The sequence below is a fragment of the Mytilus edulis genome, chromosome 9 (assembly GCF_963676685.1).
Source record: "Mytilus edulis chromosome 9, xbMytEdul2.2, whole genome shotgun sequence".
Lineage (NCBI taxonomy): Eukaryota > Metazoa > Mollusca > Bivalvia > Mytilida > Mytilidae > Mytilus > Mytilus edulis.
This window is the reverse complement of record NC_092352.1, coordinates 3,095,382-3,359,838: the sequence shown is the minus strand read 5'-3', so window position 1 is coordinate 3,359,838 and position 264,457 is coordinate 3,095,382. Positions and strand designations below refer to the sequence as shown.

At 32.6% G+C, this 264,457-nt stretch overlaps 11 protein-coding genes and 1 long non-coding RNA gene across 25 annotated transcripts; 6 read left to right on the top strand and 6 right to left on the bottom strand.

The window, feature by feature from the left end:
- Positions 1 to 10,038: 10,038 nt before the first annotated feature.
- On the top strand, positions 10,039 to 14,168 carry LOC139487505 (small ribosomal subunit protein mS34-like). Its single transcript, XM_071272357.1, has 2 exons — positions 10,039 to 10,256; positions 13,817 to 14,168. Exons 1-2 carry the CDS (start codon positions 10,077 to 10,079, stop codon positions 14,141 to 14,143), a joined length of 507 nt encoding a protein of 168 aa, XP_071128458.1. The 5' UTR covers positions 10,039 to 10,076; the 3' UTR covers positions 14,144 to 14,168.
- A 12,859-nt stretch (positions 14,169 to 27,027) lies between these two features.
- Positions 27,028 to 50,923, top strand: LOC139487495 (uncharacterized). Its single transcript, XM_071272343.1, has 12 exons — positions 27,028 to 27,319; positions 34,157 to 34,336; positions 38,498 to 38,638; positions 39,125 to 39,263; positions 39,724 to 39,926; positions 40,684 to 40,822; positions 41,599 to 41,616; positions 42,354 to 42,570; positions 43,361 to 43,500; positions 44,158 to 44,310; positions 49,562 to 49,734; positions 50,613 to 50,923. Exons 1-12 carry the CDS (start codon positions 27,248 to 27,250, stop codon positions 50,832 to 50,834), a joined length of 1,797 nt encoding a protein of 598 aa, XP_071128444.1. The 5' UTR covers positions 27,028 to 27,247; the 3' UTR covers positions 50,835 to 50,923.
- Positions 50,924 to 67,875: 16,952 nt separating this feature from the next.
- On the top strand, positions 67,876 to 71,341 carry LOC139487488 (C-type lectin domain family 4 member E-like). The gene is made up of 3 exons (XM_071272333.1): positions 67,876 to 68,275; positions 69,306 to 69,503; positions 70,876 to 71,341. Exons 1-3 carry the CDS (start codon positions 67,966 to 67,968, stop codon positions 71,112 to 71,114), a joined length of 747 nt encoding a protein of 248 aa, XP_071128434.1. The 5' UTR covers positions 67,876 to 67,965; the 3' UTR covers positions 71,115 to 71,341.
- A 6,414-nt stretch (positions 71,342 to 77,755) lies between these two features.
- Positions 77,756 to 95,700, bottom strand: LOC139487487 (heat shock 70 kDa protein 12B-like). 5 transcript variants are annotated; one of them, XM_071272331.1, is made up of 6 exons: positions 95,560 to 95,700; positions 90,364 to 90,477; positions 83,842 to 84,230; positions 81,569 to 81,790; positions 79,699 to 79,852; positions 77,756 to 79,209 (listed from the first exon to the last, which is right to left on the bottom strand). In XM_071272331.1, exons 3-6 carry the CDS (start codon positions 83,917 to 83,919, stop codon positions 78,494 to 78,496), a joined length of 1,170 nt encoding a protein of 389 aa, XP_071128432.1. In that variant the 5' UTR covers positions 83,920 to 84,230; positions 90,364 to 90,477; positions 95,560 to 95,700; the 3' UTR covers positions 77,756 to 78,493. The 5 variants fall into 5 exon arrangements, with proteins under 5 accessions (XP_071128432.1, XP_071128430.1, XP_071128429.1 ...); XM_071272329.1 differs by having other exon boundaries at positions 83,842 to 84,226; positions 90,377 to 90,477; XM_071272328.1 differs by having other exon boundaries at positions 83,842 to 84,181; positions 90,393 to 90,477.
- LOC139489390 (uncharacterized) lies at positions 86,295 to 94,400 on the bottom strand. The gene is made up of 3 exons (XM_071275703.1): positions 92,966 to 94,400; positions 87,796 to 87,824; positions 86,295 to 86,495 (listed from the first exon to the last, which is right to left on the bottom strand). The coding sequence occupies exons 1-3, from the start codon at positions 94,398 to 94,400 to the stop codon at positions 86,295 to 86,297; spliced, it is 1,665 nt and encodes a 554-aa protein (XP_071131804.1).
- A 2,293-nt stretch (positions 95,701 to 97,993) lies between the features above and the next one.
- On the bottom strand, positions 97,994 to 108,764 carry LOC139487486 (heat shock 70 kDa protein 12A-like). Of its 3 annotated transcripts, none has more exons than XM_071272323.1 (5): positions 108,625 to 108,764; positions 103,884 to 104,240; positions 102,156 to 102,374; positions 100,625 to 100,784; positions 97,994 to 99,138 (listed from the first exon to the last, which is right to left on the bottom strand). In XM_071272323.1, exons 2-5 carry the CDS (start codon positions 104,214 to 104,216, stop codon positions 98,078 to 98,080), a joined length of 1,773 nt encoding a protein of 590 aa, XP_071128424.1. In that variant the 5' UTR covers positions 104,217 to 104,240; positions 108,625 to 108,764; the 3' UTR covers positions 97,994 to 98,077. The 3 variants fall into 3 exon arrangements, with proteins under 3 accessions (XP_071128424.1, XP_071128426.1, XP_071128427.1); XM_071272325.1 differs by having other exon boundaries at positions 103,884 to 104,237; positions 108,625 to 108,735; XM_071272326.1 differs by lacking the exon at positions 108,625 to 108,764 and adding an exon at positions 106,473 to 106,492.
- Positions 108,765 to 118,438: 9,674 nt separating this feature from the next.
- On the bottom strand, positions 118,439 to 129,749 carry LOC139487485 (phospholipase B-like 1). The gene is made up of 10 exons (XM_071272322.1): positions 129,617 to 129,749; positions 128,511 to 128,730; positions 126,825 to 127,044; positions 126,154 to 126,315; positions 125,538 to 125,682; positions 124,138 to 124,338; positions 123,398 to 123,538; positions 122,788 to 122,973; positions 120,081 to 120,187; positions 118,439 to 119,733 (listed from the first exon to the last, which is right to left on the bottom strand). Exons 1-10 carry the CDS (start codon positions 129,669 to 129,671, stop codon positions 119,560 to 119,562), a joined length of 1,611 nt encoding a protein of 536 aa, XP_071128423.1. The 5' UTR covers positions 129,672 to 129,749; the 3' UTR covers positions 118,439 to 119,559.
- A 195-nt stretch (positions 129,750 to 129,944) lies between these two features.
- On the top strand, positions 129,945 to 157,552 carry LOC139487484 (polycomb protein suz12-B-like). Its single transcript, XM_071272321.1, has 15 exons — positions 129,945 to 130,109; positions 136,421 to 136,467; positions 136,649 to 136,713; positions 144,312 to 144,383; positions 144,980 to 145,032; positions 145,487 to 145,551; positions 145,948 to 146,161; positions 146,595 to 146,782; positions 147,332 to 147,476; positions 148,849 to 149,057; positions 149,460 to 149,617; positions 151,387 to 151,476; positions 153,249 to 153,348; positions 154,594 to 154,673; positions 155,943 to 157,552. The coding sequence occupies exons 1-15, from the start codon at positions 130,001 to 130,003 to the stop codon at positions 156,136 to 156,138; spliced, it is 1,791 nt and encodes a 596-aa protein (XP_071128422.1). The 5' UTR covers positions 129,945 to 130,000; the 3' UTR covers positions 156,139 to 157,552.
- A 1,207-nt stretch (positions 157,553 to 158,759) lies between these two features.
- LOC139487483 (methyltransferase-like protein 22) lies at positions 158,760 to 173,978 on the bottom strand. 5 transcript variants are annotated; one of them, XM_071272317.1, is made up of 10 exons: positions 173,939 to 173,978; positions 171,718 to 171,819; positions 168,396 to 168,821; positions 167,172 to 167,212; positions 166,570 to 166,714; positions 165,782 to 165,898; positions 165,271 to 165,357; positions 161,491 to 161,590; positions 160,885 to 161,047; positions 158,760 to 159,341 (listed from the first exon to the last, which is right to left on the bottom strand). In XM_071272317.1, the coding sequence occupies exons 2-10, from the start codon at positions 171,788 to 171,790 to the stop codon at positions 159,297 to 159,299; spliced, it is 1,197 nt and encodes a 398-aa protein (XP_071128418.1). In that variant the 5' UTR covers positions 171,791 to 171,819; positions 173,939 to 173,978; the 3' UTR covers positions 158,760 to 159,296. The 5 variants fall into 5 exon arrangements, with proteins under 5 accessions (XP_071128418.1, XP_071128417.1, XP_071128420.1 ...); XM_071272316.1 differs by having other exon boundaries at positions 173,743 to 173,955; XM_071272319.1 differs by having other exon boundaries at positions 165,271 to 165,354; positions 173,815 to 173,948.
- A 58-nt stretch (positions 173,979 to 174,036) lies between these two features.
- Positions 174,037 to 249,591, top strand: LOC139487481 (putative sodium-coupled neutral amino acid transporter 10). Of its 2 annotated transcripts, none has more exons than XM_071272313.1 (15): positions 174,037 to 174,118; positions 179,012 to 179,123; positions 180,689 to 180,806; positions 214,415 to 214,460; positions 214,987 to 215,080; positions 215,411 to 215,551; positions 216,703 to 216,824; positions 217,387 to 217,489; positions 219,403 to 219,585; positions 220,265 to 220,382; positions 221,166 to 221,284; positions 221,661 to 221,841; positions 222,559 to 222,611; positions 227,842 to 228,195; positions 246,962 to 249,591. In XM_071272313.1, exons 2-15 carry the CDS (start codon positions 179,031 to 179,033, stop codon positions 247,511 to 247,513), a joined length of 2,277 nt encoding a protein of 758 aa, XP_071128414.1. In that variant the 5' UTR covers positions 174,037 to 174,118; positions 179,012 to 179,030; the 3' UTR covers positions 247,514 to 249,591. The 2 variants fall into 2 exon arrangements, with proteins under 2 accessions (XP_071128414.1, XP_071128415.1); XM_071272314.1 differs by having other exon boundaries at positions 174,081 to 174,143.
- Positions 202,734 to 206,440, bottom strand: LOC139487479 (putative leucine-rich repeat-containing protein DDB_G0290503). Of its 2 annotated transcripts, none has more exons than XM_071272311.1 (2): positions 206,279 to 206,440; positions 202,734 to 204,787 (listed from the first exon to the last, which is right to left on the bottom strand). In XM_071272311.1, the coding sequence occupies exon 2, from the start codon at positions 204,782 to 204,784 to the stop codon at positions 203,264 to 203,266; it is 1,521 nt and encodes a 506-aa protein (XP_071128412.1). In that variant the 5' UTR covers positions 204,785 to 204,787; positions 206,279 to 206,440; the 3' UTR covers positions 202,734 to 203,263. The 2 variants fall into 2 exon arrangements, with proteins under 2 accessions (XP_071128412.1, XP_071128413.1); XM_071272312.1 differs by lacking the exon at positions 206,279 to 206,440 and adding an exon at positions 206,002 to 206,133.
- A 2,060-nt stretch (positions 249,592 to 251,651) lies between the features above and the next one.
- On the top strand, positions 251,652 to 261,256 carry LOC139487480 (uncharacterized). 2 transcript variants are annotated; one of them, XR_011655828.1, is made up of 5 exons: positions 251,652 to 251,891; positions 252,201 to 252,271; positions 252,624 to 252,901; positions 260,781 to 260,851; positions 261,204 to 261,256. It is a non-coding gene; the product is annotated as an uncharacterized lncRNA (long non-coding RNA). The 2 variants fall into 2 exon arrangements; XR_011655827.1 differs by having other exon boundaries at positions 251,653 to 252,271.
- Positions 261,257 to 264,457: the final 3,201 nt, after the last annotated feature.

Genomic DNA, 264,457 nt, shown 5'->3' with positions numbered 1-264,457 from the left:
AATTCATAAAACGGAAGTGACTTTCCAGACTGTCATAGATTTCCGGGAGTGTGCTAAATGCCGAAAGTTGTTACAACAAAGCATACATCTACGGGTATGAATTTGTTGCCCTGTTCCTGTGCTACAAGTCGATATCAATTTTTTATAGGTGGCCCAAATATTATGGCCGCAACGTCTGTCAACCTAAGGTGTGCGTGTTTACGATTACGCTAACAAAATGACACCTCCGCTAACGTTATTGGGTCTTATCGTTTTCTCCGTTTTTTCAAAAACACCGGCAAGTTTATCGGTTGAGCACAACTTTGGTGTTATAAGTTAGTTGCCCCGGCAGTATGCTAACTTTCTGCAGCTATTTATAGGGGGTCGCATGTATAGTTTGTCACAATTCATAAAACGGAAGTGACTTTCCAGACTGTCATAGATTTCCGGGAGTGTGCTAAATGCCGAAAGTTGTTACAACAAAGCATACATCTACGGGTATGAATTTGTTGCCCTGTTCCTGTGCTACAAGTCGATATCAATTTTTTATAGGTGGCCCAAATATTATGGCCGCAACGTCTGTCAACCTAAGGTGTGCGTGTTTACGATTACGCTAACAAAATGACACCTCCGCTAACGTTATTGGGTCTTATCGTTTTCTCCGTTTTTTCAAAAACACCGGCAAGTTTATCGGTTGAGCACAACTTTGGTGTTATAAGTTAGTTGCCCCGGCAGTATGCTAACTTTCTGCAGCTATTTATAGGGGGTCGCATGTATAGTTTGTCCACAATTCATAAAACGGAAGTGACTTTCCAGACTGTCATAGATTTCCGGGAGTGTGCTAAATGCCGAAAGTTGTTACAACAAAGCATACATCTACGGGTATGAATTTGTTGCCCTGTTCCTGTGCTACAAGTCGATATCAATTTTTTATAGGTGGCCCAAATATTATGGCCGCAACGTCTGTCAACCTAAGGTGTGCGTGTTTACGATTACGCTAACAAAATGACACCTCCGCTAACGTTATTGGGTCTTATCGTTTTCTCCGTTTTTTCAAAAATACCGGCAAGTTTATCGGTTGAGCACAACTTTGGTGTTATAAGTTAGTTGCCCCGGCAGTATGCTAACTTTCTGCAGCTATTTATAGGGGGTCGCATGTATAGTTTGTCCACAATTCATAAAACGGAAGTGACTTTCCAGACTGTCATAGATTTCCGGGAGTGTGCTAAATGCCGAAAGTTGTTACAACAAAGCATACATCTACGGGTATGAATTTGTTGCCCTGTTCCTGTGCTACAAGTCGATATCAATTTTTTATAGGTGGCCCAAATATTATGGCCGCAACGTCTGTCAACCTAAGGTGTGCGTGTTTACGATTACGCTAACAAAATGACACCTCCGCTAACGTTATTGGGTCTTATCGTTTTCTCCGTTTTTTCAAAAACACCGGCAAGTTTATCGGTTGAGCACAACTTTGGTGTTATAAGTTAGTTGCCCCGGCAGTATGCTAACTTTCTGCAGCTATTTATAGGGGGTCGCATGTATAGTTTGTCCACAATTCATAAAACGGAAGTGACTTTCCAGACTGTCATAGATTTCCGGGAGTGTGCTAAATGCCGAAAGTTGTTACAACAAAGCATACATCTACGGGTATGAATTTGTTGCCCTGTTCCTGTGCTACAAGTCGATATCAATTTTTTATAGGTGGCCCAAATATTATGGCCGCAACGTCTGTCAACCTAAGGTGTGCGTGTTTACGATTACGCTAACAAAATGACACCTCCGCTAACGTTATTGGGTCTTATCGTTTTCTCCGTTTTTTCAAAAACACCGGCAAGTTTATCGGTTGAGCACAACTTTGGTGTTATAAGTTAGTTGCCCCGGCAGTATGCTAACTTTCTGCAGCTATTTATAGGGGGTCGCATGTATAGTTTGTCCACAATTCATAAAACGGAAGTGACTTTCCAGACTGTCATAGATTTCCGGGAGTGTGCTAAATGCCGAAAGTTGTTACAACAAAGCATACATCTACGGGTATGAATTTGTTGCCCTGTTCCTGTGCTACAAGTCGATATCAATTTTTTATAGGTGGCCCAAATATTATGGCCGCAACGTCTGTCAACCTAAGGTGTGCGTGTTTACGATTACGCTAACAAAATGACACCTCCGCTAACGTTATTGGGTCTTATCGTTTTCTCCGTTTTTTCAAAAATACCGGCAAGTTTATCGGTTGAGCACAACTTTGGTGTTATAAGTTAGTTGCCCCGGCAGTATGCTAACTTTCTGCAGCTATTTATAGGGGGTCGCATGTATAGTTTGTCCACAATTCATAAAACGGAAGTGACTTTCCAGACTGTCATAGATTTCCGGGAGTGTGCTAAATGCCGAAAGTTGTTACAACAAAGCATACATCTACGGGTATGAATTTGTTGCCCTGTTCCTGTGCTACAAGTCGATATCAATTTTTTATAGGTGGCCCAAATATTATGGCCGCAACGTCTGTCAACCTAAGGTGTGCGTGTTTACGATTACGCTAACAAAATGACACCTCCGCTAACGTTATTGGGTCTTATCGTTTTCTCCGTTTTTTCAAAAACACCGGCAAGTTTATCGGTTGAGCACAACTTTGGTGTTATAAGTTAGTTGCCCCGGCAGTATGCTAACTTTCTGCAGCTATTTATAGGGGGTCGCATGTATAGTTTGTCCACAATTCATAAAACGGAAGTGACTTTCCAGACTGTCATAGATTTCCGGGAGTGTGCTAAATGCCGAAAGTTGTTACAACAAAGCATACATCTACGGGTATGAATTTGTTGCCCTGTTCCTGTGCTACAAGTCGATATCAATTTTTTATAGGTGGCCCAAATATTATGGCCGCAACGTCTGTCAACCTAAGGTGTGCGTGTTTACGATTACGCTAACAAAATGACACCTCCGCTAACGTTATTGGGTCTTATCGTTTTCTCCGTTTTTTCAAAAACACCGGCAAGTTTATCGGTTGAGCACAACTTTGGTGTTATAAGTTAGTTGCCCCGGCAGTATGCTAACTTTCTGCAGCTATTTATAGGGGGTCGCATGTATAGTTTGTCCACAATTCATAAAACGGAAGTGACTTTCCAGACTGTCATAGATTTCCGGGAGTGTGCTAAATGCCGAAAGTTGTTACAACAAAGCATACATCTACGGGTATGAATTTGTTGCCCTGTTCCTGTGCTACAAGTCGATATCAATTTTTTATAGGTGGCCCAAATATTATGGCCGCAACGTCTGTCAACCTAAGGTGTGCGTGTTTACGATTACGCTAACAAAATGACACCTCCGCTAACGTTATTGGGTCTTATCGTTTTCTCCGTTTTTTCAAAAATACCGGCAAGTTTATCGGTTGAGCACAACTTTGGTGTTATAAGTTAGTTGCCCCGGCAGTATGCTAACTTTCTGCAGCTATTTATAGGGGGTCGCATGTATAGTTTGTCCACAATTCATAAAACGGAAGTGACTTTCCAGACTGTCATAGATTTCCGGGAGTGTGCTAAATGCCGAAAGTTGTTACAACAAAGCATACATCTACGGGTATGAATTTGTTGCCCTGTTCCTGTGCTACAAGTCGATATCAATTTTTTATAGGTGGCCCAAATATTATGGCCGCAACGTCTGTCAACCTAAGGTGTGCGTGTTTACGATTACGCTAACAAAATGACACCTCCGCTAACGTTATTGGGTCTTATCGTTTTCTCCGTTTTTTCAAAAACACCGGCAAGTTTATCGGTTGAGCACAACTTTGGTGTTATAAGTTAGTTGCCCCGGCAGTATGCTAACTTTCTGCAGCTATTTATAGGGGGTCGCATGTATAGTTTGTCCACAATTCATAAAACGGAAGTGACTTTCCAGACTGTCATAGATTTCCGGGAGTGTGCTAAATGCCGAAAGTTGTTACAACAAAGCATACATCTACGGGTATGAATTTGTTGCCCTGTTCCTGTGCTACAAGTCGATATCAATTTTTTATAGGTGGCCCAAATATTATGGCCGCAACGTCTGTCAACCTAAGGTGTGCGTGTTTACGATTACGCTAACAAAATGACACCTCCGCTAACGTTATTGGGTCTTATCGTTTTCTCCGTTTTTTCAAAAACACCGGCAAGTTTATCGGTTGAGCACAACTTTGGTGTTATAAGTTAGTTGCCCCGGCAGTATGCTAACTTTCTGCAGCTATTTATAGGGGGTCGCATGTATAGTTTGTCCACAATTCATAAAACGGAAGTGACTTTCCAGACTGTCATAGATTTCCGGGAGTGTGCTAAATGCCGAAAGTTGTTACAACAAAGCATACATCTACGGGTATGAATTTGTTGCCCTGTTCCTGTGCTACAAGTCGATATCAATTTTTTATAGGTGGCCCAAATATTATGGCCGCAACGTCTGTCAACCTAAGGTGTGCGTGTTTACGATTACGCTAACAAAATGACACCTCCGCTAACGTTATTGGGTCTTATCGTTTTCTCCGTTTTTTCAAAAATACCGGCAAGTTTATCGGTTGAGCACAACTTTGGTGTTATAAGTTAGTTGCCCCGGCAGTATGCTAACTTTCTGCAGCTATTTATAGGGGGTCGCATGTATAGTTTGTCCACAATTCATAAAACGGAAGTGACTTTCCAGACTGTCATAGATTTCCGGGAGTGTGCTAAATGCCGAAAGTTGTTACAACAAAGCATACATCTACGGGTATGAATTTGTTGCCCTGTTCCTGTGCTACAAGTCGATATCAATTTTTTATAGGTGGCCCAAATATTATGGCCGCAACGTCTGTCAACCTAAGGTGTGCGTGTTTACGATTACGCTAACAAAATGACACCTCCGCTAACGTTATTGGGTCTTATCGTTTTCTCCGTTTTTTCAAAAACACCGGCAAGTTTATCGGTTGAGCACAACTTTGGTGTTATAAGTTAGTTGCCCCGGCAGTATGCTAACTTTCTGCAGCTATTTATAGGGGGTCGCATGTATAGTTTGTCCACAATTCATAAAACGGAAGTGACTTTCCAGACTGTCATAGATTTCCGGGAGTGTGCTAAATGCCGAAAGTTGTTACAACAAAGCATACATCTACGGGTATGAATTTGTTGCCCTGTTCCTGTGCTACAAGTCGATATCAATTTTTTATAGGTGGCCCAAATATTATGGCCGCAACGTCTGTCAACCTAAGGTGTGCGTGTTTACGATTACGCTAACAAAATGACACCTCCGCTAACGTTATTGGGTCTTATCGTTTTCTCCGTTTTTTCAAAAACACCGGCAAGTTTATCGGTTGAGCACAACTTTGGTGTTATAAGTTAGTTGCCCCGGCAGTATGCTAACTTTCTGCAGCTATTTATAGGGGGTCGCATGTATAGTTTGTCCACAATTCATAAAACGGAAGTGACTTTCCAGACTGTCATAGATTTCCGGGAGTGTGCTAAATGCCGAAAGTTGTTACAACAAAGCATACATCTACGGGTATGAATTTGTTGCCCTGTTCCTGTGCTACAAGTCGATATCAATTTTTTATAGGTGGCCCAAATATTATGGCCGCAACGTCTGTCAACCTAAGGTGTGCGTGTTTACGATTACGCTAACAAAATGACACCTCCGCTAACGTTATTGGGTCTTATCGTTTTCTCCGTTTTTTCAAAAATACCGGCAAGTTTATCGGTTGAGCACAACTTTGGTGTTATAAGTTAGTTGCCCCGGCAGTATGCATCTTTTTAATATGATTTTTTTTTTTTAAATTAAAGAAAATAATTACCACTGTTAAGTTGTCCAATCAGCAGTAAGTAAAGATTTATTTCTGAGTACCATCTTAGGGTAAAAAAGTTCCCGGTAAACTGTAAACAATATTATTTTTAGGAATTCGCTAAATTAGTGTCCTGATCCCGGTTAATCAATCTTATGGTATGTTGTATTCAATATCGTGTTTTGTGTATGAGAGGTAGGTGAACTTTTAATACAGTTGTGTAGGTTTTGGTTCAAAAAGTATGGTTTCAAATCCTTTTTATATTATATTAAATAACTTTACTGTCGTGAAGAAGAAGAGAAAAAAAACAACCGAAGTGTTTTCGATGGTATCCTTGTATTACCGTTTCAGTCAAAACCATTAGAATTTGGTCTAAAAATGTTCGTCCTGTTTTATAGAACTAGTCTGCGTGGTAAGATCAAAGAAACCTCTTTTGTTTTTATTCATTTTTTTCTAGAAATATGTATTATAAATATTTGTTTTCTAGAAATAAATATTATGAATTTATTATAAATATTTGCCTCTGGTCTACGTCGTTAATTTTTACAAAAATATTTTTCTCTCAACTGACTACCGAACCAAAATCCAAACTTGGCCAGAATCATCATTTGTGTATCTAAGTAGTTTTAAAAATGTGTCTATAAAATGTGGTATAATTGCCAATGATGCAACTTTCCACAAGAGACCAAAATACAGAAATCAACAACTATAGGTAACCGTGTGGCCTTCAATGAGCAAAGTCCATATCGTATAGTCAGCTATGAAAAGACCCCGAAATGACAAAGTAAAAAAATCAAACGAGAAACCAAACGGCCTAACACTGTAAAAATAGGGGAAACTTTAAATCACAAAATGATCAGCAAGGCAAGATCTACAAACAAGTTCAAATTTTGACAATATAGTTATAAGAAAAAAGTAAAAACACAAAAATACTGAACTCCGAGGAAAATTCAAAAAGGAAAATCAAAAATCAAAAGGCAAAATCAAAAGTCCAAACACATCAAACGAATGGATAACAACTGTCATATTCCTGACTTGGTACAGGCATTTTCTAATGTAGAAAATGGTGGATTGAACCTGGTTTTATAGCTAGCTAAACCTCTCACTTGTATGACAGTCGCATCAAATTCCATTACATTGTCAACGATGCATGAACAAAACAAACATACTCAAAGAGTAAAAATGTCAAAAATAGGGGTACAACAGTCAATATTGTGTTATCATCTTAATATCACTACATAAACAACAAATGTAACAAAGTAGCACAAAAAGGCATACATCAAATTTAACATTCTCATTTTGCTTTTCTTATACGGCTGAATTTATCTATGTAAAGTCTACCCATAAATGAAAGAAGGTTTTCATTACTGGTGTAAAATTGCGCGTTTGAAATTCGCACAGGTAGACATAAAAATAATTTTGTCGTATGACGGCATACATAAATGCAGATTCACGTAAAGTAGATATAACAAAAAACAGACTTACAGTAAAAATAATAAATAAAATAATGGTGTGGTTCAAAGTATGACGGGACACATAAGTACAGTTTCACGTCAAATACGGCTGAATTTATCTATGTAAAGTCTACCCATAAATGATAGAAGGTTTTCATTACTGGTGTAAAATTGCGCGTTTGAAATTCGCACAGGTAGACATAAAAATAATTTTGTCGTATGACGGCATACATAAATGCAGACTCACGTAAAGTAGATATAACAAAAACCAGATTTAACAGTAAAAGTAATAATAATAAATAAAATAATGGTGTGGTTCAAAGTATGACGCCCTTTTGGGGGTTTTAAGCAAAAACTAAAGAAGATGAAGAGAAACTAAACAAAGTGAATGATCAGCAAAAATCCCAGATCAACAAACCAGAGATTTTTGTCATGAATACTATTCTCATCTACAATGTTGTATATATATATATATATGCACACTGAACAAGGTGAGCGACACAGGCTCTTTGGAGCCTTTAGCCATTATAAATTAATGGAACTTTCAGTGAATATAAAAACGAGATTGCCAGAACACGGGCAAACCAGTGGCGTAGCTAGGTCATTTTAACGTGTACGCACGAACCTCGGCAAGGGGTCTTACGGCCCAAAGTGGGTCAGATCATAGCACCAGGTGGTAGAAAGCTCGAGGGGGCGAAGCCCCCAAAAGCTAACAAGATATCGATAATGAGATACCTTTCCGGTCATTAAAACTCATCCATAGCAACATACTATAGAATATAAATGGTGTATTTTTATGCCCCGTGGGGCATTATTTTTTTTACTGTCTGTACGTCAGTCCAAATTTAGGTTTATAAAATTATCATGTAAAAAAAATCCCAGATCGTCTGTCAATTGCGTAAAGATAAGTCCGTTTGTCAGTATGATACTGAAAAATGAACGAAAATTTTTTTTTAGAGCCAACAACAATATAAATATTATGAATAAGAAAATAAAACTATAATACATGCATTCGTTCTCAAATCATTATTATAAGCTGGATTTAGTGTGCTGACCTGATTTCCTTAATTCAGAACAGTCTCATATACCTGTGACAGCCCATTTTTCAAAAAAAGATAGATTTTCTAGGTTCAAGAGCCATAGAAAGTTGGAAGATTTATTTAAGTGTTTAAATTTATATCAAATAATAAGGATTTCTATAGTAAGACTTGCTAATACACAAATCCTTAGTCTGTGCAGAGACATATAATATAATATGGCAAGCCGTTCTCGTCAAAACTATGTTTAAACAATTTTTTGAAAAATTTACACACTGAGAATTACAAAAAAGCACAGTGAGATTTAAAAACTTCAAAACACACACTGAGAATGAAAAATTACACACTGATTTCATAAAGACGCACTGAGACTTTGTTATTATTTTATGATTTTCAAGTGATTTGCTGACTCCCCCGTTCAATGTACATAGAGGCGCCTGCCACATGAACTTTGACTCTGGAGGCTCACAGATTACAGGCACTCGTCTCAGAAAAAAAAAATCCTATATACCTTTTCTGAGTCGAGTGACTTTGTCACAGATCAAATATATTTGCTTTCATTATACTTGCATGTTTTTTTTTCATTTTTATTCATTTTGATAGTATTTGCATGATGCTGCATGATTTTTTAAGTGATAGTCGGTCACCAGGGCTCATGTTTTGTCTGTAATTATGTATATAAGATAAGATAAGATAAGATAAGATAAGATAAGATAAGATAAGATAAGATAAGATAAGATAAGATAAGATAAGATAAGATAAGATAAGATAAGATAAGATAAGATAAGATAAATTTTATTTTCCAAATTAGGTCCCCAAGGGGGGGGGGGGGCATATACACATAACATATATAATTGATACATCATACAGTATTTTACATAACGTTGTAAAATAAACTATTGAAATAGTCATACAGGTATTATTTGTTAAATAAGAAAGTATTTGAGAGTTGCTACTCAAGAGATGTGGCAAACTTTTATTTATTTATTTACTTATTTTTTTCTCACTTGATTTGATAATATTTTGCTGAAAATGTATAAATATAAAATAAATGATAGTTTAGCTGCAACAGACACCACATTGAAACAGACAAGAAAGCCACATAATTAACATTTTTTCGAAATAAATTTACATGCGGCAGTGAGAATAGACTTATCTTATGTGTTCATAAGCCATATCAGTTTATCTCTTGCGTTAAGAATTAAAAAGTTGGGTCATCTTTTAGTTATCTCTTGAAATAGATGATTGCGGTCATCATTAAATTTAACACATTTGAATAAAAAAAGGATATTCATCCTCCACATCTCCGGAGTTACAACGAGTACAAGTTCTGTCATTTAAGAGAGTACCCTGATACCTTCCGGACTCAATTCGTCAGTGCTGTTCAAAATTCCCTATAATGGAAAGATATATCTTCCAAAAACTGATTTAAATGTAACATAAGTTCTTAGTTTACCATCTGAATGCTTTACCAATTCATTGCGGTTCCACAAGTCTGTTAGACTGGTTCGCCTGTCTAGATCAATGTGCATATTACATATTTCATATATCTATATTTATAGAACAAGGTGATTATATATAGCGGGATCCCAGTCTACAAGTCTGTAAAATATGATTTTAATTTTTTTTTTTCTTATTAGCTTTGAAGCTATTAATTTTTGATAATGGAGGAGATAGATGATTGGGATCATTGATACCGATATATATATATGCCGACGTCACTCTAAATAAAAGTTACTAACTTACTTATTTAGAATTAAATCTACCTTTTAGTCATTATGGATTTTTTCTGGTTCCTGGTTCGTATGGTCAAGTTACCAGGTAAACATCCGGTTAAACATGCCAGTTAGATTTGTTGGGAGAAAAAGTTTTTTTCGAGGGAATTCACTGTTTTGGTTGGCAGCAAATTTAAGAAATAATGGTGTCGGAAGAGTTGTTGTTCGTACGAGAGAGGAGAAGGAATTTCCAGAGAAATGTTATTACATTTTAACCAATGTCAAACCAGATTTCTCAGAACCGGTATGTTCATAGACCTTCATAAAAATACTTACGACCACATAACCAGTTCGACCAAAAAATATAAATTATTACATGAGGCACAATCTGGATCAATTTCGATCTAACCACTCATGTCAGACAGCCCTTACCAAATTAATTAACACCTGGCTCAAATGTATTGATAATGGTAATGTTGTAAGAACACTACAGTCTTTCTAGATTTAAAAAAGGCATTTGATCTCGTTAATCACACCATTCTCTGCCATAAATTACATTTATACAAAGTCTCTAATCATTCAATAAAATGATTTGAATCGTACCTGTCTAATAGAAAACAAAAAGTGTGCTCTGGTAATACAACCTTAGAATCTAAATGTATCAAATATGGGGTTCCCCAAGGGTCCATTTTAGGTCCCCTTTTGTTTGTCTTATTCATAAATGACATGACTTTAGAAGCCACTCATACAGCCATTGATATGTATGCTGATGATACAACACTTCATACATATGGAACAAATAAGGAAGAGATAGAAAGGAAACTAAATTACGATGCCAACACCATAAATAATTGGTGTCTGAACAATAGGATGGTTATAAATCCCTTAAAAACTACTTATATGTTGATTGGAACAAATAAGAAACAGACTTTGCAAGGAAATGATATGAATATATGTAAACAAGATAGCCCAATCACACCCGTTGAAATACAGAAATTTTTGGGTGTATATATTGACAAAAATTTGGACTGGAAAATTCAAATTGACTATGTATGTAAATGTTCCAGACCATATGAGTATTTGGACCGTACGCGTACGGTCCGGACCGTATATGTATACTCGTACGGTCCGACCATACGCGTACGGTCGGACCGTATGAGTATACGCCTATGGTCCAGTATGAGCTGACCATACCTGTTATTGGATCATATGGGTTACATCTATACAAACATTTATCTCAATCTTTATTTTTAGTTTTACAAATTGTTATTATTACAATAAGATCAATAAAATGAACTACCTAACAATTTAAATTAGATATTTGTTTAATTGTATATCTGAATCCTATTTTGAAACTCTCGCCAAAGGTGACACTCGCTACCAAAAGTATGTTTTTCATATTTACATTTATTCAGTTCATGCATGTTCCTTTCAATTAGCATTTTTTTGAAAAGTTGCTAAATATTCTAAAGCATGAGTCCTCCCACATTATACACATTCAATTTCAGTGAGAATAATTGTCATAATTCAATTAGTGTATTATGTATTACTGATCTACATGCTAAATACTAGAGATTTACAGATTTAATTAGCGTGATTTTTTTAAATAGTTAAAACATAAAGTTGTTATTTCAATTACAATTGATTTTTTTTCTATTTATTTGAGAGTTAAGTTATGTTGATCGGTTATATTTATTTGTATCTAGTACAATTGACCAACTCCTTAATATTAGTCAGACCGTACGCGTACGGTCCGACCGTATGAGTATTTCGAAAAAGTACGCATACAGTCCAGACCGTATGCGTGCGGTCCAAATACTCATACGGTCTGGAACATAAACACTTAAGTTCTCGTATCGCACTGCTATCTAGAATTTTTGGATATAAGTAGTAGAAAGCTGTTTTATAATGCTTATATTCTGCCCATATTTGATTTTTGTTGCTCAATATGGGGAAATTGCTATGAGGATGTATATAAAAAAATCTTAAAATGCAGAAAAGAGCTGCAAGGATTATACTTGATGCACCAATACTAACACCTAGTATAAATTTATTTAAAGATCTAAAGTGGTTGAATTTCAAATCTAGAATTTCATATCATAAACTTATTCTTGTTCATAAAATTCTAAATGATAAAGCACCTGATTACTTAAAGGAACCTTGTTGTTTAATTGTTAACCTACATAGTACAAATCTAAGGTCATCTGCAAATAATAATTTAGCTGTTGTACGAAATGTAGAAATCTTTTGCATATAGCTCATCTATAATTTGGAATAAACTACCAAATGAAATAAAATGTTGTGAAAACCTGGACACTTTTAAACAAAAATGTATTGATTTCTTGACTATAAATGATTTATAACAACTTACTCATATATATTCTAATGATTTGTATGTTATGTATATATATGAATTTATTTTTCTCTTGTTCTACAGACAATTTATAGTTAGTATATATAGTGCATTTACATAATATGCTAGAAACTGTAAGCTTTGTAATATTTGTACTTTGTGTTCTTTGTGAGGGCCTCAAGGTAGATTAGAGAAAGCTAATTGAGTCACCCTCTTTAAATAAAGTCATTACTCACTTACTTACTAATCAGATTTGAGTTTAACTAAATATCCACTGTATAAGGAGGGACATGCATATATTTGTGATTTTGTTTAAACATGTTATATTAGAGCCAAGGGTCCGTGTTGAAGACTTTACTTTAACCTATAATTGTATACTTTTACAAATTGTGACTTGGATGGAGAGTTGTCTCATTGGCACTCATAACACATCTTCTTATATCTAGATATTTCTGCTTCAAATGACAATTTGCATTTATCTCCCTTTGACCTGAATGATGCATGTAGGTCAATTTATAAATCATAATGAACATCTCATTGGCACTCATACTACATCTTTCTATATATATTTTTTTATACCCCTGCTTTAAAAAAGGGGGGGTGTACTGTTTTACCTCTGTCTGTCAGTCCATCAGTCAGTCCGTCCATCCCATGAATATTTTTCGTCGCATTTTTCTCAGGAACTACAATACAAGGATTTCTAAAATTTGGTTTCAGGGATAATCTAAGTCATACAGTTTGATGCGTTTTCAGATTGATCACTTGACAACTTCCTGTTTACCGAACACTTGTATGATTTTACACATGATAGCCAAGTTGAAAATTTTCGTCACATTTTTCTCAGGAACTACAATACAAGGATTTCTGAAATTTGGTTTCAGGATTTATATAAGTTAGCTATACCGTGTGATTTGTTTTCAGATTCATCACTCGACAACTTCATGTTAACCGAACACTTGCATATTTTTACACTATTAATACACTATTAATATTATCCACTTGCGGCGGGGGTATCAGCAGTAGCTCGCAGTTTCACTTGTTTTAAATGTTTAATACATGGAATATGACATTGAATATTGTAGAACAGAAAGTACATGTATCTTCTAAAACTTTTTAGAATTGAATGATTTTATTAAACATCACAACCAGAATCAATTATCTTTCCTCCTCTTTAAAACATGTTGAACAATCATATTGATAAAAACTTTTTAAGAACATCAAACATGACAAATATGGATGCTTTAGAGCTATTCCTAAAATAACATCAATTTTGTGCAGATGAGATACATACAAACAAATTATGTACAAAAACTAGATTGACAGTAGTGAGTACCATTGATGGTTAGAACAACATCAACAATGAACAAATTACAAATTTTCACATTTTTAGATTTTGAAATGATTGTTAGAATATACATGATACATGTATATATTATACATTGTACCATCAACCTACAGATGTTCAGATTTTTTAGTTTTCAAATTAATTGTTCAGTTTATATGTTTTTCAGAATTTACTGAAAGGGGAAGTGTGGGGAGAACGCATATTTAGAGGGAAACAATGTGGAATTCAAAAAGTGGAAAAACCACATCAAAAAGACTGGAAACTTATTCCAAAAGAGGAGGAAGCAGAATTCTGTCAAATAACAGATGTATTTGAAGAGACAAAATATGTACCTAAACTTATACCATTTCCTCCTTTGTTAGGAGTTATTCTCCAGGCACGGAATAACTTACCTCAAAAACCATTGTTAAAAATAGACTTACCGGAAGTTGCTGATGGAGTGGAGGAAGAATTCGTACAAGATGAGGGGGACAATGTGATAGGAATCGTGTGAATAAAACTTATTTAGTCCCAGAAAATCTAATGTGTTTACTGTGTGGTATATGTTTTAATGTTCTCTGATCCTTTCAGGCTAAAATACATTGATAAAGAAACAGCCTAAAATAAGATATTCATATGGAAGTGGTTAGGCCGTCAAAATCAAGCAATGACTAAACCAATACTTTGCATACACCCTGGTTTCATATTAATTCATTATTTCATGCAGAATTTATTTAGCAATATGAATAGAAGGAGGTGTGGAATATACATTGTATGTCAACAAAAACGGCAATCCAACACCAATAAAAAGAAAAGACATCTTGAAGTTTACGTACAAAATGTACATTATTTAAGGTAAAATGTTAATTTACAAATGTCGAGCTATAATTTGACCGCATCTATATATAGCCTTTTGCAAATTACTGATTTGTGAAAAAAAAATGTGAATTGACAATTAACAATCTTTTAACTCATTTTGATGGGCTGGAAGAACCCTGTGGGCTTCAACATTTGTTTAAATATTTCATTTCTATTTTTGTCATCATGATATTAATAACATCATGAACATTGTAAATCAAAGAATAAAATTTTCTTTGGAGGAAAATCAAGCCTAGGCTTAATGACAGTAGCATGCTTGGTCAAAGGAACCACAAACCTTCTTAAACTTCATAAATAAAACAGTAGAGAAAATCCTAAACTTCATACATCAAACAGTAGAGAAAATCCTTAACTTCATACATCAAACAGTAGAGAAAATTCTAAACTTCATAGATTAAACAGTAGAGAAAATCCTTAACTTCATACATCAAACAGTAGAGAAAATCCTTAACTTCATACATAAAACAGTCATTGACAGTTGAGAAAATCCTTAAATTCATACATCAAACAGTAGAGAAAATCCTTAACTTCATACATAAAACAGTCATTGACAGTTGAGAAAATCCTTAACTTCATACATCATACAGTAGAGAAAATCCTCATAGATAAAACTGAAGAGAAAATTTATGCAAATAATACAACTGAGTACTGCAATAATAAGAACTTGCATACTTCTGATACATACATGTACATGTATATCTGTATGCTGTAATACTTCTGATACATACATGTACATGTGCGTATTGTTATGCGTTTCTTTTACTACATTGGTTAGAGGTATAGGGGGAGGGTTGAGATCTCACAAACATGTTTAACCCCGCCGCATTTTTGCGCCTGTCCCAAGTCAGGAGCCTCTGGCCTTTGTTAGTCTTGTATTATTTTAATTTTAGTTTCTTGTGTACAATTTGGAAATTAGTATGGCATTCATTATCACTGGACTAGTATATATTTGTTTGGGGGCCAGCTGAGGGACGCCTCCAGGTGCGGGAATTTCTCGCTGCATTGAAGACCTGTTGGTGACCCTCTGCTGTTGTTTTTTGTTTGGTCGGGTTGTTGTCTCTTTGACACATTCCCCATTTCCATTCTCAATTTTATGTACATGTATATCTGTATGCTGTAATACTTCTGATACATACATGTACATGTATATCTGTATGCTGTAATACTTCTGATACCTACATGTACATGTATATCTGTATGCTGTAATACTTCTGATACATACATGTACATGTATATCTGTATGCTGTAATACTTCTGATACATACATGTACATGTATATCTGTATGCTGTAATACTTCTGATACCTACATGTACATGTATATCTGTATGCTGTAATACTTCTGATACCTACATGTACATGTATATCTGTACGCTGTAATACTTCTGATACCTACATGTACATGTATATCTGTATGCTGTAATACTTCTGATACCTACATGTACATGTATATCTGTATGCTGTAATACTTCTGATACATACATGTACATGTATATCTGTATGCTGTAATACTTCTGATACATACATGTACATGTATATCTGTATGCTGTAATACTTCTGATGCATACATGTACATGTATATCTGTATGCTGTAATATTTCTGATACATACATGTACATGTATATCTGTATGCTGTAATTAATACTTCTGATACATAAAATTGAGAATGGAAATGGGGAATGTGTCTAAGAGACAACAACCCGACCAAATAAAAAACAACAGCAGAGGGTCACCAACAGATATTCATGTACATGTATATCTGTATGCTGTTTGTTTCTGAAATCTCATTAATTAATCTCAAATTTTTGGTCCATTTTTCAAAAATCACATTATTAATGCCTCAATAATTTTTGAATTTGTAGTACATATATAATATTCATTTCGATGTACATTTGTAAATCATGTATGTATATGGTAAATAACTTACATTGTTCATATATATATATAAGACGATGTGGTATGAGTGCCAATGAGTCAACTCTCCATCCAAGTCACAAGTTTTAAAAGTAAACCATTATAGATCAAAGTACAGTCTTCAACACGGAGCTTGGCTCAAACTGAACAGCAATCTATACATCAACTAGAAAGACTATTAAAATATAAGACACAATGCTCAGCTTGTTACAATTATACTCAGGAGGAAGATCATGTAACAGTTATATACAATTGTTCAGAAATTAATAATAAATAGAGAGGATTTGTTATTGATTCCTGATAATCAATTGTCCAGTGGCAAATATTAGCCAAAATAAGGATAGATAAAACATAAGGATTTATTCTGGATCCAGCAATGAGTCAAATGTGTACATCTTTAATAATCAAACGAAATGGAAGGTAGAAACTAGTTGATATAAAGTGACGATACATATCTCTGTGTCAACAGCTTATTATTAATCTTTAGTGTGTTTTGCTTCTGTCTTGAAAATAGAATAGATAGATAGATTTGGTTAGTAGAATGATGAGCGATACAAGATCAAGGGAAAAGCCGAATTGCAGGAATCGTGAATCAACGTGTTATTGGAGATATTTATATACAAAAGAATATGTGGTATGATTGCCAATGAGAACTCCCCAAATTAAAAGACACATAAATTAACAACAGTGACTATAGGTCACCGTACGGCCTTCAACAATGAGCAAAGCCCATACCGCATGGTCGGCTCTAAAAGGCCCCGAAATGATAAGCTTTGTTCACTTCATGAAAAACTCAGATTTTCATTTAAGGGTATGGTAACCTTTTTTAAAATATTCATAATATTCCATCATTGATAAAATCATTGTTACAATTAATCTGTTGGAGGTGTTCGGCTCGATTTTTTTGAAATTATGGTATAATATAAGTTGAAATTGTGCTTTCAACTCTTTGAGTGACTTCCATTTTTGTCAAGACTGCGACTTTTGTTACATATAACGGGGCTTTCTTGTGTGTGTGTTTGTGTTTTGTACTACAAGTCATTATTTCGGGAATATGAATCCGGGAACGATAACTCCATCTTGCCCGTTAATATAGGGAACTTGCTATTGTATATATTATGCCACCATAAAGTCACTGTTAGAATTGAACTAAGTCTCCTTAATGTTCACATGTTTAATCTTATAAAAGTACATGTATATAATATAATAGAACACACCCGTGATATCGCGGGTCCATGACTGAATTAAAGTATATAACTATGCGCAAGCCTTATTTTAGTATTAGTATTGTGATCTGATAAATTCATGCGGATTATAAGATACACACTTTTCTCTGCTTTCAAATCTTTCTGTTTGAACCCGTCGAACTGGAACTTATCAATTATTGGTAATATTAATTATTTAGAAAACAAAAGGTCCTGGAATGGAGTATTTTTTAATCAACAGCATTGTCCTATATTAGTTATAAATGAAGTTGAATTCTTTGATTCGCTGTTTTACGTCATGCCCGCTAACAAATTGAAAACTGTACCTATACGCCAATAGGTAACAATTTGACAATTTAGTAGTGTCAACCCTGTGATTATGACCCGTGTATATAGCATATAAATCCTGAATACACCGTTTGGTGGTGCGCCTGTCAGATGCGGAACGTACAGATAAGGTAATAGGTAACAGGTGAATATACTATCGGTATCGGTATTGGACTCGACCCGGAACTTCTTAATTATTGGCAATATTAATTACGTGGAAAACAAAAGGGCCTGGAGTAGTGTAATTTTTAATCTACACCTTTGTACTATATTAGTTATATATAAAGTTGAATTCTTTGATTTGTCGTTTTTACGTGATGACGGCTGACAAATTGGACTTCGTAATTTTAGTATTATAGATTTGAAGGTTCACAATTATAACTTCCAATACAAAACGTTACTAAATTCCAGCTTTATAAAACAATATGTTACTTCAAGCTACTACTCTAATATATCTGACCAATACATAAAGTTTCTCACAAGATCGAGCTATAAACATGTTCTTAATTTATGTAAGGCATTGATTAATGGTCTTAGATTATTTGGATAAACTTGTAAATGCTATTGAAGTTCAACTGTGCAACTAATGTATCGTATAAAGTGTCACATTAAACAAGATGAAAGATCATTAAACTGATTAAGAACTGACCATCAAATCTTAGATTTAATTGATTACGTCACAGTTGCAAAAGCGAGACATAGCGATCCTACATTCCGGCATCGGCGTCGTCGCATCAACAAATATTCACTCTTTGGTTAAAGTTTTTGAAATTATAATAATTTTTTTTAACTGTCCTGGATTTCTACAAAACATGGACAGAAGCTCGTTTATGATCATAAGATAGTATCAAGAAGTAAGCTTTGTAAAAAACATGATGTGTACCAAACTTGGACAGAAGTTACTAAAAAACAACAGATAGTACCTAGAGGATAAGTTTTAAATAATTGTATCTCCATTTTTGTTGAGACTGAAAACATCGACAACAGCAAAAGTAGTCGAGACACTGGCTTCCGCTGTACCCTCACGATTTTGTTAGTGTTGTCCTAACACTAGATGCAAGGTGCTTATCTTGAATGAGGTATAACAAGAAAGGTTTGGTAGTTGTATGATTTCGAGGTTGCAAGACTGCTATACAATGTACTTCATTTCTTGCATACAGGTTAACTGCTCTTTGGCTCCCCTGCGACGTAAAAGTCGCGGAAAGCGAGAAAAAGGATTGCTTTTCGATCTGGCAACGATGACGGCGTTAACATTTGTAATGTTTCTTTTAAGTGCGTTAGTTTTATTGAAACTGCTTGTAACAAATATCTTTCGTGTGTTCCCTACTGTCTTGAATTTTCTAACGAATAGATAGAAACTTTAATAGTTGAATGATTAGTAATAGAAGATCTAGGAAAAGGCCGAATTGCGGCAATCGTCAATCTACTGTACGCTTTATTGGATTTAGTATAAAAAAGAAGATGTGATATGATTGCCAATGAGACAACTCTTCACAAGAGACCAAATGACACAGAAATTAACAGATATTGATCACCGTACGCGGACCTTCAACAATGAACAAAGCCCATACCGCATATCCGCCTATAAAATGCCCCGAAATCACAATTGTAAAACGAGAAAACTTACGGCCTAATTAATGTACAAACAAATGAACGAAAAACGAATAAGTAACACAGCAACAAACGACAACCACTTCAAGTTATTGCCCTTTAATGTCAAGTCGGGGCAAGATCAACAAATAAGTTAACATTTCTGCATTTGTTAGTTTACTCCAAATAATGTTAAATACTGATTTATACCATTTATCAAGCAAGAAGAAAAGAGAAAACTAAAACAGAAAATTATCAGCGATACGAGATAAGCAAAATTAATTTCAGTCATGATTTATATTTTGGCCTACAAGGTTGAAGAATGTCCATTTTTGAAGATGTGCATAGACCTGAAAATTAAAAACAATTATAAAAAATGTCTCGTTTATCAGAAATTAAGGTGTGAAATCATGTGACTTTTTCGTAAATTTAAAATGAAGTTATAACAGTGAAGACTAAGAAATATTTGATTTACTCAAGTGTGAGTTCACTTGTCATTATATCTTCATTGGAAACTCTAAAACACGTTTATGATCGTTTATCCTGTGGATATATATTAAATTATAAAGAAACATGTTTCGTTGGGTTTTTATGAAAATCAGTCATGGGTTGATATTCATAATAGCTAATATGAGAAAGATAACGTGGAGGAGGTAAGGGGGGGGGGGGGGGTCTGAATTCTTAAAACATTTTTTCTCTCTATTTTTTTATTTTTTTATGTTCTATTCTATTAGGAAATACCTGAACCAAGTCAGTAATATGACAGTTGTTTTCCAATCGTTTGAACTTTTGAGTTTCCCATTTGATAAAGGACTTTTCAATGTAAATATAACGGAATTTGATGAGACTGTCATACAAGAAGAGGTTTAGCGCTTAAAACCAGGTTCAATCCATCATTTTCTTCATTTGAAAATGCCTGTACCAAGTCAGGAATATGACAGTTGTTGTCCATTTGTTTTTGGAAAATGACGCTTCAGCGTCTTGTTCCGATACTATTGACCTGAACTTCCATTACATTTCTCTGCCTACCGCGCTTGGTTCGTATTTACTTTCCATTACGTTTCTACGTCTACCTCGCTTGGATTCGAATTTACTATTTTACATACAAACCGGAATCTGCTGCATTATCACTTTTGTGTAGTAATCAACCGGGAACCAGTTTTCATACCTCCGGTCCTTCTTATTACCAAAAGGATTGAAGTGTACCAAACAATGTTGTTAAGATACTCATAAATCAATTTTTATACCTTTATTGATTATGTGAAGTAAAACTAAAACATTGTTAAAACATTAAAGATTAATCGGGGAAAACTTGATAGTCTTTTCGTTTTACTTCAACATGCTTTTTAGAGAAATTCGTCTGGTTCAAAAAAGGAGGGACGAAAGATACCAAAGGGACAGTCAAACTCATAAATCTAAAACAAACTGACAACGTCAATAGCGTGTATCAGCCCCTCAACTACTTTTTACACAAATACTAACTTTGGCCTCAATGCCTTGTTCGTCCTTGTCTGGAGATATTGTTGTAGTTCCAGTTTGGCAAGCATTTTGGAGACTTATCCATGCTCTCTTCACTTGTAATCTCTGGTGATAAATTTTGCCGCTTGACATGTTTATTTTTGTTACCGGGTAGGGGCCACATACTATGGCTCCATATTAAATTATGAGATCAGTTCCTACAGGTTTAGTTCATTATCCAATCTGACACAAATTTCAATAACTGGAATGCCACCCAAGCTGAGTATATGGTGACCCACTATATAACAGCATAATTACTTGGACATGTGTTTAATACTATGATGGTTCAATGGCATGAACTTAAATGGAGACAGAAATTTAAAATGAAAGATTGTGGATTAGTGTAAAATAAAAAAAAACTAGCTTACTATGATATATGGTTAAAGAATGAATATCAAATTGTATGGGTCATGGGCAGAGTTGTTATATAATATCAATATGGCAGAGAAGTGGTTTCAAGTTTCATATAAAGGGACCTGGATGACATGGAATAAAAAATCAAAGGAGTATATCCCTATTTGTCTAATCTTCAAGGTGAAATAAAACAAGTATAACAATATTATGCTATTGTATAAATCTACAGAAATAGAATTTGCTTCAAGTAACAGAAATAACTATGTCACTAGTAACTTATTTAATGAGTATGTGGGTAATTAGTCCTATAACATATAACCTCAGGAGATTATTTACTATTTCTATTTACTGTTCTGATAATTTTATTTTACTATCAATGTGCCACACTTTGCATTAAAAAAAATGAAAAAAAATGAAAATATCAGTATAGAAACGTTAAAAATTGAATCAAAGTCATACATGTCATATGTTATAGGACTATTGGTTTGAAAGGATACTAGAAGTCTGTATTCTTGATTTAGAAAAATGTAATTGCAAGAAAATATTACACATTTATTTACTTAGAATACTTTAGATCATTCAGGTAGTCTTTATTTAGTATGTACAAAAGAACAGCCAGTAGTCATTGGATATTGTAGATCATTTAAATAGTCTTGACATATTTATTAGTACAAAAAACAGCTAGTAATCATAGGATATTGTAGATAATTCCAGTATTCTTGACCTATTTATTTGTACAAAAAAAACGCCAGTATAGTCAGTGGATACTGTAGATCATTCAGGTAGTCTTGACATATTTATTTGTAAAAAAAACCCAGCCAGTAGTCATTGGATACTGTAGATCATTCAGGTAGTCTTGACCTATTTATTTGTAAAAAAACCCAGCCAGTAGTCATTGGATACTGTAGATCATTTAGGTAGTCTTGACTCTTGACCTGTTCATTTGTATTAAAAAAAACAGTCAGTTGTCATCTTTACTTCACACACACATATACGAATATCAATTATATGCTTACGAGACATGTTGCAATGTTAAACTTATTACGGTATGTAAAAATCAAGACTTGCATAAAAAATATCCTAATATTAGAGGCAGTGGCGTCATTTTTCCTCAGAGCTTTTAGCTCTTTGATTGATGTGTTTTGTCATTTGAATTTTGCCATGATTAGAGATTTTCCGATTTGATTTTCCTCTTAGTTCAGTATTTTTGCGATTTTTCTTTTTTTCCATGGATTTCGGTATTTTTGTTGTTTTACTTTTTTCTTTATATCTCTGCACCCCATTATTTTCTATTCTTTATTTTTGTTACTCTATTTTTTCTATTCTTTATTTTTGTTACTCTATTTTTTCTATTCTTTATTTTTGTTACTCTATTTTTTCTATTCTTTATTTTTGTTACTCTTTTTTTTCTATTCTTTATTTTTGTTACTCTCTTTTCTCTATTCTTTATTTTTCTGCACTTTTTGTCCATTTTTTCTATTCTGTAAACCACATCCATATCCTCATACTAGTCTTGCTATGATGAAAAGTGAGTGACTAGATGGGTCAAAGTGAAAAGAGGAGTATTTTAAACATTCTTAGTGATTCATTGACCTATGTTGTACCTGCAATTTTAAAACATGCAAATGATATACCTGATTACGCATTATATATGGTTCCAAGGCGAATGTTAATTAAGCGTAATGTGTTATTGCATATACCGGTTTCCGGTTTTCATTTATTTCCAAAGGGTACATTTATCATCCCATTATGTCTAAAATTAAAATAAAATAAAAAGAATTATATCTGGCAAATGTTTATCATGATTTTAAACTTCACTTTATATATAAATCAAAATTACCATATACATGATGTAATTGTAGATCTAGTTTGCTCATGCAGCAATTTATAAAGAGAGACAAAAGCCGGTCATTAAAAACTCATAAGTGGAAATCAAACTGACAAAGCAATGGCAAAAGAACGAAACTGATTAAAAGGCAAACAACAGTACACAATATTAAAAACGAACAAGAATGTGTCCATAGTATACGTTTGCCCCACTCGCACAATCATTTTCCATGTTCAGTGGAACTTCGCACTATCATTTTCTATGTCCAGTGGACCGTGAAATTGGGGTCAAAACTTTAATTTGGCACTAAAATTAGAAAGATCATATCATGGGGAACATGTGTACTAAGTTTGAAGTTGATTGGACTTCAACTTAAAAACTACCTTGACCAAAAACTTTAACCTGAATCCGGACGAACGGACGTACAGACCAGAAAACATAATGCCCCTCTACTATCGTAGGTGGGGCATAAAAACTAATTAGCATGAAACCCACATAAAAACCCTATTTCTGAGACATTAAAAAAATTGTTAACCCCCGTTCGTGTTAATTCACTGAACTTGACCGGGTGTGAAATGTTTAAAGTAAAACACGTGACAAGAATAGACAACACTATTACCGTTATAAGCAACGCATGAATTAAAGAACTAATTGAACAAAGGACTACTGTAACACACAAAACAACTAAAGCAAGAGCAGGAGGGTAAGAAGATCCTGCTACACAGGTGGCACCCCGTCGTGTTGCTCATGTAAGAAAAACGCGGTGGTAAATCTTATTCGATAGGTCACATTCGAGAACAAGGGGACGGAATTGTAGTTATGACACTATGTTCATATCCGCCGTCACCTTAAAATCTTTATATTCCAAAAAGGTCAACCAACTCAGGAAATCAACTAGTGATGGCGTCCGTTAAATTTTTAAAGATCAGATATGATTTCAACTTCGCGCCACTTTTAACATTTGGTTCAATGGCTTCCTTGTGAGCATCAAATATCTATCAAGGAAATCATAATAGTAAATGCTAGCTCTTGTATGATTATCGTATCAACTGAGTGAAATATAATCGATATGCAGGTGCTGATGCTCTGTTCTTACAAAGAAATGGCAAAAATGCAATTGGGAAGCTAATATCATCTTTTTTGTGGTTAATTATTGATTTCAACCAATAAGGAATATTTTCTTTGTTTCCATTGAACAAGGCCGTTCTAGAAACACGTGTCGTATATCACATGACGGACGCATATCAATTCACATTATCAAGGCTGTTCAAGACGCACGTGTCGTATATCACATGGTCAAGGTTGTTCCAGATTGAGAAGCACATGTCGTATATCACATGATCAAGACAGTCTCAGAGACACGTGTCGTATATCACATGACCAAGGCTGTTTCGGAAACAGTTCTCGTTTATCACATGATCAATTAAGGCTGTTCCAGAAGCTCGTGTCGTGTATACGGCGGGTCCAGCCATTTTAAAAGGGGGGGGGGGGGTTCCAACTATATGTCCCCATTCAAATGCATTGATCGTCCAAAAAAAGGGGTGTTCCAACCCACGGACCCCCCCCCCCCCTACCCCTGGATCCGCCAATGCATGACCAAGGTTGTTCAAGAAGCACCGGTGTCATATATATATCACATGACCAAGGCTTTTTCGGAAACATTTCTTAGTCGTCTATGACATGATCAAGAGAGTTCTAGAAACGCGTGTCGTATATATCATATGAATTTTTTTGATATATATGTATTATATTTTTGATGTATTTAAGTGAAGAGTGTCAATCTTGTAATTTATTACCACTATTACTTGTTATATAAATCAATTTCATAGCTATATTTGAACATTTTGATCTTGTATAGGAATATATAAAAGAAAATGTAGTGACGTAGGTCAATTAGACAGCACCCCGATAATGATATAGAAAAAAATGTTCATCAAATGTAGCATGTATATATACATATTTATAAAAATGAATATATGTCAGTATGTTTTGTGAATAATGATGGCTTTGCAAGTATTCGATTTTATTTATCAAATGTCGTATATCTAACTTTTAAGTATTTTCCAGACTCAGCCTTTTAAAAATCGTCCGTTTCCCTCTTTTCTCTGTTTCTATAATTAATGAAATAAACTTGAATTGAATTTATATTTTTATATTAAGCATGCATCTCTTGGAAGTCAATTATTCAGCCGGTCCCTCAACAAAGATAAACGCAGGAGAACTAGACTTTTATTTATATGTTCCGTTTTGAAAGCCATATAGCTGATCGTGTATTCAGGCATTTAAAACACCTTGGCATTGAAATGCAAGGGTACGGGGGACTTTAAATAAAGATTAATCAATAGAACAATTTCGTGACTGTTTAAATGTCATGATTATAAACTTATAAAAAGCTATTACATTCTTAATCTGGCGATACAGATACAATTCAAAACGATACGGACACCAACTATCCTGTTCATAATTTTAATAGTTGAGAATAAAAATGAGCTGGACATTTATGTACACTTAACCTTATACAACGGGAGTACTTGCGATTAGGACGTCCACAACTGTGTACAATAACACACAGAATGAAATTGTATATGATATTATAAGAGTAAAAAGTTTAGTTCACAACTTTTATGACTTTGTTGAATTTATTTGTCTGTTTGTTTGAACTTTTTGTCAGTTGTTTTGTATGTCTGTCATCTATGCTTACAACGTTTCGGTTGCTTGATCCAAAGCATTATCACATTATTTATTATGTCTGTTCAGGAACATATACACTATTCTCACGTCTGTTTGGGTTACTCATCCAATTTTGTCGGTCAATAATGTGTTTATGAAGAATGCAACACCGTATAGAATAGAATAGAATAGAATATTTTTATTCACCAAATTAGGGCATACAGCATACAGACAATATTATTATAAACAATAACATATGCAATACACAAACAATAAAAGATATGTAACAAGTGTTATAAAAATAATAAAATAAAATAATATACCACAGAAAATACACTCAACAAAACAGTAGCAATGTATTATTATTCAATGAATACTATGTTGACATTGACTCAAGTGCACCCGGTAAGTGTCTTTTCACTTTGAAAAAACAAACATGAGGCTGATTAGTAGTTTGTGCGGAGAAATCTCAATATAAAAAAAAACAAAACAAAAACAGTTAACCACTCGCACATTTGACTATGAGGTATACTGCAAATAACAAGTATATTTAATAAAGGATATTTAATATGACTTATCTGCAGAAAGCACCAAGAGTCGGTGCTTAAAGGGAAGTCCCTACTTTTACTTAATGCAGATGAGTCAAATTCCTAAATTATTAAAATATATTTCAAAAACATATTTTAAGATTATAGATTCTGTGTCTAGCCAGCAAAGATCATCAAGGGACGGTGCCAGAGCATTTGAAATTCTTCTTATGATCTGTGCAGGCTTAACAGGGTATCCAAATTTATATTATATATACGCCACCACGTTGATGTTAATTGTATAAATTCATTTTCTGGTCAATTACCTGAAGCCTGTAATTCTCAAACAATCGTATAAATAAAATAATAAATCCTAATGATATTAACATGAATTGTATGTAGAGATCTGTGGACTAGTATTTGATGTAATGATATTAACATGAATTGTATGTAGAGATCTGTGGACTAGTATTTGATGTATGATATACTTTTATAATATATATTTATATATATATATATGACTTGTGATTGAAAGAGCGTAAATCCTGAAGGACACCGTATATGTATGACTGCACTTCACACACGGCAGTAACCAATGAGAATAACAGTAACGTCTGTTCTGTAACATGGTGTAAATGGCCGCGGGACAACAACATTAACCGTTGTTAACTTCCCCGTAATCCATTATTTTCCATGTATTATCAATTAAAGACCAGGCCAGAACACTAAAAAAAAAGATTTGGATGTTATGTTCCTAAATAACCTCCATACCAGATATGGAGGAAGTCGACTCTAGTGGCCTCTGATCATGGGACTAATCTTCCAGGCCTTTATTTTACTACAGATTTGTGTACGGATACATTCATATCCTTTCTCGAAGGTAAGAATATTAATTTGTCCATAAACAGGCCATATTATAATTATTTGTTTATCATGCCCTCCAACCATTCTGTCAGGACAGATATTACATAACTTAACATCATTTACTAATATCTCATTTATAAAAATATTATAGCTACATGTAAAATGATTATTCCCTAAAACCTTACCCTATAGCACACTGTCAACCAGAAAAAGGGAGGACTTCGTTTCTACACTTATTTTTAATTTCCGTAAAATGACCTAAAATAGCTGGATCGCCCTTTTTATATGCACTCCCCCTATATCCCACATTTCTTTTTTTTAAAAAGATACTATGCCTCGACTGTAACTTAGTAATTTTCAAATGCAAAATTTTGAATTTTGAATAAACGTTTCAGTTACAGTAAATTAGGAATTCTTATATTGACTTGACATTAACTGTAAAAAAATTATATGTAAATCACCTACCAATATCAAATCAATGTATTTATTGAACTATATTTTAATAAATCAACACTTCTCATGACGACAGTAAAGTATATATTCAGATCATGATTTTTATTGCATTTGGGAGAATGGATGTGTTTATTTTATAATCAGTTTTACACTGTATCATTTTAGCAAAACAAAATGTTTCTGTAATATTAATTCAACGAACAAGAGAGAGACAATACAAACGTACGCATATATAATTACAGCTTAAAGGAAGAAGCAAAAAAAAGGCAAACAAATTTGGATAATCGATTAAACTCTAGGATATAGAAAATTCAGGGAATAGGGAGAAGGAGGTTTGTTTCTCAAGACGAATACGATATTACAAATCTTTAAAATTAATCATAACGTGATATCTTTTAATTGGATATCTTATTTTATCATAAACTAATGCGACGTTGCTTAATTTCCATGACAACATTATCCACCAGATTTCAAATGCGTAGAATTTAAACGCGAAAAACGGTAGGTCACCGTACGACCTTGAAATAACAAACAAAACCCACACTGTACAGTTAGTCATACAAGGCCCCCACATGGCTAAATGTAAACTAATTCAAACGAAAAACTAACGGTCTGATTATTGCGATTATTGTACAAAACAAACAAACAAAAATATATACGACAGACAGCAACAAACGTCAACCAGTTAATAAAATTGAGAATGGAAATGGGGAATGTGCCAAAGAGACAACAGCCCGACCATAGAAAAATAAACAACAGAAGGTCACCAACAGGTCTTCAATGTAGCGAGAAATTCCCGCACCCGGAGGCGTCCTTCAACTGGCCCCTAAACAAATATATACTAGTTCAGTGATAATGAACGCCATACTAATTTCCAAATTGTACACAAGAAACTAAAATTAAAATAATAAAAGACTAACAAAGGCCAGAGGCTCCTGACTTGGGACAGGCGCAAAAATGCGGTGGGGTTAAACATGTTTGTGAGATCTCAACCCTCCCCCTATACCTCTAGCCAATGTAGAAAAGTAAACGCATAACAATACGCACATTAAAATTCAGTTCAAGAGAAGTCCGAGTCTGATGTCAGAAGATGTAACCAAAGAAAATAAACAAAATGACAATAATACATAAATAACAACAGACTACTAGCAGTTAACTGACATGCCAGCTCCAGACTTCAATTAAACTGACTGAAAGATTATGATATCATCATATGAACATCAGGCACAATCCTTCCCGTTAGGGGTTTAGTATCATACCATCATAACATATATGAGAAGAACATAACCCGTGTCATGCCAACAACTGTTTTTAGAATAAATGTGTTTAGTTCCGATGCAAAGACCTTATCAGTGACTCAATATTAACGCCAAAATATGCAATCTTTAATGACTTGACAACAGTATCGTGTACATCTTTAATAATCAAACGAAATGGAAGGTAAAACAATATTGATCTACTAGTTGATATAAAGTGACAGTGACGATACATATCTCTGTGTCAACAGCTTATTATTAATCTTTAGTATCATACCATCATAACATATATGAGAAGAACATAACCCGTGTCATGCCAACAACATTTTCCTGACTTTTTTTTTTTATTATTATAACCTGCAAATTCTAGTGGTAGCGAGGAGAATACAGTGTTAAGTTTGTTTTTCATTTGTTTCGTTTGCTGTACTTATACATATCGTTTGTTCTGTGGTTTGCTCTCTTGATATTCTTAGACATAGAAAGATATGATATGAGTGCCAATGAGACAACTATCCATCCAAGTCACAATTTATATAAGTTAAACATTATACATGTAGATCAAGGTACGGGCTTCAACATACGACAACTACTGAACACCAGATTCCTGACTTAGGATGGGTGCAAACAATTACAGTGGGTTTAAACGTTTAAATCAAATAATTTTATTACCATATAAACCAAAAACATGATCTGTGACAAACATAACATATATACAAAAATACACAATACAATATTAAATTACAAAATGTATCAGTTCAAATTATTGTTTTGGGTCTCCCGTCCTCAGTTCTAATGACTGTCTTATAAAGGAAACTGTATTTTTAATTTGACTGTGAGATGTGGGGTTTAGTATTATTTTAAGTTTAAGCATGTCATCTTTAACAGTATCTTTCCACTCTGAATTGGTTTTCATTAATTAAAAATATTTGTTTCTATAAAAGTTATATTTAGGGCATTTGCGATGGAAGTGTTTTTCGTCCTCTATCTCATTACAGAATTTGCAATATCTTTGATTTCTAGGGTTCTTAAGATGTCTACCCTTTTCTTTTAAAAGAGTGTGTTCGCTAATTCTGAATTTTGTTTAAAGGGTACCAAACATTCACCCTTATCTTGTTTGTTTTGTCAGCTTATGTGCTTTTAAATTACAAAGAACATTGCTCAAAATAATAATGATAAAATAAATAATATTTATTCAGACGTTACTGCCGGTACAAGCTCATATGTTTTAAGGATATTTTGAAAACCATTTTGTGTTATCAATTTTAGAAAACAATGAATAATATTCGTATAAGTGTGATTTGAAGAAGGAATGGATTTTAAAGATTTGTTAAGTCTGCCAAGTATAACAATCCAGCCCCTCCACACCAAGTTGAGAATAGGTCCAGATTGTTATCCTTGCTTTGTAAAGAGGATCTATCCCCTATGGTAAAGATTGACATACATTTGTAATTTCGGTGGTAAAGATTGAATATTTGCATAAACTATTCATTTCTCTGAGAGAGAAAAAACAAACGGAAAGCTCAAATCTTGAAAGAAATAAGTTAGAACTTATGTGGGCGTTTTTCAATAAAAACGTACTTTCTTGTCCCAGCCACTTTAAAAAAAATGTGTTTGATCTTTGCAAGTAATTTTTGTGCAGTCAGTACATTGAATGAGATATAACATTTTTAAGCAAAGAAGCAGTTTATTTTTTAGAGGGATTGATAAGATATTGATTCCTGAATGGTCGAAAACAACCAAAATGGCATGTCCCTAGACCGCCTGTTCAACATTCATACTCTCAAATATCGTAAAAAAATGTAGAAATAAATATTAACTTTACTTAATATAAGTTCTTTATTAATTCAAAAGTATGTTTAGAGCCAACATATTTTAATAAACAGCTTTTAACATAGGATTTTTTATTTTAGAAGGTGTGTCCCTAACACAATGTCCACTACGAAACGAAGTCATTAAAACTTGCTTATAAACAGTTTTATAAAATCAATGTAATTTTTTGTTTGCAAGAGATATAAACATTAGGGTCTTACAAAAGAAGTGATGCTTTTATAACGGCAATTAAACTGTTGGTAAGAAAAATTGAGCACATCAAATGTACCAGAGTGATACCGTATTTTTGTAAATGTCCACTACGAAACGGGTCAAATCTCCTTCAGTAACTGGTTTTAAAATTATGAAAAAAATATCAGTGTACAGCTTAATAACGCTTTGATGAATACAGTCAGTCTTGTTACTATTGCAATAATGGGGTTGTGGGGAAAAAATAAAACATGTGAATACGTCCCCTACGAAACGGTCCCCTACGAAACAAGTTTGGGAGAAAAACGTTTCGTAGTGGACACTACCACTACCATGCAGTCTTTTTTTACTCTTTTTTCAATTATATTCGTGCAAAGCAAATAACAAAGGTTAGTTTCATGTAATTTTTATTATGTTTTTATTAACATAGAATAGGGTTGATGTCAACTACGAAATTTTTTGTCCACTACGAAACGGTTTTGTCAACTACGAAACGCATCAAAATGTCCACTACGTAACATGAGTTGTACCTTCATATGTGAAGTACTGTCTAATCTTTATCGATAACAAATGGTTCTCCAATTCAGAAAAAAATGAGATTTTTCTAGTATATAAAGTAAACAAACTGGAATGTCTATAGGAAACATTTAAAATTGCAAAAATATGTGTGTTTAGAAGCAGTTTCGTAGGGGACAAAAGTCCCCTACGAAACAGTACACAAATTATGAAAATAATATCATTTTAAAGAGTATTTAAGATTGCACTTTTTGTTTACAAACAGGTCTATAATAGAGGTATTCAAAATAACTCTTGAAAATAAATTTTAGACTAGTTGATTTTCCATTTTTTTAGATCTGAAAGGAACGCTTTTATTGAAAAACGCCCATGTATTGTTTCTTGAACATATAACATTCAAACGAAATCGCCCATCAAGATCAACAACTTTTACTAAAGAGACAAAAAGTATTTGAATTATTGCATATAGTTATAAAAATATTCCTTAATTTTCTGGCCTTACTGGCACAATAGGTTTACAGTGCAAAAACAAAATCTTTGAAATATAAAATATGTTTGTATAAGCTTCAGGAAAAGGACGAAAAGTGAGCTTCGCCGAGCTTTTTTCCTGTTTCGTAGCGAGTACAAATACACTTATACTTCCGGCAACGTATCATGCAATTTACAATTTTGACGCCGTTTAGTTGTTTAAATCCAAATCATTGTCTCTATTTTATTCTAAATTCGAACGTTACCACAAATTACTTAATACTTTTACTAGTTCTTCCATAGATACAATTATTTGGTTTGCAAGTTAGGCTATGTCTCAGGAGTCTGTAGTTCAATGGCTGTCGTTGTTTGTCATATTTGTTTTTAGTAAATTGTTTTGTTATATATTAGGCATTTAGTTATTCCCATTGAATTGTTTACCTTTTTCATGTCGGGGCCATATATAGCCGATCTATTTCATTGTTGAAGGCCGTATGATCGTCTATAATAGCTTACGTCAACCTTATTTGAACTTTGTGGGATAGTTGTCTCATTGACAAACATATCATATCTCCTCTACATTACCGCTTGATCAACATGTAAGCGTGGTCTAAGCTGCATTTGGCAAAACTTTTAGGAATTTTGGTCCTTTATGCTCTTCAACTTCGTACTTTATTTGGCCTTTTTCACTTTTTTAGATTCGAGCGTCACTGATGAGTCTTTTGTAGACGAAACGCGCGTCTGGCGTATATACAAAATTTAGTCCTGATATCTATGATGAGTTTATTCACATGTGCAAATATTTATTTGTGAACCTGCATGATATTTGTACAATAGTGGCTGATTAAAGGATTAAAAAACTTTATTGGTGCTGTACTTTTTCAGCATGACAGCGAGTTTGCGCGACTACAAAGTCAAATTTCAGTTATATTCGCCTGGATATTAATTCAGGTAAATCTCACGTGAAATTCACTTGAATATCGCCTCAAACGATCTTTTATGTGAAACTTACGTGAAATCAGTGCAAAAAGCCATTCGAGTTTCACGCCGGAATCTCATGTAAAACTCACGTGATTTGAAAATCACATGACTTTTTTTTCACGTGAAATTTATGTGTATTTTGAATATGAGCTTGTTCAAATAACATTTGAATTTTCAAATTTAATCAAAATAAAGAAAAATACCTTTTTTTTTAAGGTTCATGTAAATTTCAAATGAAAAGTTGCACAGGTCTTTTTGTGAATCTATATTTAGATCCTTTTTAGAGTATTACGGTAAAAAAAAAAACACGTTATAAACACAACCTTTTACCCTAGCACCTTTTTTACAGTGCAGTTTATTGCCAACAATTACCTATTACAGTGTTATAAGACTTATAAACAAAACCCGATTAAAGTGCTATCAAATCCCATGTTTACCGCTCAAGCTCTTATATGTTATCTTTAGGCCTTGCCGTAACCATTACTGCATGTGGTGGAATATACAAAACATGTACAAAATGTGTATACTGATACAAAATACAATATATCGCGTTTATTTGTTACAACGGTTTAAACGGTTTGTGAATTTACATCTGACTTCAATGAAATATATAAAAGTTTACCATAAATTCTTATGAATTATAAGTGAACTCTAAAACGTTAACCTAAACGTTATACATCAGTCTATGAATGCAAATAATCCATGACTCACTCCTGTACTTATTCTAACTTATCTAGAAGGACGTACGGTCATATATCAAATAATACTATAGTTGTAAACTTCAAAGATTGTTCTACTTTTAACTGAAATTGAAGGAATGCATTGTCCGTTTATTTTCTACTCATGAGTTTGTATGTCCCTCTGGCATCTTTTGCCTATCTATTGAACAATTTAATTCATCCATGCTATTCTAACTTATTCTGATAGGACGTATGATCATATATATGTATACTAGTATATACATATTTCAATTAATACTATAGTTGTAAACTTCTAACTTTTGTTTTACTTTAAAGGAATGATAACCATGGCGTTGTCAGTATATTTCCGACTCATGAGTTTGAAGTCCCTTTGGCACCATTCGCCTCTCTTTTAAGAATTTAATTCATCTATGCAATATAAATTTTCACTAACTATTAATTACATTTTTCACCTAACAGCGTTTTCAAAAACAGAACGAAGATACATCCTGCCAGAAACCACTTGGGTTAACATATTTATCAAAGCGCCACTTAGTAAGATATGTTGTCAGTGCCACCGAAGGTAATGCCACCAACACCAGACTTCATAGTCCCACATCCTGGTATGCCACAGGACTAGGTAGCGCCACATTTGTACAGGTAAATATAAAAACAACAACCGTAATTAAAAGTAAGACAAGTTTCCACTGGACATGCCGGAGGGCAAAATTTATACGAAACGAAGATCAGTAGAATTGGGACAGCTACCATTAACGATGCCACCAAATTGTAAAAGAAATATTACTATAGTTTAAAATAAAACTGCTTACAGTTCTTCAAACCCTAAGAGAAAATGAGATAGGACATGGACTTTCGAAACTTTTACGACAAAACATAACATAATTTAAGACCCCACAATTTCAAAGTTGCAATCGGTAGTACTATCGAAGTAGGTTGACGCAATCATATTTTAATGGAAAAAAAGATATGAAATGTTCAGTTAAGGTTTGAATATGTGTACACATACATTTCCATTATGTAAACAAATGTATATGTAGAGTATATGATTACTAGCAAGGAAGGAAGACATAGTCGTATTTTAATATTAAACTTTTGTTCACAGGATTGATGACTTGAAAACCATGCTTGTAGTAATCTAAGGACAATCTTTTTTTTACCTATATTAGATGATTGGCTTGAACTATAAACCATCACATTTGTCTATTAATGGGCCATCATCTGTTTATCACCTTACTGACAACTATATGTTATAGTTTTTATGAATCAAAATACGTCATACAGGTGGAAATTGTCATTTGTTTTAAACAAAGAAATTGCTCTAACATTTATATAACCTGTATCGTTTTCACATATTATTTTTTTTATCAAACTTGCTCTTTTAAGGTTGATTAGATAGATCTGAGATTATGTTTATGCTTTGTCAAACTATTGTGTATCATACTATTTAAAAAAAAATATACTGATACGATGCACGATTCTGGTGTCACCGAACGTTACACACTTGAAGACGTTAGCCAAAATAAGAACTTTAGAATGCAAGTTTTACAGATGGCTGTCTAAAACAAATTTTAAAGGATTGTATGAACGAAATACTAATCAAAGCAAAGAGTCAATGAGCCTTTTTTTCATGCTACAAGTTGTGCAACATTGTGAGATTTTGTTAGTATTATGCATGGAAAACAACTTTGTGTGAGTTGATAAAAAAACTTAACGATATCAAAATAAAGTATTCAAATACTTTCATAATGCGCTTCAAAAATAGAAATAAAAAACGGATCATCATACTCGGGTTTTTTTGTGTTTTTTTTTGCGGCAAACCAAATCGTTATAAATAAATATTTGCCTATGCTTAAAATTTCTATCATTTTTTAAAATAACTTCTCCTTTTCCTAATTGTGAATCCATTCCTCATTGTACTGCTGTTAAAACTTAATAGAAAAAAAAGAATCAAAATTCCAGACTTCATTGTAACTTATATATATATATATATATGTATCTCAGAGGACCATGAACATTTTATTAAGGGGGACACTAAATTTAATAAAAGGGACCCGCTCCAGTAGTTCCCTAAATGATCAACCAAATTTTCCCCACGAAAGGGGACAGAGTCCCCATGCCCCTTAAAGACACCTCTGTATCCTACCAAAACGTTATCCTTATCATAAAGTTCTATAACTGCAGTTGTTCTAGTTTTGTCTGTACCTATATATATTTATGTATACATGTAGCATGCGGATGGGCTATTCAGAGTTATTTGATTAATTTAAATCTGAAGCGACCCAGAAAAGTACTAAGGATTTATTTACATTTACAGGATTTTTTTGTCACGTTTTGTTAAAGTCTAGCGAACAAATAACCACCGAGATCATTTATTCTGATGCAGGATATTCTACATTAAAAGAGATCACGTGTAAAAGCACACTATCTTATATAATGATGTAAAATGTATACAAAAAAAAATACACGCTCGTCACATGGCTGCCTTGAAATTCATAAATTGTCTTTGCACTGAATACGGATGTAAGTACTTCGTTCTGCATTTTTCGTATCTTTTCAATAAAATTTGCCATCGACATCAAAGTCGAAATTTTCAATTTGATTATATTAAATTGGTTTATATTGATCCATTTGTTTTTATTGTAAAACTTTAAATCGTATCGAGTTGAAATAATTTTGCAAATAAATAGAAGAGAAGCTACCAAAGATCTACCTTGCATACCAAATTTTACAAAATAAAAATCCCATTTAGAAATTTCATAACTGACGATATAGATGATTTGGACTTATGTGGAGAGGTTTAACTTTTTTTTGTATACTTACCGCCTACCTCTTTCAACTGAGTGTAGTTCGGATAACGACCGAAGGATAAAAAAAATGATCGAATGTCATGCACATGCTCCAGGAAAAAAGAAACGTAACACTGGGACTGATGTAATAGGAGGGTCTGGATAGCGGTTTCTTCATTTATATATTCTTTACTATTTGCTGTTGGAATTTTATCTTTACAGTTGTGGCCGTTTATTCTCTATTCTTTATATTTCAGCACTTCATTATTCTCTGCTCTTTATTTTCTGTCCTATCTTTCCCGTTCTTTATACTTTTGCCCATTATTCAACACTTTTTGCTAATTTTACTCTATTCCGAAAACCCCATCCAGACCCTCATATAATGGTTTCCGAAAACCCCATCCAGACCCTCATATAATGGTTTCCGAAAAACCCATCCATACCCTCATATAATGGTTTCCTAAAACCCATCCAGATTCTCATATAATGGTTTCCGAAAACCCCACCGAGACCCTCATATAATGGTTTCCGAAAACTCATCCAGACCCTCATATAATGGTTTCCGAAAACCCATCCAGACCCTCATATAATGGTTTCCGAAAACCCCATCCAGACCCTCATATAATGGTTTCCGAAAACCCCATCCATATAATGGTTTCCGAAAACCCCATCCAGACCCTCATATAATGGTTTCTGAAAACCCCATCCAGACCCTCATATAATGGTTTCCGAAAACCCCATCCAGACCCTCATATAATGGTTTCCGAAAACCCCATCCAGGCCCTCATATAATGGTTTCCGAAAACTCATCCAGACCCTCATATAATGGTTTCCGAAAACCCATCCAGACCCTCATATAATGGTTTCCGAAAACCCCACCCAGACCCTCATATAATGGTTTCCGAAAACCCATCCAGACCCTCATATAATGGTTTCCGAAAACCCATCCAGACCCTCATATAATGGTTTCCGAAAACCCCATCCAGACCCTCATATAATGGTTTTTGAAATTTGTTCTTTTGATTATTCAAGGCTTCGTAACCGTTAAAAGTTAAAAGAAAATCCTTCAACTAACTGAACAAACATGATGTTACATGTACCATGTGTGATTTATTAGGCAAACAATCCGTTATTTACCGGAGCTAATGTTGCAGGGTCATTTCTTGCGAGTGATGTGGTTAAACTTAATGTGAAGTACATTACATGTATACGTTTAAGTATTTTAATACAGATTATGTAAATAACGGCAATTAATACCAAACCTTCACGTTCTTTTCTCTTGCATTTATATAAAGCATGCATAAACAAGTAAGAAAACGAAAATACAATTAGATTTTTTTACACGTTTCCAATTTAATTTGCTCATTTAAAAATCTGTTTGCTACATTTTATTATATACTATTATGTTACAAGCATATGCTGGTTGGAGGCTGACTACCACACGTTGTTCATTAAGTATAGCGTAATACAAGCTGATTCCAGTTTATTACAAGCAATGGTTGTCTCCCAAATATCTATCTTTGATTCTTTGTGTGTTATTTTTTATAAGTATTATGTCGACTCGCAGTTATATATAATGAAATTGCTGTACAACTGCTAATTCAGAAGATATGGTACAGAGCATTTCATTTCTGGATATAAAAGACCTTACAATCATCGGCTAAATAACCGAGAATATAGTCAACAGTTAGTATCATATAAACATTATAACTTTCCGGGGGTGAAAGCATGAAAAATGACTCGTGTGAATACATTTTTGAACAAGTTTTAAACGCACTTCAGGTCATAACAGGTCATGTCAAATGGAATTTAAAACCAAACGAACTTAGGAATATAATTGTATAGGAATATGTGAAATGATAATATATATGAAACAAACTTTATTATGATTATGAAAAAACTAATTACGAAAAAGATGTGAAATAATCATGTGACATAATTTGAATAACCCATACTTGTATCAGGAATATTTAATCAAGAATATTGTAATTTTTAAACAATCTTTATATTATAGGTTCGTATGTTGGAACCAATACTTGTCTCAGGATTGTCAATTCAAGGAGATTTGAAACATTCCCTTTGGGTTACCTCCCTTTACGTAACTTACAGTTTAGATTGTGATATATTTATTCCCTTTAGTGATGATCAGTATATGGTAAGTATTTTTATACAGAAGAGCAGACATTTAAGTACTATTTAACTGGATACGTTCTTTTAATCATTTTTTTTTGTATGCAACTTTAAAAAATACAATGCTTACATCCACTTCATTTAAACTTTAGTGGATAGTTGTCCCATTGTCTCCTTATTTCAATAATGAACACGATTTGTTTTTATCAAAATTGCATGATTGAAACCTGTATTGCATGACGTATATTGTAATATAGGTTGTATCTAGTATTCCTATGCTAAATTCTATTGTGTTCTTATATAATAGGAAACAGAGGACATCCATGTCTCATCTACTAGATGTACTTGAATTTCAAATATAAAGAAATATGCTTAAAATGTTTACTGCTTTACATTTCAATTTGTATATTTGGAGATACTTCGTTTCACTGCCCCGTTTCCTAACACACCTATCATATTACAGTTATGTGCCATTTAATCAAACATAATAGTCTGCAAGATTCTACTTCAGATATTCCCTGGGAATGCTGATGGAAATTCGCTGTCAGTTATATTTTTTGACCGTGTGTTTACTGCCAAATGTTTACGAGTAATACCAGTCACTCGTCATGGCGATACAACAGCTATGCAAATGGAGGTTTATGGATGTGGTGAGTTTATGTTATAGACAAGGCAAGCCGTTGGAGAATGTTTTCCCTTTTTGGAAAAAATTATCAACGTTAATGAAATAGTTTTGAATATAAATTTTTTAGAGTCTTTAAAATCATTATTAATTCTCAAACGTCTTGCCATAAAGTTATTTCTTTTTGCAGTTTATCTATAAAATTTTGATGTGCCCATTTTATTTTCTGTAGAAAAAAATAATCATTACGTTTTTTCAAAACTTTGGCCTTTTAGAATTCAGCATACTTTTTCTTTTCAAATTCTCGTTTACAAATACAGGATTTCAAAGGGGAAAGAGCACAAGTATAAATAAAGGGATGAATGGCAGTCTGAAATAATTAAAACGTACTGGAAACTTTATTGACGTTAAAGTTTTAGTCGCATTTCTTTTATTTTACTGAAGTATATATAATGAAATAATAAAAATATATGTTTTATTTTTGATAGTTGCCAGAAAATGTGCTGAACCGCTACATCCATTGTGGTATATAAATCGTAGGACGGGTGAATTTGAGACCAAGTTCCAATCAGAACAGATCGTCATGGCGTTATCTATACTTCCGGGTGTCGTAAATGACCATGGATACATCATATCATACAGCAGAACATGTACAGATTATAAACTTATCGCAGAAAATGGCAGACCCAAAGTAAGCTGCTGTTTTTATTTTGTAGTCTATATTTTCTACTATTTCATCTTGTCGGGCAAATGGGTCTACGAGTCAGTGTACTTCCGGATTTAGATATTTCATTCAAATATCAGGTCAGCCGACTGTTGTCGTTCTAAGTCTTAATCTTTTTTAAAATACAAATGCACTTCCGGTTTAAGATACTCCATTCATTGCATGGTCATGAAATTGTAGTAGATCTCCGTCTATAGCCTCTGTATAACACATATGTACTTCTGGATTTAGATATTTCATTAATTTTATAATCATGATACTGTAGCTCATCTTCGTCTACATCCTGTATATGGTACATGTACTTCCGGTTTTAGATATTCCATTCATTGTATGGTCAATAAATCGTAGTAAATATCCGTTTGCATCCTGTAAAAGAAATATATGTACTTCCGGTATGGATATTTCATTAATTTAAGAAGCATGAGATTGTAGTATATATCCGTCTACAGCCTGTGTACATGTTCTTCCGGTTTTGAATAATCCATTCATATTAGAATCACGAGTGAAGTATATCTTCGTCTAGAGCCTGTGTATTACATATATGTACTTCCAGTTTTAGATATTCCATTCACTTTTATATGCTCATGTGTTTATAGTAGATCTCCACCTATAGTCTGTGTATAATACGTACTTGCTGTTTTAGATATTCCATTCATTTTATGGTCATGAGATTGTGGTAGATCTTCGTCTATAGTCTGTGTATAATATGTACTTGCTGTTTTAGATATTCCATTCATTTTATGGTCATGAGATTGTGGTAGATCTCAGTTTACATCCTATCAGAGCAATGTGTCTACGAATCAGTGCTGGCAACAGAAATGCTTCTGATACAACGGGTTTTCATGTCTACCTCAGTGGATGTCGTAAGTTTAATTAAGTTTTTAAAAGAATTCAAGATTTTCTCATTCTGTGGTAGACCAATTGGTGGATTGTGCCTTTTGCTTATATGCCAAGTTGTTGTCACTTTGACACATTTCCCGTTTCGATCATTCTCAATTTTATTAGTTATTCTTATTGAAGGAAACAAAATTAGCCATCAATCATGTTATTCACAAAGTCAACACAAATTTAAATTACTATTCCAAAACTGTAAAAGTGGGACAAAAGATACCAGACAGTCAAACTCACAGATCGAAAATAAACTGACAACGCCATGGCTAAAATGAAAAAGACAAACAGACAAATAATAGTACACATGACACAACATAGAAAACTAACGACTTTGCAACACAAACCCCACCGAAAAATGGGGGTGATCTCAACACTTACATTCAACATCATTCTTTATTTGGGCTTTTTAACATTTTTTGATGCGAGTGTTACTGATGAGTTTGTCCATGGATTTACGAGAGTTTTGAACAGCGGTATACTACTGTTGCCTTTATTTTTGTAGACCAAACGTGCGCCTGGCGTAAATATAACATTTCAATCCTGGTATCTATGATGAGTTTATTTATTCACTTAAACAATCTACGTAAGGTACAATACGTGCGAAAGATCTAAACATAAGGTGATATGATAGGATTGCCAATGAGACAATTATCCACTGGAGTCTAAATGCTAAATGTCTAGGCTGTAATTTATCTTTACATTGCTTTATTTATTATTTCATTTGTAACAAAACATGTATTTTTTTCAGGTATATTTAACAGAGATGGTAAGTTGTTAGTTTACACCTTCGATTCTAAACAAGTTCTTTTTAGAATTTTGTTACTACATAGAAATGACAATTTCACATTTGGGAATCTGAAATCGTGTTATGAGCATCCTAAAGCGGTAAATGGATATTTAGTTAATTCACTTATATTTAAATGCAGATGGCTAAATTTGATTTTCTAAAATTTAGCATTGATATCGATGTGATTAGAAATCCTCACAATAAACTTTCCTGGCTAATCAAATTATGTTGTAGATACTGACATAGCTTTGTCAATGGACTGAACAAATCTGTACATGGAAACAGATACCCATAGCATTCCCCAGTCGGAAAGGGTTAGAAATATCAGCTTTTGGAAGTCTGTCATTCGACTGTATAACCAATGTTAAAGAGACATCTTCGTATGGCTAAGCTGGACATCATTAATCCACTAAGAACTTGCTCATCAAATTAAATTAATTCAGACTTTCTTTTTTATCATTTTTATAATTTGCAAAATATTATGATGTAAAATAGTTATGGACACTTTTTGTGGTATCTGTTGTCGGGTTCCGATATTCATGTTCAGTTTAAACGTTATTTGTGCATCATAAACAACTAGAAAACTGTACACATTTTCTTTATAAGCAGTCGGTTATTTTTGATGAAAGTAATATTTTATTATTTAATATCGCTAGAGGCTCAAAATATCATTGCCCCAATATTATACTTAATTTTGATTTTACTTTTTACAATAGAACCACTAGACAGATGTGGAACATCTCGCTATCACCATGATATTCGACAGAAACGTGTGATTGGAGGAATCCATTCTGTACCGGGTGAGTGGCCATGGCTGGTGTCGCTACATTTCATGGGATTTCATTCCTTTTCAAACAATACTGGATATCCACACCTTTGTGGGGCCTCTCTGATTCACCCAGAATGGGTCCTGTCAGCAGCACACTGTTTTGAGTAGGTAATTTATTATTGATTTTGGTGCACTGTCATTGACAGAAAACAAAAACAAGCGATGTTTTGTCATGTTTGAAAAAAATAACTTTGTGGTTGCTGTAAAATCTGTTGTGTGTCCAACTTTCGGTACACGCCCCAATATATATCAAAAACTTGGAACATTTCACTGAACCATTTTGACAAATCAAGCCAAAACACATTCTCTCTTAAAGAGATTTTGAACATTATAAATAGTACCTGTTTGCACTTGGCAGGTAAAAAACATTTTGAAACATTCAAAAAATTATGTCAACACGCTTCTTTTTTTTCAATCCGATAAAAAAAACTTTGAAATGTAAAAGGGAAAGAAAACAATAAAATAGGAAAACTATAATTAAAGAAAACTTTATTGACCAAAGAAAAAAAAAGGTTCATTAAATTTGGGGTCTACTGTATATAGTTTCGAGCTATAGTTTATTTGTTAGTTGTTTAAAACATTCTTTTGCCACTAATTTCAGTATAAAATTATACATCAAAAGATACCAGTCAGTTTTATAGTGGTTTAATGAATTTTGAGACAAAGATATTAAAATCTGAACCTGAACATTAATTCAATATTTGTTTATACATGAATAGTTTTTTTTTTCTTCTAAAGTGTGGCATAAGAGAGGAACGTTAGTTCATATTCTAAAGTTTAGTTTAATGAATTTGTTATCTTACATCTCTAAAAGGGAACAAAAATTGAATGATATATGCCTTTATCAATATAATCTCTGTATACTATTATATACTTGTAATTATTTTTTGTCAGTGAACGTGTAGCACCAGGTTCTTCTAGTCCTCTAAACTGGCAGGTGGTTGTTGGAGAACACAGCCAGACCGGATATGACGGGACAGAACAGATCATACAGATTGATTACATCATCAAACATAACACATTTAGCATCGGCGGTAAGTGCACATCTTTTTAATGGATTACACAATAAAAGTTATCAAAAAAAGTGGCAGTAAGTCAGGATAATGGCCATTGTTATATTATAGTTCGTTTCTGTGTGTGTTACATTTCTCCCCTTATATTTGATGTGTTTCTCTCAATTAAGTTTGTAACCCAGATATGGTTTTTTTTCTCAATCGATTTACGAATTTCGAACAGCGGTGAACTACTGTTGCCTTTATTTACATTGTACATTAATGACATTGAAAACGCCTATGTCGAAGTAAAAAACTCATGGGCAAAAATTAAAAGAAACACGACGAAAAGACCAACAAAACAGAACACCAGAAAGAAGACAAAAAGATAGAGATCGTTAAATGTACGATATAGAGCGATGTAAACTTCAAACGTTATGATAATGGCAATCTTGAAATCTCGTCTCTTTTTTTTCGTCAAATTACTTCTATTTAAATTTTTTCTGTAGCAGTTTTGAATCATTATAAATGGTGGTTAAATATCGCATATAAACAAATATTCAAATTAATAGCTGAAACTACGGAATCCGTAATTAAAGAATCTCACTTTTATCAACATTGAATCAATATTAAAACTAATATGTACCTTCTTAATCAAAACTGAATATACAATGATATGTTATCTATATTTTATTTTAGTGGACAAACCAATCTTACAAGATATTGCTTTGCTGAAATTAAAATCCCCTGCAATAATGACTGACTATGTGAATATTGTGTGCTTAGACGCATATGATTCCTTTCCACCAGGGACACCTTGTGTAGCAGCAGGATGGGGACAAAATACTGTGGGTAAGAAAACATTTCTGTATTCTGCATATATATATAATATATATATATATAAACAAGTCTAAATTGAAAACTACGTTCTAACCTATGATTGCGTTGGATAAAAACCGCAATTTCTATACGTGTGCATGTAAAACAAATTAATTATTTCGTTGTAGAAGGGTCTAAATACAGCACAAACAACATTTCCAAAAAGACCAAAAAAGTGAAAAAAGTATATTTAAACATAACGCATTTGACTAACAGGTCGAACAACTGATGTTCTTTAACCCTGCTGACTGCCATTGGCGATTGCCATATAAAATTGATCACAAGATGTAACAAAGTGGTTTAATACTAAACAGAAAACAATAAACTTGTGGCCAAGATATTGTGCCACAAACATATGATGTCAATATTTTTTTTGTACACCAGATCCGAATTTCGACAATAAATGTCTCTTCAGGGATGTAAGGGATCGAAACGGTATAAGGTAGATCATAAGTTTATACTTTTTGAGACAGAATTTTCTTTTGCCAAAATGAAGATTTTACTACGCTTTTTTCAAAAATATAATAAAAAATATGGGTCACCGTGCAATTTTTCAAGCTATGAGACGTTGAAAATTGCCTAAATTTGGTTAGAATGTTAATGAAAAACACATTTGTGAGCATAAAAAAAATTCTATGAGAAGGAATTTTTAAATAAACTGTGAGAAGATAGGTTTTATTATATGTTTTAAGAACATAAAAATAAAAAATGGTGTCACCGAACTTGTTTTCTTGCTACAAGTAAAAATAAAAAATCCCTATTAGTCCAGTATAATTTTTTTACTAAAAGAGTTATTTCCCCCGCAATCCTCTTAAATGGCTCATTTGACAAAATGATTCTAAAAACAACAAAAAAAGGATATCTGTTTAAATATTTTGAATAATACAATACATCACCAAGTTTTCTTTATATAAACAAACAGTCTAACCATTAAATTGCAAATCTTTCTCCGAATTTGCAGATTTGGTCAAATAACTAGACCGATTTTGTACAATTCAAGGTGGCGGTATACATTAAATGTACAGTACGATAGACTCTTGAATACCGACCGTGCAAGGGCTGTATAGCCAGTCAAGGTCGTTAAAAACTTCCATTTGTAGACGCTTGAATACCGACCGTACAAGGGCTGTATAGCCAGTCAAGGTTGTTAAAAATTTGAAATTTGAAGTTAAAGTCTGAAATATAAAAAAAAAAAAAAAAAAAAAAAAAAAGGAAGTTAAACATTTGTTGTAGACTTTTAAGAGTCAATATAGGATGAACGAATCACATAAACCGGAGGGAAAATATGATACAAGCCCAAACAAAAAAATAAACAAGTCTAAATTGAAAACTACGTTCTAACCTATGATTGCGTTGGATATATTTAAGAATTGAATGCTCTTTTTTGTAAATTTATTGGGGTGTAAAAGCGTTGACCGAAGTACATTTTGTATGAAGCGCGGAAGCGCTTCATACTAAAAATGTGCGCACGGTCAACGCTTTTACAACCCTATAAAGTTACAAAAAAAGCATTCAATACTTATAATTACATTTTTACCTATAAGATCACGAAAACACGCCTTTTATCAAGTTTTTGTTTCATTTACCTGTGCACTTTATTGTGGAACCTCGTGTCATCATGAATGAAAAGTTACATTGAGTAATGCAATTGATTAAGGAATATCACGAGATTGCTAGTTAGCCAATCAGAATAACGTATTATAATGAAACATACATCTAATGTAATTATATATATATATCAGTTCGACCTGGAAATATTTGATTTATGGAATTGACTTTCTATTAAAAATCATGTAATAACTAAAATACCAATCTCCAAATGAAATCCAAAAACGGAAAATCCATAAAAACTTAGCAAAACAAACAACGATATCAACTAACGGAGAATGGAAAAGAACTGTCAATTTCTTGTCTTTGTTCATGTATTTTCCGAGGAAAATGATGGTATTATAGCTTACTTAGATAAAGGCAATAGTAGTATACCGCTGTTCAAAAGACAGAAATCGACTGCGAGATAACAAATCCGGGTAACAAACCAAACCGAGAGAAAGACATCACCTATAAGAGGAAAGCAACGACACAACAGAAACACTGAAGTGAAAACCAAATATAAACGACAATGCAACATACTTATAAACTATTAGATAACGACTGACATATTCCTCACTCGGTATTTCTTCAACAATTAAACTGTAAAACAAATAAATCATGTTCATATGGTTGCTTTAAACTTAAATCATATAAATAAACGGGGTGATTAATTATCTGTACTTTGACATACGAATAGAAAATTAAAAAAAAAGAATTACAACTTCAAACGATAAGACTAATGCCCGCGTCACACTGTCCCGATTTTTATATACGATGGACACCCGAATGCGAAAATTTTAAGTTCGTACGAAGTTGGTCCCGATCTCGTTAAAATACCAAAAAGTGACCGAAGCAAGTACGATGAATAACGAAGTCTATACGATGGTGCCGAAATTATATACGATAGCAAAAGCTGGACATACGAAGGTTAATCGAAGACGGGTATTTAAGCTTCATATCTCAGCCGAAGCCTTCACGATGGATCACGAAGGCTACCCGATGGATTACGATGATGGCGCGATGGTCATACGATGTCTAAAAGACGTCGTGTACAGCTTACGATGCATTTAAATAATATGCCGAAGGCATCACGCGTTTTAAATTGTTTGATCAATATTGAATATATATTATATTTGACTTTAAAGTTCAAAGGTCAAGGTCACAGTGGCAGTTGTAATACAAGGCAATATCACCCTTGTGGACACTCTAAAACCAATATACTTCAAAAAAATTTAACCACATTTGGTATATTGTTCCTCCTTGTAATGATCTGACATTATTTACGTTCAAGGCCAAAGGTCAAGGTCATGCAGATGGACTTGTTTTTTCTCCTTGAAATAGCATAATACACAGAAATTTGGTTGCTCATTTTTTTGCCTGCTGGTCTGCTGGTTCTAAAGACAATATTAAAGGTATTTCCAGTTACTGAATGTTTTGGTTGATTTCTAAAAAAATAGTTTATGTATCAAATATGCATATTCATTTTATCATTTTCTGCATGTGTCATATACAAATATAGTGTTCATATTTGTCCCCAATATGTTACATACGAGGGGATGCCACACTCGGCATTGCCTTGTTTGAACTGTAAAATGTGTGCACTAGTCTGAATAATCACCCATAATTATGCTCATGTTTACTGATCTATCTTAAAGGTAAGGTAATGGGTTCGTTGATCCCTTTTATTCAAAAAGAGCTCTTTCCAGGAGAATATCATAATAATATAGACAAAAGGAAGGATGTGGGGAAAGCAACAAATGCGGCAAAATATGACATATAGAAAACAAAATGGTAATGGAGTAAACATTCGTGTGAGAACAACTCAGACGATACATAAAAAATCAGAATAATGAAGAAAAAGTTGGTTTCCCTATATACGTGTACCTGCAGTGTTGGTGTACGAGGCGCGTTTTTGATTTTCATTATGTTACTTGATATGAAAAATTGACAAAAAATAATATTTTACTTGTAAAAGTAAATCCTAAGCCTGTAATAGCTGCTCTTCTTGTTACATTTGAATTAATAGAAACAACGCTGTCGCCTTTCTTGTTCTCATAGAATCATATGATATGAGCTCCATGTTTTGTGAACGTCTTTCTTAACTGTCGTATTAGACTGACCAGTGCATATCGCGCATGGCACTTTAAATGTGTTTTAGCGCGAAAATTAACTTACATTTAGCTGGATTTATTGCCGTCGTAGTTCCATCTTGTCGCCTTCGTACTTTTATTCGATGGCAACACGACGGGATTACGAGGTCTTCATGAAGTCGTGTTGCCATCGTAAGACCTTCGGGTAGCTTCGTGATTCATTCGTGTAGACATCGTAATTTCAAAACTGCCCGATGGAAACGATGGAAACACGAATGCAATACGATGTTCAAAGATGCATTCCCGGTGACATTACGATGGTGAGGATGGTGATACGAACTCAATACGAACCCTCAACATCGGACGCACTTTCGGGGATTTTTTAACATGTTAAAAAATTTAGAACCCTTCCCGAAGTTGTCCCCGAAGGCTAGAAAAAGTGGCCGATGGTTCTACGATTGTTAAAGATGGCACTACGAATAGCCCGATCTGGATACGATCAGTCCCGATTTTGAAAATTTTCATATTCGTGTTGCCATCGGCGTAAAAATCGGGACAGTGTGACACGGGCATTAACCAATAACCCTGCTTTTAAATGACTGTTGTATATATAGTTCCGTTAGATTTACAAAATTATGTGAATATCACAAACAGACGTTACCGGTTTATGTGACAATAATTGAAATTCAGCTAAACGTGGACAAATATACTTTAGATATACAACTCTTCACCTTATATCCTTTTTATAAGTCTTAATTTGATAATAATTTTTTTTACTTATCGTTAGCCATGCATGCACGGAAGAAAACGTTCAGTAGAACTAGCAATAATGTTAGCAAGGGCCTTAGTTAAATTCGCGTTACTTGTACAATAAGGTTAACGATTTGTAGTATTCTAAAATGCTATTATACCCGTCAGAAAATTTTATATAAGCGCATTTACTTCTCACTTCTGAAAAAACACGTTAGCAAAGTATCAAGGTTTAAATCTTAAATAATTCTAAACTGTTCAAAATTTGTAAAATTCAGTTATTAACCCCTGAAAGATGTAATTTTGTTTGAACAAAACAAAAGAAAAGACAACAAAGCAAATTCATGCAACACAGAAGAAAAACCACAGCAACACAAACTAAATCAAATACTGGGGGTCGAAAGAGTAGTCAGCTCCTGCCCTACTAGTGACACCCGTCGTTTTAGTCCTATAAAAGTTGAGATACGTAGATATTATGCATCAGTTCAAATAAAAAGAGACACAATAATTATATAAAACAAAACAAAACATTCAATAAACTCTGTTACTCAATATAGATATCAGGATTGAAATTTTGTATTTGCGCGCATTTCGTCTACAAAAGACTCATCAGTGACTCTCGAATCTAAAAAAGTTAAAAAGGCAAAAAAAAGTACGAAGTTGAAGAGCATTGAGCAGCAAACAGTCAAACATATCAAATGTAAAACAATTCCAAAAGGTCCGATACAGGTATCAGTGTTCAGACTTCATATTTACAGGACACATTTTCAACACAATCAATTTATACATTTCAGTTGGCAAAGGTGTAAAGCTCCCTCTACACGCCCGAATTCCAATTTTACCACCTGACGAATGTCATCGTAGATACAACGCACTTCCTGATGGTCACGTGGCCAAGAATGCAGTCTCTATAGAATCATCTGTCATTTGTGCCACTGCAGACGGCGACGGAAATGATTCATGCCAGGTGAGATATGTTAAATGTTAACGATACATATTAATAAATAGACCTTACTTCAACAACTTCAGTTGACGCATTAGCACAAAAAGGCTATAGTGCGTTCAGAAAAGGCTGTGACAAGTATTGTTCAACACAATATATGTTTGATGTTTTACATGTTATGTTTAGATTTGAGAGGTACTTTTATTTTTTTTGATGAATTCATTACCTTTTCTAATTTGAACAAAAGATAGAAAAAGGCAACAGTAGTATACCGCTGATCAAACTCATAAATCCATGGACGAAAAACAAAATCGAGGTAAAAAAACTAAAACTGAGAGAAACGCATTAAATATAAGAGGAGAACAACGACACAACACTACAATGTAACACACACAGAAACGGACCAAGCATCAGACAAAATCCCACGAGAATAACAAATATAACATCAAAAACCAAATACATGAATTTGGGATAGACAAGTACCGTGACACGTCTTATCGCAATGTGAATTTACAATCAAAAATAAGAGAAAACAAACGACGCAACGTTAAAATGTAACACACACAGAAAAGAACTATAATATAACAATGGCCATATTCCTGACTTGGTACAGGACATTTTTAAAGGAAAAAATGGTGGGTTGAACCTGGTTTTGTGGCATGCCAAACCCCACTTTTTAACCATGAACTCAATAGTAAACAATAACAATACGTAAACAAATAAATTAAGCATCTCATGTTAGGCATACATCTTACATGTTGTATATCCATAAGCACGTCTTCTTTTGGGTTGTTTATTACTCTACCTAATACCATTAATATATTCATATGTAAACATATTTTGATGTTTAATGAACTGATAATGTATGTTAGAAATATCAATTAAAATTGTTCTTTTTTAAGGGGGATTCAGGAGGACCGTTAGTCTGTAGGTCGGGAGACCAATGGGTACAAGTTGGTATTGTATCATTTGGTTATGACTGTGGTAATTCTCAGTATCCAGGTATCTACACAAAGATACATCATTATATCGACTGGATAACAATGACTATTCGTGATCACTCGGACCCTAACGTCTCATACATGTGGCTGAATCGTAACAGAACTATGCCTTCAATTTTCTGATTATGACTTCAGGTTTAGTTTGTTTAGATTGTATTATTTATTGCCTATTTGAAATATATTTACTTTAACAACAAATTATGTAACGTCAATACGGGTTATATTTCATGTCTACTTCCATCACTGTTAAAAACCGTTATACCAAAGATTAACATAATTCATATTGCTTTGATATTTTCATTTGTTGAAATAGAAGCCGACTTTAATTTCATTGAAAGAGTACTTTGTTCACATGCTTATATTTTATTTCTCCTGTGTCTGATATAACAGGGGAAATTTACATATACTTTGATCAGTAGACATCAAGATCTTTTACATTTTAATTGACATTTACTTTCAGTTGTGTGGTTTATTGTCTCAAGTTTGTTAGTTTCTGTTTTTATCCTTGTTTTCAATATTAGTTATTAACATAGTATTTGATAATACATCAGATTTTTTTTTAACTCTAATCAAAAAAATAAATGTTTGATTGATCTTCTATCTTTTTGTATATTAACATTTAAGATCATAAAAATAAAAGCAACAATATCTCATCAATTTTTGTCAAATTATTTCTCCATTCCTTATATTTTGACCCTTGTCACATAATATAAAATATTAAATATTTAAATTTTGTGAATAAAATTAAAACACTTTATCATCATCAAGACAACCAGGAAACATATCTGATCGAGATCACACCATAAATGTTTAATATTGATTCTTATACATAAATGATTACATAGCAAGTTCACTGTGGTTATGTAAAATGGAAAATTAAGACTATTTTAAATTCACAAAAAAAAATCCCCGAATTATTTTGAGTGTTCAAACATAACATTCTGTTTTACCAAACAATTTTCTGTGTACCATGAGTAAAATAAAATTTCAAATTTTCTGACTTATAAAATGACTTTTAAAAAGTTACAAAAATACTGAACTCCAAGGATACGTTACCAAGTCAGGAATTCGTGTTATGTGTTTTGGAATTTGACTTTGTCATTTGAAAAGGGACTTTCCGATTACAATTTTCGTTTGATTTCAGTATTTTTGTCATTTTAATTTTTGCAAGTCACCATTAACAAGTAATTTTCTACAACGTTGCCTTGCAAATCATAATTTCATGTGCAGAACGTGTAAGCAAATCTTTATATTTGAAATAATCTTAAAAATATCATTTAGTACTACCTATTAACTCATATCAAAACTATGAAACTGTTAGATTTAAAAGAAACAGGTGATTGTAATATTTTTATACAAAACACGTACAAGTGATCAACAACTATTCGATAAGCAACCCAGTTGCAAAGGGTAGATATTTTTGTTAGTCAAGTCAATTTATTGGTTAGTCATCAATTTCTGTTGCCGTTAAAACGCCTTCGTGTTTTCTTACCAACTTCAAATTTGAAACTCGAATAAATCTTACCAAGACCATGTATTTAATGGATACCATTTATGATCACATAATGAAAGCAAGCATTGTATAGAGGTTATTCATGAAATTTTATCATTCATGTTTTGATGTATTTTTTTTATTTGCAATTGCAGATCTTTGGTGGTATATATGCATAATTTGTTTCCAATATTTTTATACCATGATATGTTGTCTGATAGCCGATATTGTTGGAGACTTTATGCTGTCCTCTTCATGTCGTCTTGCTATGTGTGTCGTTGTTGTTGCTTTCTCGTTATTCCTAAGAAGCTATCAATTGATTTAAACAATAAAAGCTTTATCTGATTATCCAGGACCTTGCTCGTTCTTATAACTACGTTGCAATGCAAAAAACTGGAAAGGGTATAAGTAAGAATTATTAACATACTTGGAGATAGATAACATGATTGAAATTTTGTAAGCAAGACGTGCGTTTCAAAGAACGAATCATTATGAACGCTTGAATAAAAGTAGGTAAAACATTATAATACTATTTAACCTTAATTGAGTTTTGTCACTTTATTTTTGTTTCTTATAAATATGTTGCAGGTAAAATTGCTATTTCATTCTTGATATTGTAAGTGTTGTTGGTTTTACAAATTCTTCAGCTCAGCTAGAAATGTATTTCATTGAGACAATTAATAAAGAAAAATCGACAATCTGAGTCCAGATTTGTGGAAATAGCTAATAAATTGTATTCTCATAAATCAATTATTCTTATAGATTTATTATTACGTTTTTGACAAGGGGGCGACGTTGATGATATGTTTATGTATATTATATTTCTCCAAATGTTTTAATGAAAGAATAAGGTAGCAATTGTCTAATAAACAGCTGGTGTATTGATTAACCTTTCCTAATGAATGACCTTCAAGATTAGCGTATGATGTAACTTTTCAAAATATCAACGGTTTTCCGGCCGCCATTTTGAGTTGGTTGACCGTAGTGTAACAGTGTAATATCTGTGTCAATGATGACATTTGAAATGTTCAAATTGTCGTTGCAAAAAAGAAATCCGTTCTGTCTTCTCTAAGTGAGTCATAATCAAATTATGTTTCAATGAATATGTGTATGCTTAGAGCAATACAACGGATGCTAATGTGAAGCAATTTCTGCCTACCCTTTCGATGCAATGATATCACCATCTGATTTATGGTGGAGTTGTTATGTTTTTTTCAATATAGTAATTTTGTGGATTAGTGTTACTGAACTTTTGCACTTTGTCCAGTGTTTTGATCGATTGCTTGCTGGAACATTTCATGCATGTTCATGACCAGTGTAGTGTTTTGTAGAGCTTTGTTAGTCTTAATACTTTTGACCATGGTCTTCTTGTTTCTTTGTCAACTACTGTTGCCACCCTTTAAAGAATAGAGAGATTGTGTTTACAACAACATAACTTGAGTGTGTAGGTAAAGATAATATTGTTGGCTAATTTTCTTGTTAGTTGAGCCATGAAATCATTATTAGCTCATGTACCACCTTTGTATGGGTGGAGTCAATAGTTACACGTTTGTGTGGATGGAGTCAATAGTTACTAACGAAAGCACTTAAAAGAAGAAAAAACAATACATACATATTGTGAAACCAGTTTTACAAGTTGGTTCAAAATATATTTTTAGGTTAAAGATGTGTTCATTTGTCAATTCCATTTCAATCAATTAATTCTGTTCATTTACAAGTATATTGTTTACACGTGTAATTCTATATAGCATTAGACTTAATGGATAAAAACACAACTGTTCATAACCTTGTTATATATGTTTGTTTATGTAATAAGGATATAAGTATCTTTGCTTTTGATATGTGTATTTATGGGGAGTACTCCAGAAGGTGTTATAATTATCTAAGTCGGGTCAAATCTTTGAGACGTTCCTCTCAAAATGCTATTGTATTGTTTTGACTAGAATTATGTCAAACACATCTTCATCATGCTTGCAACTATATTTTACATATATATTGAAAACATATCTCTAAACTAGTGTAATAAAAGAGGGACGAAAGATACCAGAGGGACAGTCAATCTCGTAAATTTGAAAATAAACTGACAACGCCATGGCAAAAAAATGAAACAGACAAACAATAGTACACATGACACTACATATAAAACTAAAGAATAAGCAACACGAACCCCAAGAATATCAATGTGTATGCCCTGTTTTTTCTTTTGATTGTGTTTTTTACTTAACTTATATATAGATTGACGCTGCCCAAGGGAAGGTGGTACCTTAATCAATAATAATTTCATGGTGCAGATAGCAAGAAAGCTTACCCAAGATAAATCCTTTACCTACACACTCGAATTATTTTGCTGTAATTGTTAATATAGTTTGCAATAAGAGGTCGGTTTTGTTTATAAAAATCAAAGAGAAGGTTTATACTAGTATTTGTATTCACATTTTTAAACACATTCCTTCTATCTAGAATATAAATTGCACGATAATTATTAGTTTATTTTCTTGTATCTCATTGGATTCATTTGGAATATATGCAGCCGTAATTGGAATCTCCTTTAAAGTTAACTTTTCTTTTACGCATATAATATAATAATCCTAAGTTATTTACTACTGTTTGTCATCATATTTCCTTGACAACTTTATCGACTTCAACGAATCACTACAATGGAAATTATTTCTGATATGACAAAAACATCTGAAATTTTTTTTTTTCTAGGGTAAATCATTGAAAAATAGCTTTGAATTTTAAATTGTTTCCTGGAATTATTACCGGATGCAGATTCATGCTAATTTTTTTTTAATTGAGACATATATGAGGAAACCAGACAAGAAATAATGTGTATATATAGATACATACAATGGTGTAAATTAAATTTTTGGAATAGTTTAATTGAAATAGAATGCGGTAGCAATTGTCTAATATACATCTGATGTATTAATTAACATTTATCAACAGTTTGTTTTACATCAAATGCGCAGTAGATCTTGGTGTCATAATATTATCATCCATTTTAAACTGTATATGATGAAAAAAAGGTAAAATCACAAAAATACTGAACTCCGAGGAAAATTCAAAACGGAAAGTCCCAAATCGAATGGCAAAATCAAAGGCTCAAACACAAGAAACAAATGGATAACCTAAGTTGAGTACATAATTAAGTCATCTCTAAGAAAGTTTTGTGGACAAGAGCATAATATTGAGTTATTGGTTAGTCACTGATAACCAGGGATATGTTCCGTTTGGGGTAGAATGTTACCTCCATTTGAGGCAGAGAGGGATTTAAAGACCACAAATCCGGGATACAAACTAAAATCGAAGGAAACACATTAATTATAACGAAAATGACTTTAACTATGTATTGTACAGTTTTCTAAAAGATATTCAGATCTAAATGACCGATTTAGATTAAAATTAGTTTATATGTATAAAAAAAGAAGATGTGGTATGAATGCCAATGAGACAACTATCCACAAGAGACCAAAATGACACAGACATTAACAACTATAGGTCACCGTACGGCCTTCAACAATGAGCAAAGCCCATACCGCATAGTCAACTATAAAAGGCCTATATGTGTAGTTATTTGTACTTGTGACTTAAATACGCATGACTGTTAGTTTCTATTAGTCCTTAATATAGACTTAGTAGAGTTCATAATGTTCATGGAGTTAGGAATTTTGGTCATGATTTATTTGGCGTTCGAGCGTCACTGGTGAGTTTTTTTGTATATGAAACGCGCGTCTAGTGCAAATACACAATTTCAACCCTGGGTAATGAGTTCATTAACAACCAATTGGTCGATGACATTTCTGGTTGAGTTTTTATTACCTGAGCGTATTTGAATGCCAAGGTTACTGAACACATGAAAATATTTCAGCAGCTATATCGGCAACACAAAAACTTTAAGAATATATAAATCTACTTAATGCAACTGCCTCTGGTTAAGTAAGAACTGTAGTTACTTAGTAATGATTTGATGATTGGACAACTATGATTGATAAATTTATATTTTACAAGAGCGCAACACAATGTCATCTGCTGACCATGATTAATATTATGATAAAATATTTAAAATAAGTTTTTCTACAAGTATCAAATACCCTTACCATTGTCAATGATCCACGACAACAAGGTCCAGTTTAGATAAGCCCAGCTAGACACCTTACACCATAGACTCAATATAGTTTATCTTTTGCTTATTGTTTCCACGTAATAGACCAAATGAAGGCAACAATAGTATACCGATGTTTAATGGTCATAAATTGATTAAGCCAAATCAAATGCGATCAACAAAACTAAAGTCGTGGAAAACACAGAAACTCTGAACTACAACTAAAGAAACATAAAAAAACCATAAAAACAAACTGTAAATAAGAACTGTACTTACTTGGTACAGGACAGTGGTTGATGTAGCCTATTTTTATGGCTAGCCAAACTTGTCGATACCTCAAAAATGACACTACGGAACAGGAATACAGTACAAACAAACACATGAACACTAAGCACAGAGAAAACATAAATAAATGATATAATGATACATTATAACATGTAACCACAGAATAACCTCGGACACCTCAAACCACGACACTAAGGTTATATATATTAGGACCAACGAGTACATGGTGGATATATATGTATACCGTCATTCTGAGAACCAAATATAGTTGACCTATTGTGTATATTATCTATGAAACAGACTAAAACAGGAAAACTAAAAGTTGACCAATAAATCAGCATTAAATGAGGTCAAGGTTAGGTTAACCGAGTCAGACAGACATTAACACCTTAATCATAACATACATCCAAGGAAGTTGAGCTATTTTCGTACCTGAGATGAGTATCAAACTACGGAGAATTTAGAATAAAACTGGACATACAATGTAGCAGTTTAAGAATACATCAACGGTAAAAAAAAAGACAGACAATAATCAATATGTTATTTGTTTATCTGCGATGATTTAAAATATGAACATATCTAAGACATCATATCGAGTTCGAAATCTTGCATGTACTCAGCAATGTGCAAAGCAGGTTAAATTTTGTCCCATATTTGAATTCGTGTTCCTCCTGATGATTCTTTAAGCCAGCTGTAATATTAAGTGTTATATTAATTTCCGCAACTTATAAGAACCAATATAATCTATTGGGACCCTAATAGCAGTTCGGTGTGAGTTTTAATCATTACCAAAGGGCCGTACGGTAACATATGGTTGTTGATTTCTATGTCAATTGATCTGTGGAAGGGAGTTGTCTCATTGGAAATTAAATAACATCTTCTTTTTTTCTATCTATAAATGTCTTATATGTTGACGGATTTTCTACATAACGGCACATGTCAAATAGAATTCATCACTCTTAAGGTAGAAAGGGTGTCTTCCTGCATGTTAGATTTTGAAATACCAGAAAACAAGGGTTAGATCTTTGATAAAATGTGCAAATTTTGGGATTAGTAGGTAATTCATGTGTAAAATTTATCAAAGGTACCAGGATTATAATTTAGTACGCCAGACGCGCGTATCGTCTACATAAGACTCATCAGTGACGCTCATATCAAAATATTTATAAAGCCAAACAAGTAAAAAGATGAAGAGCATTGAGGAAACAAAATTCCAAAAAAGTTGTGCCAAATACAGCTAAGGTAATCTATGCCTGGGATAAGAAAATCCTTAGTGTTTCGAAAAATTCAAAGTTTTGTAAACAGGAAATTTAGAAAAAATTACCACATTATTGATATTCATGTCAACACCGGAGTGTTGACTACTGGGCTGTCGATACCCTCGGGGACGAAACGTCCACCAGCAGTGGCATCGACCCAGTGGTGTGATAGTTATCAAAGGTATCAGGATTATAATTTAGTACGCCAGACGCGCGTTTCGTCGAATTCTCATTATGATATAGAAAATTTCATGTTTTATCATATTTATGGTTGTCTTTTACAAAAAACCGAATTCTTTTGTTTGATTCAACTTTTTCCAACTTTGCCGAATAAGGGCAGATAATTCAGATAGTGTTACTTTTACAATAGAATGTGTTAGGAATTTACCCATTAATTATGTAGCAAGAAAACGAGTCCGGTGTCCCCGTTTTTTCTTTTACGTATCTGAAAGCATAATATTGGAGCTATCTTCTCATATTTATCTCAAAATTCTATGGTGTAGTTTTCGTTTTATGGCGGAAAATTGGGTTTTCTATGCATAATTTATACAAAATCTGACAATTTTGCACAACCTGTAGTGTGAAAATAAGTCACGTGACCCATTCTGTTTATTAATGTTTTTAAACAAGCAGGATATAAACCACATTTTGGCAAATCATTAAAAAAATCTATGGATTATAATTTAGACACCCCATCTACCTTAAGATTATTTTTTCTTTTCCATATATTACATTATACTTCTTATATACTGTGTCATAACTTTTCTTCACAAAATTAATCACTGCGTATTTTAATAAAACAGCATAAGTAAATCATGAAGTCATCCTAAAAAGATCCCTTTAAAAATCATAATTTTTCCGGGGAAAACCTTTAAAAAATCAGTTCTTGTATATATAGCAATATAAGAAAAAAAACAAGCTGGAATATTCCCGGATGCGGGTTTATATAAACATTTTTTTTCAAAGAGAGATATATATGAGGAAATATAACAATTAAATATTGATTTATAAAACAACAGCAAAAAGTTGCAAAAACAACCATAAATAAACCAAAATGAAATCAATCAATCAACATGATGAAATAACTGCATTACACCACATTGTACAAATGGCATTAACTTGAAGGATCACTTATGACAAAAGAGATAAAATATTGTAAACAAGACAGGTGTCTAAACAAACAAGCTCGGGAATATATTATACAACTAGTACGATGTTTTCTATTAGGAAAAATGACAGAATGTCAATCAAAAAAATTAGAATCGAAAACTGCTCTAAAAAAATTAAAAAAAATAGTAGGCACGTGCGCGTCATGTGACATTATTGTGTCAAGCATAAAATGATACAAATGGTAACATTTGTACTATCACACGTGACTTCCAGTACATGACGGATTATTCGTCCTTTATTTGGCCTATTCATTTATTTTGATTCGAGGGTCACTGATGATTTTTTTATAGACGAAACACGCGTCAGGTGTAAAGATTTTAATCCTGATATATATATAATGAGTTTACATACTGCCCCAACCCACGTTTGCTTAAAAGTGCACCGTAATATATCGGTATATCGATAATGTGTTTCATCCATTCCATTCACTGAATATATCACGTTAATCTATAAGCTAGCAATGGATTCAAATATAACCAGAAAAAGATTACGATGGAATTGGTATTATTCTACTGTATGTACATATTGATAGCTAACTCAATATAAGATCGGTTGAGACTATCCCATATGTCATTGAACAAAACTTCATATTCCTTTTTGAGCATCATTATCCCCTCTGTACATCGGGACCTCGTCGTATGACGTTACGCACGGTTAATGTACATGCCATTTTGACGTGTTTTTTTTTTTTGAATAGCTGTAGTAAAGTCATTACCGTGTTCAAATGTATTCCAGCGTTAAAATGAAAGGACCAGTAATTTAATTTTGATCCGGAATGTATATTGATCAATGTTTATATCGTGTTTGTTTATTTAAACCAGCGTATAAGATAACAAAAGTATGAAAATTAACATCTCACATTCAAATAGCTAAAAAAAAACATAGGTAGTGGAATGAAACATTCATTTCCCTTTACTTCAAGAGTTATGATGATTTGTTCACCCAAGAAAATTCACATTTCACAAGGGCTCTGCACGATGGAAATATGTTTTTTTTCGAGGGAGATAAATCTTCATAACTCTTGAAGTATCTCCCTCAGACACGGGAAATAAATGATTAATATCCCATATACTTATGGATGAAATATGAACTGACGTAGTGAATTATAAGCCTGGTAGCATTGATAACTAATAACCCTCATTCCACTCATTAAATATATTATATCTAGATGCAGGTTAGCAATAGAGGTATTCATTATAAGACATTACCCCCATTTCACAATCTGCACAATGACAAACTCATCTAAGCCATGGATGAAATCATATATATTCCATAGAAGTAAAACGTTATTAATTTCGTGTGTCCGTAGCGCTTTTCTTGATTTCCCATTAGCATGAACGCTCCAAGCCGAATAATTGATATCTAGGATGTATAAGAACCGAAAAAGCTGTAGAGCTATGTGATTAAAAAGCACATAAAAAACTATAAACAAACAAAAAATCATAAAAATTAGACTAAAATCTCTTTTCTTTTCAGCAAATCTTATGATTTCTTTGCAGATCATTACTTAGCATTAGCTGATAAAGAATATGATTCAAATTTCATAATCAGTTTTGAAGACATCTTGAACTTATAGATAATAAACAATGTGTTTATAGTTTCCCTCGATACTAGGTTGTAACCCGAATTTTTGTTTCCCTAAATCGATTTTTGTCTCTTGAATAGCGGTTAACTACTGTTGTCTTTATTCAAGTATCTGCGAAGAAGACCAAACCTTAAACACGAAACATTTGCCAATGCACCATGGAATTGAGTTGAAAACCTGCCAGTCGGCCAGACACACTTTACATTCATTCCATACACCAGATAAAGTTTACCTAATGCTTTAAATTGAGAATGGAAATGGGGAAGAGACATTAACCCGACCATAGAGCAGACAAAAGCTGAAGGCCACCAGTGGGTCTTCAATGTAGGGAGACACATTTGCACCCGGAGGTGTCCTTCAGCTGGCCTTTAAACAAATATGTATACTAGTTTAGTGATATTGGACGTCATACAAATTGTACTTTATGAGAAATGACTTGACCACGTGAATTTAACCTTGCTTGTTGTTCAATGAAATAAGGTCGAGGTTAGACAAACCCTTCCTCACGGATTTGAATATGTTGCATCGAAACCATATACCAAATATTCTATTATTCATAATAGGTAAATATTTCTCTTGACAGAAACAATGTAACTTTTTCAGGCAATCACTGAACCTTGCAAGTGAGACCAATGCCAATGAACTTATAAGACATCAACTACGTACCATAGAATATCAGTATACTAGGTATGAAGCATTCAAGTCTTCGAACTACAATCTAAATCATGGAGTTTTGAACACATACTTAATGCCGTCGGCGCCGCTGGATAGTAAAACTACTACTTTTAATCTTAAAATAAAACACGAAACTCAGTTATAGAAAAAGTTGAAATTGAAGTTGAAGTTTAAGCTACTATGCATACGTAACATACTAACACTCTACCAAAAAGTACATAAAACGAATCAAAAAAGCGTAATATATGTGAGCTATCTGATATTGACTTTAATTTCGAGAAAATTGAATATGATACTAAAAAACAGAGAAATTGTATCGAAAACAACCGCCCTAACGTAAATCACGAATCAGTCATTCGACTTTCGCTAGAATTGAAGTTTACGGTCTCTACACTTTCCCAACAAATGACAGATTTAGAAAATAGACTTGAAATAAAGATAACGGAGAAATTAGTTACAGTGATGGACCGGAAATTCGATAGCAAAATAGGCAACATTAAGAGCGAAATTAGAACTGAACTTGACACTATGAAAAACAAACTAAAATCGGTGGAAAAAGACGTACGCATCTTTCGTTAAATCAAAAAGAAACTCGGATACCATTGATAGAGGGAAAATTTGATAACTAAAATGTTACTAATGATAAAAAGACCCACAAGTAATTGTTTAAAAAACAATGTGATATTTATGATAAGAGATGGACTAAAGCTAAGAGATGTAAAAGAGGAAAATTTTGCTTGGAGCTATTAGAAAACTTTCAAGGAAATAATAACCCATACATAAGAAGCTAGGAACTAACGCTTGATGTATGGAATGTTGGCTGGTGGTCAAAACACACTGACCGTGAAAATTATAAATTTAGACATTGTGTTTTAGAACTGAACTTTGATATATTCTGTGTGTGTGAAACTTTTTTAGTTGGAAACAACAAATTCGATATAAACGATTATACTTACTATGACACAACAGACTTGATAAGCATCATAAAGCGAAGCGTGGCACAGGTGGAGTTGGAACATTTGTTAAAAGTAGTATTGAAGAGTAATATAAAGTTAAAAGTTTAGATAAAACCGTCGAAGGCATTCTTTGGCTAAATTTCGATAATGAACAGGAAATTTTTTGTGTATGTGTATGTTATTTACCACCAAGAGGCTCAAGCCGCTCAAATGACTCAGAACAGTTTTATGCAGATCTTAATAATCTAAGCTATCAATCGCGTTAACTCGAGATATAGTTTTTCACACTCCATTCATAAATCGTCAAAACAAAAATCACTACTGACCTACCTTTTAAGTGATCGCACTGTAATAATCCTGACCTTCACATTTATCCAGAATGTTTTCCATTGTAATTCCGCCATCTTCGTTTCTTTGAGGATCCTTTGTTTACATATGACACGCGTCACTTTCGGAGTTTCCTGTAATGTTCTTTTTATTGATGTGATAAAGTTTCCCGCGCTTTATGCACATTTTATGAAATTGAACTCCACGGAAACACTTCCGGTAAAAACTATGGCGGATTTAACCATTCAAAATCGTCTTGGAAAATGTGAAGGTCAGGATTATCACAGTGCAATCACTTAAAAGGTAGGTCAGTAGTGCTTTATCTTTTAGCGATTTATGAATTGAGTGTGAAAAACTATATCTCGAGTGAACGCGATTGATAGTTTAGATTATTTTAATCGATAATCGCTACGAATTTCAGATGACGGCGACTATAATCTGGTATATATGTATCAGAACATTGGACAAATGCATATAGTTGGTGATTTCAACTCGAGATGCTCAGACATTTAAGATTCAATTGAAGGAGTTGATGACGTAACACCAAGACAGGTGATCGATCATAGTTCAAATGCAAACGATGAGTTATAATATATTTCCCAGTCGATTGTAATTGATGCATGGTCAATGGAAATAAAGGAATACAATATTTTACGTGTATATCAAAACGAGGTAAATCAGTGGTTGACTTCATAATAACAACCCATGAAAACATTCATATGTGCACTGACTTTAATGTTTAAATCATGTCTGATATTACCAAGAATTTGAATTACAAGACACCAAATACCTGACCATTCGGTACTTACTGGGGTTTTTTAAGAGAGAATCGGCTAATCAACAAGATAAAACACAGAAAGCGTCTTACTACGATATTCGAAAACTTCCAAGTAAACCGAGATCTCGAAACATACCAAACGAATTTTTAAATGACGATGCGCTATGAATAAAAATAGAACAAGCCATTCAAAACATTGAAAATAATTCAACCTTGAAATAAGACATTGATGCTGCCTATGATTGTTTTGTTGAACTTATTTCTGATGAAGTGAAATTAAAGACAGATGAAAAACAAGAAGGAGATAACAAATACAGGAAGTCAAAAGGAAAATCAAGATACAAACCATACTGGAATGAGAATCTGAAAATTCTGTGGGATAAAACTTGCGAACACAAAAAAAATATGGCTGAAATTGAAAGGATGTGGTACCAAAAAGAAACGTGTGCGAGAACAATTTATTACATCGAGTAATAAGTTCGATAAACTTTTAAGGAAGGAAAAACGAAGTTATCAAATGCGCCAAAAACAACAGCTTCTTAATCTTTCGACAGAGAACAATACAAGAAACTTTTGTTAGGAAATTGGTAATATCTAATGACAAACGTTCTTCCATACCAATGGAGGTATTAACATCAAAAAGTAATTATGTAAAGATATAAACACAATATATGATACATGGAAACGCAAGTATGAACAATTTTTCAATGTAACTGATTGTAGTAGAACGAAGACGTTCTATGTTCTGTCCAACATCAACTAGAAAATGGAATAACAGATCTTTCAGGAAAGGAATCCGAAATTTAAAATAATGATATTGCGTATGTATAAGTTAAGAAGGCTGTTATAAAATTGCCCTGTGAGATATATGCAGATATTCTTAACACACCTTTATCATTCTGGTTAGAAGAAAATACCATCTTAGCCGATGAACAAAACGGCTTTAGAAACGATCGTAGTTGCATCAAACATCGAGTCAAACATTTATACTCTCTAACAAGTATTATAACTAATAGAAAAACAATAACAATCAAAACAAGGAGTAAACAAAGACTCGTTAAACCAAAAGACATTTACATCAACAGTTATTCATAGTAAATAAGAAACTACACGAGCTCCACTAAAAATCGAAAGACTTTCTTATGTAGACGAAACGCGCGTCTGGCGTATAAAATTATAATCCTGGTACTTTTGATAACTATTTACACCACTGGGTCGATGCCACTGCTGGTGGACGTTTCGTCCCCGAGGGTATCACCAGCCCAGTAGTCAGCACTTCGGTGTTGACATGAATATCAATTATATGGTCATTTTTATAAATTTTCTGTTTAAAAAACTTTGAATTTTTCGAAAAACTAAGGATTTTCTTACCCCAGGAGTAGATAACCTTAGCCGTATTTGGCACAACTTTTTGGAATTTTGGATCCTCAATGCTCTTCAACTTTGTATTTATTCGGCTTTTTAACTATTTTGATCTGAGCGTCACTGATGAGTCTTATGTAGACGAAACGCGCGTCTGGCGTATAAAATTATAATCCTGGTACTTTTGATAACTATTTACACCACTGGGTCGATGCCACTGCTGGTGGACGTTTCGTCCCCGAGGGTATCACCAGCCCAGTAGTCAGCACTTCGGTCTTGACATGAATATCAATTATATGGTCATTTTTATAAATTTTCTGTTTAAAAAACATTGAATTTTTCGAAAAACTAAGGATTTTCTTACCCCAGGAGTAGATAACCTTAGCCGTATTTGGCACAACTTTTTGGAATTTTGGATCCTCAATGCTCTTCAACTTTGTATTTATTCGGCTTTTTAACTATTTTGATCTGAGCGTCACTGATGAGTCTTATGTAGACGAAACGCGCGTCTGGCGTATAAAATTATAATCCTGGTACTTTTGATAACTATTTACACCACTGGGTCGATGCCACTGCTGGTGGACGTTTCGTCCCCGAGGGTATCACCAGCCCAGTAGTCAGCACTTCGGTGTTGACATGAATATCAATTATATGGTCATTTTTATAAATTTTCTGTTTAAAAAACTTTGAATTTTTCGAAAAACTAAGGATTTTCTTACCCCAGGAGTAGATAACCTTAGCCGTATTTGGCACAACTTTTTGGAATTTTGGATCCTCAATGCTCTTCAACTTTGTATTTATTTGGTTTTTTAACTATTTTGATCTGAGCGTCACTGATGAGTCTTATGTAGACGAAACGCGCGTCTGGCGTATAAAATTATAGTCCTGGTACTTTTGATAACTATTTACACCACTGGGTCGATGCCACTGCTGGTGGACGTTTCGTCCCCGAGGGTATCACCAGCCCAGTAGTCAGCACTTCGGTGTTGACATGAATATCAATTATATGGTCATTTTTATAAATTTTCTGTTTAAAAAACTTTGAATTTTTCGAAAAACTAAGGATTTTCTTACCCCAGGAGTAGATAACCTTAGCCGTATTTGGCACAACTTTTTGGAATTTTGGATCCTCAATGCTCTTCAACTTTGTATTTATTCGGCTTTTTAACTATTTTGATCTGAGCGTCACTGATGAGTCTTATGTAGACGAAACGCGCGTCTGGCGTATAAAATTATAATCCTGGTACTTTTGATAACTATTGCAACGTTTGCTTGTTTCATCGATGCAAAAAAAAAGCCTTTGTTTCTGTAAATAGAGAGATGATGTGGTTTAAACTGATGTCAATAGGCATAAATGGAAAGATTCCGAAAAGATTACAATCGCTGTATGTAGATATTCGCTATGCTGTTTAAGTAAACGGTCATATGACCGATATGTTTGGCGTTAATATGGGTGAAAACTAGGCTTCTAAATATTCCCTTCATCATTCTCAGTGTATGTAAACGATCTTGTCGATAAAATAAACAATCTTAATCTTGGTATCCCGATCAATGAGTCGTGCATTTTGTCTATCTTGTTTTACGCTGATGATATTGTTTTGCTAACACCAGATGAAGAATCCCTTCAAATGATGGTAAATGTAGTCAACACTTGGTGTTCAAAGTGAAGATTGAGTGTAAATTTTGAAAAGACCAAAAATAATGCATTATTTCCTTGTCCCGCAATCCCTCGATCGAACTTTGACTTTCTTTTTTGAGACACAACTATTGATTATTGCAGTAAATATCGATATTTAGGACTGCGGCTTTATGAACATCTAAATTGGAAATTTACAGTGAGATAAATGATAAAGTCGGCAAGTAGAGCACTCTCCGCACTATATACAACGTTCATTTCATGTGGCGGTATCGACTATGACATATTTACTAAACTATATGAAAGCCTTGTCCAGCCTTGTATTATATGGATCGAGTATATGGGGCATATCAGAAAACAAACAATTAGAAACTGTTCAAAACAAAGCCTGCCGATACTACCTAGCTATGCGTAGAGAAATGGGATGGTCTACAGTAAATACTAAACAAAATATCGAAGTTTTGAGACTGTATTTTAAAGTTACAAATTTATATGGAAATAGGCTCGTTAAAAAGAAACATTAATCGAGAAAATCAAATAAGCCATCGTGGCATTCCCGTGTTCTGAAATTTATTAAAAAAAGTGACTTAAGTTATTTGATAAATGCTCAAAATATGACAACCCGACAAAGTATTGTAAAGAACAAATTAATCACTATAGATGCTGAAAATTGGCTACGCGATGTGCATAACGATAGAAACTGTGAAAATGGTAATAAACTTAGGACGTTTAGACAGTAAAAAAGTTATCTACAGCCAAACAGTTATGTGAAATCTGTCAAGTTTAGAGAATACCGTAGAACGTTATCAAGTTTTCGTTGTGGCTTCTTACCACTCACCATCTAAATAGGACGTTACAACAAGCCAGTTACACCTTTTAATGAAAGAATTTGTCAGTTTTGTGATGAAAATACGATTGAAACTGAACACCATTTTTTAATGAACTGTAATTTTTATTCGGACTTGAGATAGGAACTTTTAAATTCGCCAATTTTATCACACTATGTTTTTATTATCTTGATTGTAGAAGAGAAATTTATATTATGAGCTGTGATGAAATTCATTTTTTATTAGCTAAAACATTCCATTAGATGTTTAAGAGGAGAAAGAGAAATTTATAACTTTTAAAAAACTTAAATTTTTAATTCTTATTTATTAGTATATTATTTTAAATATTTATATCAATTCTACTTTTTTTGGTTCTTTTAGGTGTAACATTGCTGATCTAAGAAGTAATTGATTTGAATTGTAAAATTTTCTTTTTTTTTAGTTTTTGAAAAATGTTTTAAATTGTGTATGCATTTAATGAGCATGAGATAAAAGGGTCTCATATGTCTTTTAAGACAGGAATCTAATATATTTTTTATGTTTATTTTATCTGATGTTCAATATTTTATGTATAATGTTAGATTGTGACACCGTAATATACTAATTACTTACTTACTTTAAAAACTTAAACATTGATCCATTTTAAGTACATGTATATGACTCAAATCAAGTATCCCAGTAAGTGTATTTCTAAGTGGAGCAAACAACTCATCAATTTGTTGTTCATTTCTTCCGGAGGGTTTATCCAGTACACATTATGTGTGGTCATTCTTCGGTATTTCTCTTCATCAATAACAATGGATTACGAAGCGTATAATTCGGTAGCAGAAGTTAATGAATTAACAATTGGAAACCATTCGAACGAAAAATCACATAACAAACTAAACTTCTACGAGGCCTTAAATCATAATAATGGTGATATATCAACCTATGATGACTTGAAATTCAACATAAGTACAACCACACAAGGAAAGCATTATTCTAAAAAACAGTATTTTATATGGTTTCTTGTTGGTCTTTGTTTTGGAAGTGTCTTGTCTGGTGTTATAGTCTATTTCGCTACAAGGATTAATGACCAGCGTATTTCTACAGATGAAAACTTTGCAGGTAAGCACACACAGAGATAAACTATCAGCACTACTGATGTAAATCACCAGGTCAATCTGTCCAGGGATACGAATGTTTTAACCTTTCTGAATTCACTTATTAAATTGCGAAATACAAAACACAAATATCTATGTGTATAGAGAGAGAGTATAGAATGGTTAAATATTGGAAAACAACATTAATAATTACTGATATTGCATATTGATAACATTATTAATTACTGATAATTGCACATTGAAAAATTGTTATGATGAAATGTTTAGTAGCTCTAATAGAAAACCTAATGATAAGCAGAATTGGTGCTGTAAGATAATAGATATTTTTGGGTAAACTTTTAACTTTATTTTGTTAAGTCGAAAGGTAGATAATGTAGATTTTTGTTTGAGACAATTAAAAGACAAAATGGTTGAAACATTTATATGGGAAGCGAATGCTTTCTTTAAAGTCTCAAACAAATGTCAATTATATGAATATATTTTGTACACATACGTTACAATTTTATTTAGACAAACAAGTGAATTAAATATATAAATCTCATATTTGTAAATATCGTATTTGTGCACATAATTTGAATATAGAGACAGGAAGATATTATAATACTGACAGAAAAGATAGATTATGGATATATTGTGATTTTATTTTTTATTGGAATGTAATAAATATGCTGATATTAGGGGGAAATATATCAAAACATATTACTGGAGACACCCTTCTACTTATAAATTGATACAATTGTTATCTGTACAATACAATAAAGAACTTAACAATCTTAGTAAATACTTAAAATTAGCTAAGAAACAACGCTGCTAAATGTTAACAATTCTATGAATTTCATACTTAGAATCTTATTGTATAAGAGTGATTTAATGTATTTAAATGTAGTTAACATTTTATAATTATATGTCTGTTTATGTGATATGGTGCATGTATAATCAATTTGTCGAAAATGAATATTATCCTATAAGCTGTACTTGCTTTTGGAATAGAGTATTATTGTTATAAATAAAATATTCCTTTATATTTTATTCAGCTCCTCCTGGTAGTCGAAGTAATAGTTCGATTGGATACAGTCGTATACATGGATTTAACAGTAGTATAAAGTTATATGAAAATCCCAGGTCTTGGGTGGAAGCACAAAAACAATGTGTAAAAGATGGGGGACGCTTAATTGTTTTAAATACTGAAACCAAAGATAAAGCGTTTTTAGCGTATGTAAGATTATTATATGGTAAGTATACACCTATTTTACCTTCTAACGACAGCGAGGTTCGAATCCTTCTCCTTGTTATAGGCCATGCTATCCTACATTTGAACTAATTAAGGTTGCTCGGGCCTATTCGAAGTTTCTATCAGAAGTGCCGTATTTTTTGTTATTTTATTCTTTACTTAAAGTGAATGAAATTGGTCGAAAAAAAAATATGGGGTCACGGACCATTTAAGCTAAAAATTTTACTTTTAAACAGGTATGTAAAAGGGACCAATTTTCAATGAAATGATAGGGAAAATAGAGATGTTGTCATATTTTTATCGGAATATAAAAAAAAATGTTCTATGACACTTGATCCAAAACTGTAAAATAAAAAGCTGAAATATAGCTTCAAAGAATGAGCAAATAAAAAACATAGGTAACCGATAAGGAAAATAATATTTTGCCTTCAAACCCAAATTTTGGCGGGAAAATGGGTGAAATGCCATTTTGAGCCTTTAACAGATACAAATAATAACGAAAATATTCTTATAGTGACATAACTACAATGTTTTAACATTTCTAATGAATCAAAATATTTTAAAAAAGTAATATCGAATTTACGACAAACACTTTTCGTGTGCATTGTAATTCATGTGTGAAGTTATGCGCAATCGAATAGTCCCGATCCAGCTTAATTATTTTTTCCCATAGTTTAAATAGAGGCAACAGTTATATACCTTTGTTTAAAGTCATAAACATATTGAGCGAATACAAATCCGGGTTACAAACTAAAAACGAGAGAAACACATCAGAAAAGAGGGGGGAAAAGGAACAACAAAAAAACTGAATTGCAACAAAACAAAAGTCCACACACATAAAAACGTATATTTCTATACTTGAAAATTTGAAATGATTAAATTTTAAGCGTTACTGATCATCTTACAATGTAGCATGAAGAAAACAATTAAATCGCATGTAAAAACATAAATAAATTTTTGTGTGTGTTTGAAAGGGCTTAAGACATATGTATGTGTATATTTTTGTTTATTTTTATTTTTATTTATTTTTACCAAGTCAGGAATATGACAGATCTTGTCCATTCGTTTTTGATGCGTTTTATTATTTGATTTTGCCATGTGATTATGGACTTTCCGAATTGATTTTCCTCTAAGTTCAGTGATTTTACTTTTTAAACACAAGGCAAATTACTTAATCAAAACAAGACAATGTTCTTAGCAATTGTCCGTTCATATAAAGTCAAATACTAGTAAATAATATAAAAGCGTTCATTTGTCAATTTTGAACCTTTATAGCCAATTACAATGCATTCTTCTAAATACATTGTTTCAAGGTTACTTGTATATAAATTTGTAATATTCTTTACATACATTCTCAATTTATCTATCTTTAGGTATCTCACAGTGGTGGATTGGTGCGAGTGACAGAGAAATAGAAGGAACATTTCAATGGGTTACACGACACGTAATGTCGTATAATCAATGGGCTGGGGGCGAGCCAGATGACATGACAAAGGAATTAACCAATGCAGATTGTGTCATCTACATAATCAAAACAAAATCTGGAAATTGGTTTGATCGTGTTTGTTTGTTTAAAGTGCCATTTGTATGTGAAAAGAACACATCAGAGTAACTATAGTACAAACATTGTTTGATAAGCTTAAAAAGATACTTTCTTGTGTGAACAATTTGTATATAAGTGAACCACTAATATGTATTCTAATGCAACACATTTGTAACGTTGATTTTGATTGGATAACGTCACTTATTTACATGGCATCAATTCACAATTGATGCTATGGGAAGTACGCGCAAGCGCAGATGGCATATGACAATTTTTTTAATACATGTTTTAACGTTGTTTTCAGTCAGTTTCATTATAATGGAGATAACAATATTGTATTTTAAGCTCCGACGGCATCAATTCGGGATTTGATGATCGCAAATTAAGTTAACTGGCGACACATTAGCGGAGATACAGTTATCTCCTAGTTATCGTAGTTAAAAATAAAATCACAAAAATACTGAACTCCGAGGAAAACTCTAAACGAAACGTCCCTTATCGAATGGCAAAATCAAAACACATCAAACGAATGGATGACAACTGTCATATTCTGACTTGGTACAAAAAAGGACTGTCTTCCGTTTGCGTACTTAGTTTTGGTTATAATTAGTTCTTTTTACAGTTAATGCGTTGACAGGGCCAGGTGTACTGTTCTCATCGCTTGACATCCGTCGTCTGTTGTCGTCGTCGTCGTCCGCTGTCGTCGTTTTACTAAAATATTCTCCGCTAAAAGTACATAGCTAATTATAACCAAACTTCGGCCTAATCATCAGTAAGGTATGTAGCTTAAATAATGTGTTTGATAATCCCAACCGCCAACCAAGATGGACGGCATGGCTAAAAATGGAACAAAGAGGTGTAAAATGAATGTTTTGTCTATCATTTTAAATCGTTTTACATAGATCTGACAAGAGCAGAAGTGTTAAGAGTGTTGAGTTCTACTTTTGGTCAAAACTGTCAGCTGATAGCTTATGTCCTTGAAAGACACATTTTACCAATTTTCGTTCATTTTTGCTTTCAATTTAAAAAAAAAAAAAAAACAGATAGAGAGTAATAACTTTAAAATGCAAATATGATAAGGTAGACATTTTCGATAAATAAGTCTTTTAGTTGAAATAGTCAAGTGGCTCTTGATAAGAGTTATTGCCCTTTTATGATATTTTTTCCACATTTTTGAATTTTGCCGTATATCTTAAAAATTATTGATCAATATTAACTTAAACAGGCATACGTTATCAGCACGTAAAGAACTACAAATAATACATAAAGGTGGAAATCCTTCGATGGATCCTTAACGAAGTTTTAAATAACCATGATAACAATTTTCGTTTTTGCATTGCGTCTTATATGATAACAATTTTAACAGATAGAGAGAAACTTAATTAAGCAAAAAACTGATTATCAAGAAAAGATCTAGACTATTACCAAGTCAAATTTTGCGGAAATAGTTAGAAGACTGTCACTCTTCAAAGAAATAATTGCTCTTAATTTAGTTTTTCTTACCCTAGTTAGAGTTTTGAGCAAAAAACTAAAAAAAAGAATAGAAAGAAAATAAACAGGCTAAATGATCAGCAATACAAGATCAACAAAACAAACATTATTGAATACTTTTCTCACCTACGATGTTGGAGAGTATCATTTGTTGAATACGCAAGGTGAGTGACAGGCTCTTTAAAGACTCTTGTTTTTCATTTAAATAATCATTTTGTTAATTGTTGAGATACTCAGCAACTTTATTTGGGTTTTTATATCTTTGAGTGTTGGATCCAACCTCTCACTCGTATGCCAGTCGTATAAAATTCCATTATATTGACAACAATGTGTGCATAAATAATGGCTACAGTAGTATACCGCTGTTCGCAACTCATAAATCCATAGAAAAAACAAATCCGGGTTACAAACTAAAACTGAGGGAAACGCATTAAATGTCAGACGAGAACAACGAAACAACATTAAAATGCAACACACAGAGAAACGAACTAAGCATTAGACAAAATCCGATGCGAAAAACAATTTACATCAAAACTAAATACATGAATTTGGGATAGAAAAGTACCGTGACACGTCTTATAGCAATGCGAATTCACACTCAAATATAAGAGGAAACAAACGACACAACAGAAACACAACGTTAAAATATAACACACACAGAAACGAACTATAATATAACAATGGCCATACTCCTGACTTGGTACAGAACATTTTTTAAAGAAAAAATGGTGGGTTGAACTTGTTTTTTTTGGCATGCGAAGCCCTCTGGCATGCTTAAAAATGAAAAACAGACAATTGGGGGGTTACAAATGTCAAGAATAGGGTACAGCAGTCAGCATAATGTTTGAAAATCCTAATAAAATTGAAAAAGGAAATGGGGAATGTGTCAAAGCGACAACAATCCGACCATAGAGCAGACAACAGCCGAAGGCCACCAATGGGTCTTCAATGTAGCGAGAATTCCCGCACCCGTAGGTGTCCTTCAGCTGGCCCCTAAAAATATGTATACTTGTACAGTGATAATGGACGTCATACTAAACTCCGAATTATACACAAGAAACTAAAATTAAAAATCATACAAGACTAACAAAGGCCAGAGGCTCCTGACTTGGGACAGACGCAAAATTGCGGCGGGGTTAAACATGTTTGTGAGATATCAACCCTCCCCCTATACCTCTAGCCAATGTAGAAAAGTAAACGCATAACAATACGCACATTAAAATTCAGTTCAAGAGAAGTCCGAGTCCGATGTCAAAAGATGTAACAAAAGAAAATAAATAAAATGACAATAATACATAAATAACAACAGACTACTAGCAGTTAACTGACATGCCAGCTCCAGACCTCAATTAAACTGATTGAAAGATTATGTCTTCATCATATGAATATCAGGCACAATCCTTCCCGTTAGGGGTTTAGTATCATAATATCATAAAATATATGAGAAGAACATAACCCGTGTCATGCCAATAACTGTTTTTTAAATATAAAATAAAAAACAAACAAATATGTCAACATTAAAAAAGAAATTGCATATATAGACAAAAAATGAGTATGTGAGATGTACATAACTATGACATCTATTAAACGCAAAAAAGAGAGCCAAATACATCATTGGTAAAGCGACACTGTGATATGTTAAGTTCTAAAAGTGCCGAGTCTAGAAAAACCATGACAAACTTCAAAATAAAAATCCCAAAACGACGAAATCATGAAATAATAGTACTTTTTTTTTGTAAGAAACAACATCTTATTTGATCTTCACAGTACACAAAATTTATAAACGACATGCATTATACAACATCTAGACACACATTTTGGGTCCGCTTCTCTTGCTGTGTATGTATCACCCGCTTTTCTAACCAGTAGTCAGACAAAATGTCAAAATCGGGAATAGAAGTAAATCGGTAATATTACAGATAATAATATGACTGTTAAAGTATCTTCAGATCTAAGACTGTGAAAACATGTGGCTAGTCAGTTGAGGCACAGACACATCATATCACGCAATCAATTTATAATTGTAAGGATAAACTTATGAAGCACCTATAAACAATAAACGGACCATAAATCCAGTTGATAAAAAACAATCACTTTGATTTATGAGCCTTGAACACTGAACTATATCTAAAGTTTGTACACATATGACAATATCTTTCTTCGTTAAAAAAGAGAAAATCATTTTCTTACACAATTCATTTCATATTATACAAAAAACATACTGACCTCAAATAAATGTTCAACTGACAAGTTCAGTTTTTTAAGGTATTAATACAAAGTTTGAAATTCCTGTAATTAGAAAATTTGAGGAGATGACTTAAGGTTTAACTAGAACCAGGTTATGAATGCAAAAAAAGATAGTAATGCTTCAAATGCCTATATATGTAGTTTAGATTTGAATAATGGTTTTGCGGTCAAATAAAAAAATGCTCTTTCAAAAATAGGGTTCAATCATGTATGGGAAAATCAAAATACTTTCTCCAAAAAATGCCTTATTAATGCTGTAGGTAAATAATTAGCTGAAATGTAGACAGATTTTTGGAAAGACAGTATTTTTAACGACCAAAACAACCCTTATAGAAACAAACTAAGAACATACAGAAAATTAGAAAACTAGAGGCTCTAAAGAGCCTGTGTCGCTCACCTTGGTCTATGTGCATATTAAACAAAGGACACAGATAGATTCATGACAAAATTGTGTTTTGGTGTTGGTGATGTGTTTGTAGATCTTACTTTATTAAACAATCTTGCTGCTTACAATTATCTCTATTTACAATGAAATTGGCCCAGAAGTGACGATGGGAAATATTTTGTAAAAATTATTAAAAAATTTAAATTTAACAATTTAAATTTTAAAATTTATGAACATTGTTAATAATTGACTATAAATGACAATAACTCCTTAAGTCAAGTTGACTTATTTGTAGCTGTTACTTTGCTGTACGTTATTGATATTTACAGTTTAGTTTATCTCTATCTATAATAATATTCAAGATATTAACCAAAAGCTGCAAAATTTTCTTTAAACTACCAGCCCAACATTAAGTTGCCCGATTGATAAAAAATTCCAGGGCAGATAGATCCTGATCTAATGAACAAATTTTCAGGACACTCTTGTCAAAATGTAATGAATATCTTATTTTCAGGTAAAGAAAATTAAAATATGTCTAACTTCTGATTATATTTTACTTACATGAAAATACAGTAAGGATCGACCTAGTCTAAACTTTGCCAAGCCTTGTGTCGATTGTGGTTGCATTTTCTTGCAGTAAATAACTCAGTGGAATTTCACCCTCCTCCTTGAGTTTTGAAATTGCACTTGATGATGAACCTGGTAAATCAACCTGCGGAATTTCTGTAAACACTGGTTGTCTCTTTTTCTCTGAAGAAGGTGTTGTCGGATTTGCAAGAGTCATTGAAACTACTGGTTGTGCTTTTATTTTCCTCCCTCTTGGTTTGTGCCATTGTTGTGGGAAACTTGTTGCAGATAGCTCTGATGGTACCTCTTTTAAGTTTAAACTCTGGTAGTGACAAATCGTATGCACTGATCCAACAACATTGGAACAAGTACAAGATTAACTGAACATGAAGAAAGAAGTTTTTAATAATTCTGGTATATCTTATTCTTTTTCTTTCATTTTTATCTTTTTAATTTCATGATAGAATTGATAGATTATAACATCATTAAATAAATATATATGTAATCAAAGATTAGCTATTTATCAGTACACAAATAAAACAAGTGTTTCATTGAGCGTAAATTGACCAGTTTACATGCTGTGCCATACATCTTTGATATGTATCTGATCTTAAAAACTTTCTGACCATTTGATCATGTGGAGTATGACAACACATGCAATCATATATATTTTAATTAATTAATTACCCTGCTACACATGTGCATTTACTGTCTGATATAATCTTCTCATCTTACATCACTGTAATGTTCACTTTGTCTGGAGCTTTATTTTTCCTGATTGACCTCTAACATTTGGCCTTAATATCCACTTCCTTTGCATTAATTTCACACAAATTTATGCTACGGATGTAACCAAGAGTAAAATAATTATAACCTTGGTCATTTGATCTCCCTGTTAATGTCTTATCTTTAAAATAATAAAGATTAATAATGTGTAGCAACACATCTAACTTCGTAGTAACGGCCATTTTGTAGATATTCTTGTCCAAGGATGCTGAGTTGCCATATGTTGCTAATGATGGGCGGGCTTATCTCAGATTAGTGGATAGGTGTATTACTCCTTGATGGGTCACTTGACCATTATGGTCATGTTTGACTTATTTGTAGATCTTTACTTATTGATGTTTATAGTTTATCTCTATCTATAATAATATCAAGATAATAACCAAAAACGGCAAAATTTCCTTAAAATCACAATTTAGGGGCAGCAAACCCAACAACGGGTTCTTCGATTCATCTGCAAATTTTAGAACAGATAGATATTGACCTGATAAACATTTTTACTTCGTGTCATATTTGCTCTAAATGCTTTGGTTTCAGAGATATAAGCCAAAATCTATATTTTACCCCTATGTTCTATTTTTAGCCATAGTGGCCATCTTGGTTGGTTGGCCTGATCATCGGACACAGTTTTTAAACTAGATACTCCAATGATGATTGTGGGCAAGTTAGGTTTGATTTGGCCTAGTAGTTTCAGAGAAGAAGAATTTTGTAAAAGTTAACGACGACGAACAACGTCGACGACGACGGTCGACGGACGACGGACGCAAAGTGATGAGAAAAGCTCACTTGGCCCTTCAATCCAGGTTAGCTTAAAAGTATACAAACTAGAATTTTTTTTTATTAATAGATTTAGATAAATACATGATATCAAATTTTATGAAAATAAGAATAAGTAATAGTTATCTAAACATAGAAAAAAAACCACATTGAACAGGGTAGACACCGTAAATTAACTTTGGAAAAAAGATTATGTCCTCTCTATAAAAAGGAGGTACGAGATGAATCTCATTTTGCTTTAAAATGTCAATTTTTTTTTTAAATCTAGGCAAAATTTGTTTCAGGAAGTAGTGAGTATAGTTCAAGATTTCACCAAAATGTCTGATGAGGAAAATTTGCATTTATGTTTACATTTAATGAGAATGACGTAACTAAAATTATTGTAAAGGGAGTTAATGATTTATACGTTTTAAGCTTGTAAGAAATAGCCTAGCTGATAAGAAAAACTAGTCGATGTAACAAATTTATGACTATTTTATATTTTTCTTATAGTATTTGTTATGATATATTTTATAACTATTGCATTATAAATTTTTGTAATTGTACTTTAAAATTTGCAAAGGTATTACCTCCTCCAAAACATCTAATTATAGTCTTATAGAATATGAATGTTGCTTGAATTTTAATATTGTATGTTTGTAATGATTGTCATGTTTTTCTTGGTAACAATCCAATATTTGGATTTTACACCAATAAAATGATTTGATTTAATATAATTTGGTTATTGTATCATGTTTTCTAAAATCTACCTCTTCTGGGAGTCAAGTTCATATCATTTTTGAACAGAATGACTGGCATATGGAATCGATATCAGTGCTTTGCTGCATTAATACTTTCAAACAAGGTTTCTAATTACTAGTCATATCAATTCAAATCGTGCAGTACACGGAGTCATTTCTCCTTTCACAGTAGCTGTGACAACAAGTTCCGTTTCACCAAACTGAAAATCTACATGAACATATCGTCTTTCACTTGTTGGGTTTGGTATATCTACTACAAGCTCCCCAAGTTTCTCGCAACCTTCCTCGTCAATATACTTAGTATCATCATTTTCTGTCACGTAGACAGCGACTGTTACCTTAGCCTGGTTTCTCTCATACGTGTGATATTCTATTGCGTGTTTGCTTCCCACTTTACAGTGTGTATTCTTTCTCATTAAGAGATCAAAAACATTTATACAACGAAACTCTCCGTCGTTTTATACTTTTCGATTGATATCATGATCCAACACGTTAAAAATAGGACGAATGCGTCGTCCGTATGCAAACCTTGTTACCCTTGATGTAACAAAGTCTGGTGTGTGACCAAATAAAACAGCGCCTTTTAAAACTGCGAGGGTCGGTTCTTCGGGCGTAACTATACGTTTGTCCTTAAAAGAATCCTTTATAGCCTCTTGTATTATACTTGATTCCGCACATCCGCCAACAACATAAAACGTATCAATCGTTGACCCTTCAACACGTGTGAGTACATTTTCAATTTCCTTCACTATTTTGTCAGTTACGCTTTTAAATTTCTCTTTTGCAAGTGTCATGTGGACCTGTAATTTATTTTTTTTAATTTCCAAATAGTTTTTATAATCTGATTGACTAACAGCTGCAGAAAATGATCCTTTGCCAAACTTTTCACAGAGATCATTTAATGCCGTTATGGGTATAGACATATTAATTGTTGGCTTTTCCCTCTTACCAATACAATTTTTCAATATTTCAAGCGCCCGTATGAATTCTAAATGATCCAAGGCATATTCCTTTTTAAGTCCCTTTATCACATTTTCTCCAACGATAGTTTCTATCATTTGCATAAATTCTCGATCGATACTTGTACCGCCGCAGTGGTTACCTGATGCTGAACATAATTCTTCAACTTTGTCATGAATTAACTTTTTGTGTGCTACAATATCTACGGTTCCACCTGGAAAATACAAACAGCATTGTTTTTAACAGCGGTATACTACGGTTGCCTTTATATGCGCTTATGAATGAAAGTGAGTAGGGCTTTCTTTTTATACAATTTAAATATTTTCTAAAGGACAAATTTCGATAAGCTAAGGTGGAAGACTGCTAAGAATTTGTCTACAAAATACTACGCACAACCTAAAGACGAACACCCCTCCCCGGGGTTGATCTCAGTACCTTTTTGTGGTTGAATGATTCTTTTGATTTGATAAAAATTATTCAATTCTCCCTTGCCCTGCTTTTTCCGAATTTAAAGCATATCTACTCTCTTTGATTATAAACAAGACAAACACAGAATGGGATTAGTTACTCACAATAACATATCATATCCATTAGCATTACACTCTTTATCTTACTTAGCTATACAGAAAAAAATCCAGTTTCAAAAGAAATTAAATACATTGTTCTTGGTTTGTGTTTTAAATCTAAGTATAAGAATACTGACCTCCAATGTCGATCAATAAATAGTTTGCTCCTTGTCCAATCCTTGCAATGCTTTTTTCTGCATACTCGTCAATCATACGTTGTTTATGCTGACAATATAACGCTGCTGCTTCAGGCTCTAAGGCTATACATAGTCTTTTACTCTGTATACCAGCCTAAAAAAAAACAACTAAGTGTTCATATCAATTGCATAGCTCTCTAAGTTGCATCTTCGATTGATTCAACAAACAGATATGTCATAGGAAAATAGTTATTTTTCCAAAAATAGGCGCTTTTATACAAAGTTCAGCCGAGTGGTTAACCTTTACGTTTATGGTTAAGCTTCCTCGATACATGGAACGAAACTATATCGACGCATTGAGGTTCATTGATTGTTTTTGTTTGGTCTTAGAATTTTCAACCCGAAATATGAATTCTAGAAACGATCGAGTGTCATACAATATTTATCCACTCGAGACATTTAAATTTTAAATGTAAAACATTGAGGCTTGCCGAGCGTTCTAAATATTGGAAGTTTTACTTTCGATAGTGGGAAAATATCGTGTTGCACGATATTTGGTGGTAGAATCTGTTTTTCACATTATTTGTAGACTATATTCAGACAAAGTTAATCCTTTTTACAAATAATCTGAAAAAAGATGTGTTCGTTCTTTGTAATGTCATCAGTAATGGTCATCTTTGTTCATGACGTCACGATGGGGATATCAGAGGAAAGCAAGACCATTTGACGTTATAATTAGACAATATACGTATAGTGTCTTGAAATATGAAATCTATTTGTATGAGGCTTAGAAACGGGAAAATTCGAGGTTCTACCGAGCATTTTCCCGTTTCGTGCCGAATACAAATAAATTTCATATTTCAAGACACTATACGAATATTGTTTTTATACTGAAATCGATAAAAAAAAATAAAAAAATAATACAAATATGGAACAAATATTATTAAAAAAAGTGTTTGGAATTTCCCCCCTGGGGTACCATTTTGGGGTATTTCCCTATGAGCGTAGTCTAGGCGGTAAGTATTGGCAATTTAAGGAATTAGAAAGGGAAAATGAATTTAATTAATAACATTTGATAAACATGGTATATAAATTAGAAGACATAACAGGTTTAAATTCATAAAAGTTTGACCATTGTTACTACACGTTGTCATGGTTGTGACGTGACGTTGTAAGTAGGCGGGGCTTATATGTGAGTTGAGGTCATTGACGTAAAGGCGGGGCTTATATGCGAGTTGAGGTCATTGACGTATAAAGCGTTTATACGTATAGCTTTATCAGTATAGTAAAATAGCTGATTGCAGTATAATTTAAAGTTGACCAACGAAGAACTGAGTTCAGTTGTTCAAAAGTGTTGTTTGGTAAACGACGAATTAAGCACAACATATCGCTAAGTTTAAAATTGGTGTTAGATAAATACTGAAATCAAACGAAACACAAGTTAATAAAATAAAATAAAATAAAACAGTTTTGGAAAAGAATAAATCGGCTAAATTTCTAAATATTGTTTAAAACTATTCACAACATTCAGGTTTTAAATTTATATGTTACGATATAAAAAGAAAATCATATATTTTTTTTTTGAAAGATTGGAGTTGGTCCTAAACTGTTATAATATATAAATCCAGTTAACTCATTTTGGTTTACAAACTATCAAACGTAATTTGTTTTTATCATGTTGATGATATCTCGATAATATCTATTATAATGAAACAGTCTACATCCCATTTAGTTTGATAAGTAAACTGGTGCGCTGCCAAATATGCTATTGATAATAATTATCAAGTATACGCTATACAGTATACAGTTTACATGTACGTTCATGCGTTTATCACCCTTGAATGTTATTAGTTTTTTTCCGTTTTCTTACCATCTCTGCGCATCGTCTCGTAAAGAGCTTTGATTTTGCATTCCAGATTGCTGGAATAGTTAATACCCATTTTATATCTGGCATTTTTATGTCCCTCATATTCCTCTCCATATTATCAGTCCACAGATGTTCTATAAGTGCCTTTATGGCTGTCGAAAACACTTCTACCGCTGGTTGCGATTGACCTTTAACATCGTATAACAGCATTTGCTCTGAAACCTCCTATAAAAATAAGTTAACTATATGTTGCATAAATAATGCTTCGGGCGAAGAATACTGGCAATCTAGCCAGTAGTTACGACTTCGTTGTTGGCATGATAAAGTTGATACATTGTGTCTGCATATATATTGTACAGAGTGTCTATTCGTCCGGCTAGCCGGACGAATAGTTAAAAGTCTCTATTCGTCCGGCCATCCGTCTGCGGATGCGCAAATATTCAATATCAATAAAAGTGTCATGTGACGTGGAAAGTGTCCCGGATGAGGTGTCGGATAACACACGCGGTGTCGGATAACACACTCGTATGCAATGGACGTGTTGAGAATTGGAGATCGTGATTCATATTTAAAGATGTCATAGAGAAAACCATAGAGAATGTATATAGTAGTGATTCCAGAGCAATCGCGTATACATGTTAACCGTGAGGATGATAAGCTTAAAATTAAAGTGAAATTGAAGATTTACCCCCATTTACCTTATTGAGACAAAACGCATTAGGAAAAAATACTAGATCAAACTTGCTTGGATGCATTATTTTTTAATTATACTGCAACGCAGATCTATGAACATACTGATATGCCTGGACTGTGAATAAGACACCAGGGTTTGGGTATCCCCCTTTTTCTGTTGTATCTAATCTGGGAACAGTATATCTAACATATATATATATGTTAATATATATGTTCCTGATCTAATATACATTATTTTTTTCTAAAAAAATCTTATCGAAAACACAATCCTACTTTTGGGGACAGGTTGCACGTGCCTGCCCTTCTCAAATTTCATATGAATTAAAAATCGCCGAACAATTTAAATGAAGAATCGTGCATAATCATATGAGGACCTTACTTTAACCAGGCAAACTTCACAGAAACTATAAATTCAGGATCTTTTGAAATCATAGATGAAGCCAATAATGATTGGCCCGACTATTTACCTTACAGGAAATTCAGAGGCAGAACAACAAAAGAGAGAATCATTTTTGCCCCCCCCCCCCCAAATACCCAAGCGCTCCTTTAGAATATTAGAATAAAAAAATCTGAATCAAATGAAATGTATAGTTTATTTTTTTTTAATGAGGGTTTTTTTCATAAAATGAGGTTAGACAACATATTTTAAAACAACCCGTGCTTCATTCAAAACCTTTAAAACACGATGTTATATCTTCATCATTATATATTTGGCCGGACAAATAGCGAAAACCCGTAAACATGCTATTTGTCCGGCTTGCCGGATGAATAGACATTTATGACTATTTGTCCGGCTAGCCGGACGAATAGCCACTGCCTATATTGTATGTTTATAAAATCATAAAACACCTAAGGTTCGATTTCCCTCGTTATTGTGTCAGGTTCCGATTTTAAGGGTGGATGAAATCACATGTTTTTGTAATATAACTGTGGATGCAACCCCTTGACACGAATAGATAGTTACAACTGGGCACCCCTACTACAAATTATTGTTCATAACACTTTTCATTACCATTGCTGAGTAAGTGGGGTTGGTTTGTTCCTTCGATCATGGAAACTAATAAAAACTATAATTCACATACAGAAAATAATGAGTGAACAGATATCAGCTTATTAGATAAAAAGATTTGATTCGATATTCGCGGGCTTGTATTTCCTATCATAATGTTACCAAGAGTTCCAAATGGTGAGGTTGAAATCATCCATTCGTAAATTTTACGGACGCCATCACGAGTTGGTTACCGTTATGGAATAGAGTTCCACAGATGATACTGGATATGTTCCTTATGCGTAACTACAACCCCCTTCCCTTTTTATGAATTTGACCTACCGAATCAGACTACTTGTCGGGTTTGTAATAACATGAACAAGACGATGGGTACCACATGTGGAGCAGGATCTGTATACCCTTCCAGAGCACCTTAGATCAACCCAAGTTTTTGGTAGGTTCGTGTACCTTAGTCTTTAGTTGTCTAAGCTGTGTCATGTGTACTACTATCTGTTTGTCTTTTTCATTTTTAGCCATGGCGTTTCCAGTTTAGTTTCGATCTATGAGTGTGGCTGTCCCTCTTTTAAACAAGTACCTTTTGTACATGAAGTTCCATTTTAAATCTGTCAAAGAAGTAATAATTCTCAGCTTCCCCTGTACTATCTGTTAACATATCTGCGTAGTCTTCTTCAGCTTCGTAACCAAACCTGTAATCGTCTTATTTGTCTTATTTATCAGCAAACACGTTGGTGTTTTAACAGATACCATGTTATATTTATTGTTCCATAGCTTGGCTAGTATTTCATTCGGTCTATCAGTAAAAGAAAACGCAATCCCGGAATATGTCGTTCCAAAATCTAATGCAACTACAACAAGTGGTCTCGAAATAGCATCCGATGCAGTATTGTCTGAGGATGTCGCCATTATTTCAATACCTTTAAAATTAAACAAACACGAACTGTTCATTTGATAAATTAACACTTCCTTGTATTTTTAGGTTCGAATCCCTGAATTCTTTTTGTTGTCCCTATTCTCTACTTTTCCAGTTTTTGTTCTTGTATTGTATGTTATTATTGTGGATAATTTGTGTAATAAAAGTTTGGTCGTTTATTTTTGAATTATTGTTGGCTATTCCAAATGTTTGAAGTAAAAATGATAACATTCTCATGATTTGTCCATTTTTGGTTTATAAATTAATATAATATGATATCATCTGTTTTACTACATAATTTTACGACTGTTAATTCGTAGATTCCTATGCTAGAAAATCGTGATGTGTCTAGAATTGTGCTATTTGTTAGAAATTTCGGAAACATACTTTTTATATGAACTATATATATGTTCTTTGACGGGTTGTATTCCCTATGACACATTCTCCATTTCCATTTTCAATTTTAATAGAAATAAGTTCAATATATAAAAAAGAAGATGTGGTATGATTGCCAATGAGACAACTATCCACAAAAGACCAAAATGACACAGACATTAACAACTATAGGTCACCGTACAGCCTTCAACAATGAACAAAGCACATACCGCATAGTCAGCTATAATAGGCCCCGATAAGACAATGTAAAACAATTCAAACGAGAAAACTAACGGCCTTATTTAATATATCTTCTTTTGTAAAAACAGGCAATATACAGATGCCTGATAGTATGAAGATCTGTAAGGACAGACGTGTTGTGTTATAATATATTTGTATTTTTGTTTAACCATTTAATTGTGATATTCAATTTATTGTAATGTATCGTTTGACATGATTTCATAGTTATTTAAACTCACTTACAATACCTGTAACACAACACACGGTTATTTGGAATAGCATTTTATTAAAGCCGGTCTGGACCAGTGTCCATAACGGACGGTCTCCTCTATACAGTAAAATACATCAGTATATATACAAAATATAAACAGTGTCAAGGTTTCTATTAATTTGACCATTATAGTCTTAAATCAAAAGATACAGGGATGAATATCTATTAAGTTGTCTCTAAATGACATGTTTTGACATGTTTTGACCAACCTGGAGATTGATGGTCAAAGAATGCACGTATTTCTCGTGTTTTAACTAATTGCTACATGTCACCACCTGGTCTGAATGTAAACATGTATATATATATATATATAACCTATAGAGGTCAATTGAACAACCTTTTACAAGGTCATGTTTTTCTTAATAGATATTCCCCTGAGTTTTATTCAATTTAATAAACATTTTTGAGAATATATAATCCTAAATATAAACATAAATATATATAATATATATCTATATATACATTTTAAGCCATCATATTGTCACATTCCTCCCTTTCTTAAGAAATATAATTTTATATTTTAGTTAAAATCGGTGACAATATGAATGCTCGCAATTTCCCTAAAAACAACAAAAAGTATTCATAAACAAAATCATTTCAAAAGTTCAACAACATCTAAATGTTCAGCAATGTATAGTTCATACAATTCTTGTGTGAATAACTAAGTTCGTAAATTCAAATATCGGAACTTCTTATTTCCAGAAAAAGGCGCAACCATTAACTGCGGACCGTCTTCATAACCCCGACTCCAGTGAACTGCTCCTCTGATCGTCGTTGTCAACTCCAACAATCCCTTTGTTTATCTGCAACGCCAATTCCCATCATTTAGAAGTACTGCAATTACTCCGACTTGCATGTGATCCACCATTCATCGTCGAAGATCCAACTTGCATGTGATCCACCATCCATCGGCGAAAATCCAACCTGCATGTGATCCACCATCCATCGGTGAAAATCCAACCTGCATATGATCCACCATCCATCGGCGAAAATCCAACCTGCATGTGATCCACCATCCATCGGCGAAAATCCAACCTGCATATGATCCACCATCTGTCGTTGATTTACTCCTAACTGACCTAGCTTACCTACTCTGTTAATTCAGAGTCCCTGACTAGGTTGCTCAGTTATCACCGGCTGAAACATTACAGGCAAATCTACCTGTGATGCTGTAGAACAATTCCCTCTACCAATATAAGTTATGTGATCGTATAGTTTTATGTACATCTAATCATCTGCGTTGTGTCCAATGATCAAAGCCAATATCCAATACTGGATAATGGTTCTTAGTGGCTGGTTCTTGTAATGGTGCAGAAGCTATTTTAACATCTCTGGAGGCAGTACCATCGCCCTCAACATTAGTTGACACCATTTGATCGCCACCAAGGTATCGTGTGACTATTTGAACCTCTCTTTTACTAAATTCTCTTGGCTAAACACCTATTATTAAACTTAAGAATAGATCAATAACAAAATACCTATAAATATAGCAACAAAATGAATTAATGCATTTACTAAATTTGATAGTTCAAAGTCGTCCTCAAGTTCTAACTGCTTTAATTTGAAAAAATAAATTATCGATATGTTATTTATTTTAAATAAGAACAAAAAATAAAAATAAACTCAAATACAAAAACAATAAACTAATAAGATAAACTTTTCTATAGTTAGGACTTAAAATTAATTCGTCTTTCTTTTCAGACTTTTTTAACATTTCGCTTATTTTTCTTTGGTATTATGATTTCATCAACAGGCATGTCTTGATTACTTTCTAAATTATATCTATCAGAACTATTATCATTTGTCATATCACTTAAACTGGAAGTTAAAGATGACCTTATGCTCTTGTTTTTCTCATTTTTTCTTGGGTTGCTAATTTTCTTTTAACTCAATCAGGGTCACATTAAAATATTTGCGGAAGATGTATCGCGTTATTTTTTATAACGATTAATCATATGATACTTATTTCCATATTTTAAGTCCTAAATTGTTTTATTATGAAAACATTTCCATTTTCAACCCTTAGTATAGATTTATGTACTCTATAAATGTATAAATAATCCTATATTTCATCTATCGCTAAATACTTTTGAAACTTATTAAACCCTATATTTCCTTAAGAGTGGACTTAAACAATTATATCAATTTTTATCATTTAAGTGCTATTTTCCGAAGATAGTTCCTCAATTCTTTAAAAATACCACAATAACTGTGCGGAAATAAAGGTTTGGATTCTAAATAACATAGAATATTTTGTTTCTCTAAACAATTGTGCTTACGCACCTACCCAATTGCGTCAACCATATTTAAACAACTATATGATTATAACATCGCAGAAATACCCTTAAATCCGTCGCCAAAAGTGTTCTTATGAAACTTTCTTATACCAATGTATATAGGCGCGTAAATTCTAGAATTACAGATTGTCTCTTCAGAAAACAGCTCAAAATATGAATAAAAAATTCAATTATTATATTCAAAATCAAGATATATTAAATGTTTTAATATTATCATTATTCACGCAGTTAAATACTTTAAAATATAACCAACATCTTTAAAATATTTTTACCTATTGTTATTTAATTCTTAAATATTAATATTCAAGTGTTGTTTTTTTCTTATTTAAATATCTATTCTGTCTTTTAAAAAAAACAGCATATAAAAACTTCTCATTATATCATTACAATATGTACGCAAATCTTATATATTGACTTATACTATCAATTAAATACCTGACAAAGTTGCCAGTCTTTTATATTGACTAAAACAATCAAATACCTATTATAAGTACCTTCACCCTTATGATAATGATTACATAAAAAAAATATCAATACAAAAATCAAACCTTCACCATTGAAAAAAATAAATATCTACATTTTCGCTTAAAAAAAACTTTATTTAATAAAACTTTTTTTTTAATGAATTAATCCACGTCATTATCTTGAACATGAACAATTGTGCTCACATCTGGTGCACCTAATCCTAATTTTTTCTGATATTGAACCATCAAAGCTTCCAATCGAATTAATGCCTTTTTTAAACACCCTTTGAGTAAGACTTTGAACTTTTGTTATTAAATTTTGAAAAACAGACCCTACATTGAATTTTTGTCTAGCCATTTTGAGAAATTAAATAAAGAGTATCAAATAAAAAGTCACTTTACCTTAATATCCTGTGGTCACGGTTAACCAAAAATAAGCACATGTAACACAACACACGGTTATTTGGAATAGCATTTTATTAAAGCCGGTCTGGACCAGTGTCCATAACGGACGGTCTCCTCTATACAGTAAAATACATCAGTATATATACAAAATATAAACAGTGTCAAGGTTTCTATTAATTTGACCATTATAGTCTTAAATCAAAAGATACAGGGATGAATATCTATTAAGTTGTCTCTAAATGACATGTTTTGACATGTTTTGACCAACCTGGAGATTGATGGTCAAAGAATGCACGTATTTCTCGTGTTTTAACTAATTGCTACATGTCACCACCTGGTCTGAATGTAAACATGTATATATATATATATATAACCTATAGAGGTCAATTGAACAACCTTTTACAAGGTCATGTTTTTCTTAATAGATATTCCCCTGAGTTTTATTCAATTTAATAAACATTTTTGAGAATATATAATCCTAAATATAAACATAAATATATATAATATATAGATATAGGAAGATGTGGTGTGAGTGCCAATGAGACAACTCTCCATACAAATAACAATTTAAAAAGTAAACCATTATAGGTTAAAGTACGGCCTTCAACACGGAGCCTTAGCTCACACCGAACAACAAGCTATAAAGGGCCCCAAAATTACTAGTGTAAAACCATTCAAACGGGAAAACCAACGGTCTAATCTATATAAACAAAACGAGAAACGAGAAACACGTATATATTACATAAACAAACGACAACTACTGTACATCAGATTCCTGACTTAGGACAGGTGCAAACATTTGCAGCGGGATTAAACGTTTTAATGGATCCAAACCTTCTCCCTTTTTCTGAAACAATAGCATAACATCACAACAAAGAAAAACATACGATAAAATATCAATTGGCAGACTTAACTTAATCAAAAAACGTATGATTAAACAATGAACGAATAAATTTGATCTGCGATATCTGAATACAAATGCACAGTAAATTAAATATTAGAGACAAACATTCATGACCAAAAAGCTAACAAACAAATTCAAAAACAGGACATGACTGAGAAATATTTAACCAATCAATGTTCACTTTAGAAAAAAACCGGTTTTTTATAATCTTGAAGTTTATACAAATGTTGTAAGAATAAGTGAAGATATTACAAATAATCAAAGCTGGTGTACAGACAAGATCCGTATAAATAAAAAATGACAAAAAAGCATTATAAACAGTATCAACAGGTCGAATTAACAAGAAAATACGATTTGAAAGTACTCGCAGTTACTGACAGCTAGTTAAAAGCCAAAACCAATTAATAATAAAAAATCATGCATCAGAGACTAAAATCGACTAAAACACGTCACAGGGATTTAGTATTTTAACGTCATTAATAGTCAAAGAAGACATGACTACATTTTAAGCCATCATATTGTCACATACCTTCTAATAAAGAATAGGCGTTAATTTTTAAAAGACATTAGCACAATAGTTTAAGTTATAGATACAATGGATAAGCGTTGATTCATGAAAAACAAACCATTCGCCCTCTGGGCCCAAGGTTTCTTTTTCAAGAATCAACGCTTATCCATTGTATCTATATCACGTAGTCTCTCTTTAGTAATTCGAAAATTCATAGTTTTGTTATCAGTTAATTACAATTTATGATCATATAAATAATATTTAAAGTCAACACCGTCCTTCTGACTACTGGGTTGGTGATACCCTAGTGGATGAAACCTCCACCAGCAGTGGCATCGATTATAAGATTGAAAATAAACTCATCATTGACTCCAAGCTTAGATTTGTGTACGCAAAAAAACGAAACTATAACATCTTTTGTATTCCATTTTCTTGTTGGTTGGAAGATTTGGTGTTTGCGCGTAATCTTTGATATACTGTTAAATTCGATGTAATTATTTGTTTAATCGGGTATGTGATTAAGTAGACACCTGTTGTTTAATCTGTTAAACAAACTTTATGTTGACCTTTTATTGTTTTGTGTTGCTGTTTTATTGACATACTCTCGACCTTACCTTAAATCAATATGTGACATGCAATTTGTTTATTTACATGTATCACATGTGAATCATATGTAAACAGTTATCTTATCTGGCTACAGTTAAAAACAAAATGCATATTACTTAAATTATATACTAAATAATTATATCACCTTGTTTACCAATTTGTATTTGTAAGAAATTGTCTAAATAAGTGGACGAGTTCACGTAAGAAAAGCCATCCACATATATCACCTCCTTCAAAATATCTTAATATATCAAATACTTATATTATACATATATATATATATATATATATTTATACATTTTCAGCAAAATATTATAAAATCAAGTGAGAAAGAAAAAAAAGTAAATAAATAAATGGGGTTTGCCACATCTCTGGAGTAGCAACTCTCAAATACTTTTGTATTTAACAAATAATACCTGTATGACTATTTCAATAGTTTATTTTACAATGTTATGTAAAATACTGTATGTTGTATCAATTATATATGTTATGTGTATATGCCCCCCTGGGGACCTAATTTGGAAAATAAAATTTATCTTATAATATAAATGTATTCTTGTAAACATTGTCAGGTTTTGAATTGTCATGGTGATAATCCTATGTGTAGTTATACCCCCCAAAAAGTTGAATTTGAATTTCGTATGTATTGGTAGACCATTGTTTAGTTTAAACAATATTTATTCAGATAAATCAACATTAAACATATTATACAATGAAATATTATTAAGGATTCAGAAACAAGCAATTTGCTTTTACAAATCTGTCTCCCTTTACAGACATAATACACTTATTGAACAATACATAAATATAAATACTGGCATGCTCTGTAATAAATATATGAATATGAAAAAGGTGAAAAAGGAAGAAGAAAAAAAATCATGAGAAAAATAAAATAAAAATAATAATAAACAAACGTGAATAATTGTAATTTATACAGTGTGAAATGCTTGGGTTCCTATTGAGTGATGAGGCATTAACATCAAGGGTTTAAACGTTTACTTTTAATAATATATTTTTGCACCAAACTGAATAAAATACTATTTTGCTCATCTGAGAGTACCGTTGATCCAAAAAGCAAAGTTTTTGTGTTTACTTGGACAGGAAGAACTGAAATAGAATCTAATAGTTCATGTCTTAAATTAATGTATATAGGACAAGATAACAGAAAGTGAGTATTTGTTTCTACATCACCACAACGACAATTTGGAGAGTCTACTAAATTACGAACGAAAAGGTGAGAATTCAAAGAACTTGAATCCATTCTTAAGCGAGCATGAAGAATTTGACCGAAACGATGTCCTATATAATAATACGTTGGGACCTTACTATTTTGGGTACTAATTTGTTTTTTGAATAATGATAGAGATTCACATTTTCTTATGTTTAAGTTAAGAGTGTTCCATAGTTTTGTTGTTGCAGGGATGAAATATTCAGAATATAAACGGGTCTGTGTGTTGACTTGGGTAATATTATTTCTTTGTCTTGTATTATGATCATGCCTACTTCCTACTGAATCAGGCAATAAGTCTCTTAAGTACTCTGGAGTTTTATTATTCAAAATTTTGTGATAATGAATTAGTCTATGATTGCGTCGTCTTTCAGATAATTTTTCCCATCGAGTTTCAATATATAAATTGTTTATACTGGTAAGTTTAGTACCCCCCGTGACGATACGCGCTGCGTCAAGCTGAATATTTTCAAGTTTCGCAATCAAATTCTGATTTTGGGAGTCCCAAACGACATCGGCGTATTCGAGAATTGGGCGAACAAATGATATGTAAACTTTTTCAAGTGAAAATCTATCAAGAACATTTTTCATTTTTCTCATTATATTTATTCTTTTGTAAGATTTAGAAACTATATATTCAATATGGTCGTTCCAGGATCCGTTGTTAGAAAAAAAGACACCTAGATGTTTGTGTTTGCTAACTGTTTGTAGCTCTTGGGTATTCATATTTAATGGAGGATGAAAGGGTCTATTTACTTTTTTTGAAATTATCATACTTTTAGTTTTTTGGGCATTAAAATTCACAAGCCATTTTTTTGACCAATTATAAATCTTATCTAGATCGTCATTTAAAATTGTAGCTGTTTCTGTTGGATTGTCAACCATAATATATAATGAAGTGTCATCTGCGAATAGCTTAATTTGAGCTTGAATGTCTTCTACAATATCATTAATAAATATCAAAAAAAGGAGAGGGCCTAGAATGGACCCTTGTGGGACGCCTGCATTAACAGGTAACCATTCGGAACATGAACCGTTAATAACCACCCGCTGGACTCTGTTTGTAAGATAATTTTCAAACCACCTTAGTAAAGTACCTGATATACCCGCTTGTTGAAGTTTAAATATCAGTCCCTTATGCCAGACTCGATCAAACGCTTTACTTATATCACAGAATACTACCCTTATTTCTTTACCGCTATCTAAAGCCTTCCCAAAATCATTTGAAATGTTAATTAATTGATTAACCGCTGAATCCCCCCGTGTAAAGCCTGATTGATTTTTCGTTAAAATATTATTACGCATAAGGTGATTGTAAACATGTTTATATACGCATCGTTCCATACACTTTGAAATAACACTCAACAAGGAAATAGGTCTATAGTTTTTAACGTCATTCGGTTTACTATTTTTATAAACTGGGGTAACATTTGCTCTTTTCCATTGATCTGGAAAAGTAGACGTACTTAACGATAAGTTAAATAGCTTACATAGTGGATACTTCAAAACAGAAGATGCTTCTTTTAACAATTTGGGACTTATTAGGTCTGGGCCAGAAGCTTTTGTGGGATTAACAATTTTCAATATATCTTCAACTTCAGTAACAGTAAGTTCTATATAACCAATGTCATCACTAATAGTTTTAAGTTCTTCAGGTAACATAGCACTTGAATCATCAATATTTGACTGGGAAGAAAAAAATCGATTAAATTCATTTGCCTTTTCGATTTCATCAAATATTAAGTTGTTATTAACCATTAATGGAGGTACACTTGCGTCGTTTGCTTTTAATCCAGATATTTGTTTAACCGTTTTCCACCAGTTAGTAGTGGACGGGCTACTGTTCATGATTTTTTTAATTAAATTGTTGTTATATTCTTCCTTTGATTTTCTTATTAAACTGGTAACTTCATTTCGTATTTTCTTAAATTTTGACCAATCCGATGGGTTATTATATTTTTTAGCCTTTCTGTGGATTCTATTTTTTTTCCTTATCTTTTTTTTAACATCATTTGTTAGCCATGGAGGTTCATTTTTACGAACAGTTATTATTTTATTTGGAATACATTTTTCAGCAGCTTCTATGATAGTTTTTGTTATTTCGGTTGTAAATTGTTCAACGTTATTTAAGTTAATTACGGAATCCCAATTTTTTTCAGATAAAATGTTACGATATCTGTCATAGTCTCCTCGATCATATAGCCAAATTTTCCGCTTAAAAGTTTTTTGACGACATTTTGGAAAGTTCAAAAGACTAATTATAGGGCAGTGAAAGCGTATTTGGTCTAATAAAGGTGGCCCGACTCCACAGTAAGTTATTATGTGAGCATCGTTTGTTATAAAAAGGTCTAACAATGATGACGACGATTCAGTAAAGTGAGTAGGTTCATCTATCAATTGAGTTAGACTAAATTGGCTTAACAAAGGTGTAATTTTTGAATTAACAGGGGCTAGTTGGTTATCGTTAAAATCGCCTGTGGCCATTATGTAATTAATAGTATTATCATTAGACGCCATATCAAGAGAATATTCAATTTTTTCCCAGATATCTGGTCCACTATTGGGAGGTATATAAAAGGTTCCGAGCAAAGCCTTTTTATCTTTAAATTTAATTTCTAACCATATTGCTTCCAAGCTTTCGCTTTCGAGGTCAATTCGACGTTGAGCATGTATATCATTTTTTACATACACAATTATCCCCCCTCCAACCTTGTGTGGACCTCTGTCGCGACGGAAGGGATGCTGGTAATTTAGGATTTCAATTGATTCGTCTGTATGATTATTGTTTAACCAGGTTTCACTAAACGCTAAAATGTCGAAATCAGAATATTCAGCTTGAATCAGATCTATTTTCGGGGCTAGACTTTGTACGTTTAAGTGAAGAATTGAGACTGATTTTGAAAAAAGTTCACCGAAATCTGACATGTCAGTTGAGTTAATTGAACTTTGAGAAGAATCGATATCGTCACTGGGACCTGGATTTACCTCTGTTCCTGCTAAGATTAGCAAAATTTGAATAACAAATAGTAAAAATAAAATAATAAATAGTCTAAGATTAACATTTACACTTGTTATTTTTTGTACATTTGAGTCTACATGTTTCATCTCTAAAGGTTTAAGGCACACGCCTAGTTGATGCGTCAACGTGAAGATTAAAATTGATAACACCAGTGCCTGCGAGACACTTTTACAAGCGAGAAATAAGTTGATACAGATAAAATCAATATAATTTAGTCTATGTTTGATGTTTTTGCCTGGTGAGTATTGGCCAACTCTCATACGATATAACTCAATTCCTACTCCCATGAGTTATGTTACATTTGGCTGAAATTGGTCAAACTGAGAGCGGCCGTATACAAAGATAAATAACCCATAGCATTTCATCTGTTCTGTGAAAAAAGTGTAAGTAAAAAATATGAAAAAATTGTGAGAACAAAAATTGGATAACAGTATGTTGTATGCATGAAGCATAAGAAAAAGTATGCACATGTACATGGATGTAACAAGTAGTTTGGAGGATTGGTTTGGAGGATTGATTATACACATGACATTGTATAAATGATTGGTGAATGATACAACTTTATATATAATACATTGTTTTTATTTTGTTCGTTAAATTACTTATATTTCCCTTACTTATTCGAATGTATATAAATAACATAAGTGTACTATTGCTGGACATATCATGAAGAAAATATCTGAGAAAATATCAGTTGTAAGTTGAAACCGACAATGTATAAAATGTTAGATTGACTTTCATTCGGTTTGTTTCATAGGAATACTCGACATAAGTGTATGTTTGGTCCTTTACGAGTAATGAGATAGAATCGTAACTCAATCTGTTAGGAGTGTAGCTGAAAAAAGTGAGAGAAAAAAAATATCACACACCAAGGAAAATTCAAAACAGAAAGTACTTTATAAAATTACAAAATCAAAAGCTGGAAATGCAGCAGACTTGCAATAGTAGATCAAACGCATACCCTGCTCAAACATTTCAACTATTGTAACTCTCCCTTTCTAGAAGTTGAGAAATTTCATTTTTTTTATGTGGAAATGAATTTTTACTGACAGTATCTTAACTTACCTACAGTATACCGACGTGCGTAGTGCCCTTCTGGAAATTACACTTTTCCTTGTTGTGTATAACTATATATAGACTGGTGATTCCCAATGCTTATAAATATATGTTTATTTTGAGATAGGTGATTTTGTTAAAAAGTACTTTCCATTAGATGTTTATATAATCTTAGTTGGTTTTTCCATCATATATTCTCGGGCAATGAGTCTGTTTTAAGTGGTTGTAAATTAATTAAAATCTATTGAAATGACTTCATTCAATATAATAGATGAAAATTTTTAGTATTTTAAGCAGGGGCATACACATATAACAAATATAATCTTTACAACATATATTATTTCACATGACATTCAAATATAACACTTGTCCGAGGTTGTGCTGCCGTCCAACGGCCGTTTAATTTGCCGCACACATGTTTGTTAATGTGCTTTGTTTATATGCCGTTTTGTGTTTCTCTGTTACATATGTCGTGGCTCTGTACATATCGACATTATGTTATGGTACATTTTTGTATTCCTGTCTTACAAATTTGCTATTGTGCTAGGTCTATTTGCGATTGTGTGTTTTTTGTTACATATTTTATGTTTTTATATTGATTTAGACTATAACACAATTTTGACTGCTGTACCCCTATTTTGACATTTTTACCTATTATTTCTGTTTGTTTTGTTAAACACATCGGAATTTAATGCGACTGTCATACAAGTGAAAGGTTTAGCTTGCTATAAAACCAGGTTAAATCCACCATTTTCTACATAAGAAAATGCCTGTACCATGCAAGTCGGGAATATGGCAGTTGCTATCAATTCGTTTGATGTGTTTGAGCTTTTGATTTTGCCATTTGATTACAGATTTTTGAATTTTGCTAGGAGTTCGGTATTTTTGCTATTTTACTTTTAAATATTAAAAGAGGTCTGATGTCACACGGCCCCAGCTTGTCTAACAAAACAACCATTGTGCGTTAGAGCAATCTCGGACTAATATAACACCTACGTACAATATTGATATAAGCATACTAGAGTGATATCAGCTATTATAAGTTTAACTTCAGAGATATGGATTAATCACAATGATTTTAGTGGCCCACTGATTTTCAGACAAAACATTGGCAACTTAAATTCAAAGGATTTATGGGATGAATGTTCTTGCGTGTGTTTGTGCTGTAATTTTGTCACGTAGTATTGTCATTTCAGCGATAATTGTATATAATTATCATACAGCGGGAGGTTTAGCTTGCCTTTAAAACAGGTCCAACCCACAATTTTTCTTAATTTTTTTTGTACCAAGTCAGAAATATGATTATTATTATTAAATAGTTTTTTTCTATGTATGTTATCAGTAGTTTTTGGTTTATTCACGTCAGTGTTTTATTGTTCGTTTGTTTTCCTCTTATAGTTGATGTGTGTCCCTCAGTTTTAGTTTGTTCTTTATTTGGGGTTTTAAACTGTTTTATATTCGAGTGTCTCTGATGAGTCTTTTGTTGACCAAACGCGCTGGCGTAATTACAAAATTTAATCCTGGAATCTATGATTAGTTTATTTGTAACCTAGATGTGCTTTCTCTGAATCTATTTATGCTTTGAAAACTGGTATACTTCTGTTGCCTGTATTAATGCCTCTCATATATTTTTATCCCGTTTAATTTTTTACTTCCGCTGTACAAAAATATTGCCAGTATGACAGGCGCGGTAGATAAGAGATTTGAATAAGGAATATATGTATGCCAATGGATCAGTTATGATTTCGGGCTTGAAACTTGGCCCCCGAAATCTGGGTCGACTATTTCCTTGTTTTCCATATGAACTATGATCAGTCGTCTGATGGCTTCAATCATATTCCAGAGGCTACCAATCGAACATTCAGGTAAAGACTCACTAGATTTCAACAACATTAATGAAATAAAGGAACTATCTATAAAAGGTGTAACGATATAATTAACAACATGTAGATGATTTTTGCAATTTACCCTTTTAGCTTTGCTCCTATGGTTTTTGAGAAAAAGGCAAGAAAATTAACAAAAAAAAATCAGCTTTTAAGCGAAAATAATTCCAAAGATTACAGATTTTTTCTAAAATTATCGTACTATAAAGACTCTTTTTATCATGTCAGGTTCTCTTCTGGGCATAAACCAATGTTTCATTTGATTCCTTTCCTGGTTTTTCTTGTTATGCTCTGTTGGGGTCAGACGGGCTAAAAATAAAGACCTTATAAACCCACTAAGACAAAAAGCGCTAGCCATGACAGTACAAGGAATCAGAGCTTTGCATGACATTCATCATAATTCTTATAAATGGTAAAACACTCAATTCTTTATTGTATGTTTTTTATTCTTTAAGGGTAATATTAAAAAATAACTAATTGAATAAGGTTTTTGTTTCTTAGTTTAGTGGTTGGAGGGTAAAACTGAATTCCTAAACTCATAATGTCAAAACAAAAACCGATTAATTACAAGAGCTTTTATTATACAAATTAATTATCACTATATTTTATAATGCTGAAGAAGCTATATGTATGGTATTCTCACATTATATAAGTTGAAACCCAGCCTTGAGCACGTCCTGTGTACCTATTACTCTAGCTGTAACAGTGAGTTCTGTCCCCCCGAAGTGATATTCTACATCAACTAATCGTCTTTCTCTCGTTGGGTTTGGAATATCTACTACAAGCTCTCCTAACTTCTCACACCCTTCATCATCCACATATTTAGTATCATCATGATCAGATACATAAACCGCGATAGTAATCTTCTTCTGCATCTCTTCAAACGTGTGGTACTGACATTTACAAACCGTCCCTACAGAACAGAATGTATCCTTCTTCATGAAAAGGTCAAACACGTCTTTACATCTAAAAAGTCCATTTGTTTTGACGCTTCGTTTTTTGTCATGTTTTGACTCGTCGAACTTAGGACGTATGCGCCGTCCATATGCATATCTGGTGAATCTAGACGACACAAAGTCTGGGGTGTGGCCGAATAGAACCGCCCCTCTTACAACTGCTAAGGTGGGGTCATCGGGTATTATTATTTCTTTGTCAGGGAATGCTCCCTTTATTGCATTCTGAACTATATCCGACTCCGAGAATCCACCAACGAGAAGGAAATGTGTAACATCTGCGGGTTCTGCCTCTCGTAATGTCATCTTAATTTCTTCTATTATATGATTTGTAGTATTTTTAAACAGATCTTTAACCAATTCTTTGTCCATTTGTAACTTGTCCGAAACTAAAGTCAGGGAATCTTTGCATTCAGAATCTACTAAAGTCTGAGGGAAAGATTTTTCTTTGAAACGCTTACATAAAGTATCTAATGCTGCAAAAGGAATTTGAAAGTTTATTTTTGGTCTAGAGCTCTTCTGATTTCCAATCTTTCTTTTTAGCATTTCAAATCCTCTGACTAAATCAAAATAATTACTAGTGTACTCTTTTTTAAGAGTTTCTATCACTGTAGGCCCTACGATTTTCTCGAAAATCTCCATGAAAGCTCTATCCACAGCAGTCCCTCCATACGCTGCACCTGATGGCTTACAAAGTTCTCTAACCTTATTGTGAATTTCCTTCTGATGGGCAGTGATGTCCAGTGTTCCACCTAGAAAGACAAACATACATTCACATGTCATCATCAAAAGTGTGAAAAAAGGAGGTATGATAAGATTGCCAATGAGATAACTATCAACCAGAGTGAAAATTAAATAGAAGTAAGCTATTATTTGCGACAAATAAGAATGTGGTTATGAAAGACATTGTTATGTATTACTGAAAAATTATTACACCAGGGTTTTCGATATCACAAACTAGTCAAAACATTTACTAAATTTTATCATCGGTATAAGGACATCATTCGTAAATATAGCTCAACATGCAGACTTCTTATACGTTCAGGTATTTCACATCCAATTTTTTATGGAAATATTCTTTATAAAGCACAAAGGTGTCAGTATTCACCTCAAAAACTAACAAAACCTTTGAATAGACTTATTAAGAAAGGATATCGTTACGATACTGTTGTCAGGTTATTAAAAATTGCATATTTTGGCGTTAATATTGATTCACTTATAGGGTCTTTGCATCGGAACTAAACACATTTATTCAAAAACCAGTTGTTGACATGACACGGGTTATGTTCTTCTCATATATGTTATGATAGTATGATACTAAACCCCTAACGGGAAGGATTGTGCCTGATGTTCATATGATGAAATAATAATCTTTCAGTCAGTTTAATTGAAGTCTGGAGCTGGCATGTCAGTTAACTGCTAGTAGTCTGTTGTTATTTATGTATTATTATCATTTTGTTTATTTTCTTTTGATGTAGTTCAGTGACAATGAACGCCATACTAAACTCCAAATTGTACTCAAGAAACTAAAATTAAAAATAAAACAAGACTAACAAAGGCTAGAGGCTCATGAATTGAGACAGGCGCAAAAATGAGGCGGGGTTTAACATGTTTATGAGATCTCAACACTCACCCGGCCTATACCTCTGGTCAATGTAGAAAAGTAAACGCATAACAATACGCACGTTAAAATTCTTTTCAAGAGAAGTCCGAGTCTGCAGTCAGAAGATGTAACAATTGACAACTTATTTCCGATAACTACAATATACCATCAATTTCAACAAACAATATCTTAAATTATTCAATTTCGATATCCATAACACTAAACTCCGATAATCCATAACACTAAACTCCGATAACGCCATACAATCTCGATATCGACAACTTACCTACAGCATCGGCAAACTAACTAGGATTACGATAAATTAATTTTGATATTGACAAAAACCTCCTATATCACCGACTATGTAGTCTGAAATCTAATATCGACATCTTTTCATTAATAATGACAATTTTAGAATACCGATATCGACATTTTTTTCAATTGACAAAATATCGACATCGACAAGTTTCCTTACACATTAACAACTTTCATCATTCAATTTAAAAAATGCACAAATGTAACCCCGATATCGATTTCGAAAAATAATAACACCTCGATCCCCTTCGACCTCAACAACTCAACTTAGATGCAAAAACTTTTATAGTAACAGTGTTATACCAATGTGGACAACTTACCTCCTATATCAACTACTAAGTAAGATGCACCTTGTTTAACAATTACAGGACCAGTTATGGCCCCCAACTCGTCATCCATTTTACGATAGATATGCTGACAATAAATAGAAGCCGCCTCTGGTTCTAAAGCAATACCCAATCTGTCGCCAGATATTCCAGCCTAAAACAATACAATATTTAAAATCATACTCAAGATATATAAAAGATACGTCTTTCCTAACTTGTCAGTACCCAAAAGAGGACTACGGTATAGAAATATGATAACGTTTTGTCTGTTTCCGACTGGTAGTAATCTCTTGTCAAAGTGGGGCTTAATTAAGTTTGTCCGTGCAGTAATTACAAATAAGTAGTCAAGTCGGGTCAGAAAGGGAACGAATGGCGGATGCCTTATGTAGAGAAAACGTCACGCTCTCAAATTTCAAATAGTGTGGCCACGAGCATCACTGAAGAAACATGTATTGTCGAAATGCGCATCTGGTGCAGGAAAATTGGTACCGTTTAGTGTTATTATGCTCCCTTAATTACAGTAGATTTTCAAATTTCCTGACGTTCATCCCGATTGACCCCAATAACAAGAACTACCATATTGTATTTACTTTTAATTTGTTCTCGTCAAAAACATGCATGAAATATTTGCGACTGGAGGTAATGCAATCAACAAATAAATCTTCTTATAAGAAAAATGTCATCATTCATACTTCGGTACTGACATGATTTATCACAAACCGTTCTTAAGTCGTCCGTTAATGAATTCATAAAACTAAGGTTTCAACTTCCTCCGCAAAAGTTCACCTTAGATGGATTTGGCTATAATGGTATGTCCTTTTGGTCGTATATGATCTCTCAACTGATTCGGTATGTCCTTTTGGTCATATATGATCTCTCAACTGATTCGGTTTTTATTCTTTGCTTTGAAATGTTCGGTTTTGCGCGTTTCTGATGATGGTAAATCTAAATGCTTCTGACGTATGAAATTTATCTTTTGATGTAGTACAAGATAAATTTCTTCCACTACTGGTTGACTTGTTTGTGATGTATGAGATCATGCATACCCATGTTTGACCACCAGATAAACATCGCTTTGGTACCGACACCAAATACTATTTTAGTTCCTAATGGTTGATGCTCACAACCAAACGTTTGGTTTGGGTGATACTTAGAGTTACATAAGAGTCAATGGCAAATGCGCTATTGCATGAAGCCTAACCACGTACTTATCTTATATGAGTAACACGACAGTTATCACACATGGAGCAGGATCTGCTTACCGCTCCAGATCACATGAGATAATCCCCGGTTCTATTGGGTCTTTAGTTTTATATGTAGTGTTCTATATTCTGTTAATAAACTTTTGTCTTTTATGCTTTTTGACATATCGTTGCCAGTTTGTTTTCGACTTATGAGTGACGAGTGTCTCTATGGTATATTATGCCGCTTTTTATGTGTTTGCTGTTAAAACGACGAAACAAACTTTTCATTAATAATTTCGGTTCAATATATATTTACTGTTTCATGTTACATGTTTCTATACCTTTTCTGCTGATAGCCGCATAAAAGTTTTTGCCTTGTCTGTCCATATAGCAGGAACAGTAAGAACCCATTTAATCTCCTCTAACTTTATATGATTCCCTCCTTTTTCGACATGTTTAAGTGCGTGGTCTTTTAGTGCTCGAATTGCCGTAGAGAAGACATCAATAGCCGGAAGTTTGCCTCCTCTTATATCATGAATCATCATGCCTTCTGATACATCCTGGAAGTATTGGAATATGATTATTGACATCCTATACACTTTTTAATTTACGGGAAAAAATATGAATATAAATATGTACCATATCTTAAAACAAGATATTCGGTCCTCATCCTTTCCCTCTATATTTTCCCATTAATATCATTGATATAATATATTCCGGGATTCGAACCCATGCTACTGTGATATCGTGACACCAAATCGCCTGCACTGCAGCCGTCCCGCTAGACCACACGACCACCTGGGCTCTCAAAAAAAGAGCTTTCGCTGGCCGTGTGTTACCTTTCCACGTCAGTTTTAATCTAGCGGCGTACTGCAGTACATGATATATAAGACATGAAGATGTTATTTTTACAGATCAGCTAAATTATCTATAGTAAAGGATCCTACAAATGAATGTAAGATACAGTCACAGAAAATAATTATATTTATAAGTACGTCTGAGTCAGTGACAACCCTACAACAGATGTATCCATCGGATCGCCATCAATGATGGTGATACATGGCTGTGTACATAATGTATATACAACTCGTCTAAACATCAACCCAACAATGTTAGATCTGTAAATTTGCTTTCGCAAATTTTTGGTTCTTCCCTCCCCGGGATTCGAACCCATGCTACTGTGATATCGTGACACCAAATCGCCTGCACTGCAGCCGTCCCGCTAGACCACACGACCACCTGGGCTCTCAAAAAAAGAGCTTTCGCTGGCCGTGTGTTACCTTTCCACGTCAGTTTTAATCTAGCGGCGTACTGCAGTACATGATATATAAGACATGAAGATGTTATTTTTACAGATCAGCTAAATTATCTATAGTAAAGGATCCTACAAATGAATGTAAGATACAGTCACAGAAAATAATTATATTTATAAGTACGTCTGAGTCAGTGACAACCCTACAACAGATGTATCCATCGGATCGCCATCAATGATGGTGATACATGGCTGTGTACTATATATATATATATATATATGTATGTATATATATGTATCTTACATTCATTTGTAGGATCCTTTACTATAGATAATTTAGCTGATCTGTAAAAATAACATCTTCATGTCTTATATATCATGTACTGCAGTACGCCGCTAGATTAAAACTGACGTGGAAAGGTAACACACGGCCAGCGAAAGCTCTTTTTTTGAGAGCCCAGGTGGTCGTGTGGTCTAGCGGGACGGCTGCAGTGCATATATATATATATATAAAAATAAAGATAAAAATATTTATTTTAATAAAAGAAAAAATTAAATCTACAGTACTGACATGGACATATAGAAACCAAATTATTGCTTCTCGTTTTAATAAAACAAAGTCAGCTGAATGTAAGTAATGAATGGAAAGCCCTGAAGATGATAAACATTTCCTAGTTACTTGTAAAAGTCTAATGCGAGAAATTCGCACCACGGCAGATTAAACTTAACAGAAATTGATGAACAACCAGATTATTTGTAATTATTTGCAGAAAGTATATACACGAATGAAAACAAAGATAATAAAATAGATGCCTACTTTACGTAAATGAAGCTGCATCTTGAATCTATCAAAGAAGAAATAATTATCCGTCTCGTTGTCTGTTTGGATTTCTGCATATTCGTTTTCAGCATCATATCCAAAATAGAACTCTTCTGGATTATCTTTTCTGATAACAACACATGTTGGTGTTTTGTACGAGTTCAGGTGGTATTTCCCACTATCCCATTGCTGGTTGGCAAAAATCATGTGAGGATTTTTACGGAAGGAGAATGCATATCCGGAGTATGTGGTACCAAAATCTAATGCCACAACCATCAAAGTAGTATCTCCAGGAGAGGTAGTAACGGACGAACCGTCTGCTGTAGCCATGACGTCAATACACAGAAAAACCTACTACAGAAAAATCTTCATTTACTTAATTGCTATTTTATTTTGTATTTCATTGTATTACATTGTATTTCATTGTATTACATTGTATAGTATAAAATTATTGTTTGATTGTATTGCTTGACCCTCATGGGTGTAATTTTGCAATAAAGATTATTATTTTTATATTTTATACATATATGTATAATTTTCACTCTTACTAATGATAAACAAATATTCTACGAATAATAAAATGAAAATTCGCTCTTTAATAAAATATAACACAGTACATTAAGCTATTTCAAGTAGGTTTATTAATGATAAAGGACTGTCTTCCGGTTTTATTTACAATTGTAATTGAATAGGAAACATTCTCACTAAAATGCTAAACAAGTTTTGCACTACGTCATTTGATCTCATCATATCACATCTTCGGCTTATTACAAATGAGAAAGAGGCAAACTTTATTATGTTTGTCTTATATCTATGGCATCAAAGATTGAAAGGCTAAAATGTCAATGTTGTGTTATTATCATTCATTGGTTAATAGAGTCATCGCAACTCAATATTCATATAAATATGAATATATATATACAACTCGTCTAAAAATCAACCCAACAATGTTAGATCTGTAAATTTGCTTTCGCAAATTTTTGGTTCTTCCCTCGACGGTATTCGAACCCATGCTACTGTGATATCGTGACACCAAATCGCCTGCACTGCAGCCGTCCCGCTAGACCACACGACCACCTTGCCTCTCAAATAAAAAGAGCTTTCGCTGGCCGTGTGTTACCTTTCCTCGTCAGTTTTAATCTAGCGGCGTACTACAGTACATGATATATAAGGCATGAAGATGTTATTGTTACAGATCAGCTAAATTATCTATAGTAAAGGATCCTACAAATTAATGTAATATACAGTCACAGAAAATAATTATATTTATAAGTACGTCTGAGTCAGTGACAACTCTACAACAGATGTATCCATCGGATCGCCATCAATGATGGTGATACATGGCTGTGTACATAATGTATATACAACTCGTCTAAACATCAACCCAACAATGTTAGATCTGTAAATTTGCTTTCGCAAATTTGTGGTTCTTCCCTCGCCGGGATTCGAACCCATGCTACTGTGATATCGTGACACCAAATCGCCTGCACTGCAGCCGTCCCGCTAGACCACACGACCACCTGGGCTCTCAAAAAAAAAGAGCTTTCACTGGCCGTGTGTTATAAATAAACTAAATACACACACTGAGAATTTGAAATTACACACTGAGAATTTAAAATTACACACTGAGATTTGTGCGCACTTTTTATGCGCACATATCTAATTAGCATACTTAATCTGAATCTATTACAAGCTTAAAACAACTAGGGGACAGAACTCGTTAGTCCTTCGATTTGGTTCCAAATTATTTATAAAACAATGAAACTTTAGAAATACAAGAACAAGAAAAATACCCACTTACTCTTATTACAAAATATAACCAAATGGTGAAAAACTTTATTAAAATATAAGAAAACATTGGAACAATCTGCAAAAAAACAAAGAATGCAGTGAAATGTTTACTCAAGTGTCTATTATAGCCTATAAACGTAACAAAAATATAAAAGATTACCTTTCGAAATAAGGATAACAGTTAACGGTTTTAACTAAAAAAAAAATCCCGATACACTGGTAGTAATGATCTGAATTATAGGCAACAAACTTATGAATATGAGCGATGTTAAGTCTTGAAATTTATTACGAATGTTGTTTGAAGGGATCGCATTTCATGATAATGACAAGCGTTCTTGAGATCAAGATATTAATCTGTTGAATTATTCATCTCATGAATATTCATTAGTAATTTGCATATTAATCTCATTGTGTATTTTTGAAATCTCAGTGTGTAATTAACAATTCTCAGTGTGTATATTCAATTTATTTCATCTCAGTGCGTCTTTTTAAAATCTCAGTGTGTAATTTTGAATTCTCAGTGTGTGTTTTTTATTTTTTTAAATCTCAGTGTGTAATTTCGATTTCTCAGTGTGTTATTTTAGGTTTTTAAATCTCAGTGTGTATTCTTTTTCGAAAAAAAGGGTTTAAACATAGTTTTGACGAGAACGGCTTACCATTAAGGCATGAAGATGTTATTGTTACAGATCAGCTATAAAATTATCTATAGTAAAGGATCCTACAAATTAATTATATAAACTTCCTCGATACTACGAGTTACATCAAGAACGGAACCATTATAACGGACCTTCATACCAAACAAACGGATAAACATCAATTCCTTTCTCCTAAAAGTTGTCATCCTAAACACTGCTCCCGTGGTATCCCATTCAGCCAGGCATTGCGAATCAAGAGAATATGCTCTACTGAAAATACGAAAAATGCTAGACTTGGACAACTTCGTAAACATCTAGTTGTTCGAGGATACAATAAAAACATCATTGATAGCGCTTTCGAAAGAGCAAACAGAACTAGTCGCCAAGAACTTCTTGAGTACAAAGATAAGAATAAAGCAGCTAACAGAACACCCCTTGTACTCACTTTATACCATCCTGATTTTTAAAATGTGTCATCCATTGTTCAGAAGCATTGGAAAATTATAGAAAATGATTTAAATCTAAAAAAAAGTATTTTCATCACCACCAGTCATGGCCTTCAGAAGACCTAAAAACATCCATGACAAATTAGAGACATCTGTATTAGCAAAGCAGCCTACTCCTTCGCCCAGTTGCTACAAACAATGTGGTCGAAGGAATTGTTTGTGTTGTAAAGCTGCCAATACAAGCAGTTCTTTTATCAGCTCCGTTACTAAACAAAATTATACCATCTACTCTAATTCCAACTGTAAAACGGAGAACTCAATTTATATATTAACATGTGACACTTGTGGCATTCAGTATGTGGAGAAACAATGAACAAATTTAATATTCGACTCAATAACCATCGTTCATCGTACAAAACCAACAAAAACTGTCCTCTCACAAGACATCTTCGTTCAACGAAACATCCTTTTGATAATGTTACTTTCCAAAATATAGAAGTCAACACCGAGTGGGACACCACGGCGAGAAGGAGAAGAGAAAACTTTTTGATCCACCAACTCCACACTTTAGAACCTGATGGTCTTGACGAAAAAGACGAGAAAAGATACAGGAAAGATAAAAAAAATAATTTAAAACAAAGCATCGTCCTTTTTATCCCGTAATATTGGTCAATGGACGTTGCTTACTTCAACTTCCAATTATGTATTTTCAAGGCAGCTAAATCCAAGTGCAACATTTACATTGAGCTGCAAAATTTTCTTATTTTCAAGGCAGTTAAGTGCAACATATACGTTGAGCTGCAAAAGTTTCTTATCATCTACATCCGATTTCACCTGGATAGATGCACGCTTGATAAAGCTAGTTGGTCTAGCGAAATATTGCGTTTATTTTCATCATTTTGTAAATATTTTAAACATTCTTATATTTACATACTAAATAGTGTGTTAAAATTATATTGTTAGGCAATCTATTATTAATTATATATGAGGTATATGAATGCAAATGAGACAACACTATTATCTACCAGAGACCAAATAATGTACATACACCTGTTTTAAATGATGAGTAAATACAAATAAAATAGGTATCTTATTAACGACATTGTTTTATCAAGACACAATTTCAATTCATATTATTGGAATTATTGTACATCCGTGATATTGTGATGCAACTTTGAAAACTGCGATTCGCAGAAAAGAACCCCCTTCAAATCAAACATATACCATGTACATACATTACTATAGACAGTAATGGTGTCTCTTACAAATATTTGGTTTTATGACATTGGCCTTTCCATTGACTTACAAATCATTGAGGGTGCTTCTTCCTTTTTTAAAATTTGAGTAAATTGATATTCAAGTTAGTTTTTTTCAATTCCATATCTGCAAATGTCGATTAGTTTAAATTTTGACCTCGACCATAATTGGGAGGGATCTTCCTCTCGTCTAATCATATGCATATGTATGCGGTGCTTCATGACAGTACCTACAATGTATGTTGATCACCCATAGTCCCTCTCCCTTTATTATTATAAATACCCGATTTCGTATACATCTTTATATGTATCATATGTATACCAATTTACCATAGTATACTCTAAATATACATCAGGTTAAACTTTACTATCAATGTGCCACTTGGCTTGTAGTACTTATAGCCAAGTGGCACATTGGTATTAAACTTTAAATAAGCAATACAGTTCTAACTTTCGATTTTGAACAATTGATATGTATTGCTGTCACATATCTTTTTTAATGAAATGTCTTTGTCGCTAAGAATTGACCATGTTGGGGTCATCTTTAAGGCGACATTGTTGTAAACTTTGTCAATGATTCTGTCGTCAAAAATATAATTATAAACCCTACCTGTATCAGTAGCGTGGTCTTGTAATGATTATCTTACATGTTATGCCAGTCAGTATAGATTTTTGAAAAACACATACAGAAGGTTTTCTTGTTAGTCTATTTTTAGTTAACCTTAGTAGTTAATACACTAAACTATAAATATCTTTTTGTGAGTAACTGGGATTTTAAATTCAGACAAACAAATACACCTACACGAATACTTATGTTGTATGTCATAAATTTTGGTCGTTTGTCGATTGAAAGCTAACTTTCATTATTCTAAAAGAAAACTGTTGTTAACTTATATTTGAAAATATGACTCTTTTTGACAAATTAAAAACTGGGTTCAAAATCATAACATAAATAAATGTTCAGAGACTCATCAGATATCATATTAGAACCCAAATAATTCATTTTTGTTAAAATCAAACTTTATCTAATGTTGGATCCTTTGGAGAGGGGGGCAAGGAGGGTCCCAATAACAGCAAAACAGCAAATTAATTTGGCTCATAACAGATAACAAGGAATTAGAATGGACAAAAACAGATAACAGTAAATGAAATATTAAAATAATTCGGTCTTTGACAAATCAGTATTTCTTAATTATTACGGATATAATCCTTTGTAATGCGTTCCATTTTCTATGATTATGTTTTTAGTATTAATTTATGTATCTAGAATGTGTTTAAATTACTACTCAATATATTATAATATTTTTTATACGCTCGTTTACGGAACGTATTATGGTATACTGTTGTCCGTCTGTTGTCAACATGTCGGACATTAACTCAAAAACTCTTTAACCAATTTGCATTAAACTTTGGGAAATTGTTTATATCTATTGACGTGAGCTCCCTTTTGGCCGGTTTTTTTTTTTATAAATTTTAGATTTTAAGTTTCTGGGTAATGGGTTTTTATTCAATAAAATTGGTGTTTTTTTTCAGGTTTCTGATAATATAGATCTCAAAAATGCTTTCACAAAGCAAGGAATTTTGGTGAATTGTTTATATCTATTAACACGAGGTCACTTTAAATTTTTATACATTTTAGATTTTACGTTTCCGAGTTAATGGGTTTTATTCATTAAAAAGGGGGAGTTTCCAGTTTTCAGACATTAACACAAAAATGTTTTCAGCAGTTCTCATTACGTTTCCGAGTTAATGGGTTTTATTAATTAAAAAGGGGGGAGTTTCCAGTTTTCAGACATTAACACAAAAATGTTTTCAGCAGTTCTCATGAAACTTTGCTGAAATGTTTATATCTTATTATTGTAAACTCCCTTTCGATTTTTATTAATTTTAGATTTTATGTTATTGAGTTGAGGGATTTAATTCATTAGAAAAAGGTGGTATTTTCTAGTTTTCAAAAATGCTTTCAGCAGTTCTCATGAAACGTAAGTGTATTGTTTATATATATTGACTGAAGCTCCCTTAATTTGTTGCTAATAAAAATCAAAGCGCTGTAAGCACTGTAGGCAGTTAACCAAAAACCAAGGCAAACATAATTATGAAAACTGTGGCAATGTTGCTTCAACTTTTTTTTAAAGATTTAAAAGAACAAACATTAAACATTCATATATAATTGTACATTTATGTTCATTTAATGAATTAATCATTAAGGCAAATAATTCATATTTTATCAAGGTTTTCAATAGCAATGCACATGACCACGAATGGTCATGAGTCTTTCATGAGTCAGCAGTGGTGCAAATTTGAAATGATTGCAGTTCTTCTAGTTGATCGTAATTGTTCGTATTAGTTGACTGTTAGTAGTTCAAGTTGACTTTAGTACGAGCTTGTAAAAGTATGAATGGACTTGCTTCCCTGGAAAGAAAACTGAGTTTGTGTTGTACAGTACAAAAGTTATGAGACAAAAATCAGACAAATGTTTACTACTACAGGGATCAATGGTGAGGTCTGACTGACCTGTCCATAGTAAATGTAAATGACTCCCACCTTCACCCCAAGTCCATGATGTTTAAGTTTGGAATAAAATGACAGGTGTTAGGGTCTAGCAAAATGATATGCATATGTGTCGCCTATGAGATTGACATTGTATGTCATTCAATCTTTTTTGAAATGACAAACAGGAATGAATATGGTTTAGGCGTTGGTATCTCAATCTTTTACAAGTTCTCAAAACACACACAAGAGGGTGTGGGGTGACCCTAGGGACTACCCCTATTTTTCATTTGATTTTTTATATTGTCCCATACATGAATATAGATGGTTTATGAGTGGGGATCCCGACCGTTATCAAGTTTTCAAACAGGAGGGGGTGGGGGACCCCAGTGACTTCCGCTATATTTCATTTGATATTTTATATTGTCCAATACATGAATATATATGGTTGAGGGGTGGGGATCTCATCTGTTTCTAATTTATCAAACAGGAGTGGGTAGGGTGACCCTAAGGACTCTCCCTATATTTCATTTGATTAGTTCTCATACATGAATATATATGGTTTAATTTAAAGGTGGGGATCTGGACTGTTTCCAATTTCTCAATCAGGAGGGGTGGGGTGACTGCAGGGACTCCCTCTATATTTCATTTAATTTAGAGTTGGGGATCTTTACTGTTTCCAAGTTCTTAAACATGAGGGGTAGGGTGACCACAGGGACTTCCCCTATATTTCATTTGATTTGTTATATAGTCTTATACATGAGTATATATGGTTAAGGGGTGATGATCTCAAATTTTTCCAAGTTCTTAAACAGGAGGGTGTACAGTGACCATTGTGACCCCCTTATAAGATTTTTAATATTGTCCCATACAGAAATACATATTATTTAAGATCATTATGGATCTCGACCGTTATAAATTCTCAAACGGAAAGGGGTAGAGTGGCCCCACGAACTTCACCTATATTTCATATAATTTGTTATATTGTCACACACATGAATATATATGGTTTAGGGGTGGGGATCTTGACCGTTACCAAGTTCTCAAACAGGAGGGGTGGAGTGACCCCCAGGGAATCCCCCTATATTTCATTTGATTAGTTATATTGTCCCATACATGAATAAATATGGTTTATGGTTGAGGGTCTCGAATGTTTCCAAGTTCTCAAACAGGAGGGTTTACAGTGACCATAGGGACCCCCTTATTATTCCTTTGATTTGTAATATTGTCCTATACATCATTGTACATGAATATATATGGTTTGAGATTGGGGATCTCAACCGTTTTCAAATTCTCAAACCGGAAGGGGAAGAGTGGCCCCACGAACTCCACCTATATTTCATTTGATTTGTTATATTGTAGCCTACATGAAGATATATGGTTTAGGGGTGGGGATCTCGACCGTTACCAAGTTCTCAAACAGGAGGGGTGGGGTGACCCCCAGAGACTCCCCCTATATTTCATTCGATTATATATATATTGTCCCATACATGAATAAATATGGTTTAGGGTGGGGATCTCGACTGTTTCCAAGTTCTAAAATATGAGGGGGTGGGGTGACCCTAGGGACTTCCCCTATTTTTCATTTGATTAGTTATTTAGTCTCATAAATGAATGTATATGGTTGAGGGGTGGGGATCTCATCTGTTTCAAAGTTATCAAACAGGAGGAGGTAGAGTGGCCCAATGGACTCCACCTATATATTAAATGATTTGCTTACATTCAGGTATCATATAATATAGTTGCACTATGTGTGCCTGTCTCATGTCAGGAGCCTGTTATTCAGTGGTTGTCGTTTGTTTTTGTGTTACATATTTGTTTTTTGTTAAAAAAAAATATATAAATAGGGCCGTTTATTTTCTCGTTTGACTTGTTTTACATTGTCTTATCGGGGCCTTTTATAGCTGACTATGCGGTATGGGCTTTGCTCATTGTTGAAGGGTGTACGATGACCTATTGTTGTTAATGTCTGTGTCATTTTGGTCTCTTATAGATAGTTGTCGCATTGGCAATCATACCAGATCTTTTTTTTTTATATAAGAAACTTCCAGCTATTTTAACTGACCTATCAAAATTGAGAAGAAAAAAATACCCCTTGAAATTGCAGTAATATGTTTAACTTGAAAAGCATCTAATATGCATTACCAACATTTATCACTGATAAAGAAAACTTATACTGTTACCAGGAACATATATATTGTTAGATAAACTGTTCCCAGATGTCACGTTGTAATGGATTTTGACATTAAAATTGGTGTACAAAATATTTTCTGCTTTTTCTTTCTTTTACATATATCTGTTGGTTTTCAATTCTAGTGTTTATATTTATTTACCATGCATAGATGTTTTTTGTCACCTGTCTGGATTTTTTCAGTTGATATCCAAAACCCGGAATTACCCTTATCCGCTTCCGGAATCGGATCCGATATTGTAATTGTCTTCTCGCGGCAGCCATTTTTTTTTCGATGTTGTTTTTGACAGACAGTAAGATACGATTTTACTCGGATTTACACATATTTGTCGGCGATTTTCTGTATAAAGCTAGCGATTGAACAAATTGAACATCGCTGCCATGAATAGTAGTGATGAAAATAAGTTTGAGATCGTTTATTAGGAAACTTTGGTAAAAATGTTTGCAAAGTTATTTTTTATTTTCTTTCAAGGTCCGTCGGGCATGTCGGGCGTAGCTAGTAACCAAGTAGTAAGTCCGACTGCAAAAGTGGAAGGTCGCAGACCTCGGACCACCGCTAATTTGAATCCCTGCGTCCAAATTTAAAAGATACGAAAATATCAACTTCTAATTCAAAATTGCCGCCAACAGCGTGATCAGTTGAAATATATTAATAGACTACTGACGTAGATGACTACGTATTGACGACAAACAATATTCCTACGACTTTTGCAATTTGGGAAATCTTAACTACTTGTCTTAAGAGATTTTCGGTGATTAATTATTTCATACATTTGTTCTTTGTCATCTTAGCCAAAAGCTCAGGGGAGAATAAACTACATAAGGATTCCTAATGTGCTCTACTTCCTATGTGCAACTTCAAAACTTTTGGGAAAATCGACGATCATTTAAGGTTTTTCTGGTCATATTTTTTGTAATCCAGAATGAAAAGTATGAAAAAACTGTCCAATAAGTTATAAATAATATAGTAGCCAGCTAGATGATAACAATGGCACATATTTCAGTATTTATTGGGTAGAACACAAATCCAGGGTGCTCGCATAAGGCAGCTTAACTGCCTAAAAATGACCTAAAAGAGTTTGAATATTCTGACTTTTATTAAATGACCATTTAATGAGGTGTGTGATTTTTTCTTAATAAGACTATGAGGCAAAGTGGTATATAGGGTAGAAAAATCAAAAGCACCAATTATAAGCATGCAATTTATCAAGTACTTCGAACGAATTTTGACACTCCAAAAGCAATTTATTCCACTATTTTCAAAGGCCTTATTTGAACAACTTTTTATCAGGTTTTTGATTGTACCAAGTGTACTAGTAAGTAGAATACATAGTTTAGTAGGGAAACAATGACTTGAAACGAAATAAATCTTTGTTTGTAATGAGTTATGTGCAGCTTCGGACCCAAGTACATGATTAGAACTTTCATTGTACAATGCATTTGGTTCTGCTTTGAAAAGGATCACAGAGCTGAGTCTGTACCATATTATATATAAGGTTAAGTGGTTGTTAGGACCTAGTCCTTAATTGAGATCCTTGTCAGATATTCCGGCCATATGTTTTCCTTTTTGTCATATTAAGAATTGTTTTAATTTAATATATTCGTAGGGGAAACAAGGAACATTATTCTCATACAAAAAATTAAGATAATTCTAAATACACATTCATAAAAAAAATGGAATTTATTACAAAGGATAATCATAAGATATACTTGAATTGTCCTGGACCTCACTTCTGTGATGGGTATATGGTAATGGAATCCTTTTCTGAATACGGGACAAACATACCAGTAGTGCTAGACCCCAATGTCCAATGATCTTCAATTTATACCGAATATTGACTGTCAAAAAAATGCTAACATTCCAATTTTCAATAACAGTTAACAGCAAATACATTATCACAATAACAGATAACAAAAAAACTAAAAGCCCAATAACAGCTAACAAAGAATAAGACAATAACAGCTAACAGCTAATATATTTTCAAAATAACAGATAACAAAGAATTAAATTGCCCCATAACAGCATAACAGTTAAACCCCTTGCCCCCTCTTTGGACTTTAGTGAGGACCAATTTGAATACAGGGCCAAAAAATCAAAATCGAAATACCTGTTTAAATTAAGCATATCAAAGAACCCCAAGATTTTATTTTTTGTTGAAATCAAACTAATGTGGACCAAATTGATAATTGGTTAAGTAAACGAGTGTGTGATAGCCATTTAAATGAGTAAGTAACAGCCATTTAAATGAGTAAGTAACAGCCATTTAAATGAGTAAGTAACAGCCATTTAAATGAGTAAGTAACAGCCATTTAAACGAGTATGTGACAGCCATTTAAATGAGTATTTGACAGCCATTTTAATGAAAATGAAACCATTATTTAAACGAGTGTGTGACAACCATTCAGATGAGTATGTGACAGCCATTTAAATTAGTATGCGACAGCCATTTTAATGAGTATGAACCCATTATTTAAACGAGTGTGTGACAGCCATTTAAATGAGTAATACTATGTGACAGCCACTTAAATGAGTATGTGGGTGACAGTCATTTAAATGAGTATGAAACCGCAATTTTAACGAGTATGTGACAGCGATTTAAATGAGAATGTGACAGCCATTGAAATTAGTATGTGACCGCCACTTAAATGAGTATGTGACAGCCATTTAAATACAAAAAAGATAGAGAAAATTCAAGAGAGAGCACTAAGGTTTATCTATGAAGACCATACTTCAAGTTATGAAGATCTACTCTGCAAATCAAAATTACCATCTTTAAAAAAAAGAAGAATGCGATCTTTGGCGATTGAAGTTTTCAAAATTATAAATAAAGATTGTCCTGTATATCTCCATGATTTGATTGACTTAAAGGAAAACACTTACTCTTTCAGATACCAGAATACAGCAGATCTACCACATGTAAGAACAACTGAATATGGCCTACAATCTTTCAGGTATGCGGGTGCTAGGCTTTGGAATGAGCTACCAGATGAGCTTCGTAAGCAATCATCTTTAAATAAATTCAAGAACTTGATAAATTCTTGGTCTGGCAGCTCATGCCAATGCTTTGCCTGCAAAACCAGTTAATCTCTGTTCATTATTTTTTGGTTTGTTGCTTTATTTTCAGCATGGCAAATTTATTTTGTTATCTTTACTATAGTGCTTCTGCTGCTTTGTGCCAATTATAGAAACTTTATGTGCTTTTAATGTGCAAACCATTTCATTTGTGCTTTTGTGTTTTTATTTCATAATTGTATGTGACAGCCATTTTAATGAGTATGTGACAGCCATTTAAATATAAACAAACAAACAAACAAAAAACAAACATATTTTCTCAATGATAAGAGATACATATTTTATATTTCCATTGCGTGGAGGTGTTATTCATACAATTTTATTAATTCAAGCTATTACAAAGATTATGTGGCCAAGTTTAGATTAATTTGGCCCAGTAGTTTCAGAGTAGAAGATTTTTGTAAAAGATAAGTAAGATTTACGAAAATGGTTAAACATTGACTATAAAGGGCAATAACTCCTAAAGGGGTCAACTGACCATTTCGGTCATGTTGACTTATTTGTAAATCTTACTTTGCTGAACATTATTGCTGTTTACAGTTTATCTCTATCTATTAACAATATTCAAGATAATAACCAAAAACAGCAAAATTTCCTTAAAATTACCAATTCAGGGGCAGCAAACCAACAACAGGTTGTCCGATTGATCTGAAATTTTCAGGGCAGATAGATCTTACCTGATTAACAATTTTAATCCATGTCAGATTTGCTCTAAATGCTTTGGTTTTTGAGTTATAGGCCAAAAACTGCATTTTACCCCTATGTTCTATTTTTAGCCATGGTGGCCATCTTGGTTGGTTGGCCGGGTCACCGGACACATTTTTTAAACTAGATACCCCAATGATGATTGTGGCCAAGTTTTATTTAATTTGGCAAAGTAGTTTCAGAGGAGAATATATTTGTTAAAGTTAACGACGACGGACGACGGCAGACGACGGACGACGGACGCAAAGTGATGGGAAAAGCTCACTTGACCCTTTGGGCCAGGTGAGCTAAAAACGTCTTAAAATTACGAATTTAGTGGCAGCAACAGTGAGCTAAAAATATTTTAAAAAGGTTTTTCAGAGCAAACCCATATTAAGGAACTCACGCTCTAAAGAGCCTGTGTCGCTCACCTTGGTATATATGTGAATATTAAACAAAAGAAACAGATGGATTCATGAAAAAATTGTGTTTTGTTGATGGTGATGTGTTTGTACATCTTACTTTACTGAAAATTCTTGCTGCTTACAATTATCTCTATCTATAATAAACTTGGCCCAATGAAAATGGTTAAAAATTGACTATAAAGGACATTAACTCCTTAGGGGGTCAATTGACCATTTCAGTCATGTTGACTTATTTGTAAATCTTACTTTGCTGAACATTATTGCTTTTTACAGGTTATCTCTATCTATAATAGTATTCAAGATAATAACCAAAAACAGCAAAATTTCCTTAAAATTACCAATTTAGGGGCAGCAACCCAACAACGGGTTGTCCAATTCATCTGAAAATTTCAGGGCAGATAGATGTTGACCTGATTAACGATTTATCCTCATGTCAGATTTGCTCTAAATGCTTTGGTTTTTGAGTTAAAAGCCAAAAACCGCATTTTACTCCTATGTTCTATTTTTAGCCCTGGTGGCTATCTTGGTTGGTTGGCCAGGTCATCGGACACATTTTTTAAACTACATACCCCAATAATGATTGTGGACAAGTTTGGATTAATTTGGCCTAGTAGTTTCAGAGGAGAAGATTTTTGTAAAAGATTACAAAGATTTACGAAAAATGGTTAAAAATTGACTATAAAGGGCAATAACTCCTAAAGGGTCAACTGACCATTTCGGTCAAGTTGACTTATTTGTAAATCTTACTTAGCTGAACATTATTGCTGTTTACAGTTTATCTCTATCTATAATAATATTCAAGATAATAACCAAAAACAGTAAAATTTTACATAAAATTACCAATTCAGGGGCAGCAACCCAACAACGGGTTGTCCGATTCATCTGAAAATTTCCGGGCAGATGTTGATCTGATGAACGATTTAACCTTGTCAGATTTGCTCTAAATGCTTTGGTTTTTGAGTTAAAAGCCAAAAACCGCATTTTACTCCTATGTTCTAATTTTAGCCCTGGTGGCCATCTTGGTTGGTTGACCGGGTCATCGGACACATTTTTTAAACTAGATACCCCAATGATGATTGTGGCCAAGTTTGGTAAAATTTGGCCCAGTAGTTTCAAAGGAGAAGATTTTTGTAAAAGCTAAGGACGACGACGACGGACAACGGATGACCAAAGTGATGAGAAAAGCTCACTTGGCCCTTTAGGCCAGGTGAGCTAAAAAAGGAAACAATTTATAATCAATTTACATTGGAAAGGGCATTATCAGCATCCATATCACATATAACTTACAAATGAGCATTCTATTTATAGCTTGCCATGTGGTACTAGATTTACTCATTGTTGAAGACCATACAGTGATCTATTGTTGTTTATAACTTACATTATTTGGTGTCTGGTGGAACATTGTCTCATTAGCTGTCATAGTACATCGTGTTTTATATTCAATTTTCAAAGATAACAAACAATAATCTTTATTAGTGAGGTAGCTTTGTCAGTTAGAATCCTCTTCTACTTGACACTGCAATAAACTAACCCAATTAATGAACAGATTCATAAATAAATGTTTTTCTGACAAATTTATTCAGATAAAAAACAGTGGCACATGTTCATTAATTAGATTCAGGCTATAATGCTGTGGAATGTGGAATACAAATCTCACACAAAAACAAATACTATCAATAAACAAAATAGTTAAAAAAAATAATCAATTACTACAGACTTAGCTCTGACATTTCAGACCTATATATATATGAGATGCTACCTGAGACAATGTCTACTTTGTAATCAAATCATTTAATTCATACACATTCTTAAGGCAATAACTTATATGTCAGAAATCCTATCAAGGTGCATATCCTCTTCTAATACAAAAATATAATATATAATAATACATTTCAATCTGTTTTACAGATTGAAAATCACAAATTAAAAATAAATTATTTAAAGTAGAGAATTGCTAAAAACTCACTAATATCTACTTATCATATATTAAAAATTCAAGAAGAAGATATTGCCTCCCTGCTGCAATCAATACTGTTCAATGAAATATAAAAAATATATTATTTAATATCAGATTATTCAATCCGTCTTGTATGGGACTGGATTTTTTATAAGCTTTGTCTTTATACAATCTTTTTGTTCAAATGTAGGTTTGCTATTTGAATAATAAATACTTGGAATTGAAACAACATGTGTTATAACATTTGCAACATAACTGATATAGGAAGAATTTGTTTACCATTATGGTGCCAAAGTGACTAAACTGTTACAAAGATACATTAATAAGCCTTTTTTATACAAATAATTCAAATACTTTGAAAAATCTTGCTACATTTTTGAAAATGCTAAATGCTGTAAAGAGGAAGTTTTGTCAATGTGACATTATGAAAAAAAATATAATCTTTTTAATTAAAGTTAATTTATTACAAATGCTAGTCTATTACAAACAATTTACTTTGATGTTATGTCTATATTTGAAGTTCTTAATTTGTGAGTTCTTACCATTCATGAAATGTTTTATAATAAAACAGTATACAAGTTAAAAAAAAATAATTTCTACCTTATAAACATTTTGAGAATCATATGTATCTTTAAAAAGAAATGGTATTAAGAAAGGGAGATACTTTTGAATGACTAGAGGTGATGTAAATGTTAAGTACAAATCTCCAATTGAATGAAGAAGATTCAAACATTCCATTTTGGAGCAGTTCTAATAAAGTTGAAGTCATATTTCTCAGGTAAACCAACGTGAGATTGTTTATAGACATCTGACCAGACGAACACAGGTAAATCTGTTCCCCGAGTTGGTCCATTAATTATGTCTGCTGTGAAATTCATTGCCATGGCAAGATTTGAAACCTGCAATTTACAGAGAAAAATTAATAAAACATGTCATATGGTAAGTAACTCATAAAAAACATGTTCCTTGTTTCTTCTAAAAAAAACCATTCCAGAATATGGAGTAAATGAAAGTTATCTCTTACTTACTGTTACTTTTAAACGACCAAATCAATTATTTATATAAATAGATGTTTATAAATAGCTCTAGATTGAGTTATCTTTGAACTTACTTCAATTTAGCAAAATAGTGAAGTTCATTTTGATCAGATCTTTATTAAATGACCATTTACAAAAGATTATAAACTCTCTACTGCATTAATACATCCTTGACTGAATAAAAATAGGGAAAATTCTTATAATATTACCTTTGTATCGTAACAACCATCTGGACGAGGATTATCTTTCTTTAGATCACCACGGCAACAGATGGCATTACAGGAATCACCTTCAGAGTAAGGATCATTCTCGTAGTCTGTAAACATTAAAAACCATGGTAATAAAAATTAAAAAATTTAAAACTCTGCAACAATCACAAAATATAATAATTTTATAAAATATTTGATCTCGCAAAATGTATAAGCATTTGTCTTTTGTTTAAGACTAAAGTCTTTTGATTATTTTTGTGATTTTTTGCTGTTTCTTTGACATGTATGAATAACCCTTCCACTTTCTTTATGTGACTGATTCTCATTGTTGAATGGCTAAACAGTGACCTATAGTTGCCATTTGGTCTCTAGTGGAGAGTTATCTCATTGGTAATCATACCATGTCCTCTTTTTTAAATATGAAATATTCTTTTTACTTCTTTTTTTTTTTTTAACAACAACTAAATATTCTTTATTCTTCAAATTGCTTGTTACAACTTTACTTCATTGTCCAAGCTTCAATAAAGTATCCCTGTGAAAAACTTTTTGAGTATCCAGGAAAATACACAGAATATAATAAAATATAAACATTATTTTTTTTTCCATCAATGATATCAATCTTTTTAACTTTATGAAAAATACATTTTGAGATACTGTTTTGTTCTCATTCATAAACCTTCGTAGCTCCTTAATAAACATCGCATACACATCTAAAAATTTCAGTTTTTGCTCGGATACATAGTACAACTTGTAAATACAAAAACCAATAATTGTCAAGAAATAATAAAAACCGTTATACCCTTGATCTGATATTTTGTATCCAATACTATATGTTTTGCTAATATTTTGTTTTGAAAATTCATTTTTGCTAGAAGATAATGTACTTTCTCCAAAAATCTTTCAAAAATGAACATGTAATAAAGAAATGCAAATAATCTTCTTCTTTTGTTTTACAAAAATTGCATTTATTGTTCTCAGATATTTACCACTTTAGTAGCTGCTTTGTAGGAATAACATATCGAAGCAGTTTCCATCTGAAAATTTTTAACTTATTTTCCTGTAAAATTTTAAATATAAAATCGTATACAAACGACATCTGTGGTACGTATTTTAATTTTAAATATCTTGTCCAAATGTTGATACCAATTGGCTTTGTATATTTTTAATCTACTAAAGTTTTATAGAGTATTTTATTGTTGATATCTTTTGTTTCAATTTGTTTATTTTGCCATCTTAATTTAACCTTACATATATTGATTATACTCTTAACAGAGTTTTCTTTTTTTAAAACTTGCATCCATTCTTTTGGGATGCAGGATTTTAACATCTTAAACTCTGCAATCCAGTTTGTTTTATTAATCAACTTTTAAAAAAAACAACTTTCGAATAAATCTCCTTCACGATCCAATATGTCGTTAATATAAACCAATCCACTTTTAACCCAGTTCGGGAAAAATAAGCATTTGTTGCGATATTTAATATATTTATTTCCCCAAATAATCTGTTTTCTAATATTAGACAAGTGATTAGAAAATGTTGATATGACTCCTCCTGTTTTAACCCAACTTGAAACTACTTGTAAATAAAAATCGGGTATTTTTCCAAGTCCATCTATTGATTTAATATTATCTAAATTCATGTTAAAAACAAGAAAGTTTTTACCAAGATTGTTAAAATATTTAGTAGGAATAATCTTCCAATTCGGCATATTGGTTGTTGTTAATTTAGAGAAACATGAGGCTTTCAGTGCTGTAAGATAACTGTCAAAATCGATCATTCTTAACCCCCCTTTTTGGTATTCGCCAATAAGTGTGGGTTTTTTTACTTTGTCATTTTTTCCTTCCCAAATATATTTGAAACAGCAGCTTTCAATTTCTTTCAAGTAAATATCTGGAACTTTGCTCGAAGTAGCCAAAAATGTAAATTTTGGTAATATTAAAGATTTTATGCTCAATATTTTCCCAACCATTGTTAATTTTCTTTTTTCCCATGTTTTAATTAATGATTTCATGTTATCGCGATCTATTTTAGGTTCCCAATTTAACTTTTCACATTGAAGTCTATCGTGACCAAAATAAATGCCTAAAGCTTTGACGGGTTTGTCTGTCCAGCGTATGCCCTCAATCTTATCTACGCTGTTTTGAAGCGCCCCAATCCAAATTCCTTCTGTTTTGTTACGGTATAGCTTCTACCCTGAGAAAGAACCAAATGTTTCAATTATATTCATAGCTTTAGATATATCTGATTTTCAACTACAAAACAGAGTTGTATCATCAGCTAATTGTGATATTTTGATGCTATGTGTTTTATTATCTATAGTGATACCAAAACTTTTAATGTCTGCGGTTTGCCTCAATAGCTCTGCCATAATTTTCGACCGATTAAACAAAAAGTAAAGCCAATAAAGGACACCCTTGACGGATTCCTCTAGAGTTTTCAAAAATTTCGGATACCCATCCATTATTTATTACACGCGACTGTATTCCCTTATATAATGTTTCCACCCATTATATGAATGATTCATTAAATACTTAACATAAATTCCCATTCCAAAGAATCAAAAGCTTTTGTAAAATCAACAAATATTATAGCCCCATCTATTCCGTTTGATTCTGCATAGTCCATTATTTTTACTTCTTTAGTGAATTATTTTTGATGAAAATATTTTTCACACATTGAATGAAAAAGTAAGAATGACTTAACATACCATTGTATCTCATTATTTTCTTCATTGACATCAGATCAACAACCTTTCCTTCATCTCGACGGAAGATCTTGGCTCTTGGAGCAAGTTGATATGAGAACTCTGTTCCATGCTGAGCCACATAGCCAGGATATCCGCTCATATTGTATATTTCTTCAAAGAATGGCACATTGTAGGATGGCCAGTAACCTAAACAAATATGGAAAATGTATCTACAGTGTAGATTCAGTCTGCACCAAAATCTTTTCCATCTTCTCACCTTGCTCATGGAAGACTAGTATTCTGACATTTTTCTTATGTGTCTAAACTAAGTTTTGCAAAAACTTACTTGTTCAACTAAAATTTTACTAGTGAATAATGGAGCAGACTGTAGATTCAACATTATTAGTTCTACTTCTTGCATTTTTTATTTCGTGTGTCTTTGCTAATGATTCAATGATTCAAAGATTAAATTCTAAATGACCAATTTTGGTTTCAATAGGATCCAATTATTAATAAATAGGTTTTGTAGCCATTTAAGTGGTACTCATATGAGGATTCAAAGAAAGTTTGTTATTCTATATAATGATCTTAAATTTCGTGTATCTAAATAAATCTGATAAGTTCATGTTACCTGTTCGTAGAATACTGGTAGTATCAGCTGATTTGACAAGGGAAGGAATCTGCTCTACAATCCAGAGTGCGTTATCATCTATAGATTTACCGAGTGATATTTTCTTCATATCAATTATCATGTACTGGTTGTTATAGGTACCTGTATATAAAAAAAAAACCAATTAATACAATCAGATTTTACAAGATGATTTTTATCTAAAAAATCCTTATTATTCCTGAATATGAGGCTTATATGTAATGAACATTAATGTTAATCAAAATATATTGCAGTTTATGTCAACAATTAGGGTTGTCTTTGCAAATGTATGGTATTGCTGTGGGTCTCCAACTGTAGGAGAAATTGATTACACACACCTTGTATCCTCTTTCACAATTTTTTCTGAAAAAAAGACTAAGTTCCAAAGTCTGGAAAAAATGAGAAAAGATTCTTCAAGCAAATACATTATAGCAGGTGCAAAAGCAGCAAAACTACAACGTATGTGCAATATTCTAGTGAAGTTCCAGAGATCTGGGTTTCTCATTGTCTGTCTCTACCAATCTGCCCAACATCATCATACTATGAGCTGATTTTGCTGGTTTTGGACTTCATTCAACCTGGCCAAAATTACATATAAAATGACAATACTTTTGTGTTTTAATATATATATATATTCCCTAATATGTATATCTAAAACTTTTTAAAAGTTTAAATTAAGATTGTTTCTTAGTTTAATACAATTTGAATCTTATTTAACTCACCCGAATTGTACAAAGAGAAGACATCAGCCCATTGTTTACCAGACGATGCCATCATGTTAGCCACTCTGACTCGTTGCCATGCCAACAAGGATTGTGGCTGTACAAGTTTATACAGAGTTTGATTAAAGACATTATTTGTTGTCTGTAACATGACCATATTACTGCTCATTAAGTAAAAATCATCTAATGACTCCAGGAAACCTAAAATAAAATCAGAGCTTTGAATAAAATGGCATATAATCAGAATAGATTTATTTATTAAAGTCATAAGAAACCTCAAATTAAAAACAAATTATGCATATGTTTTTTAAAACTAAATGTATAGTTTTCATTATACAAATTATGTACATATACTTTTTTCTGTGGAAAATTCTTTAATTTGTCCACATTTAGAAGAAGTTTACTTGTTTTTAATTGCTTGCTGCCAGGAAGTAATTTGCCGGCATATTTTCCGTATGCATAGTGACCTAAGCGTGACCCTCCTCGTAAAAATCAGATGATAGCAATATGCATGAATCTGTCATTAAAATTAACAATTACCTGATTGTATATGTTTAACACGTGCTAAAAACCCATGTTTTTTGCTGATTATTTACTATAAGGTGACAATCGGTAAACTTCGGCTTCAAAACACGGCATTTAATCAGTAGCCATATTTGTTAAATCATAACAGACAGATAGAAAAAAAAATTGACGATTATACGATATATTTGCGTAAAAAATGATAAAATCGTGCATAGAGGACTAAGTTAATGATATATACATGCATTGGTTCAAGAATTGGATGAACATTATTTTTCACCAGTCACTCGTTTCTTATGACTTTAATCTGACTTTTCTCTATGTGGTTTTATTTTGCTGTAATATCCTCATCTAATGGTTAAAGATGCATTAGAATCCTCAAATTTCTGAATAAGTGTCAATAATAAACATATATATTTGAAATTAATCTGACATTGTGAAAAGAATATTGAGTACTGTACATAAATTCAAGTCAATATGGTAATGTGATAGGGTCATCTTCCTATATCTATCACATGCCTTTTATATAAAGGTATGAAGATAAAACAATCAGAGACATCTAGGGCCTGCACGTGGATCAACACTTATTTAACAATAATTTACTATAAAGGTAACAAGTTCATTAATCTAGCAATTCTGTTGGTTGATTTCCAATTATGCAAACATAAAATTCACCATTTTCTACTAATGTGGATAAATATTTTCTAAATGCTCCCTCCCAATATTAAACCAGCTATTCACAATAAGATTACATTACTGTTACTAGGCATTTTAGACAGATTGCTGTCAGGTTAAATTTTATGATAAGAAAGGGAGGTACAAGATCTATATGTCAATGTGTTTAAACCTTCACATTTTCCTTGAGCTTAATATTTTACCTGGATAACTTGAAAATGAGATCTTTTTAGCCGATGAAGCTGAATCTTTTACATTAAAGTTGTAATGTTTATATATTCTCATTGTGGCCTGGTACTCAAACCAACTGGAATGTGACATAAAAATATCTTCATAGGCTCCTAAAACCTGTAATCAAGTAATTTTAGAATTATTCCCATTGTAGCCAAGCTGATATCAAACTCACTCATAAAGTTTGTTTAAGAATAGCAAATGATACAAGACAATAAGGATCAAAACCAAGGAGAAAATAAAGACTCAAAAAACCGAAAGACATTGACATCAGCAGTTATAAATAATAAATAAGAAACAACACAAACTCCACTAAAAACCAGGAGTGATATCAGGTGCTCCAGAAGGGTAAGAATTTCCTGCACCGTATACGGCACCCATTATACAAGTTCAATATTGGTTGATGATAAGTACAATACATATTTATAACAAAAGTCTTTACATTTAAATATATCATCAAATACAAATTGAATATATAAGATGATAATAATATTATTTTGTAACTAATGTTTTTTTCATTATGAATGGCACATGTAAACCTCTGTCAACATTCAAGACTTAAAGATTTCCTTCTATTCTATACTATACCTTAATAAGGGCTGAACACATGCCTGTTCTTTGAACATATGACCTAGCTTCAGCTGGAGTAAATGCTCTCCAGTTGGGTATAGAGGCTGGGTTTAATGCCTTCACTAAATCTATCAAATCTCCCGCTCCGTTCAACACTTGGAATGCAAATACTTCTAAATCCTAAAACAGAATAAACTAAAAGTCAGAAGAAATACCATGTATCTTAATTACTTTTTGTTTTGTTGGTTTCTTTGTTGTTTTGTTTTGTTGTTGTTTTTTTTTTTTTGGGGGGGGGGGGGGGGGGGGATTTTTCAGTCTGTTATCTTATTTCAAAGTTTTCAAGACTTGGTTTAACATGTGTAATTCATGGCTTGCTATATTTATACACTTGTATGACCCTTATAACCTTTTGTTCATATATAGGGATGTGTAACTTAAAAAAAATAAAAATTTCATTTTGAATGCAAATTGTTAAATGAAAGCCATGGTAAGTAATTGTGTTTCACAATAGTAATCAGCAGGTCTGTTTACCATGATGCAAAATTTGCCAGATCAATATTTTTTTTTACAATAAAATGTACACAAGAAAAAAATCTAACTTTTTTTTCACTGAAAAATACACGACTAAAAATGGTTTTAATCAGAAATTTTGAAGGGAAATGAGACATAATTAAAAATAAATATGTTACCTGCTCAGCAGTGGCTTTATATCCATCAACCAATCCATCATACTGTGCTATCACCATGGCAACATGTCTCCATAATGGATCTTTTGGTGTATTGCTCTCTATTTGCTTTCTCATCCATTTATCTTGAGTTTTGAGAAATTCTTTGAGATCTGTGATAGCTTGAGTAGACATATCAGTCAGGAAAATGTCCTTAATGTTAAGGTAGTGTTGGTAGATTCGCCTGAAAAACAACAAAATATCCTTACTGTTAAAAATAGGTAATGTTGGTAGATTCACCTGAAGAAAAAAAACCAAAAATCTTTAATTTAGGTAATGTTGGTAGATTCTCCTGAGAAAAAAAACCAAAAATCTTTAATTTTTATAATGTTGGTATATTCGCCTGAATAACAACAAAAATCTTTAATTTAGGTAATGTTGGTATATTCGCCTGAATAACAACAAAAATCTTTAATTTAGGTAATGTTGGTAGATTCTCCTGAGAAAAAAAACCAAAAATCTTTAATTTTTATAATGTTGGTAGATTCACCTGAAAAACAACAAAAATCTTAAATTGAGGTAATGTTGGTATATTCGCCTGAATAACAACAAAAATCTTTAATTTAGGTAATGTTGGTAGATTCGCCTGAAAACAACAAAAAATCCTTCATGTTTTTGTAATGTTGGTACATTTGCCTGAATAACAACAAAAATCTTTAATTCAGGTAATGTTGGTAAACAACAAATATTCTTAATGTTTAGGTAATGTTGGGAGATTCACCTGAAAAACAACAAATATTCTTAATGTTTAGGTAATGCTGGTAGATTCACCTGAAAATCAACAAATATCCTTAATGTTTAGGTCTTGTTGGTAGATTCGCCTGAAAAACAACAATTATCCATAATATTCAGTTAATGTTTGTAGATTCACCTGAAAAACAACAAACATCTTTAATGTTTAGGTAATGTTGGTAGATTCGCCTGAAAAACAACAAATATCCTTAATGTTTAGGTAATGTTGGTAGATTCACCTGAAAATCAACATATATCCTTTATGTTTAGGTAATGCTGGTAGATTCGCCTGAAAAACAACAAACATCTTTAATGTTTAGGTAATGTTGGTAGATTCACCTGAAAAACAACAAACATCCTTAATGTTTAGGTAATGTTGGTAGATTTGCCTGAAAAACAACAAATATCCTAAATGTTTAGGTAAAGTTGGTAGATTCGCCGAAAAAACAACAAACATCCTAAATGTTAAGACAATGTTGGTTGTAGATTTCACCTGAAAAACAACAAATATTCTTAATGTTTAGGATCACCTAAAAAAAAGCAAGTATTCTTAGTGTTTAGATAATGTGGGTAGGTTAGCCTGAAAATCACCAAGTTTTTGTAATATTTAGGTAACAGCACTCTTTATTGCTGCAGGGAAAGTAATGCAATTAAATGAATTTTACCAATAAAATAAAAGAATGGATAAGATGAATACTGAAAAATATTATGTAATGCCATGATCTTTATAGATTATAACAAAATACATAATGTAATCATACTATAAGATGGTACAACTGACCTGTCAATAGACAGATCAAGTCCCCCCTTTTTCTTGGGAAAATTTGGTTGCTCATAAAGGGAATCACTGAAGTAAGAAATGTGGGCCCCCCTCATAAAAAGATCTGGATCAGCCACTGCTGTCCAAGATAAACTTACGGGGCTGTTAGTGCTCCCTCTATATAACCAGCAGCATACATTATGTCTATATCATCAGCTGGTTTTCCATTGCCTGAAATAATATCTAGGATCCCCCATCCTGTCTCCATCAATGTATCATTGTATACTCCTACAGCTGTTGACTGAGAGTAATCCAGTACACCTTTCTTATAAGTACACTTTTTGGCTGAACAGTACACACTTCCATAATTGTACTCTCCTGAAAGTAAAGTTTAACATAATAAAAAATAATGCATTTTGCCGTGCACTAGCTTTATTTCGTCACTGCAGAAAATGATGAAATTTACAAACAGTTGAGTTTCGCTTGATATGGTCCACTCATGTACACAGTCTAAATCACCAATTATTTGTTATGAATCAAAACAGCTCACTTCAATTATTACCTGTGGGGAAGTTCTCAAACCTTTTTCCCAACTTAGTTTATTTTGGCACCTTCTGGAAGAATGAAAAAAAGTGCACTTCAAAATCCTGTTCAAGTGAATTTTTCTAAAACATATAAATATAAAAAAAAAGATGTGGTATGATTGCCAATGAGACAACTCTCCACGAGAGACCAAAATGACACAGTAATCAACAACTATAGGTCACCGTATGGCTTTCAACAATGTACAAAGCCCATACCACATAGTCAGCTATAAAAGGCCCTGTACAGAGGCAGATTTAGGGGGCCCAGGTCCCCCCTTTTCTGGAAAAATTTTGGTTGGTTATATAGGGAATCACTAAAGCGTGACAGGTGCGGGCCCCTCTTAGGCAGTCAGTGGGCCACCACTTATAGATTTCTGGATCCACCACTGCAGAAATGACTATATATATGTAAAACAATTCAATTAAAACAGAAAACTAACATATTTGAAATTTATTTATCTAGGGCATTCTATGCCTTAAAACTTTTGCAGATACACAGGTGTGTCTGTACTCAGAGTAAATTGTAAGGTGAAAATACAGCCATATTAGCCAAAGGGTCCACATGAACCTTTAATGACTGATCATGACTATCAAAGATGAAGATTGTTTTTGTAAAATAAAAATCAGTCACCAAAGGGCATTTACAAATCTTAAACATTAAAAATACATGAACTTATTACCACAAGATACACTGTAGCAAAATACCACAACCAGAACAAATGTAAGTATCTCCATCCTGTCTTTCAGCAAAGGGAAAGTACATAAATTTCGTGATCACATGATAGTCATGTGTTTTTTACTGAGTTACAAGAAAGATTTTATTTTCTGGATTTGTAAAAATTGAATTACAGCAAACAAGACTTATATGTATTTATTTATCATGAATATTACATAAAGATATCATTTACCAAAATCTGTATACAATGGTAAATATGTTACAATAAAAGGTCCTAAAAGTAGTGCTATTTTTCATAAAAAATCCGGAAAAATAACTTTTCCGTCCATGGTAGGTTCTAATTTTACAATTCCATTTGCTTTGTCCTTCCCGCGAAACATCTGCAACAATGCGTCAAAATAGACCCAAGAAAAGACAAAAAGACAAACAAAAACATGAAGATAATCAAACAGATGCATCTCAGGCAGATAGAGAGATGTTCCTTCAGGCCTTTGAAAGTATATAATATTGTTTAACGTAATTTTTGTGTGTAAAATGCTGATTTTTATTGTCTCGTGCAAATCTCCGGTATCTGTCACTCTTTGTTTCCTGTTTTATTTTAATATTTATGATATCACCAAAAACGATTTGCTCGGTTCATGCTCTTATTTAACAGAATCGGTAAATCCACAGTTTCTGTTTCATCCCTCTATTGTTCTTTTCAAATTATCTCCCTTTGAGTTTGTATGTATGTACTGGTAAATGCCTCAGATATCCGAAGAACCCCTCAAAAGCTGCGAGGGTACAGTGGCATTCATGTACACTCCCTAACGGGATTAATGGAGATGTGTCACTAACGTATGTTTATACGACAATTATTTTTACAAGGACTATCAATCCCCACCCAACACAAAGGGAGTGCTAGGACACCGGGCAGTCTGTTATTATGGTGGAGGAAGCTGAAGTACTCGGAGAGAACCACCGGGCCAATCGGTGGAAACAGACAAACCAGAGAGATATCAGAAGATTGATCTCCAGGTCAAAGTAAGGAACAACTTTGACCAACCGAGGCCCCCAAAGTACCCATTCTAGTTCAAACTCCGGTCTGGGTACCAGAGATGTGTGTGAGAGAGTGAAAATTACCTTTCTGATGTGCTGATATTTTTAGCACCCCGAGTGAGAATCGAACTCAGGACCTTCAGCACTGTAGCCATCGGTCTTAACCACTAGACCACGAACTCATATTGAGTGCTACTTAATTTTAGTGTTCTCCCCAGGATTTTTTTAAGGCGCAAAATTAAAGCAGAGGTGTTTACTTGTACGGATTGTCCGTATTTTACACGGATTTTTTCATAAAATTACTCAATACGGATTTGTCATGAAAAAGTACGGATTTTCTACCAACCCGGAAAAAAATCATAATTGCTTCCGTTTACGGCGATCGGTATCTAAAAGGCGCTTTTCTGACTGAGAATCGCGTCTCTTTTAAGCGCAAAATGATAGCGATCAAGTTTATTTCATGGTCGGCATGGATCAGCCTCAGGATGCCGGCGTTTCTAAAAAAAACCGCAGAAAAGTCAATGAAAGTTTTGAACAAGACCAAGCGCGAAAGAAAAGGAAATGCCTTCAAAAGTACAAAGACTTGTACACTATTGAACTGAACCGGCAACGTTCCACCACTAAACCTACCCCTGTCATCTGCCGATACATTCAACAAAGCATTTAAACTAATGTTTCCCGATTCTAAAATCGCAGGAGGTCAGTTTTTATTCTATTTTCTATGTGTAGGCAGGAGATGTGAATGATCCATATCTTATAAATGGGTCTGTCCCACATGTCTCTTATTTTCTTTCTTACGAAACCCAACTTTATTGGCCTGGGCATTTAGGGAGGGGTAATGAAATGTTAAAATCCTAGGAGGGGTGCTGCCGAAATTTTTTTTAGGGTTGGACTTAGTTTGTGTGGGGGAGGGAGGTAGAAGGAGGTCCTGAACTGTAGTGTTTTGAAATGAAATATTCCAGACCTGCAAACTTAAGCTCAACTTTTTTTCAAATCATGCAAATTTTAGGTTATAATCTTTGTTGCAAAAAATATCTGAATAAGACTGCAGATACTGTCAGAATGCAGGAAATTGCATCTAATTTTTCAAAAAAAAATTTGGGGGCCATGCCCGCAAACCCCCCTAGATGGTTCGTGCCGCATCGGAGTATTACTGACAACATTGAAAAACTACTGACAATTCTACTGAGAGACATCATGGTGGGTAAACAGGTCTGTTAAAGGGCGCGTAACTCCTTTTTTATACGACCGCAAAATTTGAAAAATTTTTCGTCGTATATTGCTATCACGTTGGCGTCGGCGTCGTCGTCGTCGTCCTGCGTCCGAATACTTTTAGTTTTCGCACTCTAACTTTAGTAAAAGTGAATGGAAATCTATGAAATTTTAACACAAGGTTTATGACCACAAAAGGAAGATTGGTATTGATTTTGGGAGTTTTGGTCCCAACATTTTAGGAATTAGGGGCCAAAAAGGGCCCAAATAAGCATTTTCTTGGTTTTCGCACTATAACTTTAGTTTAAGTTAATAGATATCTATGAAATTTTGACACAAGGTTTATGACCACAAAAGATCGGTTGGGATTGATTTTGGGAGTTTTGGTTTCAACAGTTTAGGAATTAGGGGCCAAAAAAGTGCCCAAATTAGCATTATTCTTGGTTTTCGCACAATAACTTTAGTTTAAGTAAATAGAAATCGATGAAATTTAAACACAATGTTAATGACTACAAAAGGAAGGTTGGTATTGATTTTGGGAGTTTAGGTCCCAACAGTTTAGGAATTAGGGGCCAAAAAGGGACCCAAATAAGCATTTTTCTTGGTTTTTGCACCATAACGTTAGTATAAGTAAATAGAAATCTATGAAATTTAAACACAAGGTTTATGACCATAAAAGGAAGGTTGGTATTGATTTTGGGAGTTTTGGTCACAACAGAATAAGGGGCCCAAAGGGTCCAAAATTAAACTTTGTTTGATTTCATCCAAATTGAATAATTGGGGTTCTTTGATATGCCGAATCTAACTGTCATGACTGTGTATGTAGATTCTTAACTTTTGGTCCCGTTTTCAAATTGGTCTACATTAAGGTCCAAAGGGTCCAAAATTAAACTAAGTTTGATTTTGACAAAAAATGAATCAGTTAGGTTCTTTGATATGCTGAATTTAAAAATGTACTTAGATTTTTAATTATTGGCCTAGTTTTCAAGTTGGTCCAAATGGGGGTCCAAAATTAAACTTTGTTTGATTTCATCAAAAATTGAATAAATGGGTTCTTTGATATGCCAAATCTAACTGTGTATGTAGATTCTTAATTTTTGGTCCAGTTTTCAAATTGGTCTACATTAAGGTCCAAAGGGTCCAAAATTAAACTAAGTTTGATTTTAACAAAAATTAAATTCTTGGGCTTATTTGATATGCTTTATCTAAATATGTACTTTGATTTTTGATTATGGGCCCAGTTTTCAAGTTGGTCCAAATCAGGATTCCATATCAAGTATTGTGCAATAGCAAGAAATTTTCAATTGCACAGTATTGCACAATAGCAAGAAATATCTAATTGCACAATATTGTGCAATAGCAGTTAATTTTCAATTGGAGTTATCTTTCTTTGTATAGAATAGTAGTTGATAATATATGTTGGAAATTTGCCAGACATGACTATGATGTCATTTTATATTTTCATTTGCCAATAACTTTATGTAAATAACTCCATTGGAAATTTGCCAATATAAAATGTTGCTGATGAAGCTTTTTTTCCTTATCTTATCTAAAATGTTTTTAGATAATGTATGTTGGACATTTGCCAGACATGACTATGATGTCATTTTCTATTTTTATTTGCCAATAACTTTATGTAAATAACTTCATTGGAAATTTGCCAATATAAAATGTTGCTGATGAAGTTTTTTTTATTGTTTTATACAATAAACAATGTATATTCACTTTTACTACCAACCAATCTTTACCATTCAGTGATAACAAGCACTTTATTTTACATTTTAATATTTTATGATGTATTTAAAAGAGTAGTTATTGTTGCAAACTCCATTAGAAATTTGAATTGATATCAGTTTTGGAAAAAGGGAAACGGGGATGTGAAAAAAAGGAGGGGGGGTTTAATTTTTGTCATTTCAGATTTCATAAATAAAAAGAAAATTTCTTCAAACATTTTTTTGAGAGGATTAATATTCAACAGCATAGTGAATTGCTCAAAGGCAAAAAAAACTTTTAAGTTCATTAAACCACATTCATTCTGTGTCAGAAACCTATGCTGTGTCAACTATTTAATTTTAGATTTAAAAAGTTTGAAGAAGAAATTTTTAATTGATTTGTAAAATCTTGACATTTGTTTTGTGTAAAAAAAACCCATGTAATGTCAAAAATTTGATCACAATCCAAATTCAGAGCTGTATCACGCTTGAATGTTTTGTCCATACTTGCCCCAACTGTTCAGGGTTCGACCTCTGCGGTTGTATAAAGCTGCGCCCTGCGGAGCACCTGGTTATAGTGATCTTTTGTGATCTGAATCAATCAGTCATAAATCATAACATGCAACATTGCTTTGTGTTGTGTGTTTAATAATGCAGAGTATTAATGAATTTATACAAGAATATACTATATATGAAATAAATTGATTTAAATCACAAAAGTTATTTATATTCAGTCAATTAAAGAAGTCAAAATATAAATATTCATCTCTGTACTCTCTGCTACTACTAGGGATATTGTTTCAAGATAGTGTTATTTTGTTGGACAGTCTGTTCCTCAATATTGTCTTAATCCTCTTCAGGGTTGAAAACCCCATCTCATAATAACTTTTTTCTTATACCCCCCTTAACATTTCTAAGCCATGAAAACTCAGTCAGCCACTTGTCACCGAAACCAGAAACATGGTGCTTACTGTTATCACTTGCTAAAACTTTAGCTCAGTTGGGATTATGAAAAGCAATTATAACATCTGCTTATACTGACAGCTGAGTGTAGAGGGAGGTGTATTCCCCTTTTCATTAGAAGTCATTGATCTGAAAAAAACCTTCTACTTCCATCATGTCTTTTGTTTAGAATTCACCCTTTGTTATTTGCAGAGAACATGTTCATTCAGAATTAATAAAATCGAATATGGTTAAGATAGTTGGCATTTATTTACGCTTCCGTGTGCATTATTGTTAAAACCTATCTTTGTCAGGTAAATATAAACCAAACTTCGTTAAAGTTAAGACCATTGAAATTATTTACTAGTGACTAATACAGAAGCCGCGGCGATTCTGTACCCGTGTTGATTGTCACATAAACGTTCCCGACGCACGGACTCCGTGACGATCGATGTTCAATGATCATTTTATTTCTAAAAATATGACAGTTTGAAACGAATTTACCTTGCAAGCAACATTTTTCACTTTCAATTAAAATAAATCACTTCTCGTTATCTTTAATCAAAGTTTATTTTAATTTTTTCAACTACAAATACTCTCATTCATAATTTTCATCGTAAATATCTTTAGCAATGTGTATTCAAATCTATCACGTGTATTGAACACGTTCATTGGTCGTGTTTAAATAGATTCTTCTTCTCGACCAATGAAAAAATTCATTATTAAAATGGTCAAGTAATCTCACACACGATGCTTAAATACAATGTATTTGCGATCTATTTCTTCAATTTCTGCACTGAAGTTTTTTATTTTTTTAATTTTCTTCTGAAAATATCTATCTTCTTGATGATCATTTACGCTATTACATGATAACATAGTCTGATAAGGCTGAGATAAGCGTGGCTCAGGTAAATCTATATTATCAGATATTGCGTAACACTGACCGACCTCTCAGCGATGATCAGCAACTTGTCAATTTTAACCAACATTTATTATGAAAATGTGAAAATATACACGCTGCGGGATCAAGTATCAAGGGACAGCGGTCAATTCAGACGCTGCGGGATTTACGAAAATATTATGAAGGCGCTGCGGCACCGCAGCGTCATATCGGCCTGGGAGAACACTGAATTTCCACATTAAAACATTTTCCTTATTGGGCCAATATTGCTATTAGTAATCTGCTACACTTGAATTATACACCTTATCATTATTTGACGACAATAGTTACAGTAAAATTTGACGTCAATAAATAGGTAATACATGTATCTGACACCACAATGTCAATGGTGATTGTTGACTGTTATATGGATATTTTGCTTTTGTCCGCCATTACTGGATATCACACAGGTTCCCATAAATTTTTGACTTCATAAAACAAAAAATCTGACACCACAATGGAAAAGGGATTGTTGTATGCGTCAAAAGTTCAATTGTATTGATGTCATACTACAATCTCTTTACGTTTAAAAGAAGTCTGAGTCGGTTGTCAGAATAGGTTACAAAAGAAACTGAACAAAATGACAATGATACATAAATGAACAAAGGGCTACTAGCAGTTACTGACATGCTAGCTCCAGACCTTAATTAAGCTGATTGAATGATTATGTCTTCATCATATGAAAATCAAGTACAATTCCTGTTAGGGGTCTAGTGTCATACCATCATAAAATATAATATGAGATGAACATTACCCGTATCATGCTAATAAACTGGTTTTAGAATAAATGTGTTTATTTCCGATGCAAAGACCCTATGAGTGAATCCATATTAATACCAAAATATGCAATCCTTAATGACTTGACAACACTGAGTATTGTACCTATATCCTTTCCAATTAAGTCAAGTGCATTTAACTGTGATTTTAATCAGTTAAATGTTAAAGTATAAATTGATTTTTTCAGAGCCAACACAGATATACAGATATTTGAGGAACAGACATTTAGTTGCTGTAAGTACAACATCTAATCATGAAGTTGGATAATATAGCAAAACAGTGTATTGGTCAGAAATTTAAAAGAGTTTTTATATATATGATTTTCAACAATTTATAAATATTTCAAGCTTTGATTCTACAATTCAATATATTTTTATTACTGATAAATATTTACATTTTTCATTGTTCATTTCAGCCACTATTTTTACAAAGAACATTATGTTATATGAAACACAGACGATCAAGAGACAATTCAAAAAGGTAAAATAAATCTTTCAATAAATTGATCTTCAAAATGTTTACAATTTCATAAAATGTATTAAAAAAAGTCAGTGTTTATTTCTCATGGTATTTTTAGTAGGATGAATTTTACTGACTATAAGATCTTAAATGTCTGTAACCTTTATTATTTTGTTGCCCTTCCAGATGTTTTTATAAGCCCGTTTACTGGACGTATTATGATATACTGTTGACCGTATGTCCGTCCAACATCAACATGTCAAACATTAACTCAAAAACTCTTTAACCATTGTTAACCAATATGCATGAAACTTTGGTGAATTGTTTCTATCTATTGAGCTCCCTTTTTTAGCTCACCTGGCCCGAAGGGCCAAGTGAGCTTTTCCCATCACTTTGCGTCCGTCGTCGTCGTCCGTCGTCCGGCGTCCGTCGTCCGTCGTCCGTCGTCGTCGTCCGTCGTCGTTAACTTTTACAAAAATCTTCTCCTCTGAAACTACTGGGCCAAATTAAACCAAACTTGGCCACAATCATCATTGGGGTATCTAGTTTAAAAAATGTGTGGCGTGACCCGGCCAACCAACCAAGATGGCCGCCATGGCTAAAAATAGAACATAGGGGTAAAATGCAGTTTTTGGCTTATAACTCAAAAACCAAAGCATTTAGAGCAAATCTGACATGGGGTAAAATGGTTTATCAGGTCAAGATCTATCTGCCCTGAAATTTTCAGATGAATCGGACGACCTGTTGTTGGGTTGCTGCCCCTGAATTGGTAATTTTAAGGAAATTTTGCAGTTTTTGGTTATTATCTTGAATATTATTATAGATAGAGATAAACTGTAAACAGCAATAATGTTCAGCAAAGTAAGATTTACAAATAAGTCAACATGACCGAAAAGGTCAGTTGACCCCTTTAGGAGTTATTGCCCTTTATAGTCAATTTTTAACCATTTTTCGTAAATCTTAGTAATCTTTTACAAAAATCTTCTTCTCTGAAACTACTGGGCCAAATTAAACCATACTTGGCCACAATCACAATTGGGGTATCTAGTTTAAAAAATGTGTGGCGTGACCCGGCCAACCAACCAAGATGGCCGCCACAGCTAAAAATAGAACATAGGGGTAAAATTCAGTTTTTGGCTTATAACTCAAAAACCAAAGCATTTAGAGCAAATCTGACGGGGTAAAAATGATTATCAGGTCAAGATCTATCTGCCCTGAAATTTACAGATGAATCGGACAACCTGTTGTTGGGTTGCTGCCCCTGAATTGGTAATTTTAAGGAAATTTTGCTGTTTTTGGTTATTTATCTTGAATATTATTATAGATAGAGATAAACTGTAAACAGCAATAATGTTCAGCAAAGTAAGATTTACAAATAAGTCAACATGACTGAAATGGTCAGTTGACCCCTTTAGGAGTTATTGCCCTTTATAGTCAATTTTTAACCATTTTTTGTAAATCTTAGTAATCTATTACAAAAATCTTCTCCTCTGAAACCACTGTGCCAAATTAAACCAAACTTGGCCACAATCATCATTGGGGTATCTAGTTTAAAAAATGTGTGGCGTGACCCGGTCAATCAACCAAGATGGCCGCCACGGCTAAAAATAGAACATAGGGGTAAAATTCAGTTTTTGGCTTATAACTCAAAAATCAAAGCATTTAGAGCAAATCTGACATGGGGTAAAATTGTTTATCAGGTCAAGATCTATCTGCCCTGAAATTTTCAGATGAATCGGACGACCTGTTGTTGGGTTGCTGCCCCTGAATTGGTAATTTTAAGGAAATTTTGCTGTTTTTGGTTATTATCTTGAATATTATTATAGATAGAGATAAACTGTAAACAGCAATAATGTTCAGCAAAGTAAGATTTACAAATAAGTCAACATGACTGAAATGGTCAGTTGACCCCTTTAGGAGTTATTGCCCTTTATAGTCAATTTTGAACCATTTTTCGTAAATCTTAGTTATCTTTTACAAAAATCTTCTCCTCTGAAACTACTGGGCCAAGTTCATTATAGATAGAGATAATTGTAAGCAGCAAGAATGTTCAGTAAAGTAAGATTTACAAACACATCACCATCACCAAAACACAATTTTGTCATGAATCCATCTGCGTCCTTTGTTTAATATTCACATAGACCAAGGTGAGCGACACAGGCTCTTTGGAGCCTCTAGTTTTTATATAAATAAGGCTGTTAGTTTTCTCGTTTGAATTGTTAATCATTGTCATTTCGGGGCCTTTTATAGCTGACTATGCGGTATGGGCTTTGCTCATTGTTGAATTACAGTGACATATAGTTGTTAATTTCTGTGTCATTTTGGTCTCTTGTGGAGAGTTGTCTCATTGGCAATCATACCACATCTTCTTTTTTAGCTCACCTGGCCCGAAGGGCCAAGTGAGCTTTTCCCATCACTTTGCGTCCGGCGTCCGGCGTCCGGCGTCCGGCGTCGTCCTGCGTCCGTCGTCGTTAACTTTTACAAAAATCTTCTCCTCTGAAACTACTGGGCCAAATTAAACCAAACTTGGCCACAATCATCATTGGGGTATCTAGTTTAAAAAATGTGTGGCGTGACCCGGTCAACCAACCAAGATGGCCGCCACGGCTAAAAATAGAACATAGGGGTAAAATGCAGTTTTTGGCTTATAACTCAAAAACCAAAGCATTTAGAGCAAATCTGACATGGGGTAAAAATGTTTATCAGGTCAAGATCTATCTGCCCTGAAATTTTCAGATGAATCAGTCAATCGGTTGTTGGGTTGCTGCCCCTGAATTGGTAATTTTGAGGAAATTTTGCTGTTTTTGGTTATTATCTTGAATATTATTATAGATAGAGATAAACTGTAAACAGCAATAATGTTCAGCAAAGTAAGATCTACAAATAAGTCAACATGACCAAAATGGTCAGTTGACCCGTTTAGGAGTTATTGCCCTTTATAGTAAATTTTTAACCATTTTTCGTAAATTAAAGTAATCTTTTACAAAAATCTTCTCCTCTGAAACTACTGGGCCAAATTAATCCAAACTTGGCCACAATCATCTTTGGGGCATCTAGTTTAAAAAATGTGTGGCGTGACCTGGTCAACCAACAAAGATGGCCGCCACCGCTAAAAATAGAACATAGGGGTAAAATGCAGTTTTTGGCTTATAACTCAAAAACCAAAGCATTTTGAGATAATCTGACAGGATAAAAATGTTTATCAGGTCAAGATCTATCTGCCCTGAAATTTTCAGATGAATCAGTCAATCGGTTGTTGGGTTGCTGTCCCTGAATTGGTAATTTTGAGGAAATTTTGCTGTTTTTGGTTATTATCTTGAATATTATTATAGATAGAGATAAACTGTAAACAGCAATAATGTTCAGCAAAGTAAGATCTACAAATAAGTCAGCATGACCAAAATGGTCAGTTGACCCGTTTAGGAGTTATTGCCCTTTATAGTCAATTTTTAACCATTTTTCGTAAATTAAAGTTATCTTTTACAAAAATCTTCTCCTCTGAAACTACTGGGCCAAATTAATCCAAACTTGGCCACAATCATCTTTGGGGTATCTAGTTTAAAAAATGTGTGGCGTGACCTGGTCAACCAACCAAGATGGCCGCCACGGCTAAAAATAGAACATAGGGGTAAAATGCAGTTTTTGGCTTATAACTCAAAAACCAAAGCATTTTGAGGAAATCTGACATGGGATAAAAATGTTTATCAGGTCAAGATCTATCTGCCCTGAAATTTTCAGATGAATCGGTCAATCGGTTTTTTGGTTGCTGCCCCTGAATTGATAATTTTGAGGAAATTTGGCTGTTTTGGTTATTATCTTGAATATTATTATAGATAGAGATAAATTGTAAACAGCAATAATGTTCAGCAAAGTAAGATCTACAAATAAGTCAACATGACCAAAATGGTTAGTTGACCCCTTTAGGAGTTATTGCACTTTATAGTCAATCTTTAACCATTTTTCATAAATCTAAGTAATCTTTTACAAAATCTCCACTGAAACTACTAGGCCACAATCATCTTTGGGGTATCTAGTTTGAAAAATGTGTCCGATGACCTTGCCATTCAACCAAGATGGCCGCCACGGCTAAAAATAGAACATAGGGGTAAAATGCAGTTTTTGGCTTATAACTATGAAACAAAAGCATCTAGAGCAAATCTGACAAGAAGTTAAATTGTTAATCAAGTCAATATCTATCTGCCCTGAATTTTTCAGATGAATTGGACAACTGGTTGTTGGGTTGCTGCCCTCCAATTGGTAATTTTTAAAGAAATTTTGCCGTTTTTGGTTATCTTGAATACCATTATAGATAGCGATAAACTGTAAACAGCAATAATGTTCAGCAAAGTAAGATCTACAAATAAGTCAACATGACCTAAATGGTCAATTGACCCCTTAAGGAGTTATTGCCCTTTATAGTCAATTTTTAACAATTTTCATTAATTTGGTAAATTTATGTAAATTTTTACCAAATATAGTTCTCTGTTACTAATGGGCAAAGTTCATTATAGATATAATTGTAAGAAGCAAAATCCTTCAGTAAAGTAAGAACTTCAAACACATCACCATCACCAAAATACAATTTTGTCATGAATCCATTTGTGTCCTTTGTTTAATATGCACATAGACCAAGGTGAGCGACACAGGCTCTTTAGAGCCTCTAGTTTAATTTCCTACTACTGTTTCCTGAGTACTAATACTGAGTGTTGGGGTTTGATTCATTAAAAAAGGGGGGGATTTTCCAGTTTTCAGACAATAACTCAAAAAAAATTAACAAATTTGCAAGAAACTTTGGTGAATTGTTTATTTGTATTGACATGAGCTCCCTTTAGATTTTTATAAAGCAGTCAGGTCGGTGAGGGTCATATTTGGCCCGATTATAAGGTTCAATGTTATAGAACAAAAAAAGTTTTAAATTGACTTAAAGATATGTGAGAAAGATAAATATAACTATTTTTCTCAAAGTTTAATTCTAAAATGTTGATTTTTACATCCCAAAAAGCTCAAGATATGAGATTGTGGTAAAATTTGACTGCATTTCAACCAAATTTAGGACCAGGAAACATAGAGCGCATGCCTTGACAAACTTCATATTCAAATAGGACATGTGAAATTTCTTCACAAACATTATTTTAAAAGATCTTTGTTGTTGACAAATGCACTTTGTTTCCTGTTCAATAATCTATGAAAATTTACCCATTTGCATTGATTTTTTTTAAGAAAACCAATACAAGTACAACTTGTGACGTCATAATAAAATGTAGGAATACAAATTTTCAACAAAATGGCTCATTTCCTATCTTTTCGGACAATAACTCAAAAATACTTTCAGCATTTTTTATGAAATTTTGGTAAATTGTTTATATCTATTATTGTAAGCTCCCTTTTGATTTTTATGAATTTTAGATTTTACGTTTCTGAGTTAAAAAGATTTTATTCATAAAAAAGGGGTGGTTTTCAAGTTTTTTGACACTATCCTTAAAGTACTTAAAGCAGTTTTCATTAAACTTTGATGACTGATTTATATTTATTTAATATAACCTCCCTTTAGTTTTATTATGCCCCATTTATGGGCATTATGTTTTCTGGTCTGTGCGTCCCTTGGTTGACCGCCCTTTTGTCTGTCCCACTTCAGGTTAAAGTTTTTGGTCAAGGTAGTTTTTGATGAAGTTGAAGTCCAATCAATTTGAAACTTAGTAAACATGTACCCTATGATATGATCTTTCTAATTTTAATGCCAAATTAGAGATTTTATCCCATTTTAACAGTCCATTGAACATAGAAAATGATATTGTGGATGGGCAGGGGCGTAGCTAGAAAGAAACGATCTGCAAGCAACTACAGAAAAAATTTTGGGACCTTTTTTTTTCAGTTTTCGGTCATAGGACGGTTAAAAGAGGAGCTACTTGTAGTGATGTAAATAGGACTTATAAACAATTCATGAATGCAAAACTATTTAGAAATCTTGACTTCTGAATATAGTAAAGCATGGTTAATTGAATATGCAAGCAACACATTTTTGTGATACAGAATTTACTTAAAATTGTCCAAAATCCACTCTTCGGGTCTTAGCAGAAATGAACGTCTCTTTTACTTTGTCAATATTCACACTGAAATCCCGATGAATATAATGCAGTAATGCTAGCGATGATAATCCAGCTGTAGTTGTTCATGGTTAATCATACATATGTTTTCAACAGATGTAGTACACTGAGCGATATCTCCGCGGTAGCACTCGTGTTCGCCATCGAGCGACCTCCCGATTGAATTTGACAAACTATGCCAGGCCAGTTTCGTATGTCTCAAACAATGCAGCAATTTGTTCGTTTGTTGTATTACAGACAACACAAGGAAGCAGATGATGCGCAAAGAAGCGATTGTCTGACGATATCAGACGCGACTCCAGTTCCGTTATCATGTGGTCTACGCAAAATATAATGAGACTTTCCAGTACTGTTTTGGCGTGTTTGCTGGGGGGGATTGGCTCTGGTAGTCTGTCGAACACATCGCCTCGGCATATTTTCAACGATATCGAAGGGTACTGATAATTATAATGTCAATTGGTACATCGCATTCCAAACAGTTAAACCCGGTCCGTACTCTGTAAAATGTGCCCCGAAACTTCTAGAGTATAACAAATTCAAATCTTGTAATAGAAGATGCAAGTTACTGTTAATCTTTTCATCTCCAATTAAACTTTAATTTTGAAACCAAATGCTGCTATTTAATGACATTCCATCATTTAAGAAAGCGATTAAATACATGTGTTTCCTTTAAACATTTAATTTATAAATTTTTATTTTGCCATTATTTTTTTTTTGCATGTTGAATTGATGTGCACGCAACTGCGTGTTGGTGTATAGGGAGCTACGCGCCTGGATGGGGCATCCGTGTACTTCGGACACATTCTTGATTATAAATTTCTGATATAATATTGAGACATTATTAAAATTTATTGAAGAAGTGATGGGCATATCATGCACTCATGGCGCAGCTGTTTATTCTCTTAGGAGTACACAAAATTAATATGCCAGGTGTCAAGGTCAATACAAAAAAATAATACAAAGTCATGTACAATGAATTTATAGTGTAAGACATTTTGTGTCTAAAAGTTTGTAGTTCAAGAAAAGAGAGGCAAAAGATGTCAGAGGGACATTCAAACTCCTACGTTTGAAAAAAAAACTGACTACGCCATGGCTAATAAAGAAAGGACTTTTCAATCTACTGCTTTAGATTTCCAGAAAAATTCTCAAATTGACAGAATTAGAAGGAAGTAAAACATATGTTGCTAAAATAAAGTTTAACTTTACTTGCATGACTCTGTTGGCTTCTTATTTCTTTTATAACTTTGGAACAAATTTAGTTATTTTATATCAATTTTGAAAACTTTGATTTTTTATTACCATTCAGGAGTTAAAATCCTTGGAAAGATGAAAAATAGACACAGAAGGACAAACCAACCTTAAGACACCTTCTAAATACATAAAATCAGGTTTGCTGTATTTTTGACAGCTGATTTTTGGTTACAAGTTGATTTGAACAATTTTAATCTTTCTGTTTCAAGATAAAAAAAACATTTGTAGTCTCTAACCTATAATTTGATTGGTTCTTAATTTCAGGAAGAATTTTAAATCTAGTTCCTTATTGTCAACTGTAGAACAGAAACTGACAAAGACATTGTGCCAAGAAAAGTAAGTCTTTTGTAACACATGATTATATTGAAGACAGATTATTCTGAGAATTTCATATTTCAAAATTGATTGAAACCAATTGGATCAAAACACAGTTTATTTATTTGTATTTAAGGTATTTAGGGGTTAATTTCAATCAGACAGTAAAAGAAGATGTGAAGAAGACATCAATGAAACAGCAAAACCAACAACAACAAAAAAATCCTAGAAGACATAGATCTATAAATAGACATACTGTTAACAACATTTAACCAGTAATGTGCTATATTCAGGTTTAAAAAAGAAAAAAAAAAGAATTCACAAACTGACTTGAGAAATAAAGCTTGGATGCAATATTTATGTTTTTATTCTGAATAAAAAATGATAAAGACACACAAACATGCAAATAAACTATTGTACAAATTGTTTAATGAATATTAAAATTTTTATAAATCATTTCCACCACCACCAGAACGATGTGATGTAAAAATAAGAAGATGTGGTTAAATTGTCAATGAGACAACTATCCACCAGACACCAAATGACACAGAGTCTATGTTCTGTCAGGATGTTTAACTCATTGACTATTTATAACTTTTTTATATTCAATATTTCAGAGCCAAATCACACTTTATAAACCTGACCTTCAATGGATTTTTCTCACAGAGTGGTATGTTTAAAATTGATATATACATATTTTCTGATTGTAACAAAAACACTTTACAACTTTGTACTCTCGTCTCATATGCCATGAAATGTGGCTTTGATGAAATGAAAATATAAATGAGCTCCATTACAACTATAAACTTTTTTTTTACACACACACCAAATGTCGCCAGTTCATATATATATATATATATATATATATATAGGAAAGATCTGTCAGACCAAATAAAAACAAATTTTTATTTAAAGTTATTTCCCTTTTTCTTTTTTGACATGGAGACAGATTAATTTAAGGAAAACCTTGTTTCTGAATCCCTTTGTATTAATGTAGTACATGATTTTTAAATAGAATTTTTATGAAGTGCAGTATAACATAATTATGCCATGTCTTTGTTTTTTTGTCCATCACAGTCATATGTCAGTTTTATTCTCTAACACATTTGTTTTATCCATTGTAGCCTTGAATTGTGAAGAGGCTGAAGTTGAAGCTAAATTACTCAAAATATGTCATAAAAAGAGGAAGGTAGGAGAAATATTTGTTTGTAGACTTATCATTCAATAGACAGCTTGCAATTGAAAATTAAATGAAATAACAAAGTCAGAACACCTTTAAAAGACTACATATTCCACTCTTGTATTATAGTATGCAATCTACAATTTGTTTGCTTCCTTGGAGGCTTAAAGTGAATTGAGAATGCTAGAATAATTATTATATCCTATTTTACTTGAATTATGATTTGACAAAGTTACCATATCAGTAACCCACGAATTATCGGTGATATGTGGACAAAATGTTTTCACCAAATGATAAGTAAATTAAAAATTATTCCTGTTGCACCAACTTTTTCAAATGTCACAGAGGAGTCATTTGATATCTCCAATATTACCTTAACCTTTTATTATTATCTTTTAAAATCAGGATGTATCCTCTCCAGTTTTACAAACCAGCCTTGGTAAACTGACCATTCCAGTAAACCCTGACGCAGACGAGTCATTATCAAAGACGTCCACCATATCAGTACCTCAGCATCATTTCTCTCACAGCAGTGGACATTCATTTACATTACTTCTCTCAGTCAAATTATTACCCAACATTACAAATGGTTTACATAATGGTGATATATCAGATGAAGGTCAGTATATCATTAATTGTCGGCATTAAGTACTAGGGCTTTGCAAGAATCCAGAGGTAACTGGTATGATGAATCACAACTTTACCTCAGCATACATTAAGATGTGAAAGATTACTTCTCATATAGCACAAATTAAATTTACAATACGGGAGGGAAAAAGTCAAACCTATCAAACTTAAATTCTGAAACCACAATATGTTTTAATAATATCTGTGAAAATGTTCTAGCTTTTGAATCAAGCCACTGTACATTTCCAAGTTTACAATATGGACTGGAAGGATAGAAGAAAAGGCTATAACTGTCCTCTACTTGTAATGAATTTCGAATTTTGATCCAATAAAAGTCACCTGGCATTTAATACAACAACTATGCATTACATAAATACAATATTGCTAGACTAAAATGTAATATTATCTTAAAATGTTTATTACAGATGAACCTCCATCCAAGAAACAAAAGAATGGGTTTGATACTGAGTTAGATATCTACGAATCAGATCTGGTCATCTATGACAGACAGAGAAGGTGTCAGTTAAGTGACGGGATGTATGAGGTCGTATTACATCAGATCCATACTGACCATGGGAAGGAGGCAACATGGGAATCGGTCATGGATGGAAAAGTAAGCTAAGGAGCAACTCATAACCCTTTATTCCATTAATAGGCAAAATATAGTTTGGCAATCTTTTTTCTTCAAAATGTCTCTTGGACTTGGATGAAAGTTATTAATTAAATGAATAAGTTAATGAGACTCCGCCGATATAGTTGTCCCTTATCTTTCCTTCGCTACAGTTAGGTTTATTCTACTTTTTCTTTGTTACCATTTTAGAGAACTCTTTAAGAAAAAAAGATATCTTAATCAACTTTCAATGTATATTTTTTGATAAACCTTGGGTAGAAAAAATGAAATTTGTAAAGAAAGATTTTCTCATTGCATATAATTTCCGAAAGTGGTGTATTTTGAAATTGCAGCCAGACAGGGGAAGAAACTCTACATTGGAACATGTATACATCCATGCTATTAAGGGAATTAATTCAATTGTCAACTTGATTTTTTCCCAGAATTTTAAATTGCTGACAACAAAAAGACTGTTGATAATTTTGTTTTCTGTGAAGAATGAAAGCATTCAAACAGTTTCAATTGTTTAATCCATTATTTTTTTTTTTTCAGTCACTACAACCATTTGAAGTTTTTAGCAGATGTCCAACTTTAGAGTTTCATATACATTGGACAGACAAAACAGGTTCATCCGATCCTGTCTCAGGGACACCCATTCCATTTACAGAACAGTATTCCAGTCCAACTCCAGACTCAGGTAATAATATATCCAATAGGACCAGTATCAATGTCTTATCCAAGATTTGTTAAGGACCAGTATTAATGTCTTATCCAAGATTCGAAACCAATCGGCCATGGACAAGGTCATAGCAGTCGGACTTAGAAATGAATTTATTCAGGTTTCATACTGCATGTAAACAAAAAACCTAGACCAACAGGTCATTATAAGCATTTCTCCTTTACACAGGGGATGTTAGTTTGCTGGCGAACGTGTCTTTTCTTGGATCAGTATGTCAAAGTTAGAGCTCTTATAAATGGACTGAAATATTGGTAACAGAAGAATTGTTTAAGGTTACTGACTTGTGAACCATAGCCCAGATCTTTGCCAATCTTTTGTGTCTATAGACAAAGCACAACTACTAGTTAGCATGATGTTGATTGTCGATAGTGTTGAATACACAAGATAGGTCTTCGTACATGCACGTATCACTGAGATAGTATCAAATATTAATTTGTAGTTACTTTTAAAAGTTAAACATCATCAGGAATCATAAATAAGAACATTAAGGATGTATTCTTCTGACTTTTCAGTCTCGTTCAGTCTCGTTGAAATCTAGTTCTTGAATTATTTCCAAAACATGTGATACAAGTGGAAAATATCAATGAATTTTAAAAATATTATAATCAAACATAACTCTGTGAAAAAATTGTGTATTTACAATGAATGGTTTTGAGTAATCCAGTTTTCAAATTTTACGACCAATCAAGTCTGTATTTTTAGCCCAATTTTGAGAAAATGGGTGAGAGATACAAAAAATGATTTTTCAAGAATCATGTACATCCCATATCATTTTGGTCTTTTCAAATTTCTTAGATATGTATTTGTTTCAATCATTTATAACAAAAAAGTTGAAAAAATATGAATTTCGTTCTTAAAACTGAGAAAAATCATAAAAATACCAATTTGACAGCATGGTAAATTTTACACAAAAAAGCGTCAAAATATGATAAAACTTTGTTATATTAACACCTACCTATAGTATTTTTAAGTAAAATTCATTCAGATTGGTACACTTCATCTTTATAGAAAGTATGAAAAAATGTTCAATTATGGAACTGTGATTTTTTTTCACGATAATAGCCCAAAAATAGGTAAAAATCAATGAAAAATGGAAAAATCATCAAAATTGGGCATTTTCAAAGGGCCGTAGCAAAAAAAGAACTGCACCACCATATGATTTTTTCTTCACCAATTGTTTTGTTACAGTCTTATAAACCCAAAAAACAGGTTAAGAAAAAAAGTTTAATTCTAGAAATTTTTGGCTCCTCAGAGGTGTACATCCTTAATAGTGTTGTGAAAGAAAAAAAACCAGTTGGATATTTAAAAAATGTTTATTTTTTGTTTGCAGGGAATAATGAGATTAAAGAGACTAATCAAACTACACCAAAGAAAACTCAGCGTATTTATTATCAATTTTTATACAATAACAACACGAGGCAGCAGACAGATCCACGGGACGATATGAAATGTCCTTGGTGTTCTCTCAACTGTGTCCATTTATACAGCCTATTAAAACATCTACGATTATCACATGCTAGATTTAATTTTATATATGTTGTAAGTATATATATGTATTAAATGATTTCAATTTCTTTCAGTTTTATTTTAAAACAGAGTACCTTCAAAGGAAAATGAAATAAGGAATGAATTAAGGAATAGTTAAAATGCAACAACAGAATGCTTATAACTTTATAGAATGGAGTAAACAAAATTATTGAGATGTTATAAAATGCCCCTATAAATATACAAATATTTTACAATTAATGTAGGGGCAATCTATAATGCTTAAATGATATCAGGCCAAAAAAATTGCATGCTGTCATCATTTTATGTACAAGTTATGAAATAGTATGATAACTAAAAAAAAATAAGAAATTGGAATTGCTTTTTAGTTTTTACTTAATGCACCAATGCTCATCTTTGTATTGTGTAAAACTGAAATATTGTGTCCTGTTACAGGTACATCCTAAAGGTGCCAGAATAGATGTCTCTATAAATGATCAGTATGATGGATCTTATGTAGGAAATCCTCAGGATTTACATAGCCATGTAGGATACGCCTTTTGTAGGAGAGGTCCTGTTAGAAGGACACCAATCACTCATGTAATAGTGTATAGGTAGGTTTATAAGATTAATAGGCTATTTGTAATTATCTCTCTTTTCCAATGGACTTGTAAATCCATGTTCCATTGGTCTATACCATGAAATATAAAGATAAGAAGATGCAGTATGATTACCAATAAGACAACTATCCATCAAATGAAGTGGATTTATGCAATTCTAGGCAAGTGTAAGACTTCAATGACAACAATCCATACCATATAGTCTGTTTACTGCATACAAGCAAGTGTAAGACTTCAATGACAACAATCCATACCATATAGTCTGTTTACTGCATACAAGCAAGTGTAAGACTTCAATGACAACAATCCATACCATATAGTCTGTTTACTGCATACAAGCAAGTGTAAGACTTCAATGACAACAATCCATACCATATAGTCTGTTTACTGCATACAAGCAAGTGTAAGACTTCAATGACAACAATCCATACCATATAGTCTGTTTACTGCATACAAGCAAGTGTAAGACTTCAATGACAACAATCCATACCATATAGTCTGTTTACTGCATACAAGCAAGTGTAAGACTTCAATGACAACAATCCATACCATATAGTCTGTTTACTGCATACAAGCAAGTGTAAGACTTCAATGACAACAATCCATACCATATAGTCTGTTTACTGCATACAAGCAAGTGTAAGACTTCAATGACAACAATCCATACCATATAGTCTGTTTACTGCATACAAGCAAGTGTAAGACTTCAATGACAACAATCCATACCATATAGTCTGTTTACTGCATACAAGCAAGTGTAAGACTTTAATGACAACAATCCATACCATATAGTCTGTTTACTGCATACAAGCAAGTGTAAGACTTCAATGACAACAATCCATACCATATAGTCTGTTTACTGCATACAAAACATGAAACAGAACAATTGAGAAAACTTTTGGCATAATTTATAACAAAACAATTTACGAAAAACAAATATGACAAATTAACATGAACCAATTGCAACGACCGTCCACCTAACCTGAGACAGTGAGGTTGCAGCACCACATGAGGAAAAAACTATAAATTTAGTCAAAAAGGGCTTTACTCATCAGATTAACACAAAGCAAAAGAAACATTGTAACATAAACAGACAGGACATGGCATCTCTAACAATAAATGATACACAAGAGCAGAAAGTTTGGTCTTATTTTTCTCAGGACCTCCTGAAATTTGATATTCACTGTGTCATAGAATATTATTTGCTCACTGGTGATTCAGGCAATGGCCGACAAAATTACCACGTTCTAAGATTTTAACAAAATTGTATACTGTGGATTCATTATTATTCGTTGGATACCAATTTTCGTGGGTTTCGTGGGTACAAGTGAACCACGAATTCAAATGTTCAACGAATTACAAATTTTCTATGGCTTTGTGTGCACAGATTGACAAAACCACGAAATCAAATATCCACGAATATGCAAGTTTTCCTCAATCCACGAAAATTGATACCCACGAAAATAAATGAATCCACAGTAATTGTAGAGAACACATCTTGAATGAATAAATCGGTCTCTAAACAAAAAAAAAATTGACACCCCATGAACTTGAATTTCTTTGCTTGCATAAGTATTAATTATTTGTTGGTTTTTTTTCACATAAAAAGTGCAAACAGAAAATGTTTTTTAATTTGAATCTTAATTATCAATGATGTTTAATCTTGAGACTGTAGCTGATTGCTGATGGCAAGAAAAATAAGGAAATCTATTACTGATCATTATTTTGTATGCCTTTGATATTAAAACTATGATTGATTTCAGACCAAAAAGACCTCCTCATTCTTTGGTAGAATTTATGGAACCAGAATGTGAGAATCAAGTAAACAGACAAATAACACAGGGTCATAATAGGTAGGTACATAGAAATAACAGGTTTTGTTAACGAGTGGCTGGCATTAAACAAAATGTTTTGAAATTTATATTGAATGGTTTGGTGTTTTTTTTTCTTTTTCAAAATGTATATTGAAGGTGTATTGTGAATTTCACCTTGGTAACTTGTTAAATCTGATCCATTTGACTGATTACATGTAGTGTTTGGTTAACAAATTCACAGTAATACATTAAGGGCTATTCCAGAAAAAAATGTATGGGGGGGTTGGAAGGCAGTTTTTGTCAGCACCCGCCACCCAGACAATTGTAATTGAGAATTATAGTGCATTATAGTGTGAAAAGTTGCTCTGATACCCATCACCCATGTATTATTAATACAATGTGCCTTCCAACCCCCCCCCCCCCCCCCCCCCCTACATTTTTTTCTGGAATAGTCCTAATCTGAATGTTGTACGAGTATCACAGATATATTTCAATTGTAGGTAGTTATCACTCAGTTTGATTTGGTAGAAAATATCAAATATTTCACTTACACACACCTATTCGTATATACACAAATTATTGAGAAATAAAGAACTTGCATTGAAAAGTCATCAGCACAAACTCTTGTAGTTATGAAACTTGAATAAAGAATTTTTTTTTCATACTTTTAAGAACTTTTGATATTTTTCAACAATATGTGAATTATTTGTTATTTTGTATAAAATCTTGAGAAATATTTTTTTCTATTAGTTTGCAAAATTGATTAAAAAAGCAGATCTGTAATTTCCAATATTTATATGGCTTTTTATGCCCCTGCCACTAAATGGACCGGGCATAAAATGTTGCCCATATCCATCATTTTGAATTCAAACAATTGTTCAGTCTTTTATCTTTATACCTGCAGATATTGATCTGATTTTTGATATGTTAGTGTATAATGATAACTTATGAGTCCACTTTGCTGTTGGCTCACATTAGTGTTGACTTACTTTTAGTAGATTATGAGACTAAAACTTGAAAATTCATACTCATACTTGTCTTTACTTTGTGTAATGCCTGCAGATCTAGTGCAAATTTTTGATCTCTAAAATTTCATATTGTTTTGTTCCTGATGATTGAATTATGACAAATTTCACCCCTTTGACTTGTCCTGGCTTCTTTTAATTCCTGCACATCAGTGTATAATGATGACTTTCAAATTGTTTATTGTCCTACTTGTGCAAGAAGGGTGCAGTTCCTGCTATAAACACAGTGTTTTTATATGCCGTTCATCTCTGGAAAAGTTCTTCAAATTATATTTAATAACTCAATGCAGTAAATCCAGAAATATGAATTTACCGCAACTGCAATTTGTTCTGTTGGGATATCAAATTTGGTGATAAATGTACAATAAAAACAAATTTATTATTAGAGGCCCTGTAGGGAATAGCAAATTTTTAAAAGGCTTGTGCATTTCTTGAAGAATGTGCACATTTTCTAAACGTGTATGTTATAACATAAGAAATGTTTACTTTTAATAGAAAAACCACTTTCCAAGATAAGTGGAATACACCGTTATGATACTATATACCAGTGCTGCTGTTACTGGTGTATATATAGTTGTCATAACATATAGACTGTCTAGCCACAGTCAATATAAAGAAGAAGATTTGATTAGATCTTAAGGTAAAGTATATTGTTAGCCTTATGTAAAAGATTATTGAAGGTTCAGTCTGAATCTATAATGACATGTCAATAGTTGAGATTTTTTACGTAGAATATTAAAAGAAAAAAAATGCTTTAACTTAATGTGTAATTTGTGTATGCTTCAGGTTATATTTCCATCTGGGTACCTGTCAGCCAGTGAAACCATCCGAGATTGATATGGAAGATGAAATAACTCCTCAGTGGTTACGACAAAAAACTGTAAACGTAAGTATATAAATAACTCCTCAGTGGTTACAACAAAAAACTGTAAATGTAAATATGTCAGTAGGTAGGGTGAAAAATATCTAGTATTCCAGCTAATAATACAAAGATAAAAAAAAGGGCATAAAAATCAGTATGCATATGCTAATTACGCCCTAGCCGTAGCAGAATGTGCATTAAATTTTACCCTTGTCAGTCTGTAAATCTGTCTGTACATCCCAAAATTGGTTTCTGTTCTCTAACTTTACTTTGCCTTAACCAAAGGTTATCAAACTTATACACAATTCTTATTACCACAAAACACAAATCAAGTTTGAACACAAATCAAGTTTTTGGTGGCGTCACCTTTACCATTTTAGAGTTATGTCCCTTTAAAAAATTAAAAAATAGCTAGATTTTCCATTTCCTTTTACTTTAATTTGGCTCTACCAAATGTTATGAGACTTATACAAAATGCTTATTACTAAAAAACACAGATCAAGTCCAAATTTCTGTGGCTTCACTTTCAAGTTATGCCACTTTACAAATGGATAAAAAATGAGTTTTGGTGCTTGTTCTTTAATTTAAGTTTGCCTCAACTTAATGTCATGAAACATGAATGCAATGCCTATTACCACAAAACTTGGATCAAGAACAAATTTGGGTAGAATCACTTTAACAGTTCTTGAGTTATGTCCCTTTATAACATTATAAGCAAGCAGGGGCATCATATGTGTCCCTAGGACACAGTTCCTATTTATTCTTTAGTTAAGAATGATGACAAATGGATATTCTAAGTCAGTCTTTAATTCTTGTTAAGAAGAAGATCTGGTAATACAAGTATTTTGAATCTTTTAATTAAATTGCTTGTTGCCTTCATCTTTTGTAAAGGAGCTGTTGAATTGGTTTAAGAAATTATAGAGAAATTTCTGATCCTACAAACTAACTAGTCTAACCTCTCACATATCTAGAACAAAAATTATAGGGAAAAAAGTCAGAAGACAATAAGTGAACAATACAAAAATCATGTCAAAGACAAACAGACAATATAACAGATAGAAAAATGAAAAACCCTACACTTAAAAGTAACCAGACCAGCATTTGACAGAATTAAAATCATGAAAAATCATAGTAACTTGCTTTGTTGCACACCTTTTAAGATTTCCTTGTAAATCAGATCCTGTTTTGATGGTAAATATTATATAGATGATAGATGAATTATACTATGTACAATGTATTGATGTTAAATATTGTGTATATATTTTGTAGATGATTGACGAATTTACTGATGTGAATGAAGGAGAAAAAGAACTGATGAAGTTATGGAATCTTCATGTTATGAAAAACAAGTATGATAATATAATCAATTCTCATTACCACAAAACACAGATCAAGTTTGAATTTGGGTGGTGTCACTTTTACTGTTCTACAGTTATGTCCCTTTACAAGTGGAAAAAATGACCTGTTGGTTTCATCAGAACAAACTCGGCTGTCTCATGGTTGCTTCAAGTGAAGGGTTGTGGGGTCAATTTCTTGCTGGGGCAAACCATTTAGACTTGATAATTGGTATTTGATGCTTCTCTGCTGAACATGCAGCATGAAAGAGTAAGGCCTAAGACTGATTGGCTCAGAGTCAGAATAATGTGTCCAATTAGCATTTTACTTAGTGTTAAATAGCAAGTTTAAAAATCTATAAATAGCAAGTTTAAAAATCTAGCTGGTGTATCACTGATACAAAGCAGGGTTAATATTCATATTGCATTAGCATGCTACATCTTTTATATAAATTTAATTTGACAGTAAAATGATTCCATGTAAATCTCTAAAATAAGATACTCATTTGTAATTTTTTATGGATATAGAAGAAAATTATTTTTAGTGGATACTTGATTTAATAGCTTTAAAAAAACTCTTCCTACATGCTAGAAGGAAATTTGTATTTCATTGGTACACTTCAATTTACCCATGGAGTCCATGATGATTAATACCCAATGCATATTTTCATGTCCCACTCAGGCGCATTCTGTTTTTCAGTCTGTTCGTTCATCCCTTTGTCTGTCGGTCCCACTTCAGGTTAAAGTTTTTGGTCAAGGATGTGTTTGATGAAATTGAAGTCCAATCAACTTGAACTTAGGACACATGTTCCCTACGATATGATCTTTCTAATTTTAATGCCAATTAGAATTTTAACCCCAATTTCATGGTCTAATGAACATAGAAAATAATAGAGTGAGTGATCATCGGTGTACTATAGACACATTCTTGCTAATGAGTTATATAAAGCACTAAAAGGCTTTAAAACTAAGAATAAATTAAAAACGGATATTTGTTACTGTTATTCAGATTTCAGCTGAAAAAGATAAATATATCAACGGATGGAAGAAATATATAGATACTCTAAATCTAAGACTTGTTGGTGGCAGTTTGTAATCTAAATGATAAAATATGATATATTAAGTTGTATTTGAGACTACCATTTTACCCTTATAACAGCTATACACGAACATGTAATATTTCATCCTTATTTTAGGAATTTAAGAGTTGATGATTATCAATTATTAATTGTGTATATATATAAGCGATTTCAGATTATATTTGATATATTTTGTATATTTCAGCTATATAAGTGATTGTCAGATTGTGACCGCTGCCTTGGAGTTTGTTACACTACACGGCCAGGAAATCTTACAGAAAAATCTCTACCAAAACTTTATACTACACATGGTCAATCTGTTTGACTTTAGTCTGATCAAACCTGAAGAAGTACAGAAAATATTGACTAAACTAGAGGAAATCAAAACAAGCATGTCATAATGTCAGATGTCATTTCATATTTATATCTTAACTGTTATCTAGTAAAACTTTTACAGTTATTTTATGTTCAATGAATTTTGTAATTAGTTAAGATTTAAAGATGGCTTGTTTTGGAGTTCAAAATAGACTTGTTTTGATATTGGCTCCTAATTTCTTCAAATTTAGAATTTGATCCTCTGCCATGTTAGTTGTGCCTGTATTTATTTCTATTGTATGCATATTAAAGCTTTGTAGTTGTGGATGTATTTAAAGTAACCATAATGGTTTAAAATAACGCACCTGACATGGGTCAGCTAAAAAATACACTCTGTCTATTTGCTTTTACATATTTATGTATTGTGAAGAAACCTTCCTTCTCTGACGGCAATATCATGATATTATTGAACTTAAAGCAATCATCAAAAATTAGTTTGGTTTTATAGTTTTGTATGTCAGTTTAGCACTAGATTTATATTTGTGATTCTTCAATCTCTTAAAATTTTAGATACTTATTTATAGTTTTCAACAAAAAATATCAGGAATTATGAAAAGTTTTAAAATATATGAAGTTCAATCATTATATTAGCATCATAATCTCAGGATGAATTATGCTCAATACATATTTTGCCTTCAAGTTCCCCATGGATAATTGTGTTCATTACGAATGGAAAATAGGTTTGTCTGAAGATATTCCAGGGAGACAACTTGTTTTGATAAAAACATTATTTACATGAAGAAATTGCATTATATATATTTTCCTTAGAACATTTTCTGCTTTGTCTGTATCAAGCATGGAACAAGATTGTCTCATATGTATTTGTTTAAAAAGTTCCATTTTTCAGAAACTTTTTTAAGCATATCAAGGATATTTAAACGCAACTCGTAACATTTAAAGGAACAAGTGTTTTAGTCCTTCATGCAAATAATGCTATTCAAGTTGAAATAATTTTGATTAAAAAAACAAAATTCAGTCAAGTATGTAGTACAGTATGATAAAAGATCTTAATGTCATTGTATTATTAGTATTTATGTTGGTCAGTGTATTTAACATGACTTCTTTGGAGGGATAATTTCAGCAGACTCACCCAATTCTTTTCTTGTCATGAAATGCATGAAATATTTGCCACTGGACTTTAAGCATCCAATATTCAATCTCTATTCTTTTCAGGGTCAGATTCACATAAAGGTGTACATCTTACACAAACAAATCAATAATTAAATTGTGCAATAATTTTAATAAAACAGTGTTCTGAAATGTCTTCACACAGAAAGTGGAATGTCATGTGTGATACATGTTACCTTTTCTTATCCTGGATTATTAGGGTAAATTAGTCTTACAACTTATTTTGAATACATGTCAGCCATATTGTTCCATAAATTTTTAAATTGTGATATGTATGAATAATTGTAATAAAAGCAATGTTTTGTGTTAAATGACTTTGTGTACTGTAGTCTATCCTTTGGACAAATGAGAATGATACATTCAAGCTAACAGTATAAAATTAGCTGTGAGCTGATTTCCAATGAGATAACTTTCCAACAGAAACCAAATAAGAACAGAAAGACCATCAGCAATGAGCAAAGCACTTTACCTCATAGCAAGCTTTAAAAAGCCATGACTGGTCAAATGTAAAACAATGCAAAACAATAAACTAGAGGCTCTCAAGAGTGTTATCTATATCTATAATAATATTCAATATTACAATACAATATAGGTGAGCTTAAAATGTGTCCAGTGACCCGGCCAACCAACCAAGATGGCCACCATGGCTAAAAATAGAACATAGGGGTAAAATGAAGTTTTTGGCTTATAACTCAAAAACCAAAGCATTTAGAGCAAACTGACATGGGGTAAAATTGTTTATCAGGTCAAGATCTATCTGCCCTGAAATTTTCAGATGAATCGGACAACCCGTTGTTGGGTTGCTACCCCTAAATTGGTAATTTTAAGGAAATTTTACTGTTTTTGGTTATTATCTTGAATAGTATAGCACCATGTTGATTGTAGCGACACCACTTCAACATCAACAGTGCAAGAGTACTGCTTAAAATAAGTCAATGATATTTGGTGTGCTGTTGTACAAAATGTTTATGCATTGGCCGATCTTATTTCCATGGAGATTAGTTGGTCCTGTCCCCTCAGTCACTGCCATGGTATATTTACTTCAAAACTTTGCATAGTTTACATGTTAAAAGTTTGTGATTGAGTCAGTTTTAGGGGAACCACTTATGACATGTCAAATATATTTGGTATGCAGTTGTATTAGTATGTACATATCTTATTTCCAGTGAAATTAACTGGCCCTGTACGATCAGTCATGGTTCACTAACTCTAAATATTAGGCATTATTTACATGTTGAAAGTATTGCTATTCTGTATCTGCAGATATATATCTTCTGCTAAAAGAAGCACACTATCTGTTTTAATTATAACATTTGCCTTTTACTATCATAATTACATACAGATGACACATTGCTGTCAAGGGTTTGTAGCAGTTTGTTCTTTTATTGTGCAGGTACACCACTGTCCCAGGCTTGAGTGCTAACAAAAATGTTTTATATTGCCACATTATATATGTGTCCGTCCTAAATGTTGAGTCTCTATTAGTATGTTAAAACAAAAAAATACCATTGCAAGAAACAACTGTTCAATGCTCAAATTTATTTCTTTAAAAAATCTGTTTCTTTAAAATAAATACATTAAAGTACAGATGTAACATAGTATTTGATCAGGCATACATGATGAAGTTTTTATATTTTAATAATGTCTTCTACAGGTCTTTTTTTATTTTACAAAAAGGAGATAGTAAACAGTATATTAAAAATTTCTTCTGAAATTTATTCACTACGCTTTCTCTTTCACATCTGTATGTCCTGTTTGCTGAATGATAATATTGATCCTCATACAAAACACAGCTTAATATTAAATTACTCCTTGGGCTTTCTCTCAATAGGTAATCATTTACAAAGCTCAAAATTACTCTAGCACTTTGTGTCTCTTAATAATTATTTTTCTTATGCCAACAGACTGTCAATAAGTACTTATAAAGCTTTTCATTCTCCTGTATAGGCAGGTCATGGGTTATTTCCTATATATGCCAGCAGACTATCATTTTGTACTGACAATCTATTTGGTATGGCTATTTATTCTCTTGTATAGACAGGTCATGGGTAACTGATCATTTTGTAGTACTATGCCTTTGTATTGTAACTTTCCAAAGCTCCTGAAAAAATAAATAATGACATTATTGTTAAAACTGAACATAACAAGAATGTGTCCAAAGTAAACGGATGCCCCACTCGCACTATCATTTTCCATGTTCAATGGACCGTGAAAACGGATAAAAAATATAATTAGGCATTAAAATTAGAAAGATCATACCATAAGGAACATGTGTACTAAGTTTCAAGTTGATTGGACTTCAACTTCATCAAAAACTACCTTGACCAAAAACTTTAACCTGAAACATGCACTTTCATTTTCTTTGTTCAATGGACCGTGAAATTGGGGTCAAAAGTTTAATTTGGCTTTTAAATTAGAAAGATCATATCATAAGGAACATGTGTACTAAGTTTCAAGTTGATTGGACTTCAACTTCATCAAAAACTACCTTGACCAAAAACTTTAACCTGAAGCAGGACAGATGGACGGACGAACGAACGGACGCACAGACCAGAAAACATAATGCCCCTCTACTATCGTAGGTGGGGCATAAAAATTCAATAACTCTATCATTAACATACATAGATATTTCACTAGAACCTAAAGATAATAACACAACTTCTAGTAGTGGAAAACAACTAATAAGGACAAAATTGAACTCTAGATGCATTACTCAAAATAACAAATGGACAAGATTCACAAACATGACTGTAATGTTTAAACAAATCTGTGACCTTAACCTTTTATCTGAAATTCCATCCTCATTCACAACAAAATTTCTTATGGGTAAAACTAATATGAGATACTTTACTCACAGTATTAAGATCTATTAAGGGTTAACAGCAGGTCCAATCTGATTGATTAAGAAATAATTCAAGCCCCATTTCATTTTACCACGAGCTATTGGGAGGAGTAAAATATCAGCTGTGGTAAAATCAGTGAAAATTCAAGCCCCAAAAGTTATTTCTATTCTATTAGGACAAATACAGCAATTCTTTTGGATCAAAGGGCTCTAGGTGAAGGCAAATATTTGCCGTTCCCACAAATAAACGTACTATTAAATTGACATAAAGGAACGGATCAAACTGAATTAGTGACAGGCTTAAACTATTTACAATAACATATTTAGATAGGTTAAATGATAAGTTTACTTACATATCTTATATGTATAAAAAAAATTGGTTTATAACACATTTTAGCATCGTTTGTTTACATTTTCTTGTTGTGATGATTATATTATGACGTCGGGAAGCTCATACATAAAAACATATGAAGTGGGAGAACGATCGGAACAGCCCAAATAATATATTCATATTTATCACGGGTGTGTACTCAAAGCCTTAGAAGGACGTCATATTAAAATCATGGTATAATATACTAACGCAGAGTGCACTGATGGATTTACAAACTGATTACTATATTACTACTAGCAAAGGTTGGAAGGATCATACTGGCCATTAAAAACTTGACAGTTATGGATATTTCAGTTGTCTCTAACATGACAAAGCTGCTCATACATAGTGATATAAGTATAGTATATGCCAAAACACTTGGGGGAAAATGTGAAAGCATAAAAAATACATCTTCTCATACATAAAACTTACTAGTTCTTTAGTCCTGTTATACTGGAAACATTGTGGAATTTCCTCTTTACATGATATGGTAAACTGACCATGGTCAGACATGTCCTGTAACTGGGTCAAACATTCTCTGAAGTGCTGGTAAGCTGGACAAGCTATGTCTAAATCTTGTAATGTAAAAACATATCTAAAGCAAAGAAGGAAAGAAAGCTATGTCTAAATCTTGTAATGTAAAAACATATCTAAAGCAAAGAAGGAAAGAACAGTTGAATCACAAATCAGTAACAAATTACAATGTAATGAAACAATTAAGATTGAACAAATATACCATAATTACTCTAGTTTCTCATCAGTAAAAAGGTGAAAATTGTTAAATTCAGCAATGTGAAAAAAATGTGAATAACAAAATCATGTCAGTGACCAGATATGGAAAGTATGATAACTTATAAGTACAACACTGAATGTACAATACAACAATGTTTGTATTTTTATGTGATATCCTCTGGAACTTATGGTTCACCAGTGAAAGGTATGGACCAAGTAGAAAGAACAACACTAATGGTATCAATTATACTGCGCCAGGTGCATAAAGTGAGGGTACACTGAAAAATACAGAACAACAAAAATTACCTTTTCTCTGTGGAAATGTACCAAGTATTTATGGATGTGTATACCATTAGACCATAAACAGTTCTAAATAAGGCGTCAGTAATGTTGTTATCATATATAACTGAAAAAGAAATAATGTGAAATTACTTTAATTTGTGGGTATCAATTTTCGTGGTTTGAGCAAAAGTTACATGTTCTTAAGTTCTTTAATTCGTGGATTTTAGTTTTCTGAAAAAAAAATAGAGTTGAAAATTTAAACCACCAGATCTCAATTGAAGGAAATTGCTTTGTAAACATTTAAATTGTTGCACCTGTGTTAATCATAGTGATAACAATAATAAACCGGAGATCCAGTGATCAGCAGACTAAAGACCATCAAAGGTGTTAATTGGGTCATATTGAAGAAAACAGTTACATAAACAAATGCCAGAAATTGACTTAAAATTATAAATTCTATTTTCTTATCAAAAGCAAGCCCACCATGAAATTCTTATTTTCCGTACGAGAATTATGAGAATATAAAATGAACACTTTATCATAGCAGTCATCATCACTGAAAATCTGAGTTTTATCGAACAACTATATTTTATATGAGAATTAAAATGTCAAAAGTTGTGCAAATTAGGTTTTTAAAGATTAAATGGGTACAATCCTGTCTGTTGTTGTAGTTCATAGTGCATTTGGTAAATCTGATGATTCAATGTATTCTCAACCCTACATGGGGATTTTTCATGTCTTGATTTGGACAACACTTATTATATTTCGTTGGACAATTAAATTCGTGAATTAAGTCATCCAGGAAAACCATGAAAATTGGTTCCCCACAAATAAAAGTACTTTCACAATAGTAAAAAAAATTATTGCCAGATGTCCAACAATGTTTTATAAATGGCAATCTTTTTGAAAATAAACACAATATATTTTGATACATTAGTAGCTTTCTTCTTGGACCTCACTTTTTTGGGGTAATCCACCAACATATAGATATTATAACTCAATCAAAGAGCTGAAAGCTCTGAAGAAAAATGACGCCACTGTCTCTAATATTGGGATAGTTTTTATGCAAGTCTTGATTTTCACGTACCGTAATTAGTTTAACAATGCAACATGTATCGTGAGCATATAATTGATATTCGTATATGTGTGTGTGTGTGAAGTGAAGGTGACAACTGGCTGTTTTTTTAAGACAAATGAATAGGTCAAGACTAGCTGAATTGTACAAATAAATACCATAGAAAGGCTTGTATATTTCTCACTGGTACATAGTCTGAATACGGGTCCGTTCGCGTCCATTCACGTTTGCGCCCACTCATTTTCACCCCCTTTCACTTTCACACCCTACATGTTCGCACCCAATCTTAATTGGTTTTGTGTTTAATAACTCTGTAAGCAAGTGTTTTCTTATAAGTATAATTGTTGTCATTGTCTCAAAATAAAGTAAGACAGCAATTTTTTTTTTGTGTTGAATAAATCTTAATCATGTTTTGGATAGGGTATTGCTAAAAATAATAATAATCCTTTCTAAATAAAGTGGTATTTTGTTAACGTTTTATTTTGTGTTGAATAACTCTTAATCATGTTTTGGTTAGTGTATTGCTATAACTTGTTTCATTGACTTGTTTCAAAATGAAGTGAGATTCTGACTATGTTTGTTTCCGTGTGTTGAATAAATTTTATCATGTTTTGGTTATATTAGTGGATTGCTATATTTTGGTGTCTATGTTTTATTGTTTCGTTGTTTCAGATCAATGGGACCAAGCTGTTAAAAAAAATTATCTTTTGTGTTTTTTCCTTTAAAATCTTCAATTTTTTACTCATACCAAGCTATAAATACATTCAGTATTTACACCAAAGCAATTTAAAACAACAACCATGATTTTCCAATTATTCAACTTGAATTTGAATTAAAATTGGGCACGAATGAGTAGAGTGTGAATGTGCGAACGTGTAGGGTGCGAAAATGTATTGGGCACAAACAGACCTGATACAACACAGTCTGAACCCCCTTCTCCCACAAAATATTAAGTAAATAATCTTTTTGTTACTGCTATCAAAGGTCTAATGAAACTCAGATAATTTCAAACATTTTGTCAAAGAATTCTAGTCAAACCGGCACCTAGTTAAATTGGCACCTGGACAAATCATCACCTGGTTAAAATCGACACCTGATATAGTCAATTCGTCACCCATGTTAAATATATATTTTTAACAGTATTTTAAGCAATAGGGTAAAAATAAGAAAGGGCTTGCCAGAATTTTTTTCAGTATTTAAGCAAAAAGAGTTAAATACTAACTTTCACATTTTTGGGTGTTCATGTACATTTTGTATATATTTATTTTTCTCAACTAAATGACTTTTTTGGTGTAGTTTTAATGATATATATATATGAGTAGTCCAAATAATTATTACGTCTGGCAAGGCTTTTTAAATTTTATTCTGGAACACTTTCCTATGACCGCAAGGCTATATTAATTTTTTTTCTGGGACGCCTTCCTACGAACGTCGTAGGAAGGCGTCCCAGAAAAATAATAAAATAGCCTTGCCAGACGTCATAATTATTTTGACTAATACATGAGATATTGGGTATTTTTCTGCATTATTTTAACCAGTTGAGCATTTTACAGGATTGTTGGTTTAATGCTGTATAAACTTTACTGAAAAAAAACCACCTTAAATTTGCTAATTATTTTGCATGAAAGATTGATTTATTGAAAGGGACTCATAGTTTTCCATTTTATTTTAATAATTGACTTGTTTTTACAATTACACAAATTGTCTAATTGTTAAAACAACAGCTTTGGTAAGGGCTTCGTTGTTTACCTTTATACACAACATTATTATATTCACTTTCGTTTCGTTGTTTACCAAAATACACAACAACATATTCACTATGTACTTGGTAACAGTAATTAATTAATTGAATAGAAAATATTATAACAAATATTATTGGATGCCGAATTGACGTCGAATAGGTGCCGATTTTACTAGATGCCAATTTAACCAGGTGACGACTTGACTTGTACGTTTCAATTCCTCTGCGATCGTTTGCGGTATTTTCTTGAGAAAATCTATTTTCCATCATCAAAGAGAAGAAGAAACCGCTTTAAAATGATTCTGGAACGCTTCATGATTGTTAAAATAAGTTTAATTCACTCAAAAACAATTTTAAAACTTGCGATGTTTAAGCAGGAAGTTTCCAAAGCATGTGTAAAAGAAGAAATTAACCGGTGAGAGTGAAAATCCGTATATGACAGATATCCCTATAGTACGACTTTGAAAGTAAAACAGTTCAATCCTTTTGTAAAACAGTCTTTAATATACCTTTCACATTAATGTTTGAAGGGTCTTAAGCTTATTCAAACCATATAAGTCGGTATGAAACACCAAAACGGAATGAACAATAACCGATTACGTTTTGTAGTTTACAAATTCTAAAACTGGTTTCCGTCAAACTACAACACTTTGTTCGAGTGTAGTGGAATTCAAGTAGAAACCAGTGTAAACTGGGTCCTGACTGATTTAATACTACACAATGATGCATAATGATAACACAAGCAGATTCCAGTTTGTATGGAAAATAGTAAATACGAAACCAAGCGCGGTAGGCAGAGAAATAAAATGAAGTTCAGGTCGGCAGTTATAGAACAATGACTGCGTCATTTTCCAAAAATAATAATTTTATATTTTTGAAAGTTTTTTCATGAGTTTGTACATCCAATTACATAGTATAATTAGTTATTGAATTATGCCCACTTTCAAAAATTTAAAATTCTCCTTTGATCTAAAATAAAAGATCTTACCATCAGCTGATATAATAATGTCACAGGAATCAATGTCACTCTCTACTTCATGGTCCATCTTTAACTTTACTTCATCAGTTTTATCTACTAAAAACAATATGGAATACTTTTGATTTTTTGAATCAATTCCTTTTGAAACATACAATCCTATATTCTTAGATGCATTTTTTATACACAGAGTACATTGTTTTTCATATATTTAAAAATAAACATTTGTATTTTCCATTTTTTCATGAATGGTTTAATCTATTCTGATCCTGTAAATTAAAAGGGGAAAATCAAGTGATAAAGGGTTACTGTTTTTGTTGTACGAATCTGTAATTTATTGCATGAATAGATAAAAATTACCTAATTCAAGCTAAAAAATACCGGTATTCTTCACCGTAAAACCATCTATTTTAAATTTGTATCCATTTATTCCCTTTTAAAACCCTCTTTACAGTTCCAATATTCTAAATAACAGATTGAGATGTAAACTGATCTGATATGATAATACTTATAATAGTTTTACCTGCAGTATACTTATTTTCAAACCAATCAAATTCTTCTACAGAAAAGTTTGTGACATCTTTTATATTGTTTTGATCCAGGTTGTGTTGTGCTAGTTCTTTAATGTCCTTCCCTATATCTGGAATTATAAATTGAAATTACAATGCATTAACTGTTTTGTAAATGTACTACAATGTATGTTTTAGTATGTAGAAAAATATTAATCAAAGAATTTTATCTACAAAATTTCTCATCTTTTAAAATGTAAGCAATCAGCAATCAAATGACCTCTAGGAAAAAACCTTGAACCCTGTAATATATAATCATGTGACTGCCTCATATAAACTAAACCAGAAATACATATACACCTTACAATCATTCAATACACTAACTATTGTTGTATTGCTTATAGTTTTAAAGAAACAGGCTGAACTAAGAAAACTTAACATTGATCAATAAACCATGAAATTGGGACAAGGAAAATGGACATTTGACAAACTGACACTTCTTAACACAAGGCATCTATATACAAAGTATGAAACATGCAGGTCTCCCACCTTCTAAAATATACAGCTTTTTAGAAGTTAGCTAACACCGCTGCTGGATCACTATCCGTTTGTCGAGCTTTCTGCGACAAAAGTTGCAGGATTTTACAGATAAATACAAAGAACAATATTTGCCTAGAAATCTGATCACAATAAATGTTGTCTGAATTCACTTTGGGACATTTTTCATGAATCAAAATAGATTGGATGACAGTTCCATTAATACCCACATTTTATTTCTTGTCTCTATTATAATATATTTCACCTGTAGATATTATATGATCAGCATACATAGCAGCAACAACACTAGTAAGACCAACACCAGCCCCTAAATCTAAAACTCTCTTCCCTTGGAACTCTTCTTTGTGGGAAATAATAAAATCTGCCATCAACAAGCTTGCTAACCATATCTGTAAGAATTGAGTAAAATGTTAACAAAATGCTATCTAACCATTTCTTTAATAATGACTATTTGAGAGATTTAAAGCTTGTGTATGTAATCAGTCATTGTTAATTGTTGAATGTCATATATGATTGTCTATTTCAAGTTAAGCATTGTTGGGCTACTGTCTTATCAACTCACCTCCCTATAATTAATATCAACTAGTAGGGTGTTTTAAAAAAATACACAACTGCTGAGATAGGTATATATTTTACTTTTCATACTAGAATAATTTAACTTAGATAAGGGGAGATAATTAAGTTTATGCCAAATCCCTGAAATTGTTTTCTAGACTATCTCAAATACCTTTCTGTTGTTGAAAACTGTACGTTAACCTCCAAAAGTCTTTTGGTTATTGGTGTTTTTTGGGTTGCTGTCTAATTGATTAGTAAACCCATAATTGTCTTTAATTTGTATATGTTTACCTGTTGCCCAACATTCTCCAAAGTGGTTTCCATTTTATGTGCTGAAAATAAAAGAGACTAGCATAGTCAATAACACTTTGTAGTCATACAGACTTTTCCTAATTCTAAATGAAAAGGTTAAATGATAATGAAAATTGGAATTATGCTCAATATTTTTGTCACATTAAAAGTTTAAATTCCATGATGTCTTCATGGTTTGCATAAGATTGGTTCTTATATATTGCAAAAAATAATCTAAAATACACAAATATTAAAAATTCAGTAAAATTACTGACTTAACAAACTTTTTAGTGCAACTTCCTTCTAGTAGGTGGAACAAATATATGTTTTAAATGATATGCAATGTTTAAGATTAATTTCAGATAAGTAGTTTTACGTAAATGCATGAATTTAAGTTGGGTATCAGTGGATTTATATCTTACAACAAATACTAACAGGAACAGGTTAAGGAGGCTCGAGGGTACAAAAAATTCAGCAAAAATTTAAACACTTTTTTCATAACAAATTTTATCTATTACACTATTAGCTGTTACTTTATGATATGGTACAAAAATCATCCCAAAAAATTAATATGTTTTGGCCCCAGATGACTTTCAAAAGTTTTTATCATTGAAAAAGCTCCAAATTATCTCCCTTTGGGGGAAAAAAATGCCCTTTTTTTGCATAAAACTTGAAATATCTTTTTAACTCATCGCTGACCTACATTTTGTATTATTTTTTTAACTAAGCTGTACTTAAACTATTGTAAAAGTTAAGTGATTTCTGTAATAAAGTTCTTTTTTTATTTCAATATTACCTTTTTTCTTTTATTAGTTCAACAGAAAAAAATACCTTAACAAAAATGCATGCTACTTTCAAAGGCAGATTGTGAACTAAAATGAACAGTGACCCCATATTTTTAATTTTATTTTTCTATTAAAATAGGATAAAGTTTAGTTATAGAAAAAAGTGATATCCTAATATTTAAAAAAAAGACCCCTTAATAGTTTATTTATATTCTCAAATTCAGGTATTCTGAAACCATAATGGATGTAACAGTCAAAACTTTAATCAATCATTCTAAAGATTAATCCCAGTAATTTTTCATTTGTTATAATTTAAAATGAAGAATAGCAATACATAAAAAAAAATCTTCCTCCCTATAGCAAATTTTACATTTTTTTTTCACAAAAAAAGCATTTTAAATTTTTATATTATAAATTGCATTAAAATGTTTTTTTTTACCAATTGTCATTACAGAAAGATCTTCTATTTTTCTCTTTCTTCTTTGTACTTCAACATCTCCATCAGAGTCTTTCTTCACTTTACAAACATCTTTACTTTTCTTCACTTCACAAATGTCTTTATCTATCTTCACTCCATAAACATCTTTATCTGTCTTCACTTCACCAATACATTTATCATCCTTATATATTTCTATTCCTCCAATATCTCTGTCCATTTCAGTATTATCTTTATCTTCTGTTTTTTCGTCACCCTCTGTTCCATCTTTAGTTGTAACTTCAGCCTGTTTATCTATACCTTGTGCTATATCAGTCAGTGAACCATTGACAAGTTTTGATCTATGTAAATTTCCATCTTCAGTTGTTTTTGCACTAACCTGTTTCTTTTTCTTTGTATATGTATCTTCAGAATAGTAAAATCTAGAAACTAAAACACAAATAAATTTGATAAAGTTGAGTTCAGGTAAAAAAATTTAGTTAAGGTTGAAGGTAGATTGACTGTTACACTGTACAGCCATGATCTTAGATTGTAAAATAGCAGTACCAAATCAGTCTAGTTCTTTGTTTATATCATCTTCGCTAGCCAAGGGATCCACTCCCGCTCTTTTCACCCTTGGCGGATTGAGATAATATTTCGGAGACACAAGGTAAGGATTTTTATTGGTTGCAGTAGAAACTTGCTGCATCCAATCAAAAAGCGCCTATAACATGATCACGTGTAAATGTAGAAAGTGTTTGTAAACAATTGCCACATGTTTATTGTGCAACAAGTCTTTACGTCACTAAACATACGACTATATTTAGTGACAACTTGAATGTTTTTAATCAACTAATAGAAGTTCCTGTGTATGTTTCATGCACAAATGCATGAATGTTGACGTATATTTTCGTTTCCGGCTTTACCAAGTGGGTAGAATATAGACGCTACCGTGTTTTACCTTCAAATTGAAGAGTTCAAGTGCTATCATTGGTCAAGAATAATGTATTCAGAATGGGCTTGACTTTAATCTTCCGATAGATGGCGCAACATTGATATCAGAAATGTTGGCTCAATCTGCCAAGAGTGAAGAGAGCGGGAGTGGATCGTAACCCTTGGCTAGCGAAGATGTGATTATATAAGTTATTAGACAGATTGACTATGATGAAGTGTATTTGAATAAACAATTGTTGATTTATTGCATTATTTGCATTGTTTGAACAAATACCAAATTTCGTTTGGTTCAAATCAATTTTCCAACTTTGTTATATGATGGGAGATAACTCTATCTGTAAATAAACTGTTATCACAGAGATATGTCTCACCTTTTTGTAATTTTAATAATGCAAATTTTGAAATCAAAATAGCAATACTGTAACATCTTACACAAGGTATACAAACATTCAAAGCCAATGAACCATGACTGGGTTACATGGCTAAACAATCTCCATGTAAATGAGATGTCCCAATGCTAATACAACTACATGTACATACCAAATACTGTTGATTATGTTATAAGTCGTTTCCAAATCTAAATACAAAACTTAACTTGTAAACTATGTAAAAGTTTTAAAATGTCAATGAAGCATGAAGAGGGGGGGGGGGGCTATATAATCTCTGTGGAAAGCAATTTTGCGCCTGTCCCAAGTCAGGAGCCTCTGGCCTTTGTTAGTCTTGTATGATTTTAAATTTTAGTTTCTTGTGTATAATTCGGAGTTTAGTATGACGTCCATTATCACTGTACTATTATGCATATTTTAGGGGCCAGCTGAAGGACACCTACGGGTGCGGGAATTCTCGCTACATTGAAGACCCATTGGTTGCCTTCGGCTGTTGTTTGCTCTATGGTCGGGTGGTTGTCGCTTTGACATATTCACCATTTCCTTTCTCAATTTTATTGGCAAATTTGCTTACCAAATATCATTGATTTAACATTAAATGAGCAGTTCATCTTAAACTGATCTAATCTCAAACTAATACATGTAAACTAAGATAGGTTTCAAAGTCATTAGACTATGACTGAGGGTCAAGGCCAAATATTATGCATGGAAATGAGATGTGCCAATGCTTATACAACTGAATATCAATTAACATTGGCCTACCACTAATGGTTCCCCTTGAACTGACCTAATAACAAATTAATACATAACTTACAAAAAATTTCAAAGTCAATAGACCATGACTAAGGGGGCGGAGCCAAATCATCTCCATGGAAATGAGATATGCCAATGCTTATACAACTGCATACTAAATATTATTGACCTACCACTTGTGGTTCCTCATAAACTGACCTAATCACAAACTAATACATGTAAAACAAGAATGTGTCCCAAGTACACGGATGCCCCACTCGCACTATCATTTTCTATGTTCAGTGGACCGTGAAATTGGGGTCAAAACTTTAATTTGGAATTAAAATTAGAAAGATCATATCATAGGGAACATGTGTACTAAGTTTCAAGTTGATTAGACTTCAACTTCTTCAAAAACTACCTTGACCAAAAACTTTAACCTGAAGCGAACGGACGCAAACGGACAAACGGACGCACAGACGGACGGATGCACAGACGGACGGACGAAAGGAGGCACAGACCAGAAAACATAATGCCCCTCTACTATCGTAGGTGGGGCATAAAAAGGCAAAAGTTTTGAAGCTAATAGACCATGACTGAGGGAACAGGGCCACATAATCTCCATGGAAATGAGATGTGCCAATGCTTATACAGCTGCATACCAAATATGATTGACCTACCACTAGTGGTTCACCATAAACTAGACCTAATCAAAAACTTATACATTGTTGACACCGCCGCCAGCCTGAAACAGCATACCTTTGTCTCGCTTTTTGACTCTGTCAAGGCGAGACAAAAAATGATCCACCTATATTTCATAATCAATATCAATATCAGTGACTGCACTTCATAGACGGTGTCATACAGCACTGTCATAAACAGTAAATGGATACACTTGTGCAAGGCATTGAACAAACGAGCAATGAATTTGAATGTCAATACAGAAATGCAAAAGTCTACATTAACCATAACCATTTTTAAATTCTGATGTTCAATCTTGATCAATGATATACTTATGATAGAAGCTTTGCTATTTTTTAATAAGGTAATACGAGCTAAATAAGGAGATACTTGTAAGTGCAAGATAGACAAATATAAATATTAGTATATTACTAGTATACTGCTGTCATCTTTGAACTGATAATTTTGTACCATCAGATGAACATTTAAAAGTACAATTTAATACCATCATCTTTGTTAGTAAAATGTTACTAACTAAATGATAACATAGATTTTTAAAATGTTCAACAATTGAATATGGAGTAGTAACTTACTATTGTAGCCTTTTGACTGGTTACTTTGGACCTGTAGATGTACATCTGAAAGTACTAACTCATCTTTCTGCATTATTAATCTTCATTGATCACATCAGGTTACTAAAATATAAACAAATATTGGTTGTTTACACTGTTTTTTTTAGTTTTATTATGTAGGGGCAAAACACTTGTACCCAGGAAATCCACGAAAATTGGTATCCAAGGAATAATAATGAATCCACAGTATATATGTTTTATTACCAATTAAAATTATGTCAATACAGTCAAACTTTGACCTATTTTGTCCAATGAATTATGATGTCTTGAAAGGATCATATTTTTTTTGCTTTGAGGCTTTCCTGCGCAGGCGTTAACCCAGTTGAAATAGAACAACAGAATCAAAGCTCTTTGTTAGAGAAGGCGATAAATGCTTACTGTAATGTTTACTATAGAAACAAAAAAATAAAACGGCAATTTTCTTCTCAATTACGAAGTGTTTTATCTTAAAAACACCATTTGCATAAATTTTCAATTTATCTATTACATAATAATGCAGAACAATTAGATATCAAGTCGACGACATGGGTATCTTTCAAGTTGGATGTAGAAAATGCATAACCTTCGATTTAAATAAAATTTTTACCACAGACACAGAGAACATATCAATCTATTAGTTCAGTAATTTTTTTGTCTGCTCTTCCATTATGTGACTCAAGAAAAAATTCTAAAAAAATACAACTGACATAAAAGGATCGTAATGGTGCTATTTGGATAAATTTATCAGTTTTCAAGAGCAAAATTGGCAGTGCGTCATCCATACAATGGCTTTAATTTCTACGATTGTAAAAATGAAATGGTGTAATGGGGAGATAATTTTGACGAAGTAGAATCCTCAGACTGTGTGGTGTCAAATCAAGTGTCAAAGCAAAAATATATATGTCTTTAAAGATACATGCATGTATCATAATTATTTGGACTACTATTTTTGTCTGTCTTAAAGAATGATAATGTTAAATACCATGCCGCCACACCAAATTTTAATTTCATCATACATGTCTAAACATATGACAACTTTATGACATTAATAAATATTATATATATAAATACATATAATTCTAATATGACGTGCTTCTTTCGCTTTGTAAACAACACTGTGATAAAATTCTCGATATATCTATACTCAGCGCAGACTCCGAGATGTACATAATAATGGCGGTTACAATATACTTCCCACGTAAATCCACATGTATTGAAACCTATTTGCAAACCCTTTGCCGATTTTATTGTTTTAAAAATTGCAATTAAAAAAGACAAAATCACTTTTATTCTTATTCGGATGCAAAGAAGTAATGCAAAACAGCTCGGAGAAACCAGCAAAATAAAAATAAAATAAAATTCCGCGAAAGTTTATTCATGTATTTGGCGCTATCAAAGTCATTTCAAAACATGACGTCATACAAATGAAAACGCTAGCGTTGAAAGTTTTCTGTTACGTGAACCATTTAAATTTCGTTTACTATTGCATTAAAATTGATTCTCAAGGTAGGTTTTGTTTGATTTTCTATTCTATTGCATTATTCGCATATTTACTGATTTCAGCAAGTCAACATGGCGGCTCCTTAGTTAAGAACTGTCAACTTTGGATTTTACGGTAGCTTACGAGAAAAACATGTAAATCAAAATGGCAATTGTTGGTTTTGAGAATGAAACAGATTTTTTTCGGCGGTTGTTTACGAAATAATCCATGCAAGCTACGAATTTACTAGAATGTTCGAGCTTTATCTAACAGGGAGTAAAAAAGAACAGCCGCACACACAGCATACCCACCCTCGCTTCAGTTTTTTTAATGATCGTATTTGTCCTATTAGAATCGAAATAATTCATGGAAGCCATAGATTATTGGAAATTTACACATGGCCTGGGCCGTGATATTCGTTAATTTTATCCCTCGCTAACGCTCAGGATAAAATTCGAATATCACGGCCCAGGCCATGTGTAAATTTCCAATAATCTATGGCTTCCATGAATTATTTCTTAAATTACTTTACAGTCACATGTGTTAAAATCAACTACTTCAACCTCCAAATGCTGTAAAAACTTGGAAAGGGATCTTACATCACATCCTTTTTTGTTTGGGTTATTTTTCGGTTGAACATGCATACATGACATCTGGGAACAGTATATCTAACGTTAATATATATGTTACTGATGACATGTAGTTTATAAATTATTTGTTTACAGTGTTTTTCCGCTTGACAATTACGTTTCTATCCGGATCGTTTCTAAAACTAATATTCTCCGTCTGAATCATTTTGCGCTTTAAACAGTTGTTAAAGACGCTAATACAAGCGTTTATGAGAAACAGAATTTACACGTTTCCTCGAAGCAGACAACAAGAAAAACTTTGCTTATAATATCGGTAATTTACTCTGATAATTTATCAGGTTGAAACAATTATAGGCATACTATAGATCTAATAAGCTTTTAACCGACAATCATGCCAGTTTGACATAGCATGATAAATAAATCTCTTATTTTTGTAATTTGATAAAAAAAAAAACAACAAAAAAACACACTCCTGTATAAGCAAGGATTTGTATAGTAAGACTTACTATACAAATCCTTGGTATAAGACAACAAAATACATATACATGTAGATGTCTACTACTTTTGTGATTCTCTGATACATTATATTTATAAATGTTGAATTGTTCCTGGTCAGGGGACAAAGCAATTCACCAATTATTGACTGTTTTACCGCCAGTGTTTTTTTTATACATCTACATCTATTCATCTGCAATGGAAATCCGTAACACAGATACTGCTTTGCAAACGTAAACCTGCATGCTTAGTATTTCCAAAATTGGATAAAAACAGGTGGTTTCTGTTAACAGCTGCAGTCTTCTAAGTTACGTCTTATGATTTGATAGCCAGTTGAGGTGCTACATTTACAATGTATAAATCAGAAACTTCTATAGATAAAAAAATTCCCAAATGGAATTAATATTGGGGGCCAAGAACTAATTGAAACACTTCTTATACCATGTACAATTAACGTTTACTCTAGCTACATGTATTAATCAACTTTTGTAATATAATAATTAGACTATAGAGTATAGTCTATACTCTAAATAAGACACTGTCCACAATTTCCATAGAACTCCCAAGAACTGAATATTGACATTTAGTGCATGGAAATGTCATCACATTTAGATTATTGTCTCTGGGTAACAAAATATTTTTGTTTTCATCATGATCTGGTAATCAGCAACATTTTGTGCATGAGAATTGTTTTTGAAATTTGATAAAACAAAAAATGGTTCAATTAATATATATACAACTCGTCTAAACATCAACCCAACAATGTTAGATCTGTAAATTTGCTTTCACAATTTTTTTGTTCTTCCCTCGCCGGGATTTAAAATAGAATAGAATAGAATATTTTATTATTCCAATCAAGGGCCCTTGATGGGCAGCATAACATGTACACATAGAACAATACATCATGATTTGTAACAGAAAAACATTTTTATATAATAAAATGAAACATTAAAAAAAGTTCAGATAGGTGTTATTATCTTCATTCTATAAAAATCAAATACATTTAGTTCCAGGCAGGATGAGAACCATAAAATCATTACAATTATCATTGTTATTACATACATTAATTAACATTTTGTCTAACATCTAGACATGTATTATATAGATTAGACCGTTGGTTTTCCCGTTTGAATGGTTTTACACTAGTAATTTTGGGGCCCTTTATAGCTTGTTGTTCGGTGTGAGCCAAGGCTCTGTGTTGAAGGCCGTACTTTAACCTATAATGGTTTACTTTTTAAATTGTTATTTGTATGGAGAGTTGTCTCATTGGCACTCACACCACATCTTCCTATATCTATGTAATAATATAGCTCCCTAAATATTTAAGTACATACAAATTTTCATTAGTAAATAACCAAACAAATTTTGCCTCATTTGAAAGATGTATTCGAACCCATGCTACTGAGATATCGTGACACCAAATCGCCTGCACTGTAGCTGTCCCGCTAGACCACAGGACCACCTGGGCTTCATAAAAATGAAGCTTTCAGTCGCCAGGTGTTACCTCTCCATGTCAGTTTTAATCTAGGGTTGTACTATAGTACATGATATATAAGGCATGGAGATGTTATTTTTACAGATCAGCTAAATTATCTATAGTATAGAATCCTACAAATTAATGTAAGATACAGTCACAGAAAATAATTATATTTATAAGTACGTCTGAGCCAGTGACAACTCTACAACAGATTTATATATATATATACAGTGCGATTAAAAATACGTCATTTAAATTTAATAGCAGATCTGAGCCTTGAAAGATTCAGGACTCATTAGTACAGTTGGGCAAGTTGTTCCACTCCCTAATTTTTCTATGATAGAAAGACTCCTTCTTACAGTTGTTTTACATGATAAAATTATTACTGCATGTATTTTTGAAACTGTTGTTCTATTGATTATCATTAAAAGTGGCTGCGCTTTAATAAATGTATATATACAACTTGAAAACCCTTTTATTTTCATAAAAAAATAATATGAGAGGGATTTGAATGGGGTGTCACTTCACCAAATCATTAATATTGTAACGTGTTCGCTAACCGATGTGAACCTTTCTAACCAACCAAACCAACCACCAGACCAGACAGACACCAACAACAAACCAAAAGACTTGAACAGGAAATATGAACGCTCAAAATAATAACTAGTAATACTGCTGCTGTATACTGCATGTCATATAAATCTAGTTTCTTGGTCGGCGCAGTCTCCTTTTTATGTGTGTGTGTGTGTGTGTTAGACGGGTTGTATTTTTATATGTACATGTAATGCAATACAATATCACATTAGAATTTACGTTGAGGTCTGAATGTAAACACGAAATCGCTTCAAGTGTATAAAAAGTTTTATTCACCAGACATAATACACCTTATCGCTAATCCCGGCTGACCTGGCCGCTTGAACTTTTGACGCATACAACAATCACTTTTCCATTGTGGCATCAGATATTTTGTTTTATGACGTCAAAATTTTAAGGGAACCTGTGTGATATCCATTAATGGCGGACAAATAGCGATAAGGTGTATATTAATAACAACTGGAACACGAATTAACAGCTATAAATCTCTTAAAGCAGCATTCATCTGTATAGATAAGACGAACAGATAATGCTCTAAAACAGCTACACCAAAAATCAACATTCAAGAAACTCGGATTTATCAGCAACTCTCCATATAAATACATGTAAAATACTACTCAAATAAATAAGTCACAATTTCGTAACCCTCTTTCTATATTATAAAAATATAAAATGAAACAAACGGACACTTTTGCCGACTTTACGCACCTTTCTCCTATTTAAAGTTGAAATTCATTATAAAACTTTATTCTCAAAACTTATATGTATAAAGAAAACAAGAAAACTATTAAATTTCTGCCTCCATTAAAACTTGACTGGAAACTGGAACAATACACCTTATCGCTATTTGTCCGCCATTACTGGAAATCACACAGGTTCCCGTAAAATTTTGACATCATCATGATCATTAAACAAAATATCTGACGCCACAATGGAAAAGTGATTGTTGTATGCGTCAAAAGTTCAAGCGGCCAGGATTAGCGAACTGCATAAATAATTATATTGTATATAATGCAATATTCAGGAACATAAACTGCTGCTTTAGACATGTTAGAAAAACTGTACCTTGAAATTTATGAGACATGTAAATTAAGCTGCTATCCGGTGGTAGGGACAAGTTGGAACTGACGTAAAATACTATAAATCTTATGCTAGTGTTGTTATCTCGCGTGAGAGAAATTCCAAATATATAGGTAAAATTAGTGACCAAATAAGGAAACTTCCTGAAAAGGTAAATATCTTTGCACTTAACGTCTGATCAAATGACGTCATTACAGCCCTATTACTGTGAAAAGGTGCGCAACGTCAGTGCTAAAATAGTTCATAAGAAGTTATTACTCTAATTTAAATAAAACTTCCTTCTACCAAAACTTTACATAAAACACTAACCTTTATCCCTATTTTGACAAACATACAAAAATATAACTACAACATGTTCAGGACAGTCTACAAATTATACGATTTCTATTGTCACTATATTTATGATAATACTCGTGACTTCCGGTAAAAGAGAAAGTGAAAGTAATGTACAATTAATCAAGAGTTGTAGATTAGAAAACACACGTTTTCTGTCATTCTGGAACATACAATATTAAAACCATTAAACAATACATAGGTAATAATGAAATAAAATACACACATTTACTGCTTTAATAAAATAATACAAAGAATGATGGGCAGAAATATAGACAAAACAATAAATTCTATTTAAGTTAAAACATGAAGTCTCCATTATACATAAAGTATTTACCAGATTAGCTAAATAATAGTTCAACAAAATATAGACAATATCAATAAAAATTTAGGCACTGCTATCTGTCATGTCTGTCAAAAACGTCACAATATAAACACATGATATTATAGATGGACCATTATTATTATTTTGGTCTATGAATAATGATTAGGAAACAATGAAAAACAAAACTTCAGTTCACCACATGAATACAATAAGTATATATCAAAGATTCATACAGATATTATTGCAAAAAAATTATATTTATATACATGTAGGATGGAAAAAAAAACACCTTTGGTTTGGATGTCCTTTAACTGATATTCAAACGAAATGATGTCCTTCCTGGATAAGTGCACATATAAATTAACAATATTTTAGTTCACTGTTGACAACTGTTAAACTTTGTTTTTGATGCATTGATTTCTTTTATCATGTTTATACATCTGTATAATATTTGACTGATTAAGTTATGGATTTTTGAGGCAAACGCATCTAAAGTTGAAATGTTTTTATCTAAACATAATAAAAGTTCTGTATTAGCATAACTTTTTCCATTGCTTTCAAATTGAAAATGGAAATGGAGAATGTGCCAAAGAGACAACAACCCGACCATAGAGCAGACAACATGTCAAAGGATAGTTGTCAGTAACTAATAAGTCAATTACATAGATTAAGCTCAATTCTATTATTCTAAACATTTAACCAATGAACTTTAAACTTCCCCTTTATCACTACTGCTCTAAAATTTTATCCTGAAGAACATTTAAACATTATCTGTTATAATGCAATAGTATTATAAAAATAAATATAATAACTACGCATACATGTATTTAAGGATGAGCAACAAAAAGTTTTCAGAAATCTATCATAACACAATTTAACATATTTATTTTTGCTCTTTTCAGACAACAGACTCTAACCATCATGGCAGAAGATAGTCACATACCACACATTCTGAACCTTAGTAACAGTATTATAGGTGTAACAGTGTTAGCCATGCCATTTTGTTATAAAGAGGTAAAATTAAAAACAAACCGAAATTTTCTGTTTGTGTCTTTAGTTGTAGTTTTTGAAATTGATAAATACATGTATTTTGAAAGACATAATTAAGCTCAACATGGTGAAAGGTCCAGTGCCATACTGATTGAAAAGGCAAGAGGGGTATTGATAAGCTAAAAGGCCAGAGGGGTATTGTTACGGGAAAAGAGCCAGAGGGTATTTATTGGGTAAAATGACTAGGGGTTATAGCAAGTATATTAGTTTTCGTCTGAAATGGTCGTTTTGATCTTAGCATCATCTGAAAAGTCTGACCAATAGATTATTAAGTCTTGTTCCGTTCAGTTCATTTCAAACTTTTCCCCTGAGGTTAATTCAGGACAAAATCCTTGCATATTAGCAGTCTATTCAGCACATCTACCCTAAAATTGTGATGTAAGTTTAAGGATTGGTAAATTTTGGCTCAAAATTAAAAAAAAAAAATTTCAATCAGAAATAGTAACTATCATGTGCTTGTTTAAGAAATGAACAACACCAAAAGCACTATTTGTTGTCAGATGTGGGCTTTCAAGTGTTAGTGAGTGAATTGTTTGTGTGACACCTTTCAGTGGCACAGTGGGGTATCATCACAGAAACTATATATAAATGTGGGATTATCCAGGGAATCATATGACATGTTTTATTTTTCATTGTGGTATAACTGTTGGAACTATCTTATTGATTTGTGTGTTATTATTATATTTCAGTGTACAATATCCTGGGAATTAATTAGTATTTTTCAGTGTGGCATTGTCTTAGGAACTATTTGTTATTTTTCTGCTCATGGCTAACAATATCCTGGGAATTAATTAGTATTTTTCAGTGTGGCATTGTCTTAGGAACTATTTGTTATTTTTCTGCTCATGGCTAACAATATCCTGGGAATTAATTAGTATTTTTCAGTGTGGCATTGTCTTAGGAACTATTTGTTATTTTTCTGCTCATGGCTAACAATATCCTGGGAATTAATTAGTATTTTTCAGTGTGGCATTGTCTTAGGAACTATTTGTTATTTTTCTGCCCATGGCTAACAATATCCTGGGAATTAATTAGTATTTTTCAGTGTGGCATTGTCTTAGGAACTATTTGTTATTTTTCTGCTCATGGCTAACAATATCCTGGGAATTAATTAGTATTTTTCAGTGTGGCATTGTCTTAGGAACTATTTGTTATTTTTCTGCTCATGGCTAACATTATCCTGGGTATTATTTAGTATTTTTCAGTGTGGCATTGTCTTCGGAACTATTTGTTATTTTTCTGCTCATTGCTAACATTATCCTGGGTATTATTTATTATTTTTCAGTGTGGCATTGTCTTAGGAACTATTTTATTATTTTTTTGCTCATGGCTAACATTATCTTGTGAATTATTTATTATTTTTCAGCATGGAATTGTCTTAGGAACTATCTTATTATTTTTTTGCTCATGGATAACATTATCTTGTGAATTATTTATTATTTTTCAGTGTGGCATTGTCTTAGGAACTATTTTTGTTATTTTTCTACTCATGGATAACATTATCTTGTGAATTATTTATTATTTTTCAGTGTGGCATTGTCTTAGGAACTATTTTATTATTTTTCTGCTCCTGGCTAACATTATCCTCATGTCAGATGTTGATGAAGGCAGGTTTGTCTTCTAAAAAAAGATCGTATGGATACTTAGGTAAGTCATTTACATTATATTGAAGGTGTTTTTGATTTGTTGGATTTACTTCTTGATTTAGTATTTATATTAAATTAATTTATAATATGTAACGACACAGGCGTTATGAATAAAGATGTATAAAAATATTCATCATAGTTTATTAAATTCTCCATATATATATATATATCATCATAATATCACAACTATTTCTTCTGTTATAAATATTTCACATTAAAAATCTTTCAATTTATATAAATTTTAGGCAACGTCCTAAGTAAGGTGAGAGTAGACGTCTCATTGCAGATAATCACAATCTTTATCAATCTTTCTGACAATCATAGCTGATCACAATAATCTTATAACATAATATTTGAATGTTCACAATTCTGTTTCCAATTACACATGTCACATTGTGTTCCCAAAAAACTTGGTCAGTGAATGACAAAATTAAATGTCAATCTCTTGCAATTGCAGTCAACTTTAACCTACGAGAGTATCAAAAATCTCTTTTTACAATAAAATTGAAATCTATTTATTTTTATCTTTATCTTCTTTTTATATATTCTTTGAATATCTTAATCATTGAATAATAATTATTTTAGAGTAAAAATAATTCCCAAACTAAATTCCAATAACTATACAAAGGGAAACAATTCAATCTAAAAAATTTATCAAAATCTCAATCTCTCATGCTACAAATCTTCCTTGTTTCCAAATTGTTGCCCTCAACAATTTAATAAAAAATTATCAAAATATTTTCTTACATTTTTCTTTATATTACTTTTTTCTTGTATTTTTTTGCGATATATAAAAACATCATATGAATACAATTTGAAAATAAAATCTTAAATGTAAGTGTACAAAACAGTGTTCAAATCTTAATTGTTAAAGTGATTGTTTTTTAACCAAACTTCTTTAAGATTCTGTCCCAGTGATTTCCCTAGACTTTCTCCTAGTGGGGCCATTGCTTGTCCTAACTCCTCGAAATTTACTAAATTGCTAACTTGTTGATCACATTTTTCAGATTTCACCAACACATTTTGATATTCAGACTTATTTTCACAAAACACAGAATTTTCCTGAGTATGAACTTTATTATGGTTCAACACAGATTTCGGCAATTTATACAGGTTTGAATGCTTTCCTGCTGATGAACGAGTTGTCTTCCTACCAACTGGTTGATCTTGAATCTCAGTTGAAGAATCAATTAAATCATCTGATAACACTGATTCTGTATACTTCCTTGTTTTGTCGATTAACACACTATCAGAATTCTTCCTTGTTTTGTCGATTAACACAGTATCAGAATTCTTCCTTGTTTTGTCGATTAACACAGTATCAGAATTCTTCCTTGTTTTGTCGATTAACACAGTATCAGAATTCTTCCTTGTTTTGTCGATTAACACAGTATCAGAATTCTTCCTTGTTTTGTCGATTAACACAGTATCAGAATTCTTCCTTGTTTTGTCGATTAACACAGTATCAGAATTCTTCCTTGTTTTGTCGATTAACACAGTATCAGAATTCTTCCTTGTTTTGTCGATTAACACAGTATCAGAATTCTTCCTTGTTTTGTCGATTAACACAATATCAGAATTCTTCCTTGTTTTGTTGATTAACACAGTATCAGAATTCCTCTTTGTTTCCCTTTCTTCAGTCTTGTCTAGTAGAGTACCTGTCTCTGGAACATGAGATATTTCTAAATATCCATCAGAAAATGAATTGCTGTCTTCAGCGTTTCCTTCTTCAACAGTTTGAGTACCTGTATCCAGAATTTCAGTTCTGGTGACGTTTCTTATTGGACTGGATCCATCTGCTAGTTGAATACCATAAACATTATCATTTAATTTGTCGACAACTTTATAAGGTGTTGGCTTCCAATTGTCTTGAATTTTACATCGTCCTTTCTCATGATTCTTGAGAAGGACAAAAGTACCTAAACTAATAGTCTTATCATTTGTAGTCTTCTCACGAATCAATTGTCTCTCTTCAACTTTCTTGGCAGTGTTGTTCTGTGCTAACTTAATTGCTTCTGTCACACGTTTCTGATGTTCAGATAAATACTTGTCAATGTTAGAATTTACCTCAGTCTCTGGAGTACAAAATAAATGATCAAACGGCAATTTCGGTTCACGCCCAAACATTAAAAAGTAAGGTGTATAACCAGTAGATGAATGTGGTGTGGAATTGTATACATACACTAGTTTTGGTAAATATTCTGTCCATTTAGCATTCTTTTCGACTAGTAATGTTTTCAACAAATCATGCATTGTTCGATTAAAACGTTCGCATTGACCGTTACCTTTTGGATTATGTGGTGTTGTACGAGATTTCTTAATGTCATAGACTCTACAAAGCTCACGGACAATTACACTCTCGAAATTTTGTCCTTGGTCACTATGTAAAAGAGGGACGAAAGATACCAAAGTGACAGTCAAACTCATAAATCCAAAACAAACTGACAACGCCATGGCTAAAAATGAAAAAGACAAACAGAAAAACAATAGTACACATGACACAACATAGAAAACTAAAGAATAAACAACACGAACCCCACCAAAATCTAGGGGTGATCTCAGGTGCTCCGGAAGGGTAAGCAGATCCTGCTCCACATGTGGCACCCGTCGTGTTGCTTATGTGATTACAAATCCGGTAAATAGTCTAATTCGGTAGGTCACATTCATGAAAGGGAAGGGGATTGTAGTTACGACGTAAGGAACATATGTAAACGATTGGGTATTCCAAAACGGTGAAACCATTCTTTTACAAGTACTTTTGCGACCGTAGTAGCACGTTGATCTTTTGTTGGTATTGCTTGCGTAAACTTAGAAAAAATGTCAGTAATTATCAGAACATTCTCTCTACCTTCTGATGATTTTTCTAATAGCGTAAAGTCTATAGCTACAATCTGTAAAGGTTTGGTTGCTGTCAAAGAACCCATAGATGTTCGTATTTGTGGTAATGGATTTTTGGCTAATAAACATTGCGCACACTTTTGAATCCATAATTTAATGTCTTGAAGCATATTCAACCAATAACAACGTTTTTGTATTAAAGCATATGTTCTTTCAAAACCTTGATGACCTGATGAATTATGCATAGTGTCTAGTACATACGTTTTCATTGTTTCTGGCACTAATAACTGTTTACATTCACCAATGATCTTCAATTGTTCTGTATAACACAACATTGACTAAAGATAATGAGTCAAAATTCTGCAAAATCTTGCGTACTTCTTTTGGTTGTTTCAAAAGTATCTTCTGAGATGGTTTATGTTGATCAAACACAAATTTAACTACAATAGACAAAATATCATCACTGTTCTGTAATTGTTTCATTTCATTAAAAGAATATTTAGGGAAAGTTTAGGTACATTCCATTTGTCTTTCAACATCTATCTGATTTATGTCAACTTCACATGACGCTTTGGTGGTTAAACCTGACAATTCTAATAAAGATGTACTTTGAGTAATCTGATTCAACTTCACTTGTACTTCTTTGTCTACTGGGTTACGACTTAATGCATCAGCATTAGTATTAGCACGTCCTGACCTATATTTGATCTCAAAATTGAACTGAGCAAGTTGTGAAACCCAGCGCATTTCTGTAGCTCCCAGTTTTGCAGTATTTATATAACTTAATGGGTTATTGTCGGTATATACAATAAATTTGCCACCTAGTAAATAATCTCTAAATTTTTCTGACACCGCCCATTTCAAAGCTAGTAACTCTAATTTCATTGAACTAAAATTATTCATGTTCCTTTCATTAGGGTGTAAACTCCTAGATGCATAAGCTATAACAACAGATTTCCCCTCTTGTTCTTGAGATAAGACAGCACCTAATCCATCAAGACATGCGTCTACTTCAACACAAAATGGTATCTTGAAATCTGGGTATCCTAAAATTGGAGCATTTACAAGTTTTTCTTTTAATTGTTAAAATGATGACTGACATTCACTTGTCCACTTTGGTTTTAATTCTTTTGCATTTAACATTTTAATTCCTCTATTTTTACCTTTCTTTTGTTCATTTTTAGTTAATAAAGCGTGTAACGGTGCAGCTACTTTGCTAAACCCCTGAACAAATTTGCGATAATAACTACATAGTCCTAAATATGACCTCAATTCTTTCTCAGTATTTGGAATTTTCCAATCTTTTATAGCACTAGTTTTGTTTGGATCAGTTCTTATTCCCTCTTGAGATATAACATGTCCTAAATATTTGACTTCAGTCTTAAAAAAATGACATCTAGATGTTTTCAGTTTTAAACCATGCTTACGTAAACACTCAAAAACAAACTCTAATCTTTCTATTTGCTCTTCTATGGTCCTAGAAAATATAAGAATATCATCCAAATAAATAAGAAGAATTTCAAAGTTTTTATCATTAAAACAAGCTTCCATCAAACGCTGAAAAGTTGCGGCACTATTCGATAGGCATGTGTAGATATTCATATAACCCTCCTGTACCTACTCTAAATGCGGTTTTTGCTATATCATCAGGTTCCATTGCTACCTGATAATATCCTTGAGCTAAATCGAGCGTTGTATAATACTTAGTTCCATGAAGTGCATCTAATGCCTCTTCAATTCTCAGGAGGGGGTAGGCATCACGAACTGTTTTCTGGTTCAATTGGCGAAAATCTGTACACAGTCTTATGCTTGAATCTGGCTTGCGTACAATGACAATATGGGCTGCATAGGGACTATTAACTTTCCTAATAATGTTTTGTTTAACCATTTTTTTAATATGTTCACCAACTTCCTCCATTTGATGAGGTGGTATATGTCTATGTGGAACTGCAATAGGCTTGTTATCAACAGTTACAATTTTGTGTTTTATCAAGTCGGTGTAACCTTAATCAGATTCATCTTGACAGAAAACATCACTATATTTATCAATAATTGATTGTAATTTTTCACTTTGTCCATGTGTGAGTGCAACACTTCCTATATCAATATCCTTTAAAGTTAATTTCTTTTTTGATATAACTGTTTCATGTTCTTGAACTTGAGTTTTGTTTACAGAAACTTCAACTTTAATTTGTGAATTTGAAAAATTAATTTCTATCGACTCGTCAATTGGACTTTCATGAACTACAGTTGCATTTTGTAAAGTCAGTGTTTTCCTTTTTCACTAAGGGAAGGTGGGTGTTTTAAAAAAATCTCTTGCAACCGGGTGGTTTTTTTTTTAAATGTCCACCCGTTTTTTTTTTTAATTTACTGTGGGTGCACGTGGGGGTCACAAAAATAAAGATTAGTACAATATTCACATTTAATGGAGTTGAACAAACATAAATAGACATAGTCATATTAATTGTCAAATATTCTTTGATTTGATTTTTTTCAACAATTTATCTCTTTTCTCTCTTCTTTCATTTACAATTTTATGTCCTGTTTCTTGCTTTTGTGCCGTATTTTTGGCCCATAGAACAGAAGTATCCTTCCTCTGTGACTATAAGCCATTTGAAGTCTTGCTCATATTTGTCTTCACTTGCGTGTCTTTTCCGTTGTTTGGTTGATTTTTTGTTCAATTTCCACAACTTCAACATTACTATCAATTTTATTTAACTTATCTGGTCTAGTATTTTCTTTATCATCATCGTCATCTGCCTTTCTTGTACTCTGATTGATAAATGAAAACATTGAAATTTGACGATTGGACGCCATCTTAGTCAATGAAAACAAATCAGCGAGGCTCAAATTTTAACGGTACGGAACCGAAAAAAATCAGAAATTTGAAGAAAAAAAGCCGACCACCTCCTAAAATCGAAAGGTGGTCGGCTTTCAATAGAAGGTGGTCGGAACACCCGGCTTAAATGCCGAATGGAAAACACGTGTTTTGGGATTTAACCAAATATCTTCAGAACCTATGTTAACTAATCAAACTGGTACCCTACCGTTCACAACTTCACTGTAACTGTCTACTAACAACAGGTTTCTATTCAAAGAACCATTCAACCCTTGTACTGCTTGTACTGCTGCACAAAATTTCTTGTTATCACTGCTGTCTTGTAGTACACGACATAATTCGCATGGAATTAGCTGGAATAAGTACTGGTGAATTTCCGGCTATTTTAACAAAAGAAAAAGATACTTTCTCATTAGAATCAATATTCTCAGTGTCATTTTCATCACTAATATTATACAATGTTAAAATACTAAAAAGTTGTTTACCAATCATTTCAATTTGTTTATTTTCACTATGTAAATCTACAGTGTCCTTAACTTTTCTAAAGAAATTTATACTTCCAAGTAAAGATTGAGTTTTACTTTTTCTACTATGTATACGTACTTCACTGTCTTTTACAACTAACATTCCAACTTTTGGTATACATGTATTTATAATGTTAATATCAACCTCTATATATCCAACATAAGGAATAGGTAAATTATTAGCACCTGTCACTTTCATCCATTTTTTAATATCATACAAAACTGGTTTCTTTTCTAATAAACTATTAAAAAATGTCTCAGAAATTGTAGAAACTTGTGATCCAGTATCAATAAGTGATCTCACTGGCTGATTTTCAATTAAAATATCTATCTCTGGGCATTTCCCAGTCACATTATTAAAAATTTCGGTACTAAAAGTTACAGAGTCTACTGACTTTACTCCCATCGGCCGACTCTCTACCCTGGGAGGTTGTCTTTTGACAGTGATTCAATTTCTTCACTATTTTATACAATACATAAACTTGCACCTCTTTGACTTGAATAACCTCGGCTTTGACCTCTATGTTTGTTTACCTCTTGAAGAATTGCTATCGTTTGTATTTGTAAATTTTGGTGACGGACAATTTACTTTTATATGACCTTTACCTCCACAGTTAAAACACTTTCTTTCACTTCTATCTGAAAAACTTGGTTTTGACTGTCCATCTGAAAAACTTGATTGTGAGTGTCTATCTGAAAAACTTGGTTTTGACTGTCTATCTGAAAAACTTGGTTTTGACTGTCTATCTGAAAAACTTGGTTTTGACTGTCTATCTGAAAAACTTGGTTTTGACTGTCTATCTGAAAAACTAGATTGTGAGTGTCTATTATCTGAAAATCTATTATATGTATTAGACTGTCCTTGACTAGATCGGTTGTTTGATAAAGAAACAATTTGTTGTTGTTGTTTTTCAGTTAATGTTTGTTGATTCATCAGTAATTTTTTAATTTCTGAAAATTCACTACTATAGTCACTACTTATAGCATTTTCTGATACTTCTTGAGATGATAATTTAACTTTTAAAATTTTTATCCCCCAATTCATCTACCCACTTTAAAACTTCTTGTCTGAATTCTTTAAAAGTCAATGTCTTGTGTTCCAAACTAAATCTCTTCACTTCTCTTTTCAATTGTTTATCACATATACCCTCAATAAACCTATCCTTCAACGCAATGTTTTTATCACCTGATGCTGTGACAGTGTTATTACGTTTTGTTATTGCGTTTTGTTATTTGGCCTGCAATTTTCATAAGTATTAAGGAATAATCTTTCAATGATTCATATTCTTTCTGATTACGTTGAAAGAAAAGTTGCTGTAACTGACTTACAGAGTCAACATCATCATATATGATATGTATTAACTTCAATATTTTGTCTGCACTGTCTCTTCCCGTTTTTGGACGGACTCTTAATTCGTCTTTAGCCAGGCCAGTAACATGGTTCATTAAAAATTCTACCCTAGCTTTTTCATCACTAAATGTACTCAAATGTTCCGTAGCATCCTCGATCCAATCGAAAATTAAAGGATCAGTCTCTTTGGTTGGTCTACCACTAATTTTAGATAATTTCTTTTCTCTTGCAATATATACAGGCTTCGACGTTTTATGCAATGCATCTATCAGTTTAGAACTCAAAGATAGTTCATATTTAAGTTTTTCATTTACCTCTCTTTCTTTATGTGTCGACAATAAAGACAACAACACTCATGTTTTTACCGCATAGTATCTGTTTATTTGGTCTACATGTTTCACCTAGTAGATAGGCATCATCAGGACAATTATACAAAGAAATATGACAGTGAAGTATGAATCTTGCGGTTTAGAGGTTTATAACCAAGGCCAGTACTATGCTCGTTCTTGACCTGGTTACTCATCTTGCTAGGTTGGGGGAACTAGCTGGTAGCTTTTATATGAATACATGTCAACGTAACACAGATTCAAAGTTCAATATATAATGTTTATTAAATCAGCATTCAGTATAGTTTATCAATCACAATAATCACAATAATCACATAAGTCAGGTTTTCGATATCACAAACTGGTCAAAACATTTACTAAATTTTATCACCGGTATAAGGAAATAATTTGTAAATATAACTCTACATGCAGACATCTTATACGTTCAGGCATTTCACATCCAAAATTTTATGGAAATATTCTTTATAAAGCACAAAAATGTCAGTATTCTCCTCAGAAACTAACAAAACCTTTAAATAGACTTATTAAAAGGGGATATAGTTACGATACTGTTGTCAGGTCATTAAAGATTGCATATTTTGGCTTTAACATTGATTCACTGATAGGGTCTTTGCATCGGAACTAAACACATTTATTTCTAAAAAAACAGTTGTTGGCATGACACGGGTTATGTTCTTCTCATATATTTTATGATAGTATGATACTAAACCCCTAACGGGAGGGATTGTACCTGATATTCATATGATGAAGACATAATCTTTCAATCAGTTTAATTGAGGTCTGGAGCTGGCATGTCAGTTAACTGCTAGTAGTCTGTTGTTATTTATGTATTATTGTCATTTTATTTATTTTCTTTTGTTACATCTTTTGACATCAGACTCGGACTTCTCTTGAACTGAATTTTAATGTGCGTATTGTTATTGTTTTACTTTTCTACATTGGCTAGAGGTATAGGGGGAGGGTTGAGATCTCATAAACATGTTTAACCCCGCCGCAATTTTGCGCCTGTCCCAAGTCAGGAGCCTCTGGCCTTTGTTAGTCTTGTATGATTTTAAATTTTAGTTTCTTGTGTATAATTCGGAGTTTAGTATGACGTCCATTATCACTGTACTATTATGCATATTTTAGGGGCCAGCTGAAGGACACCTACGGGTGCGGGAATTCTCGCTACATTGAAGACCCATTGGTTGCCTTCGACTGTTGTTTGCTCTATGGTCGGGTGGTTGTCGCTTTGACATATTCACCATTTCCTTTTTCAATTTTATTTTATGAGACATAATAAAACAGCATGTCTAATATAAATCCGAGTCTATAACACCAGTGTCCAATACGTGACTATAAGGCAAGTGTCCCAAACTGCATGGTCAACTACTATATATTGTGTTTCATTATTCAATTTTACATACATTAATACTCAATATATTTACTTTACATAATAAAGCTTATTTATCTATTTTCCCAAATATCAAGTCTTTGTGACATAACCTAAAATCTTAAAAAGTAAGAAATCCCTTTTGTATATATAGCACTTCTCTAATCCTTAATTCTCTATTGTCATTTAGGCCTCAGGGGATTACATAATAATTTGCTTTACACTTATCTAAAATTGTGAAGATTTATATTAACTATTTATCAAGTAAATTATTTCTTAAGCTAGTGCTAAATATCTTAACCAATACTGAATTATAACAATTATTCAAATTCCACATTTTAACATTCTTGCATCTAAAATATACTGGTTATAGGTTCAACCGGAAGTGTAAGTTACATAATAGTAGTTATGGTGATGTTATATAAATAGAAAGTGAAAGTAAATTAAAATAGAAAATATATAAATAGAAATGTTAGTGTTTTCTTGAATGGTAACAGCATCTCGTGTGGTTGACATCTATCCCGTTTTGTGTAGTTAATCTCATGGGAGGTCTTTGGTGGTATTGTACGTTATTGTTATTATATAATCATGTCAGTGAATTCCACATTGGACAACACCTCACTGTTCATTCCGTACAGTCAACTGGCTTCGCTCTGGGACCCTCGAGTTACTGCTTCCAATTGCGTCGGTAATGGTGTGAAGTCTATGATTGTCGCACATTTTGGAAATAAAATTTTTTTAAATAGTGGTAGATCCGTAAATATTTAATTATGAGTTGTGTTAATGATTAAAGCTTTTGCTGTGGTTTGATGTTGAATCTGTAAGAGCTTCCAGCAGGTTTCTTCTTTCTAAACAGGTGGTAAAGTATTGTAATACTCTGTTAAATCTTAATGTTAATTTTGCGTAGTGTCATAAATTCAACTAGGTGGTCTTGATTTCTTAAAACAAAAAATTGAATTCTTGGGCTTTTTTGATATGCTGAATCTAAACATGTACTTAGATTTTTGATTATGGGCCCAGTTTTCAAGTTGGTTCAAATCAGGATCCAAAATTATTATATTAAGTATTGTGCAATAGCAAGAAGTTTTCAATTGCACAGTATTCAGCAATAGCAAGAAATCTTCAATTGCACAGTATTGCGCAATAGCAAGAAATTTACAATTGCACAGTATTGTGCAATAGCAAGAAATCTTCAATTGCGACGTATTGTGCAATAGCAAATATTTTCAATTGCACAGTATTGTGCAATAGCAAGAAATATCTAATTGCACAATATTGTGCAATATCAAGAAATTTTCAATTAGAGTTATCTTTCTTTGTCCAGAATAGTAGTTGAATCAACTTAAATCATTGTTTTATACAATATACAATGTATATTCACTTTTACTACCAACTGATAAATTAAAACAATCTTTACCATTCAGTGATAACAAGCACTTTATTTTATATTTTAATATTTTATGATGTATTTAAATGAGTAGTTATTGTTGCAAACTCCATTAGAAATTTGAATTAAGATCAGTTTTGGAAAAAGGGAAAGGGAGATGTGAAAAAAAGGGGGGGGGGTGGGTTAAATTTTTCTCATTTCCGATTTCATAAATAAAAAGAAAATTTCTTCAAACATTTTTTTGATAGGATTAATATTCAACAGCATAGTGAATTGCTCAAAGGCAAAACAATATTTTAAGTTCATTAGACCACATTTATTCTGTGTCAGAAACCTATGCTGTGTCAACTATTTAATCACAATCCAAATTTGGAGCTGAATCCAGCTTGAATGTTGTGTCCATACTTGCCCCAACTGTTCCTGGTTCAACCTCTGCGGTCGTATAAAGCTGCACCCTGCGGAGCATCTGGTTGGTTATTATCTTGAATATTATTATAGATAGAGATAAACTGTAAACAGCAATAATGTTCAGCAAAGTAAGATCTACAAATAAGTCAACATGACCAAAATGGTCAGTTGACCCCTTAAGGAGTTATTGCTCTTTATAGTCAATTTTTAACAATTTTCATTAATTTGGTAAATTTTTGTAAATCTTTTCAAAATATTTTTCCTCTGTAACGAAAGGGCCAAGTTTATTATAGATAGAGAAAATTGTAAGGAGCAAGAATTTCAGTACATTACTGTGCCTAACCGATCACCTTTGGGGTATTATAATACCTACAGTGTTACCTGGATAAAAAATTGTCAACACAACTTGTCCATTTAAATTGTATGATAGGTATTGTGAGAGCTCATCAACAGGTGGTCATTTAACATCCCAGTGAAAAAAAATCACTAAAAGGTAAAATTTAAATGACTGATAGCTAGCTTGCTTTCCTCATGTATCATGACCAATGTCCTGAATAGACTATTCTATTTAGAGATGGGACATTTTAAGCCATTTCTTTTTGTGTCTCTTTACAGTGAAGATGGAAATTCAAGCAGTGAATTTAGTTTATAAAAAATGGAGAAATATGTTTGCTTCATGGTGTTTTAATGTGGGATATATTTTAAGTTTCTGATTCCTGATATGGAATTAAAGTGTTTGTGAAATGGATTTTTTTGGATAGCCCATCTAATTGTGAATTATTCTACAAGATGAATTATGTGTGGCTTGGTGTTTTCTAATGGGATATATTTTCATGTTATATTTAATATGATTCCTGAAATGGAATAGTAGTGATGCTAAGTTTCATTTAATATTCAGGATCTTCTTCAATTGGAATTACTGTGAAAAAATTATTTTCAATATATCAAAAAAAGTACAAATGGCTTAGTGAATAGAAGTTTCAGTGCTTTATTCTTCATTATGAAAGTGGGATTTACCAGCAACGATTTATTTGTGATTGTTAGCAAAACAAAAATTTTACAATAATTATCTTTATTAGTAAGAACAAATTGTGTATTAAATGTAAAATGTCCCAGACCTAAATAGAATAGTCCATTCAGGACATTGGACATGAGGAAAGCAAGCTGGCTATCAGTCATTTAAATTAACTCTGTCAATTTAAACAACCAGGTAAATCTACAGGTAGTTAAATGACCACCTGTTGATTATAGCTCTCACAATACCTATTGTATAATTTAAATGGACAAATTGTGTTGACAATTTTTTATCCAGGTAACACTGTAGGTATTATAATACCCCAAAGGTGATCGGTTAGGCACAGTAAGATCTACAAACACATCACCATCACCAAAACACAATATTGTCATGAATCCATCTGTGTAATTTGTTTAATATGCACATAGACCAAGGTGAGCGACACAGGCTCTTAAGAGCCTCTAGTTTTAGTAATGCATTTATGAGTGAATGTTTTTTTAAGTAAAGACCAGTGGCAAATATTTCAGTGTACATCCAGTAGATTCAAGAAGACCTTCCCAAATGAATTCTGTGTTCGGCAATGATGATGCTTTGAGTCTTGATTAGGGGTTTAAAAGCTACCTTAAGGTTTTTTTTTTAATGACTATGATACATAAATTTATAACAATGAACTACTAGCAGTTACTGACATGCCAGCTCCAGACCTCAATTACACTGATTGAAAGATTATGTCTTCATTAGGCTTAAATTAAAATATTAAAATTGAGAAAGGAAATGGTGAATATGTCAAAGCGACAACCACCCGACCATAGAGCAAACAACAGCTGTTTGTTTGCCCTTTACCGACCGACCCTATAAATTCGTTCCGCCTGAAAATCTTTTATTTGTGTTTACCAGCAAGATTTTATTTTATTTTATTTTTTGTTCCTACCAAAAATCTTATATTTGTATTTCCCGCTCAAAACTTTTTTACCGGAATTCTCAGGTTTTATCTTTCCTGTATAAGGTCTAGTCCGTTTGGTATCACATGAGTGTTTGACATGAATGAACACTTGCATTTGGAGTTTCAAAGCATTTGTTTGAAATCGATGTTGAAAGCTTTGAAATCATGATTTAACGAACGTTACTCTGTGTCTTTATACATGAAGAGCAGGGTTCATTCAAAAAAAGTTCGTCCAATACTAAATTATCAACGTGTGTACAAAATATTTGGCAGTTAAATCGCCAAGTTTTTCCATACAGATCATTTATAAATGCGGTGTAAAATACGTGACAATTGAGTTTCAAGTCTTGTAGCATTTTTATTGGAAACACAGGCACACACAAAAATTTAAACACTCTAGGGACTTTTTCTACTAGGATAGTACAATGTATTTCTGCCCGGACATATTTTACCAGAACAAAGTTATCTCTTACCTGCTTACAGAAAAACTTTAGGTCTAGGTAAGCGTTCAAGGTACATAGTACTATTAGTGCAAGTTAAAATTCTTAAAAATTCCAGGTATGTAAACGTTTAAAATATGCCGCACAGCCCTATATTTTGAAATTTGAAAAAAAATTGTAGTGCATATAAATTAACTTCACATTCTACATGATATTTGTTTTTCAAAACTTGGGACTATTATACTAATAGTCCTAGAAACTTATTAGCAAAAGCATACTTAAACAAAAGCAATACCGACAAAAATGACATCATGCAGATTTTGTATCTATAAAATAAAATATTATACCTACCTGCCTACCCATGACAAAAAATCTACCGAGCTAAGTTATTTTTTGGGAAAGAAAAATAAAATATTTTACCTACCTACCTACCCTGTTTCAAAACATAGGGTCGGAAAAGGGCAAACAAACAATATTTTAATTTAGGCCTTATATGAAAATCAAGTACATGTACAATCCTTCCTGTAAGGAGTTTAGTATGATACCATTATAAAGTATATGAGAAGAAAACTGTTAAATGTCAAATTAGTCTTGCATTAACTATTTATTCTCATATTTACAGAATATACAAAGTTACAATGGTCAAATTAACAAGGGGTCAAATACTTACAGATCATTGGAATTAAATACTTCAATGTGTCCTTGTGACATTTAAATGTAAAATTAAGTTAAACTTTAAAAGTATTGAAAACTATTCTTCAAAACAAAAGAAAAAATGTGAGACAAAATGTAAAAATCCTAATTAAGAATGTGTATTAATTTAAAGACTTATTTACAGTTGAAGAAAACAAATAAAAAATAAACAACATGCAAGCTCAGCAGGTTCATATAAAAATTCATTGTAACATAAATTAGGATAACAAGCACATGTAAAGTCTTAAGGAATGATTCTATTTGTATTTGTTAAACACCTTACACAATGTTGGTGACTGTATTTGATATTGTCCTAGTGAAAATTGGGTTGTCCATTTTCACTGCATAATTAAGATGCAATATTAATTTTATATCCATCAAAATTCTTAGTCATTGTCTTTTTGCTATAATTTTTGTCAAGCCTTTCACTTTTGTCGAAAAAGCGAGACAATGCATTCTGTCGATGTCGTTCAACTCAACAATGTCAACAAATATTCACTCTGCAGTTAAAGTTTTTAAAATTTTAATAACTTTCTCAAACTATCCTGGATTTTTACCAAACTTGATTATAAGCTTGTTTATAATCATACAATAGTATCTAGAAATAAATTTTGTAAAAAAAACCAACCTGTTTATCCGTATTTTACTTATAAATGGAGTTAGTTTTTCTGGCAGTTGACATTGCATTCACTCTGTGGTTAAAGTTTTTGAAATTTGAATAACTTTCTTAAACTATCGTGGATATTGGCCAAACTTGGACAGAAGCTTGTTTATGATCAGAACATGGAATCCAGAAGTCATTTTAAAAAAAATAATCCTTATTTTTCGTATTTTTCTTATAGATGGACTTAGTTTTTCTGGCAGTTGACATTACATTCACTCTGTGGTTAAAGTTTTAGAAATTTTATTAACTTTCTTACCAAACTTGGACAGAAGCTTGTTTATGATCATACAATAGTATCTAGAAATAAATTTAATAAAAAAGAAAATTCCTATTTATCCGTATTTTACTTTTAAATGGACTTAGTTTTTCTGCCAGTTAACATTACATTCAATAATTTTCTGAAACTATCCTGGATTTGTACCAAATTTGGACAGAAGCTTGTTTATGATCAAAAGCTAGTATTCAGATGGAAAGTTTGTAAAAATATATATTCCCTATTTATAAGTATGTTACTTATATAATATGGACTTAACTTTTCTTCTAGTTAACATTACATACAGTCTGCAGTTAAAGTTCTCAAAACATTTATAAGATTTATAAAGTGGGTGAGACACTGGGTTTCGTGGAACCCTTACAATTTTTTCCATCCAATTAGGAATACTATTGATAACGTTTTATACGACCGCAAAAATTGAAAATTTTTTGGTCGTATATTGGTATCACGTTGGCGTCGTCGTCTGCGTCTTCTTCGTCGTCGTCGTCATTGTAGTCCGAATACTTTTAGTTTTTGCACTCTAACTTTAGTAAAAGTGAATAGAAATCTATGAAATTTTAACACAAGGTTTATGACCACAAAAGGAAGGTTGGGAATTGATTTTGGGACTTTTGGTCCCAACATTTTAGGAATTAGGGGCCAAAAAGGGCCCAAATAAGCATTATTCTTGGTTTTCGCACTATAACTTTAGTTTAAGTAAATAGTAATCTATGAAATTTTGACACAAGGTTTATGACCACAAAAAGAAGGTTGGGATTGATTTTGGGAGTGTTAGTTCAAACAGTTTAGGAATTAGGGGCCAAAAAAGGGCCCAAATAAGCATTATTCTTGGTTTTCGCACAATAACTTTAGTATAAGTAAATAGAAATCAATGAAATTCAAACACAAGGTTTATGACCACAAAAGGAAGGTTGGGATTGATTTTGGGAGTTGAGGTCTGAACAGTTTAGGAATTAGGGGCAAAAAAGGGACCCAAGAAAGCATTATTCTTGGTTTTCGCACCATAACTTAGTATAAGTAAATAGAAATCTATGAAATTTAAACACAATGTTTATGACCACTAAAGGAAGGTTGGGTTTGATTTTGGGAGTTTTGGTCCCAACAGTTTAGGAATAAGGGGCCCAAAGGGTTCAAAATTGAACTTTGTTTGATTTCATAAAAAATTGAATAATTTGGGTTCTTTGATATACTGAATCTAACTGTGTATGTAGATTCTTAATTTTTGGTCCCGTTTTCAAATTGGTCTACATTAAGGTCCAAAGGGTCCAAAATTAAACTTAGTTTGATTTTAACAAAAATTGAATCCTTGGGGTTCTCTGATATGCTGAATCTAAAAATGTACTTAGCTTTTTGATTATTTGCCCAGTTTTCAAGTTGGTCCAAATCGGGGTCCAAAATTAAACTTTGTTTGAATTCATCAAAAATTGAATAATTGGGGTTCTTTGATATGCCAAATCTAACTGTGTATGTAGATTCTTAATTTTTAGTCCCATTTTCAAATTGGTCTACATTAAAGTCCAAAAGGTCCAAAATTAACCTAAGTTTGATTTTAACAAAAATTGAATCCTTGGGGTTCTCTGATATGCTGAATCTAAAAATGTACTTAGCTTTTTGATTATTGGCCCAGTTTTCAAGTTGGTCCAACTCGGGGTCCAAAATTAAACTTTGTTTGAATTCATCAAAAATTGAATAATTGGGGTTCTTTGATATGCCAAATCTAACTGTGTATGTAGATTCTTAATTTGTAGTCCCATTTTCAAATTGGTCTACATTAAAGTCCAAAAGGTCCAAAATTAAACTAAAAGTTTGATTTTAACAAAAAATTGAATTCTTGGGCGTTTTTGATATGCTGAATCTAAACATGTACTTAGATTTTTATACGCCCGTCATCTTTAAGACGGAATGTATTATGGTATACTGTTGTCCGTCTGTCCGTCCGTCTGTCCGTCCGTCGTCCACACTTCGGATAATAACTCAAAAACACTTTCACCAATTTCCATGAAACTTAAGTGAATTGTTTATATCTATTGACGTAAGCTCCCTTTCATTTTTTTTTAATTTCAGATTTTAAGTTTTGGATTTATGGGGCTTTATTCATATAAAAGGGGGAATTTTCAACACTTCGGACAATTACTCAAAAAGGCTTTCACCAATGTCCATGAAACTTTGGTGAATTGTTTATATCTATTGATGTAAGCTCCCTTTCAATTTTTATAAATTTAAGATTTTAAGTTTTGGATTTATGGGGCTTTATTCATAAAAAAGGGGGGATTTTCAACACCTCGGACAATAACTCAAAAAGGCTTTCACCAATGTCCATGAAACTTTTGTGAATTGTTTATATCTATTGATGTAATCTTCCTTTCAATTTTTATAAATTTCAGATTTTAAGTTTTGGATTTATGGGGCTTTATTCATAAAAAAAGGGGGATATTCAACACTTCGGACAATAACTCTAAAAGGCTTTCACCAATGTCCATGAAACTTTGGTGAATTGTTTATATCTATTGATGTAAGCTCCCTTTTAATTTTTATAAATTTCAGATTTTACATTTCCGTGTTATGAATTTTTATGCTTAAAAAAGGGGGGATTTTCCAATTTTGGTACAATAACTAACACTTTCACAAAATTTTATGCAACTTTGATAAATTGTTTATATCTATTGACATAAGCTCCCTTTCCATTTTTATAAATTTTAGATTTTACGTTTTCTTAAGTAATGAATTTTTATACTTAAAAAAGGGGGATTTTATGAAACTTTGGTGAATATATTAATGTAACATCCCTTTTGATTTGTATATATATTTCTAGTTGATCATATAAATTCATTTAAAGCATAAAAGACAAGTTAAAAGAGCAACGGGTGTATCATGCGCTAAAGCGCAGCCCTTTATTGATTATGGGCCCAGTTTTCAAGTTGGTTCAAATCAGGATCCAAAATTATTATATTAAGTATTGTGCAATAGCAAGAAATTTTCAATTGCACAGTATTCAGCAATAGCAAAAAATCTTCAATTGCACAGTATTGTGCAATAGCAAGAAATTTTCAATTGCACAGTATTGCACAATAGCAAGAAATCTTCAATTGCACAGTATTGTGCAATAGCAAATATTTTCAATTGCACAGTATTGTGCAATAGCAAGAAATATCTAATTGCACAATATTGTGCAATAGCAAGAAATTTTCAATTGATTGGAGTTATCTTTCTTTGTCCAGATTAGTAGTTGAATATATACAATGTATATTCACTTTTACTACCAACTGATAAATTAAAACAATCTTTACCATTCAGTGATAACAAGCACTTTATTTTACATTTTAATATTTTATGATGTATTTAAGTGAGTAGTTATTGTTGCAAACTCCATTAGAAATTTGAATTGAGGTCAGTTTTGGAAAAAGGGAAAGGGGGATGTGAAAAAAAATGGGTGGGGGGGGGGGGTTAAATTTTTCTCATTTCAGATTTCATAAATAAAAAGAAAATTTCTTCAAACATTTTTTGATAGGATTAATATTCAACAGCATAGTGAATTGCTCAAAGGCAAAAAAAATATTTTAAGTTCATTAGACCACATTCATTCTGTGTCCAAAACCTATGCTGTGTCAACTATTTAATCACAATCCAAATTTAGAGCTGAATCCAGCTTGAATGTTGTGTCCATACTTGCCCCAACCGTTCAAGGTTCAACCTCTGCAGTCGTAAAAAGCTGCGCCCTGCGGAGCATCTGGTTACTCCTGCTTTTGTTGATTCAGATCTTTGAATAATGTTTAACAATGTGACTAATACTGTGTCTGATTAAATAGGATAGGATCAAACCCAATGATAGTAGTAAATTATATTGATACATTAAATATCTTTTTGGGCAATGAGTGTGCTGCTGTATAATTTCTATTTATAGCTGTTTTACAAAACTTTGCTTTAATCTTGCTGACTGATAATTTCATTTTCAGCAGAGTCGAGTGATATGAAAAATTATCACTAGAAACTAAGAGAAAACTTGCCTGTAGTCCATGAAATTAACACTGTGACAACAGGTAAAATAGCGATTTAAACAGAATATCATTGGTCTCACAAGCTAGAAAATCAATCTTGTTGAGATAACCAAAAAGTATCCTAACCCTCACCCTAAAAGAATCAAGATTTTGCATAATTTTGCCATTCTAATGAATAACAGTCATCTGATTGGATGTACAACTCAGAATTTTTTTTTTAAATCCAAACAGTTTTGTTTAATTAAAGTTCATTCATTCAACATTTGATTATAAAAAATTGTGAAAGTTTGAAATAGGAACCCAAAGTGGCCATTGTCCTTTAATTGAATGTTAAAAAAACTGTGATAAAAAAGGTATAATAACAATCTATAATTCTAAATATACATTTCTTCAGTTAGAAGTATAAGCAGGGACGGATACAAGATTTGACGTTAGGGGGGGCGCAGAATACAATTTTTTTTTTTTTTTAAGGTTAAAATAATCAAAGTTATTGAAATATTCTTCTAGAGTGGGTGCAATGTAGATAGATATCTTGCCAAGTGAAGTGTGGCGAGAAACATTTGTGGTAAAATGAGCGAGAAATTAAAGTTTCAATCTAAAACCGCATAATTTAAATGACAATCTACATTAACCATAATTAACAAAAAAATCTATTAGTTTCTGTTCATTGACTACCTCTATATATTTACCAGAAAACGGGACTGAACAAAAGTAGAATAGAAACAATTCTGAGTACACAAACTGATTCTCCATATAAAAAAATTAAACGAATTTTATGTCAATGGTTGCTGGGAAAACTGGTGCTAACTGATTCTCCATATAAAAAAATTAAACGAATTTTATGTCAATGGTTGCTGGGAAAACTGGTGCTACATTACTATAATTTTATCGAATATATTCGGTGGAAAATGAAGTAGGGACGTCGTATATGCACGCATACAGACAATATTGTTAAATGAAATCGGTTAACTTAAAAATTTCAATACCGAACCAAATATCAAGTGACTGACTGACCAATGGAGGGACAGAGGTAAAGCCATATGTCTCTGTTTCTGCGAAGAACCTTTGAGGTATGACGATGACAAGGTATCCTTGAATATTGTAAAATCAACAAGCTACTAACAACCCTAACTAATTTCTTTAGGGTCTAAGGGATTCATATTACGTATATGGGTTCATATATATATCTATTGAATGATTCAAGTTTTATTAAGCCAATGGATTTAATAGTAACATTCGTCTTGGATATTTCCTAGCAAACATGTCCAGAACAGCTTGGATGTCAATGTCAATACCCTTGTGGACAATCAACAGAACTAAGGCATTAAACCGATCTCTGATATAAGTAACAAGCTGATCTAAGGAACGAAATCTAAGTACAACTGCTTTCCCATCTGGGACCGATTTTCCAGATTCATCTCTGCTATGCGAGTCCATTACCAAGTACATCTGATCAGCTGTCTTTTTTGTACCAATTGTACAACTTGGATAGTTCCCAACTGTCATAAAACACATATCTGATTCCTCATAGCAGCGCTTAAGTGCTCCTTTGATACTAAAACACAAGGCGTCCAAGTCGTCTACTGCATGAGCTGTTGATCGGCCTCTCGACTCTATAACACGAAAGTGTAAACTTCTTCCTGTCAGATTAATGGTACTAGATATTTCATTTATAAGCATATAACCCCTATGTGTGGATATTGAGTGGTAAAGATCTGTACCAAGTTGAAGGATATGATCAACGTCAGATGGAGTAGATGGTTTGTGGGTGACAGATGCCATGAAACACAGGGAGACACAAGTGCATTGTCTTCCACCATCTACTAGCATACCTTGATGTTGTGATCCTTTGCAAACCAATCTACAATCATGACATCAGCACTTGTTGTAAACTCATCTATATAGTAATATTAGGTAAAATCTACACTAAACCTTGCAAGATATGGCTTTTCTCATTGTTGAAGGCCGTATGGTGACCTATACTATAGTTTTTAATTCTGTGTCATTTGGTCTTTTGTGGAGAGTTGTCTCATTGGCAATACAACAAATCGAAGTTTTAAACGTTTACAGCCCTTACACGGCCGGTAGTTGCGACCTAAAGAGATACAGGATTTCAACAAAAATAATTATCTCTTGTTTTGCACAAAGTCGATTTGTCTAAGCCAACTGTACATGGTTTCAATAATGTGGAATTAAATCGGTTAACTTTAAAATTACTTTAACTCTCCATAACCACTAGCCCTGCCAAACTTCAATTTCTTGGTTGAGATGAAGGAAATGTGAAGAGTTGACAGATAGACAGGCGGACCGACAGACGCAAAGTGCGACGAAGCAAATGACGATAGCTCATCTGACCAATATAAGATTTTGAAAACGAAAATTATAACTGGTACAATTTATTTGTCAATTCATAATATGTGTTTTTATTTTTGTTCTATTTTCGGAGGTCGTGCTAGACTTTTTACATACTGTAAAAAAAATTGGCCGCTAACCACTAAAATCAAAATGAGATCCTTAAAAAATTGTGCTTATTTTTTGGGATCCCATGTAATACTGTTGTACCTACGGGTTTGGTCCTTGACCGTTTATGCATGCTTCGGCAACATTTATATGTTGCAAGTGAGAATCATATATTGTCACAGAGATATTAAATAATGAGTCAAATTAACAAACTAACCTCTCGCTTGAACCATAATTTTTATCTTTCCTTAAGAAAGAATCTAACTTAGACTGCTTTCTTGGTCGTGCCATGATGAAATAACCCAAATAGCGGGTAGGGCACTTCCACCTTCTTCGTGGGAAAGTCAATGATGAAGGGATGTTTTTGAACTTCGATTATCAAAGAAATTGTTTATTAAAACTACGAATACAATGTCACAATTGTTTTATTCTAACTGCTGAAAGCCTATGATATTTGTCATTAAACGCAGTACCGCATTTGACACCTTCCTTTGAAGTGTAACATGTTTATAGAACTTAAATAAACAATAGGTCAGTTGATTAGTAATCACGTTAAATAATTCTGTTAAATTACTGTTTTATATAGTAATACTTGTTTGAATGTTTAAACAGATTGAATGCAACGACATTAGGCTAGCTTTCGTCGTCTCTTCAAATACTTATTACGTGCAGACAACCCCTGCTTTGCAAATTTTAGGGGGGCACATGCCCGCCACGCCCCCGCCTAAATCCGCCCCTGATAAGGATATTTTATTTGATCATTAGATAATAACAAGTACATGTATATATGATGTGGACATTAATAAGGCTGTAACCAAATAACACAATATTTAAACTTCACACCAAATATGTATTTGTAATATTTCTTTCGCAAGGATGTTTTATCACAAGATTCATTAGTGTTTATGTTATCCATTAGATAAATTGAATTTTTCCAACTTATTGCCTCTGTAATCACAAATAAAACCTGAAGACTGATTATGTTTAAAACAAATATACTGAGGATCCCTCAGTCCATCCTCTTTACTAATCAGTACTTTACTCTCCTTTCCATCTTTTGATATCACTATTATTCTATTAGATCTAGAGTCTACTACAATAATGTTACCATAACTATCTATACAAAGTCCACTTGGTGCTGTTAAATCCTGTGTATATCTCCAGATCTGTTTACTTGATTCATCAACACAGTATACTGCTTTACCTAAATAGTCACTATAGATTACTCTGTCATTACAGTAAACAAGGTTAACCAGGTATGATTTACTGTCAACCTGTATTGACTTCAGTGTATTTCCTTCCAAGTCTATAATACGGATTTCATCATAATTCAGACCAACAGCCAGAGAATTATTGGAGAATGATAAACCTCTGCATTCTTTGTCTAATGTGATAACTTTGGTAACTGTTTCTTTCTCCATATTGAAGATCTTAATGGCTTCCTCTTTAGCATAAGTTATGGCTATAGTGTTCTGATTGATCTGTGTAACACTCCAGGCTTCACCAGGTATAGGTAACTGTTTCTGTAGTTTGCCATTAGAAGTAAGTAGGTTAACTTTACCCCTATATTCCACTACTATAACTCTTCCATCCACCAGACAAATCATGTCATTAATGAACTTCTTTATATTGATCTTTATCTTTGTCTCAATATTCATTGTCATGCTGTTTATGTTGGATTGTTCGTGTAATTCTACTTGTGGTTTTGTTCCCACACTTATTTCTATTTTCATGGCTGCTTCTGTCTTTATAACAATGACTTCTCCTAAGGATTCTAATGATTCTAACTTGCTCAGTATCTTTTCTATTTCATCATTTTGCTTCATTTTGATGTCAACTTCTTTGGTCCTCTCATCATCATCCAGATCTTCAACATATCTTTGACATTGGTGTACTTGTTGTTCAATTTGATGTACACCAAGAAATGATTGGAGTTTAGAAGCTTGTGAAGTGACTGTTTGTAATTGTTCTTTTATTTCTTTCAAATTTTTCTTTTCCCCTTCAATTTCAGAAATGAAATCAGTTGCCTTAGATTTTTCATGATTCCAAATGGTATCTGTTTCTTGGCATAACTTCTTCTCCAGGTGGTCTAAATGTTTGTTTATTTCCTGTCTAATTCCTTTAATTGATTGCTTTATACTAGCACACTGATTTTCTGCTCTTTTGATGTTTTTGGATTTGTTGTTGATTAATGTTCCCAATAGATTTAAGATAGAATTTATGTTTGTTTCTACAGATTCCTTGGAATTTTCAATTTTTGTTTTATCCACGACACCTGCTAAACTTTTTATTCCCGTACATTTCGAATGGCTGGTGGAAATACATTCATCACAACAAGGCATTAAATGACAGGGACAGTACAAAATGAGGTCTTGACCATGTTTGTCACATTCTGGTTTGATAGCTTGGCTAGGTTTACTGGATGCCATGACCTAAACATATAGAAAAGTTATTTATCATTCTTAGTACTATCCACAGTTATAGGCCAAAAAAATGTAAAAATCATAGTTATTTAACTTACCACAATGTCCAGTCATCTCTATAAGTGTTGACACTGTATGGGTCAATTAGACCTAAACATGTACAAATCACATGTTATAAGCCAATTTGGTACATTCCACATGGGTACGTTTAAATAGTTAAATGATATTTGTGAAACTTGATGATTGCCCCCTCATAATCAATTACTGTAGAAAAGACTTCTATTGTGTCAATAACTAGGTAACTTAAAGGTAATTTACCTTGAATTTTTATATGTTTGTACATTATAATTAACTTTAAGTTGATGATTGCCCTCATAATCAATTACTGTAGAAAAGACTTCTATTGTGTCAATAACTAGGTAACTTAAAGGTAATTTACCTTGAATTTTTATATGTTTGTACATTATAATTAACTTTAAGTTGATGATTGCCCTCATAATCAATTACTGTAGAAAAGACTTCTATTGTGTCAATAACTAGGTAACTTAAAGGTAATTTACCTTGAATTTTTATATGTTTGTACATTATAATTAACTTTAAGTTGATGATTGCCCTCATAATCAATTACTGTAGAAAATACTTCTATTGTGTCAATAACTAGGTAACTTAAAGGTAATTTACCTTGAATTTTTATATGTTTGTACATTATAATTAACTTTAAGTTGATGATTGCCCTCATAATCAATTACTGTAGAAAAGACTTCTATTGTGTCAATAACTAGGTAACTTAAAGGTAATTTACCTTGAATTTTTATATGTTTGTACATTATAATTAACTTTAAGTTGATGATTGCCCTCATAATCAATTACTGTAGAAAAGACTTCTATTGTGTCAATAACTAGGTAACTTAAAGGTGATTTACCTTGAATTGTTGTATGTTTGTACATTATAATTAACTTTAAGTTAAGTGAATGTAAAATCAACTTTAGGTTAAGTGAATGTAAAATTAAGATAATGGAAAGCTCGTCCAGCTTGAGTCAGTATGTTTGATCTCCACACCAGAATTCAATGTCACAGTATACCAGTGTATACATAATGCTTTGATAATCAATAAGAAGATATGCCTTTGATGTATTTTGTGTTGTCACATTAACTTAGTACTCATTTTCATTATTATGTGACTCTAATCTTTAAATTGACTGAGGATTGTCAGTTTTCCTACCCAAGGTGGTGCTTCTTAGACACTCTGGCTTTCTCAACCAATAAAAACTGACCTCCACATAATAGCACAATAGTGTTTAACACCAATCAATCAATCATTATTATGTGAACTGTTTAATAGATACATATATATGACAGTAACAAATTATCTAAGGGAAATAATTATCATAGGAATATTACCCCTCATTTCACTTTGTACAATATTCTCCAATAATATTACATTAACAATATTAGTTGTACAAACACTTAATACCCAAAAATAGAAATATAAATTGTACCTGTTGATTTAGGTAAATATCACTTCATCTGTTTGTATTTAATTTTACTTTCTTTTCTGTGTCTGTTCCCATAAATGTCTCTGTACCAGGAAGATAATTAAGACATGTCTATACCTGATCTAGGTAACCAGTAAACATTTAAAGGACTGAGTTATGTCAAAATATGATATCTGATTATAATCATAATTTAAAATAGATTTAAACGTATTTGCTAATGTTTTTTTTTTTGCTTTACAATAATTAAAAGTTCAAAACTTTTTCTTTTCTATTTATGTATTTAATTACATTTGAAATTTCTATTTAATAAATTTTTATTTTATTTTTACGCAGCCAAATGTTCAAAGTTTACTTATTAATTAAAAATAACTTGAATAATTTCACATAAAGGCAGAAACAGCAAAATTGATTAGCATTGCAACAAATATGAAAAAGGTCATGGTCAGATTAAAATTATTTTTGTAATTGAATACATTTGTAATTTCTATTGTTTTTTTTTAATTGAGTTGATATACCTGCATTATGTATACATTTTGACATAACTGGATGATTATCTTCAAAACTGTTATAGACCAATATATGTAAACAAGTAATTTTTAGGATTAGTATTATAGGATCTATACTGAGCCAAAAAAGTTTAGCAACAAAAATGAGAAATTTTATTTTATTACAAAATCATAGCAACATATAATTTTAATGATAACAAAATGGAATTAGGACATGTCAGAAGCAACATGAATGTTTATCACTCACATTCATGAGGATATTCTTTGTAAGGAGCTCGGGGTGGGTCAAAATGCTGAAATGAGTAGAGTGTTATTTAAAATCAATTTCTCAACCATGCCCTATGTGTACCAATGAAGGATTGGTAGGCACACCAGTAGCTGCCCTTAGTCAATGAACTACTTTTGTGGCCAGAAAAAAAGTTATTATCTAGCTGGCTACTATGTTATATATAACTAATTGAACACTTTTTTAATACTTTTAATTCTGGATTACAAAAAAATAGGACCAGAAAAAACTTGATCGTCGAATCAACCAAAAGTTTTGAAGTTGAACATAGGAAGTAGTGCTCATTAGGAATCCTTGTTCAGTTTATTAAGGCCTGTGCTTGTGGCTATGATGGCAAAGAACAATTGTATGTAATATTTAATCGCTGAAATTTTTTTAAGACAAGTAGTTTAGATTTCCCAAATGGCAAAAGTCGTAGGAATATTGTTTGTCAGATTATTTTTAATATATTAAAAATACACATTATTTTTATTCCATTATAAACTAGAGAACATTCTGATTCCAGTGATATCTAGTTTTATACAAGTATCTTTATTAATCAGTCCACCACTAAGGGTCACTTATGCATGGTCCCTAAAAATATGACGTCATAGAAAAAAACTGATGATTTCACCCTTAAAGGGACAAACAAATACATGTAACAACATATTGATGTTTTAGCATAGAAATATGTTAGCGAATGGAGTAAAATGATTTTGAAAAATATTGTACGGCATGTATACATCAATTTAAAACCATCAGTTTGGTATTTAATGCAAATGTTACAGATTTGTACATAGCAACCAGATATAAGAAAACCAGACTCTATGCGAATATTGAAGTTATTCATCTTTTTTGCGACGTCATGATATTTTTATTCAATCATTCATATATTTGGAACCAACAGTTGCACATGAAAAGTGTAGATTTTTTCAACTTTGACATTTACTACTGATCAGAGTAACATAAATTTGTATTCATTATATTATATATTTGGTACTTTTTATAGTCAAAACAGTACAAGTGCCATTCCTAAGAAAAACACGATTTCAATATTTTTCTCAACTCAGCTATAACTTAGTCATGTTAGTTCATATAATACTAGGCACAAAATATATTTTAAGTAACTTTATACATGCTTATTTCATAGTTTTTATTCTATTTATTCAAAAGAAACCCTATTTTATGATTCATTTTCTTTATAAAACTGATGAACATGTGATACAGAATATTTTTGGAATTTGCAAGTTAAACTGTTTGCCACACTGGCCAAAATGCAAATACTACGAAACATAGAAAAAGAGCTTTAGTTTCACTAAAGTAAGACATCATTTTTTAATCGGTATAGTGTACAGATTCAGAAAAGCTAAGAAATTTTAATATTTCGCATACAAAGTTTTGCCTTAACACGGACAATCTTTCACTAGCAATGCATGGATATAGTTTTGAACCAAATTGGAAATGCTAAATGAAGAACCAAGCCTATCAAATATGCTCGTTTAAAAGTACAGTTAATAAATTTGATAATGGAAACGGTGAATATGTCAAAGAGACAGCAACCCAACCAAAGAGCAGACAACAGCTGAAGGCCAACAATGGGTCTTCAACACAGTGAGAAAAACCTGCACAAAGAGGTGGTCCTCAGCTGGCCCCTAAATAAAATAATAGATGTCATACTAAACTCCAAAACATATAAATGAACTAAAATTAAAAAACATACAAGACTAACAAAGGCCAGAGGTCCCTGACTTGGAACCGGTTCAAAAATGCTGCTATGTTACACATGTTTTGTGAGATCTATATATGTAGAATAAAGAAACGCATAGCAATATGCACAGTTAAACTCATTATAAAAGAAATCTTAGGCCCTGTTCACACCAAACGCCATGTACAGTAAACATGTTTACATTTAGTGCAATGTAATGTACACTGGTTTCACATTAAATTTGTTCACATCTATACACCTTGTTTAATTACCTGTACATAAGATTTGTTCACACTTGTATAAAACTATGTGTCATTTAAATGTTCATTACGTAGAACGGACAACTTTTCTAGCAGTAAGGGAACGACCATTTGATTTAAAAAAAAAAAAAATGTTCTGGTCATAGAGATGATAAAAATAATTATTCTGAATCTAGAGTTTCCACATACATTTCAGTGTTAATCTAGAGTTTCCACATACATTTCAGTGTTAATCTAGAGTTTCCACATACATTTCAGTGTTAATCTAGAGTTTCCACATACATTACAGTGTTAATCTAGAGTTTCCACATACATTACAGTGTTAATCTAAAGTTTCCACATACATTTCCACATACATTTCAGTGTTAATCTAGAGTTTCCACATACATTACAGTGTTAATCTAGAGTTTCCACATACATTACAGTGTTAAATATTGAAAAATGATATTTGATTGCTGGCAGGGAAAAAAATTGAATAAAAACGTTCACGCGAAAAAAAAATCTGTGACAGAAAAAAAATACCCCCTCCCCGTTTTTGAAATTAAGTGGTTGCACCTTTTTGAAAGCCATTTTGACAATTTGCAGTAGTTTAAAGATACTAAAGATGTCTCGATTACACATTAAAAAGTGTAGGCTGCAGCAGCGTGCTTACAGACGAAGAAAAAAGATGGATCACTACATGTATTTTTATCTTTTCCGTTTCTTTCAAATGGTATGTCTTCTCCAAGGAGTTTTTAGAAAAGGGAGATGTTTATGTTTTTTTTTATTATTATTTCTAAGTGTCTTTTAACGGACATGAGATACTGGACAAACAATACAATTTACCTCACACTATTTAGCTCACCTGGCCCAAAGGGTCAAGTGAGCTTTTCTCATCACTTTGCGTCCGTCGTCGTCGTCATCATCATCTGTTAACATTTACAAAAATCTTCTCCTCTGAAACTTTAAAGGGTTAAATTTAACCAAACTTGGCCACAATCACCATTGGGGTATCTAGTTTAAAAAATGTGTTTGGTTGCTGCCACTAAATTGGTAATTTTTAAGAAAATTTTGCAGTTTTTGGTTATTATTTTGAATATTATTATAGATAGAGATAAACTGTAAACATCATCATGATCATAATGTTCAGCAAAGTAAGATCTACAAATAAGTCAACATGACCAAAATGGTCAGTTGACCCCTTAAGGAGTTATTGCCCTTTATAGTCATTTTTTACCATTTTTTTGTAAAGGAGTAGGTCCGGTAAGGACCGATTTTGGCCTCAAATTTCAAGTTCATCTGACGAAAGATTTTGACCACTTTTTAAACACTTAAGTGTCTATTTTATTTGAATTAATTAGTTTATGTGAAAGATTTTAACAGAATTAGTCATTAAAAACGATCCGATTCAAGCTCAAATATGAAAAATCTACCTAATATGCCGAAAAATGTCACTTTTCAGATGGTTTTTGGTAAAAATGAAAGTGGCCGCATCCGTGTTCATCCTCAACCTTTATATATGTTATGTATTATCATAAAATACAACTTACATTTCAATATTAAGGATGAACACGAATACGGCCACTTTCGTTTTACACGAAAAGCGTCTAAAATTTAACTAAAATGCTAGAATTATGAGAATTTCAGTAATTTAGCATGACTTAATGGTGCTAGTACCGAATTATGTGCATTTATTGTCAAAAACAGCCCATATTTATGTAGCAGAAGCATTCTACTGTCCAATAAATAACTAAAGGCTTACATTTTAACAATTTTGTAAAACTGCTATATTTTGGGGCCAAAAAGGGGTCTTACTGAACCTACTCCTTTTTGTTATCTTCTACAAAAATCTTCTCCTCTGAAACTACTGGGCCAAATTTGATCAAACTTAGCCACAATCATTTTTAGGGTATCTAGTTAAAAAAATATGTGCGGTAACCCGGCCAACCAACCAAGATGGCCCCCATGGCTAAAAATAGAACATATGGGTAAAATGTAGATTTTGGCTTATAACTTTGAAACCAAAGCATTTAAAGCAAATCTGACAAGCATTTAAATTGTTTATCAAGTTAATATCTATCTGCTCTGAATTTTTAGATGAATTAGACAACTGGTTGTTGGATTGTGGTCCCCCAATTGGTAATTTTTAAAGAAATTTTGCCATTTTATACGACCGCAAAAATTGAAAAATTTTTGGTTGTATATTGGTATCACATTGGTTTTTCGCACTTTAACTTTAGTAAAAGTGAATAGAAACCTATGAAATTTTAACACAAGGTTTATGACCACAAAAGGAAGGTTGGAATGGATTTTGGGAGTTTTGGTCCCAACATTTTAGGAATTAGGGGCCAAAAAGGGCCCAAATAAGCATTTATTTAGTTTTCGCACTATTACTTTAGTTTAAGTAAATAGAAATCTATGAAATTTTGACGCAAGGTTTATGACCACAAAAGGAAGGTTCGGATTGATTTTGGGAGTGTTAGTTCAAACAGTTTAGGAATTAGGGGCCAAAAAAGGGCCCAAATAAGCATTTATTTGGTTTTCGCACTATTACTTTAGTTTAAGTAAATAGAAATCAATGATATTTAAACACAAGGTTTATGACCACAAAAGGAAGGTTGGGATTAATTTTGGGAGTTGAGGTCCCAACAGTTTAGGAATTAGGGGCCAAAAAGGGGCCCAAATCAGCATTATTCTTGGTTTTCGCACCATAACTTTAGTATAAGTAAATAGAAATCTATGAAATTTAAACACAAGGTTTATGACCATAAAAGGAAGGTTGTGTTTGATTTTGGGAGTTTTGGTCCCAACAATGTAGGAATAAGGGGCCCAAAGGGTCCAAAATTGAACTTTGTTTGATTTCATCAAAAATTGAATAATTGGGGTTCTTTGATATGCTGAATCTAACTGTGTATGTAGATTCTTAATTTTTGGTCCCGTTTTCAAATTGGTCTACATTAAGGTCCAAAGGGTCCAAAATTAAACTTAGTTTGATTTTAACAAAAATTGAATCCTTGGGGTTCTTTGATATGCTGAATCTAAAAATGTACTTTAAATTTTTGATTATTTGCCCAGTTTTCAAGTTGGTCCAAAATTAAACTTTGTTTGATTTCATCAAAAATTGAATAATTGGGGTTCTTTGATATGCCAAATCTAGTATTTTTATTGTTTTATATTCTGTGAACCCCTGCATCCGCAAGGATCCACCCCGCCACACTTGCCTTGTACCTTACGACCAACAGCATGGATGATACCACAGACCAATACCAAGATTCCCGATCTTTTCCTGAAAATGATCAAGATTCGGCACTGTCCAAGAAGAGAAGGAGCAAGAGAAGAAGAAACCGCTACAACCGCTGATAACACTAATAAGAAATCAAGACCACCTAGCTGAATTTATGACACTACGCAAAATTAACATAAAGATTTAACAGAGTATTACAATACTTTACCACCGGTTTAGAAAGAAGAAACCTGCTGGAAGCTCTTACAGATTCAACATCAAACCACAGCAAAAGCTTTAAACATTAACACAACTCATAATTAAATATTTACGGATCTACCACTATTTTAATTTCCAAAATGTGCGACGATCATACACTTCACACCATTACCGACGCAATTGGAAGCAGTAACTCGAGGGTTCCAGAGCGAAGCCAGTTGACTGTACGGAATGAACAGTGAGGTGTTGTCCAATTTGGAATTCACTGACATGATTATATAATAACAATAACGTACAATACCACCAAAGACCTCCCATGAGATTAACTACACAGAACGGGATAGATGTCAACCACACGAGATGCTGTTACCATTCAAGAAAACACTGACATTTCTATTTATATATTTTCTATTTTAATTTACTTTCACTTTCACTTTCTTATTTACATAATGTCACCATAACTACTATTATGTAACTTACACTTCCGGTTAAACCGCTAAACCGCAAGATTCATACTTCACTGTCATATTTCTTTGTATAATTGTCCTGATGATGCCTATCTACTAGGCAAAACATGTAGACCCAATAAACAGATACTATGCCGTAAAAACATGAGTGTTGTTGTCTTTATTGTCGACACATTCTTTATTTTCAAGATGACTGTGAATACCGCGCGGTATCCACTCGTTTTTACCCTACCGCACGATCACCACTTCAGGTGTTGGTTCACTTGTATTTTTATTCTCTTTCTTTATGTATAATCTCTAATTGATTGTTTCTTCAGTTCGCTTTTATTACTTTTCCTCTTTAGACATTGTGGACTTCTTGTCTTCTTACCGTATATGCCCTAGAAATTTTTTGTCTACTACACGTTGCCAATTTCAAATTTCAAATTAAATTAAATAGATCCTGTCGACCACGCCATTTGTAACGACACAGGCCTTATGAATTAAGATGTATAAAAATATTAATGATAGTTTATTAAATTCTCCTTATATATATATATATCATCATAATATCACAACTATTTCTTCTGTTATAAAAATTTCACAGTGAAAATCTTCTAGTTTCAATTTATATAAATTTTAGGCAACGTCCTAAGTAAGGTAGACGTCTCATTGCAGATAATCGCAATCTTTATCAATCTTTCTGACAATCATAGCTGATCACAATAATCTTATAACATAATATTTGTATGTTCACAATTCTGTTTCTAATTACACATGTCACATTGTGTTCCCAAAAAACTTGTCAGTGAATGACAAAATTAAATGTCAACCTCTTTAAACTACCCCCGCTATTATCTGCGCAATTGCAGTCAACTTTAACCTACGAGAGTATCAAAAATCTCTTTTTACAATAAAATTAAAATCTATTTATTTTTATCTTTATCTTCTTTTTATATATTCTTTGAATATCTTAATCACTAAATAATAATTATTTTAGAGTAAAAATAATTTCCAAACTAAATTCCAATAACTATACAAAGGGAAACAATTCAATCTAAAAAAATATCAAAATGCTACAAATAGATGGTCAAATATTAAAATATTTATGAAAAATAATGGGACTAATGGCAGTCTTTTTGTTCGAAATATCTTATGTCATGTATGTCATGAAAGTAAACAGTAAATGTTTGATTAAAATTTTTACGGTGGATTGATTTTTCTAAGATAAAATTTTTGTTATTACAGATTTAGGAGCTTGACAGGAAATCATTATAACTTCTTTTTCTTTACCAAATCTAGGTTGGTACTATTACCTGGTATACAATAAGAGTTTCATTTCCTGTTACTAATACTTTGGGTTGCATCAAGTAAAAAAAGTAAAAAATGTTATATCATTTGATCTCTGGTGTAGAATTGTCACAAAGTCAATCTAACCACATCCTTTTTATAATCTATAAATCTATTTATATTTTTTATCAGCATATTAATGCACTAAAAAGTTATTAATTGCATAATTAAATTTTATTTTTTTAGCTTATTATACTCATGGTTCCCCAGGAAAAGTGGCTGTAGAAATTGGGTAAGTAAATTGAAGAAAAAAATAGTATTTTTTGGTTTGTTAGCTGTTTTGGAAAGGTAAACTTTTTCTGCATTAGAGGACACCAAGAACTTTCTTTCAAATCTGTTTGTTATCACACATTTGTTAATCATACATCATCTGTCTGCTGTCCCACACCTGTCTGCCATTCAACATCTTTCAGTTATTCCACATTACTCTTCCATTCAACATCCATCTGCCATTCCACACCTGTACGTAATTACACATTTGTCTGCCATTCCAAATTGTCTGCCATTCAACACATGTCTGTCATTCATCTGCCTTCTAATTCCTCAACAGCAGATTGCTTTTTCAAAGGACAGACTAAATTTTGAGGTTCTTTTTTTCACTTTAACACTAAATGATTGTATATTGTAACAAATGTATATACAATTACTAAAACATATTGCTATGCTTTTAAAAAATAAAAACACATTCCTTACAATAAGAGAACATAATGTTTACTTTTATAATTTGAAATGACTGCATGTTACTTTTTTTCTTTTAGTATGATAGGTCTACAGATGGGAACGTTAGTAGCTCAGGTTGTAATTATTGGTGATCTCGGACCAGCAATCATATCAAAATTTACAGGAATAGAGGTTAGTATCTAGGACAATGTAGGTCTCAGTATAATCTTTGGGATTTTGAACAAAAATATTTTTTTTACCCTTGATTTAGAAAAATTATAAAGTTTTATAAATCTAATGAATAAATTATTTAATGATAAATACAGAAGTTATTGCAATTTTTATTAATGCTAAAAATGTGACGACTTGAGGATCCCATTGATTAGAACTTATATTCTATTGTTTGTAGTTTTTCCTGAAATTGCAATAAAGAAACCTTTTTGCTAAATGCACTCAATTATTTCTAGAATTACCGTAACCTTAATTATGATCGATTACACAACACTTTTTTTCTATTTTCAGAATAGCAGTAGTCTGAGGACCGGACTGATAATATTAACATGTCTAGGAGTAGGTCTACCTTTAGGACTACTGAGAAATCTAAACTCCATCAGTAAAGCTAGCACTCTTTGTATTATATTTTATGCTGTTTTTGTTGTTTATGTAAGTATAGACTACCTTTAGGACTTCTGAGGAATCTAAACTCCATCAGTAAAGCTAGCACTCTTTGTATTATATTTTATGCTGTTTTTGTTGTGTATGTAAGTATAGATAATAATTATTAGTTGTCTGATTTATTTTTTTATTAAATAATACTTTTGTGCTCTTTTGTGGCAGTAATTTTTTATTGGTGGATAAAGTCTGAGTGCCAAGAGAGAACCATGACCTTTGGTAGGAAAGGTTAAACTCGTAGTCAATTATGAATGGAGTGGAATGCACCTACCATGTGCAGGATTCCAACTCTCATTCTTACTGCTGACAGGCTAGCAAACAGTTGTTTGACTATTTTGACTGATTGGCAATGAGACAACTATCCACCAAAGTTCAAATGAAGTTGAGGTAAGCAGTTATAGGCAACTGTACAGCCTTAAACAATGAGAAATACTTGTACTGTGTGGTCAGCTATAATAAGTCCTGACATGAAAAATATGAAACAATTTAATAGAAAACTAACAGCCTAATTTATAACAAAACAGTTTACTAAAAAAACAAATGTTACAGACATGAATAGACATCAACAACCACTGAAGTACAAGCTCCTGACTTGAGACAGGCACATAAAGAATGTGGTGGGGTTAAACATGTTTGTGAGTACTCAACCCTCCATCTAACCTGGCAAAGTGGTGTATCAGTACAACATAAGAAAAAACTATACAAATTAGTTGAAAAGTCTGACATCAATCAAAGTGGACATGCACAGGTACTTATACATACCAAAAACAAAAAGACACTTTAAGTACAGATCTGAGAGTACTCACAGTTACTGACAGCTAGTTCAAATCAAATGACAACTAATGAAAAAAAATAAGGTAACTTAGACTAAAATAACAATCAGGACACATCGAACATCCAATGGATTTAGGATGGACCTGTAGTTAGTTATTTAAATTTTCCTTAATTTAGATAACATTTGTAGATAGATATTGTTAGATATATAGCAAGTATGAATGTTGCAAAATGTTTTAAAGATTTTAATCACATTCTTAATATATACACAATTTAACGTAGGTAATATAAATAAAATGATATATATACTGTAAACATCAACCACAAGAATTATGGACTAATTTTTCTGTAATATTTATTTTCTCCAGATTGTGACGTTATCATTGCCAAATTTATTAGCAGCTAACTGGTACTCCAAAGTATATCTATGGAAGACCGATGGACTGTTTAAATGTTTACCAATATTTTCTTTTGCCTTTGGATGTCAAACGTAAGCTCATTGTAAGCTTCTTTTTATTTGAGAGTCAAGTTTGCTTTTAAAACCAAATTATTTCTAATTGTTGAGTTATGAACCTCTAATTACATATTTGGAATAACATATAAAAAACTTAAGTACCAGTATTTCAGTTTTCATACTACATGCAAAAATGTGTATGTTTATATAAAAAAAAAGATGTGGTATGATTGGCAATGAGACAACTTTTCACACGAGACCAAATGACACAGAAATTAGCAACTATAGGTCACTGTACAGCCTTCAACAATGAGCAATGCCCATACCGTATAGTCTGCTATAAAAGGCCCCAAAATGACAAAAGTAAAGCCATTGTTTATATTTGCTCAAAATGGATTATTGACTTGGCAGTAGAAGGAAGGAACTGTGGAATTAGAATTTTATTTTGAATGATAGAGGTGAATATTTGTGATTGGAAGTTTATTTGAACAACCTGAAAGAAACAACAACCTTAGTAGAATCTTTTTGCTTTTATATAATATGAACCATTATTTTGTTTAAAAAAAATAAAAAATAATGTATTTTGTCTATTTTTTAGGCAGCTTTTTATATTATATGATTCCTTGGTGGATCCTTCACTGACAGGAATGAACTCTATTGTTGGCAGTGCTGTTAATATGTGTACTTGTGCTTATTTACTAGTGAGTAACTTCTACAACATTATTTAAGGGAAGTAATTCTTTCTAAGAGTGAATTGATGCATACACAAACTTAAGTCCTTACTGAAAGGAAATTACTCATGAGTTTTAAAATGTTTAACTCAGGGGCTCTTCCATCAAATCAGTGTGGTTATATAGGAAGCGACTTCCTGATATTATACAACAATCAAAATACTAATTTGAATTTTTGAACTACACTGTACCCATCAAGATAATCCTTTTCCAATAGTTAATGTTCCATTCAGACCTGCCCACATTCTATTCAGAATAGCTCATAATTATTTTTCCCTAGACTCATGTCACTAAATTTTAAGTAATGCAATATTCATGCTTGGCTTAATTAAAATGAAGTTGTAACTATAAAAAAATACTGAACTCTGTTAAAATTTCAAAAAGGAAAGTTAAACAAATAGCAAAAAAATGAAAGTACAAACACATCAAACAAATGGATAACAAGTGTCATATTTCTGACTTGGTACAGCATACCTGTCAACTGACTCGTATTCTGCGGGTGTGACCCGAGATTTTCACAATTCTGAGGGATCACCCGGAACACCCGCCGGGTCATTGAAATAACCCGGGAATTCCGAAAATGACCCGATTTCACCCGTATTTCTTAGCCTTGAGATTGATTTCATAAGTAATATTCCCTCGAGAATATTCCTTTGAAATACCGGCAAATTCGTAATTCTTCCATGAACAGAAAGTTCATCTAGCTATGTAAACTGTCAAATTAAGTGACCCATTAAGTGCATGGCTTCACTTGACAGCTTTGGTGTCAAACACACTGTTAACTAACACCAATTACCTTAGCTTTAGGTCGTAAATAAATTGCACCATAATTGGTTTAAAAACTGAACTAGAGTTACTTCCCCATATTTGTCACCATTCAAAATTATTCCTTATATTTACGTTTTATGGGTGAAAAAGATTAAATCATAAAAATATAAAATTCAAATACATATCTAAAAATAACTTTTCATTATTTTTATACCTTTATACAATTTTATAAAAAAAGTTGAAAATTATTTTTTACATTTATACTTCCTTTAACTGTATTACTATATTTTATCATAGTCTAATTTCCTTGTTAAATGAAGTATGGTATGGTTAAAGGCTACATAGTCAATAGTCTCAAACATTAAAGAATTACATTAAATTCTAGTGTTTTATGATTGTAGTATTTTCTCTCAAAAAGTAAAGCACATAAGACTGAGTTACACAAATTTATAAAAATCTTTAACAGTGCAAGGCCATATAAAACAATAGGTTTGTTTGCCCAAACGCTACCTACCCAGAAAAAAGTTGCCTACTCAAATTATAAGAAAATGTACCATAAATACTGAAATTCAGCTCGAAAAAGTTCATACGCGTTATGACCTGAGATTTGATTCTTCAATGCATTTTCATCGTCACAGGTTGGCAGGTATGCGGTACAGACATTTTCTTATGTAGACAATAACAATCAAAACCAAGGAGTAAACAAAGACTCACAAATCCAAAAGACATTTACATCAACAGTTATAAATAATAAATAAGAAACAACACAAACTCCACTAAAAACAGGGAGTGAAATTAGGTGCTTCGGAAGGGTAAGCATTTCCTGCACCGTATACAGCACACGTCGTGTTATTTCTTTGTTAAGTTCGGTAATGATGGAAGGTTATTATGACTAAGTACTTTGAGCTAGCTCTAGAGTAACGTATCAATTGAGACACATATACTCTATATGCTGGTGCCGAACATGATGGATTAAACCTGAAATAATTGAGTTGTCTGTACGACCAAATCTTCCCCTCACTTGTTGACATTAAGTTACAATCAATGTTTTAAGTAGTTGCTTGTACAAACTTCTGTATGAAACTATAGATGCTTTGTTTATTTATATTTTGTAGGTTGGATTTTTTGGTTATGTTTGTTTCTGTGATACAGATATTACTGGTGATATTATTAACCACCTACCATTGACGATTGTGTCTGACCTACTTAAATTAGGATTTGTCATATCCATCGCTATAACGTTCCCTCTCATCATATTTCCATGTAGAGCTAGCTTATATACACTCCTCTTTCCACAAGTAAGTCGTGAATAAAAGTAATAATTTGTTTTTACTTTGCATCCAGCCTATTTTTAAGAACAGATACATTTCAAAAACAAAAATGTATACAACGCTCAATCAAAGAATCAAGACTTAAAGAAATTATAACCCAACAAAAAAAATGATAAAAGCAAGCAATCTTTGTTGTAATATGAGGTAGTTTAATTGTCAGGATTATTTGTAATGAAGCCAGATAAATTAGATTTTAGGTAAAATGTGTAAAAAAATCAGAAAGAGTGTACCATACAAGAATGAGTTATTATAAAAATAAGAAGTTGTGGTGTGATTGCCAATGAGACAACTCTCCACAAGAGACTTAATAACACAGAAAAAAACAACTATAGGTCACTATATGGCTTCTAAAATTACCAAAGCCCATACTGCATAGTTAGCTATAAAAGGCCTGAAATGACAAATATAAAAAAAAATCCAACAAGAAAACTAATGGCCTAATTTATACATAAAATAATGAACGAAAAACTAATATGTTGCACAATCACAAACAACAACCATTGAATCACAGTTAATTTTATGTTAACATTCTGCCACATGGTAATTTACCTATATTTTCCCCTGATATATTTGTAGACGGCCAACATCTATTGGATACACTGCACATTTCTTATTTCTTTTAAGATAAAAATGTAATGTTTTACAGAGACAAAAGATTGGAGAAGAATTGGAACAAAGACCAGTTCTACCAGAGATTCATTTCAAAGTACTAACAGTGCTGATAGTCATGTCTGCTGTTATCACAGGCATATTGGTTCCTAACGGTAAGATTCAATTAATTTAATCCTCATTGACTATCTCTTGTATCTTACTGATTGTGTCCTTTCTCTATTGTGACATTTAAACGTAATGTGATTTCTCATGATGGGTAATTCATGCATAGTAGGATATGTAGATGCACCTAATCTTGCTTTAGAAATTCATGTGATTCCCCCAGGTTCTGTCTGTTACCTTCATTTGTCTCTTCTGAACTAGTTGACAAGAACATAGGTCTCAAAAACTTTTTTTGACTGGTGGTCCTTGAAGAAAATCTGCAGGTCCTCGCTATCCTTTCTATTGCAAATTACCAAAATTTTTTGGTCCTTCCCAAAAATGTGGTGGTCAAATCCCTAGGACCACCACGATCAAATCCCTAGGAACACCTCTTATCAAGAACTCTGTAGGTGAACTACTGTCTCCATAATTTATAACAACTGTATTATCTACATTTCAGATATGTGGATTTCCATATTAATTGGTTTTCGTTTTGTCATGTTTAAAGGAAATTGCAATCATTTGAAGTCAATGGGAACCTTAAAATATGAATAACAGAATTGTAAAATTATGAAATTATAATAATACAGCAATAAAGTATGCATAGATGGTGTTGCAAAGTGAAATTGGTTTTGTTTCTTATTTATTTAGTGTCTTTACTATGTGTTAATCAGTTGTGTATCCATGTCTTGTTTCATTGGTATTTCCTTAAAAAGTATTCTGATTTAGCATATAATGTCTTTCATTATTTTACTTTAATAATATTCTTTAACAAGTCTTTTATGTGTTTTCAGTGGAGTTTGTTTTAGCAATAAGTGGTGCTACGATGGGAACATTAATTTGTTACATATTTCCTGCCATGTTTTTCCTACGTGTGATGACTGGATCATCTGAAGGAAAAAATCTGGCACAGGTAAGTTTTTATGCACCACCTATGGGCATTATGTTTTACGTCTTTGGGTCAGTTTGTTTGTTCATTCGTCCGTCCGTCTGTCTCTATCTGTTCATCAAGGTTGTTCTTTATAAAGTTGAAGTCCAATCAACTTGAAACCTAGACTTACTTATTACACATGTTCCCTATGATATGATCTTTTTAATTAAAATGTCAAACTAGTGACCCCAATTTCACAGTCCAATGAACATAGAAATGTTTTAATATTCCGCATTATCTTATTTTATATGTGTCTATGTAATAACCATTATATAAAGATTCAAATAACAAGAAATCAGATTGGTATTGGCTAATAAACACATAATGTTTTACTTTAATTAAACATTTTTATTTGTAGTTTGTATTTGTGTGTGGTTTTACTATCATGCTCTTGTGCACGTACACAACCTTGAACTCACAAGACAAAGGTCATGTGATACAGCCCCCAGCAGAGATACTAAATCCAACACCAACCTTACCTATATTAAAACGACAAGCCCCATCTCTTCCCACCCTAGGGAAGAAAACACCTTTAGCAGGTTAGTGTACTAATTATATATAATATTAAAAATGATTAATGTTATCTATTGTGTACAGATTATCAGGTTTTGTGGATTTATATATTGTAAATGATCACTTTAAAAATAAGGAGATGTGGTATGATTGCTAAGGAAACAACTATATACCATAGTTAAAAAGAAGTGGATGTAAGCTATTATAGTTAGAGCAGCAAGCTTAACAATTTTCATATTTTGCCAAGATGCTGACAGTTTTCAAATAAAAGTTGTCAGTCACTGTGAAACTTGTCATTGGTGAATAACTGCATCAAGCTAAAAAAATCTTCATATTGTGTCAAGAGGCTTACAGTTATCAATATCAGCCTAAAAAACTTATCGTTGTGGTCAAACTTATCAGATATTGGTTAATCTTATACTGTTAATGATAAGTCTGGCCACAGTCGTAATATCTATTTTGTTGCACCTGGTTAGTCCTTAATTATCACATTGCAACGGAAAATTTATATTGTTGGAAAAACACAACAGAGTTCTAAACTTTTTTTAATAAGATTTAATGTCATTTAGATAAATAATTATTCTTATACTAATTTTGATCATCACAAAATATGTTTTTAGAAGAAGAAAAAAATAACAAAATTCACATAAATATATCAGACAACTGATTAATTCCGTTTTCATTTGTATATGATATGTTATAAGTAAAAAATATGCACAAATATTGATACAAATTATTTACAGATCCAATAAAGGAGAGTAGAATTGAGCCACCAAATCCCAGAGCTCCTATTGAGGTAAGAATGGAAATATTTTATATTTGTTGCATATTATGGTCAACATTCTAATTATACCAGTGTATACATTTATTGGAAACATTACTTTCGAACAGCCATACAACTTTTTCCAGGAATAACACTTGTTTATGACAATGCTGAAATTTATTTTTTAAACTATACAAAAACTTGTTATATTAATAGTGTGAGAAACTTAGAACATTTACTCCCATTGATATTTACTTATGATATAATAAATAATAGATCAAGAATGTTTATTATTAGCTCACCTGGCCCGAAGGGCCAAGTGAGCTTTTCTCATCACTTGGCATCACTTGGCGTCGTCGTCGTTAACTTTTACAAAAATCTTCTCCTCTGAAACTACTGGGCCAAATTTAACCAAACTTGGCCACAATCATCATTGGGGTATCTAGTTTAAAAAATGTGTTCGGTTACCCGGCCAACCAACCAAGATGGCCGCCATGGCTAAAAATAGAACATAGGGGTCAAATGCAGTTTTTGGCTTATAACTCTGAAACCGAAGCATTTAGAGCAAATCTGACATGGGGTTAAATTGTTTATTAAGTCAAGATCTATCTGCCCTAAAATTTTCAGACGAATCGGACAACCGGTTGTTGGGTTGCTGCCCCTGAATTGGCAATTTTAAGGAAATTTTGCCGTTATATGGTTATTATCTTGAATATTATTATAGATAGAGATAAACTGTAAACAGCAATAATGTTCAGCAAAGTAAGATCTACAAATAAGTCAACATGACCGAAATGGTCAGTTGACCCATATAGGAGTTATTGCCCTTTATAGTCAATTTTTAACCATTTTTCGTAAATCTTAGTAATCTTTTACAAAAATTTTCTCCTCTGAAACCACTGGGCCAAATTTATCCAAACTTGGCCACAATTATCTTTTGGGTATTTAGTTTAAAAAATGTGTCCAGGGACCCGGCCAACCAACCAAGATGGCCGCCATGGCTAAAAATAGAACATAGGGGTAAAATGCAGTTTTTGGCTTATAACTTAAAAACCAAAGCATTAAGAGCAAATCTGACTATTAGAAAATTGTTTATCAGGTCAAGAGCTATCTACCCTGAAATTTTCAGATGAATCTGACAACCTGTTGTTGGGTTGCTGCCCCTGAATTGGTAATCTTAAGGAAATTTTACTGTTTTTGGTTATTATCTTGAAAATGATTAAAGATAGAAATAAACTGTAAACAGCAATAATGTTCAGCAAAGTAAGATTTACAAATAAGTCAACATGACCGAAATGGTCAGTTGACCCATATAGGAGTTATTGTCCTTTATAGTCAATTTTTAACCATTTTTCGTAAATCTTAGTAATCTTTTACAAAAATCTTCTCCTCTGAAACTACTGGGCCAAATTAATCCAAACTTATCCACAATCATCTTTTGGGTATCTAGTTTAAAAAATATGTCCGATGACCCGGCCATCCAACCAAGATGGCCGCCATGGCTAAAAATAGAAGATAGGGGTAAAATGCAGTTTTTGGCTTATAACTCAAAAACCAAAGCCTTTAGAGCAAATCTGACAGGGGGATAAATTGTTTATCAGGTCAAGATCTATCTGCCCTGAAATTTTCAGATAAATCGGACAACCCGTTGTTGGGTTCCTGCCCCTGAATTGGTAATTTTAAGGAAATTTTACTGTTTTTGGTTATTATCTTGAAAATTATTATAGATAGAAATAAACTGTAAACAGCAATAATGTTCAGCAAAGTAAGATTTACAAATAACTTATAAGTCAACATGACCGAAATGGTCAATTGACCCCCTAAGGAGTTATTGTCCTTTATAGTCAATTTTCAACAATTTTTATAAAATTTGTAAATTTTTACTAACATTTTCCACTGAAACTACTGGGCCAACTTCATTATAGATAGAGATAATTGTAAGCTGCAAGGATGTTCAGTAAAGTAAGATGTACAAACACATCACCATCACCAAAATACAATTTTGTCATGAATCCATCTGCTTCCTTTGTTTAATAGTCACATAGACCAAGGTGAGCGACACAGGCTCTTTAGAGCCTCTAGTTATTGATACTTCTTACAGAATTTTACTGTATATTCGGTGAGTGAAAATGGGGATGTCTGCTTCAATGGATTTACTATGAAAGCATTTTTGTTTAAAGGACATAAAGGCGAAAATCAATTGCAAATTTTTTTTATCTGACTCAGAATAAGTCCTATGATTATTGTGTTTCAGTGCTTACTTAATTTTTAATAACATTTTAAAGATAAAAAAAACCTTTCATAGATAACTCAGCAGGAAGTTTTGAATTGGATTTAATTTCCTTTCTGCATCTTACTGTCTTGGTTGAATCTCTCTTTTAAACTATTAATAGTCTGACCAGAAATCAAACTACACTCTGAGGTCAACCTTATGGCCTTCAGCAATGAGAAAAAACAAACAACTTAACTTTAACTGCAAGGAATTGTTGTCTGAGCCCATGGGTCAGTACGCTTTTTGACATTATTTACTTTTCAATAGGACTTTACAATTACATTTTTCAAAATGAGGGATTAGTTTTGGATATGTTTAGTCATTGCAGAGTACATTATTTGAATACTTTGTCATAAAAAGCTTTTTTCAATTCTTCAAAAATATTTGATGACATTTGTTAATGATGTGTGTATGCTGCTGCAGTTTAGTTATATAAAAGTGGCGAAAGATTCCAAAACTTGAAGAGAGACTAACAAAATCATTTCAAAAATGAAAAACAAGGAAAAGATAAGTCTTTAAATCACTACATAAAAAATACAAAAACAGAGCAATACTTACCCAATCAAAAACTAGGAATACTATCAGGTGCTCTGGAAGGTTAAGCAGATCCTGTTTCACATGTGGTACCAGTTATAATAATCTCTATTTTAATCTGCACTTTCTTGTATATCAACACATTTAAATATGCATCTAAAACATAAAACAAACAAATAATAATGAGAGTTTTGTCTTGACAATCTTTTTAACCTTTACTAAATTTTATAAATATGATGGGGGCCTTTGAAGGGGGCTTGCAGGTCTAAATCAAATTTTTTATTTAATATAAGGATTTCGCTATATTTTTTCTATAAATGAACTTTATCTTATACCTAATAGAAAAATGAAATAAAAAATGGGGTCACTGTTCATTTACGCTCACAAATTGCCTTTGAAAAAAACATACATTTTTGTTAATGTCCTTTTTAGCTCACCTGGCCCACAGGGCCAAGTGAGCTTTTCTCATCACTTGGCGTCCGGCGTCGTCGTCCGGCGTCGTCCTTCGTTAACTTTTACAAAAATCTTCTCCTCTGAAACTACTGGGCCAAATTTAACCAAACTTGGCCACAATCATCATTGGGGTATCTAGTTTAAAAAATGTGTCCGGTGACCCAGCCAACCAACCAAGATGGCCGCCATGGCTAAAAATAGAACAATGGGGTAAAATGCAGTTTTTGGCTTATAACTCAAAAACCAAAGCATTTAGAGCAAATCTGACATGGGGGTAATATTGTTTAACGGGTCAAGATCTATCTGCCCTGAAATTTTCAGATGAATCGGACATTCCGTTGTTGGGTTGCTGCCCCTGAAATGGTAATTTTAAGGAAATTTTGCTGTTTTTGGTTATTATCTTGAATATTATTATAGATAGAGACAAAATGTAAACAGCAATAATGTTCAGCAAAGTAAGATCTACAAATAAGTCAACATGACCAAAATGGTCAGTTGACCACTTTAGGAGTTATTGCCCTTTATAGTCAATTTTTAACCATTTTTCGTAAATCTTAGTAATCTTTTAGAAAAATCTTCTCCTCTGAAACTACTGGGCCAAATTTAACCAAACTTAGCCATAATCATCATTGGGGTATCTAGTTAAAAAAATGTGTCCAGTAACTTGGCCAACAAACCAAGATGGCCACCATGGCTAAAAATGGAACATGGGGGTAAAATGCAGTTTTTGGCCTATAACTCAAAAACCAAAGCATTAAGTACAAATCTGACAGGAAGTAAAATTGTTGATCAGGTCACGATCTATCTGCCCTGGAATTTTCAAATGAATCGGATAATCGGTTGTTAGGTTGCTGCCCCTGAATTGAGGAAATTTTGCTGTTTTGTTGTTATTATCTTGAATATATATTATAGATAGAGATAAACTGTAAACAGCAATAATGTACAGCAAAGTAAGAACTAAAAATAAGTCAGTATGACCAAAATACTCAATTGACCCCCTAAGGAGTTATTGCCCTTCATAGTCAATTTTTAACAATTTTCTTAAAATTTGAAGATTTTCAATAACATTTTCCACAGAAAGTACTGTTAAAGAGAGAGATAATTGTAAGCAGCAAGAATGTTTAGTAAAGTAAGATCTACAAACACATCACCATCACCAAAACACAATTTTGTCATGAATCCATCTGTGTCCATTGTTTAATATTCACATAGACCAAGGTGAGCGACACAGGCTCTTTAGAGCCTCTAGTATTCTGTTGAACAAATAGGAGAAATAGTGGTAATATCGAAATAAAAAAAAGAACTAAATTACAGAAATCGCTTAAATTTTACAATTATTTTGTTTATGTACAGCTTATTCGAAAACAACAATAAAAATATAGGTCACCGATGATTAAAAAGATATTTCAATATTAATGCCAAAAAATGGCATTTTTGCACCAAAGGGAGATAAATTGGAGCTTTTTCAATGCTACCTACATTTATAAAGTCACCTGGGGTCAACACGTATTGATTTTTTGGAATGATTTTTGTACCATATGATAAAGTAACAACTACTAAAGGTAATTAATAAAATTTGTAATGAAAAATAAATGTTTATTTTTTTTCTGAAAATCTTATACCCGCGAGTCTCCTTAAATCAAAACATTAATTTTGCTGATTTTTCAGTATCTTGTGATCATGTACCAATATATGATTGATTGATTCAAAAGTTAAATTGCATAATAAAGGGTTGACCTACCATGTCTTCAGTTTGGATGCTAGTAATCTTCTAGTATACCTTGTTTGCTTTATCAATGACTGAATTTAAGTTCTATTGCCATTGTATAATTTGTATTTATTTTTCCTGATTTGTTTTTTTATGTGTCTAATGATTTTATAAAAGGGGGTATACAACTTATATTATCTTCTTAATTCACAATATGGTTCCTACTGTTATAATACCCCATGGCACATAGTTCCAAAGTTGTACTTTGATAGTGTTTAATTTCTTATTTTTTCTAGAATAAAAGTGAGGATGAGAAGATACTTGATAGACAGAAGTTAAACATTAGCATGAAAGACAAAAAGGGAGAAAAGGTTGTTAATACATTAACCAAAATCAAAGATCGACAGAAGTTAGGAGAGAAAGGCAAACAAATAGAAGACATAAAACAGAGTGTTGAAACAGTAAACAAGACTAATAAAACTGAAGGTGTTAAAAAAATAGAATCTGTAAAAGTGGATACAAAGAAGGAGGAAGAAGAAAATAAATTATTGAATGAATTAAAGAAACAGCATGAAGAACAACAGAGATTGATTGATGAACAGAAGAAAATTCTGGCAGAACTGAAAGAACACAAAGAAGTGGACCATAAAGTAAGTAAATTACAGTGACTTGACTGTTAGTGTTGCTCTCCACCAATTGCAATTCATTCAAAATTTTGACCAAATTGCAATTTGTTTTATAAAATCAAATTGTTCAACTGGTCAGAAATTTGAACCAACTGCTGTAGAAAACCACAGCCAAGTCATGAAAGTGCAAGGTGATAAAATAAAACATACTTACAATCCTATAAGACTTTAACTCCACTTTAATGATGTTGAGACAAAATTAGTTTATCAGTTTGTATAGTTATATTATATTCATTTCCATGCTGAAGGGGAACTGTTTATTTTGAATTGCTATTAAATTGTCCAAACTAAGCTTTCATATAGTTTTTCTTTCTAAAAGTATTCTATATTTTTAAGAATCAGACATTATGTGAATTAAAACATTTCATATTCAGTAAAAGAACACAAAGAAGTGGACCATAAAGTAAGTAAATCAAGGGAGACAATAATACAGAAACTAGAAGAACAAAAAGAAGTGGACCATAAAGTAAGTAAATCAAGGGAGACAATAATACAGAAACTAGAAGAACACAAAGAAGTGGACCATAAAGTAAGTAAATCAAGGGAGACAATAATACAGAAACTAGAAGAACACAAAGAAGTGGACCATAAAGTAAGTAAATCAAGGGAGACAATAATACAGAAACTAGAAGAACACAAAGAAGTGGACCATAAAGTAAGTAAATCAAGGGAGACAATAATACAGAAACTAAAAGAACACAAAGAAGTGGACCATAAAGTAAGTAAATCAAGGGAGACAATAATACAGAAACTAAAAGAACACAAAGAAGTGGACCATAAAGTAAGTAAATCAAGGGAGACAATAATACAGAAACTGAAAGAACACTAAGAAGTGGACCATACAGTCAGTAAATCAAGGGAGACAATAATATAGAAACTAGAAGAACACAAAGAAGTGGACCATAAAGTAAGTAAATCAAGGGAGACAATAATACAGAAACTAGAAGAACACAAAGAAGTGGACCATAAAGTAAGTAAATCAAGGGAGACAATAAAACAGAAACTAGAAGAACACAAAGAAGTGGACCATAAAGTAAGTTAATCAAGAGAGACAATAATACAGAAACTAGAAGAACACAAAGAAGTGGACCATAAAGTAAGTAAATCAAGGGAGACAATAATACAGAAACTAGAAGAACACAAAGAAGTGGACCATAAAGTAAGTTAATCAAGGGAGACAATAATACAGAAACTAGAAGAACACAAAGAAGTGGACCATAAAGTAAGTAAACCAAGGGAGACAATAATACAGAAAATAAGAAGACAAAGAAGTGGACCATAAAGTAAGTAAATCAAGGGAGACAATAAAACAGAAACTAGAAGAAGACAAAGAAGTGGACCATAAAATAAGTAAATCAAGGGAGACAATAATACAGAAACTAGAAGAACACAAAGAAGTGGACCATAAAGTAAGTAAATCAAGGGAGACAATAATACAGAAACTAGAAGAACACAAAGAAGTGGACCATAAAGTAAGTAAATCAAGGTAGACAATAATACAGAAACTAGAAGAACACAAAGAAGTGGACCATAAAGTAAGTAAATCAAAGGAGACAATAATACAGAAACTAGAAGAACACAAAGAAGTGGACCATAAAGTAAGTAAATCAAGGTAGACAATAATACAGAAACTAGAAGAACACAAAGAAGTGGACCATAAAGTAAGTAAATCAAAGGAGACAATAATACAGAAACTAGAAGAACACAAAGAAGTGGACCATAAAGTAAGTAAATCAAAGGAGACAATAATACAGAAACTAGAAGAACACAAAGAAGTGGACCATAAAGTAAGTTAATCAAGGGAGACAATAATACAGAAACTAGAAGAACACAAAGAAGTGGACCATAAAGTAAGTTAATCAAGGTAGACAATAATACAGAAAATAAGAACACAAAGAAGTGGACCATAAAGTAAGTTAATCAAGGGAGACAATAATATAGAAACTAGAAGAACACAAATAGTGGACCATAAAGTAAGTAAATCAAGGGAGACAATAAAACAGAAACTAGAAGAACACAAAGAAATGGACCATAAAGTAAGTTAATCAAGGGAGACAATAATACAGAAACTAGAAGAACACAAAGAAGTGGACCATAAAGTAAGTAAATCAAGGGAGACACTAATCCAGAAACTAGAAGAACACAAAGAAATGGACCATAAAGTAAGTAAATCAAGGGAGACAATAATAGAGAAACTGAAAGAACACAAAGAAGTGGACCATAAAGTAACTAAATCAAGGGAGACAATAATACAGAAACTGAAAGAACACAAAGAAGTGGACCATAAAGTAAGTAAATCAAGGGAGACAATAATAGAGAAACTAGAAGAACACAAATAGTGGACCATAAAGTAAGTAAATCAAGGGAGACAATAAAACAGAAACTAGAAGAACACAAATAGTGGACCATAAAGTAAGTAAATCAAGGGAGACAATAATACAGAAACTAGAAGAACACAAAGAAGTGGACCATAAAGTAAGTAAATCAAGGGAGACAATAAAACAGAAACTAGAAGAACACAAAGAAGTGGACCATAAAGTAAGTAAATCAAGGGAGACAAAAATACAGAAACTAAAAGAACACAAAGAAGTGGACCATAAAGTAAGTAAATCAAGGGAGACAATAAAACAGAAACTAGAAGAACACAAAGAAGTGGACCATAAAGTAAGTAAATCAAGGGAGACAAAAATCCAGAAACTAGAAGAACACAAAGAAGTGGACCATAAAGTAAGTAAATCAAGGGAGACAATAATAGAGAAACTAGAAGAACACAAATAGTGGACCATAAAGTAAGTAAATCAAGGGAGACAATAAAACAGAAACTAGAAGAACACAAATAGTGGACCATAAAGTAAGTAAATCAAGGGAGACAATAAAACAGAAACTAGAAGAACACAAAGAAGTGGACCATAAAGTAAGTTAATCAAGGCAGACAATAATACAGAAACTAAAAGAACACAAAGAAGTGTACCATAAAGTAAGTAAATCAAGGTAGACAATAATATAGAAACTAAAAGAACACAAATAGTGGACCATAAAGTAAGTAAATCAAGGTAGACAATAATACAGAAACTAGAAGAACACAAAGAAGTGGACCATAAAGTAAGTAAATCAAGGGAGACAATAAAACAGAAACTAGAAGAACACAAAGAAGTGGACCATAAAGTAAGTAAATCAAGGGAGACAATAATATAGAAACTAGAAGAACACAAAGAAGTGGACCATAAAGTAAGTAAATCAAGGGAGACAATAATATAGAAACATGAAGAACACAAATAGTGGACCATAAAGTAAGTAAATCAAGGGAGACAATAAAACAGAAACTAGAAGAACACAAAGAAATGGACCATAAAGTAAGTTAATCAAGGGAGACAATAATACAGAAACTAGAAGAACACAAAGAAGTGGACCATAAAGTAAGTAAATCAAGGGAGACACTAATCCAGAAACTAGAAGAACACAAAGAAGTGGACCATAAAGTAAGTAAATCAAGGGAGACAATAATACAGAAACTAGAAGAACACAAAGAAGTGGACCATAAAGTAAGTAAATCAAGGGAGACAATAATACAGAAACTAGAAGAACACAAAGAAGTGGACCATAAAGTAAGTAAATCAAGGGAGACAATAATAGAGAAACTAGAAGAACACAAATAGTGGACCATAAAGTAAGTAAATCAAGGGAGACAATAAAACAGAAACTAGAAGAACACAAATAGTGGACCATAAAGTAAGTAAATCAAGGGAGACAATAATACAGAAACTGAAAGAACACAAAGAAGTGGACCATAAAGTAAGTTAATCAAGGGAGACAATAATATAGAAACTAGAAGAACACAAAGAAGTGGACCATAAAGTAAGTAAATCAAGGGAGACAATAATATAGAAACTAGAAGAACACAAATAGTGGACCATAAAGTAAGTAAATCAAGGGAGACAATAAAACAGAAACTAGAAGAACACAAAGAAATGGACCATAAAGTAAGTTAATCAAGGGAGACAATAATACAGAAACTAGAAGAACACAAAGAAGTGTACCATAAAGTAAGTAAATCAAGGTAGACAATAATATAGAAACTAAAAGAACACAAATAGTGGACCATAAAGTAAGTAAATCAAGGTAGACAATAATACAGAAACTAGAAGAACACAAAGAAGTGGACCATAAAGTAAGTAAATCAAAGGAGACAATAATACAGAAACTGAAAGAACACAAAGAAGTGGACCATAAAGTAAGTAAATCAAGGGAGACAATAATACAGAAACTAGAAGAACACAAAGAAGTGGACCATAAAGTAAGTAAATCAAAGGAGACAATAATACAGAAACTAGAAGAACACAAAGAAGAGGACCATAAAGTAAGTTAATCAAGGCAGACAATAATACAGAAACTAGAAGAACACAAAGAAGTGGACCATAAAGTAAGTAAATCAAGGGAGACAATAATACAGAAACTAGAAGAACACAAAGAAGTGGACCATAAAATAAGTTAATCAAGGGAGACAATAATACAGAAACTAGAAGAACACAAAGAAGTGGACCATAAAGTAAGTTAATCAAGGGAGACAATAATATAGAAACTAGAAGAACACAAAGAAGTGGACCATAAAGTAAGTAAATCAAGGGAGACAATAAAACAGAAACTAGAAGAACACAAAGAAGTGGACCATAAAGTAAGTAAATCAAGGGAGACAATAATACAGAAACTAGAAGAAGACAAAGAAGTGGACCATAAAGTAAGTAAATCAAGGGAGACAATAATACAGAAACTAGAAGAACACAAAGAAGTGGACCATAAAGTAAGTAAATCAAGGGAGACAATAATACAGAAACTAGAAGAACACAAAGAAGTGGACCATAAAGTAAGTAAATCAAGGTAGACAATAATACAGAAACTAGAAGAACACAAAGAAGTGGACCATAAAGTAAGTAAATCAAGGTAGACAATAATACAGAAACTAGAAGAACACAAAGAAGTGGACCATAAAGTAAGTAATTCAAGGTAGACAATAATACAGAAACTAGAAGAACACAAAGAAGTGGACCATAAAGTAAGTAAATTAAGGGAGACAATAATTCAAAACTAGAAGAACACAAAGAAGTGGACCATACAGTAAGTTAATCAAGGGAGACAATAATACAGAAACTAGAAGAACACAAAGAAGTGGACCATAAAGTAAGTAAATCAAGGGAGACAATAATACAGAAACTAGAAGAACACAAAGAAGTGGACCATAAAGTAAGTAAATCAAGGGAGACAATAAAACAGAAACTAGAAGAACACAAAGAAGTGGACCATAAAGTAAGTAAATCAAGGGAGACAAAAATACAGAAACTAAAAGAACACAAAGAAGTGGACCATAAAGTAAGTAAATCAAGGGAGACAATAATATAGAAACTAGAAGAACACAAAGAAGTGGACCATAAAGTAAGTAAATCAAGGGAGACAATAAAACAGAAACTAGAAGAACACAAAGAAGTGGACCATAAAGTAAGTTAATCAAGGCAGACAATAATACAGAAACTAAAAGAACACAAAGAAGTGTACCATAAAGTAAGTAAATCAAGGTAGACAATAATATAGAAACTAAAAGAACACAAATAGTGGACCATAAAGTAAGTAAATCAAGGTAGACAATAATACAGAAACTAGAAGAACACAAAGAAGTGGACCATAAAGTAAGTAAATCAAGGGAGACAATAAAACAGAAACTAGAAGAACACAAAGAAGTGGACCATAAAGTAAGTAAATTAAGGGAGACAATAATATAGAAACTAGAAGAACACAAAGAAGTGGACCATAAAGTAAGTAAATCAAGGGAGACAATAATATAGAAACTAGAAGAACACAAATAGTGGACCATAAAGTAAGTAAATCAAGGGAGACAATAAAACAGAAACTAGAAGAACACAAAGAAATGGACCATAAAGTAAGTTAATCAAGGGAGACAATAATACAGAAACTAGAAGAACACAAAGAAGTGGACCATAAAGTAAGTTAATCAAGGGAGACAATAATAGAGAAACTAGAAGAACACAAATAGTGGACCATAAAGTAAGTAAATCAAGGGAGACAATAAAACAGAAACTAGAAGAACACAAATAGTGGACCATAAAGTAAGTAAATCAAGGGAGACAATAATACAGAAACTAGAAGAACACAAAGAAGTGGACCATAAAGTAAGTAAATCAAGGGAGACAATAAAACAGAAACTAGAAGAACACAAAGAAGTGGACCATCAAGTAAGTAAATCAAGGGAGACAAAAATACAGAAACTAAAAGAACACAAAGAAGTGGACCATAAAGTAAGTAAATCAAGGGAGACAATAATACAGAAACTAGAAGAACACAAAGAAGTGGACCATAAAGTAAGTAAATCAAGGGAGACAATAATATAGAAACTAGAAGAACACAAAGAAGTGGACCATAAAGTAAGTAAATCAAGGGAGACAATAATAGAGAAACTAGAAGAACACAAATAGTGGACCATAAAGTAAGTAAATCAAGGGAGACAATAAAACAGAAACTAGAAGAACACAAATAGTGGACCATAAAGTAAGTAAATCAAGGGAGACAATAATACAGAAACTAGAAGAACACAAAGAAGTGGACCATAAAGTAAGTAAATCAAGGGAGACAATAAAACAGAAACTAGAAGAACACAAAGAAGTGGACCATAAAGTAAGTAAATCAAGGGAGACAAAAATACAGAAACTAAAAGAACACAAAGAAGTGGACCATAAAGTAAGTAAATCAAGGGAGACAATAATACAGAAACTAGAAGAACACAAAGAAGTGGACCATAAAGTAAGTAAATCAAGGGAGACAATAATATAGAAACTAGAAGAACACAAAGAAGTGGACCATAAAGTAAGTAAATCAAGGGAGACAATAAAACAGAAACTAGAAGAACACAAAGAAGTGGACCATAAAGTAAGTTAATCAAGGCAGACAATAATACAGAAACTAAAAGAACACAAAGAAGTGTACCATAAAGTAAGTAAATCAAGGTAGACAATAATATAGAAACTAAAAGAACACAAATAGTGGACCATAAAGTAAGTAAATCAAGGTAGACAATAATACAGAAACTAGAAGAACACAAAGAAGTGGACCATAAAGTAAGTAAATCAAGGGAGACAATAAAACAGAAACTAGAAGAACACAAAGAAGTGGACCATAAAGTAAGTAAATCAAGGGAGACAATAATATAGAAACTAGAAGAACACAAAGAAGTGGACCATAAAGTAAGTAAATCAAGGGAGACAATAATATAGAAACTAGAAGAACACAAATAGTGGACCATAAAGTAAGTAAATCAAGGGAAACAATAAAACAGAAACTAGAAGAACACAAAGAAATGGACCATAAAGTAAGTTAATCAAGGGAGACAATAATACAGAAACTAGAAGAACACAAAGAAGTGGACCATAAAGTAAGTAAATCAAGGGAGACACTAATCCAGAAACTAGAAGAACACAAAGAAGTGGACCATAAAGTAAGTAAATCAAGGGAGACAATAATACAGAAACTAGAAGAACACAAAGAAGTGGACCATAAAGTAAGTAAATCAAGGGAGACAATAATACAGAAACTAGAAGAACACAAAGAAGTGGACCATAAAGTAAGTAAATCAAGGGAGACAATAATAGAGAAACTAGAAGACCACAAATAGTGGACCATAAAGTAAGTAAATCAAGGGAGACAATAAAACAGAAACTAGAAGAACACAAATAGTGGACCATAAAGTAAGTAAATCAAGGGAGACAATAATACAGAAACTGAAAGAACACAAAGAAGTGGACCATAAAGTAAGTTAATCAAGGGAGACAATAATATAGAAACTAGAAGAACACAAAGAAGTGGACCATAAAGTAAGTAAATCAAGGGAGACAATAATATAGAAACTAGAAGAACACAAATAGTGGACCATAAAGTAAGTAAATCAAGGGAGACAATAAAACAGAAACTAGAAGAACACAAAGAAATGGACCATAAAGTAAGTTAATCAAGGGAGACAATAATACAGAAACTAGAAGAACACAAAGAAGTGTACCATAAAGTAAGTAAATCAAGGTAGACAATAATATAGAAACTAAAAGAACACAAATAGTGGACCATAAAGTAAGTAAATCAAGGTAGACAATAATACAGAAACTAGAAGAACACAAAGAAGTGGACCATAAAGTAAGTAAATCAAGGGAGACAATAATATAGAAACTGAAAGAACACAAAGAAGTGGACCATAAAGTAAGTAAATCAAGGGAGACAATAAAACAGAAACTAGAAGAACACAAAGAAGTGGACCATAAAGTAAGTAAATCAAGGGAGACAATAATACAGAAACTAGAAGAACACAAAGAAGTGGACCATAAAGTAAGTAAATCAAGGTAGACAATAATACAGAAACTAGAAAAACACAAAGAAGTGGACCATAAAGTAAGTAAATCAAGGGAGACAATAATACAGAAACTAGAAGAACACAAAGAAGTGGACCATAAAGTAAGTAAATCAAGGGAGACAATAATATAAAAACTAGAAGAACACAAAGAAGTGGACCATAAAGTAAGTAAATCAAGGGAGACAATAATACAGAAACTAGAAGAACACAAAGAAGTGGACCATAAAGTAAGTAAATCAAGGGAGACAATAATACAGAAACTAGAAGAACACAAATAGTGGACCATAAAGTAAGTAAATCAAGGGAGACAATAATATAGAAACTAGAAGAACACAAAGAAGTGGACCATAAAGTAAGTAAATCAAGGGAGACAATAATATAGAAACTAGAAGAACACAAAGAAGTGGACCATAAAGTAAGTAAATCAAGGGAGACAATAATATAGAAACTAGAAGAACACAAATAGTGGACCATAAAGTAAGTAAATCAAGGGAGACAATAATACAGAAACTAGAAGAACACAAAGACGTGGACCATAAAGTAAGTTAATCAAGGGAGACAATAATATAGAAACTAGAAGAACACAAAGAAGTGGACCATAAAGTTAGTAAATCAAGGGAGACAATAATATAGTAACTAGAAGAACACAAAGAAGTGGACCATAAAGTAAGTAAATCAAGGGAGACAATAATATAGAAACTAGAAGAACACAAATAGTGGACCATAAAGTAAGTAAATCAAGGGAGACAATAATATAGAAACTAGAAGAACACAAAGAAGTGGACCATAAAGTAAGTTAATCAAGGCAGACAATAATACAGAAACTAAAAGAACACAAAGAAGTGGACCATAAAGTAAGTAAATCAAGGGAGACAATAATACAGAAACTAGAAGAACACAAAGAAGTGGACCATAAAGTAAGTAAATCAAGGGAGACAATAATACAGAAACTAGAAGAACACAAAGAAGTGGACCATAAAGTAAGTAAATCAAGGGAGACAATAAAACAGAAACTAGAAGAACACAAAGAAGTGGACCATAAAGTAAGTAAATCAAGGGAGACAATAAAACAGAAACTAGAAGAACACAAAGAAGTGGACCATAAAGTAAGTAAATCAAGGGAGACAATAAAACAGAAACTAGAAGAACACAAAGAAGTGGACCATAAAGTAAGTAAATCAAGGGAGACAATAAAACAGAAACTAGAAGAACACAAAGAAGTGGACCATAAAGTAAGTAAATCAAGGGATACAATAATATAGAAACTAGAAGAACACAAAGAAGTGGACCATAAAGTAAGTAAATCAAGGGAGACAATAATATAGAAACTAGAAGAACACAAAGAAGTGGACCATTAAGTAAGTTAATCAAGGGAGACAATAATACAGAAACTAAAAGAACACAAAGAAGTGGACCATAAAGTAAGTAAATCAAGGGAGACAATAATTCAAAACTAGAAGAACACAAAGAAGTGGACCATAAAGTAAGTAAATCAAGGGAGACACTAATCCAGAAACTAGAAGAACACAAAGAAGTGGACCATAAAGTAAGTTAATCAAGGGAGACAATAATATAGAAACTAGAAGAACACAAAGAAGTGGACCATAAAGTAAGTAAATCAAGGGAGACAATAATATAGAAACTAGAAGAACACAAAGAAGTGGACCATAAAGTAAGTTAATCAAGGGAGACAATAATACAGAAACTAAAAGAACACAAAGAAGTGGACCATAAAGTAAGTAAATCAAGGGAGACAATAATTCAAAACTAGAAGAACACAAAGAAGTGGACCATAAAGTAAGTAAATCAAGGGAGACACTAATCCAGAAACAAGAAGAACACAAAGAAGTGGACCATAAAGTAAGTTAATCAAGGGAGACAATAATACAGAAACTAAAAGAACACAAAGAAGTGGACCATAAAGTAAGTAAACCAAGGGAGACAATAATACAGAAAATAAGAAGACAAAGAAGTGGACCATAAAGTAAGTAAATCAAGGGAGACAATAATATAGAAACTAGAAGAACACAAAGAAGTGGACCATAAAGTAAGTAAATCAAGGGAGACAATAATACAGAAACTAGAAGAACACAAAGAAGTGGACCATAAAGTAAGTAAATCAAGGGAGACAATAAAACAGAAACTAGAAGAACACAAAGAAGTGGACCATAAAGTAAGTAAATCAAGGGAGACAATAATACAGAAACTAGAAGAACACAAAGAAATGGACCATAAAGTAAGTTAATCAAGGGAGACACTAATCCAGAAACTAGAAGAACACAAATAGTGGACCATAAAGTAAGTAAATCAAGGGAGACAATAATATAGAAACTAGAAGAACACAAAGAAGTGGACCATAAAGTAAGTAAATCAAGGGAGACAATAATACAGAAACTAGAAGAACACAAAGAAGTGGACCATAAAGTAAGTAAATCAAGGGAGACAATAATACAGAAACTAGAAGAACACAAAGAAATGGACCATAAAGTAAGTTAATCAAGGGAGACACTAATCCAGAAACTAGAAGAACACAAATAGTGGACCATAAAGTAAGTAAATCAAGGGAGACAATAATATAGAAACTAGAAGAACACAAAGAAGTGGACCATAAAGTAAGTAAATCAAGGGAGACAATAATACAGAAACTAGAAGAACACAAAGAAGTGGACCATAAAGTAAGTAAATCAAGAGAGACAATAATACAGAAACTAGAAGAACACAAAGAAGTGGACCTCAAAGTAAGTAAATCAAGGGAGACAATAATATAGAAACTAGAAGAACACAAAGAAGTGGACCATAAAGTAAGTAAATCAAGGGAGACAATAATACAGAAACTAGAAGAACACAAAGAAGTGGACCATAAAGTAAGTCAATCAAGGGAGACAATAATATAGAAACTAGAAGAACACAAAGAAGTGGACCATAAAGTAAGTTAATCAAGGCAGACAATAATACAGAAACTAAAAGAACACAAAGAAGTGTACCATAAAGTAAGTAAATCAAGGTAGACAATAATAAAGAAACTAAAAGAACACAAATAGTGGACCATAAAGTAAGTAAATCAAGGGAGACAATAATACAGAAACTAGAAGAACACAAAGAAGTGGACCATAAAGTAAGTAAATCAAGGGAGACAATAATATAGAAACTGAAAGAACACAAAGAAGTGGACCATACAGTAAGTTAATCAAGGGAGACAATAATACAGAAACTAGAAGAACACAAAGAAGTGGACCATAAAGTAAGTAAATCAAGGGAGACAATAATACAGAAACTAGAAGAACACAAAGAAGTGGACCATAAAGTAAGTTAATCAAGGGAGACAATAATACAGAAACTAGAAGAACACAAAGAAGAGGACCATAAAGTAAGTAAATCAAGGGAGACAATAATATAGAAACTGAAAGAACACAAAGAAGTGGACCATAAAGTAAGTAAATCAAGGGAGACAATAATACAGAAACTAAAAGAACACAAAGAAGTGGACCATAAAGTAAGTAAATCAAAGGAGACAATAATACAGAAACTAGAAGAACACAAAGAAGTGGACCATAAAGTAAGTAAATCAAGGGAGACAATAATACAGAAACTGAAAGAACACAAAGAAGTGGACCATAAAGTAAGTTAATCAAGGGAGACAATAATACAGAAACTAAAAGAACACAAAGAAGAGGACCATAAAGTAAGTAAATCAAGGGAGACAATAATTCAGAAACTGAAACAACACAAAGAAGTGGACCATAAAGTAAGTAAATCAAGGGAGACAATAATACAGAAACTAGAAGAACACAAAGAAGTGGACCATAAAGTAAGTAAATCAAGGGAGACAATAATACAGAAACTAGAAGAACACAAAGAAGTGGACCATAAAGTAAGTAAATCAAGGGAGACAATAATACAGAAACTAGAAGAACACAAAGAAGTGGACCATAAAGTAAGTAAATCAAGGGAGACAATAATATAGAAACTAGAAGAACACAAATAGTGGACCATAAAGTAAGTAAATCAAGGGAGACAATAATATAGAAACTAGAAGAACACAAAGAAGTGGACCATAAAGTAAGTTAATCAAGGCAGACAATAATACAGAAACTAAAAGAACACAAAGAAGTGGACCATAAAGTAAGTAAATCAAGGGAGACAATAATACAGAAACTAGAAGAACACAAAGAAGTGGACCATAAAGTAAGTAAATCAAGGGAGACAATAATACAGAAACTAGAAGAACACAAAGAAGTGGACCATAAAGTAAGTAAATCAAGGGAGACAATAAAACAGAAACTAGAAGAACACAAAGAAGTGGACCATAAAGTAAGTAAATCAAGGGAGACAATAAAACAGAAACTAGAAGAACACAAAGAAGTGGACCATAAAGTAAGTAAATCAAGGGAGACAATAAAACAGAAACTAGAAGAACACAAAGAAGTGGACCATAAAGTAAGTAAATCAAGGGAGACAATAAAACAGAAACTAGAAGAACACAAAGAAGTGGACCATAAAGTAAGTAAATCAAGGGATACAATAATATAGAAACTAGAAGAACACAAAGAAGTGGACCATAAAGTAAGTAAATCAAGGGAGACAATAATATAGAAACTAGAAGAACACAAAGAAGTGGACCATTAAGTAAGTTAATCAAGGGAGACAATAATACAGAAACTAAAAGAACACAAAGAAGTGGACCATAAAGTAAGTAAATCAAGGGAGACAATAATTCAAAACTAGAAGAACACAAAGAAGTGGACCATAAAGTAAGTAAATCAAGGGAGACACTAATCCAGAAACTAGAAGAACACAAAGAAGTGGACCATAAAGTAAGTTAATCAAGGGAGACAATAATATAGAAACTAGAAGAACACAAAGAAGTGGACCATAAAGTAAGTAAATCAAGGGAGACAATAATATAGAAACTAGAAGAACACAAAGAAGTGGACCATAAAGTAAGTTAATCAAGGGAGACAATAATACAGAAACTAAAAGAACACAAAGAAGTGGACCATAAAGTAAGTAAATCAAGGGAGACAATAATTCAAAACTAGAAGAACACAAAGAAGTGGACCATAAAGTAAGTAAATCAAGGGAGACACTAATCCAGAAACAAGAAGAACACAAAGAAGTGGACCATAAAGTAAGTTAATCAAGGGAGACAATAATACAGAAACTAAAAGAACACAAAGAAGTGGACCATAAAGTAAGTAAACCAAGGGAGACAATAATACAGAAAATAAGAAGACAAAGAAGTGGACCATAAAGTAAGTAAATCAAGGGAGACAATAATATAGAAACTAGAAGAACACAAAGAAGTGGACCATAAAGTAAGTAAATCAAGGGAGACAATAATACAGAAACTAGAAGAACACAAAGAAGTGGACCATAAAGTAAGTAAATCAAGGGAGACAATAAAACAGAAACTAGAAGAACACAAAGAAGTGGACCATAAAGTAAGTAAATCAAGGGAGACAATAATACAGAAACTAGAAGAACACAAAGAAATGGACCATAAAGTAAGTTAATCAAGGGAGACACTAATCCAGAAACTAGAAGAACACAAATAGTGGACCATAAAGTAAGTAAATCAAGGGAGACAATAATATAGAAACTAGAAGAACACAAAGAAGTGGACCATAAAGTAAGTAAATCAAGGGAGACAATAATACAGAAACTAGAAGAACACAAAGAAGTGGACCATAAAGTAAGTAAATCAAGGGAGACAATAATACAGAAACTAGAAGAACACAAAGAAATGGACCATAAAGTAAGTTAATCAAGGGAGACACTAATCCAGAAACTAGAAGAACACAAATAGTGGACCATAAAGTAAGTAAATCAAGGGAGACAATAATATAGAAACTAGAAGAACACAAAGAAGTGGACCATAAAGTAAGTAAATCAAGGGAGACAATAATACAGAAACTAGAAGAACACAAAGAAGTGGACCATAAAGTAAGTAAATCAAGAGAGACAATAATACAGAAACTAGAAGAACACAAAGAAGTGGACCTCAAAGTAAGTAAATCAAGGGAGACAATAATATAGAAACTAGAAGAACACAAAGAAGTGGACCATAAAGTAAGTAAATCAAGGGAGACAATAATACAGAAACTAGAAGAACACAAAGAAGTGGACCATAAAGTAAGTCAATCAAGGGAGACAATAATATAGAAACTAGAAGAACACAAAGAAGTGGACCATAAAGTAAGTTAATCAAGGCAGACAATAATACAGAAACTAAAAGAACACAAAGAAGTGTACCATAAAGTAAGTAAATCAAGGTAGACAATAATAAAGAAACTAAAAGAACACAAATAGTGGACCATAAAGTAAGTAAATCAAGGGAGACAATAATACAGAAACTAGAAGAACACAAAGAAGTGGACCATAAAGTAAGTAAATCAAGGGAGACAATAATATAGAAACTGAAAGAACACAAAGAAGTGGACCATACAGTAAGTTAATCAAGGGAGACAATAATACAGAAACTAGAAGAACACAAAGAAGTGGACCATAAAGTAAGTAAATCAAGGGAGACAATAATACAGAAACTAGAAGAACACAAAGAAGTGGACCATAAAGTAAGTTAATCAAGGGAGACAATAATACAGAAACTAGAAGAACACAAAGAAGAGGACCATAAAGTAAGTAAATCAAGGGAGACAATAATATAGAAACTGAAAGAACACAAAGAAGTGGACCATAAAGTAAGTAAATCAAGGGAGACAATAATACAGAAACTAAAAGAACACAAAGAAGTGGACCATAAAGTAAGTAAATCAAAGGAGACAATAATACAGAAACTAGAAGAACACAAAGAAGTGGACCATAAAGTAAGTAAATCAAGGGAGACAATAATACAGAAACTGAAAGAACACAAAGAAGTGGACCATAAAGTAAGTTAATCAAGGGAGACAATAATACAGAAACTAAAAGAACACAAAGAAGAGGACCATAAAGTAAGTAAATCAAGGGAGACAATAATTCAGAAACTGAAACAACACAAAGAAGTGGACCATAAAGTAAGTAAATCAAGGGAGACAATAATACAGAAACTAGAAGAACACAAAGAAGTGGACCATAAAGTAAGTAAATCAAGGGAGACAATAATACAGAAACTAGAAGAACACAAAGAAGTGGACCATAAAGTAAGTAAATCAAGGGAGACAATAATACAGAAACTAGAAGAACACAAAGAAGTGGACCATAAAGTAAGTAAATCAAGGGAGACAATAATACAGAAACTAGAAGAACACAAAGAAGTGGACCATAAAGTAAGTAAATCAAGGGAGACAATAATAGAGAAACTAGAAGAACACAAATAGTGGACCATAAAGTAAGTAAATCAAGGGAGACAATAAAACAGAAACTAGAAGAACACAAAGAAGTGGACCATAAAGTAAGTTAATCAAGGCAGACAATAATACAGAAACTAAAAGAACACAAAGAAGTGTACCATAAAGTAAGTAAATCAAGTTAGACAATAATAAAGAAACTAAAAGAACACAAATAGTGGACCATAAAGTAAGTAAATCAAGGGAGACAATAATACAGAAACTAGAAGAACACAAAGAAGTGGACCATAAAGTAAGTAAATCAAGGGAGACAATAATATAGAAACTGAAAGAACACAAAGAAGTGGACCATACAGTAAGTTAATCAAGGGAGACAATAATACAGAAACTAGAAGAACACAAAGAAGTGGACCATAAAGTAAGTAAATCAAGGGAGACAATAATACAGAAACTAGAAGAACACAAAGAAATGGACCATAAAGTAAGTAAATCAAGGGAGACAATAATATAGAAACTAGAAGAACACAAAGAAGTGGACCATAAAGTAACTAAATCAAGGGAGACAATAATATAGAAACTAGAAGAACACAAAGAAGTGGACCATAAAGTAAGTTAATCAAGGGAGACAATAATACAGAAACTGAAAGAACACAAAGAAGTGGACCATAAAGTAAGTAAATCAAGGGAGACAATAATATAGAAACTGAAAGAACACAAAGAAGTGGACCATACAGTAAGTAAATCAAGGGAGACAATAATACAGAAACTAGAAGAACACAAAGAAGTGGACCATAAAGTAAGTAAATCAAAGGAGACAATAATACAGAAACTGAAAGAACACAAAGAAGTGGACCATAAAGTAAGTAAATCAAGGGAGACAATAATACAGAAACTAGAAGAACACAAAGAAGTGGACCATAAAGTAAGTAAATCAAGGGAGACAATAATACAGAAACTAGAAGAACACAAAGAAGTGGACCATAAAGTAAGTAAATCAAGGGAGACAATAATACAGAAACTAAAAGAACACAAAGAAGTGGACCATAAAGTAAGTAAATCAAAGGAGACAATAATACAGAAACTAGAAGAACACAAAGAAGTGGACCATAAAGTAAGTAAATCAAGGGAGACAATAATACAGAAACTGAAAGAACACAAAGAAGTGGACCATAAAGTAAGTTAATCAAGGGAGACAATAATACAGAAACTAGAAGAACACAAAGAAGTGGACCATAAAGTAAGTAAACCAAGGGAGACAATAATACAGAAACTAGAAGAACACAAAGAAGTGGACCATAAAGTAAGTAAATCAAGGGAGACAATAATACAGAAAGTAGAAGAACACAAAGAAGTGGACCATAAAGTAAGTAAATCAAGGGAGACAATAATACAGAAACTAGAAGAACACAAAGAAGTGGACCATAAAGTAAGTAAATCAAGGGAGACAATAATACAGAAACTGAAAGAACACAAAGAAGTGGACCATACAGTAAGTAAATCAAGGGAGACAATAATATAGAAACTAGAAGAACACAAAGAAGTGGACCATAAAGTAAGTAAATCAAGGGAGACAATAATATAGAAACTGAAAGAACACAAAGAAGTGGACCATACAGTAAGTAAATCAAGGGAGACAATAATACAGAAACTAGAAGAACACAAATAGTGGACCATAAAGTAAGTAAATCAAGGGAGACAATAATACAGAAACTAGAAGAACACAAAGAAGTGGACCATAAAGTAAGTAAATCAAGGGAGACAATAATACAGAAACTAGAAGAACACAAATAGTGGACCATAAAGTAAGTAAATCAAGGGAGACAATAATACAGAAACTAGAAGAACACAAAGAAGTGGACCATAAAGTAAGTAAATCAAGGGAGACAATAATACAGAAACTAGAAGAACACAAAGAAGTGGACCATAAAGTAAGTAAATCAAGGGAGACAATAATACAGAAACTAGAAGAACACAAAGAAGTGGACCATAAAGTAAGTTAATCAAGGGAGACAATAATATAGAAACTAGAAGAACACAAAGAAGTGGACCATAAAGTAAGTAAATCAAGGGAGACAATAATATAGAAACTAGAAGAACACAAAGAAGTGGACCATAAAGTAAGTAAATCAAGGGAGACAATAATTTAAAACAGCAGAAATACGCCTGTCAAATTTTCTAATTAATGTGGGGTTTCCCCCTTGAGAATTTACTGGACTCTGAAAATCTTCTTTATAATTCACTTAATAGCTCCAAACAGACATAAGAAGGAGTTGAAATAACAGTTATTAGAGCACATACAGACTTATTCAATACCATACTATATTAGAGCCACATTCATACAATCTTTTTTGAATAACTATTAGTTGAGTATGTGTGGTTTACCAACAAACTAAATGACTATTACAATATTTTATGTGAAAAATAGTTTTACTAACTACTGCATTTAATTTTATATTCTAAAAAACACAAGACAACATAGTAAAGACAAACTGCATATGAAAAGAATAATGCAATACATGTATACACTTTAATTGGGTTTTCTTAAGGAAAATCCAGTTATTACTTTGGTGATCTGAAGTATGGCTGGTAGAGAGCAGGTAAAAGACTGCTAACAGTTTCCTTGCAACAACTTTTGAACTGTTCAACAAAGAATTTCCAAATTTTGATGTGTCATTATTGGTTCCAAAATTGAGATCAAAAGTAAAATCACAAAAATATTCAACTATGAGGAAAATTCAAGTTGGAAAGTCCCTAATCAAATGGCAAATTCAAAAGCTCAAATGAATAGATAACGACTCATATTTCTGACTTGGAGCAGGCATTTCTTATGTAGAAAATGGTGGATTAAACCTGGTTTAATATTCAAGATAATTTCCAAAACAGCAAAATTTTAACATTTATGATTTTCCTAGCAGGATATTCTTGCTGTTAAAGTCAGTATCGTAAACAAAATGTGTTTATTCTATATCTTGTCTATGTTTCTTTTTATTCAAAGCATACTTTACAAATGGTTTTCCTTTACATGTTATTTCCTTGCTTTCAGATTGAAAGTGTTGATAAACAACAAAGTGTTCAGAAACAAGCTGCAGCAGATGGTAGGCAACACGTTCCAGGAGAACAGCAACAACAGTTGCCTCAAAAACAGGTCCCAATAGACAATCAACAACAAGTTCTAGTAGACAGACATCAACAGTTACCACAGGGACAGGTTCAAGCAGACAACCAACAACAGTTACCACAGCAACAAGTTCCAGCAGAAAGACAGCAGCAAGTGGGAGGAGAACAGAATGTGGAACAACAGGAAGTAGAAAAACAAATAAACCTTCCTGTCAGAGAAAGTTCTAACCAGGGACAGCCACAAAAAGTTGACAACATTGAACAAAATATGGATGACAATTTACGATTTAAACGAGACATTTCCAACATAGATAATTTAAAAGGAGTAAAAGAAAATACAAAAGAAAAAGCAAAAACAGACAATACTAAAAAAGTTGCTAAAAAATTGAAAGACATAAATAAAGACGTTAATGATGAGATGAAGAGAAGACTTTTAAGTGAAAATAATCTAAAAGATAACATTGAAAGGTCAAGATAATACTTACAAAAGCTGTAGTGACTAGATTTTGTTTATATTCTATTTTTTTGTTATTTTTACAGTTATATGCATGTGAAACATTTGTGTAATAATATATCAAAACTACAGTACATTTGTGTAATCTAAAATCTATAATGTCCTACCTACAAAAGTACGTTCATGTATGTAATTAAATGTATGTTTCTTACAATGATTATGTACTGCAATTTTATTTTAATGCATTACTAATGTTCAAAATGATTATTTTAGGACAGAGAATAGAAATACAATGTTTTCTGAAAATTAAATAATTATTTTGTTAATTTCTTTCTTTGTTTGTTTCAGTAGTCAGTAATTTGAAACATTATCTTTCTAAGAATATTACTTTAAGGGTTTTCTTTTCACAGTTCTAACTATCTATTATTATTTCTACACACAGCAATTTAACTATAACATTTACAGTTAAAATTGTCATAGCACAATTTACTATAACAACATATTGACCAAAAGGTGGATAATCTCTCTTAATAGGATTTTCTAAACAGTTATGGATTTTTGTGATATATCATAAGGTCACTTAGCCAAGAGCAAAACTTTTGATGTGAATTCAATTAAAGCTGTTTTTACTAAAATACTTTAAAAGTACTACTGTCCCAGAGCTTTTAAAGAGAAAAACAGACAAACACAATTCTTTTTTTTGATCTTTTTCAGTATTATAGAATTATCTGTGATAAAGGTTTATCTTGAATGAGAATTAAATTCATTTCATGTTTTCATGTTATCATGTTATGAGAAAAACAATGCTTTTTACATAGACATATATGGAGGTCCAATAAATCAAGGACTTTAAACAAAATGATTTCAGACCTTATATTTCTTTTCTTCCATTTATATCTTAATGGCAGCGTTTTGCATTTGCGCCGATCTGCATTTCATTTGCGCCGATTTTTTCTTTCATTTGCGCCAATTTTTTTTTTCATTTGCGCCAATTTTTTTACAGGTGAATAGATATAATAAGATGTGTTATGAGTGTCAATGAGATAACTCTTCATCCCAGTCGTTAAAGGCGCACTAGATACATCTTCAGACTTTTCCTTGGCCGTACCCGTAGTTCTTAAGCCTCGGTCTTTCGGTCAACAGCACATGATTATGTTCTTTCTGTGTTTTGACAATAGTCTTCCCATCAGAATCCGATGTTTCTCTGGCTTTACACGATTTGGTGGTACATCGGTAAGATATGTTATTTTTCAGGACACTCGCCTCCTGATATGTATGGCCATCGATGATAAAAAAAAAAAGAAAAGAATTGACTCCTCGGCCCGTTTAAGTGAACAATATGTCCATCATGTTACAACGAAGTTCCAGAACAATATGAATCGAAATAAACTTTAAAATGGTTTACTTTTATTAATAGTTACTTGGATGGAGAATTAACTCATTGGCACTCCTACCACATCATCCTATATCTATTTAACATAAGTGAACAACGTTGATAACCAGATTTACCAATATACCCTCAAATTATAGTTCATGTAAAAGTATTAAAACTTACCTGTAAATCCAATTAGGAGAAATTATCAAATCGGCGCAAATGAAAAAATGAAATCTGCGCAAATGAAAGAATGAAAATTTTCAAAATCGGCGCAAATGTCATACGCCCCTTAATGGCCCTCAATCATTCATTTTCCATGTATGATCAGAAATCTTTCATTTCGTCCTGATAATGTGAAATGTGTCTTTTCAAAATCATGTTTTTAAGTTGTTTATAGAATCATTTACAGAGATGAGGAAAAAAAAATACTGGATTGTGCACAAAAAGAATTGTTTTATCGAAAACATAATTTTCTTGTGCAATAACACAAATACAATTGTTTTTATAGCTGAAAATTGTCTCAGCCTAGTGTCAGCATGTGAAGGTGGAAAAAATAATTAGTATACCATACCACAGTAATGCACATTCACTATAGGGAAAACTATATCTTCCTTAGTACTGTATATATAAGAGATTAACTTTTAATTTACAATGATATAACTAACGTGCTATAGCTTTGTACATTTTGTACCAGAATGTTTCTGTGAAATTGTTATTTCTATTTTTTTTTAAATATCTATGATCATGTTAAAATTTTGTTTAGTTTGTAAATTTAGAAATTACTTACAGATATAATGTCGGGTATAAGTTTTTCAATCTAGGGAAACTCTTGAATCATTTATCAAATCATGGTCCATGGTAATGCTGAGGGGCAATACTTAATTTGTATATATAAAATTATTTATTTTGGTAGCTTTCTAATGATTAGTTGTCAAGTTTTGAATTTTAACCTTCAATAGCTTGTTCAAGAAAAATATAGGTTTTATTTTTCAGGAAGTAATGTACATTCAAAGTAGTATATATTTACATTCATGGACATTTTGTATATTTTCATGTAACAACTGTTATTTACTTGTTTTTAACAATTGAAACTTGATTGTGCACTGTAGCATACCGGTACATTTAGCATAATGAGTGTTTCCCATCTTCAAACAGAAAACATATGTTCCACTATATATATAAAGCTTGTAACAAGTAGATATTTATAGATTATTGTTGATAATCTCAGAGAGATGGACTTTCTTGCTTGAGCCGGTAGATGACCGATGATGATCTGTTTATCGCTATTTCACCTATGATGATGTTGTCAATTTCATTAGCAACGCCACTTGCCTCCTTAGTTTCTAGGAATAATTTTCCATCTCAAGCAAGTAGCATGATATGAAAAATTATCACAAAAAAAGATCAAAGGAAAAATGCACAAAATAGCGATAAAACAAAATATAGCAATTGAATTTCAATATAAACTTCTTTTTAGGAATTTACACAGTGAATTACCTAAACATGTTGCTGCTGGGGGAAATATGTTCTTTCTCTTCAGATTTGCAGTATAAGTAATATTTTCTGCTAAACGTATACGTAACCTCTGTACAAATTGTTGACTTATAATGACTTGTTTTAATAGCTGAAACATTTATTGAAACATTTTCATATATTTGTTTAGGGGCAAGCTGAATGACGCCTCCGGGTGCGAGAATTTCTCGTTGCATTGAAGACCTGTTGGCGACCATCTGCTGTTGTCTGCTCTATGGTCGGGTTGTTGTCTCTTTGGCACATTCCCCATTTCCATTCTCAATTTTATCATATATATAGTTAAATTAAGGGGTATCATGTGAGATTTAAATTTTGTTGTAATTTGTCAACCTCTAAAACTGTTTTTCTGAAGCATTTTCTGTAAAGTCATTTGTAGATTTAGATGTGGTATATATTTATAATTTCATCTTTTAAAGCTAACTACCCAGTATTGCATTTACAGGAACATTATACCACTGTGATTAGTTTAGCATGTATATATGTACCACATACCAATATAGTATACATACAGATATACAACCTTCTGGACATTCAGTATAACATAAACCATAGTGGAGTGAGTTATAGGAGCTTAGGGTGCTTTAATTCTTTGTTTAGTTATCTACAGTTAACCTCACTATGTTAATGTCATCTGTATGAGGGTAACAATGTCATATAACAATAAACATTTTTGCCATTGAAGTTAACAATATTTTTTGGTGCATAACAATAAAATGTACACTTTGTTTTAGACAATAAAATACTCAACTGATTTTGACAATTCATGCTTAACTTGTCCAAATAATTTGAGACCTCTGACGAGCCACAATAAGGAAAATATGACGAATCAAGGTAAAATCTTAACCAATTTGATGCTTATGGTAGCTAAAAATTACCATTTGACACCTGACAGTAAAGTGAATTCTTACCCTGCTGTATGCTTAGATTTTTTCTCTTGATCTCTTAGTATTTTTGAAGCTCACCTTGGTACTCCCAATGATTGGGTCAAAAGTTAATCAAATTATTTAAAGTATGTCAATTGTATGAATATATGTATATATTTTCAATTAAAAGCAGATATATCAGTATAAATGTATATGTGTGTGGAAGGGTGAAATTTAAATGGTTTGTATGTATATAGTTTTAACTTTCAGAATTGTACTTTGATCTATATGAATAGAATATTATGTCAATAATAAAAGAATAAAGCATGCTGTTTTGTTTATCTTTATATGCTAATTAAGTTGATGACCTGAGTTCTGGTATGTGAACCCTTTAAATGTCTATTCATTGTACTGATGGTCAGTATTGGTCACTTTGTCTATTCTTATTGGTCAGTTAAATCACATGTATATGTGTGGAGGGAAATCTCTTTGTTCTTTAAAAGTATTCTTTTGGTTTTACTCAGCATGAAGGCAGACATTTTGAACCATATATACTTATTCATATTCTGATGTCCATTTGAGTCTTTATACTCAGCCACTGTGTTACTTTATCACCATATTATTCATTTAGGTATTTATGATTACTCACATATATTTAATTGTCATTTAATTAATAGTTCTAGTGTATTTGAAATGAGTGAGTGATTGACTGACGGATAATACAGCTAAATTGATTAAATGGTTAAAAACTATAAAAAGTATCAAAAACGTTTATGAGTTAATATTTAAAACCATAAGATAATAATATAAACTATCTGAGTAGTATTTTTCATTAAACTAGTAAATATAAACTAAAAGTAAAGTTTCATGTACAAAATGTGTATTAGTGTAATTGTGCATTTTTGTGGCACAATAGTTATATTCTTTATTTTATATTCAGGAGTTACTATGTACTGCTGATTTCCATCCCATGAGGGGATATTGTTTTTGACCCTTGCATCTAAGTGTGAGGTAAGCATTGAGTTGGGTTTTATATGTTTTGTTATCAATGCTTATTATTTTGCTTGCTTATGCTTATTTTTAATTGCTTCGCTTTTGCTTAACATTAGCTATTTAGTTTGTTTCGTGTAGAATCTAGTTTTGCATGTAATTATATGTTAAAGACATTATAATAATTGAATAGTTTGTAAACTCAATAAGCTACTTAATTCAATTAGAGTACATTGATATTTTGTTAGAATAACAAAATAAGAGAAAGATTAAGAACTTGTATTATTTATTTTAATTGGAAAGTCATTGAGTTCATATTGTACTCATGTTATTATTCTTGAACCATTGGTTATAATTTTATATTTAATTACAGGGTCTTTTGACTACAACCTTTATTCGTATCATAATAAAGAATCCAAAACCTGAGGAGTGTTTTATTTGTTTTATTGAATCCAATGAAAACCACTCGACTACAAATGGCGCCCAACGTGATTATTGTGATTATCCGAAATATTGGAAACTAGCCCGGGATCAGCATACATGTTTTAGCAGTGCACTCGACCGTAATCTACATCAACATCCGGTGAAAGAAAAAACGTGTTTTCTACAGAGATTGACTGCTTGTGATTGACTTATATATTCATTGTAAAGGTTTGCATTTATATTTTATGTATTATATTTATCTTCTTATATGTTTGTGTAACACCGCTTGAAGTTGTGGTTGATATTGATGTAAAATAACATAGAAATTTTGAGAAAACAATATCGATTTGAACTTGCAAAATTTTGTACATTAGAAAAAGTGTTGTTATATTGTTAAACAAGTAAGCCACATCGTTATTACTTGAACAACATTTAGATTAGAGTATACCGTGTTGAGTATAGACATTTGATTGAAATTTTGTGATTATTTTTCACGTTTTGTGAAACTTGTAAACTTAGTCTCGAATATAGTTTGTACATTAGTATCACCCTCTACATACCCGACCCCACCCACAGACACACCCAAGGTCAAGGTCATCGTCGACCGGAACCGGAAGTACACATAACCAATGTAAATAAACATTTTTTTTGTTTGTTTACATAGTACAGTTTTGATTTATATTTTTTTTTACACACTTTGAACTTAGTTACACTTTGTGAATTTGCATACATTTTTTTTTCAAAATTATTTACACATTGACATGATGATTGATGGGTATATGTAGTTGAGACATTGCGATATATATAGGGTAAGATACCCAACTGAGACTTAGTTTAGTTTACTGAATTTATTTATGTAAACAGGATTAGTTCGATTTAGTTTCACCGATACACTTTGAACTTGCGTACACATATACACACATACTCACAAGCATTTACACTTATACCGCATTGAATATAGTGCCATATTGGTGTTTATATATATATGTTGTGTGTTGTTTGTTGTTACTTGGTAGACATAGTGTATTATATACATGTTATACGTTGTATTGTAGTATATTGAATATTGTGTTGTTTTGTGTATGTTTATATGTTGTGATGATTTATGCTTTAACTTTTGTTATTGTTGTCTCTTGAGTGTATACATGTACATGATTTAAATAATAATAATTTAAAAGGTTAAATTACTTAAACTTTATTTTAAATCAGAGTTTAAAATTTGATTTGAGTATTTAAAAGCTTAAAAAGGTTTATTTGAGAAGTTAAACATTAAATTACTTAATAATTGATATTAAACGACTCGACTGGTTTGAAAGTTGAATGAAACCGTACACTTGCATGTATCCTTATACTAACATCATAATCACCTAATACCTTACACACCCTGCCAACCTGATTGACACTTTGAATTTCAGCTGATATTTATACATCTACTGGTTCAGTTAGTTGTTTTCTTGTCGTGTTAAGGTTAGGGACAGGTTACATTGAGTGAAGTTAGGGTCCAGTTTATATATTTTTTTTTACGTTTTACTAGATTCAGTACTTGTTACTTACGTGGATATTGCGAGCGTAGACCATTTATTCAGATTATATCGGTTAGCGTGTTGCAGACTTTAATTTATTAAAGTTATAGATTTAGAGGTAAGTATTCAGGGCTGATATTCAGTTCATACATAGTTGTATTTTATTTTTAGACTTGTTTATCATTTGATTATTTGTACATATTTGATATTTGGTATACAACATCATCATGGCTAGTGGAGGCAGTTCACCTACGAAACCATTCAGCCCAGGATTACCAGCCAGTCCTACGTTGAAGGAATTATTACAATTCAAGATGATGTTTGATACATTTGAAACTATGGGTCTGAAACCCAAAGGCGGTAACGCTAAAGAACTGAATGAATGGGTAGCTAATTTCAACGCAGAGAAGTTATCTGAAAAGGAAAAGAAACCAAGTAAGATGAGTTTTACACTACCACCAAAAGAAACAGTTCCAAAGTTGAAAGCAGAGGAGAAACCAATACAAGGAAAATCTACTACAGTATTTTCTCAGCCGGCGAAAGTTAGATGCTTTTCAGGTGGAGACAACAAAGGAGATCTTCAATATGACATCTGGCGTTATGATGTTAAGATGATGCTCATGGACCCATCTTATAGCAAACAGCAAAAGGAATTTGCTATTCGACGATCACTTACAGGATCAGCGGCTAGATTAGTTATGCATCAGGGAATGGAGAAACCTATTGACCAAATAATGGAAGTATTAGATAGTGTATATGGAACCATAGACAACAAGGAACAACTACTCGCAGAATTTTATAGCGCAAGGCAGCGAGAGGACGAAGATGTTACGACCTGGAGTAATAGATTACAGGATATACTAGGTAAAGGACTTGGAACAGGCATTGTCAGTCACCAAGAGATGAATTCCATGTTACACGCCATGTTATGGACAGGTTTACGACAAGAACTTAAGGATATAAGTGGATACAAGTATGACACCATTAAAGATTTTAACCAACTAAGAGTAGCATTGCGTCAATTAGAGAAAGATCATCAACCAAAGAAGACAAAACCTAATACAGCCAAAGCAGCAACTACTATCAAAGAAAACACACATGATTATGAAGAGTTGAAGGGAATGGTACAGCAGTTAACTCATCAGTTTACGGAATTGAGACAGCAACAACAACAGCAACAGGAACAACCACAAGAGCAACTACAGCAGCAACCTCAACAACAGTATTATAGAGGTAACAACTTTAGAGGAAATAGAGGCAACAATAGAGGTAGAGGTAGAGGTGGTCAATGGTATAACAACCAACAAGGACAACAGCAGCAAAATTACCAACAAGGACAACAGCAGCAAAATTATCAACAAGGACAACAGCAACAAAATTTTCAACAAGGAGGTACTTATCAGCAGAACCAAATACTGTGTAGACGTTGTGGTCAAGAAGGGCACATACAGATAGGATGCCGTGTAAGACTAGACCATACAAGACAGGATTTAAACTCCAAGAAGCCTATGCCTACGAGGGGCCAGCATTAGGCTTGAACAGAAGAACATCAGGTCCCAAGGTAAGTAATAACATTGTGAAGACACCATCTGGATTATTTGGAACACCTACAGAGACAATAATATTTTTGAATGGAAAGAAAATACCAGCATTATTGGATACAGGGTCAACCGTATCGACCATTGCAGAATCATTTTATACAGAACATTTATCAACCACAGTACCATTGAAAAATTTAGATAGCATTTTGGAAGTTGAATGTGCTGGAGGATCTCAGCTGCCGTATACAGGATATATAGAGGTTAATATAAAGATACCTGGAAATACCAACACCACTAATCAACATGTAATGCTAGTAGTACCTGATAGTAGATATAGCCAACATGTACCAGCTTTAATTGGAACTAACATATTAGACACCATGATGTTTTACCTGAAGGAGGAACATGGAGCAAGATACTTGCAGAATGCCGCTTTAACAACGCCATGGTATATGACCTTCAGATGTTTAGCAATGAGGGAAAGGGAGTTAACAAAGAACAACAACAGAGTAGCTGTAATAAGAACATGTAAAAGAATAACCCTTCTTCCGAATACCACCACTGAAGTTTCTGGCTATTATGACAAGGAGATACCATACAAAACAACACCATCTATTATTCAATCTACTATTTTGGCGGAAGATTACAAAGAAATTGACACAGAACCAACTTTTAGGAATTATCAGTATAAAGAAAATGGAACACTTACAGTTAGATTATCTAATATTACAACAAGAACCATAACCATACCACCAAAGGCCATTATCTGTGAAGTTCAACCAGTTACTATAGAAGCACAACCAACCGATACAAAGGAAACAGATATGAAGTTACTTGAAGAAGTGGATATAACCCAGAGCAACCTCACAAATGAACAACTAGAGGAAGGGAAACAACTCATATTGAGATACACAGATATTTTTAGTAGAGGCGATAATGATTTAGGACACACCAACAGAGTTAAACATCGAATAGATCTGCTTGATGAAACTCCATTTAAACACCGATATAGAAGAATTCCACCGTCCATGTATGATGAAGTTAGATCTCATTTAAGACAACTTTTGGACATGGGAGTTATTAGACCATCGCGTTCACCATTTGCATCAGCCATTGTCATTGTTAGGAAGAAGAATGGACAGCTAAGAATGTGTGTGGACTACAGACAGTTAAACAAGCAGAGTAAACATGATAGTTATGCACTCCCAAGGATAGAAGAGCTATTAGATTGCTGTGCAGGCAGTAGATTCTTCTCTGTCGTGGATATGAAGTCTGGTTACCATCAGGTGGAGATTTTGGAAGACCATAAGGAGCGTACTGCATTCTCCGTGGGACCGCTTGGCTTTTACGAGTTTAACAGGATGCCTTTTGGACTTACGAACTCTCCGGCGACATACCAGAGACTGATGGAGGATTGCCTTGCAGATTACAACCTGAAGATATGTTGCATCTTTATTGATGATATCATCATTTATGGTAGGACGTATGAAGAACACTTGCAGAATTTACACCTAGTATTCGAGAGGATAAGAGAGGCCAATCTGAAGCTTTCACCCAGCAAGTGCGAATTCTTCAAACGCAAGGTAAAGTATGTTGGACACATAGTGTCAGAAGAAGGAGTGGAGATAGATCAACAGAAGACAGAGAAGGTAGTGAACTGGCCAACACCAACTAGTCCAGAGGAGGTCAGGAGATTTTTGGGATTTGTCGGTTATTACAGGCGCTTCATACAGAGTTTCAGTAAAGTCAGCAGACCTTTAACCGATTTGATTCCAGCACCAAACAAGAAGAAGAAGCCCAAATCCAAGTCATCTAGAGAGTGGATATGGAATGATCAACACCAACAGGCATTCCAGACACTGAAAGACCACCTAGTAAGTGCACCAATCCTTGGCTATGCAGATGGTTCAGTACCATATGAGCTTCATACTGATGCCTCTGGAGATGCTTTAGGAGCAGTTCTTTACCAAGAACAGCAGGGAATGAAAAGAGTCATCAGTTATGCTAGTCGAGGACTCAACAAGGCTGAACGCAATTATCCACCACACAAAAGAGAATTTCTGGCATTGAAATGGGCAGTATGTGACAAGTTTAGAGACTACCTTTATGGACAAGACTTCACAGTATACACAGACAATAACCCAGTCACTTATGTATTGACAACTGCAAAGTTAGACGCCACAGGACACCGTTGGCTAGCAGGATTGGCAGCTTTCACTTTCGACATCAAGTACAGACCTGGAAAGAGTAACGCAGATGCAGACGCACTCAGTAGGTTACCCATCACCAGTGATTCCATCCAAGCCATATGTAATGTTGCTATGCCGGATTCGTACATTGATAGTCTTACGTTGACATCAGATGCCGTCCTCAAAGATCTTGATTTAAGAGGCAGTGGAATAGGTAATATTGTTGACTGGAGGAAAGTACAAGAACAGGATCCTGATATACAACATATCGTGAAGTATGTCAGAGGAAACACGAAGCCTACCAGAAAAGACGTTGGGCCAAATCCGCACTTAAAGCAGTTTAACCATCTGAAAATGTATGACGGAGTTCTTCATCGGGTAACTATTGTGAATGAAGAGGAAAGATGCCAACTAGTTCTTCCACTAGAACATGTACCAACTGTTTTAGAAGCCATACATAACGACATGGGACATCCTGGGAGAGACCGAACAACGTCACTGGTCAAGGATAGGTTTTACTGGCCCGGAATGCACCAAGATATACAGACATGGATAGAAGAATGTGGAAGATGTGTCCGTAGGAAGTCACCTACCAACCAACGTGCACCATTGGTAAGTATATCAACAACATCGCCATTGGAGTTAGTGTGCATGGACTTCCTAACCCTCGAACCATCTAAGGGAGGATATCAACACCTTTTAGTCATCACGGACCATTTCACCAGATTTGCCATGGCAATTCCAACCAGGAATCAGCTTGCTAAAACAGTTGCGGATGCTTTCTACAGTAATTTCATCTTACATTATGGAATACCAGATAGAATTCATTCAGACCAGGGGGCAAATTTTGAAAGTACCATCATTAAGGAATTATGTGCCATCACAGGAATGTCCAAGTCAAGAACTACTAGTTATCATCCTATGGGAAATGGACAATGTGAGCGTTTCAACCGGACGCTGTGTGACATGCTTGGCTCACTAGACACCAGCAAGAAGATTAACTGGAAGAGTCATGTTAGTCCTTTGGTTTTTGCATACAACTCCACTAGACATGAGAGTACAGGACAGTCGCCTTACATGCTGATGTTTGGACGTAACCCTAGGTTACCGATAGATGCAGCTCTAGGACTGAGAGAAAATCAACAGGAGATAACTACAAAGTATATAAAAGATCTGAAGGACAGAATAACACAGGCACATGAATTAGCAACTACATCCGCAAATAAGGCCAGAGATCAACAAAAGAGCCATTATGACAACAAAGTAAGAGGAGGAACAGTAAGGGTAGGTGATAGGGTATTGGTAAAGATTGTTAGTTTCGAGGGAAAGCACAAGTTGGCAGACAGATGGGAACAAGACCCCTACACGGTACTAGGTCAGCAGAATGAAGATATCCCAGTTTTCATGGTAAAGAAGGAAAATGGAGAGGGACGTATAAGGACGCTCCACCGTAACCTTTTGCTACCTATTGGTTTTTTAAGCGATACACCAGAACCGTCACCTATACCCAAACCGAAACCAAGACCAAGGAAAAGACCTGCCAAGAGGACAGAAGAACTGGGAACAATCCAACCTGACTCCAAACAAGAATCGGACGAAGAGTCAGAATGGAACTTAAGAATCATCACTAAAACTGGTATGGTTAGTGATTCATCCATCACTGAGGAGAACATACGAAGTAATGATGATGAGGATATTTTGGTTACGAGCGAGACAGAAGGGGACGCCCAGTCATCAGTGGGTACTATTGGTATTCCTGATGATGTTGAGCTTGTACAAGAAGGAAGCGCTTCGAATAATGAGACTGTTCAGGAGGAACCGCCTGATGAAGAAACAGCTCAGGACACTGACACAGATGAGGATGATGAACCAGTTCAGCTACGTCGTTCCACCAGAGAACGGAGAGTACCCCTCCGATTTAGATCTGGAGATTTTGATATGACCAAATCTGCTCAAAGAACACCGTTATCAGATTGGGAGAAGAAAGTGCAATACATCACGTCACTGTCAGATAGAGGATATATGGAAGGATTACAGTCTGAGGCAGCAAAGACCATATTAGACATACTGAAGTCGTCTTCACATACTCCTACGTGAAATGACGAGACGTCATTTTCCAGCTGGGGGGAGTATGTGGAAGGGTGAAATTTAAATGGTTTGTATGTATATAGTTTTAACTTTCAGAATTGTACTTTGATCTATATGAATAGAATATTATGTCAATAATAAAAGAATAAAGCATGCTGTTTTGTTTATCTTTATATGCTAATTAAGTTGATGACCTGAGTTCTGGTATGTGAACCCTTTAAATGTCTATTCATTGTACTGATGGTCAGTATTGGTCACTTTGTCTATTCTTATTGGTCAGTTAAATCACATGTATATGTGTGGAGGGAAATCTCTTTGTTCTTTAAAAGTATTCTTTTGGTTTTACTCAGCATGAAGGCAGACATTTTGAACCATATATACTTATTCATATTCTGATGTCCATTTGAGTCTTTATACTCAGCCACTGTGTTACTTTATCACCATATTATTCATTTAGGTATTTATGATTACTCACATATATTTAATTGTCATTTAATTAATAGTTCTAGTGTATTTGAAATGAGTGAGTGATTGACTGACGGATAATACAGCTAAATTGATTAAATGGTTAAAAACTATAAAAAGTATCAAAAACGTTTATGAGTTAATATTTAAAACCATAAGATAATAATATAAACTATCTGAGTAGTATTTTTCATTAAACTAGTAAATATAAACTAAAAGTAAAGTTTCATGTACAAAATGTGTATTAGTGTAATTGTGCATTTTTGTGGCACAATAGTTATATTCTTTATTTTATATTCAGGAGTTACTATGTACTGCTGATTTCCATCCCATGAGGGGATATTGTTTTTGACCCTTGCATCTAAGTGTGAGGTAAGCATTGAGTTGGGTTTTATATGTTTTGTTATCAATGCTTATTATTTTGCTTGCTTATGCTTATTTTTAATTGCTTCGCTTTTGCTTAACATTAGCTATTTAGTTTGTTTCGTGTAGAATCTAGTTTTGCATGTAATTATATGTTAAAGACATTATAATAATTGAATAGTTTGTAAACTCAATAAGCTACTTAATTCAATTAGAGTACATTGATATTTTGTTAGAATAACAAAATAAGAGAAAGATTAAGAACTTGTATTATTTATTTTAATTGGAAAGTCATTGAGTTCATATTGTACTCATGTTATTATTCTTGAACCATTGGTTATAATTTTATATTTAATTACAGGGTCTTTTGACTACAACCTTTATTCGTATCATAATAAAGAATCCAAAACCTGAGGAGTGTTTTATTTGTTTTATTGAATCCAATGAAAACCACTCGACTACATGTGTATTTGAGATTAAACACACAAATTTAGGAAAATTCAATATACACTCTTACCTAGAAAGATATTTTACTCTCGTTTGTTACATGTTTGTACAACACATCTTTAAGAGAATTATAGTCATGGGTATAATAATAGTGGGGATCATAATAATTGTATTTAATGGTTAATAATTTTTTGAAAAAGAATTCAAGGGCCCATGTGGGGTTTTTGTATCTTTTTTCCCTCATGTATGTCAATTGAGATAAGTATTCTACTAGTGCTTACTGTTTTGTTATATATAATTTGTTAAACAAATTCTACCTGTTACAAACTCTCTGGTTTTAATCAAATTGATAGGCTTTGTATGATGTCATGTCTTTTTGTGATCTCATAAAGTGCAATTATTGTGAAAATCATCTCATATGTCTATTTTTATTAAAACATTAAAAATGATACATGTATCTTAATCTTTTCAATATACCGGTATATATTTGTCAATATAATATAAGATCATTCCATAGTAGCTGCGATACTGGAAGGATTTAATTGTGTTTTTGTTGGTTTTCTGCAATTGGTCTTTTTCATACTTTATTTTCAGATATAGCAGTTAACTTCAAAAAGTAGAATTTGAACTTTTTCCCCTTGTTTCCTCTTTTAAAATTCAAACAAAAAAACCAAACATGTGCATTTCTTACTCAAGTTGAAATATTAAACAATTTATTTTTCACATGAGTAGCCATTTTTATTGATTATCTTCCTTGTCACAATAATTTATTATACAGAAACATCACATTAGATTAGTTGATCACTTAATATCTTATTTTATAGAAAATGACCACTCTAAATTTTTATTTTCCATAGATCTTGACCTAAACAGTAAATCAATAAGGCCAAACAAGAAAAATCTACTATATAATGTTTAAAGATGTTCTTTTAAGCTTGCTTAATATTCATAACACTGGAGACTGAATGTATCATAACCCTGCCCACTTTCTGGTACAGTCATCTTGTGAAGATATGATAGTCGATAAAACAAACATAAAACATTAAGACATGTAGGTCTTCAACAAGACAATACAACATTAGGTTTTTATAACTGTTGAAGACAAGAATGTGTCCATAGTACACGGATGCCCCACTCGCACTATCATTTTCTATGTTCAGTGGACCGTGAAATTGGGAAAAAACTTTAATTTGGAATAAAAATTAGAAATATCATATCATATGGAACATGTGTACTAAGTTTCAAGTTGATGTAACTTTAACTTCATCAAAAACTACCTTGACCAAAAACTTTAACCTGAATTTCACACTATCATTTTCTATGTTCAGTGGACCATGAAATTGGGGTCAAAACTATAATTTGGCATTAAAATTAGAAAGATCATATCATGGGGAACATGTGTACTACGTTTGAAGTTGATTGGACTTCAGCTTCATCAAAAACTACCTTGACCAAAAACTTTAACCTGAAGTGAACGGACACACAGACGGACGAACGAACGGACGCACAGACCAGAAAACATAATGCCCCTCTACTACCATAGGTGGGGCATAAAAATAGAATACTTTTCTATAATTTTTCATCACAACTATAATATTCTATGTCATAGACCAGAAATAATTGTTTTAGAAATACAAATATTTAACTGATGAATAGTTTGAAGTAGACCAATTTTAAGACTTTGAAAACCAGATTTGTGTACGTCAAAGTATAAACAGATTTTTATATTCATATCAATACTAACAAAGACTTATCACAGACCTGCCTTATACCTTCTTTCTCAAATGGTAAAATATATAACAAAAGGCAATCACTGAGGGAATTCCAGAATCCACAGGCACATGAACATTTAGTGAGGTTAAACCGATATATTGTCTTCAACCAGATTCGTATAGTGACCCATTTTAAGCTGTGCTGTTTCGGAGTTCATCAACAATGTGTTCATGAAAAAAAAGTAAAATCACAAAAATACTGAACTCAGAGGAAAATCAATTCGGAAGTCTATAATCACATGGCAAAATCAAAGAACAAAACACATCTAAAATGAATGGACAAGAACTGTCATATTCCTGACTTGGTACAGCCTGTTTAAAACTCCATTGACACGGTCATTGACATCTCAATTTTTTTTTTACAATAAACATTACTGTTGACGTTGCTGATGGTATGAAGGTTGCTTCATCTCACTATGAAGACTTTCATGGCAGACTTGACAAAAGTTTTTCTTTGCTGGTGTTCTCAAAAGAAAATGAATGCTTGTGAAATGAAGAGATAACACTATTGTTAAGAATATGGTATTCAGTATACCAGCAGTTTATTCTAAACTAAATGTTCTTGGCTTTATCATTATCCATTTACACTACGACTACATACAAAGGAATTCTGAGATTCCCCATGGATTATTGGGCAGTCATATTATAGTCGTTATCCTGATCGGACGTCCCCATCTGGTGAGCGGCCTAGAAGATCTAGAAGATAACCATTGACTCAAGTCTAGGATTGTGATATTATAGGTAATCTATTGATAATCAGTGAAAACCAACATAAAACACTTCACTGTGAAAAATTAACACAATGAGTGATTAATATTGAATTACCTTGTATGAACTTTGGTATTAGAAAACATGACCAGCCACTCAAGCACAAAAACCATAATAAAGATGATCAGTCTTCAGTACATGTCAGTTTGGTATATTTCATTTGGCATTGACCTTCTTTTTAGCTCACCTGGCCCGAAGGGCCAAGTGAGCTTTTCCCATCACTTTGCGTCCGGCGTCCGTCGTCGTCGTCGTCCGTCGTCTGTCGTCCGTCGTCGTCCGTCGTCCGTCGTCGTTAACTTTTACAAAAATCTTCTCCTCTGAAACTACTGTGCCAACTTGAACCAAACTTGGCCACAATCATCATTGGGGTATCTAGTTTAAAAAATGTGTGGCGTGACCCGGTCAACCAACCAAGATGGCCGCCACGGCTAAAAATAGAACATAGGGGTAAAATGCAGTTTTTGGCTTATAACTCAAAAACCAAAGCATTTAGAGGAAATCTGACGTGGGGTAAATATGTTTATCAGGTCAAGATCTATCTGCCCTGAAATTTTCAGATGAATCGGTCAACCCGTTGTTGGGTTGCTGCCCCTGAATTGGTCATTTTGAGGAAATTTTGCTGTTTTTG

Excerpts from the sequence above, each read along its gene's own strand:
- LOC139487505 (XM_071272357.1), top strand. The coding sequence starts at position 10,077 with ATGCCAGTTAGATTTGTTGGGAGAAAAAGTTTTTTTCGAGGGAATTCA. Across the intron at positions 10,257-13,816 it reads AACCAGATTTCTCAGAACCG|AATTTACTGAAAGGGGAAGT; the intron begins GTATGTTCATAG and ends TATGTTTTTCAG.
- LOC139487495 (XM_071272343.1), top strand. The coding sequence starts at position 27,248 with ATGGGACTAATCTTCCAGGCCTTTATTTTACTACAGATTTGTGTACGG. Across the intron at positions 42,571-43,360 it reads TCAGCAGCACACTGTTTTGA|TGAACGTGTAGCACCAGGTT; the intron begins GTAGGTAATTTA and ends ATTTTTTGTCAG. Across the intron at positions 49,735-50,612 it reads ACGGAAATGATTCATGCCAG|GGGGATTCAGGAGGACCGTT; the intron begins GTGAGATATGTT and ends TTCTTTTTTAAG.
- LOC139487488 (XM_071272333.1), top strand. The coding sequence starts at position 67,966 with ATGGATTACGAAGCGTATAATTCGGTAGCAGAAGTTAATGAATTAACA. Across the intron at positions 68,276-69,305 it reads TACAGATGAAAACTTTGCAG|CTCCTCCTGGTAGTCGAAGT; the intron begins GTAAGCACACAC and ends TATTTTATTCAG. Across the intron at positions 69,504-70,875 it reads GTATGTAAGATTATTATATG|GTATCTCACAGTGGTGGATT; the intron begins GTAAGTATACAC and ends ATCTATCTTTAG.
- LOC139487487 (XM_071272331.1), bottom strand. The coding sequence starts at position 83,919 with ATGTTAACAGATAGTACAGGGGAAGCTGAGAATTATTACTTCTTTGAC. Across the intron at positions 81,791-83,841 it reads TGGAACTTCATGTACAAAAG|GAGGTTTCAGAGCAAATGCT; the intron begins GTACTTGTTTAA and ends TTATTTTTATAG. Across the intron at positions 79,210-79,698 it reads TTTATTGATCGACATTGGAG|GTGGAACCGTAGATATTGTA; the intron begins GTCAGTATTCTT and ends TGTATTTTCCAG.
- LOC139489390 (XM_071275703.1), bottom strand. The coding sequence starts at position 94,400 with ATGTCAGATTTCGGTGAACTTTTTTCAAAATCAGTCTCAATTCTTCAC. Across the intron at positions 87,825-92,965 it reads TGTTTTGAAGTATCCACTAT|TCAATATAAAAGACTGGCAA; the intron begins GTAAGCTATTTA and ends TGATTGTTTTAG. Across the intron at positions 86,496-87,795 it reads AAGACTGGCAACTTTGTCAG|CCAAGAGAATTTAGTAAAAG; the intron begins GTATTTAATTGA and ends ATAGGTGTTTAG.
- LOC139487486 (XM_071272323.1), bottom strand. The coding sequence starts at position 104,216 with ATGGCTACAGCAGACGGTTCGTCCGTTACTACCTCTCCTGGAGATACT. Across the intron at positions 102,375-103,883 it reads TGCAGCTTCATTTACGTAAA|GATGTATCAGAAGGCATGAT; the intron begins GTAGGCATCTAT and ends CAATACTTCCAG. Across the intron at positions 99,139-100,624 it reads CTTAGTAGTTGATATAGGAG|GTGGAACACTGGACATCACT; the intron begins GTAAGTTGTCCA and ends TTGTCTTTCTAG.
- LOC139487485 (XM_071272322.1), bottom strand. The coding sequence starts at position 129,671 with ATGGAGATACTTACATTTGTTCTGGTTGTGGTATTTTGCTACAGTGTA. Across the intron at positions 124,339-125,537 it reads CTCATTTTCAAGTTATCCAG|GTTTCCTGGAGTCATTAGAT; the intron begins GTAAAATATTAA and ends ATTTTATTTTAG. Across the intron at positions 120,188-122,787 it reads GAAAATAATGAGATACAATG|ACTACGAGAATGATCCTTAC; the intron begins GTATGTTAAGTC and ends TAATGTTTACAG.
- LOC139487484 (XM_071272321.1), top strand. The coding sequence starts at position 130,001 with ATGCGTCAAAATAGACCCAAGAAAAGACAAAAAGACAAACAAAAACAT. Across the intron at positions 147,477-148,848 it reads CAGTCCAACTCCAGACTCAG|GGAATAATGAGATTAAAGAG; the intron begins GTAATAATATAT and ends TTTTGTTTGCAG. Across the intron at positions 149,058-149,459 it reads GATTTAATTTTATATATGTT|GTACATCCTAAAGGTGCCAG; the intron begins GTAAGTATATAT and ends GTCCTGTTACAG.
- LOC139487483 (XM_071272317.1), bottom strand. The coding sequence starts at position 171,790 with ATGCAGAAAGATGAGTTAGTACTTTCAGATGTACATCTACAGGTCCAA. Across the intron at positions 166,715-167,171 it reads TGGAGAATGTTGGGCAACAG|ATATGGTTAGCAAGCTTGTT; the intron begins GTAAACATATAC and ends CAATTCTTACAG. Across the intron at positions 165,358-165,781 it reads TGAAAATAAGTATACTGCAG|TAGATAAAACTGATGAAGTA; the intron begins GTAAAACTATTA and ends TATTGTTTTTAG.
- LOC139487481 (XM_071272313.1), top strand. The coding sequence starts at position 179,031 with ATGGCAGAAGATAGTCACATACCACACATTCTGAACCTTAGTAACAGT. Across the intron at positions 217,490-219,402 it reads GTACTTGTGCTTATTTACTA|GTTGGATTTTTTGGTTATGT; the intron begins GTGAGTAACTTC and ends TATATTTTGTAG. Across the intron at positions 228,196-246,961 it reads ACAAAGAAGTGGACCATAAA|ATTGAAAGTGTTGATAAACA; the intron begins GTAAGTAAATTA and ends CCTTGCTTTCAG.
- LOC139487479 (XM_071272311.1), bottom strand. The coding sequence starts at position 204,784 with ATGGCATCCAGTAAACCTAGCCAAGCTATCAAACCAGAATGTGACAAA.